This window comes from Equus caballus, chromosome 28, assembly GCF_041296265.1.
Source record: "Equus caballus isolate H_3958 breed thoroughbred chromosome 28, TB-T2T, whole genome shotgun sequence".
NCBI classification, from domain to species: Eukaryota; Metazoa; Chordata; class Mammalia; order Perissodactyla; family Equidae; genus Equus; species Equus caballus.
In genome coordinates this window covers 26,556,238-26,760,811 of record NC_091711.1, presented here as the reverse complement: position 1 = coordinate 26,760,811, position 204,574 = coordinate 26,556,238, and the positions used below count along the sequence as shown (strand labels likewise).

Sequence of the window (204,574 nt, the reverse complement as noted above, 5' to 3'; positions counted from 1 at the left end):
CCAGGCTCTTAGTTACCTTTTCAGGAGGTCGTAGCGCCTCGCTCTCAGGCATAGCAAAATTCAGGTTACCTCCTAGGACACCAGACATCATTTCTCGCTCTTTGGAGTAGTCCAGCTCTGAACTTTCTAAACTAACTTGATTCCTGTGTTAATTTTGCATAAATGTTCCCCATGGAAACAGCTCCTTCTTAGTCACACTGAGAAAGAAGCAAAGAATTTGGCTGCTAGGTATATCAGATAGAACTATCAATTTTTTTTTAAAGATTGGCTCTGAGCTAACATCTGTGTCAATCCTTCCTCTTCTTCTTCTTCCTCTTCTCCCCAAAGGCTCCGAGTACATAGTTGTATATTCCAGTTGTAGGTCCTTCTAGCTGTGCTATGTGGGATGCTGCCTCAGGGTAGATTGACAAGTGGTGCTAGGTCTGTGCCCAGGATCCGAACTGGTAAAACCCTGGGCCACGAAAGCAGAGCATGCGCACTTAACCACTCGGCCACAGGGCCGGCCCCCTAGAACTATCAATATACTTTTTTTACTCCCTTGAACTAAGGAGTTTGATAGAAGTCAAAGAAGAATGAAAAGCTTATCAAATAAGCTGTTCTCTATGAGCAGCTTTCCCACGAATGAACCCAAGATTTCCTATAAGAATTGCACAATGTGCATTGCTCACCTTACCACAAGTCCTTCTGCCTATGATGTAAAGCTGAGCTGTAAGAGAGACACGTCTACAGAGAGGGGTCAGCTGGAGGCCCTGAACCAACTTCAGAGCTGCAAAGGGAAATTGACTAATCTTAGAAATTTGCTTTTCCTTCCTTGTCCTAGGCTTGATCCAACTGGAGGAAATTGACTGGTATTTCATGATTTTCCTTTACAATAAGCTGGGAGCAAGCTGCAGAGGAAACTAGTCAGGTCAGAGCAGAAAGGAAACTGCCTAGCACCTTCGTCAGCTTCCTGTTGCATCCAACTGATAGCAGAAAGGAGCGGATGTGATGTTATAGGCGCTGGCCTTAGATTCTTAGATGCTGCTGATAAACGCTGCCACCTTCCATTCAGTGGCTAGTGATTCATAGTTTTCTGTCGACCTAATCTAGATTCAGATTTTAAAGATTGCCCCTTAAGTAACCGAACCTTTAAAATACTCATGCTGTATAAGATATAGAGAGCCAACAGCCAAAATACTTCCTTTACAAACAGCCCCTTGATGATCTATCAAGCTCCAGAAATACACAAGATCTGTTTCCAGGGGAATTAGCTCCTTCAGACTTCAGTCAGCTCCACGTCCATACAGACATTTCCATGGCAGGTTGGGGAGAATGTCTTCTGATTTAGTCAGGGGTACGGATCTGTTGGAGACATTTCATTAGAAACTGTTTCCCAACAGGGCACCTGCTTTACTCAAAAATTCCAATGACTTCCCCTTAATTACAGAATAAAATTCTAGTTTATTTGCAAATAATTTGAAAGTCTTCCACAACATAGTTCCTACCTACTTTTCCAGAACTTGCCTCAAACCACTAGGCGTTTTGTTAAAAAACAGTCTGCACATGGTAGTCCAAGCTTGGGGCTTGGGCATACGCCAGGCTATCATTCAGAATGACCTCACCATTTCTATTCTCCTCTTCAAGTCTTGTCCATAATTCAAGTTCAGTTTGTGTTGCTGTTTCTCCAGCAAGCCTTCCCCAATTACTCCAGGGATAAAGACATTGCACAAACTTTTTAGTATTTATTGTATCTACTTCTCACTTGGCCATTAATTACTTCCCTGATGGAGCACATTTTGTCCTGTCTTGTTGTACGGTACTGTTTCTTAATTCTTGCATACCTGTTTAAGTCTGTATGCTTTTTTCCCGCCTGCTTTATCTCCCCAAATCCCCCCAGTACATCGTTGTATATTTTAGTTGTGGGTCCTTCTAGTTGTGGCATGTGGGATGCCACCTTAGCATGGCCTGACGAGCAGTGCCATGTCCGCGTCCAGGATCCGAACCAGGAAACCCTGGGCCCCAAAGTGGAGCATGCGAACTTAACCACTCGGCTACAGGGCCGGCCCGGAAGTCTGTATGCTTTTGTAATAATTTTGGGAGAAAGATGATATATTTTACTTCTTTATATGCCTGCACTCCATCCAGAAGAGTGTCTTCAATTCAGCAATACATATTTTAGATTAATTATTGAAAGTACATGGTATTAAACAGGAACAGACACAACCATGTGTAAACTTGAGTGGGGTGGAATAATCTAGCACTACAATAAGATAATCATATGTTTGGGGCATTTAAAATCAGATTTTTTTTTTTTTTGAGGAAGATTAGCCCTGAGCTAACATCTGCTGCCAATCCTCCTCTTTTTGCTGAGGAAGACTGGCCCCCAGCTAACATCCATGCCCATCTTCCTCTACTTTATATGTGGGACGCCTACCACAGCATGGTGTGCCAAGCGGTGCCATGTCTGCACCCGGGATCCGAATCAGCGAACCCCAGGCCACTGAGAAGCGGAACGTATGAACTCAACCGCTGCGCCACCAGGCCGGCCCCTAAAATCAGATTCTTATAGGCTCTCAGGTTTACAGTTTAATAGAAATGCCTTGACTATTTTAATCAACCAATCAACCAACTTATTAAACAAATAAAAGCAAAGTTAAAAACTCTTCTGAGTTTGAGTGATAATGATGTAGGTTCATCAATTATAACAAATGTATCACTCTGCTGAGGGATGTTGATGCAGGGGGGCTGTGAGTGTGTGGGGACAGGGAGTATATGGGAAATTCTGTACTTTCTGGTCAATTTTGCTGTGAACCTAAAACTGCACTAAACAATAAAGTCTATTTTAAAAAAAAAAAATCCCTTTTGAGCGCCTACGCTAGGAACCTGTTCATGCACCACACCAGATAACTCAACAATATGTGGTCCCCACTCCCAAACCTCAGCCACTTCATGTGCTTCCACCATTACTACAATAGAAAGAGGAGTCCCTGTGTACAGTGTCACCTGACGAGGAGGGACCATTGTATGTGCACATTGGCTGGGTTGGTCCCTGGAGCTCTGCTTTCACCGGAGGCTGCCTGGACTGGCTGGAAATCACAGAAGGGCACAAGGAGTTAATTTCCCCACGGAGTAGACTTTAACCAGTGAGAGACAGGAGATAGGGGGAATCCAGCAAATAAATTGTCCTTCATCCCATCCGTGGACTGGTCTGGTTTCCTATGATCTCTCTGGACACCAGACCATCAGCTGTGTTTTTTTGTCAAGCTGTGGCCAGCTCAATAACACAACACCTTGTACTCAGTCTCCTTCTTTCCCTGACTCACTCCCTTTTTCTCTTCACTCTTACTTCCCTGGGATTGCACCCCTCTCTAAAATGATGGATATGTAAGCTCTTACTTCAGGTTCTATTTTCTAGGAAATCTGAACACCTGCCAAATGCCAAACCTTGTACTTAGTGTTAGGGAAAAGACATAGCGTTCTATAGTTACAAATATTCTGTTCACATTTTGTTTTCTTTAATACATAACGCATTCACGTGGTTCAAAAAAGTAAAGACACCGAAAAAAGGTAATCAGTGAAAACCTCCCTCCCACACACATGCCCCTGGTACTTGATGCCTTCTGCACCCATTCCCTTTCCAATGATATATCTTGGAAATTGTTTCAATCAGTACCTTAAAAACTTCCACAACGTTTTGGTTGCATAGTATTCCAACATGTGGATGTACCATAATTTCCTTACTCATCTACTGTTGATGAAACTTTCGGTTGTGTCACTCTGGTTCTATTACAAATAATACAGAAATAGATAACACTATTTGTAAGTTCTTTTGCACACATCCCTGCATATCCATAGACTAAGTTTCTGGAAATGATATTTGTAGGTCAAAGAGTATGTTGATCTGCATAAAAGCATCTGTTATTACATATCCTCAAGAACACTGTCAACAAAGTTTTGCTTTGTATCTACTCGGTTAGTAAAAAATGGTATCTCAGCATAGATTTAAATTGTACTTCTCTTATGATGAGTGAGGTTAAATACAACTTCAGACATTCGAGAGCCATTTGTTTTTCCTTTTCTGTGAACTGCTTGTTTTTGAAGAAATCTTCACCAAGGGAACAATCTTTGGAGCCACTATTTTTAAAACCCTTTGCACTATGACTCAAAGCAAATTAAACTGAGGACTTTAACACAACTCTCACTATCATTGCTTGAGATACTGCAATTTATATCATCTCCAAGTGCAAAGTCTGGTTCACACACTCAACGAGTTCACAGTCTAGCAATAAAGGAAGATGGTGGAGAGAAGAGAGTAAATCAGGCTAGCCAGCAAGACTATCCAGCTAATCCAATGACAATGGTCAAAGAGACAGGACACATTGGCTGATAAGGGCTGATGTTGGTACCCAAAGCTTCAATCTCATTGCTAGGGGCACTACAGCTGGCATCTCTAAGCAGTGTCAGGGCTATGAGGGAGATGGAGTTCTCTAGCTCTAAAAAGAATTCTCCAATGGTGAAGCCCAGCTCCAGCCAGCAGTGGGCAGGGCTGGGACAGGCAGGAGCTGAGACACTACAAGCATTAGGTTAAAGCTATTTACAAACTATTATGGGAATAGAAAGAGTATAGGATGGAAGTATGGTGTAGAAAGGTCTCACACTGAGATGACTTTTGAACAGTGCCTTGAAGGACAGGGCGGAACAACCAGGCAGAGAGACACGGTCCTTCGCTGCAAAGGGAATATAATGAGAAAAGGTATGGAGGTCTGAGATCTTTATTCTGTGAGTGATGACTAACACAGGGTGGCCAGAGAACAGGGAGAACATGCAGGGCATGTGTGTGTGTGTGTGTGTGTGTGTGTGTGTGTGCGTGTACACACACAGGTGAGGGGTATGAAAGATGAGCAGAATGAGAGATGAGGTCACCCTTAAGGGTCTTCTCAATTGAGCTAAAATTTTCTTTATAAATTTTATTTGACATGGAAAACCCAAGCATACGCATGGCTTAGGATGATGTATAAACAACCTGTTTTAGGGAAAATAGAGGGAGAAGCTCACTAGGTCAGAGAGAGCTGGCCTCTACTAGTCACAAGGCCTCTTCTTCCTCTCCAATCAAAAATAAATCCCAGGGCGTGAAGACTAACAGGTGTGTTTGTAAGGGCAGGGCAGCACAGTACTGGGAAGGGAATAAAGCGAAAACGTCTGAAAAATAAGGAAATGTATACCCCTTTTACATTTATGGTTCTTAAGACTGTTAGAATAAAGAACAATAGGGGCCGGCCCCAGGGCCTAGTAGTTATGTTCGGCGTGCTCTGCTGCGGTGACCCAGGTTTGGTTCCTGGGTGTGGACCTACATCACTCATTGGTGGCCATGATGTGGCAGCAACTCATGTACAAAATAAAGGCAGATTGGCACAGATGTTAGCTCAGGGCGAATCTTCCTCAAACAAAAGGAGGAAAATTGGCAGCAGATGTTAGCTCAGGGTGAATCTTCCACACACAAAAAAAGAACCATAAAATGTCGATGCAAAGAGAGGTCAGTGGAGTGAAATTAGCTACATTACAGAACTCCACCTATATCCACATCCTAAACGCCCAATAGATTTTACTAATGACTACTTCAGAACTGTAACTGTTTAAAAAAATCTGCTTGGCTTTAACAAGAAAAAATACATGATAATTATTTTTTCAAAGAGACATTGCCAAGGTTTATCCATGCCAAAACGCTGAGCGAAATTTTAATGTGAAATGAACCACAGAAAAGAGATGATAATAAGAGAGAGGCTTACAAAAGCTCTGTCATCTGCAGACACATTGGCACCCTCTATTGTTCTTTCGGCTCCTCCTCAAACCGTTCCCCTCTAATCCTTGATGTTTATGTTATCCACCTCTTTAAAATCCAACAATTTGCAGACTCCAGGGATTAAAAACAAAAGAGCTTAAATCTCAAATCTCTACATATAAGGTAAAAGTAGTAGCAGAAGTTCAAATGACCTCACTAGTAGCCCCAAGTATCATTCAGCCTTGCCCTGAGGGTCTAGGCAATGGCCATGTCCAGTCAATTCTTTTGTAATGACCATTGTCTTACTTGTTTAAGGACTCAGGACAAATCAGGCAAAGAATTTCCCATTGGCATCGTAGCGGGGATAGGGGATGGATGCACTGAGGTTGAGGTTCCAAGAGCTAGTTGAGATTATGTGGGGCAGGCTGGGATAGGCAGGCTGAGGTTCTGTACTCATCGTCCATACCAGATACCTTGAGTTCCTGCCCAAATGCCATTCCCCTTCTTGCCTGCTAACAAGCTTCAACTTTGTTCAGGAAAAAATCCCCAGCACACAGGATGAGTGATGGTTGGTCTAAGCCAATCATGGTGAACCCACTCCCCTTTGCCAGTGATTGGTTCAGGAGTGGGCACGTGACCCTGACTTGACCAATGCAGTGTCAGAAGCCGGCTGAGGGCTTGCTGGAAAGATTTTATTCCCTTACAAAAATAAAGGAAAGGGAGGAGAAAACCTTTTTGACTCCCTTCCCTTGCTTCTAGCAAATGCCTTTGTGTGAATGGTGTTTCCTAGAGGGGTTGCAGCCCTCTGACAATCACAAAGGGAGATATTGCTGACTCACTGAGTAGGCAGGGTGGAATCTACTTTCTTGATAATATCATTGAATTACCAAACCCACCTTGAGACAGGCTTCTTGTTAAGTAAGCAACAAATATCTTATGGTCTTAGGCCACAATTTAGTAGCTTGTCTGCCTCTAGTAGCCAGAAAAACATCCTGTAAATTGTAGAAACCAAATCAGTAACCAGCGAAGTAGTGCTGGGGTGATGTCCAAAGGGTAAGGAGGAGCAGTAATTGGAAGAAGGGGGCCAGGAGCACATCAGAATGTGGTACAGGAAACAGGTTGGGAAAATGATCGAGACTAAGGAGTACCTCTCGGGAGTTCCTGGAGATCTCCCTCAATCTGTTTCTGGCTGTGTGAAACAGGGGTGGGAGCGACAGCTTAAAGAATGAGGGCCGGGCTAGACAGCTCCGAAACCCAGCACTCTCTTTATTTTTCCAGATAGCACATGTTAACCCGGATCCTTGTTTTCTCATGCTTGGAATCTTTCACGTTTCCTGAGTGGTCTGCTGTCTTTGGTCTCTCCACCCTCCAACCCATCCTGCACGTGGTAGCCAGATAACCAGCAATCATGTCACTTCCACACTGTGAAACCTTCAGTGGTGCCTCGTTTAAAAGCCCACCTTCCTTAGCCTTATATTTAAAGCTCTTCACCATCTTGCCGCTCACAGACCTCTCGAACTAGATTGTAGTTCCCTAAGGGAAGTTCCAAGTTCTAACTGTTTGTCTCACGTAGTCCTTAGAACACTAAATGCAGTAATTTTTAATATCTCTTTATTCATAGACATATTGATTTTTTTAACTTTATTCTTTACTTTGTATTATATATTTTAGAAGAAACAGTATGGACTGGTAATTGGATGATATGACAATATCTACTGATTACATAAATGAATCATTTTAGGCATGCAATAAATAGCTGTTATTCTTCGAAGTTATGTCTAGATTAACATTTTTTTCATGCTAGTCAACTGTTCTTTGTATAGTCTTACAACTTCATGGTAATAATGAACACCATTAAAAATGATCATCAGAAAATGGCCATTTGTGCTATAGATTTTAGCAAATAAACAAATTTGGGTAACTATGATATTTTAAATTTGAGTTTCTATTTGTTATAATAATTTTTTTTTTTGAGGAAGATTAGCCCTGAGCTAACATCTGCTGCCAATCCTCCTCTTTTTTGCTGAGGAAGAACTCGCCCTGAGCTAACATCCGTGCACATCTTCCTCCACTTTATATGTGGGACGCCTACCACAGCATGGCATGCCAAGTGGTGCCATATCCACACCAGGGATCCAAACCAGCGAACCCAGGGCCGCCAAAGCGGAACATGCAAACTTAACCACTGCACCACCAGGCCAGCCCTTGTTATAATTTCTTTAAATAATCATTTTTAACTAGATCCACCTTTATAATTTCATGATCAATTTTTTTTTTTTTTGGTAAGAAGATTCACCCTGAGCTAACATCTGTTGCCAATCTTCCTCTTTTTGCTTGAGGAATATTTGCCCTGACCTAACATCTGTGCCAATCCTCCTCTATTTTGTATGTGGGTTGCTGCCATAGCATGGCTGCTGGTGAGTGGTGTAGATCCACACACGGGCCACTGAAGAAGAATATGTCGAACTTAAGCCCTAGGCCACAGGGCTGGCCCCCAGATTTTTTTTTAATTGTGAAAACAGAACTTTATTTTCTCAGTAGCCAGCTTCCTGGCTTGTAACATTATCATTTCATACTTTGACCATTGCAATAACCCCAGCTGATATTTTTGTATCTTTTGCAGGTTCTTGATTCCACTTTGCTGTTACCATTCTCTCTATCTAGAATACTCTCTTGTTGTCTTCCCTTAACTTAATCTTAAACATTCTTCAAAGCTAAGTCCAGGTTTCCCGTGTCATGTGAGGCCTTTCCTGACCCCTGTTGTAATCCACAGTGGTTTCTATTTCTGTCAAGCTCCTATAGCACTCAGTATCTGCCTCACTCATTATCTATGTTTGCCTTGCACTGTCGTCTTCTTTTTAAATGTGCACACAACCCAAACATTTCCAAGATCTCAGCCTTCTCTTTAGTATTAAATAAAATAAGCCAAACTCCTACTGCATATAGCTCTGCTTTCCTGAGAAGAACACTTGAATTTCCTGAGTCCCCTACCTTTTGCTCCAAACCTCTACTCCCAGCTCAGTTCTTGATCCCCTCTCACCATCTTGCCTCCTGCATCTGTAGTCCTCTCTCAACACTCCTTTTCTCCAAGAAGAGATGCAAGTTCTTCTGCTCCATTCCTTAAAGCATCACCAACATGAGGCTGTTCCATATAATGGACTTCTACTAAACATTTGAGAATAATGGAGAATAATTGAGCTTAGAACAGAAAGTGATTAAAAGTTCTATACGATAATCAAAATAGTTATCAATTATTGAGCACTTAATATGCACTAGATGCTGTGCCAAGCAGTTTACATGCATTATTTCATTTAACGTTCACACCCTCCTTACGCTCACTACTATACAGCTGTAAGTTAGGGAGCCATTACTCAAATCCAAGTCTTTCTGGCTCTAGAGTCTGCCATAATCATTACTTTTCCTAAGATTCATGACCCTCAAAGAATCTCTTACTGTATGTAGTAGACTTTGTTGGTGGCCTATCCAATGTTTACTCCATTTCTCGTTCCTTCTTATAGGACTTTGATTTTGTTCAGGAATCCACCCCCCTCAAGTCCCACCCTTGAGAGCTGCATCCTGATTCTTCTTAGCAATTATGGTTGGCAGTGATTGGCTGGGGCATGGGCCTGTGATGCATTTTGGCCAATAAGATGTGAAAGGAAATCTCTGAGCTGTTTCTAGGAAAAGTTCCCTCCCCCCAACAGAGATACATAGAAAGAGTCAGTCTCTTCCTTTGAACATTGTCCTGTCCAAAGGTAATACATGAAACTGCTGTGGCCATCTTATAACCATAGGGGGTTACCCTGAGGACAAAGACGATACAACAAAGGGTGCAATTGGAAAGAGAGAAAAAACCTAGTCTTTATTCTTGGCCCACCAAAATATTTAGTCTTGAACATTCCTATATCTGGACTTCTTGGAATAATAGTGTTATTATTTATGTCCACTTTGAGTTCAGTTTTCTGTTGTTTATGATGCAAAATATCCTAATAGACACTTGGCTTCTCTCTCCTGAGACTCTGGCCTGCTGCTATTGTAAGGATTCAGTCTCCTAACATCTCTAGTTTCTTTGAGTCCCAGGTTCCCCAAATCTACTCTCTCTAAATGTCAGAGAACAACTCCTCCAATTCCATTACTTTACTATGAAGGACAATTAGTTTCCCTTGTGTCTCAACTTCTCCCAACTAGCTTCCAGGGTCTTCTCCCCGCCACTTCCCTACCAAAAGGTCCACTTAATGAGTTTTCTGAAAGAATTCTTCCCCAGAGATTAGATACTAAAGACTAGGAGTCATATTACCTGCGTTTGAATCTCAGTTTCATTTCTTGCTAGCTATGTAAACTTTGACAAGTTACATTAATTTTTTTAAGGCTCGGCTTCATCTGTCAAATGGGGAAAATAATTGGAGGGTTATTATGCAGATCACATGACATCATCCACACAATGCCTTTATAATAGTGCCTGGCACTTGGAAGCATTCAAGATAAAACGCTGATTGGAAGTAGAGAAAACTAGTTAAGGTAGGCCAAAAAGGAAATTTCCATTCTGTGCATTAGCTCATAGAATGGAAAGCACAGCTCAACAACCAGGCTCAGAAAACACAAGGACCAGGGCAGCTTTGGGGACCCAGATAGCAAGCAGGAAGTAGTCTTTTCCAGTTTTTTTCTTTCTTCCACTCAAGTTCAAACTCCCAAGAGCAAGCATCTGATTAGACTGTCTTGCGTCGTGCCCACCTCTTGGTTTGTTTAAGAAAATACCTTGGTTAATGGTGTTACCAGAATGTGTCCAATGGTGCTGGAAAGTAAACTTGGGATGTTGCCACCAGAAGAAGGAGTAAAGTGAAAAATAACCTAACCACATTGGTTACTCTATATTTGTTATATTATGTTTATAGGACAAGGATTATCTCTTATCCACTGTATTGCCTAATATCCTAATTCAATCATTATCAATGTTCAAGGTTTGTTGCTTGGTTTTTCTTATATAACTTGACTTCCACCGCTAATCATTCGTATTTTTAAGGCTTGATCCAAAAGAAAACACATGTTTCCTTTTTGAGGTTTTTTAAGTTCAGGAAGTCTGTCAACGATAATTATAAAGGGATATAACAAGGTTGTTTTTGAAGGCTCAGGGAAGCAGACTAAGGGTGAGATTGTTAACAAAAAAATATCAATGTTAAAGAAAAACAGTGGAGGAAAGCAGAGACAATTGAGGACACCATTGTCACCTATCTTCTTCACTCTTTTCTGAATTTTGCATTGATTGCAGCCCCACAGGATGAATTCAAAAGGGGTAGGAAGAATTGATAAGAAAACATCTCAATGGTCTAACTGGGTCTTTTTGTTTCATCTTCAGAGGGGTGTTCTTTTGACCTCCAGCATGATCAAAAAGGAGACTGCGTGTTGCATCAGTAGGCAAAAACCTCAGAGAAAGTATTAACCTCACTGTTTCTCTCTTCTTTTATCTCGCATTTTCAACCACCAATTTGTGTCCATTTTTCCCTATAAATGTGTTTTTACTTCAAATCCCTTCCTATCATCAAAGATAGCCTGGATACTGGTCACCTTGACAGGCCACCACAGCCTCTCTCCCAATAGCTTATTCTTGCTCCATTCTTTTCTGTGAAATCACAACATTAGTCAACTTCCTCAAGCATAATTTGGGCTCACGCCTTTCGAGTCATACTTAACTCCTGATCCAGATGGGAGAGTAGTTTGGCTGAGACATCTGTTGCCCCTTTGTTCATCAGCGTTGATTCTAGTGACTGATTGGTGAGGCAGACATCCCCCTTCCTCCCTCATTGCTCCACGTGCACCTGTCCCCCCTGAAGCTACCCATGTGGAAACACTGCCAAATAAACAGGATGGGAAGCCACAGCCCTGGGTGAGTTGTTTAAGAAAAGAGTAGAGAGTAAGAGGAGAGGGGGACCTGGGACCAAGTTTTAGAGAAATTCAACATTAAATGGCTGAGTAGCAGAGAGTGAGTCTGAAAGGAAGCAGAGAAATAGATGGCAGGGAGGTAGAAGTAAAACCAGGAAAAATTGTTGCGGAAGCTAAGGGAAGAGACAGCCTCAAAAAGTAAGGAGAGGGGCCGGCTGGTGACATAGTGGTTAAGTTCACGTGCTCCCATTTGGTGGCCTGGGGTTCACCGGTTTGGATCCTAGGCGTGAACCTACACACCACTTATCAAGCCATGCTGTGGCAGGCGTCCCATATATAAAGTGGAGGAAGGTGGGCACAGATGTTAGCTCAGGGCCACTCTTCCTCAGCAAAAAAAAAAGAAAAAAAAGAAAAGAAAAGAAAGAGGAGGATTAGCAGCAGATGTGAGCTCAGGGCTAATCTTCCTCCAAAAAGAAAAATATAAGGAGAGGTCATAAACAAAATGTGGTGTATTTGCACACAATGGAATATTATTCAGCCTTAAAAAAGAAGGAAATTCTAACACATACTACAGCACGGATGAACCTTAAGGACATCATGCTAAGTGAAATAAGCCAGTCACAAAAAAACAATTACTGTCTGATTCCACTTTTATGAAGTACCTAGAGCAGTCAACCACACAGACACAGAAAGTAGAATAGTGGTTACCAGGGGCAGGGGGAAGGAGGAAATGGGGAGTTACGGGTTAACGGGTGTAGCGTTTCCCTTTTGCAAGATAAAAAGAGTGCTGGGGATGGATAGTGGTGATGGTAGCACAACAATATGAATGTACTTAATGTCACTGAGCTGTACACTTAAAGGTAGTTGAGATGGTAAATTTTGTGTTATGTATTGTTTACCACATTTTTTTAAAAAAAGAAAGAGAGGTCAACAGAGTCAGATGCTGCTGAAAGGTAATATAGGGAGGACTGAACTATCCTGTGTTTGGTGGCGTGGAGAGAGCCCGTGGACAAGGACAAGAGAGGTCCTGCCTATGTCCTAGATGACTTTAGTATCCACATATAAACATCCACATATCTCTTCTGGCTCATAACTGACTTTCAGTAAAAGTGAGTCATGACAGACTCAGGCCCTCTCTGGTCCCAAGGCTCACCTCTTTCTCCTCCTCTTTCCTCACGTGGTGCATTTCCTTCTCCCTGGCACACTCTCTGGCTCCCATACGTATTTCACTATTTTCTGCATAAAGCTTAATAAGGCTTAAATGTTCTATTTCCCAACCAGACTGCTTCTGCCTCTGAGAGAAAACCTGTGTCTCTCCCCGGCTTCTACACAAGGGCTCAACATTGCACTCCCCCAAAGCCTTTTCCTAGATTAACTCCATTTGGCTTCAAAACTTCTTGCTCACCACTGTCTTTATCTCCGCTATAGACTTAGTAATTTTTTTTCTTAGAAAGAATGGTAAAATGTCATTTGTCATTACTTCAACGATCACTTTTTTTTTTTAAAGATTTCATTTTTCCTTTTTCTCCCCAAAGCCGCCTGGTACATAGTTGTGTATTTTTAGTTATGGGTTCTTCTAGTTGTGGCATGTGGGATGCCGCCTCAGCATGGCTTGATGAGGGGTCCCACGTCCACGCCCAGGACTCGAACCACCGAAACCCTGGGCCACTGAAGTGGAGTGTGTGAACCCAACCACTCAGCCATGGGCCGGCCCCCAACAATCATTTATTAATTTAACACTTCATAAAAATTGATGGAGCCTCTACTCCATACCAGGTAGTATGGCAGTTGATGGAGATACAGTCTCTGCCCTCCAACAGCTCATAGTCCAGTGGCAGGGATGTTATCTTCTCCTGGGCCTTGTACAGAGAAGTTTTTGTTTTGAGGTTAAATTTAAAAACGTAAATGGCCAAGGAAAAAATGTATCTTTATAGAAAGATTTGCAACTATTTTTGGAGACTATATGGTATTGCAATTTCAGTAGGAATTCCTTCTCATTGCCGATAAATTAAACAGACTATAAATTCACTACACTGGCCTTGTTATATGCCTACAGAGTAACTTCTACAACAGAAATTTCTCAGCTCCTGCACACATACCCTATGTTCCCGTAAAGTGGAATTACTTTATTTTCCCATTTCCAAAATGTAATGGATGATTATAAGACACACCATCAATTAAATAACATTTTAGAGAAAAAAGGATACAACCACAGAACATTCAGATGGTGATTATAAGACACATACCAATTATACCAATTTCGAAATGTTAAAACGGAAGGGGGAAGCAAGAGGACGAAGTGTGCATCTTAAATTCAAAGATATACAGTATTTGTTGCTCTCAGAAAATACTTTGCATTTCTTGGGCTCCAAACATTTGCTTATGCTTTTCCTTCTGTGTGGAACATCTCTCTTCTCCCTACCCTGACCTACAACCTACTAACCTATCTGGTTTTTAAGAATCTCTTCCTTGCTCTCATGAAACCTGAACTGATCCTACCAACCAAATGTGAACCCTTATTTGTTCATTGGTTCATTCAGTAAACATATATTGAATGCCTGCTGTGTGCTAGGCACTGCTCTAGGCATCAAGGATTAAATGGCAGACAAGATAGACAGACATAGTCCTGCCTTCGTGGAGCTTATATCCTACATGAGGAGACAGACAAAAATCAAGCATATTAACAAATAAATGAAAAAATCCTAATTTTAGTGAGTGCTATGGAGAAAAACAACAATAACAAAGAAGGAGCTGAGATAGAGAATTTCGAGGAGAGTCTCCTCTACAATGAGCTGTCAGGAAAGGCCTCTACAAGGAGGTAAAAACATAAGCTGAGACCTAAAGAGAGAGAAGTTATACATACAGAGTGGGAAGATCATTCCAGGCACAGGGAATAGAACGTGCAAACACCATGAGGTGCAGCTGAGTCTGATGTGTTAGAGGAACAGACCCTTCCTTCCTTTGAACCTCCAGAACATTCTATACCATCCTTTGAATTTTACACTTGTTTCCCTTAGTCATAGTCCTTATTATCATGTTCTTATTCTCGTTTCCGTGCCTTATAATTAGTAAATCCTCGAGGGCCAGAATTGATTCTGATTTATCTCTGCTTTCCTATGCAGTGCCTAGGACAGCACCGTGCACAAATTAAATGCTCAGTAACTATGTTTCGAATTCCATAAGACTAGAAATTGGGGCCATATTTACTCAGTCCATCATATAATTTTTTACTGAACTACATTTTAATCGAATACTTTGGGTTTTTACCAAAGGTTGTTATAACAGCCATATTAAATTCACTTTAGTATTTGCTATAACATGTTATTCATTATATTATTCAATGTATCCTCTATGAGTTCCTTTTGGGGTTCAGTGCCAGCAAAAATTTTACTTTTGAACTAGTTTGCTTCTACCTTTCTGAACCCAGGATTTATACAGCGAGCTATGTTTCACTTTGCTGTTGAGGGAGCTAGGCAACTAAACATCAATGTGACTGTTTAGTTTGAACAACTAAGGCAACATGTTTATTACACGGTTGTAATATTTGTGTTTTTCTTTTTCCCAGATTCTGACTTTTCTCCTGATAATGATTAATACCACAGTTCGCCAGGCACTGTGCCAGATGCTTTATATGAATTATCTCGTTTAATCTTTACAACAACTCTGAGTTTTACAGATGAAAAAACTGAGGCTCAGAACAATGTCAAACAAATAGTAGGTCACCCTGGAGCCTGGATTGAACTCAGGAGGTTTGCCTTTATCACTAGGCTATATTTTAACATCTTATCATGTGAGGTGTTGTAAGTCTCCTAAAATAATTTCAGGAAAGAGAAGAAGAAAAACACTTACATATGTTGACATGTACGTATGTATATTTACAGAAAATTATTTGAATTAAATTAAAAACTAAATACTGAAGATGTTGATGACCTACCTCACAAACCATTATATTTGGTGGTCATAGTGAAATATACCGAGAGTCCACTAACGCTTTGGTTGTTTGATATAGACAAGTAGGACCTAAATGACAGAGCATTTTTTATGCAGTTTTAATGTACAATTAAATTTAAGATGCAAAATATTTTATTTTTAAATTTAATCAGAATATGAGTCTGGATAAAGAATCTTTCAAGCTTTCAAGTTCAAAATGTGGCCTAGTGCACTGCAGTAAATTTCGAAGAGCGAGTTCCCAGCTGCAGTGCAGTAAAATTCCTTAGATAATATTCGCTATGTTTTAATATAAGATTCGTTCCCAGTGGGAATTGGATCAGAGATTCCTGCCTCTTTCAGACACTCAAGTTGAGCTCATCAGGAGAATTTTATATTGTTTAACACTTAAACAACTGCATTCTCTGTCAGCCAAGATTGCTTTTGCATTTTTATAGGAATAATTTATAGCAAGAAGGGAATTATTGGAATTTATTCTCAAGGCAAACGCTATCTTTTAGGGCAGTATTCAAAGCTATCTTTTTTTCCCTCATGTCAAGAGTTTACACCAGCACTAATAAGAAAACAGGACTATCAATATTGAGAACTGAAAAAGTTGCCAGCAAAATTTATTTCCTTTCATCAAATTACAGAGGCGAGAAAGCTCAGTAGGAGAACCTGTTTCAGGAACAAACAAAGCCACAGAAGGAAATCCTCCCAGGGTGTTCAGACTCGTTTAGTGAGAGCAATAGCGTTCCATTTGCAGGAAGAACAGGTGTTTCCCCAGAAAAAAACCTGCAGAGTCACCTTGCCAAGCCAACATACAACTGGAAAATGGCAAAAGCTGGATTACTGAAGAATAATTCAGAAGGAGGGCAGACTATCCGCACATCTATCACATAGTATGTTTTGCCTCTGTTGTTAATATTACCTGATAATGTTATTGAAGGCTTGGGGAGGGGGAAAGAATTGTTTGCCTCTGAGAAGAAAATTTAGCTCTTCTCTCTTTTATTTTGGAGGGGATTAATAGAAAAAGCACAAACCAACTGCAGTGTATTATCAAAGTGGTCAGGATTCAAATGAACACATTTTAGCTTGGCCAAGGGCAGCTGAAAAAGTATGCTTTCTAAAGATAAGAAAATGATGCACAAGATGGTTGCAAAAAGACTCAAGAGACATAAGGGACTGAAAGATGTGCGTGAGTCAGCACCACGAAAGGCTGTACAATTCAGGCACGTGCTCAGCAAAACAAAGGTTTACCGTGCAGGAACTGCAAGATGGTTCTGCCCATGGGCAAACTCTATGTTCTTTTTGGGATAGGCGTGGGGGAGTAACCGAACAGTCTTTTCTAAGTATTCCGCCTGCAGCACGCTTTCCAGAAGTTGCTGGGTATTAGAGTCTGCCAACTCGCCTTGGTGAGTCTTTCACAATCTCATTCGTTATTTTATCAGTCAACTGCCTTTGACTGGGTGCCCGCTAACTGCCAGACACTGTGCAGGGCCGGGAGGATGCAGGGGTGAATAAAAGAAAGAGTTCAGAGAAGGAGTTGGTGTGATCAGGTCTCAGGAAAAATTGTCTCATACTACTCAAACCCCCAAGAGCTTATTGGACATGAAAGAGATTCAGTCACTTATAATGAAAAATTTTAAGGACCTGGATTGTGAAGTGGGATTCCCTTTTGATAAACACCCACTACCGAGCCTAAATTACAAGTAAGAAGACTCTTTGGGAACACAGATTTACAGCAAAGGCTGTAACAAAGATTCGTAACATGATACCTTCTCCAAGGAAACTTTCATTCATTTCTCTTGAAATCAATCCCCCCTTTAATGAATATCTTCTCTTTATCCTTCGGCTAATAATTCTGTTTACTCTGCTTATACTTATTTTCTCACCTACATCTCTGATTCTTTCATATTTGCATAGTAATTAAGAGCACAGGCTTTGGAGTGAAGGAGACCTGGGTTTGAATTTTAGCTCAGCCACTATGTGTGTGACATTGGACAATTTGCTTATCCTTTCTGGGTTTCAAATTCCTCATCCCTAAAATGAGAGCAATAATAATACCTGTCTCATAGGATTATTATGAAAATCAAATGAGACATTATATGTAAAACAGCTAGCCCAATTAGTTATAACTAACATAACTATTATCTTCTGAAAGGAAGTATCTGCTCTCATATTCAAGTGGTATATAATCTTTTGGATTTCCCAAAGTCCCATTTTTTCCAATATTGTGTTTCAATTTAATATGTAATTTATATTCTAAAAATAAAATAACAGCACTATGGAAAACTTGGAAATTAGAAGGAAAGAAGTAATAATTCTTAATTTTGCCTTCCTAAACCAACCATTACAAATTAAAATCATTCCTGACAGTGTATTTATGGATATCTTTACATTGCAGCTAAAGTGCTTCTAAGCATAACATCCTTTGGCTTCAGATGCATTGCTCTATTGTTTCGGGATGTGAAAGCCAGATTGCTTACTGTGTACCCTGTTGCTGGCTCATGGCAGCTAGCAGGTAAAGAGCTGAAGAAACGGCTTTCTATCTCTCTACACTGAAAATACACAAGACAATGAGATGGTTTTGTTCTTGTTACTTGTTTGGGGTTTTTTGTGTGGAAGATTGGCCCTGAGCTAACACCTGTTGCCCATCTTCCTCTTTTTGCTTGAGGAAGATTGGTCCTGAGCTAACATCTGTGCCAGTCTTCCTCTATTTTATGTGGGCTGCTGCCATAGCGTGGCTCAATGAGTGGTGCTAGATCCGCGCTAGGGGTTCCGAACCTGTGAACCCCAAGCACAGAAGCAGAGCCTGCAAACTCAACCACTACGCCACCAGACAGGCCCCTCTTTTGTTTTGTTTTGAGAAGAAGCCCCAACTTGGAAAGGCTAGAATTTTCCGACTTGCCTTTGCCCCAACACTTCCTGTCTGGAGGCTTCTAATTGCATTGCTAGACAAAAGAAGCCATACACAAGCCTTGTGCTTTTAAATGGTCAAGTTAAATTATGGCTTGGAGTAAAGGAATAATATGGAACAAATGCCTTTGCCAAATGATACAGTCTCCTCTGGCCTTACTGACATTTCGTCTGTTATTTTGAATCAGAACATGGAGGAATTTGCAATTATGCCATTCTCTTCAGCAAAAAAGTGCCAGTCATTTTCTGATGTCTATCTTTTAAATATGTTTTGAAAAATTTTTAAAGAATTTTCTTTTATGAACTCCTGTTGGAAATCTTAGAGGCTCTGAATTACTTGAAATGGTATAGAGTTACTTCTTCAAGTAAAAACTCTTATTGCAAACAAAATTTTGGAACTACGCTGCACGTGCAGTGTTTGGCAACACATCTGGTTTTTCTGCTTTGATGAAGAAAGAAGCTCAAAGTGTCACTATGAGTCATGGCTTTCTACATCACCTTGCATAGGCATCAAAGCCCTTGCCAGTAGTCCTGAAGAACTTTTACCTATTGTTGCAGAAGTAATCAATTTCACCAGACTCAGGGCTTTGACTCTTTGGAATTTAAAGAAATTTTTGTCAAGAAATGGAATCAGAATACAAAGTTATTCATTGGAATTCACTCCTAAAATAATTCCATAGGGAAAAAGTCATTTGCACTTTTGATTTATTTGATCACGTGAATAAGGTAAGGCTTTTTACTCAGCATAAGATCGTGAGGACGCTATTTTGGAAGCTAACCAAAACACACACACACAAAAAGCCCGTGAGCGCTTTTGGCCAAGTTGCCACTGTGGGAGAAGAGACTTGAAACAGACAAATATGAACAACCTTTCCCAGGCTGGAGGAGCTTCTCTTGGCTCCATTCAAGAGTGATGAAACTTGTCAGGTTCTCACAAGGCAGAAATCTACAGACACCCGGAAACACTGCAGAACTTCTCCAAAGGTTAGTGATTTGACTTTAAACTTGAAATGTGGATTTTAACCATTTTCTTGCTGACATATACAGCATGGACAATGCTGATTTTGTAAAGATGATCAAATTCATTTTTTTTTTTGACGATCGAATTCATTGACCTGAGAACAGAGGAAACCATGCAACTGTATCATCTTGAAGAGTCCAGAGAAATGCAGTGTGTCTTTTTTTTTTTTCTTAAAGATTGGCACCTAAGCTAACAACTGTTGCCAATCTTCTTTTTCTTTTTTTCTGCTTTATCTCCCGAAATCCCCCCCGTACATAGGGGGATATCTTAGTTATGGGTCCTTCTAGTTGTGGCATGTGGGACACCACCTCAACGTGGCCTGACAAACGCTGTGTCCGCGCCCAGGATCTGAACCAGCAAAACCCTGGCCACTGCAGCAGAGCACACAAACTTAACCACTCAGCCAAGGGCTGGCCCCCTGCAGCGTGTCTTGACATAAGCTTATCCATTTGCTACAATCTACTTTGTTAATCAGGGTTTCCTTTCACTTGTTGCTATCACAATTCAAAGTTAAAATGTATAGAATAGCACAAATGACAAACGTTATGATGTAAAAACTATTCCATAATTTCTTGTCTTCAAGTCAAACAATGGCAGCCTTCTCATTTAAATTTGCTTTGGGGAAGAATTTTAATTTTGTTCTTTTGCAGTTACACGCTTTGGATTTATTTCAAATTACTTCATTTATGTGAACAAATAAGAATGAGAGAAGGAAAAAAATTTTGTAAGTTTTTTTCTGTGTGAAGGAAATCAACTTCTAATGCAATAAAGTGTGTGCCCAAACTTGAGGGGATATTTATGTGCATTTTTGTAAGAAAATGATGCTTTTCTTTCATCAGATCTAAAGAGGTAAATGGCTCCCTCCCCCAAAACGGTTAAGAATCACAGATGTAATATAGTCAACTCATTTTACAGTGAATAACTGGAGACTCTGGAACATGAATAATTGCCCAAAGTTACATAGAGAGTAAGGGTTAGAACTGGAATTTGAGCCCAGCTCTCTTGTGTCTAAGGCCTCTGTTCTGTGTTGCCATTTTGTTTCCTCAGTGGGACATCCCACAGTCACATAAGAAAGTTCTTTGGAACCAAACCAAAACAAAACAAAAATCAAGCAAAAAGCCTCTGTGAAAACGAAGGCTTTTGTTCCAAATGTGCTACTGTCAGACTTTCCCAACCTTGACTTCCTACCTGTCTAGACCTGCGCTGATTGCCAGCTGCTTGAAAAATCCATCTGCCACCTACCCCATCTTGTTCCTGCCTGTTTTTCTTCTTTAACGACAGATGTCCTGGTTTCAAATCCACTAGCAGACTTAAGCATCTTAAATAACCAACACCAGCCCTCACCTGGGTGTGTCTCTGTTCTCTAAACCCAAACCCTGGCTTTTCCTGTTGTGTCATTTTGCCACGATCTCAACTCTGTATATAACACTGTCTTACTCCATTCAGGCTGCTCTAACAGAATACCATAGACTGGATGGCTTATAAACAACAGAAATTTATTTCTCACAGTTCTGGTAGCTGGGAAGTCTAAGATCGAGGCTCTGGCAGATCCGGTGTCTGGTGAGAGCCCACTTCCTGGTTCATAGCCAACCATCTTCTTACTATGTCCTCACAAGGCAGAAAGGACAAGGGAGCTCTCTGGGGTCTCTTATCAGGGCAATAATCCCCTGCATGAGGACTCCACCCTCATGACCTAGTCACTTACCAAAGTTCTAGTCACTTACCAAAGGTTAATATCATCGTTTGGAGGTTAGGATTTAACATATAAATTTTAGGGGGACAGAAACATTTAGTCTACAACAATTTATACTAGAGCTTAGTGAGTTTTGTAGTGAATATCTTGTGACCATATGCTGAAATGGACACTTTGCTTTAAAAAGAAAAAAATGGAAAAACTAGTTTAAAGCCATTTCATTTTCAAGTATATGAAAGTCATACATTTTTTACATTTAATTTAATAAGTGCCTTTTTAATAACAGGAATTACTTGAATTCAAGAATTTTTCTTAAGTTGCTAACCAAAACAACAAAACAGCGTCGAAATTTTGACTCAATCTATAGTTCTTGTCTGCCACTTTGAAAATGGGATAGGCCATTTCAATTAAACTGGCTTCTAGTACATGAACAATAAAGAATAACAATATTAGCTATCAATATCAATATCAATATGGTACTGGGAACTCTACAAGCACGCCTCTAGTCCTTACAATTGCTCAGCAAAGTAGAAAGTATTAACTCAAGCTAGAGATGAGAAAATCAAGGTCAAAAGGTAGACTTGTGGGAGCCAGCCCCGTGGCCAAGTGGTTAGGTGCTCGAGCTCTGCTTCGGCGGCCCAGGGTTTCGCTGGTTCGGATCCTGGGCACGGTCGTGACACTGCTCATCGGCCACACTGAGGCGGCGTCCCACATGCCACAACTGGAAGGACCCACAGCTAAAAATACACAACTATGTACGGAGGGCTTTGGGGAGAAAAAGGAAAAATAAAATCTTAAAAAAAAAAAAAGGTAGACTTGTTAAGAATGTGCTGTTGATATTATTATATATTACCCAGAATAAATATTTTTTAAAAATTCATATCAAGCCCAACACTTAGGCCCAGTATCTTTATCATTAAAAATGAGTGTAGTTTAGAGGTAGTTCAGGAAAAACGTGTGCCTACTGCTGGGAGCCCCAAGGGCCTTTGTTGGCTGCCAGTCCAATTTCCCTTCTCTGCAAGTAGGAGCCCCTCAGGTTGGAGCAGCGGTGGGTGAAATCAAAGCAGGTGATTTGAGAGGATAAACTAAAATGGAAGTCCTACCTAGGAAATCAATAGTAGATGAGGAAATGATGGCAGAGGCAGCATTAGTTTATGCAGCCTCAGCTTGCCCGAAAACATGGCGGTCTCCAGCAATGGAGAAGAGTAATTAATAAAATACTTGTGGCAGCTGACTGGGCAGAAACACAGGGGAGGCCCCACTCCCTCAGCAAGTCCCAGGCACACTTTGGAAAAGACTTTGCAGAGAGGTGGAGAGGGCCCATGAAACACAGGTCAGAATGTATTAGGCAGCCAACAAACAGGATCATCATGAAGACGACAGGAGCTAGTGTTTATCATAACCATAAGTAAAGACGATGATACAAAATTACCCGTACACTATTACAACATACATAAATATGAAATAAAGGCTAGAAAGAAATATGCCAAAATGATAGAAGTTAACGTGTTGGAGTTGAACAGTTATGGGTGATTTTCTTTCATTTCTTTTCTAAACCTTTTGTAATATTGTTACGTTAAAAGTTTTTTTGGAATACTCCTTTTTTTTTCCAAGTAATTTTACTGAGATCATAATGGTTTATAACATTGTGCAATTTCAGGTATACATTATTATTTATCAATTTCTGAATACACTTTGTCGTGCTCACCCCAGTAGTCTCATTTTTGTCCATGACCATACATATGTGCCCCTTTATTCCTTTTGCCCAGTCTATTGTTATGTTATAATTTTTAAAGAGTTTTTACCCAAAAAAGGTAATGGGTAAAGAGAACATTTAACTAACATTTTTATATTCTTTAAGAAAAAGAGAAAGTTCTTAAAAACCCTAATAATTTTTCTTCTGTTCCTCTTCTGTCATCTTTTCAAAGTCTGTCTTCAAGCTGCCTCTCATTCCAGTTCATTCCTTGTTTTGAATAAAACAGATGACTGCCCCTCAGGCTCCATTATGATGTATGTAGTTTGAGCCTGTTGGGTTTTGCTGGTTTTGGGTGTCACCTGTGTAAGCCATACAGACGTGCCTAAATCTGAGTTGGAAGTACGTGACTTGCAAAAAAAAAGCTGAGACATTCAATTTGTAAGACAGCAGAAGGCATGAATCAGATATAAAAGGACAGACAATGTTTCCCAGCTGAAGAAACAGAAAAAACCAAGATGCCAAACTTGGGGAGTAAGGTTATTTTAGAAGGGAAAGTTGGAAACTTGATTCTAGGGGAACAAAACAGATTACTTCACATTTAATGGTCTTACAATATAAACAAAAACTAAATTTATTTCTGAGGATTATTTAAAAACAAATTTGTCAAGGATTTATAGCATATCTCTATTGTGGAATAAAATGCTTAACCTTTCTAATAAAAGTTTAGTACTCATCTTAATCTTGCTATGAATAAACACTAGACCCAAATTTTATTTGACTGTACAGTCATAACTATGTCATTAATTCCTTAAAAACAGGGGCTTAGGGGCTGGCCCCGTGGCACAGCGGTTAAGTTCGCACGTTCCTATTCTCGGCGGCCCGGGGTTTGCGGGTTTGGATCCCCGGTGCGGACATGGCACTGCTTGGCACGCCATGCTGTGGTAGGCGTCCCACATATAAAGTAGAGGAAGATGGGCATGGATGTTAGCTCAGGGCCAGGTTTCCTCAGCAAAAAAGAGGAGGACAGGCAGTAGTTAGCTCAGGGCTAATCTTCCTCAAAAAAAAAAAAAAAACAAAACACAAAACAGGGGCTTAGGCAGTCACCAAATAACGCCATACAGACAAGATTCATAAAGAATGGGATGGCCCATCTACAATTTGATAAAGGACTAGTGGCTATTTCAAAATGTCCTGATTCTTTTTTCTTTTTTTTCATTATCTGTTTCTCAAACCACTCACATAAAGAGAGGCACCTGCCTTTTGTCTCTTTATATAATAGAGTCGCTGTTTTTTAAGAGTGGGTTACTATTAATAACTGAATTACTATGCATAAACAACTGGCATTTGAAATAAACATATCAACAGTTATAGAAAGAGCAGAGATAGCCTGCCTACCCTCCAAATTCTGCCTAGTCCTATGGTACTCAGTCAAACTCTGTGTTGTGCATTCCATGAAGCCGGGGATTACCACTTAAGGTACTTCTGCAATCTCTGTAGCACTCAATGCTAGATTCCTAATTAGTCACCAATAAGCACTTGTTGCCTTGTGCAAGCAGTGTGACCTGCCTTGATCTCCTGCTCCCTCCACTTCTCCCAGCTAGAAGTCCTCCTCTTTCCCTGAGCAGCATATTTGAACTTTCATCTTAAGCTCCTAGTTCTTTCTGAGTTATGGTCAAGGCCTTCTTCTCCACTCACAGACACTAAGCCCTTTGAGGACAGAGACACTGCCTCAGTAGGAATAGCTTTCTATTCTTTACAGTGCCTGGTACATTGTAGACACCAAACACATACTGGTTGAAGGAATATTTGAAAGAAATGATAGTTGAAAAGTAAATATGAGAGTTGGAAAACTTCTAGCTCCCAACCCTAAAATTACTTGAGTATCTCTGATAAAATAAATTGAGGTTTATGGTTGTATTTGTAAATACAAAGTATAGAAAATAGATAAATAAGAATCTCTGCTCATATGTTTTGTTCTCCCTACAGGAAAATCTTTACAGATCACAAAGTATGTGTGTCTCATTCATAATAACTATTATTGACCCCTCACATTCTGAATAAATAATGCTTTTGATGAAATACACTAGGGTATAAACATCTAATTCTTTTCTAAATGGGGCTGCTAATCCTCCAGCAAAAATGTTTGTCTCCATTCCCTTTTTCTAAATATTATAATTCTTCTTCTTAGAAGACAGATTATTTCTCTTGAGCATTATAAACTTAGATCTCTGCCTTCCTAGATGCATTTTCATCTAAGTATTTTTCCATGACTTTTATAGTCATGGTGTGCAGGAGTAGAAGGAAGAACACTAACATTTATTCATTGCCTCTTCAGTGCCAAATATTGCATTAGGCACTTTTATATTTGGTATTTCGAGTCCTCATGAAAGTCCCTATGAGATATGCCCATTTTACATATGAAGAAAATGAAGTTCAGGGAGATTAACTATCTTTCTCACTGGCTTACGACAAATATCAGAGCTAAAATTTAAATCCAGGTTTATTCTACTTCGAATCCTATAGTCTTTCTATTGGATCATGCTAAAATTTTTCTGAACATTTACGCAAAACAAAAGAGGGTTGGAATATTTTACTCCATTGTGCCTAAAAGTGGGTAGAAGGTAGTGAATGAATGAAGCATGAATGTAAACAGAAAGACATCTAGTACCTTAACAGTTGGTCTATTTTAAATGATTTGAATTGTCCAGATATATGAAATATCTTTTTTAACAAGCTACCTTACTCAAATTTTTATTATGTTAAGAAAATTATCTTTTAAACAATAAAACCAGCCTTTAAAGAATGTCCTTGCATTTCTAGGTGTTTGAGAGGTAATACTGAAATATTTGGCACTTACGATGCCTTCCAATCAAACTAGAATTTGAAGATAGGTCATTATTATGAGCTCTGGAAAGCAATTTTAACTGTGATCTCTCTAATGGCTTTAAGTTTTAGGATGCCCAAAGAAACAGGATGTCCTGCCCAATGGCAGGCCTCCCCCTGCCTAGAGGGAAAGCACCTTTTTTCTCTTTTTTCCTGAGGAAGATTCTCCCTGAGCTAATATCTGCTGCCAATCTTCCTCTTTTTTTTTTTTTTTTTTTTTTTGGCTTGAGGAAGATTAACCCTGAGCTAACATCTGTGCCAATTTTCCTCTGTTTTGTATGTGGTTCACTGCCACAGCATTGGCTGACAAGTGGCGTAAGTCCCCGCCCAGGATCCGAACCTGTGAACCTTGGACCACCAAAGCAAAGCACACAAACTTAACCACTGTGCCACAGGGCTAGCCCTGGGAAGCACCTTTAATTTCACAGATAATTTACATTTCAGAAATATAAAAACAGGAAATATTTATATTCAGTAAACACACAAAATGAACAGCATTCCAAACTTTTTGGATTATTTTCACATTGAGGAGAAGGCGGGAGAAGGGAGCTGACATTTATTGAATACTACAATCTGTTTCAAAAGGATGTTCTAAACTTGCCAGGTCAATATTTTATATAGGGTCCATTAGGTTTCAGGCATGGGTCACTTGCTATTGCCCACTGCTTCACTTTTTTTCACCATGGAGAGAAATCTGTCTTGAAAAATGTAATCTTATTTGTAGCTTTTATTAACTTCTTCTTTGACCCTGAGGCTAGAAACTGTCTATGCGTTAAGTGGTATGACTTCTATATATATACTTACAGAAAGCCTGCATTTATAGCATTGTTGGAAAATTCAGACTTGTATAGACAGGTCAGATAGTAGTTTTTGTTTTTTTGTGCGTGTGAGGAAGATTCGCCCTAAGCTAACATCTGTTGCCAATCTCTCATTTTTTGGTTGAGGAAGATTGATGCTAAGCTAACATCTGTGCCAATTTTCCTCTATTTTCTATGTGGGATGCCACCACAGCGTGGCCTGATGAGTAGTGTGGAGGTGTGTGCCCAGGACCTGACCCCGAGAACCCTGGGCTGCCGAAGTGGAACATGCAAAGTTAACCACAATGCCACCGGGCCAGCCCCCAGATAGGAGTTTCAAATGCCATTAAACAGAATAGCGTTTTGGATCATTTTTTCTCTCTCTTTCTTTTTTAAACAGTATTATTTAGGTATGATTAACATACAATAAATTACACATATTTAAAGTGTCCAATTTGGTAAGTTTTTGCATATACATACACCCATGAAACCATCACCACAATATAGAAAAAAAGAGCATATTTATCATCCCCACAAGTGTCCTCATGCTCTCTTTAATCCTCCTCTGCCCTGAACCACGCACCACCGATCTCCTTTTTGCCACTATAGATTAGTTTGTATTTCCTATAACTTTGTAAAAATGGAAACATACAGTGTGTGTACCCTTTTGATCTGGCTTCTTTCACTCAGCATAATTATTTGGGGATTCATCCATGTTGTTGCATATATTAGTAATTCATTCCTTTTTATTGCTGAATAGAATCCCATGCTGAGTATGAATACACCACAATTGTTTATCCATTTATTCATTCATTTGCTCCTCTTCTTGGTTCACCCTGCCCTCCTTACCAAAATTGCTTTCTCTGACTTGCAATTTCTGATTACGCCCTTGGCATTTACCCAGGTGTAGTGGACACCCGGGGTTTCTGACTGCTCTGTGTTCCTTCCCTCTTACATCTGTTAATAGCACCCTGCTGTCCCTTGAATTACCGCATCTCCCCCACTCTGTCTGCTTAAAGGGTGGACATATATGAACCAGGCTGGGCCAATCAAAGTCCTCCCTTGGAATTTTCAGAGTGGACTTCTTTCCTTTGGATTAGGTACTATGAGGGTGTGAACTGAGAGATGCCAGCGAACTTGAAAAGAAGCCTGTGAGAATGAGGTTGGCATATAGATGGAAGCCTAGATGAGCAATGGAGGGACTGTGTTCTGAGGCCGACTTCCTGGATCCAGCTGATGATAACGCCTGGTCATCCACGGCTTTCTGCATTTTAATTAAGTGGATGCCCTGCATCTGCTCTCCTCCATGTTGTAAGAGTACTCTTAGCACATATCACCCAACTGAAGCAAACTCCATCCAGGCTTTAAGGATTGCCTTGGCCACAATGGCAGTTCACTAATTCAAGCTGGGCTAATTAGGGCTAATGTTTGTGCTGCTGGGGATGTTGCTCCCTCTTTTCTGCAAGACTTGGACTAGAAAGTACAGAGCTACAAAGACTGCAGCCATCTTTCAACCTCATGGGTAGATGAGCCAAGACTGCCAAAGGCAGAACCAAAAGAAGGAGAGAAACCAGGTCCTGGGACATTGTGTGGGCAGTTGGATAAGATGTCCCTGGGAGTCTGTATTACCCCTGGTCTTTGCAGTTATGTAAACAACACAATCCCCTTTTTGCATAAGTCATTTGAATTCCTTTTCACGTTGCTTACAAAAGGTGCTTTACATTTATTATCTCATTTAATCCTTACAATTTGGCAGGTATGTTATTATCCTAATTTTATGCATGGGGAAACTCTTGGTTGAGTAACCTACCAAGTATCACAGTGGCAAAGTTAAGACTCCCATCCAATCCAAGGGACTGCAAAGCGCAGTTCCTGAATGCAATACTGCTTCAGAGCTAGAACTCTGCCCTGCTTAGCTTTGAGTTTGCCTATTCTTTCTCTCTATTATGTGAAGTTTAACACTATTGACATTTGCAGCTTCCTTATTGCTGAAATAAAAATTACATTTATAAGGCTTACTTCTTCTTCTCCGCTGCCCCTGCCCTTTACCTTTCTTGTCATCTTTTCCTCTTCCTCATTTCGTATTTTTCCATTTTTCCAATGTTAAATACCAAATATTTGCTCTAGTCTCTTCTCCACAGGTCATATCAACTCTAAAATGATCCCGGGATTCTGCTGGCTTGAGCAAGGCAAAGTTAGTTTACTGAAAAACTTGCCCTTCTGAACTGACAGCTAAAGACTAGAAGGATCATATCTACAAGTCAGTCTGAAGAAACTTCACCAAAACCAAGTCACTGGGTCAAATTTCAAAGATGACAAAACCATAAGGCCACTGCTACTCCCTCTCTTTTCTCATTCTTTAAAAGGATGAAAAAAGGCGAGTAATCACTCCACCAAGCCTCTGGGAAAATAGCTAACTGCCACATCCTCCTTCTTTTTTGTTTTTCAGATTGGCACCTGAGCTAATAGTTGTTGCCAATGTTTTTTTTCTTCTTCTTCTCTCCAAAACCCCCCAGCACATAGTTGCCTATTCTAGTTGTGAATACTTCTGGTGTTACTATATGAGACACCACCTCAGCATGACCCAATGAGTGGTGCCATGTCTGCGCCAGGATCCGAACCAGCGGAACCCTAGGCTGCCAAAGCAGAGCACATGAACTTAACCACTCGGGTACGGGCCCAGCCCAACACAGCCTCCTCCTTAACATGCTTAAGAGGGTAAAGCCTCTACTGCTGTAGCTCCCACTTTTCAATATTTTTTTTCTTTCTTTTTCTTCTCCCCAAAGCCCCTTAGTACATAGTTGTATATTCCAGCTGTGAGTGCCTCTCACAACTCTCCTATATGGGACGTTTCCTCAGCATGGCTTGATGAGCGGTGCCAGGATCCTAACTGGCGAAACCCCAGGCCGCTGAAGTGGAGCGTGTGAACTTAACCACTCGGCCACCGGGTGGCCCCTCAGCAATGTTTTTTAAAAATGGAAGGAATTGGGCTGGTCCGGTGGAGCAGCAGTTAAGTTCGCACATTCTGCTTTGGTGGCCCAGGGTTTGCTGGTTGGGATCCCAGGTGCGGACAAGGCACTGCTCAGCAAGCCATACTGTGGCAGGCGTCCCACATATAAAGTAGAGGAAGATGGGCACAGATGTTAGCTCAGCACCAGTCTTCCTCAGCAAAAAGAGGAGGATTGGCAGCAGGTGTTAGCTCAGGGCTAATCTTCCTCAAAAAAAAAAAAAAAAAAAAGGAAAAAAGGTAGGAATTTGTTAAATCTTAAAGGTGGCTTCATGTTGTGCTTCATTTTTCAGGAAGCTCAAGTAAGCTGCAAATATATTTTATTTGATCAAGAACCCACCTCTGCTTTTTTTCAGTAGACAGAACATTAATCTAGTTAAGAACAGTTAATAGAACAAGGTTTAAAAAAGAAAGAAAGAAAAACGATTAATCCTCTCTTAGTCTCTTAATCGAGCCCCGTATGGAGCCTTACTGGAAACCTAACACTCGCAAAGCATTTTGTCTGCAAAGGAAGAACAACTTCATTTTAAAACGAAATTGTTTGAAAATTACGTCTTCCTTAACTGCCAAGACTGAGTTTAGTTCCTGGATTCATTTCCCTTGTAAGGACACATGACATCACTTTCCTGAAAGCTTGTCATAATGCTCCCTAGACTGTACCAAATATCTCAGATGTTATCAAGCCTTTATAATTAAATCCAGTGTTGCAAATATGAAATTTTAGATGTAGACAGGGAAGAAATTTCCCTCACAAAATTTGTAACTTGTAGGACTATGGAGATATCCTGATCATGATTTTAAATAGATCTGGCTCTATAAAATCTCTATAGTTAACCTTTAACGTGCTGGGCTCCAACTGAATCATTATGCACTACTATAAAGCTATTTTGTAAACGTTGGGACGGAACAAAATATTTATAAAAAATAAATGCTAGAGTGAGGCTAGCTGTTTTGTTTTCAAAGCGGGTTATAAAAAATCTTTTGACAATACTATTTTCTCACCTACAGTTTCATTTTTACCAAATGTAATATTATTTTGCTTGAGTGGTATTAGGGGGAAGATAGTTGATCGCTGCCCTTAGCTGGATTTGCTTCACTCTTGCAAAAAAAAAAAAAAAAAAAAAAAGATTTATTATACAGTTCAGCCTAGCAAAATAGGGAACAGAGCCAGACAAAAAGCATTTTTCCAATTTGGTAAGTTAATTAATTTCTTTGAGAATTTTTTACAATTGTTAGCAATTTGAAATGATTCAAAAATTCAGACGTGGAAAATCGTTTTGTAAATAGATAACGCTATGTATTGATGATGTATAGAGCAGTGGCTCTCAGACTTCATTGTGCAGCAGACTCCTAGGGGACTTGTTAAAACAGTTTGCTGGGCTCCGTCCCAGAGTTTGATTTAGTTAGTCTAGGGTAGGACTTGAGTATTTTCATGTCTTAGAAATTCCCAGGGGATGTTGCTGCTGCTGGTTCAGGGACCATCGTTTGAGAAGCACTGATGTAGAGCAACTGAAAATCAGCTCAAGTGTCTCTTTTCCATATCTTATCTGAATATGTTTCACATTTGTTTCCCAGGCTATGTCACACTCAAAGTGTGGATCACAGCAAAGACTTTCCTGCTCCATCTCCTTCTCTCTCTGTCCAAAGTTCAGTGACCTTCAAATTCTCCCTTTCAAGGGCCCCCTTTCCCAAGGCTGAAGAGTAAATGCCTGATGCTCCAAGAGAGCAGTTTCCCAGCGGTGCCCGTCAACACACATGAGTTCTCAGAATTTTCATATATATCCTATGATAAAGCAATTCTGTGGTTAAAACATGTTGGGAGGCACTGGTTTAATCGGAAAGAAAATTACTTTTAAATCTCAGAACATCTGAGAGCTTTTTATATGTAAATGTGCATTGTGAATTTCCAAAAGGGAGATAAAGTATGTGGCATTTCCCAAGTGGATTCGATCTTGGAATTCTTCCTCAACCCCTCTCTCTCCCCAACCAAGCGCTAGGGAATATCTATTCACCACAGTTTGGGAAATGCTCTAAGTAATTTTAGAATTTAACTTTATTTTATAAGGTTAAAAAAAAGTCTATATTACAAGCTAGGAAAAAGGCCAACCGACATGCCAAAAACATGATTATGAATTTCAGATCAATTTAGAACAGTAACTAGACAAATGAACTCACTCATTATTTTGACTGTATGTGACTTTTTCGTTTTTTTATTGTGATAAGAACAGATAACATGAGATCTATCCTGTTAACAAACTTTTAAGTGTACAGTACCGTATTGTTAACTACAGGCACAATGTTGTACAGCAGATCTCCAGAACTAGTCATCCGGCATTACAGCAACTCCCAATTTTCCCTACCCTCCAGCTCCTGGTAATCACCCTTCTACTTTCTGCTTCTGAGTTTGACTACTTGGGAAACTTCATATAAGTGGAATCATCATGCAGTATTTGTCCCTCTACGATTGGCTTATTTCACTTAGCATAATGTTCTCAAGTTTCATCCGTATTGTCACACCACTCCCTTCTTTTTTATGGCTGAATAATATTCCACTGTATGTATATAACACATTTGATTTTTCATGTGACTTTTTCTTGATCAAATAATTTACTGAGTGATATAAAAAAAGAACCCAATGGCTTCTAGCCTCTGCTGATCGTCAGGCCTTTCCTGAGCTCACCACCTAAAATATCACTGTTCTTCTCCTGCAATTTCTTTTCCATTACTGTTTCATTTCTTGATTATATTTCTCATGATTGTAAGTTATTAATTCCTTAAGTGATTTATATATTTATTGTTTATTTCTACCACTAGAAAACAGTTCCATGAGGGCAATACCTTATCTGTCTTGTTCGCTTCTATATCTTTAGTGTCTAGAACAGTGCCAGGCACATCCTGTGCGGTCAGTAAATATTTTTTGATGGAAAGATCAATAAAATCATCATCTCAGCTCTAACCATGAAATCTTATTATAGTAACAAAACATGTAGCAAGAGGAAAGGGGGCTCTTTAGCAGCTTTAGATGAGGCAGTTAGAACAACCTTTTGATTTCTAATGGTGTAATCCCAAACTAATGACATGACAGGGAAATTATTGATGTGAAACTCAGGATGCCACTTTGTAGACTTTCTTCTATCATGATTTTTGATTTTTACTAGGGGACCAAAAAAAGGCATAGAATTATTTTTTAAATAAGGCAATTATGTGAAAAATGCTTGGCATACAAGAAGGCCTTAAATAAATATCAATTTCTCTCTCTCTCTAACTTTAAAAGACCTCTGAAGACGATGCTACTGCTTGCTATATTATGAAGTTCTTTGATTTGTACAAATCTAAAAAGCATCCTTCACAGTGCTTTTTTAAAAAGCATACTTGTTCTAAAGGAAAGCTTGTGTTATATATTTGCATTCTTGTATAACAAGCAAGTGTTAAATATGCATAGAGCATAAATGCTGCTAATTTATGGATCCTGGTAATTTTAGAGTCTTGGGAGAAGTCTGATTGAAATGTATGATTCTTGGATATTACAGTAGATACATTCAACTTTGCCAAACAAAATAAGAAGTCAGTCGGCATTATTTTTAGGAGGAAAGGATTCATCCAGGAATCCAAAGAGAAAATTGTCAGAAGTCTTTAGGACATAAATGATTTGAAATTGCATTAAGAATTTATGAAGTCTATTTCCGGGTATTAAAATGGAAAAATATTTATATCTCACTTCACCAGGCCTTTTATGTGGTTTACAGTTTTTTTCTTGTTTCGGTTGTCTACATCCGGTCCCCATTCTTTTCTTTTCAATCCTCTCATTATCTCGCTCTAGGCCTCTGGGCTTGTTTTTATTTTATGCTTTTATCCTTATTAGTGGAAAAAAGTGGGTCAGTATTACTTGTCTTCACTTTCACTCTGCTGTTCATTCCTGACCTAGCTTTTAGCCTCTGGAAAAGAAGAAGGTAAAAACATTTACAGAAACTGGGCCAACCTCTGGGAGGCCCCCCGCCTCCGAGAAAACAAAACCTAGCCGGCCGCAACAGCCGTTCCTCTCTGTTCTCGCAGCACCTATTTCTCTCCTCATAAAGCTCAGATTTTTATTCTACATAATTGTTTACTGAATATGTTTCATCCCAGCCAGACCGTGAGTCCTTTGAGGACGTGGTACATTGCCAAGAATATAATATAAAAAAATGTGGTTTAAATGAATAAATGCTATGTGTGCGAATGACTTCTGCACTAGTACCACCCACCCACACACAATAAAGGAGAAAAGTTGCAGCAATCGATCTGCTTACGTGTTGGTCATTGGACATCCACTCTCCAGAAAACCAGTAGAGAACTGTGGCCTTGATATCTTAATTATATAATTACTTGGATAATTAAAGCAGGAGTTTTTCTTTGGGGACTAGGAGGAAGAGGAAGGGGCTGAATGACTCAGGGAATTTCTTCTCCAGTGCTAACCTTCTCTCTCCCGTGGGGTCTCGTCACCCCGCCACTCCCCTCCAGCTGCTGCAGAAGCCTGGCAGGGGAGACCGAGGCCCCCACCTCGGGGCGGGGGGTTTCCCGGGGATACCCCGCCCCGCCCTCTAGGCCCCGCCCCCGGCCAGCCGGCCCCGCCCCCCACCGCCGCCGCCAGCAGGGGTCGCGCTGCCCCCAGCGAGCGGCTCCGGCGGGGGTGGGGGAAGCTCCCGCGGCCGGTCGCCTTTCTCGATCGCCGCTGGTTGGATGGTTTCAATAGAAGTCTTTTTTCTCTCGCGCTCGCTCTCCTCCGGGGAACAGGCGGAGGCGTCAATCCGCAGCCGCCGAGTGAGAAAGAGACGCACACGCAGCGAGCGAAAGCGGCCCGCGCCGTCTCCTCAGCGCCTCGCCGTGCAGCCCCGGGGAGGAAGGAGCCCGGGTCCGGCCGGCCGCCTCAGCCGGGCGTCGGCGCCTGCCTGCCCGCCTGGCTCCCGCCCCGGCCCCTCCAAGGGGATTAGCGGGCTGCCCGCGAGGCTCGGCGGCCCGGGAGCCATGTTGTCCGGGGGGCTAGGCAACGCGTGAGGGACCCGCGGCCCCTCCCGGAGGCTTCAACCCTCGGCGAGAGCCGGAAGGCGGCGGCGGCGGCGGAGGCCTGCGCCTCGGAGGCGCCTCGGGTCTGCCAGCCGCTGGGACCTGGACCTGCATCCGGTCGCCGCGGGCGTCCGCGGAGCCGCTTTCCCTCGGCGCCTCGCTCGCCTCGCCCGCCTCGCCGCGGGACGCAGCCCCGCACTTGCTGGTGAGTTGGCGGCGGGCGGCCGCGCGGGGCTTTCCCGGCTGCCGGGCCGCCCTGGGCGGCGAGAGGCCGGGGGGCGCTTGGCACGGAGGGCCGGGCCGGGCGGCGGGTGCGGGGGGCGCGGGCCCGGCCGGGAAGTTGCGAGAGGGCGGCGCGGCGCAGGGGGCTCGGGGGCGCGTGTCGCCCTCGGGGCCAGCGCGGACCCCGGGCGGCCGAGGCATTTCCGGGGGTGGGGTGGGGTGTGGGTGCCGGACGGGCTTCTGCGCTGGTGGCGCCTCCAGCTGCCGCCTCCGGTGCTGGCTCCCGCTTCGGTCTCCGGAGGAGCCCGGTCTCCCCACGGGGCCGAGGAGGGGAAGAGGCAGAATCCCCCGGGACACAAAGGTCCCCGCGGCGGGGGTGGAGCTGCAGGCGCGGCGGCGCAGCCCCGAGGGAAAGCAGGGGCGCGGGTCTGCGGGAGGTGGGCGCGGAGGCGGCGGCCGCGGCGCCTGCAGCTCCTTGGGGACGCGGGGGTGTGAGTGGGTGGGGAGCCGCGGAGGAGGGGAGCCCTCGCGTGGGGAGCCGGCCGAGACAAAGATCAGGGCAGCCTCCCGCTGACCGGTCACACCCCTGCGTGTCGGTCAACGAGCAGAGGTGGAGGGAATGTGGGAAACTCAAAAGAACTGATGGGGAGGGGGACGTGGGGGTCTGCCAAGTATTGTCGTCTGGGTCGCGGTTGCTTTTCTCAGCGTTTTTGGGCCCGACGCTTTTGCTCCCCAACTCAGCTGGATAGCTCCAGATTCCCTCCCTCCCATCACCCCCTCACTGCCACATTGACTCTCCTGTGGTTTTCCCCTCCTTCTCCCCCTACTTTTCACCCACTCCTTTTCGGGTAAGCAGTGTTTTGCCTTCAGCTTGGGGAACGTTTGCTAATGACAGGATGCCTGAGCTTGTTCTGACCCTGAACTGCCTTGAACTCCTCTCTCTTCCTCCCACCCTTTCCTTTCTGGGATCTTATAATGTCACATGGCCGTTAACAATTAGCTTTTCTTCTGCAAAAATGGCAAAAGCGTTTAGCTGAAATCCGTGGCGCTCCTCCTTTATATTAATAAGTCCATCAGAGACACGTCGTTGCTCATGGGGTATCACCTCTTTACTTAGCCGAGTTAATTTTCTAGATGCAAAAGTGGCACGTTTTGTTTTGAGTCTTGGCTATTCGTAGGGTCAGCAAAGTGTGTTCCCGGCAGCCAGACCTTCTGTCACTTATCAGGAAGCGCTTGACTTAAAGAGAGACAATTCTTTCCTCAAACTTGGCTGATTCTTTCTTGAGTCTTTGTTGAAGGATTTCTTTTAAAAGGCGCTTGTGTAAGAAGGTCAAAGTAACAAATCTGAGTTACTGTATTTTAGGCTTGTTTTGTTAACCATTGGACAGAAGAAAATGAATGGGATTTTGAGACCTTTGCTGCCTTGAGTAGACGAAATCCTCACTGGAAGCTAGAAATAAGGTTCAACCAAATTTTAAGAAAAAATTTTTGCTAATGGTAATATCATCAGTTTTGTTTTGTGCTCATATGAGACTAAGTAGTTGGCTTATTTATTAAATGTTGGGATGTTGCTTTGTTAATGAAGTCACTGCAGTCTTTGTATTTCTAACACCTGCATACTTCCATAAACAACCGGTTGGAACAAAAGAAAATGTGGCTATATTTAAGGAATATTCTTTTTTTTAATGAGAGAAAGTATTGAATATAAAAAGTGTTATTCTTTTATCTGATAAACTCTAATAGGCCAGAAACACTCAGTTTGAATGCTGGGCGTCAAAGAAAATAGCTGGCTTTTTGAATTTAAGCTGTTTTAAAATTACTATGCAAATAGGGTTTATTGATTTTTCCCCACAGAAATAGAAACACATTGAAATATGAATGGAAAGAAAATAAAAGTAAAGCCTTTTCACATAGAGACTTTACTGTTGATATCATTGTAAGAACAGTCATATTTTGCTGCTTGCTGCCATTAAAATGTTGACACTATAAATTGTGAAAAAGGATTTCAGTTTAGGGACCAATCTCTGAATTATGAGACTCCTTATGCTACTCTTACCACTTAACACATATTTTAGATGTCTTTGTGAAGTTAACTAGTTATGTCATTAATAATCAATGTTTTATGTAACATTTATCAAAAGGCTTTATGGGGGATACATTGGGGTTTTTTTACAGCATATTTATTAGTGTCTAATTAGATAATCAAAGTTTAATTCTCACTGGAAGGAAATCTATCAAAAAGTTAACAGATTTCTGGGTGGTGGGATTTATGGGTGAATAAAAATACAATTCTGTATTTTTAAAATTTTCACATTACTTTTGCAATCAGAAAAAAGTATATGAAACTTTGAAGTCTTGTGACTATCCTGATTTGCCTATTACTAAAAGAAGCTTCTATGAAATATGTAATTTATTATCATCCTTGGATTCAGGCCCAGTTAAGTAACTGTTAGTGTTAGGTATTTGAAATAGTGCAGCCTGCTAAATGTACTTTTGTTATCTAAAGGAAAAAAGAGATGTGTGTATATAAATACACACACACTAAGGAAAGATGAAATTGGAGAAATTGATTCAGTGTATGGTTGGGATCCAATGTATGGTAGCTTTGTTCACCAGTAGTCTTGTTCTAAGTTGTCACTGGCTTTACAATAAAAAGAAAAATTAAATTTTATTTGCTCTGTAGCACAGAACAGCTGTGTTGACTAAGCAGATTTTAATGTATATATTTGTTACTATAGTAAGTTTTGAAATATTGATTCAGTCCTACCATTATGGTGTAAGGAGATGACATATAAAATAATTTTCTTTACTATGTCAAAGCTTTTGTTTTTTCTCTTATTTTCAGCAATATTTTCCACCTTCCCCTTATTGGTGAAATAGTACTAACTGGAAAACTGCAAATATTTTATTGTGAACAATGGACGCTATAATGACAACTGAGGTAGACTCAACAGTGAAGATGATGATGTCCCTTAATATTAAAACAAATTATCTGTGAACACAAAATTTTTGCATTTTTTCTTTGTTATTGTCTAATAGTGCTGAATATTTATAAGGCATCGCATTTTGAGTCTTTATTACTGTTCTCCAGCACTGTAAAAATGACAGCATCATGTCATGGCATTCTTTTATATAGCTTTTGTACTTCCACTGTGGACAGTTACTTAATGAATTTATTGCTGTATTGTAAACAAAAGACATTATATGTTAAATTCAGCTTATGGAAATATTCTTTAGAGTATAATATCTATTTTCAAAATTGCCTCCTTTCATACATGTGAAGAAAGAATAAGTTCTTTGAATTTTGATTGTGTGATTTTTGTTTCAACTTTTGAATAGGAAAGAATTATTTATTGTGCGTTTTATAAACTGATTGTGGCATTTTGCATTTTAAATGATGATAAAAAAATAGGACTATGGCATTTAAAAATGTGCTTTATATAGTATTTGTGAGGTAAGAAAACTTGCTGCAATAGAAAACCTGGTAAAGCTTACCTGGCATTCAACATACAATGTTGGCAATATCTTTGAGCTGGTGGGGAGAAGACCTATTAGACTGGCTTTATTTTTATTTTTTAAATTTCTGCAGGATATTTACAATATTGAACCAAGAATTCTTAGTCATTAGTGGATTCTTTGTCATTATTTTGCTCCTAGGCTTTTTAGTGGGTAATTGCTTTGATATCTGCAAAATACTGACCTGGAAAGAGGAATTGCCAAGGGCTAGAAAAATGTGTTGAATATATCTGAGTGTAGCTTACCTTTCCTAGCCTGATTTCCTCTCTCTGTTGGCCAACTTCGAAAATCAATAGACGTCTACCAGTAAATCTAATAGGTGGGGTGCCCACAATAAATAGTTATGTTCTGCAGTAGCATCTGATACTGAGTACTGTATTTGAGAAGGTAGATTTACAGATCCATGTCATATTGGGATGAGTGAAAATTATCTTACTCTCTAAAGCCTTCCTTTTAAAAATATTTTCTGATACCAGCTTTGTGAAAGAAATTAACCGTATTTAATTATCTCTTTTGTTAGGTACTGTGGCAAGTGTTACTTTGTTAAATGCTCACAATAAGCCCATCACATGTACCTCTTTTGCAGATGAGGGAACCTAGGCTAAGCACTTGTTTCCAGGGTCCTAGCTCTGTGTTGAAGCTGAGATTCCAGTTTAGGCATTTAAACCACTATGTTACACTGCCTCCATGGGGATGTGATGTTAAAAAGTCAGTTTTCAGCGTGTGCTGTACGGAGGTCTAAAAAGTGGTAAATTAAAAGGCTCATCAAAATTTGATTTAAATCTCATTAAATTAGTTTTACTACATAAAAAAAACTGAACTATACAAAATGTAAAAGGACATATTTATAGCTCAAAATGAATTAAAATCAAGATGCTAAAAAGATATTTAAAATATTTCTAGATTTTTAATCAGGATTTATCAATTGGAGTTCTTTGGGCATAAAGTAAGATGAATATAGGTGCTGAAAAGCAAAAAAAATTATAGTTAGCTTTGTGATGTAAGTATATTACTTGCATTTTTACTTATATGTTTACTTATTTATTTTGATGTTACGTGTGTTAAAATTAGTTTGCATTATTTAAGCATATGCCATAAAAGGGAAGATAGCTCAGATGCTTATTGTGTAGGTTGCTTGAGTCTTGGGTGAAAATTTTGCCTTAAGGTAGGTACATTTTGTATTTATGTCTGTACATAGAGTTGCCTGTTGGTTTTTGGATTTGGTATTGCTTATTTTAATTAAGTGTAAGTTTTGATGTTGTGTTTTTATTGAATGTGGCTGTATACCACTGAAAATTGGAAATATCAGACCGGAATGTACATTTTTGGTCATAACTTTTCATATTGAAAATCATATGATATAAAAATTGTGAATTATCAGTACTGGTGATACATATCTTACCTGTTGTTCAGATTTAAAGAACAGAAAATGCTATTGACTTAACCTGAAGGTAATCCATTAAAGTGAAAACCAATGAAAGATTTGCTTGCTTTCTTTTATTGCCATAAAAGTTAATTAAGAAAAAAGATTTTGTCAACCTTCTAATAGCACATTCTTATTTGCTTTTATGTACTTGTTAGTGTAAATACTTTCAAGAATACTCTAAATTTTGTATGCATATTTATAACCAGTGGGAAAAGAATCCAAGAATAATTTTTCTTTGTATAGGAAAGCTTAGGTGAGTTGGTTAGTTGCTACCTCACTTTGGTCTTCTCAGATCATATGTTTAATCCTGCTATTCTTACAATTGATGGTTAATATTTGTTATTAGTGTGTATTAATGTTAAATAATACAAAAGTTGGTAAAAATTGATATTAATATTTGTGAAAAATTATCAGGTAATGACATTGAAGCTCTTACTCCAAATTTAGAGGCATTATCCTTTAAATTAGTTAATATGTATTTGTAAGTATTATTTTTAAAATGAACTTTTTTGAAGTGTAAGTCCAGATTTTAATTTCTTTTTTTTTTGAGGAAGATTAGCCCTGAGCTTACATCTGCCGCCAATCCTCCTCTTTTTGCTGAGGAAACCTGACCCTGAGCTAACATATGTGCCCATCTTCCTCTCCTTTGTATGTGGGATGCCTAGCACAGCATGGCTTGCCAAGCCATGCCACGTCGGCACCCAGGATTGGAACCGGCGAACCCCGGGCCACCGAAGCAGAATGTGTGCACTCTAACCATTGTGCAACCGGGCCGGCCCCCAGATTTTAATATTTTAATTGTTGATTTGTAGTGTTATTTTTGGTGGGAAGGAAGCTTTTCATTGATTTTTGAAGTAAATTTTGGGTTCATTAAGCAGACTTTAGCCCCTTGAGCTGGTCTTATTAAATCGTTTTTAAGAAATGATCCATTATTTATGGCTTTATTACACTTAATAAATTTGATTTTTCAATTAATTCAAGAGTGTAATCAGTAATATCCTTGGCATTGTGTTAGTCATTGTACATGTTATAAAAATGTGATCAAATGTGGCGGTGTTGTAAGGTGAAATAACAGCAACATTCGTTCTCCAGAATGTTCTATGGTAGGCCCTGTTCTCATGTTTTACATGTTCCCTGGGTAGTCTCAGCCATATTTAGTGCTTTGTTCTTATCACCTACATGCTGATGATGATCTCCACATCTTTATTTCTAATCCAGACCTCTTTTTCTGAGTTTCTTTCTAGCTGCATCCCAGATATTGCCTCTTAGTGTGCTCTTTCCTGAGGTGAACTCTTTTATTATCCCCTCCCTCCACACCCAATCGCAGTGAATGCACCTCCATCTGCCTAGTCACTTAAGCCAAAACCTTTGGCATCTTCTTATCTTTTTCTAACATGCTCCCCTCTGGCTAGTCCACTCAGTCACACCAAATCCTGTTCGTTTTATTTCCTAAGTATCTTTTAGATTTATCCTTTTCTGTTGTCTCTTTCATATGTCATGGTTTTGGAATGCCTCACCTGAATTATTACTTCCAATTTTGTCCCATTTTAATCTAACAATTATTCATTTTTTATATTTATATCTGTGTCTTTATCCCTCCATCCTTCTGCCCATCCATCCATGCATCCATGTCTGAAGTACCTCCCTACTCCGTCCTAGCCCTATGGTCAGTGCTAGGATACAAAGATGAGGAAACTGGTGTGTTGATATTACAATGCTGTGACACTTGGAGAGAAGTTCTCATTTTTGAGGACAAATGTCACTTCTTCTAAAGTCGTCTTTGATCCATTCTGGCAGTTATGGTGATTCATCTATAGCGTTTATGTCTACTATAGTACTTAACACATTGTTTTATAATTAATTATCTACATATCTCTTCCGTTTTTGGCTGGTTTTGTACTCCAGAGGAACCATGCTTTTTAAATTATGGTATTACAGGGCTGGCCCCATAGCAGAGTGGTTTAAGTTCAGTGCACTCCAGGTTTGTGGCCCAGGTTTGTGGGTTCAGATCCCCAGTACAGACCTACACCACTCATCAGCCATGCAGTGATGGTGACCCACATACAAAATAGAGGAGGATTGGCATGGATGTTACCTCAGGGTGAATCTTCTTCAACAAGAAAATGAATAAGTAAAAAACTTCTTAAACAATTTCAGTATTCTTCCCATATTATGTATTGTTTAAATGAAGGAAGTGATGGGATCGGGAGAAACAGCACTGAATTAGTAAATTAGGGTCAGATTAGTCGTGGCTTAAAAAGAGTCAAGAAATAATTTTGATATAGTAGAAAATAAAAAGCCATCAAAAGTTTGAGTATTGGAGCTATAGGTAGGCGGTATTTGTGTGAGAGTAATCTGGAAGCAGTTTGTAGGGCAATTTAGAGGAGCAATAACTTGGCATTATTGAGCCTTTTTAATTACATGTGAGCTGTACTAGTTATCTTTTAGACAAATTCGAAATGTAAAATTACAGTATTTCTATGTAAATAAAATACCTATTTCTAAAGTTCTAAAAACATTGGTCAATATCAAGAGTAGAATTTGCTTTAACTGATAAAAATTTAATAATGAAATCTAGCTCTTTAGCTATGTAATACTAGACTTAAATGCGTTTACTGAAGTAAAGTACAGAATTTCACTCAAACAGATAGAACAGTGCATTTAATGTCGTTCCTGTTACCATGGTAGTTTATCTATACAGTTGACCAGGGGCTTTGTTTTCATTGGGGTTACTATAATTAAATAAAAACTGCTTTATGGTCTACTTGTTAAAGATATTTTATCGAAGTTTTTTAAACTGAGTTTTAAATTATATCTCTGTTATTGTAGGTATGTTGTAAGAGCTAGATTTATTTAGAAATCAGAGATTATGGCTTGATAACATCTTGAGATGTGACATTTAAAAATGGATTTTCACAATTTGTGAGTACTGGTGCTTTTTTTTGGGGGGGGGGGCGGTGAGGAAGATTGGCTGGCCCCAGTTGGTGCTTTTTTATATTCCTCAACTTACTAATATGATCTTAAAATATTAGAAATTTTCCAATCAGTTAAATTTTCAAGATCATGATTTATTTACCTACATTCTATCACTTCACAAACAGTGGAGTCAGGATTGTATTTTGCAATAATTTTTGTACGTAAGTTTGTGAGCATGGACTTTGCCCCTCTTCCTTCTCTGAATATTCTTATTACTGTATTTACATTTCTGTTTTCTTCTGATCCCTTTTTTCCCCAAGAAGCTGTAAAATGGTTGACACATTTTTTATTTTAGGTATAACTTTTTGGGAAATATCTGCAACTCTCATTTTAATTATGGAAAGTTTAGAATTGGTTATATGTTTTCATATAAAGATTTCTTAAGTACTAACTCATAGCCGTGTGATCTTGAGCTAGTTACTTAAACTCTTAAAAGTCAGTTTCTTTGGGGCCGGCCTGGTGGCATAGTGGTTAAGTTCGTGTGCTCTACTTGGGCAGCCCCGGGTTCATAGGTTTGGATCCTGGGCATTGACCTAGCACCGCTTGTCAAACCATGCAGTGGTGGCGTCCCACATAAAATAGAGGAAGATTGGCACAGATGTTAGTTCAGTGCCAGTCTTCCTCTCTCTCTCACACACACACACACACACACACACACACACACACACACACACGAAGTCAGTTTCTTCAATAAAATTGGGAAATGCCAGAGCCTACTTCATAGCGTTGTGGTAGTTAAATGAAATGATATATGTAAAGCAATTTGCAAAATACCCTGTACCTGGTGAGCACTCATAGTTAGTAATTATTTTTATTACTTTTTAATGTAATGGGAAGAGCTGTTTGTAATGGTGCTAGAATTGTTTAGGTGATCTATTCCTTCAGATTGATGAATGTCTGAATAAGTGATTCACAATTTCAATGGATTCACAATCATCTTTTTGGCTTTTTAAACTATAAACACCTCTTGGACTTTCTAATAATCCTTCCTAATTTCACCCAATTTGAGAATCAGTGTGTTAGCGAGTTAGAGTTAGTCATGGGTTTGTGTTGTACCCTTCAGGTTTAGTGGGAGAGAGGCACAGTAAACAGTAGTGGACTGAATAATGTAGGGTAGTCATTGTTGTTTCTTATCTAATGACCATTGGGAATAAAGCTGTCATAATCTTTCTTTTTCTTTTTCTTTTATTTTTGCTTTTTCTCCCCAATCTCCCCCAGTACATAGTTGTATATTTTAGTTGTGGGTCCTTCTAGTTGTGGCATGTGGAACGCCGCCTCGGTATGGCCTGACGAGCAATGCTGTGTCCGGGCCCAGGATCCAAACCAGTGAAACCCTGGGCCACCGAAGCGGAGCGCTTGAACTTAACTTCTTGGTCATGGGGCTGGCCCTGTCAAAATCTTTCTGATGAGCATGTTGATAAGCTTTTCCTTAGGGCCAAATTTTTCTTATAACCATTTTCCCTGTCTGTTACCCTTTCTTTGGCCTGTGCTGTATACCACTGGTTTGACACCTTAACAGTCTAGACAGTATTTGCTTTCCTTGTTACTGAATTTTGTGTGTGACTGAGGTTTTTTTGAAGTCCGAATGGAATAACAGGTCATATAACTTATCCTTCAAAAGAAGAAACTAGTTTTGTGTTTTATCCTTTGTCATAAAATCTGGATGCTTACTATTTATAATCTTATATTTTTGTTTATTATGTTCTAGGTCAGTGGCCTTAACCTGAACTTAGAAGCATTCTTGTTGATTGTAAAAAATAAAAAAATAGAAAACAAAAACTAGACGCCTTTGTGTATGTGTGTAAAATCTTAAGCTTTGCCCTAGAACAACTGAATTGAAATCTGAGTTAGAGTTTTTAAAATGTTCTAGGCAGTTCTTGAGTTTTAGAAACACTATTCTAGGGTTTAGCACAGCGTTAAGTGGGGAGGAACCACTCATATGTAGCTTAAATTTGTAGGAAAGGCAAAGTGATTAAAACTTTCCATCATTCCATCTTATTTTCTCTCCGTTTTTATTCTATTTTGAATTGTCCAGCTTTATGATTTTTCTTGTGTTTATATATAAATATCTTCTGTTCCAATTGTTTTTTTATCCCTTTAGTGAATGTTTTTGTCTTGCTCTTTCATAGTTCGTTTTGTTAGAAGGTATACTGAGGCACATTAAAATTTTTCAAGTGTATTTGAGCATACATCGGTTTCAAATTGGGCAGCACCAAGCCAGAGGTGATGAGGAGTGTTCCCACAGCAGCTAGGGAAGGGCGGTTTTTATAGGGAAGATGTGGAAGCAAAGCAAGCAAGTTATTTGACTGGCTGTAGCTTAAGCAGTCGCCTGATTTAAGAAAGCCTAGTTGGTTGGTTGTGATTCTTAAGTTTCATTTTGTAAGATTCAAGTTCTTCAACTCTGGCTTAAGTTTTGCTTTTCTTATATAGGCTACCAAAGCATTTGAGCCACCTCTGTGTAATGGACTCTCTGTTTAATTACTTTAACAGTTTCTTACCAGTGTCTTACTGTTTTCTCCCTGTGTGTTCTCAATTATTATGTTTTTGAAAATTACTTTTTAAATATAAGAATATATAATGTAGAAAATACGCCATAATCTAAATTCCCTAGCAATGGTGGTCATCATCAAATATTCCCTTTGTTCTTTGTCATATATAGAGTTTAATATTTTTGTTTAAGATCCTTTTTATAATGTAAAATAAGCGTTTTTTTTTTTACAGTACCAAATAATTCTTATGGCTATCATTTTGATTACATCAATCCCTCAAAACAAGTTTAACCATTTCGTAGTGGTTGATAATTATTAAATTATTATACTTCTCATTTTTGACTTTGAAGTTGTGCTGGGATAGTCTCTAGCATGTGGCACACCGTTCTCCCACACCCGTTTTACATTTGCTGAGGGCAGATAGATAGGAGGAAGTGGTATTCCCAAGTCAAAGTCTGTGAGTCTTTTCCGATAGTGCCTGTTGTACCAGTGCCACTAGTAATGTGCCTCATCTATTTTTAGTGATACTAATATTTAGAATATTTGCTTTTGATAATTTGTTTGTAGAAAGATGTCATTGCTTGTATTTGAATTTCTTTGATTGCTGCAATGTTCGTTTTTTGTGGGGGTTTTTTGTCTGTATTTTTCCCTCAAATTGCTAAGGAGGAGACTGTTACCATTCCCTGAATCCAGACAGTTTCTGTTTTTATTATTTTGTGGTATTTTCTTTGTTTTATAACAAATTGCTATATATAAGGTTTTTTTGTTTGTTTTTTAAATCTGAGTTAATTTGGTGATCCACCTATTATACTAGCTCCAGCTTATTTTAATTATCACTGCTTTATAATATATCTTAATATTTGGTATGACAAGACACTCAGTTTTTCCTCCAAATTTTGATGTTATGTATGTATTTTTATTCTACTTTTATAAATGGCAGGCAAGCAAAGGTAGAAGTAAGTGTCTCCATTTTTACTTCAAAACTGGTCTGTCTGCTATAAAACCTCAACTCTGGATATGTCAGCACATTCTATAAAAGTCGTATCAGGAATCAGGGTAGAGTTCCATTTACTCGTTGTCCAAGTTGTACCATGTAAACAGCATTTCAGTAAAAATTAGGTAATTTATGTTAGATTTTATCCATTTATTCATGCTGTCACCAAAAGTGGACTTAATATTTGCCCTGAAGAGAAGGAGGGAGTGACATTTAGCCAAGGGTCTTAGGTAGATTTCTCAGAGGAGGTGATGCTAAAGATAATTAGCTTTACAAGTAGAGAAGAGAGAAGGGAAACACTTCCTAGGATAAAAGAGCATTATGTAAAAAGGAGGTGTGAAAAAGATTTTATATTTTTTTGAACTATTGTTATTCTTCACCATTAAGTATTAATTATTTCCATGTAGTAGAAATAGAGGTTTCTTGTGGAGGAGTGGTAGGAAATGAGATCAAAGAAGGAGGTATATCCATTAAGGAGTTTGGAATTTATTCATCTATAGAATTGAACTGTTGAACATTTTTTTAGGCAGAATATCATCTTTTCTACAGTGGAGCCATTGGGAAAGTGTTTTGAACAGTTACAAATGAGCTACTTCTGAATGTTGAATGGACAACGTTTTGTGATATGTTGATGTTTCCAGAAGGGGCCTCAAAGGATTGCTTCCCTACTTTGGGAATGCTAAAAAGAGCTACTTGTGCCTTTTTTTCCTGGTTTGGTTCACATTAGAGACATAAAAATTATTTTACTGTCTCTTAGGAGTGCTTGGAAATGCATGTTTAATTTGCAAGCCCATTTTTAACTTCCAATGAGGAAATGTTTTCATATGTTAGAAATTGGTTTCACAGTTTGTTGGGGAAATAAGAGATAAAAATAGTAAATTTATAGCACACAGAAATAGTAGATCCTTTTATTTAATTATGAATATCAGCATACCAATCAAGAATACAAGTATTAATTGTGCCTCTACAAATGATTTTGCATTTCTTTAGACTTTACTTCTGTTCTAATGTAGTTGATCATATAACACTATCCATTTAATAGTAATTCAGTTTAGTTGTATACGGAGAGAATAGGCTAATTTTAGCAGCTATGGTGCATTTTAAACTTAGTTGATTTAAAGTACTTCCATTTTACTAAAGCTTGCAAAGAATTTTTTGCGACGTAATCATCCCTAAGCCCTTGTGTCATAGTATTTATCCCTACCTTGTCTTTTGATATTTTCTCTTTAGAAATGATTATTTCCCACCCCTCTTCTTAATTTGAATCCTTCAAATCCTTTCACTTTTGTAGGCATTTTAAATTCTTTTCAAAAACTAATTTTTTTGATTAGGCAATATGATTAAAAGCTCAAAAGTATGTAAAGAGAGAGAGACAGAGAAGTCTTATTTCCTCCTTCTCTCTTTCCTTCCTGTTTTTCCTCCCACACCTTTTATAGGTAAACATTTCTTTTAGTATTCTGTTTATCCTTCCAGTGTTTCTTTTTGCAAATATAGACGAACGTATATTTTATTTTGGAGATTTTTTTCATCACCTAGATAAAGATCTTCCTTTATTTTTAATAGCTGAGTAGTACTTTTGTGGATATATGATAGTCACTTGGTCCTCTATGTAGACTTGGGTTATCTCCTATCTTTTGGTATTACACTGCCAAATAAATAACATGTGTATAACATTTTGTACTCGCATAAGCAAATGTGTGATTTAGAGTCTAAGAACAAGGATCTCTAGGTCAAATGATAAATGTCTGTATATACACATATTTTTCCTTGCTGTCAGCTGAGAGGGCCCAGAAAAAATGACACCCCAGTAGCAATGAGCATATCCCAGTGCCCAGATCTTGGTTTCTAACACTATTCTCCCATAAAAGGAACCAAGACTCTTTGGAGAAATGGCTGATTCCAGGCCTGGGACAGGAAATAAATATGCAAGATGAACTTGGAATATTTTATACTGCTGGAAAGTAATAAGTACTCAAACAAAAGCAATGATTCAGGTATGTAAAAGTGACACAGGAGCCAACTGAGAGAGCTCGCACTGGCTAATACTAGAATAATTTAAGCAACAAAATAAAATAATACGGGATTATAATTCTTATATAAAATATCCATGAATCCATACTGATATAAATAAAAGGGGGAGAATAGACAAATCTTATGTGTAGAATTCCAACTACTTTATGTAGATCCTTAGCCCTCGAGGAGTTATAACTACCCATTTAAAGTGGCAAAATGAGGAAAAGGGTAACAACATAGGAGAAACCTGACAACACAACCTCAGCCATGTGACCAAGGTTTAATACTATAGTTATTCTATATATTTTAAATATTTTTAATATATATTATAAATAAATACTTTAAATATACTGTGACTGCTATACATATAGATATATAGTATTAATTCTATGGACCAAATGTTTGTGTCCCCCAAAGTTCATATGTTAAAAACTAATCCCAGTGTGATGATAGTTGGAGATGGGGCCTTTGGGAGGTGCTTGCTTATGTTATGAAGGTGGAGCCCTCATGAGTGCCCTTATAAGAGACCCCAGAGAGCTCCCTCACCCCTTCTGCCCTGTGAGGACTCAGTGAGAAGATGGCTGTCTGTAAACTAGGAAGCGGGCTCTCACAGGCACTGAATCTGCGGGGGCCTTGGTCTTGGACTTCCCAGCCTCCAGAACTGTGAGAAATAAATTTCTCTTGCTTATAAGACACCCAGTTAAGCTGTTTTGTTATAGCAACCTGAACAGACTAAGACAGTTAAAATCAACAGTCATAAATCATGTTTATAGTATGATGTGATGAGAATGGCACTTTGCCTCACATGGTCTTCCTCCCAAAAAACCATAATCCCAGTCTAATCATGTGAAAAACATCAGACAAATCTGAATTTAGGGATATTCTACAAAATACCTGAATAGTACCCCCTCAAAACTGTCAGGGTCATCTAAGACAGAGAAAGTCTGAGAAACTCACAGCCAAGAGGAGCCTAAGAAGACATGATGATTATGTGGTATACTGCATGGGATCCTGGAACAGAAAAAGGACAGTAAGTAAAAACTAATGAAATCTAAATAAAGAAGGAACTTTAGTTTACTATAATGTATCAGATTTTGTTCATTAATTGTAACACACATACTAATGTAGGGTCTTTACTTTTTCTTTTTCTCCCCAAATCCCCCCAGTACATAGTTGTATATTTTAGTAGTGGGTCCATCTAGTTGTGGCATGTGGGACGCCGCCTCAGTGTGGCCTGACAAATGGTGCCATGTCCGTGCCCAGGATCTGAACCAGCAAAACCCTGGGCCGCCGAAGCAGAGTGCGAGAACTTAACCACTTGGCCATGGGGCCGGCCCCTAATATGAGTTCTTACTAGCAGAAACTACATGAGTGCTGTAAGGGAAGGCTATATACTATCTTTGCAATTTTTCTGTAAATTTAAATTATTATAAAATAAAACATTAAAAAAAAGATTCTTCTGTAATTCTGTTGGATATAGCCAAATTGCCTTTTTGTAGTACCACTTGAATGTGTGAGACTTGTTTTCCCATAGCCTCACCAGCTGAATGTTGTCATAATTTTGGAATTTTTTGCCAGTTTGATTGATGAGAACTAGTGTAACTCAGACTATTGTATTTCTCTCATTATGAATGAAGGTGAATATTTTTTCATATGGTTAATGGACATTTTACTTTTTTTTCCTTTCTGTGAAGGCTCGTGTTCTTTATTTTTCTATTAGATGTTGGTCTGTCTTCTTGGTTTCAGGAGTTTGCTATAGGGAGATTAGCCCTTTATTTGTGATACAGGTTGCAAATATATATATATTCTTTATGAATATTCAAATATATTTATTCTTTATGATATTTTCATGCAAAATTTTTCTTTTTATATGGTGATATAATTTTTTCTTTTATTTTGCTGGATTTTGAAATATAGTTAGAAAAGTCTTCACCACTCCAAGATTATAAGGAATTCATCCATATTTTCTTTCAGTACTTGTGGTTTCCTCTTTTACATGTAGACCTTAAAATTTGAATACTTCAATTCCTCCTAATTATTAAAGCATTTTAAACACTTAACCTTTTCTTTCAGAATACTCCTGTGTAAGCATGCCTGTGGCCTTATAGGTGCTTTAAATGATTTATAGTAAAAGAAATGCTTATGCATTTACTCCTAATGGGTAAGAAGTCTCAACTTTCTGGAAAACGTACTAAGCATTTCATTGTGTCTTAATTCTAATTCATGGTTTAAAAATAACTATACAGTAATGAAGACTCCTTTAAAGTTTCTTTTTGCTGTTAAATTGTAGTATATTTAGCAGTATTTTTTTCTTCTACTGATTATTCATGTTGTGGATTATTTCGTATTTTCAATTTTTTCCCTTTCTGTTTCTCCTAAGGTTCCTTCTCAGGTTATAAAACCTGTCTCTGATTTATCTCCCATCTTCCTTTGAACTCTTCACTGGTTATCACCCCTCTGATATTAGTAATCTCTTTATTTGGTTTCATTTAGAAATTTAATTAGTGGGCCAATTAGCTGTTTTAACTTATTAAGAAACTGGAACCAATAGTGTCAGTGGATGCAGCCTAATGTAAGGTAATGATTTCTTATAACCTTTTATAAAGGTATTCATATTTTCCTCTCACTGCTTGTGATGAAATTAGTATTGCTGAACTGAATTTTAACAGACATTTGGGAAACTATCGGGTAGTGCTGTGGAGAGTTGGCTCCTTAAAAATACCACCCAAAACAACCTTATGAGTTTATGGCTTATAGTACTAGAGTACCCCTTTACAGAGCTGGTAGGACCTGCTGGGGGAAGGGGAGAGTTTGCGTCAGGGGGTGAAAAAAATAGCAAAGTAGGAAGGGAGAGCAAAGTTGGGACATTTATTGAGGATTTGGGGTCTTTACAGCGGGTATTCCAATGCAGAAGCTTGATTAGAATTAGGAAGGATCATGATATAATAGTGTAGGATTGATAGACATAGCGAAGCAAGGGTTTTGAGGTGAGATTTTCAGAGTCTTGGAAAGTGAACACTTATTTGCTGCTATTTATTGAAAAGTTGAATAGTCTGATGTTGGTTTATATGGGGATTTGGGGAAGTTCCTGAAATGAACAATGAAGTTATTTGCAGCTCTTATCTGCCTGGGCAAGAGCTTCCTGGAATAGTAAAGTCATGTTGTTGAAAACAGCTAAATAGTCATGTTAATGTAGGCTGTAAACTTTGGGTGCAGGTGGTTTCAGTTCTCACTGTCCATTTAGAACCACAATAAACTTGAAAACGTATTTATAAATATAAAGTCTAATTCATAGGACCAAAAACAAAGATAATACATTCTCTTGATTAGGGGTTTGACGCTGAATTTTTTCCCCTGAGGAATGAGGCCTAACTTTGACGATTAAGATGTCTGAGAGACACAAGTAGGCATTGGATATATCAATCTGCAGCTCAGAAAAGAGAAAAGGATCAGAGATAGAAATTTGGGACTTATTGTTTAGATTGAATCCATGTGCCTAGATGAATTTGCCCAAGGAGGAAGCATAGATGAGAAGAAAAATACTTGGGCCTTAAGAGTTGTGATGCTTAAGTGCTATCCTGGTGTGTATTTTTGTGTGTGTGTGAGTAAACCTGCCAAAGAGTGGCCAAAGAGGTCGGAAGAAAACCAGGATATTATTATGTGATCCTGGAGATATGGCTGAAAAGTAGTGCTATACTGGTCAGAACCCGAAGGCCTTATGTAGCGTAGATGGAGGAAAACCTGTTGGTCCCAGTGATGAATTTTCACTCAATAGTTCTTCTGTGCATGTACAAAATAAAGGCTGTTCACAGACTGTTCAGTCTGTCATGAGCTTCTTCACATAAGAATTGCCTAGTAGGAAATACTGTTTGCAGGGTAGTTATTTGAAATTAAGAATATTTTCTTAGGGGCCGCCCTGTGGCCAAGTGGTTAAGTTCACGCGCTCCACTTTGGTGGCCCAGGGTCTGGCCGATTTGGATCCTGGCCGTGGACATGGCACCACTCATCAGGCCATGCTGAGGCAGTGTCCCACATAGCACAACCAGAGGGACTTACAACTAGAATATACAAGTATGTACTGGGGGACTTTGGGGAGAAGAAGAAGAAGGAGAAAAACAAAAGAAGATTGGCAACAGATGTTAGCTCAGGTGCCAATCTATTAAGAAAAATTTTTTTCTTAGAAATAACTTTACAAACTTGCTCCCACATCACCCCATAAAAGTTATTTAATCTCCTAATTTGATTGTGATTGAGGAAAGGAGGTAAGTGATATGTGGCCTGCAATTTTATATAAGTACTTATGTTTGATATTCATAATTTGGGAGTATACAGTGGAGGAAGTAATATTTGTTCAATGCCTGCTATGTGCTAGGCACAATACATACATTCTAATCTAGATCTTAGATCCTTTTGAGATGGTTATTCATTCCCTTCTCCAAAGAGGAAACTAAGATTGGCTTTCTCAGTGTCATACTTCTCATTCTCCCCAATATCTATTTGAAGGAATCAAGGTGTGAACTTTTGTTAGGCTTACTCTCAATTTCTGCTACACAGTAAGTGGACTTTTCTGTATGCTCTACACCCTTTATCAACCATTGCCAAAGTTTATGTAATTAACATTTCACCACAGCTATTAATTGAATGTGGGAATATGTTACCTCTCAGCTTTTGAGGATCAAGACTGAATAGCTAGTAAGCAGTGAAGCAAAGAAGAGGGGATCTAGGCCCGTATACTCAATGTTTGATTAACTAGAATCTTTGATTAACTAGAATCTTTACCTAAAATTTTTGATTAGTTAGAATCCATTTAATTCCACTCAAGGGAGATATTTAGGTAGCAGAACAGTATCCTGTTTGTCAAAATTCTGGTTAATTCAAGTATTAACTGTTTTTAAATATTTTTTTCTTTCCTCATAGGAAACTTTTCTTTGAACATTTTTTTAAAAAGTCTGTTGTTTGTAATGTGTATGCACATTTTACCCTCTTTTTTCTAAATTTTGTGTTAATCTAGTTTAGTACTTTCATTTTCTTGTTTCTAATATGCCAAGTTTTCCTAAATAAGTAGAATTAGTAGAATAGAAAAATCCTAGAAGTAAAAGTGAAAACTTCTGGAAAAAAATCAAAGTTGTGGCTGTGGAATTTAGTTAGGTACAAACTTTTTTCTTAATCTTTTAATTGAATTCTTACCATGACCTGTATTATAGATCTTAGAAAGTAAATTAGGTGTGCTTGTTAACTAGCTCTGTGTTATGACCCCTCCCTCTTAGGATCGGTGTGTGAGCAGTTTCTAATTTTCCATTTAGCAAGTAATGTGGTAGAGGATTAAGGTTTTTTTTTTCCTCCTCCAAAATCACAAGAAGGCTTTTCTGAAGGTAATGATAGTTTTAAAATTTTAAGATCAACTGATAATGATTCAGACCTAGGAAGACTCTTTTTGTGCTATTTCTCATATCTTTGAGTGATTTTTTTCTTAAACAGCCCTTCCCTTCCCCGAAGAAAAACTACCAGAAGGTTTAAGAGTGCTGGCCTTTTTAACGTGTTGCCAAGTCTTTTACTCTTCCCAAGGAAAGCTGGCTACCATTCAATAAAGTTTGTCTGATGAAAGCTTTAATAAAGTGTTAGTTTTTAAAAAATGTGATAAACTGTTATTGTGTCATAAATTACAGAATGACAAAATAGCACATTCAGTTGTCCAGTTCAAATGTTATTTGGAGAGAAAGGCTGGAGAGTTGCCTACATACTTTTTCTTTTTTTCTTTAAACATGAAGAGTGAATTCATATTTGTCTTGTGCCAGGTATGCTGAGAACATTCTCAGTGAAATCTATGTGAATATTTAGAAAGTAGGAAGTATTGTGAGATTTGTACTTTGAAAACATATAAGACACGTAATTTTTTATTTGGTGGTAATTGGAAAATGTGTCGTGATATAGAATTAAATTATTTTTGAAGGGAATTGAAGTTTCATTCTTTAGTAGCTATAGGAATGTGACCTTTTAAATATCTAAATGTATATTTTAACTTAATTCTTCCTATTGAAATGATGTCTCTAAAATGCTTTTTATACTTCTTAATGTTGGAGTTAGGAGTTGGGTAAAAGGTGAATGATTAGCTGAGCCTCACAGGATGTCTTTACATCAGTGGGGTCATCATGTGGTAAAGTCTGGTCTTTTCAGTTTTGTAGGTTGACATTCTTGTTTAGTTCATTTTGAGGTGAGGTGGTACTGTAGAATCTTTTGTTACTTAAGGGTAAAGTGTAGTGTTAATTTAGAAATATACCATGAGAAATAATCTGGCTTGTATCCAACAGATTCTTTTTTGGATGTGAGTGATGTGATGGGGGTTGGGAGGGATACAAAGATTAAAAAAAATGTTTCTGTTCTTAAGGAGTTTATAGTATGCTGAAACCCAGGAACTTTTTATTTATATAGCCCACTTAATCCTGGTGAGTAAATGAATTTAGAAGACCAGATTTTAGATTTGAAGATTGGATGAGGATGGCTTTAGAGCAGTGACTTTTCAACCTTTTTGATCTCGGGACCTCTTTGTATTCTTAAACATTAATTTACTTAAAAATAGCAAACATTACAAATTAACGTAAATATTTTAAAATAGACTATTTTCAAAAAAATACGGTGAGAAGAGTAGCATTGTTTTACGTATTTACGAGTCTCTTTAGTGTCTAAATAGAAGACATCTTGATTCTCACGTCTACTTTTGCATTTCACTCTACTGCAATATTCTATGCAATGTAGTCTCTGGAAAACTCCACTGTATACTCATGAGAGAAAGTGAAAAAGGCAGATAATTTCTTGGCATTAATATAAAAATAGTTTTGACCTCAGGACTCTCCTCTAAAGATTCTGCAGACCACACTTGGAGAACCTCTCCTTTAGAGCAAAATGAAATTGGATTCTACTCCTGCCCAAGATCTTCCTCTCTCAATTGGATATTCTTGGGGGTATTTCTGTTAAGCTGTAGTAACTCACTAAATTCCACTTCTCAAATCTGCTCCTGGGCATCTCTCAGTATTCTCCACAGTGAATGATACTCTTGGAACTGTAGGCTTTGATTCTTCTGTTCCCTTCCCTCCTTTTTTTAAAATCACTTAGGCACCACCAATTGGAAATGGTAAAGCTTGCTGGCTGTGTGATCTCAGGCATGTTTGTAAACATATTTGAGTCTGTTTCTTCATTTGTAAAATGGGCAGAGCAATACTAACTCATAAAGTTTTCATGAGCATCAAATAAGATAAAGTTATATACAGTTGCTAATAAAATCTTACTGTTTTATAGAGGTTAGCAAAAAACACTACCTAAGATATGTTCCAATCTTGTCAAATATATTTTGGACTGTTTGATTAAATTTGCAAAATATCCTAAATTCAGTAAGATTTGAGTCTCTCTTGTTTATAAGTTACTCCAGAGAGTGATTTTCTTTTTTTTTTTTTGTAACTACCCTTCTTCCTTTCCTTCTGTCCAAGACTTACTTTGGCCTCCTTAGAACTAGGTCCTTCACAAGGAAATGGGATTTTAAAACCCTAACAGCAAAATATCTTTCCTTCTCTAAAAGTGTTCATGATCTTGTGCTTAAATTAATTAGAAACAAGTGGGAAGATGCTATATAAAAGATATGTATGAAGACTGAGAGTATGGTGTAGGGAATGCCCAGTTCTGTCTAGGTAGAGAAGTAGAATAAGGAAAGAAAAAGGATTCGTCTATGCCTTATTTCTCAACCACTGATTTTTGTAACTCCTAGAAGAAAGAAAAACTATTAAGCACCTGCCAATTCATATTTTTTGAGTGAAACTATGTGCTAAACCCTATTCTGAGTGATACTGTGTAGCAGTTAAGAGCATAGACTAGGTAGGGTCTGATTCTAATTGGATTCCATCTCTTGGCTCTTCTGCTTACTAGCTGTAACCTTGAGTGAGTTTTTAATTTTTCAGTGACTGTTTCTTTGCATGTTTAAAATGGGGATAATTTTAATAATTTACAGGGTTACTGTGATGGTTAAAAGAGTTAATATGAATAAAGTCCTAGAACAGATTAGCACATAATACTACTAACCACTTTTCTTATTACATAAAAAAGGCCAAAGACATCGTTTCCTTGATAGTATTAACTTGTTTTTTTTTTTAAGATTTTATTTTTCCTTTTTCTCCCCAAAGCCCTTTAGTACATAGTTGTGTATTTTTAGTTGTGGGTCTTTCTAGTTGTAGCATGTGGGATGCCGCCTCAGCGTGGCCTGATGAGTGGTGCCATGTCCGTGCCCAGGATCCGAACTGGTGAACCCTGGGCTGCCAAAGTGGAACGTGCGGAACTTCACCGCTCGGCCAAGGGGCCGGCCCCAATAATATTAACTTCTGGTAGTCTATCTATTATTTTAAAATGATTGCTGGAAAATTATGTAATGTGAAAGGTTAATTTTGTCTATTTTTCACTCTTTTGTTATTGTTATTTAAAGCACATTTTATTACTTTGACTTGCACAAGAGGAGACTGTTGATAAAAGGCCAGATCTTTTAGTAGTTAAAATGCATTTTATCTAAATTCACATTAATGATTTTTTTTAAAGTACTATTTTCCCCTTAAATTTATTAGAGACGCCTTCTTATGTGATGTTGCTGGAGAAACTAATGGGTAGGAAAGTACCTAAACTTAAATCTCACTTATTGAGAGAAAAATTGTCTGTTGCTATCACTAGGCACTAGTCATTTTCCATACGTTTTTAATCACTTTTGAAGGATGTGGTTGCCAGTGTTTAGGGACATATACTTGAGAGTTTACCTAGTTAACTTCGCAAGCAGAAGATTGCTCATATTTTAATGTTTAATTTTTGATTTATTTGAACAATCTTTCAAATTGTCCTTGGTAAATTAAATTTTGGGTCAAAACCAGTATCAGGTTTTATAGTAAGCCATAAGTATTATTGCATTCTAGGGCAATTATTATTGAGTAGTAAGAGTCTTCTGAACAATCAATGCAAATCTTTCTTAAATGTAATCCTTTGTCTATGGAGAAAGAATAGAAACTTTTCTCTGTCCTTTTGTGTCACTGAGGATGTCAGAGTAATGCTAGTGAAATGTGTACACAGAAGTTAAATACACTAATTAGGGCTCCAGGAAAAGCTTAATTGGAGTGATATGCTTAAAACAAAAGACTTAAGCTGCCACTTTTTAATTTCCAGATAAAAAATCAAATCTGTGTGTCAGGAAAAAGGTCTTGTTTTCTCTTTGGTAAAAGAATTCATATATTTAAAAGCAATTGGGACCACAAAGAAGAATCTATTTTGGATTCCCTGAGAAGCATTTTAATGCTCCAGGCACATTTTTATCTATTAAATTGAGCATTCTCACATACTGTAATTAAATGATGGTTTCCTCTCCCCCCAATATTTGAGTAAAGTTAATTAGAGTAAAATACATTCTGGAGTTCAGTAATAATGAATTCACATCCATTCTGCTGTCTCTTACTACTCATGAGTTGTGGAGAGTTGTGGTGAGTGCCATTATGTTTTCTTTCTATTGATTGTTTGCACATCTAATGACTAGGATTTTAATCAGATTTTCAGCCTGCTATTATGAAAGCAGTCATATAAATGAACATGTATTCACGTGCCTAGGAGCTTACTATAAACTTTGCTTCAAAGCATGATAAAAACAGAAATTGATTTTCTAGCATGAGGTCAAATCCTGTAATATTTATTTTTAATTTCTGTATAGAGTAATCAGCAAATCTTAGCTGATACCTACATATTTCAAACAGTATTTGTTCTAAGAATGAAATAAGGGAACTTTCCTCATAATGGAATTTAACTCTATTGTTTAAAAAGAATCACATTCACAGAGATGGGCTGATAGGAAGATTGTGCAACAAAATTTTCGTTTCACTGTAATATATTTGGTTCTTTCCTTTTTTCTTTTTAATTTCTTTTCCAGTTTAAGAATGTTAGCTAAAATTGCGTAGAAATTTTATTACAGTTCATCAGCACCCCATTTAGAAAGGAAAGTTCAAGTCGTCTGCCTATACTGCAGTTAAGAAATTTGGTACAAGTTTAGTTTAAATTATTTTTGATGACATAGATGGTTGCATGCTTTCAGGGACTTCTGTGGATAGCATTTAAGAAGGCAAGTGAGGGTAGAGTAGAAGCTCTGATTAATTATGGCCTTCATTCCCTCCGTAAGACTGCTGATTGATGGCCAAGTTTAATACTGGCTGGGGGCTAGTAGGCTTTTCTTTAGTTTGGCTTTATAATCTTTTTTTTTTTTTTTTTTTACCAATTGTTGTATGCCGGCTTTATGTTTTATTGTAATTGTATGATTTAATCAGATATTACCTAAACCGGTAAAGTATCATTATATAAGGAGAGTTATTTTTGTGAAGACTTTGGAAAGAGTCGATAAAGGCAGGTTGCTAAAAAAATCTTGTAGAAAGGTCATATAAATCTAGAAGAGTGAGGCATTCATAACAAGTGTTTTCAACTTTTCTTCACTTTTAAAGAAATCGACTGGAAATTGTATAGTCTGTGTTGACATGTGATTTATGTAAGGAATTCCTGTGATGGCTTTTGTCAGACAGCAGAAGATTGGTAAGCACATTTGAATGTTTTAAGTTAAAATCTTTAAGGTATGTAGGTGTATTATTGTTCCTTTTTGTGATTCCCTCAATTACTGACTTGATTAGTGGTCTGGTCCTGAGTTAGTTGATTCACGAAGTCTTCTTGAACTCTAACTTGAAAGTAAGTTAGTAGTAGGACTGGAGCACTTTTTCAAACTTTAATGTGGATTTTGTAGTAAAATTGGAATAATACCGTGATTTCATAGTTAATACCACTTGTAGTTATGACAGTGGTCATAAAATTTTGTATTCAAGCCGACTTGATAGGTTACCTGGGTTTTGGGACCCTCTTATGCTACTTTGTAGCTTTGTTTGCCCCCTTTTTTAAAAAATCGGAGTAGCTTCCTTTTAAATTTCCTCTTCCAAGGAATCAGCTGATGCTTCTAAGGCAGACTCTTGAGCCAGTATAATGGTTTCATACAGAGGTGTCAAAATATTTCATTTCGGGGCTGACCCCATGGCCAAGTGGTTAAGTTCCCGTGCTCTGCTTCGGCAGCCCAGGGTTTCCCTGGTTTGAATCCTGGGCGTGGACATGGCACCGCTCATCAGGCCACGCTGAGGCGGCATCCCACGTGCCACAACTAGAAGGACCCACAACTAAAAATACACAACTGTGTACCGGGGGCATTTGGGGAGAAAAAAGGAAAAAAAAATTAAAAAATATATATTTCATTTTCTAGTGAATATTAGACTAAAATGTGGAACACTTCAACAATTATAGCTTACTTGGAAAATTAAAGGAGGCTATTTCCTATTTATGTATATTTTACTTATCTTGGGTAGCTGACAATACCTTTTAAGAATTAGTGGCAACAGGATTGGCCTGCACTTGAATCTTAAGAGGCACAGTGCCCAGAGAGGACCCCAAAGCTGTTTTGCTGGCTGCCTACTCTGGAGCAGTTGACTAACCAGCTGCAGAGCACATTGATCTGGTCATAATTGCTTTCATCCTGGAGCAGAGCAAGTTAACACAATTTAAATCAAGAGCTACATTAGAAGATCCTGACCTCAGGATAACCTCTCATTTCCTACCTTTGGAAGAGGGAACAATTCCACTCACTTCCTAGCTTCTAACCACAAAATTGCATGGAAACATATAGCAACATCTAAAGATTGTGATCTCTTGACTTTCTTTATGCTTTATACAGGTGGATTCAGAATAGGAGCTTTCCAATTTTCCTTTGGAGTAAAAGGAACAATAGTCTTAACCTACTGTTCTTTGTTGAACAGAGAAATAATCCCTCCCTTCCTCTACTTATTTTTTTCTATTGAAATCTTTCTGTACTATTCCTATAGATGTAGTATAGATGAAATAGACCTGGGACTGTGTTTGTAAACTCACCCTTTTTCTAACAAAGCATACTAGAGTGTGACAACTCTCAAGCCTGTGTTAGATAGCAGACCAGTGTTTCTTGATATTTACATTTTTAGAGCATTGCTTTCTTTTGCTAAATCAAGGCCCCCCCCTTATTCTCTGAATACTCCCACCAGTCACTATAAAGATTTTATTGAGCCTTATTTTCTAGGGATTTGAACTTTGTTTCTGCTGTGACTGACATGACAGCATAGATAATTTCACATATGGGAAACTATAAGTTACTATATCGATAAGAGGGACTAAGAACTGTGAACAGTTTCCAACTCATAAGCTGTAAATCTACTCTTCTCTCTCATTCATTATTGTCAGTGACATTATTATAGGAATAACTCTGACTCTGCTCTAATTCATTGAGTATATAATTCACATATTTCCTATTTCAACTGTTAGTAAGAAATTCAAATAGTCACAATGTGAGTTCAGTATGTTAATTGAAAGAATTAACTGCAGAATTGAGAACTGCTCTTTTACTTTCTAAGTCTTCCTGGTACCAAAGAAACTACCATCATGATACAAGTCTCAGTGTTTGACTCTTGGAGGATTTATTGAGTTAGAGCAAAATAAGAGCAGGAATCATTAAAAATGTCATGAAATGAGGGGAAAAAAGGAAATGAAATAAAAAATACATTTAGGTGTTTTGTAAGTATTAAAATTTTGTTGACTTACATAGTTAATATCTTTCTACTTGGAAAAAAGAAAAGAACCCAGATATCTAACCAAGGTCACATCCTTTGGAGCTCGTGTACCTTCCTGATAATTGATGACATTGAGCCACCTATAGTGTTGGGTAAGTCTTCATAACACCACTGATATATATTTACCATTTCTGAATGTCCAGAGTTATGACTACGTTATATTCCTGGTAGTACAAAGCTGATTGATTTATATAAGGATCAAATTATAGGACTTACCCTTAGCCAAATACTTTAAACAAACGTGAGTTACTATTAACTGACTTTTTTGGGGGGAGGTCACTGTAATTTAAATAGCAGCTTATAATTCCACTTCCTATTTTTCAGAGGTGATTTTTACTTTCTTCATATCTCTTTATTCTGTATATTGCAATACACTAGATATAACATCAGATATTATATAGTATATATTATTACAATATGTCAGGTAGTGGCTGTGGTTTATTATGCTTAGAATTAAGGGAGCTTTTCAAATGGATGTTTATTTTGCTTTCCCTTATATGAAGGACTGGGTTGTACTTCCCCTAAAAGTAATGACAAAAATGGCTTGCTGGGGCCGGCCCCGTGGCCGACGGGTTAAGTTTGCGCACTCCGCTTTGGTGGCCCAGGGTTTCGCCGGTTCAGATCCTGCGCACAGACATGGCACACTCCTTAGGCCATGCTGAGGAGGTATCCCACATGCCACAACTAGAAAGACCTACAACTGAAATATACGACTATGTGCTGGGGGTATTTGGGGAGAAAAAGCAGGAAAAAAAAAGAAAAAAGATTGGCAACAGTTGTTAGCTCAGGTGCCAATCTTTAAAAAAAAAAAATGGCTTGCTATGTAGGAAGGGTACTATCTGTTTTCACTCAGTAAATGAGTGTGGTCTATTTCTCTGATGGAATGTCTAACACTTGACAATACTCTTCTCAAAAAGACTTTATTAATAATTTAAAGTAACTTTATTTATAGATACATTGGCTAGTCTAGGAAGGCTGGATAGTAGTGAAAAGTTTGCTAGGGACTTTTTATCCTTCCTTTGTCTGAAATCTCTTATCAGAAGTGTTGAAATATAAGTAGGAATAATTGAAAATTTCTCATAACCATTTGTGGAATTGAGTCTGGGATTTGTCTTTGGTTCTGCCTGAGGAGCAGTGTTCACAGGCCTACTGAAGAAGGAAAGGCCTGTTTACAGGTCTTCTGCAGAGGTACTATTTATAGTATTATCTACTTTGTATAAAGAAATATCAGATAAGATGCCCTCATTAGAAAAATATTTGTTAAGCACATTTTGGGTTAGGATATTCAGTGAAATTTATTGACTTTCAGATAATTTAATATTGCTAAAATTGCTTTATGGTATGGTTTTTCTTTTGAAAAAGATTATCATGAATGTTTTGGATTACCTTAAGAATATTATCTAATTTCACAAAAAATTAAAAGAAAATGCAGTTTGTGTTCCACTCATAATCTGTATATGAACTAACTTATTTGTGTGTAGGTTAATGGAAAAGAGGGTTTGAAATTTGGCTTTGTCAGGATTTACTTAGTAGCTTAACTCTTGTGAGTCATTTAAGTTTTGAACTTTTGTATTCTCATTTGTATAATAGGAATGGTAAATAATAATACCTTTTTAAACTTAAAGAATTGTTCTAAGAATCAAATAAGATGGTGGATGTGAAGACTTTAAACTCCATAGGGCTAGGTACATAGTGGTATTATACAGTATATCATGTAAATGTTAACCAATAGAAGGCTGGTGTGACTATACTAGTATGAGACACAGTGGCTTTGAGCCGAGAAACATCCTGGAAATAAAAAGGGGGTGATGTTAAAAAGGATCCATTCATTAGAAAGATATAACATTTGTAATTTGTATGCATTTAATTACATAGCTTCAAAATATATAAAGCAAAGATTGAACTGAAAGGAGGAACAGACAAGTTTACAGTTGTAGTTGTGAATTTAATAGACCTCTCTGATAAAACAAGCAGACAGAAATAAATCAGTAAAGAAATGAACATTGACCTTTACCTTACACCAAATACAAAAAGTAATTCAAAATGGATAATAGATTTAACTTGAAAGGCTAAAACTATAAAATTTGCAGAAAAAAATATAGAAAAAATATTTGTGGTCTACTGGTACCAAAAGTTTTTTAGAACACAAAGATCACCAGCCATAAAATAAAAAATGAAAATATTGGACTTTATAAAAATTAAAAATATTTGTTTTTCTTCTTCTTCCTTTTAAAAAAGTAGTTAAAGATGTGCTTTAAAGCCCTGTGGTTTTTAACAGGGGTGATCTGAAGAGGTTATCCATTAGTTTTCATGACTTAGATCTCCACAGGAACTCTGATTCCTTACCTTCCCAAAGTCTAGATCTTCAACTTAAAATATTTGTTCTTGGGGCTGGCCCGATGGCGCAGCGGTTAAGTGCGCACGTTCTGCTTCGGCAGCCCGGGGTTCGCCAATTTGGATTCCGGGATTCCGGGTGCGGGCATGGCATTGCTTGGCAAGCCATGCTGTGGCAGGCATCCCACATATAAACTAGAGGAAGATGGGCATAGATGTGAGCTCAGGGCCAGCCTTACTCAACAAAAAGAGGAGGATTGGCAGCGGTTAGCTCAGGGCTAATCTTCCTCAAAAAAAAAAAATTTGTTCTTTAAGAGGCATCATTAAGAAAATAAAAGGCAAACCACAGAACAGGAAAAAAATATTTGCAATACGTATGTCTGACAAAGGACTTATATAATACATAAAAAAGTCTTTAATAAGACAACAATTAAAAATGGGCACAGGATTTGAAGAAGCTATAGGAGTGGATAAGAAGCACTTGAAAAATGGTGACATCATTCGTCACTAGAAAAATGCAAATTAAAATGACAGATGTCACTTAGAATGGCTAAAATTAAGATAGAGAATACCAATGTTTATGAGGATGTCAAGCAACTGGAACAGATACATTGCTGGTGAGGAATATAAATGCCACTTTGGAAAACGACATTCCTTATAAAGTTAAACTTCTACCATATGACCCAGGAAAATGATTTGTACAAGAATGTTCATAGGAACTTTAACCACAATATTGAAAAACTGGAAACAACCCAAGTGATTATTAACAGATAATGAAAAAAATTTGATATGTCCATACAGTAGAATACTCATCAGCAACAAAAATAAACAAACTCCTGGGGCCAGCCCCATGGCCTAGTGGTTAAGTTTGGCATGCTCTGCTTCAGTGGCCTGGTTTTGGTTCCCGGGTGCGGACCTATACCTCTGGTGGGCAATCATGCTGTGGCAGTGACCCACATACAAAATAGAGAAAGATTGGCATAGATGTTGGCTCAGGGCAAATCTTCCTCAGCAAAAAAGAAAAAGAAAAGAAAAGAAACTGTTGATATATGCAACAACATGGATTAATCTCAGAATTGACTCAGTGTTGAGTCAAGAAGTTACATGTATAAGAGTACATACTCTTATGTGATTCAGTTTACATGAGATTCTAATGAATGTACTACCTTAACTAGAATTTACAACTATGTCCTGGGGGGGCTTTGGGGAGAAGAAGAAGAAAAAAAATTAAAAAAAAAAAAAGAGTATACTACCTTAAAGGGCTGACAGACAGTAAGCTGCTAATGGAGCAGCTTGATCATCTTCCAGCACTGTGAGCTCTCTTTCAGTGTGTAAAGTTCAAAAAGCACTGTTTATTTTTTTATTAATTTTTTTTGTGAGGCAGATTGACCTGAGCTAACACCTGTTGCCAATCTTCCTCTTTTTGCTTGAGGAAGATTGCTGCTGAGCTAACATCTGTGCTAGTCTTCCTCTGTTTTGTACATGGAACGCTGCCACAGCATGGCTTGATGAGCAGTGTGAAGGTGTGTGCCCAGGATCTGAACCCGTGAACCCTGGGCCACCAAAGCAGAGCACATGTTCTTAACCACTATGCTACCAGGCTGGCCCTACAATCTTTTTTTAAATTTTTTTAAATCGTGATCTCTTAAATGAGTAGAACCTAATGGAACATTAGGATTCTGTGGAACCCCAGTTGAAAAACTGTATTGGGAGTTCTAATTATAATCTAATTGATGACATTTTATTTACTTTCTTTCCAAACTGGAGATGATGTGAATTTTGATTAGATGTATAGAATGTATATCTGGGAGTCATTTCTTTAATTGTCTTTGTCCCCTGAAATAACTTTTGAGAGTTATTAATTATAAATGTTCATGGTCTGGCTTCTTCCGTTAATACACCTTGGATACCAAAAAGACATATTTAAAATAGCTGATTTATGATATAGAAATAATTTTTGTCAGTTTCCAACCAGTCCCCCAACCCCCTACCCAAAACATCCAGCAGCAGTATATAAGAGGTGAAATGAATTTCTCAAAGACCAAAATTACTTTGGTGTTTAATGTCTCCTTATTAATATTGTCATCACTATGTGCTACATATGATTGCTTGCTTTATGAAATAAAAAAAGCAGTATGTGATTAGAGTAGGGGTCAACAAGCTACAGCCCTAGAGCTAAAAATGGCTTTATGGCTTTACCTGTTGGAAGGTTGTTTGAAAAGAATTTGGCAGACTGTATGTGGCCCACAAAACCTAAAATATTTATTATTGGTTAGTTTTCAGATAAAATTTGCTGACACCTGAACTAGAGAATCCTCTAATAGGGTTATTTTCAGAACCAAGATTTTATTTTAAAAAAGTGTGCTATGAACATTTTATGTTCAGTTAATTGTTTTGATGTAAGAAAGCAGAATTTATCATAAATATAATTATTTTAACAGCTTTATTGAAATATAATTTATGTCTGTAAAGTTTACTCCTTTAAAATGTACAATTTGGTGGTTTTTAGTATATTTACAGTTGTACAATCAAATTGTACCCCAGTTAAAGTTTGGGGTATTAAAATAGATGCTCTTATTTTGGTATTGATTATTTATATAATTTCCTCAGAAGTCATGAGAAGAATCAAATAGTTTGGTTTAACTAGAGTTTTGTAATTCTAAATATTTGGAATATATTACCTTAAGTATCTAGGATACAGACATAAAATTATATAGGTGGTACTGCTGGCTGTTAGACTATTTTGTCAGCTTCAGACTACCCCTTCTAAACCTTATTTTGTGGAATAGGATGGAGCTGGGACCCTGTTAAATTCTATCAATAGGAGGTACCAATGGGAGAAAGGAAAGCAAGAGAAAGGGACAAGGAATTTTGCTCCTCCTTGTTTACGTCTTCCTGTCAATGTCTCCATAGCAACAGGACTTCACTCTGGCAGGAATAAGAGTGGCAAATGGCTCCAATTTGCAGTTTTTCCACACTTACAGAACCATGCTCATCACATCTCCTCTGAGCTACCAACACATCAGCTAGCCATTTCCTCTCTCTCAGAGATCTGGGTCCCAGTTTCATAGGGTTTCTCCTCCAAGCTTCTGAGTTTTGGTGCTTCCAACCACTTCCCTTTGTTTCCCTCAGTTTTGGGGTCATAGCTGCTTCCTGCAATTACTCTCTCTGTGATAATCTGTGTCCTCTTTTTTGCCTTTTCAGTTCTCCAATTCCTGATTAATAATTTATATTAAATTTTCTCTCTTAAAATTTCTGGTGTAGTTCTGTCTTTTGAGTCATCGCTAATACTGGTCAAAATAATAGGCCTTTGAAAACCAAACTCCTGGAGATCACATTAGACCACTCTTCATTTCGTAGTTATTGAGCTTCTGCAGTGTGCTGGGCCTTTCCTTGTTCTCTGTATTGTTTATCAGATGTCCTCATCTGTGGTCCCAGAGCTGCTTGAACATATGTTATTATCGCACTTCATGGTTGTCTGCTTTTCTATATTTTCACCTCGAGGCCAGTGATACTGTCTTTTGTCTCTCTGTCCTTAGTTCCTAACACAGGATTTGTATATCCTAGGTGTTCCATGAGTATTTTATTTAATGAACGTGCTTGTAGAATGATTGTAAAGGGCATAAGTCATGATAAAAATTATCTGATGAAGGAAAGGATCTTATTTATGTAATTTTTGGCATTTGAAGGCCCTCAGATATTGAGATGTTTAAACCAAATGTTAATATGGCATCAAAGATTATATGATACCCCTCCAAAAATCACACTCCTGAGGCTTGATTGGGTCTTTCTGGCTTACTTGTTCCAGTTAAGTTGTTTGTGAGATGGAAGATGCTTCATTCTTACTGGCACATCTTCACCAACTCTCTACAGCTATTCCAGGGAAGAATCCAAACCCATCCGTCATGATACCTCTCAGGTTATCAGGCCTCTGCTTATCATGTCTCACTTTTAATTAGACCTTCAAGCTTCCCTTTCTCTTCCGCCTTCATTATGCTCATAGAGTGAACCCTGTTTCTTCAATGTACTTTCATCATTATTATTTAATAATGCTATATGCTAGATACAGGGCCACCCAGAGGGCTTCCAAGTCTTCTAGTTATGTTGCTTGCAATGTACTTTCCTCTCCAGTGTTTAATGGGATCACCCTGGCCTACTCTATCCCAATTCCAGACCCTTTCCTCCATCATAGTATACCTTATAGGCATCCATGTCATTCCTATTGTAATATCCTTTAGTGCAGGCTACCTCTCCCTCATTGTAAATCAAACCAGTTAAATCTATGGTTACTGTTTTCCAAGATGAGAGTTTTGAGGACATCTTTCTAGTCCTACTTTATTTTCTTTGGAGTAGGGAATATGTTGATCAACTAACTATGGGTGGTTTGATTGTCTTAGTCTATAATACTGAGATTTTAGGGGAAGAGTAAATATTTCCTTGAAATTTCTTTATACTTTTTGAGAGATACAGATTATTTGTTGTTGTTTTTGATCTTTTAGAATTTTGATGGGGATTTGGTTTACATTTGACCTTTTCTTTATTTTCTAGTTGAATTTTCATATTGTTAAATCTTTTAAAAACCAATTATGTTTGTTATTTCTTTCTAATCTTGAATTTTTAATACATCATATAATGCTAACATTTCACTCAATGTTTGTCTCCAGATGCTAAAACATTGTGAAATCGTGAAAATTCTTCACATATATTCTGACTCTCCTCTTGGGAATATGGTAGAAATTCCTGCCCACTTAAAATTAAGTGTAGCCTTGTGACTTGATTTAGCCAGTGAAGTGTGAGTAAATATAATGTGTGATACTCTTAGATGGAAGCTATAAGAGTTAATCCCCTTCCTATGGTGGGTGCCACTGCAGCCCAGTCCTTGAAGACTTGGAGCAGAGCCCCTGGTCAACTCTCAGTGGACAAACAGCATGAAAGAATAAAATTTAAGTTATTTTAAACCACCAAGATTTGTTGGTGTTTGTTAGCATGATCTAATCAGACCTGGCTTAGGCAATTTGTGCTAATCAATATGACTTTTTTGTAGGAATAACATTCATTGAGCAAACACATGTCAGGTAAAAGTAGTTGTTCTCCCAGGGTATATGTGTCTTTGAAGTTCAGCTTAAGTAGTTGTAATAATCAGTATAAGTTATGAAGAGAATCTGCTAGAATAATTAGTTAGGTGTCTTATTTGTGGGCAAAATAGTGTGGTGACAAGGGTTAGATAATGTTGGTGGGCCAGGAAAAGAAGGGAAGCCATGAATGGAATGATACGTCTTCCAAAAGAGACCACATTTCATATCTGATAACATTAAATATAGGCCATTTGTTTCAGGGAAAAAAAGAAAAATCCATCTGTCCACAGTCAGTTTTGGAAACTCATCTGTTAAGTCACCAACCTGAGATTACACAGTTGCTTAGTGGCAGGACTGGAAAAAAGAAATCATCCCTTTTGACTGTAGCTCTCTGTCCTTTTTATTATTAAAAGATTTAATTTATTCTCTTAAGATTTTTAATCCACTCTTAATCTTTAATTAGGCCTCTCTTTCCTAGAGTTTCTTTTTTCCCCCCTAAATTTATTAACATTTTTTTCATCAATTTGCACAGAATTGTGTTAACCATAATTCTTGGCTCATGGCACATTATCCCCACTGGTCTGTGCATGATCTGCTTATCTAGTGTGAATGTATTTATACATCAATAAAATAATTAACATCTGTGAATCCAACTTCTCAAACATTGCCAGTAATTTACATCTTCCTATGTGTTCTCCTTGCCTCTCCCTAAATGGTAATTATCACCCTGGACTTTGTCTTTCAGTCTTCTGCATTTTATAAAAGTTTTATCATATATATGTTTATCTAAATAATATATATTTTTATTTTTATTGTTTTTGTTTTTATAAAAGGAATATACTCAATGTAGTCTTTTGGACTTTGCTTTTTTTTAAAATACCATGTTACTAATAGTCATTCTTGTTGCATGTGGTTGTAGTTCATTCATTTTTACCACTGTATAATCTTCCATTCTGCAAATTTACCGTAATTTATCCATTTTCCTGTCTATAGACATTTGGGTTATTTCCAGTATTATGCTATTACAGACATGTTGCTATGAGCGTTTCTCTTCATATTTCTGGGCAAATGTGTTAAAGTTTCTCTTGAATATGTACCCAGGATAAGACTCGCAGGATAATAGGGTGTGCAATGTTTACCTTTACAAGATGGTACCTAATTAATTTCCACCGTTATAATAATGCTGTTTGTTTGTTATTTTTTTGTCTTGACCAGGGTTGCCAGAGGTTTCCCTATTTTATTAATCCTGAAAGAACTAGGGAGAGTAATTATGAAGCTTGTTGCAGTGGTTTAGATAATAAATTATCATGGTTTAAACTAAAGCCTAACAGTAGAGATAAAGAGAGGGGATAGGATTAAGAAATGTGAGTGTATGAAAGCAACCTGCTCTGATTTGATGAGCCAGTTGCATATGGCAGTTGAGGGAGTGGTGAGGGTAAAGAATGACTCCTGAGTTTTTGGCCTATGTGTGAATCAGGGGTGTAAACGGTCACTTTTTCTGACCTTGTAATTGAAAAGTGCCCAGGTCAGTTTTGCTTTTCTTTTGTTAGTTTCTGTGCCATTATTTTTTTATTTTAAAAATAAGACATTATTACCTCCTGCTAGTTGTTGAAATACTGTTTTTTACATACTAATGCTTGGGAAATATTTTATACAAACTACTTTACCTTCCTCAAGAAGAATTTGAAGCTGTTGTCCTAACATTATCACTAGTTCACTCTTCACCAAATAAAATAAGCTGGATTGCTCTAGAGAGAAGATAGATCAGGTACTGTAGAAAGCTGTAAACTCCTAGTACTTTCCTTATTGCTTAAAAATGTTAGTTTTCAAGGGATTAAGAAAAGTAATTTGAAGCCCAGAATATTCAGTAATCTACTGTACCTTCTTGTAGTTGTACTTTGAGAAATACAGTACTAATACACAAACCCATAATTAGGAGCTCTCACCACTTAACTGAGATATACAATGATAATTTGAATTGCCTTCTTTGTTTTTGAATTACAGAGGAGGAATTTAAATTTTTCTAGAGTAATAATGTTTCACTAGCCACCGGAGATGATGATTGATTTTCAAGTGTTGGAGATAATTGGCAGAGCAAGTGTTTTAAAAACAGCTCTTTTATCTTTCAGTGAACTCCTGGTTTTACAATTTAAAGGGTTTTTTTTTTAATCACAAAGAATTTGGTAAAATAAATTTAGCTGGAGTAAATAATTAAAAAAGAATTTGGTCCATTTACAAAGGAATAGATAAAAATTAATGAAGGCTTACATTTTTCAGATACCATTTTGCTTCCAAATCTTTGCTGCTTTTTCAATGGGCCTTTTCCTTTTCGTGTATAACCATTTGGGTATCAAAATGAGGCACTACCTCAAGTGATTACAATTGCTCTCTTGGTTCTGCTCTGAGTAAGACCATTATTATCAAAAGCATCAGATGACATTTCTAATACATGACTTTCTGAATTCACTGAAACTGAACAGCTGTTTCAAACAAATGCTCTTTCTGTGGGGATTTATCATCTGCAATTCAATTGATGATTATTCATGATGAAAGTGTCTACATTTTGAGTAATTTTTAAATCAGATTTGAATCATATTTTGAATTTTAACTTACTGCCCAACAGACAGTGTATGCAAAAATACATGTTTAAAGAAAATAATTAAAATAACTTTCAGTGGAATAATAGTATCTTCTAAAAGCCAGAAGGATTTGGGAGATTATTTATACCAGTGAATGTGTTGAGATAGCACATTAATAAGCCTGTTAACAGGCTTCTCAGCAACTGGTTTAGGTTTTGTCTAAGCTGTTATTGAATCCAGGGATAATGAGTAGGATGTCATTTCATGTACCTGTAGGGCTTCCAGTGTAGTGAACTAAATGTCTTGATCGTTACAGCCTTAATATAGTCAGCCAATCAAATTTTGCATAAATTGTCGCATTCACGAAAAGTGCAATTTGACTATTCTCTTTGTTGAATGAATTGTTTGGCTTTTCTATTATAAAAGTATTTATTGTATTAACCTGGATTACACTCAACTTGCATTACTACAACTTCATCATTCTGGAAATGATATAACATCTCCCCAAACTAAGTTTCTTGTGGGTGGAGTTCATATCTTATGTGTCTTTCTGCCTTCAGTGACTCCTGTATTGCCTGGACATGGTAGAGCCTCTGTGTGAATGTTTGTTGAAGGAATGAATAAAACTTTTTAACATAAAAGGGAAAACCCAAGCAGAGTGGTCAGAAAGATCTAAAACTTTGCCAGTTAATAGATTGACTTTAGATATGAAGAAACATCTTAGGTTATAAAAGATGACTAATCTCTATTATTTGTTTTCATTTTATCAGGTATTTATGAGCTCCTATTGGGTGCCAAGTTTTGTTCTAAATGCTGGGTTGTACTAAATTCAACAATGAACAAAACATTAAGTCCCTGCTCTCAAAGAGATTAAATTATAGTAGAGGGAATCAGCAATAAACCAATATTTAGAATGTCAAGCAGTAAGGCTGTGGAGAAAATTAAAACAGGTAAGGGGAATAGAGTGTAAACGTGGATTTAGAATTGTCACTATTTTAAACAGGGTGACCAGGGAAGTGATGTTTGAGTAGAACCCAGAAGGAAGTAAGCCATAAACATATCTGGGAGAACTGCCTTCTAGGCAGAGGAAGAACTAGTGCGAAGGCAGGATCAGCAAAGAGGCTGTGCTGCGCTGATAGAGTAGCTTGGGTGGGGACAGATGGTAGCAGATGAGGTTAAAAAGGAGAGTGGCAGACAGGTCATGTAGGGCCTAGTAAGCCATTTAAGCACTTTGGGTTTAACTATTGGGTAAAATGCCAATCGGAGGATTTTGAAGAAGAAAGATGATGTTATTTGTGATTTAGTATGTTTGCTCTGGCTGCTATATAGAAAATACACTATTATGGGCAGTGGGGCAGGGAGGGGAATGATGGTGGGGTGGGAGCAGGAAGACCAGTTAGGAAGTTCTAAATATTCTAGGCAAAGAGATGGTGGGGCTTGGGTCAGGTTTTTTAGCAGTTCAGGTGGTAAGAAGTGGTCAGACTCTGAATATATTTTGAAGGAGGAGCCTACAGGTTTTGGTGATGCATTGACTGTGGGTGTGAAAAAAGAGAAGATGACCAGAGCAGATGATGAGTTACCTTTTGGGATAATGAAGACTGGAAGAGAAGCAGCGTTTGGAAGAAGTAGAGATGGATGTGTTATTTTCTCCTTTATTCTGTCCATTATGCTACACTTTAATTCTTCTTTAGCTAGAAGAAGAAAGAGTTGCTTCCTAACTCTCTGGAAATGTGGTACTATGGAAGGAAAACTAAATTGGGATCCCTAACGTGGAATTTTACAACCTGACTCTCTTCTAGAGACTTGGCCAGATTACTTCACTTTTTTGAACCTTTTCCAGCTCTGTTTTCTTAATCATAAAATGAATTGGTTGGCTCAGATTCTCTCTCACATCCCATTGTTGGTCACAATTTGTGTCTCTCTCCATTCTTTTTGGAACTGCTTTGATGACTTCTCCTTTATCCACTTATTAATTGTAGACATCTTTCCGTCTTTTTACACATATTCTTCCTGTCTTCAATTAGTTTTATAAATATAACTCTGAAATCTACACTTTAAACTGACCTTTTTTCTGAGTTCCAGATTTATTTAAATTTATCCCAGTAGGTTTAATCCTGAATTCATTTTTCCCCCCAAACTTGCTGTTCTTCCTGTGCTTGGCAATTGGTAATGTTGATTTTATGATTAATACTATTATTAATAGCTGACCATTAACCTTATTGACTTATTAATGTTCAGTTTGCTAAGATAGGTTAATTGGAATTAAATTGGGAAACTAACCCAGCAGATCTTACAGTGTGATCTGTGATCCTGAAACCCTTTCAGGGAGCCTGCAAGGTCAAAACTTAATTTTCATAATACCAAAATATTATTTGCCTTTTTTTTTTTTTTTTTTACTGTATTGACATCATTCTGATGATACATATGCAGTGGTGTGTAAAACTTCTGTCTCCTTATTTCAAATCATAGCAGTGGCATTCTTCCCCTACCTGCATTTACAGGGAAGGAAACAGAAACAGTTTCACTTAAGAAAGTTTTTGATGAAACAGTGAAATGTATTAATTTTCTTAAATCTCCCTTTTGAATACATGTCTTTTTAAATACTCTGTGTGATGAAACAGGTAGCATAAAACATTTCTGCTGCGTGGTACAGCCATTTAAAAGAATGATGTATGGCTACATTTATTTCCATAAATACATCTCCATGACCTAGTTGAGGGGGAAAAGCTGAAATATAATAAGCGCCTAATTTGGGTCTGGACTCTGTTACAGATTTAGTCATTATTTAGTTCACCACTGGTATCAAAAGTTTTGAGTGCAGAATCAGGACTTTCCCTTCATTAGAGCTTGGGATCTGAGCACCTGTGAGACTCAAGAAATCTCTTCATGCTTTATAGCCCAGCGAACAGTTAGTAAAACTGTAAGAGATCTCTGTTTCACAGCCCAGCTCCTGGGATTTTGAGCAGCTAGGACGTTTTCTTTTCTCTTTAGCTCCACCCCTGGCTTTCCTCGCCTCTGGGGAAAGCATTCACTTAATACCTTGATGCCTTCCTTCAGTGGGCATGGCCTTGCACTTGGTGAAGGTCCTGTGAGTGACAGAGTTTTCTCTTAGCACTGCTACCCTGTCACCAGTATTTTGCAGCCCTCCCTCCCCACTCCTCTGATGCAGCTCCAATACTTGGAAAGAATTCTTTTGAGAAAGTGCAAATTTGCTTTGTAAATGAGGCTGCTCAGGATTTTAATCAATCTTGCGAGCCCCTTAAAAGTTTTTTTAAAGTTGAGCTAGTTTTTCCCTTCTATAGCAGGTTCACTGCTCTTTTCTCCATGACCCCAGCCATGTTCTTTTTCTTGGAAAGGGCTTATTCCCTCTAGGAATTTAGCTCATTTATGTTTCTTTGCATCTCAGCTCTCTGAGTTTAAAAAACTATGATTTTATAGTCTGTCTGGCTTGTTCTTATTGTTGAGGTGGAAGCAACTATAGTCTTTTGAGTTTCTACATCCTAACCATAAGCAGGAGTCCTAATAGGCTGTTGTGTTCAAAATAATTGGCATAGGTTGACTATTTACATTGACATTATTTAGCCAGTTCTTTTAATAAAATTCTACTAAAATGAGGTATTGGCCATGTTTTTAGGCTTGATGAAAAACTGATGTGTGCAGACACAATAGTTAAAAAAATTTTTGTTGCGGTAAAATACACAAAACATATGTACAATTTTAAACATTTCTAAGTGTACAATTTAGTGACATTAAATACATTCAGAATGTTATGTAACCATCACCACTATCTATTTGTAGAACTTTTTCATCATCCCAAACAAAAATTCTATACCTGTTGGATAATAACTCCTCATTTGTGCCCTCCCTCCTACCCCCTGGTAACCTCTATTCTTCTTTCTGCCTCTATGAATTTGCCTGTTCTAGACATTTCGTATAAGTAGAATCATACAGTATTTGTTCTTTTGTGTTTATTCACTTAGTATAATTATTTCAAGGTTCACCCATGTTGTAACATGTGTCAGAACTTCAATTTCTTTTTATGGCAGAATAGTACTCCGTTGTGTATATACACATACACAACATTTTGTTTATCTGTTTATCTGTTGTTGGACACTTATGTTGTTTTCGCCTTTTGTCTATGATGATTAATGCTGCTGTTAACATTGGTGTACAAATACCTGTTTGAGTCCGTTTTCAATTCTTTGGGGTATATCCCTAAGAATGGAATTGCTGGATCATATGGTTGTTTTATGTTTAACTTTTTGAGGAATCCCCAGACGATTTTCCACAGTGGCTGCATATTTTAAATTCCCACCAGCAATGCACCAGTGTTCAGTTGTCCACATCCTCACCAACACTTGTTATTTTCTGGTTTTTGTTTTTTGTCTAATAGTCATCCTGGAAGATGTGAAGTGGTATCTCATTGTGGTTTTGGTTTGCATTTCTCTAATGAGTAGTAATGTTAAGCATCTTTTCATACACTTATTGGCCCTTTGTATATCTTTTGGTGCAATTTCTATTCAAGTCCTGTGCCTGTTTTTTTTAATTGAGTGCTTTTTGTTGTTGAATTGCAGGAGTTCTTTATATATTTTGGATATTAAACACTCATCAGATATATGATTTGCAGATATTTTCTCCCATTCTCTGGATTTTTTTCACTCTGTTGATAGTATCCCTAGATACTCAAGAGTTTTTAATTTTAATGAAGTCTAATTTGTCTATTTTTTTTGCTCCTTGTGCTCTTCGTGTCATATTTAAGAAATCATTGCCAAATCCAACTTAATGAATATTCCCACTATGTTTTCTTCTGAGAGTTTTATAGTTTCAGCTCTTAGTTTTAGGCTTTTGATCCATTCTGAGTTAATTTTTGCATATGGCAATGTAAGGGTCCAATTTCATCATTTTTCGTGTGACTATATCCAGTTTTCCCAGCACCATTTGTTGTAAAGACTATTCTTTCCCTGTTAAATGGTTTTGGCATCCTTGTCAAAAGTCATTTGACCATAGATCTGAAGGTTTCTTTCTGGGCTTTTATTTCTGTTCCCTTGGTCTATATGTCTATCCTTATACCATTGCTATAATGTTTTGATTACTGTAGCTTTATAGTAAGTTTTAAAATCAAGAAGTGTGAGTCTTCCAGCTTTATTCGTCTATTTCAAGATTGTTTTGGCTATTCAGAGTCCCTTGGAATTCCGTATAAATTTTAGCATGTGTTTTTCTATTCCTGTAAAAAACATCATTGGGATTCTATAGGGATTACACTGAATCTATGGATCACTTTGGGTAGTATTGTCATCTTCATATTAAGACTTTCGATACATGAATGCACGATGTCTTTGCATTTATTTAGATCTTCTTTAATTTCTTTCAGCAACATTTTGTAGTTTTCAGAGTACGAGTCTTATGCTTCTTTGATTAAAGTTGTTCGTAAGTATTTTATTGTTTTTTATGCTATTTAAATTTCCTCTTTTGTATGTTCACTGCAAGCTTATTGAATTACAACTGATTTTTCTGTGTCAATTTTGTATCCTGAAACTTTACTGAATTCATTTAATAGCTCAAAAAGGTTTTTATTTGTGGATTCTTTAGGGTTTTCCACATATAAGATCGTGTCATAGATCTGTGAATAGAGAGAGTTTTACTTCTTCCTTTCCAATTATGATGTCTTTTATTTCTTTTTCTTGCCTAATTGGTCTAGCTAGAACTTCCAGTTCTATGTTGAACAGAATTGGAGAAGGAAGGCATTGTTGTCTTGTTTTTGATCTTAGGGGTAAAATTTTAGTCTTTCATCCTTGAATGTGATGTTAGCTGTGGATTTTTTGTATATGGCCTTAATCATGTTGAGGAAGTTCCCCCTTCTATTCCTAGTTTTTTGAGTGTTTTTATCATGAAAGAGTATGAAATTTTGTTAAATGCTTTTTCTGCATCAATTGAGATGTTAATGTGGTTTTTCTCCTTCATTCTGTTAGTGTGGTGTTATTACATTGATTATTTTCTCATGTTGAATTTCCTTTGCCTTCTGGGGATAAATCTCCCTTGGTCATAAGTGTAATCTTTTTAGTAGGCTGCTCAATTTGGTTAGTATTTTGTTCAGGATTTTTACATCAGTTTGTTAGTATTTTGTTAAGGGTTTTTACATTTAAATTCATAAAGGATATTGGCCTGTAGTTTTCTTGTAGTGTCTCTGTCTGGCTTTGATATCAGAGTAATGCTGGCCTCAAAGGAAATGATCACTTCTTTTCAGTTTCTTGGAGTAGTTTGAGAAGGATTCTTTTTAATTCTTTAAATATTTTGTAGACTTCACCAGTAAAGATATCTGGTCCTAGGCTTTTCTTTGTTGGAAGTGTTTTGATTACTGATTCAAACTGCTTGTTTGTTGAATGTCAACTCATATTGTCTAATTTTATGGAGTCTATTTTGGTAGTTTGTATGTTTATGAGAATTTGTCCGTTTCGTTAGGTTATCCAATTTTTTGGTGGACAGTTGTTCATAGTAATCTCTTATAATCCTTTTTATTTCTGTGTAATTGGTAGTAATGTCATCACTTTGATTTCCAATTTTAGTAATTTGTCTTCTTTTTTTTTCAGTCAATCTAGCTAAAGGATTTATTTTGTTGATCTTTTCAAGGAACCAAATTTTGCTTTTGTTGACTTTCTCTGTCTTTTTCTAATCTTTATTTTGTTTACGCTCTAATCTTTATTATTTTCTCCCTTCTGCTATCTTTGGGTTTAATTTGCTCTTCTTCTAATAAAGCATACAGTATTGCTAGTAAAGCATACAGTTAGTCTGTTGATTCTTGAGATCTTCTTTTATTGTAGTTTTTATAGCTATAAATTTCTTTTTAGCACTACTTTTGTTGTCTCCTGTAGGTTTTGATATGTTGTATTTTTGTTTTCATTTGTCTCAGGGTATTTTCTGATATCTTTTGTGATTTTTTTCTTTTACCCATTGATTATTTGAGTGTACTATTTAATTTCCACCTACTTGTGAATTTTCTAGTTTTTTTTCCCATTATTGATTTCTAGTTTCATTCCATTGTGATTGGAAAACATACTTTGTATTTTAATCTTTTTAACTTTATTAAGACTTATTTTGTGATCTTACTAGTGTCTGTCATGGAGAGTGTTCCGTTTGTGCTTGAGAAGAATGTACGTTCTCCTGTTGTTAGGTGGAGTATTCTGTATATATCTGATAGGCTAATACACTAGGTGTATAGTGTTGTTTAAGTCCTCTATTTTCTTTATTGGTCTTCTGTCTGGTTATTCTATCCAGTGTTGAAAGTGAGGTATTGAAGTCTCCAATTATTGTAGAACTGTCTATGTCTTCTTTCAGTTCTGTTAGTTTTTACTTAATATATTTTCACCCTTTGTTGTTACGTATATACATAATTGTTATATCTTAATCTTTTATCAATATATAGTGTCCTCCTTTGTCTTCTGTAACCTTTCTTTGACAATTTTAGTCTCTTTCGTCTAACAAAAATATAGTTATTCCAGCTCTCTTTGGTTACTGTTTGCATTGAATACCTTTCTCTGTCCTTTTACTTTCAATCTGTTTGTGTCTTTGTATCTAAAATAAGTGTCTTGTAGACAGCATATAGATGGACCATATATATATATATATATATTTTTTTTTTTTTTTGAGGAAGATTAGCCCTGAGCTAACAGCTGCTGCCAATCTTCCTCTTTTTGATGGGGAAGACTGGCCCTGAGCTAACATCTGTGCCCATCTTCCTCTACTTGATATGTGGGATGCCTGCCACAGCATGGCTTGCCAAGTGGTGCCATGTCCACACTTGGGATCTGAACCGGCGAACCCCAGGCCACCAAAGTGGAATGTGTGAACTTAACCACAGTGCCACCGGGCTGGCCCCTGGACCATATATTTTGAAAATCCATTCTGCCAGTCCCTGCCCTTTCGTTGAAGAGTTTAAGCTACTTTACATTTAAAGTAATTACTGATAAGAACTTAATTCTTCCATTTAGCTGTTGTTTTCTTTGTGTCTTGTTTCTTGTTGCTCAGTTCCTCCATTATTGCCCTTTTTGCACTTAGTTGATTTTTTGTAGTGTACCATTCTGATTCCCCCTTTTTTCCTTTTCTGTAATTTTTAAATTTAATTTCTTAATTGTAATTCCCAAGTCACCATTAACATCTTAAACTTATAACAACCTAGTTTGAATAATACCAACTTAGGTCAATAGCATATAAACACTGTGATCCTATATATCTCCATCCTTTCCCTTTATGTTGTTATTGTTACAGATTACCTCTTTATATGTTGTGTGCCCATTAACATAGATTTATCATTTTTGTGTTGTGCCTTTGCTCTTTAAATCATACAGGAAAAGGCAGGAAAAAGAAGTTACAAATCAACAGTACAATAATCCTGTCTCTTATAACTTCATATGTACTTACCTCTACTGGTGTTCTCTATTTCATTTTATGGCTTTGAATTACTGTCTAGTATCCTTTCATTTCAGCCTGAAGCTCTCCCTTTGGCATTCTTGCAGAGCAAGTCTGCTAGTAATGAACCTCTTCAACTTTTGTTTATCTGGAAATGTGTTAATTTCTCCTTCATTCTTGAAGGATAGCTTTGCTGGATATAGAATTCTTGGTTGACAGATTTTTTTCCCCACCAGATTTTAAATACACCACTCCCAGTGCTGCTTGACATCATGGTTTCTGATGGGACATCAGCTTTTAATCTTATTGAGGGTCCTTTGTATGTGTCAGCTTGCTCCCCTCTTGCTTTCATGATTTTTTCTGTCTTTGAGTTTCAGCATTTTGAATATATGTTTCAGTATGGATCTCTTTGAGTTTATGCTTTTTGGAGTTCATTGAGAATCTTGGATGTTTGTGTTCATGTTTTTCATCAGATTTGGGAAGTTTTCAGCCATTATTTCTTCAAATTTTTCTTTTCTCTTCTCTCCTGAGACTCCTATGGTGCCTATGTAGGTACACTTGATGGTATCTTACAGGTCCCTAAGGCTCTGTTCATTTTTTTCCATTCATTTTTTCTTTCTGTTCCTTGGATTGTATAGTTCTGATGTTCTTCAAGTCACTGATCCTTTTTTCTTCCTACTTAAATCTCCTGTTGGACTGCTCTAGTGAATTTTTCATTTTAGTTACTGTACTTTTGAACTCTGAAATTTCTGTTTGGTTCCTTTTTTTTTTTTTTAGATTGGGAACTGAGCTAACATCTGTTGCCAGTCTTATTTTTTCTCTTCTTCTTCTTCTTCTCCCCAAAGCCCCCCAGTACATAGTTGTAGGTCCTTCTGGTTATGCTCTGTGGGACACTGTCTCAGCATGACTTGATGAATGGTGTCATGTCCACACCCAGGATCTGAATCGGTGAAAGCCTGGGCTGCCAAAGCAGAGCACGTGAACTCAACCACTCGGCCATGGGGCTGGCCCTGGTTCCCTTCTATAATGTCTGTCTCTTTTGATATTCTCATTTTTTTCATACATCGTTTTCCTGATTCTCTTTAGTTCTTTGCTCTTGGTTTCCTTTAACCCTTTGAGCATATTTAAGAAGTTGATTTAACATCTTTGACTACTAATTCCGTGTTCTGGACTAATTCAGGAATGATTTCTGTCAAATGCTTGCCTTCTTGTGAATGGCCTATGCTTTCTTGTTTGTTTCTGTGCTTTGTAATTTTTTGTTGAAACCTGGGCATTGTATTATAATGTAGTAACTCTGAAAACTGGATTCTCCCACTCCACAGGTCTGTCTTGGTTGTTGAGGACTGCTACCATCCATTTGTGACTTTGCCAAACTATTTTTGCAAATATATACTCCTGGTTGAGTGTGGTCATTGAAGGTTTTATTCCATTATCTTTATAGTCAGCTAGTAACCTGACAAAGATTTTCTTTAATATCTGGCTCAAACAACAAGAAAAAAACATTGCTCTTTCTCTAAATCTTCCAATAGATGCTGGTGCAAGAGCCCCCTGCCAGCCCCAAAGGGCCTAAAGAAGGCAAGTGTCTGCATCTGAGCCAGTCTCTCAAAGGTTCTATCAGACAGACCAAAATGTGCAACCCCCAGTTTTTTATGTCAAGGTTCCCCACTGTCTGCCCTAGCTCCAACCAGCTGCTCTAGGAATGTGGGTTACTGTCGTCATTACTGGGACAGGACCAAGGAGTGGGCAGTCTTGACTCATTTGCTCGTGTGCTTCTGCTATCAAGACCAGCAACCTTTCCCTTCAGCAAGCACTCCCCTGGTTATTGTAAGTGTCCAGTCAAGTTCCAGAGCTCTGAGATAGTTGATTCTGGTAGTTTTTTCCAGTTTACTGGTTGTTTTTAGTGGAAGAACCAACCACAGTAGCTTTCTACTATGACATTTCAAGTCAGATATTGTCTTTCTAATGTGGTATTTATGATCAGAGGAAAATCCTTGGTAGGTTTTTTTTTTTCCTAGTTTGTGTGTTTGACTATTCATACTATCAAAGGAGAAGAATCAGCCTCAGGTTTGAACACATAAAAGATTAAGATATTTAAATGTTTGGGGAAAAAATCTGTAAGCATGATTGAAATTTTATTTCAGTGCTCTGTCAGTGTTTATCCAATAACTGTTTTATGCAAATAAGAAATTTGTGTTTCTAGTGAAAAAAATTAATTTTTAAATGTTATTCCTCATTAAGTATGGTTAGCTTAAGTGTCCTAGAGAGCATCAGATGCTTATCATGATTTAATTATTGTGGGAAAAATAATAGAAATTTTGCTTACCAGCCACTTAATGACGTCACCTTATTTTCAGTAGGTTTAATTTAAAGCCATAGTCACTGCAGAAAATGTTATAAAGAAATAAACAAAAATATCTTTATTGTGAAGTCATGTTATTCTACTTGATATTTCAGAAAGATTGGCAATAGCAGGGTTAAATGGAAAAGTACTAGTCTGCCATTTCAATCTTAATTGAATCTAAACTTTGAATTGAATTGAAACTAAGATTTGAATCTAATTTTGATCTAAACTTTAGAATGCCCTATGTAAATTTTGCTTCTTTACCTAAAGAAAAGTCATTTAGGCATTTTAAAAACAATCTTTAGCTTTTTTTCCAACTTGTTTGGCAATTATTAATGAGAAGTTGCTTTAAGAATGTTTCAAAAATATAAGAAAATTACCACTCTAATAAGTCCTTTAATATTAGAGAAGTTTGAGTTATAAGGAAAACTTGTATCCAAAGATTTTCTTACTTGACGTGCCAAAAGGGCCACAATATGACACCATTTTTACAGGTAAATACTCATAGTAGAGGTTGTAGTTTGGGACTGTTTACAGCTTTACAGCTGTTGTCTTTTTTTAAAAAACTGTGTGTTTATGTGTTTCGCATTCCTGCAGCAAAACTCAGTTGGCATTCTAGAAAGGTTATCTGTAAGTAAGTAGAATAGTTACGCTTTTAGGTTAAAAAAAGAAAATTTTTCTTAATTGTATGGCAGGCAGTCCCAGATCAAGTTTAGCCCTAGGTGATAAAGTAAGATAACACATTACAGGTTCTTTTAAGCACTCATAGTTGGGAACTGATTTTGAACATTTTCAGCTATCCTTTGTATATGGAGAGTTATATGCAGTCATTCTGAGTATCATTTATTGCGTTTTTACCTTTTAAAATTTGATCTAGCTATGACCAAAAGCTAGAAGTCTTTTTGACAACTAGAAAAGCATAAAAGTTGTTTTGCATTATACACACACACACATACATATATGTATATATTTGAATGGGTATATATATATATATGGAGTATATATGTGTGTGTATAAATATATGTGATAAGTAAAAAAACTAAGTAGAATAATGGAATAGAGAGAGGTCAGGAAAGAGCCCTCTGAAGAGTAACATTTATGGTGAACTTTGAGCATTTATAATAGTTTACTATGTAGTTAAGTCTTTAAATTATTAAAATGTTTGTGGAGTTTTTATTTCGGGTTTATTTTACATTATAGCACATTTACTTTTAAGGTGAAAATAGCTTTTTTAGTGGCATGAATTAAATATAAAATTAAAAACTTAGGCATTCATCATAAATTACATTATTAACATTGTTAACCTATCTTAATATTCATGAAAATGGTAGTGTAAAGATCTTAACAATCCTAAATAAAAGTTTTTTATTAAACTAGATAAAATATTTTAACCAAACTCTTCAGGGTTTTGATTTTAGGAAATCAGTAATTTAGTACTGCTTTATTACAATATATTATAGATTAATTAATCTTAAATCTAATGTAAATAGTAATTTTGCTTTACAAAAGCTATTTTTACTGTAGCATTGTGTGTGTTTTTGTCCTCAGCTAATCAGGGTTTAACTGCAGATTGGACACAGGTGAAAAGAGAATTAGTCAACTAGAAGATAAGTTAGAAAATATTCAGCAACATAGATTTGTCTTTTTGGTGTTATGACCAAACTAAGCCTAAGGAATAGGAGATTTTAAATATTTTACCAAGTATATCTCTTCTTTAGAGCATATTGGTGAATTAGAGTGTAGTTACAAGTTTTGCTGTTTTAATTTGTGTGGTTTTTATATTTTTGTTATAGTGTTTTGTTTTTTAAATAAGTATTTAAAATGGAGTTGGTAAACTATCACTTACAAATTTGTACTTGGTACCTTCCCTCCAGCCTTTGAGCAAACAAAAACTATTCATAATTAATATCTTATGCAGAGTTCACTTGTTCTGCATACTCAGCTACTTAAAATAGAGCCTTAGAATGAGAAAATAAGCAAAATACCTACAGATTCAAAATAGATATCTAGAGCTGGATGGTAAAACATGTGTTTTAGCATAGGGGAGTTATGAGGCCCTTACTCTTAGTTGGCTAATGGTTATAATGTGCTTGATAATCTGATAAACTAGCTCACCACAAGTAAAAATTGTGAATTAGAAAAAAGTTATGGGTAAATTATTTAGGAATTGGTTTTGGCAGCATATACTTTGTTTGATCATATCTAAGACTCCACTATGAATTATACCATTGGTGTATGTACCATTAAGAAGAAAGAAAGCTGTCAATTATATTTTGACATCCTATTAATTGTGAGATACATCCTGATTTCAGAGATGTTAAAATGTGGGGAAAAGGTAAATGGTAATTCTAGTTTTAAATCTCAGTTCTATCATTTATTATTTGTTTGACTTCAGTCAGGGAACTTCTTTGAGCCTGTTTGCTTGTTTGTGAAAATGGGGTAGTATAGTCTACTCTTTAGACTTAGGAAGACTAAATGAATTAAGACATTTGAAAGTGTCTAGTGTGGGATAGGTATCTGATACATGTTTATTTGACTTTCATTTCTTCCTTCTAAAACTTGGCATTGTTGTGCTAATAGGAAGAGACTCATGACAGCTGACCAGGGGAAAAAACAAAACAAAACGCCATTATATTGGCTAAGACCTTAAAGAAGAAAATTCCTATTGGAGCTGTTTAATAAAGTGGCAAACATCATTCTTTATTCTCTCTCCACCCCCTCGTCACCTCTCCTGTCCCCCTGGTTATAGCGGAAGATATCACTGACTGGTTCCAATATGATGATTGATATTTATAATGATGGAACCTATCCATCAACACAGTGTTGATATTTTCACTATATTGATTTTTGAAAAGCACCTTTTAAGGAAATTTCCACTCCTTCTAAATTTAGTTGTGATGCTTAAAATCTCAATCTGAGTTTTGTAGAATTTGTGGTCCTCTGATGATTCTATGTAAATATAACATATCAGTGAGGATCTTTTTAAGGCAGGGGTTGGATTTTGTCATGTTTGGTGGAAGTGAGAATTCCTCATTATATTCCTATTTGGAGGATTCTCGGTAAACCCAGAATGACAGTTTTCTTGAGCTGCAAAATATTCATACTTTTAATTTTGTGTTCATTCTGTTCTGTTCTTTCAGGATATTTCAGTCACATTTAATTGATAGGATGAAAAAGTTTAAGAGAAGACTATCCCTCACGCTTCGAGGAAGCCAGACTATTGATGAATCATTGTCTGAACTGGCTGAACAAATGACTATTGAAGAAAACAGCAACAAGGATAATGGTAAGTATTTGAGAGTATGAGAAGGGGGGAGAGATGCTTACCCCTTTTAATTATTTTATAAAGAGAAGGCAAATTTACTTTCCTAATTACTTTCTAATAGCTTCCTTTTGTTTATTTCTCTGTCTTGTTCCCTAGTTCTTAGGAAAGAGAAAACTACGTGACTTTTACTTGCTTATTTACTGGAATGTTCCACTCTTACTCCAACAGTGTTGTTATCCCTGGTCACAAACCCCGATGAATTCTCCTATCCCGTTTATCTTTCCATTTTCCATTGGTTCTTAAGTAAGAATTCCTTGTATAACATTATCCTTGTTGTTAAGTAACTATTTTTAAATTAACATTTAAATATTTTTGTTATTCTTATAACGTAAGTTAATACAGCTTAAAAGTGCATAGTAAGTCTGTGAAATGGAGGCTTCATTATAGTTTTATAGCGTTATATGCATATTGACTTTCCATATAGATTACAAGGTTCATCACATGAGTGAATCTTAGTTTTCTTATTTTATGTGTACCATAGAATCTATCCATCCTATTGAGAGCGCTTATAGTAGATAGGCATACAGTAGTCCTCCATTATCTGTGGTTCACTTTCTGTGGTTTCAATTACCCATGGTCAGCCGCAGTCTGGAAGCAGATGATCCTCCTCCTGATTATTGTCAGAAGGTCAATAGTAGCCTAACACTATGTCATAATGCCTATGTCATTCACCTTACTTCATCTCATCATGTTGGCATTTTATCATCTCACATCATCATCAGAAGAAGGATGAGTACAGTACAAAACAATATTTTGAGAGAGAGGAGAGACATAATTTTATTACAGTATATTGTTATAATGTTCTATTTTATTAGTTGTTGTTAATTGCTTACTGTGCCTAATTTATAAATTAAACTATCATAGGTATGTATAGGAAAAAACATAGTATGTATAGGGTTTGGTACTATCCACAGTTTCAGGCATCTACTGGGGGTCTTGGAACATGTCCTCTGAAGATAAGGGGGCGACTACTCTACAGTGTTTCACATGTTTTGACAGTTCTTTTTACAGTATAAAGTAGTAGCACACAGATGTTGATATGAAAAAAAGAGCTTGTTAAATTGAATGGATTAAAATGCAAAATTCTGATAAATTTTACAGAACAGAGCTACCTATTCAAAACCGAGATAGCCCTAGGGATGCCATGATAATAACTAGGAAAGAGCTTACAGGAATGCCTGCCAGTGTGTCATGATGTGCAGATTCTCTGGCAAGCCTTCCTTGCCTGTGCCTGAAATTCTTCTGTTAGAGATTTCTAACAGTGGGTGAAAGCATCAATACCCTTACCCCCTCCAGCTGAATGCAAATGACTTTGTTGTGAGAGAGGGAAAGGTATCATGGAAAGGGCTCTGGATTTTAAGTTAAAAGTCATTGTTTGGAATTTGGGATACACTTATACGCTTACTAGTTTGTATTACTCTGGGTAAGTAATTTAGCCTACCCAAGCTTCAGTTTGTCTCTTTTCCTGTCATTATTTACTCAGAGTCATCTGGCTCATTGTAATACTGGAGAGGAGATACAGATGAGTTCATTAGAAACTTTAAAATAATAATTTGGGTACAATTTACCTATATGTAGGAGGGAAACATTTTGCATTTGGGTCAAATCTCAAAGATGATTTTACAATGTTTTACTTTTATTCCTCTTGCTGGGAGCGAAATCCTTAATTCTCTCTCATACCCTCTTTGAATTCTTGGTATTAATTAAGCCCCAGAACAAAGGTGTTCATTCTTATGATGGAAGAGTCTTGGTAACTATTTGCCAGTGATGTTTGGGAGTAAAAGAAGCACAATATACAACTTGATAGATGGTTTCTGGGACATGTTCTTAATTGGTATTTAACAACAAGAAAACCTCTCCTTGAAAAAAAAAAGAGTGAGTCAAAGAAGATGCATATACTTTTTGGAGAGCTAATTAATGTTTTAGATTAATTACATGTTTTCTAGAATATTTTAGCATTGTCTTAAAACATGCTTAATATGGTGAAACATTGAACTTTTTTTTTCAAGTAGTACATATTGTTTACTTTATTAAAACTTCTTTTATTATAGTAGTAATATTAACGTGAAGTAGAGAAGAGAAAATAGGAGCTATATTGAGTTTCCTCTTAACCTGAGTTACTTGAAATAATACTTATGAAGATGTCATAATAGACATTAATTCCTCTTGGGTTGCAGATGCTGGTAGCATAGGCCATCTCTGAGTTATAATTTGCTATTGCTTATTCCCTATGTGTAATAGCACATTGACTTCACCAACAGCTTTGACAAAGATTCTCTACATTTTTGGTCATCTGTCAGTGCTTGATAGCTGATTCCAACATATTCTTTCTTTATGGAGTTTATCTTAGAGCATAAAAAGCTCCTAAGATCACAGTCTGTGTCTGAATATGGTTTAATGAACGAGAAGTGGTAGACTATACTTTTTAAATGATCTTCTCACAAATGATGTAACCAGCTTGTGAAGCAAGTGGTCTTTGTCTAACAGCCATATAGTGGCAATGCTAGTTAAAGAGGAGGCAGAATGTAGTTTATGATTGCCCTAAGTAAACAGCCTTTGAACCAATTTTTGATCTCTTGTCTCTTGTTCATCACATGCATGAGCACAATTCCGTTATTCTTGCACTATATATAGACAGGTGGCTCTCATGCATACTATAGAACAAATCAAATGGAGAAGTACACATATATGGGGATAAGACTATAAAAATCTTAGAAAAATTATCATGCATATGATACATTAGGTTATACATATAGGCACATGTACTCTCACTCATACATATTCTATCCCCATCCAAATAGAATTTGAACTATTATCTTTGTCATTTTGATAATTGAGTCATACTGTGAAGGCTTTAACTCAGTTATAAATGTATAATATAATTATAGTTCACATTAGAGTGCCTGTCTAGATAAGCTAGTGTGTTTGCACGTTGACAGGTAGATTGAACCCAGGGAAAGAGGAATCTTGAATTTATATTTAGTATATTAAAATAAGTTGAAAGTTTGCAAACTTGGTTGATTTATGCATACTGACTTTAACTCAATACAGTTTTTCTAAATATGAAATAAAAGTTTTGCACAATAATTTGCAGAGTGAGGTATAAGAAATATTATTTCTAAAGTACCTTCAAGGAAAACGAATTCTGAACACATCAGATTTTTTTAGTAACTGAACAGATATTGAATATTTAATCTTTTTAAAACTGTCAAAAATTAATTCATCTCAATTCCTCAAAAGTTGGAAATAGAATTACCATATGACCCAGCAGTTCTATTCCTAGGGATATATCCAAAAGAATTGAAACAAGTATTCAAACAAAATCTTGTACACTAATGTTTATGTACATAGCAGCACTATTCACAGTAGCCAAAGGTGGAAACAACCCAAATGTCCATCAACACATGAATGTATAAACAAAATGTAGTATATCCCTAGAATGGAATATCGTTCAACCATAAAAAGGAACGAAGTACTCATACGTGCTACAATGTGGATGGACCTCGAAAACTGAAAGCATCCAGACCCAAACGGTCACATATTCTATGATTCCATTTACATGAAGTATCCAGAATAGGTAAATCCATAGAGACAAAAAGCAGATTAGTGGTTGCCAGGGACTCAGGAGAGGAAGAATGGGGAATGACTGCTTAATAGATACAGGATCTCCTTTGGTAGTAAGGAAAATATTTTGGAATTAGACAGAAGTGATGGTTGCACAACATTGTAAATGTACCAAATGCCACTGAGTTGTACACTTTAAAATAATTAATTTTATCTTATATGAATTTCATCTCAATGAAAACATTTAGTTCATCTGAGAAATACCTTTTCCTCATAGATTCTCAATTTGCTTGGTAAAAGTCTTAATACTGTTTTAGACATATCACGGAAAGTTATATTTCAGGATCTTTAAGTAGTTAGCATTACTGTATAATGAGCAGATATATTCAAATTATTTAATTTGATGAGGAGGATAGGTGACAATTTAAATATGATGGAGAGAATAGATCACAAATATAGAAGGGCAAAGATAATGTTTTATTATACTGTTTGGGCCTTCTAAGCACAGCTACAGCAAAAGTTACTTCTTTTGACACAGCTGCAGTCCTGCAGCTGTGAAGATGAACTGCATCTTCATGCTCCCCACAAGTGTGATAAACTTAACTCAGTGTCGCTTCTCATGATTGTTTAAGATTTGCAGTAACCCCAAAAGGCAAAGATTGAAATGGTCTCCTTTTGCAGATACTCCAGTTTCTTGTCCTTGCTCCTCAGTCTGTGCACTGGGGCAATGTGTCATGTCGTTTGGAATCAACAAGCCGAGTTTTATGGATATTACAAGACTTTGTCTTACTCTCGGGTTTCTTCCTTCTCCTGCTGATTGATACATGGTAGCAGTGACAGTTTTTGACAATGTTGGATGACATGGGGGTTGTAAATAGTGCTAACTCCTACAGATAGCACAAAGTCCTTGAGAGGAGGAGGGTGAAAGCACAGACATCACTGGATGTATATAGGGTCTGGAATAGGATCAGGCTAATACTAGTGTTTAAAAGAGCAGGATTAGGAACAAGGAATGAGTTAAGGCTACAGATTAGGCTAAGAAATTGCATGTTCCTGATCATAGTAGTTCACATCATCAAAAGATCACATAATCAGAATAAATAAGATGCCAAATAAATTTCTTAGTGGAATCATGATTACCACATTGTTAAAAATCATTGGAAATCCTTAGTTGGAACTAATTACTTTTTAGAATAAGAAAGATCTGCTGCAGATTTTCATTTGGATTTCCATTACTTTCTTAAGCAGATTGTAAAATACACATAACCTGTAATTTCCTATTTTAACATGTTCAGTTTTAGTGGCATTAGGTACCTTCACATTGTTGTGCAACCATCACCACTGTCCATCTCCAGAACTTTTTCATCATCCCAAACTGAAACTCTGTACCCATTAAACAATAACCCCTGTTCTCCCCTCCCCTCAGCCCCTAGTACCACTGTTCTACTTTCTGTCTCTCTGAATTTGCCTTTTCAAGATACCTTGTGTAAGTGGAATCATACAATATTTGTCCTTTTGTGTCTGACTTATTTCACTTACCATAATGTCTTACAGGTTTCCATTACTTTTTAAAATACAGAGTATTATTATCTTATTGAACTGTCCAGTTAATTGCTGTCATAATCTTGAAATGTTAGAATATTTTATGATTCTCCCATAGGCCCCATTCTCTTCTCTGTTTGCTCTCCCTGGGTGACCTCATCCAGTCCTATGATTTCAACTAGTGTGTAAATGCTGACTACTCCTGAATTTATATCTCTGATCAAGATTTTTGTCTGGATTTCTAGATTCATATCCAAATGCATACTTGGCTTCTGCACATAGATGTCTAATAGGAATCTCAAACTAAATATGACCACATCAGAATTCTTTGTGTGTGTGTGTGTGTTAGGAAGATTGGCCCTGAGCTAATATGTGTTGCTAGTCTTCCTCTTTTTGGTCCCTGAACTAACATCTTTGCCAGTGTTCCTCTACTTTGTATATGGGATGCCACCACAGCATGGCTTGAGCAGTGTGTAGGTCTGCACCCAGGATCTGAACCTCCAAACCCCGAGCCAGCGAAGCGGAGTGTGCGAACTTAACCACTTATGCTATTGGGATGGTCCTTCAGAATTCTTGATTTCCTTCCCCCAAAATCCGCTTGTACTCCAACTTCCCTCACTTAACCTAAATAAAACAAAATAGTTACTGCTAAAAATCCAGGAATTATCCTTGATTCTTTTCTCTCCTTTATCTTTCTGTTCTCCTCTTTTTTCCTATTCTGCCATTTTAGCTTCCTATATATTTACTACATAAATAACTATTAAAAGCTCACTATTAGTGAGACTCATTTATATACTTGATTATACATGATTCAAATTACTGCCTTTTCACATAGCATATTTCATATATTTTTCATAGTTGCTCTGCTGGGGATTTAAAAATTTTCTTTGGCTAGATGTTTTTAATATAGGTCCTCACTAAAAGCTGGGTGGGAGAATGTGTATAAAAGTAATTTTGCAGCCATGTCTGCTGGCCTTTCAGTTTTGCTTTTGTAATATATCCTAAATCTGCCTGTTTCTCTCCATGCTAGTTCAGGCCAGCATCATCTGTTGCTTAGGGTACTAGAGTAGTCTCCTTCTTCTGTTTCCCTTCAGTTGATTCCCTATCATCTGTTCTCCAACAGCATCCACAGGGATGTTTAAAATTTTTTTTTATTTTTTAAAGATTGGCAACAGTTGTTAGCTCAGGTGCCAATCTTCTTCTTTTTTTTCCCTCCTTCTTCTCCCCAAAGCCTCCCAGTATATAGTTGCATATTCGAGTTGTAAGTGCCTCTGGTTGTGCCATGTGGGATGCTACCGCAGCATGACTTGATGAGCGGTGCCATGTCTGCACCCAGGATCCGAACCGGCAAAACCCTGCACCACCAAAGCAGAGCGTGCGAACTTAACCACTCGGCCACTGGGTTGGCCCCCAATTTTTTTTTTTTTTTTAATAATTATAGATTCAAAGGAAGTTGCAAAGATAGTACAGAGATGTCCCTTGTACTCTTCTCTCAGGTCCCCCTTTGGTTTCATCTTCTGTAACTATAGAACATTATCAAACCCAGGAAATTAACATTGGAATAAAATGTGAGCATAGTTCTGTGTCATTTTATCACATGTATAGATTTGTGTATCCACCACTACAATCGGGATGAAGAGCTATCTCATCTCCACAAAGAGATCCCTCTCATGCTACCCGTTTATAGTCATCCCCCCCACCACGTTCCACTATCCCTGACCACTCAGTGATATTTTTAAAACATGACTCGGGTCATATTACTACCTACTTCAAAGCTACCATAACTGCTTCCAGTCAGAATAAAATTCAAACTTTTATGGTGACGTGCAAACCTGCTTCTCTCTCTGACCTCACTTAATAACACTGTTCCCCTTATAATTAAATACCACAGCTACACTTCCCATCTTTCTGTAGCTCTAATATAGTGGTTCTCAAAGTGTGATCCCTGGACCAGCAACAGCAGTATCCCCTGGAAATTTGTTAGAGATGCAAATTTTCAAACTCCATGCCAGACCTACTGAATCAGGAAGTCTAGGGGTGGAGTCCAGCAATCCTGTGTTTTAACAAGTCTTTGAAGGTGACTCTGAAACATGCTAAAGTTTGAGGATGACTGCTCTAACAAGTCAAACTCTGCCACATGTCAACTTCTGCAGTAGCTTTTCCTTCTGTCTGGAATATCTTTTAACCCATCACTCACCCATATTCCCATTACTGGCTCTTTCTTGCATTTATATCTTTCTTAAAAATCCCTCTACAGGAGCTGGCCCTGTGGCCAAGTGGTTAAGTTTGCACACTCCTCTTTAGTGGCCCAGGGTTTCACAGGTTTGGATCCTGGGCTTGGACCTAGCACTGCTCATCAAGCCATGCTGACGTGGCGTCCCACATAGCTCAACTAGAAGGATATACAACTAAAATATACAACTACATACTGAGAGGCTTTGGGGAGAAGGGGGAAAAAAAGAGGAAAATTGGCAACAGCTGTTAGCTCAGGGCCAATGTTTAAAAAAAAAAAAAAAAAAAGCCCTCTACAGAGAGGACTTTCCTCAATATCCAGTGTAAAATAGCTGCTCATTTATTTCCTGTCATATCTCTTTATTTTACTCTTTCGTATATTGCCTGTCATCGTCTTATATTTTTCTTATTCATTAGTTTCTTATCTGTTTTTCCCTCCGTTAGCTTTTATAGTCTCAAAGAGTAGTACCTTGTTTGTTTTGTTCATCTCCTGATGCCCAGGGCTGGAGTAGTGCTTGTTAAATGGTAGGCAAACAATAAATATCCCCTGAATTATTAAATGTTGTTAGCTATATTCCCCAGGAGTATAAAATTATATTCCCCAGGACAACTTTACAGAGCAACTAAAACAAATGTTGTCTATAGGTAGAATATTTATACATTTTATTACGATTCCAGATATGAAATATAATCTAGAAAGAGAAAAAATTCCTACATGTTCTTTCCTTTATCCCACAGTGCTTGTACCTATTTAATTTACACATTTATATCAGATACCCCCTCCCCCTTCATCATTAAATCACTGGTTATTTTACTAGGCTTAAGTTAAGATCCCCAAATCCTTGATCAGCCAGCTGCTGCCCAGGAATGTACAGGCCATGGGACACTTTGGACAGATATTCTCCATCACTGGTTAAGCACTCCCCCTACTTCCAGTCTAGTGTTCTACCCAGATTAGACGACCCTTTTGCCCTATCTTCCCTCTGCTCTCTCCTCCTAGGCAGCAGTTATCAATGGTAGAAGTACAGGCCAAGTGGTCTTCTTGGCTCATTTTTCCTAAGCCCATACTTTGGTCTTGTTCTGTGGATCTGAGCTACCCACCCCCTGCCAACTCTTCCTTGGTGTCTGATTAGCCTTTACAGGTAGAGGAATCCCCTCAGCAGGACATATCCTTACTTCTGATTTTCAGCTACAGAAGAAAGGGAGACGATATTCAGAGGAGACTAGTTCCTTTTAAAATTCCTTTAGTATACTGCCAGTAAAAACATAATGCTAATACAAAAGACTAATTGTGTCACAGAAGACATCATGTCCTTAACCTTTATCAGAGCTCTTCTTTGGAGATGGAAGGGGGTCAAGTGATTCCCTGTAAACATCACAAAGCAAGATTTTCCCCATTTATAATTAAGTAACTTTTAAGTATTATGTTTTGAAAATATTTCTGCTTGGTTATAGGTATGTAATTTTCTTTTAGAACTATTTATATTAAAAATCCTGAGCCAGCCCTAATGGCCCTGCAGTTAAAGTTTGGTGTGTTGTGCTTCAGCGGCTGGGGTTCGGTTCCTGGGCGCAGAATCACACCACTTGTCTGTCAGTAGCCATGCTGTGGTGGCTGCTCACATAGAAGAACTAGAAGAACTTACAACTATACACAACTATGTACTTGTTTTTGGTTGGGGAGGAGAGAAACCAAAAGGAGGAAGATTGGCAACAGATGTTAGCTTACAGCAAATCTTCCCCTGCAAAAAGAGAAAGAGAAAAAGGTTTTAAAAAAAAATGCCAAATTTGGGGTAATAAATTTTAGAACCTCTATTCTGACCTGTACTCAAGTACTTCTGTTTTATTTACTGACTGACATACCTTTTTGAGTGTCTAGCAAATGTAAGTTACTTCAGGCCAGGACCATGTTTTTATATTCTACAGCATGCCTAATCGTAAGGCATTTGCAAGGCAGTCAGTAGATGTAGGAGTACTATAGAAACAATCTTGAGATGTATTAAAACAAGCAAATGGATCAAAAAATCTATGGGCTATATTAATAGTTTTGTGATTGCTAACCAATTTTGGGTATATAAGAAATGGATAATTACTAGACCAATTTCAAATATTAAAAGTATTTTCCATAAGTATTTTTTCATAGAAATTATTTTAATTCTAGTACTTTGTATAGATAGCCAAAGAAATGAGGTTAAATATTATGATCTCTATTATAACCTTTCGTTTTGTTTTCTGCTTTGCTTTCTCAATCCTTCTCATGTGATCCTGGATCTTGGGCTGTTAATGGAATGATTCTTGGATGCTGTGAACCCCAGAGCCAATTGTGAAGAATGGCAGGCCTCCAACCTCTCACAGTATGCATTCCTTCCTCCACCAGTACACAGGATCCTTCAAGAAGCCCCCATTGCGGAGACCACATAGCGTTATTGGAGGAAGCCTTGGCTCCTTCATGGCGATGCCTAGAAATGGAAGCAGATTAGGTAATTTGTCTGTTTTTTTTTTTTTTTAACTTTCTGACTGTAGGTCATGTACATAGCTATGTTTTAGTTGTATGGAAGTCAGCTAGCCTTTAATGCCTGATTTTTCTTATAAGATAAAAATCAAGTTGAGAATGAGAGAGAGAGCAGAAAGATGGAAGGTTCTAGAAAGGTAGTACTGCTGCTAATACAGAGGAGTAACATTTGAAAACCTGTCCACCAGAAAGAAGACAAAACCCTTAAAAGGTGGATGCAAGATTTCAAGATGAATGGTAGCCTAAGATGGTGCTTAATTTAGGGTCATACTTTAGTAATTCCAGATTATCACCGTATGATAGCCCAGTGCAATAATTAGTATATATGATTATCACCTGAGTTGTTATTCTTAGGTCACTATGTCGTTTTTAAATATCTGGGAAAAACATATATCTGCAAGTTCCTATTTGTTTATTTCCCTGGTCTTTTTGATGCTGTCTTATTTATTTATCATGTTTATTTTTTTTAATGATTTTAAGCATAATTATTTTATAGTCTCATGGCATAATTATATTTACTGAAGTTTCTGGTGGTTTTATTCTGCTGCTTGCTTAATCTGCTTACTCTTGCCATAGTAGATTATTTCCTCATTTGTTTTGTTATTTTTGGGAGTATGAGCCTATCTACAGTGGGTTTGATCTATGGGAAATGTATGTGTAGCCTTTATCGCTAGAGGTGTAAGCCTATAGAATGGTGTGCTGGAGTTGGCTCACACTGGTTCATGAGAGATGATTGTTAAATTTTCAGGAATTTTGCAAGCTGGTTGTTAAACACAGCCATTATCAAAATTTAAATTATATAAACTTACAATTAAATAAGCTAAATTAAAAACAAAGGTAATGAATATTCAAAAGTCATTATTTACTAATTATTTTGCTGCACTTTACTATTACCTGTGCTTTTGGGGTTATTTCTTTCTATTGTATCTGTGTAGTTAAAATACTATGTAATATTGTGCATGTTTCTCCCAGCTACATGTTCAGTGATGTCTTGTTGGTAGCTTGAATTTGGCCGTGGAGGGAGTATTTACCCCATAGAAACTGGAAAACACATCAGATCAGGGCTTGATTTATTGTGTTGTTGATTGTCTAGACCAGGGGATGGCAAACTTTTTCTTTAAAGGGCCAGATAGTAAATTTTTCAGGTTTTGTGGGCCACATATACTTCTGTTGCATATTTTTTTTCTTTTTTAAATAACTTTTGTAAGATGCAAAAACCATTTTTAGCTTAGGGGCCATACAAAAACAGGTCACGTTTGCTGATCCCTGGTCTAAACTTGAGAAAGTGATGACTATGTTAGTCACGCAGATTAAATTTAAAAGTATGTTGTCTCTGTAGCTGTTACATTGTGAATGGCACAAAAATTGAGCCATTTGAGAAGTAAATATTCCTCTACTACTCAAAAGCCTATTAACTGACTCAGCAAAGAATTTGCTTACACCATTGTCAAATGAGTGAAGTTTTGACATAAGGCTTTATTATACGAACCAGTATTCATGTCAGAACTACACTCGTTCGTTAATGACATGAGCAATTTCTTGCTTGAGTCAGATGCTACTCAAGTATTTATTCATAGTCTGAGATTAATATGCTCCTTTGTAGTCCTTGTGCAGTAGAGCAGATGTATGTTTTTTGGTTTTTTTTTGAGGAGCGTTGGCCCTGAGCTAACATCTGTTCCCATCTTCCTCTATTTTATATGTGGGATGCCTGCCACAGCATGGCTTGATAAGCGGTGCATAGGTCCACACCAGGATCTGAACTGGTGAACCCCGGACCGCCAAAGGGGAGTGATGAACTTAATTGCTGTGCCACCGGGCTGGCCCCCAGATTTGTGTTTTAAGTCCTCCTTTACTGAAGGATGTAGCTGAGACTTTGAGAGTCTCATGCCTTTCTATAAGAAGCTCTCACTTGCAGCTCGGACACCTGAGGCTTCATCTTTTTTTCCCAGTGTGGCAGCTCAGCCTAAGCACCTTCTTCCCAAGATCAGCAACCCCTCCCAAGATGGCCGATCAATTTATGCATAATAGCTTTGGGCTTTCAGTTCTTTCTTTGTCTTTGCTTCCTGGGTATTATCTTGCAAATTGAGCTATAAATTTTACAGTATTATTATATTTTATTCAATGTTTCCTTGAGGAAGGAAGATTTTCAGATTTTCCTGGAAATGGAAGGTGTAGTTCAATTATCTTAAACATTTTTAAAGTATAACAAAAGAATACTTAGCCTCAGATGTGTTAGATACTATCAGATTAGGAATCAGTCACCAATACACTGACTTTTACTGCTAAGTAAAATTTTTGTTCGGATCTCAGTATAAACTTTCTCTAGAAATCTCTGTGTAATTGAAGTATATTCTTTTAAAGTACATATTGATCTATTAAAACCTATTACTATTGCAACTGCTTATCAGTGTGTGTAATGATTTTCTCAATAATGTGTTACTAAGACAAAAATACAGAAATGTATGAATTCTAAGACTGATTTGATGAGATCCTTGAATTTAGTTTTTTGTCAAATAGTTCTCATTTTTATAAGCAAATATTGTTCCTTAAAAGTTCAAATTTGTAGTTATAAAATACTAATATTTGTTTTACATATTGATATTTCATAGAACATTTCATTTGAAAGAAAGAGTCCAGTTATCTAATCTATTCGTTGATTTTTAGTTTATATTCAATTTATTGGAATTTTTTTGAGCACCTTCTAAGTACGAAGCACTTTAAGTTGTGGTAATACAAAAATGAATAAGCCAAATCCTGCCCCCAACTATCTCATAACTTGATGTAAAATCACATGAACCAAAAACTGCTCTTCAGTGCAGTAGTTGCAGCCATAGTAGTCATCTGTGTCTGACAGTAGAAAAGAATTCACTGAGTGATGACACCTGACCATAGTTTTGAAGAATAAGTATGAGTTCACCGACAAATTGATAAAATGGAGGAAGTCATCTCTTAGAGATAAGGAAAAAAAAAGTATGTTAAAGTATTGCAGCATGAAACAACATGATACTTTTCGGGGAATGAATAAATTGTATAGAGAGAACTCATGGCAAGAGATGTGTTCGAGATCTAGCATTTGTTTCTGGTGGGCTACTCTTGCTAGATGAATTACAGGATGATTGACATGCAAATATATGAGCAGGTATATGAGTATACAAGTTTGTTTTTATTGTTTTTAATATTCTCAGATGGAATTAATCTCCCTCCCCTCTACTCCCATTTAACTTTTATCCCTATTGAAAAAATACCATAACCGACCTTGTATCACAGTTTAAATATGTCTTCCCCCCAACAGATTTTTGGGGGTCATAAATTCTTTTTTGTAGGTCTGGTACAAAGTAGATATTCAGTTTTTCAAAATTCGGTTCAATTTTTTGAATTGTTGTTGTTTTATTTTTTAACTCTTGTGGGAGGAGAAGCTGCATTAGCAGCTTTAAAAAAGTTTTTTAAAGAATATTCAAAGAACTGGCTCATTTGGCTGTAGACCCAATGGCACATTATTTAATGGAAAGAATACTAAACTAAGTAAAAGGCAAAAGACCAGGTTTCTCTTTTAGCTCTGCCTCTAAGCTGTATGACCTTTGAAAGTCATTTAACCTTTCAAGGTCTCAGTTCCCACATCTGGAAAATGAGAAAACTGACTAAATAATTCTCAGGTATTATTTCTAGTCTATAACTTCATTATTCAATTCTGGATAATAACTTGAATGTTAGGTTTTTTCCATAACTTTTCATAATCTGAGCTTGTAAAAGGATTTTTTACTACTATTTTAAAACATTTGAGTTATGTTTTGGTCTGTTATATACGCACACCTCTGGCACCCAGAATGTAGAAGACTTTGCTATGATTTTTATGTATTGGCTGTCTACGTCTTAACTGTAGTGATAATAAACTATGTGATAGAGTAGAGTATAATACTTATTTTCTAAGATAAATAATGTTTCATTTTCTGGTACAGATATTGTTCATGAAAATCTAAAAATGGGATCAGATGGTGAGAGTGACCAAGCTTCTGGGACATCATCTGATGAAGTCCAGTCACCTACAGGTGTTTGTCTTAGAAATCGTATACATAGACGGATCTCAATGGAGGTAACCATTTAAAAAACATAAATATTCTTGTATTTTTATGTTTGTGTGTATAAATACACATGCACACGTATATATCAGAGTACAGTCATGCAGGCTTAACAATGGGGATACATTCTGAGAAGTGCGTCATTAGGTGATTTCATCATTGTGCAAACATCATAGAGTGTACTTACACAAACTTAGATGGTATAGCCTACTACACACCCAGGCTACATGGTGCTAATCTTATGGGACCACCCTCTGTCGTAGTCCAAAACGTCATTATGCGGTGCATGACTGTAAATGCCTATTTGAAAATTCTCATGAAGGCAGATGATACTTGTAAGAAAGTTGTTTCTTTGCATTAGTAAAGAGTAGTTTTGTCAAAATTTCCTTTTTTCTAATTATATACTATCCCAAGGCAAGTATACATTAATGATTTTTAACATTCTGCCTTTTGGAGGAAAGTAACAGTTTAGGATGGTGACAACTTCTCATTGGCTAAGCGGTGGTGCTTCTCATTGGCTGGGCTGTTGCCAAGAGGGGAGAAAAATCCACCTTCAGTAGTAAAGTAGTTGTACTTCCTGCTGGAGATGCAAGCATACATTGCTTCCCTCTTGGAGTAATTGATGATGTATGCTAGGGCGTGAGAGCTCCCCCTACAGATCTTCCCGACTCCAATTTAGTTGAGGTTTCTTTTATTAATTTCCATATACGTTTGGGAATGTAGTATATTTCTATACTTAAGTCATATATCTCTCAATAAGAATTTATACAGTTCTTATACATCTCAATTTTGTTTCATGGTTTGGCTACTATTATGAATAGTAGGGGTTTGTTTTTATAGTATTTAATTTCTTGGTAGAATAATACAGGCAAGATTTTCTTTTAAGTTTCTTTCAGTTCACATTCTGTAATTAAATGAAACAAATGCAAATGCCTTTTATTTCTTTTCATTGACATAGCGATAATAAAATATTTCAATTTTCTCAGTGTGTTACATACAAAATCATAAAATATCTAGTTGGTTAGTTAAACCAATCACATTTTGTGGTATAGTCTTTGCCTATTCCTGCTAGGTGGTATGATAATGTCAAAGTAAATTCCATGTGAATTTACCAATGAAAGGATTCAAATAACTGGGTTGCAGAGTACCATTTCAGTAAAACTACATTGTGTACTTCTGCTTACAGTAAATATGTTTACATTTCAGTATATTATGTATAATCAACATAGGTAACATTGCAACTGTGATAAAACTTTACAGTTATTTATCACTAGGAAATAATATATTAGAGCCCATGAATTCAAAGATCAGACGCCCTTGTCTTTTCTGTTTGTAGTTCCTGCAAATATCTTTTTTCTTTTTCTTTTTTTTTTTTTTTGAAGGATTTAAATAAGCGGTTATCACTGCCTGCAGATATCAGAATACCTGATGGATATCTTGAAAAATTGCAGATAAACAGTCCACCGTTTGATCAACCAATGAGCCGAAGGTCTCGGAGAGCTTCCTTAGTAAGTTTTTAGTCTCCTATACCTACACCATCAGATCTGTTTGTTTGATTTTCTGGATGCAAGCATTTTATAGCAATTTTTATATTTGAATTTTGAATAACTAAATTTTATTACATTGCCTTCTGGATTTCATCACTTTCCATTCTTAAGGCTTTAAAGATGCATATTGGAATAGAATATAAGCTATATTTTATTTCAGTTTTTGATAAATTTTATTGATATATGCTAGATGTGCAGAATATGTACTAGATATATAAATATATATTAATATATACTAGATGTATAGAAAAGTCCGCAAACCATGCCCATATAGCTCAATGAACTTGTGCAAAGTTAACATACCTTTGTAACCACTACCCAGATCAATAAAAGAAAATTCCAGAAATCGCCTGCCTCCTACCTTTCTGTTCACTTTCGGCCCCCGCTTCTTCAACTGTAGCCATTATCCCTGCCTTCTAATGCCAAATATTAGTTTCACCCATGTATTTCCCACTGTTTTGATTATATTATGTTTATAATATGTTTGAATATCTGGGAAGACTTTTTTGTTGTTTTGTTTTTAAAGCTTCAGTGCATAGTTGTGTATCCTAGCTGTTAGTTTAGTTGTCTGTGTGAGCCACTGCTACAGTATGACAACTGACAGATGGGTGGTGTGGTTCCACTACAGGGAAATGAACCTAGGCTGTGGCGGTGAAACCACTGAATCTTAACCACTAGACCACCAGGGCTGCCTCTGGAGACTTTTTTAAATCCTCATTCACATATAAGTTCTTATTTTTAAAATGCTTTTGATAGTCTTTTTCTGATTATTCTTAAACTTTTGAACTTTATATAAATTATTGAAGTGCACTTTATACAAATATATAAAATGTGTATTTATACAAGTTTATGTGTATGTATTATACAATATGTATCCCAATATGTATGGAAGCAGATAATTTGTATTCTTTGTGTGGTTAGCTTCTTTTGCTTAATTTTATGCTTGCGTTTCATCTAGTTTGTTGTACGTGGTTATAGTTCATTTGTTCTTATTGTTGCATGGTATTCCATTGTATGAGTATACTATACTTTATCCAGTCTTCTGTTGATAGACATTTACATTTGGATTGTTTTTAGTTTTTGGCTGTTACCAAATAGTGCCTCTGAGACCATATGTTTTGGTTAACATATGTCAGCACTTCTGTTGGGTGTATACCTAGGAGCAGAATTGTTGGATCAGATTGTATGCGTATATTCAGCTTTCCTAGATACTGTCAAAACAGTTTACAAAGTGGTTGTACCAATTTATACTCCCATGATTATTCTGGTTGCTCTCCATGGCAACAGTGTAGCAATGTAGCTAGTGCTGCTTATTGAAATGACAGCTTTCCCTCTTTCACTGTCACCTTTGACTTAAATTGAGGTGATCGTATATGTGAGGATCTCTTTTGTTTGACTATGGTCCTATAGTAGAGGTACGTATAAAGTGCTATGTGGCAACAAGAGACAGTGAATAAAATGTCTTTGCACATCACAGGCTTACAGAGGAGACAGTGCTTGAGCTGGCTCTAGAAGAATGGGTAGAAATTTGTCAGGTTAACAGTGGATAAAAGGATGTTCTAAGGAAGAGACTTCATGTACTAAAACCCAGAAGAGTGAATCTAGGTATGATTCGGGAAATTATAACTTTTATGAAGGCTAAATGTGGAATTAAGGAATAGAACTTGAAAGGATAGCATGGATCCAGACTGTAAAAAGCCTTAGATGTTAGACCAAGGAATCTGGACTTCATCCCATGTAATGGAAAGACTTCAAAGGTATTTATTTAAACAAGAGCTGACATGATCACATTTTTGTTTCATAACAATAGCTTTGGAAAAGTTTAAAAGATGAAGTAGAAGGAGAGAAAGACTACAGGCAGGGAGATGAGTTAGGAATTATTCAAAATTAGGGATGATGTGGCAGTCATGAAGAAATGGAAAGTAGAACCCAGAGCCTAGGGACCACGTAGAAGTAAAATAGGCCGGACCTGGTACCCAGTTGAACTTTGAGTCTGAAGAAGGAGCAATTGATGAGGAATTTTGGTTTGTTGGCAGTTGTTATATCTCTTTTTAATGTATTATATCATGGAATGATTTTTGCCACCAAAAATTTCGGTTTGGGCTACATATTCTAAAGGATAAAATTACTTTATGCTCTGGGGCCAGCCCAGTGGTGCAGCGGTTAAGTTTGCATGTTCCACTTTGGCCGCCCGGGGTTTGCCAGTTTGCATCCCAGGTGCAGACCTACACACCACTTGTCAAACCATGCTGTGGCAGGTGTCCCACATATAAAGCAGAGGAAGATGGGCATGGATGTTAACTCAGGCCCAGTCTTCCTCAGGAAAAAGAGGAGGATTGGCAGCAGATGTTAGCTCAGGGCTAATCTTTCTCAAAAAAAAAAATTACTTTATGCTCTATGTAATATGAGCACATTGTTATTTGACATCAATATACAGTAAGGTAAAAGTATAATGCAAACTTGATTTTGAGATAGGTTTATGATCACCGTGGTTTTGCATCACTGCTTAAGACATTTTTATTCAAATAGCTTTGTCATTTCATTATCAAGGATTGGTAATTAGGATAAATTTTGGAGTTATTATATGTTCAGATTGGGACTAAAGGTACGATTTAATCACCATCAGTCTACATGAGATTAAGGAAAACAAGTGCCCTCTAATCAATGTTAAGTGGCTGGAGTTTTTATTGTGTTTGAATGTTCCTACCTCCTGTGTTTTTTGATATGAAATGACTTTAGATTTCAGATTAATTGTGCCAGCTATGTTTTGGTTTCTGTCGATGCATACCTTTCATTATTCATCTACCTTACTGAAGCATGGTTTCTTTTGAAGTGTATTATAAAATTATTCTTCAATATCCTAGATTTATGTGTGAAGGGGAAGCATTAGAGAATGGATGGAAAGGAGATGGGAAAAGAAAAATATTCTTCACGTGTTAGAGGTCATGTTTCCATGAATAACAGACTCTATCTAAAAAATAAAATATTTTTTCAAGATAAAATATAAAATTTTAACCTTGTCTTTCTAAAATATAAAACTTTATTTTTTATTTTCAATAGCAACGTATAATAAGTAGAGTAGTAAAAATAACATAAATCCTTTATTTGAGTAGGAATTAAGAAACAAGTCACAGAATTTATTTCTGGTAGAGAAAGATATACAGTAGGGCTGATTGGTTCTTCTATAAATTCATGGTCATCAACCTCAAATGGACCTTCAGTATTGCTTGGCTACCCTACTGTCTTTCTCTGGTTAACACTTCTCTCACTTTAAGCAGATGATCTCTCCTCCTACATGCTAAAGAAGAGAGAAACCATCAACCAGAAACCCTCTCATTTTCTAAATAACAAATGTGCAAATCTGTCCACACCTATACTCATTCTGCTCTTTCCTTTCAATATTGAGGAATTGTCCTTCTTCCTATCCCATCTCCTCAGGATGCTTAAAATATTTGTTATTTCTATGCACTCACGTATGTTCATTCTCCCTCTCAATTCAGTCCTTCCTATTGACTTTTTATTTAAATAAACTTTTTATTTTAGAATAGTTTTAGGGGGCTAGCCCGGTGGCACAGCAGTTAAGCTTGCACGTTCTGCTTTGGCGGCCCAGGGTTCAGCGGTTCGGAACCTGGGTGCAGACCTACACACTGCTTGTCAAGCTATGTTGTGGTGGGCCTCCCACGTATAAAGTAGAGGAAGATGGGCATGGATGTTGGCTCAGGGCCAGTCTTCCTCAGCAAAAAGAGGAGGATTGGCAGCAGATGTTAGCTCAGGACTAATCTTCCTCAAAAAAAAATTGTGAGCTTTATGATACAGATGGATTTAACTTTGCCTTCTTTCAAGAACACATTTCTATCAGTAACACTAACTAGGTAATTCTCTCAAGGAGGGAAATGAGTGTTTGCAAAAATCTCCCTTTGTCCTCAGTGTTTCTCATATACACATTCTCTTGTAGAATGGCATCTTTAGAACTTTTGCACATACTTCGTTTGTTTTGAAGCTCAATTAGAACTACATTGCCAGCATGTTGATAGATCTTTACAACTGTGATACAGTGATTATGTTGCCAGAGCCACAGTAATCAAATCTCCCATAATGCCACTTACAAATTAGATTGAACTATAGGAAGGCTATTAGAATTTATAATTTAGGGGCCGGCCACATGGCTGAATGGTTAAGTTTGTGTGCTCTGTGTTGGTGGCCCAGGGTTTCGCTGGTTCAGATCTTAGGCGTGGACCTAGCACCACTTGTCAAGCCATGCTGAAGTGGTGTCCCACATGCCACAACTAGAAGGACCCACAACTAAAATATACAACTATGTATTGGAGGGCTTTGGAGAGATGAAGGGAATAAATAAATAAAATTTATTTTGGATTTTTAAAAAAATTTTCATGTGATTACGCTGTAAGAGCCATCTGAACAGGAATTTGCTTGGGGCTTCCAAGAAGCCACATGTTCTCTTGGAGCAATGAAGTATCAGAAATTATTTTCATTTGTTTGGAAAGCAGAATTAAGGAGGTTTTTGTATTATATATAGTAAAGCATAAAGATTATTGGTCCATTCCTTTCGCTATTATTTCTGTTTTTATGAAACTTTAAAAATATTCTAGAATAATGTAAGATGGAACTCAGTGTATATCGTGAACTCAAGAAAGCAGGACTCATACTGTCGTCTTCACTATATCCCCAGTACCTAGCATTGTGCTTGGTAAATGTTGAATAAATGAGCTTTGTCCTTTGTCCTCTGAATAATTTCTGTAGGAGAACATGTCAACAAGCTAGTCATTATATCTATTGTTAGTCTTGTCATGTTCAGCAGATAAAAATGCAAGCAAAATTTTCTAAAAATTCCATTTAAAGATTCAGTAAGTAATATTGGATATAATTATTAACTCCTTAAGATTGGAAGTTGTTGGGGCTGGCCCCGTGGCCGAGTGGTTAAGTTCGCGCGCTCCGCTGCAGGCGGCCCAGTGTTTCGTTAGTTCGAATCCTGGGCGCGGACATGGCACTGCTCATCAGACCACGCTGAGGCAGCGTCCCACATGCCACAACTAGAAGAACCCACAACGAAGAATACACAACTATGTACCGGGGGGCTTTGGGGAGAAAAAGGAAAAAATAAAAATTTAAAAAAAAAAAAAAAAAAGATTGGAAGTTGTTAACATGGGCAGTGAGGTGGGTGCACTTTACCCTTTGAATTAGGTTCTGACAGACAATTCATTGGTATAACTGTGTCTTTTGTCTGAATTCTCTGCCTGCCTGCATGGGTGGAATTCAGTAATGCTATTTATTTTACAGATCGATTATTCAAATTTAAATTTAATTCATAATTTTAGTACAGTATTTACCTTATTTTTAAAAAGCAGACTTTCAGCATATTTTAATGATTTCACTAAATTTCATTCTCTGAAGAATGACTCTTTGTAATGTTAATTTTTGATACATCCCTTACACTTTATTCCTTATATACTTTATATAGTACAGTAATCTCTATAACATTTTTATCTTTATAGTTTTGAACTTGTAGTCTACTTATACATTCTTTAAAGCAAATCTCAGCATTTTTGTCACAGCCACCATTGGATCAAAGCGTATTTGATGTTTTAAGGGCATACTAGTATTTATTCATTTAAGATAAAAGAATGAATAAGAAAATTTCCCAACTCCTGATAAGAAAAAGTTCGTAGTTTGTCATTCTACTTTTCTATGTGCTTCTCATTGTTACAGATGATGACATTTTAATTTTATTTATTTTCAGAGACATTCATTGTTTTTTCATACTAGTTTCCATTTATTATCAATATAGTTTTCCTTCATAAAAGATAGGACACAAGACTAAAAATTCATGGCAGAAGTACAATAGTTCCATGTTTTTTAAATGTAAGCACCTGAATTCCAGAGTTAGGTGTAAGAAAATAAACACATTCTAGCATAGTTTGTGTGACCCTGGCAATTAGTCTTTTTTTTTTGAAGTAAATTATTTAAGATCATATGTATAAGGGCTATTAAAAAAAACCATAAACTGAAAGATTATTCAAAATCAGGCTCTCATGTACCAAATAGTGAGCGGTTTACCACATTTTCCGTATTAAAATTAAAAACTTCATTTGTATTTGGACAGTGTTATGTATTATAGTTTTACTTTGTTATTCTGCTTAGTTATTGATAACAAAAAGCAATGACTTAATATCTCTGAGTCATACACAAGACAATACATGGGTGGATGGTATATGAAGGTTCTGAAAACTCATTTTTTTAATTAAATTTTTTTGAAAATACCATCTGTCGAAAAAAGTTTTAAGGAGTGCAAATAAAAGCAATTTTTCAGTCATTCAATAATCCCACCTGTGACCAAAGTTTCTAGTAGTTTACCAAAACTGTTGGACATGCAATTTTCTTCATGGCTTTTAACCATATATATATCATTGTAAAGAAAAAAGGATAAAAATAATTCCTTTGAGGGGCCCCTGCTACTTTTGGCCATTCAACTTTGGGCAGTTTATCCTGTTGTTCAATGTGGTGAGTGATGTTAAGTGAAATTGTCAAGTATCATTTTTATTTTACTCAACACCTCTGGAAAATTGCATATTTGAACCTCCAAAATTTGACTAAAACATAATATTTCATGATCTAGCATTATTTATACACTTTTGGGAGCTGAGGTTATCTATAAAAGAATGCTATTTCCTTTCACTGGCTATGGACATTAGCACTACTCTGAGAGGCAACTCTTTCTTTTGATTATTATTGCTTTTTCCACTGTCCACAAAGGGGTACTAAAAAGCAATTTTACGAAAATTCTTGTTCTCCTTTTTTGTTAACTTTTTTTCTATTTCTACTTTATCAATCCCTAAATTTCCATCTCTGTATGTTTTTTTCGTTTTTCCTAAATCGTTTGTGTTAGGAGTTTTTGTTTTGCTTGTTTTTGGTTTTTGAATATTGGGTTTCCACTGCATATTTGGTTATGTTCCATCTACCTCATTAATTGACTCCATAGAAAAGAGGCAAACGAGCCCAGAGTTTAAAAGCAGTGGTTTTGAGAACCCACTTTTAAAGCTCCTCCTGACCCCCTGCTTTTTTGGCCCAGATTTAGACTTACATTGTTTCTTCTGTGTTAACCACTTCTTGATCCATAGTAGAGTGTGACTTGCAGTCGTTTTTTCATTATATTTTGGTTGGAAAACCTGAAACAAATAGTGTTTTGTTGTTTGCAGGCCTTCCTAGGGAACCAAATATTGGTGAAGGAAAATATGTACGAAAATTATTTATTTTTCAGTTTTGTGAAAAGAAAATCTTGTAGTTATTTTTTATAAAAATTCTTTAGTATCTTAACATGCCTGTGATATCTTAAGATCTCAGGGTCTTAAAGCAAAATTTTTTCATAGCAGAATGTTGGTCTATGTAAAAAAGATGGGTTGACAGTTTTAATTGTGAACTTTGGTGTTTTTGAACCTTTGAATGTTCCAACATTGGGTATATTTTAAAACTTGACAGATGTTCAACAATTATAATCAGATTTTTCTGTTCTAAGACAGTCTTTAGAGCAAGATAGTTTCAGAAATTGAGAGAGATGAATTGAAATTTTAAGAATACTAAATTTATAATTGTTTACTTTCAGTCAGAAATTGGGTTTGGGAAAATGGAAACCTACATCAAATTGGAAAAACTTGGAGAGGTAGGTAATACTTATTTCAAAAATGTAAAACATTCTTTTTCTTGTTTATTGTCTAAACTCCTCTATTAGTCCAAAGTTTTTGTCAACCTGGAAAAAAAATGTGATCACTATTGTCTGAAAGATTATATCTTGTTCTGAAAAGTCAACAGAGTGTTAGAAAGAAAAGAACCTTTAATTCTGAAATTACCCCATCAGTTTGAGAGGAGATGAGTATTTCTTGTAGCCTTGTAATCTTCTATTGAAACACAAAATATTGTGCTTTCTTGATAACAAAATAGGTATCTATTTGTTAGTTCCTCTGGGCAGTCTACTGTCTGTGCTGTCATATGGGAAATTGCATGAGTTCAAACCTGTAAAAAATCAAAATACTATCTTTAAAGATAAAGACACATCTCACTGAAGGTTAAGGAAATACTTGTCTAATAAGACCTTGGTTTTCTTGAACTTGCTACTAGTTCTGACTAATTTTGAAATGGTCTACCTTCCAGGATGTGAAAGGGCAAAGAAAATAATAGAATTAGTTAATAGGGAAGCCTTAAGGGAGTTTGAGGGCTATCCTGGCAATGATAGAAGAAATCCCCTGTAGAATGTATTCGTTTTTTAAAGAAGAGTTAATGTACAAAAATTTTGAAAACTGATAAAACTTTTATAATTTAATGTTACATTTTCAGTTAACATGATCAGTTTCCTCAGTCTCCACACATCATTGCAGATTAAGTACCTCTGATTCTAAAGCTATTGATCCAACTGTTCATCTGATACAAAGTACAAAAAGTAAATATTTTTCCTATGTATTCATAATTGCAAGGCACTCTCTAGGGTTATAAGAGTATGGAAGCTGTGCATGTGGAATTGAAAATCCTCTTAGCTATAGGAAAACCAATACTAATCATTGTGGAGTTTTCCTTGCAAGATGGAATTCAGTATATGCTTAGAAATTAGAAATTCAGTTAGATCTCTTTAGTATATGGGTGATACAGATAGACTCTCATGATGCTTTTAAGTCTTTCACAATTTATTTTATAGGGTACATATGCAACAGTATATAAAGGAAGAAGTAAACTGACAGAGAATTTGGTGGCATTAAAAGAGATCCGGTTGGAACATGAAGAAGGTGCACCCTGCACAGCTATAAGAGAAGGTATAATTTAACTTGTTGTGAGCACAGTGTATTATGACTTTTATATAGAACAATTTAAAACCAAGGATGCATAATAAGAGTTCATTTTTTGTAAGTAAAGGAGCTCAGATATAGAAATAATAGACTGGAAGATATATTTAGAGCTTAGAAAAGCTAATACCTAAAGCTGAAATATTCAACAGAAAGGAATAGTTAATTATATTATTGTATAGGTTATAATGAAATACTGTGAAGTCATTAAAAATATTGTCATAGACAAATATTTCACATTGGTAAATATTATAAATTGGTGCATGGGGGAAAGCTAACTATAAATTGGTATATACGGAATATAAATATATAATGATACCATTTTTTTAAAAGATACATTATTCAGAAAATGGTTTGATGCAACTTATGAGCAATTTGGAGGAAAGAAGATACCTTGCAGTTTATATTTAAATTAATCCTAGAAGTCTCAGTAAGTTAACATTTGAGAAAAAACAGAAAAATGATATGGAGAGCATTATTGTAATATTGGAGACAATTTTAAGTATTAAAAATATCAAACTCAGAACCATAAACGCAAAGAAAAAAATTGATTCTATTAAAATTTCTACTACAGATCCCTTTGGTGAATTATTGTTTTAAACTTAAGATAATCTTAAACTCACTCAGTTCGTATGTTAAACTAACTTCAGGTTTTTATAAAGATTGGCTGCCACAGACTAAATAATTGGCTTTCTTTTCTGTTTTGCAGTTTCGCTATTAAAGGATCTAAAACATGCAAATATAGTAACCTTACATGACATTGTTCACACAGATAAATCTTTGACTCTGGTCTTTGAGTATCTGGTAAGCATTTAATAAAAATTCAGTATTTAATTTTGCTGTAATAAAACATAGCAAATTGGACTTTTTTAAACAACAGCCTCAGGGACATTATTGTTTAGTTATTGTTATTTAATTAAATTATGCATGTGCATTCAATATCTTTCCTCAAAAAACAACTTATTTTTAAAAATTAAATGCTATTAAGTATATCAGCCATGCCTTCTGAAAACTATGTATCACATAGTAAAGTGCTGTATTGTTTCAGGATAAAGACCTAAAACAGTACATGGATGACTGTGGAAACATCATGAGTATGCACAATGTGAAGGTATGTTTTAGTGTGGCATTTTAAAGTTTCTTTAAAGCAGAGACAAACACTAAGCATAGATGAACTACATTACATAATGACATATACCAGTCTCAACAATTCTGCTCCAGAATTTTCTATTTGGCATTTTAAATAGGTTATTGTCCTCTGAACATATTTATTCAGAACTTCTGTTTACTACACTATAGTATGTTTTAGGATCAGACATTTTTGTACAACTGCTTCATTTAAAAAATCTTAAAAAGTACTTGAGATGTTTTCTTTCACATTATAACACTGATTCTCTTAGATGGATATAAAATACATTTATAGGTATACTCTGCTTTAAAAAAAATAAACCTATTATATCAAAATACAAATGTTTAAAATGAATACAAATGATTAGTGCGTACTGCAAAAGGCCTCCTTTAAATGGCAGATATTTAAAATGGTATTTAATTAAAAAACAACAACTTTTCAAGGTACCAATCTAATGAGTAAGGCCAGGAACGTGCTTAGGTATTATGAATACTAGGCTGGAAGTACCAATCAGGAGGAAAAGTAAGATAATTGGTAGGTTTTCTTATCTGTATATCTAAAGATTTAAGTAATGCCAGAAAAGTTTAGTATAATAATCAGTGCCAGATGAAATCCAAAAGTACAATAAAAGTTAAAAACATTTGATACAGTTGTGTTCTTACAGTAGGTTTCTTTGACCTGTGTGGTATACTCCAAATTTAGCAAAGATTTATTTATCCAAACTTAGTCAACAGTTTGTGAGAAACTATTCTGGAAATAGGTCTTCCCAGCTGTGTGTTTGAGACAGTTCCAATTCTGTAGATAGTAACTTTAAATTTATACATATTTTAAAATAGTAAGTTCGGTGGATATTAAGGAGAGCTAGTTTCTTTTATTACAAAACAGCTCAGAACATATGGATAACACATTGCTAAGAATTTTAGAATAGGCCTTAAGTACAGACATTCTATGAGAATTGTTTTCATAATATTTTACATTTTGTTTTGCAAAGTGTTGTGAATCTCATTTGTGTATATTTCTGTTTGTGGTTTTTATTTTGTTTTTCCTGCTTTCATATTAGCAATAATTTGGAAAGAAAGTAAAGTCCTTAATTTGTTTCGAAACACATAAATATATAGTATAGAAACTGCTGCTTAGAATTTCTTCAGGCCTGTTCTTCACCTGCTGCCTTGGCTTAGTCTCAATATTCTAATGCTCTGTTTTTCAGCTGCAAGTAAACCAAGGGTACACTCTTGAATCTCAGTACTTGAGGCTCTTTTTTGTTAACCCCAAAGAATCAAAGACCTTCTGTGTTGACATCCCTTTGTCCACCAAAATCCACAACAAAAAGTCTACCATTAGCCTTATCGGAATTGCTTTTTTCTGAGTCATTCAGAGCTCTACAGTGCTAATTCCCTTGTCTGAATCACAGCAGATTTTGAAGGCTGAGTAGGAGGTGCTGAAAGTAAAGCGCCCAGGAGGTGGGTGATAGAAGCTGGTTTAGGTTATTTTTATGGCACATCATTTGCCAGAGCTATGCACCACCATTCTCTTTGACACCTCAGAATTTTCATAAAACCACCAATTCCAAAGCCTTATTTTAAAGACACTGTCCTAGATCAGGTTTTTTGCGGGGGAGGCAGTAGAGGTTGGTTGGTTGTTTTGCCAGAATTTCATCAGCAAACTGTAAGCCTTAATAGTCCTGTAAATTTATTGAGGGTATGTTTATTGTAAATCTTTTTTATATAACAAATGAACTATTACTACCAGGACACGTTTTATTTCACTCTATTTTCGGTATTTATTTTGATAGATACTGTCAGACTAAAAAAATAGGTGATGCTTCAAGTAGAATAAGTAGTTATAAAATTTATGAAACAACCATGTAAGGAAAGGGCTTTGTATTTAAGGATATGGTTCCTTATTTTTCTTTTACTGTTCTAGGCCAGTTGCTTTTCTGTTTATCATAACTTATGTTTATAGCAAAGTATATCTTATTATTTGTAAGACTAATATCTATTTATTTGTTTTCGTAGCTGTTTTTATACCAAATTCTACGTGGTTTGGCATATTGCCACAGAAGAAAAGTGTTGCACCGAGACTTGAAACCACAGAACCTCCTGATTAATGAAAAAGGAGAATTAAAGCTAGCAGATTTTGGTATGGAATATGTGAGATATTTATCCTTAAAAGAACAACCGTTGACACCATGTGATTGCTTTTATGTGGGTTTGAAAATTTTCTCTGTTGCCCACAGAATAAGATATTTGACAGAACTTTGGTAGGTGAGTTATGTTAGTGAATGCTAAGAGGCACCAGTTCTCAGGTGCCAAAGACCTCTGTGGTCCATAGACCTCTGATGGTCCTGAGACCCTTTCAGGAGGTCTCCAATTATATAATACATTATCAAAATTATACTAAATGTTATTTGCCTTTTTCACTGTATTAATATTTGCACTGATGATCCAAAAGCAATAAGGGATAAGATACTGGTTCCTTAGTGTAAATCAAGGCAGTGACACCAAACTGTACTTAGTAGTCATTGTGTTCTTCACCATTATACAATTGTAGGAAAAAAGTGTCAATTACACTTAAAAAGGTATTTGATGAAACAGTAAGATTTATTAAATTTTATGAAATCTTCATCTTTGAGTACATGTCTTTTAGTATCTTGTGTGATGAAAGGGGAAGTATACGTAAAATAAATTTGCTGCATACAGAAATACTATGCTTATCTCAAGAAAAAGTGCTTGTGTAATTATTTGAGTGCAAACTGAACTAGTCCTTTTTTTCAAGGAAGATCTTTCTTTAAAATTTATTTTTTATTTTATTTTATTGAGATCATAATGGTTTATAACTGAAATTTCAGTTGAACGTTATTATTTGTCAGTCATCATATAACTGTGCCCCTTTACCCCTGCTCCCCCCCGCCCCCCCCAAGCCCCTTCCCCTTGGTAACCACTAATTTGTTCTCTTTGTCCCAGTGTTTATCTTCCACATATGAGTGAAATCATATGGTGTTTGTCTTTCTCTGTCTGGCTTATTTCACTTAACATAATACTCTCAAGGTCCATCCATGTTGTTGCGAATGGGACCATTTTGTCTTTTTTTATTGCTAAGTAGTAGTCCATTGTAGATATATACTATATCATCTTTATCCAGTCATCAGTCGATGGGCACTTGGATTGCTTCCACGTTGTGGCTATTGTGAATAATGCTGCAATGAACGTAGGGTGCATAAGTCTCTTTGAATTATGATTTCACATTCTTTGGATAAATACTCAGTAGTGGGATATCTGGGTCATGTGGTATTTCCATTTTTAATTTTTTGAGAAATCTCCGTACTGTTTTCCATAGTGGCTGCATCAGTTTGCATTCCCACCAGCAGTGTATGAGGGTTCTGTTTTCTCCACAACCTCTCCAGCATTTGTTTTTTGTCTTGGTGATTATAGCCATTCTAACAGGTGTAAGGTGGTATCTAAGTGTAGTTTTGATTTGCATTTACCTGATGGTTAATCTTTTCACATGCCTATTGGCCATCTGTATATCTTCTTTGGAAAAATGTCTGTTCATATCCTCTGCCCACTTTTTGATCGGGTTGTTTGTTTTTTTGTTGTTCAGTTGTGTGAGTTCTTTATATATTATGGAGATTAACCCCTTGTCGGATGTCTGATTTGCAAATATTTTCTCCCAGTTGGTGGGTTGTCTTTTCATTTTGATCCTGGTTTCCTTTGCCTTGCAGAAGCTCTTTAGTCTGATGAAGTGCCACTTGTTTGTTTTTTCTTTTGTTTCCCTTGTCCGAGTAGACATGGTATTCAAAAAGATCCTTTTAAGACCAATGTCAAAGAGTGTACTGCCTGTATTTTCTTCTGGAAGTTTTATGGTTTCAGGTCGTACTTTCACGTCTTTGATATATTTTGAGTTTATTTTTGTGTATGGCAAAAGATAATGGTCTACTTTCATTCTTTTGCATGTGGCTGTCCAATTTTCCCAACACCATTTATTGAAGAGACTTTCCTTTCTCCATTATATGTTCTTAGCTCCTTTGTTGAAGATTAGCTGTCCATAGATGTGTGGTTTTATTTCTGGGCTTTCAATTCTGTTCCATTGATCTATGTGCCTGTTTTTGTACCTGTACCATGCTGTTTTGATTACTGTATCTTCGTATTATATTTTGAAGTCAGGGATTGTGATGCCTCCAGCCTTGTTCTTTTTTTCTCAGGATTGCTTTAGCTATTTGGGGTCTTTTGTTGCCCCATATAAATTTTAGAATCCTTTGTTCTATTTCTATGAAGAATGTTATTGGGATTCTGATTGGGCTTGCATTGAATCTGTAGATTACTTTAGGTAGTATGGACATTTTAACTATGTTTGTTCTTCCGATCCATGTGCATGGAATATTTTTCCATTTCTTTATGTCACCATCAATTTGTTTCAATAATTTCTTAAAGTTTTCATTGTATAGGTCTTTCACCTCCTTGGTTAAATTTACTCCTAGATATCTTATTCTTTTTGTTGCAGTTGTAAATGGGATTGTATTCTTGAGTTCTCTTTCCATTAGTTTGTTATTACAGTATGGGAATGCACTGATTTTTGTAAGGTTGATTTGGTACACTGCAACTTTGCTGTAGTTGTTGATTATTTCTAATAGTTTTCCAGTGGATTCTTTAGGGTTTTCTCTATATAAAATGGTATCGTCTGCAAACAGCAAGAGTTTCTTCATTGCCTATTTGGATTCCTTTTATTTCTTTTTCTTGCCTAATTGTTCTGGCCAAAATGTCCAGTACTGTGTTGAGTAAGAGTGGTGAGAGTGGGCACCCTTGTCTTGTTCCTGTTCTCAGAGGGATGGCTTTCAGTTTTCCCCATTGAGTATAATGTTGGCTGTCAATTTGTCATATATGGCCTTTATTATGTTGAGGTGCTTTCCTTCGATACCCATTTTATTGAGAGTTTTTATCATAAATGGATGTTGGATCTTGTCAGATGCTTTCTCTGCGTCTATTGAGATTATCATATGGTTTTTATACCTCATTTTGTTAATGTGGCGTATCAAATTGATTGATTTGCGGATGTTAACCGTCCCTGGTATAAATCCCATTTGATCATGGTGTATGATCTTTTTAGTGTATTGCTATATTTGGTTTGCCAATATTTTCTTGAGGATTTTTGCATCTATGTTCATCAGCGATACTGGCCTGTAATTTTCCTTCTTTGTGTTGTCCTTTTCTAGCTTAGATATCAGGGTGATGTTGGCCTTGTAGAATGTGTTAGGAAGTGTTCTAAAGGAAGATGATTTTTACTTGAAAGAATGTCCAACAAAGTATGGTTACTCAGATTTAGGTATGTGACAGACATTTTCTTGAAAATGAATGAAGCGAGCCTATCATTTCAAGGAAAACAACAGTGAAAATATTTCTTGCCAATAGTAAAATTTGAGTTTTCAAGCAAAAATGAGATTTTGGAAATTTGGATCTGCCCCTTTGAACTTGGTAACTTCTCAATACTTGAAGACTTTTCTGATGAGATCAGTGGTGGTATTAACAAATGAATTTTTTGATATGCTAAAGAAATCTGCGAACATTTGGAATATCTGTATAACTTAGGGAACCAATATTTTCCAAATGACCAATACTCGATATTATAGAATCATGCATGGGTAAAAGATCCATTTAAAGTGCAAGATAAACCAGTGATTTTTAATGTAACAAGAGTACAAGAAGTTCATTAATATAATTTCACTTACCACATAATCTTTAAGAAATGAAACATTTTCTAATTCTGACAGTATCAAAGAAGAATATGCACAAATTATCAGTAAAGTCTATTAAAATTTTAGCTTTTCCCCTTTCCAACTTCATAGAATCTGTGTGAGATCTGTTTCTCTTCATATTCTTCAATTGAAGTAACATACCACAACAGATTGAATGCAAAAGCCAGTATGAGAATCCTGCTGTCTTCTATTAAAATAGACTACAAAAATATAAAACAAGACCATTCATACTAATTTTTATTTTGTTTTGGAAAAATATTTTTCATAAAAATTATCATGTTAACATATAGTAACTTTTAATGAATAAGTAAGTTTAAAATTTTTCTCAATTTTTCTAATATGGCAAATATCAATAAATATAATCTATATAAATAGAAGCTCTTTGAGTCCTCAGTAATTTTTAAGAGTATAAAAGGGGTCCTGAGAGTAAAGAGTTTAAATGCCACTACTGCAAGGGATTCCTTTAATATGCTTGCTACCATGACTTTGTATTTATATATATGCTTAATAATTTTAATTAGTAGCTGTTTGTCTCTCCTTAGCTAATCTGATTTTAAGGGACTATAAAGTAAAATGAAATTACATGTTCTTTTTGCTTCTAGGAAGTAAACTTTTTTATATTGAAGGAACTTTTATGGTAGCTTTGATTTTTTTTTTTTTCTTTTAAATATTTCACATTCTGAGAGTTTCAGTACTCTAATAGAACTTAGTTTTAAAAAGCCTGCGCAGTTTACACTGCTTAGCATTTATCCTTTTTTCATTAGTGATTATAGTAGTTTTACTTTAGAGTATTTCATTAAATTTGATAAATATGAGTGTTTCAAGTATTACTTTGTTAGTAACAGATAAAAATTCACTGTTATTAGGTGGTGAGTTTTACTCATTTAACACTTCACCATTTGTTTGAAAGGTGGGTTGCTATTTCTGTTTCCTTCCTTAAAGGGAACTGGGTAGGTGACGTGTTTAAACAAGAAATTACAAGTTATTTGCATATGCTTACGTAGATTATATGGTCTCTTGGACATAGTTTATGTTGTTATTTTTCTTATAATTGTTATTTTTCTCTCTCTCTGTATCTCTCTTTTTTTTTTCCAAGCTGCATTTACTGCTCCTTATTCCTTAATCTCAAAATGAATGGCAGTGATAGAGAAACCTTCTTGGCTTTTAGAAATGCAAAAAGATTGGCAAGGGCCATCAAAACTTTACTTTTATCGGGGCCGGCCCAGTGGCGCAGGGGTTAAGTACGCACATTCTGCTTCTCAGTGGCCCGGGGTTTGCCGGTTCGGATCCCGGGTGCAGACATGGCACTGCTTGGCACACCATGCTGTGGTAGGCGTCCCACATATAAAGTAGAGGAAGATGGACACAGATGTTAGCTCAGGGCCAGGCTTCCTCAGCAAAAAAAAAGAGGAGGACTGGCAGTAGTTAGCTCAGGGCTAATCTTCCTTAAAAAAAAAATAATTTACTTTTTTCTAGGGATACTAAGATTATTTTAAATTTTGTTTTTAACCTCTACAAAGCAAGCCAAGCAAATTTTATCTTCCTACAGGCCAGCATGAAATTCTAATTATTCCATGAGATAGTACAATCCACTTTGTCCCTATTGGTTTTAGTCGTCTTTTTTTTTAATTGGTTGCATAGTAAATATAGTTAGGACTTAAGTAAGGGGGAGGTCATGTAACTTTGAGTATTTTACTGTAAATTATTCTTGATCTCCATGAAAATTCAACCTCTTTTCCTGTCATTGATGTAATTCAGGTCTAGGAAGTACTAGACTAGAAGACAGACATTTTCATTAGTAATAGAAAATGGCTTGTAAAATAATACCGTATCACATTCAATTAATTTAGTTTGGAAGAGGTTATCGTTTATTTTATTTCATGCCAATGCTGAAATTCTGATTGTGAACCAGGAGCCTGTTTGAACAAGCACCCTAGTTCGGAATTTTCTCAGGAGCTGGAGAGTAAGGTACTAAGGAAACTGTAACTGGCAGTTGCTTTGATGCTATACATATAGGTTATAGGTTAAGCAAACTTGTGGCCCTATCCTTTGCCCCCATATAATCCACTATTAATATCAGGAAGAGAGATCAGAAAGCTGGCCCCATCTTACTAATTACCAAAATTGGTAGGTAAATAATTTGTTGAATTTATTTTACCATGTTGGGATGGTAGAGTAAAACTTGTAATTAAATAAAAGTGTCAACATTGTTCCAGTTACATCCTTTTGCTATTATACTAAACAAAAATAGTATGAGTGCTGCCTAACTATTTAAATTCCATTTTTCTTATTTAATATTTTAATCAGATAGCTAAAGTTATACATATCAGAAATCACAGCCAAAAAATGAATTATTCCTTGTTGTTTGAAATAAACCATATGTTAAATTTATAATTTCTTCAGATATCTTTTAAAGTTGCTGCTGCTTCAGGTGGTCAGAATTTGGAGGCTTAGAGGTAGTAAAAACAACTCATGCCACTGCTCAAGAGAGGAAATTGTGAACTCTTGCCTTCATTTCTGGATAATCAGTGAATTCCATATTAAATTGACAAAGTAATGGCATGTGTTTTATGTCATTTTCAGCAATTAATTATATTCAAAGGCATTGAAGTCTGTCTTATTTTAAAATTATCCATATAACTTAAAACTTAAAAAGAAAATACAGAGCAGTAATGTAGTTTATTCCAAGGAAATGTTCTCTAAAAAGACTTCTTGTGAGGAAATTGTCAACAAAACTCAACAGGACCATGGACCAACAACTTCACCAATAAAAATTGGTACAGTAAATGAAGGTTGGAATCAGGTTAAAAGGGTACAAAAGGTATAGCTGTAAGAAGTATGATTGTTTATCTCACTGTCATTGGCCTATTTTGCATTAATTTAAGTTCAGCTAGGAAATAATTTTGGCATCATAATTTACGGACAGGCAGGAGGAAAATATCTTAAGTTTAGATTAACTCAGACACTGTACCAGGTGCATTCACGTGCATAAAAGTAAGCATAGTCTCTGATTATGGAATTATTGTTATTTAATTACATAAGGATTTGCTGACCCAAGACCACGTGCACTCAAAAAAATTCATAAAACTAATTTTGTTAGGCTTTAAGAAGCTACAGAGTAGCTTCTCAGGCATCCTTGCGACTGGAGTCACGGTGAGGATATGAGCTGGGAAATCCATTATAGCTATTTTTTCTTTGTTTTCTTTTCTCTATGAAGGACTAGCCAGAGCCAAGTCAGTTCCCACAAAGACCTACTCAAATGAAGTTGTCACACTGTGGTACCGGCCACCTGATGTGCTTCTTGGTTCCTCAGAGTACTCAACACAGATCGACATGTGGTAAATATATGCAGATGTTATTGTCATTTATGCTTTTGAAAAATGTAGCCATTAACACAGAGCATATTGATAGATATTTGACTTTTAAGGAGATACTATTTTAGAGACACAATATAAGCAATGATTAAGAGTTTTGGCATGTAAGATCACCTAGGTTTAAATACCAATTGTGCCACTTATAACTATATGATAACCTTCTTCAAATTAGTGGCCTGTGCTAAGGAAATGACAGTAGTAGCAATAACTACTTTAAAAGGCTGTTCTGTGGATGATGTTAAGACTAAATGAGCTAAAATATATAAAACACTTAGAAGAGTGTCTGGTATACAGTAATTTATAACAAAATTATTGTTTTTATTATCATTTAATATTCACCAAAATCCACTTAAAGTTCATTTAAAAATAATAAAATATTGTAGCCATCTTCCTCACACAGCACTTTGATCGTGACTCTTATATGCAAACACCTTTGCTGCTTACCCGTTCATTACCTATAGAATAAGGAACAGTTCTTCAAACTGATGCTTAATGATCCCCATAAAATGTCTCTACCTTTTTCAACTTATTTCAGACTATTCTTCTACACAAATGTTCCCTTTTAGCCAAATGGGCTACTCACTGTATCTCAAAAATAACCTAGGCTTTCCCACCTTTGCTCCTGTGTTCATACCAGTCCACCCATCTGGAATGCCTATTCCTCGCTCCTCTAACTGGGGGCTTATGTATAGGAACCTTCAAAACACAGCCTTTCCTAAAGGTTTCTTGAATACCACCTAGCCTCCAATGGCAGTTCCTTCCTCTGAACTGTGGTTGTGTTTGTTGCCCATATTCTTCATGTAGTGATAAGTCATATACTTATTTTGTTGTCTTGGGTTGAACAATTATACAAATTTTGTTTTGTATAACATTTTTTCTTTTTTTAAACTTGTTTTTTAAGTTGTGGTAAAATATACGTAAGATAAAATTTACCATTTTAACCAATTTTAAGTGTACAATTCTCTGACATTAAGTATATTTACATTGTTCTGCAACTGTCACCACCATCCATCTCCAGAACTTTTTTCATCTTGCAAAACTGAACCTATGCCCATTAAACAACTCTCCTCATTTGCCCCTCCCTCCAGCCCCTGGCAACTACCATTCCACTTTGTGTCTCTGTGAGTTTGACTTTCTTCATGTAAGTGGAATCATACAGTATTTGTTGTTTTGTGACTGGCTTATTTCACTTATCATAGTGTCTTCCAGGTTAATTCATGTTGTAGATAGATATTTGACTTTTTTATGTGTCAGAATTTCCTTCATTTTTAAGGCTGAATAATCATTGTATTTGTATATCCATTCATTCATCGATGGATACTTTTAACTATTGTGAATAATCCTGCTGTGGACCTGGATACACAAATATCACTTTGAGACCCTGCTTTCAATTCTTTTTGGTATATACTTAGGAGTGAAATTGCTGGATCATATGGTAATCCTCTTTCAAGTTTTTTTGAGGATCCACCATACTGTTTTCCATAGTGGCTCCATCATTTTACTTTCTATGTAACATTTTAATTTGTAAAGTTAAATTTTATGTACAGTTGCTAGATTGTGAGTCCTTAAATGGAAGGACTGTATCTTGAACTTATGTATATTTACATAGATCCTAGAAGAGAGTATCCATTCACTGAGCTTCCATCTATTTCTCTTCCTTCTGTTACACACACACACACACTCACACACACTCTCTCTCTCTCTCACACACACACACACACTCCTACCTTGTACCTACGTGTATCTCTGCTTCCTACATAAAAACATCTTGAGTCATTTGCTTCTCCCTATCCCCGCTGCCCCCTACCTAACACACAGTAAGTGTTAAATCACTCTTAGCTATTAGTGTCATTCTTCAAGACCATGCAGAGGAGAGCTGGACACAATGGATATAGCAATATGAAAGTTGAGACAAGTAGGATAAATGTTAACAAGTTAGTTAGATCTGAAGAAATCTCTGCAGGAGGTTTTCTAACAGGCTAGTACAAAATTCTCCAGAGAGGCAATTTTAAGGAAAACAATTTTGTGTTTCGTAATATGTAAATGGATTGCTCATCATTTTTTTTCTTATGATATATTTTAAAGGGGTGTTGGTTGCATTTTCTTTGAAATGGCTTCTGGAAGACCTCTATTTCCAGGATCAACTGTTGAAGATGAACTGCACTTAATCTTCCGACTGCTAGGTAACAGGAGAAACCTTCCCAGTGACGTGCTGCCGACAACTGTCTACCTAGATAAGACTGTATCTTTAAAAAAAGTTTAAAAATTTGATACTGAGACTAACATAAATAGCTGTTATCATAAGAATTATAGTTAGCATAATTATGATAAAGATAGATCCTTCTAGGTAACTTGATTTACTGAGTTCCACCTTTGCAGTAAAGGTTTTATGGAAGAAGACAGAAGAGAAATAGTATTGAAAATTGACCTTCAGCATATTATTAGGAAGTATTTCTAGCTTAAGTGTCAACCAGATAGGCAATATTTCTAACTTAGGTGTCAGTTAGGCATCATCATTTTTATGGCATCAATGCATAGTCTCAAAGTCCATATATATTTACTATTTCTATCATTTCAGTTTCAGTTGAAATAGTCAAATCATCTAATAAATATAAATTGTTCTTTAAGACACTTTCTTAGTTCTATTTATATACATTTGCATATATTTAAATTTTCGTATACTTATAAATATATCTATTTTTTAAATTCAGGAACTCCATCTCAGGAAACTTGGCCAGGTGTTTCTTCAAATGATGAGTTCAAGAACTACAACTTTCCAAAATATAAACCACAGCCTCTAATTAACCATGCACCCAGGTATTTTTTTTTCTTCATGTGAAAGGGGGAAAACCTATGTTGATTCTTTTCAGTATCTTGAAGCATTGGCCGCAGTAAGGATTCAGGAAAAAATATATAATACATGTACACAATTCTTAAATATTTTAGGATCTAATTTAATTTAATTTTTTCCTTCTTCTGTCAGATTAATTTTATTTCACTGACCAAGAATAACCAAAGTATGTAAATCACAGAATTGAGCTATAAATAAAATGAATATGGAACAAATGTATTGGAATTCTAGAGTTTATATAGACTGTTCTCTTTCTCAGAAAGAAGACATTGGTTAATGCCTTATTCAATATGAGGAAGACCATGATGAAATTTCTGTTTTTCTGTCTACAGAATAATTCTGTTTTACTTACAGAAACCTAAGAAAGTATTATAAGTAAAATCTTGACAAGATGACATGTTAGTATTTTGGCCAATGTTAATGACAAAATTTGTATTTGAAGAATATAAACTCTTTCTGACCCCTCATATTCTAAATGTTGGCCATTCAGTTAAGTTTCTTCTCAGACCTACGTCCAGATTCATCCAAGACGCCCATTAAAATTTGAGTCAGAACATTTTTACTTATGGAATATATTTAACTAAACCCTTTGACTGTATTTTCCCATCTTAAGAAAAAATAAAAAGGACACCAATGTACCAAATAAGGCCAATGTCTTGTGATTAAAAGCCATTCACATTGCTCACAGCATAACATCACTCTAGTTCCATTTATTCTCAAGCTAGGGAAGAATAGCAAAAGAATTCTGATACCAAAAGTATTTTTAAAGTATTTATGTAAATTGATGTTCTTATTGTTACTATAGTAACAATAACATTCCAAGTAGACTTTCTTAGGAAGAATAATATTGTGTACTGGACTTTTTTGTGTTTGTCTCTCCCAAGTAGCATAGATCCTAATTTTGTTATTTATAAATTGCTTGCTATTGTAAAGTCCAATGTAGAAGGTTGAAGCTCTTCTTTAAAGCAGCTTGTCCATGACCTTGGCACCTAGTTTGTCTGTGCCCAGGGAGCTTTGGCTATTTGTCAGAATGGCAAACTACAAAAGATTAGAAGAGTCTAGAGAATGTCTAGGCCACAGCATCCACAAAACCCACTAAGCACTTAAGGGGAAAATATTCCTTTATTCGTAGTTGTGCTTTTGCCACTAAGGGCAGTATAAGATAGAACCTGTGGTTGCTGATCAAGAGATTATCTCACTAAGATAATCCCTAAACTTTCTACTCCCTTTTATATTAATTTCATCCTATAATTATCTGTCTTTATCAACTGTATCATTAGTTTTATAGTCCTTTTTAATTAAGTTTATGAAGTTATTGAGGCATATTTAAGTTGAACTTTATAGCTTCTAGTACCCAATGCTCAGCGGACTACCCTGTGAAAATTTGTCAAATGACTCATCTCTCTGTTTATCTTGATCTACAGTGATACATTTTGGGGTCACTTGTCTCTTTATTTTCACCCGTATAAAAGGAAAATGATGCTTTTGTACTCTTGCCTTCAGTGGAATACTGTGAAAATTGATGCAGTTTACTTAAGCTTTCCTGTTAATAGAGGTTACTTTATTTTGAGACAGAATGGTGATTTAAAAATATTCTATACTTTTAATAATCTAATTTGTTCTTGAATATTGAAGATTTTAATTGGAGCCCAGATATTTATGGTTTCTTCTTAAACATTGGCAAGAGGTGTCTTTTAAGGATAAAACAGATTTGAGTCTATTTGAAAGCAATAAGAGTGGCTATTTTGGGGCACTTGAATTTAGCAGAATAAAACACTAGGAAAATAGTTTTATTTGAAAAGTTGCTATCAGCTAAGATAAAAGAGAGTAAGTTGCCCCTTGTTTTTTCTTGTTTCTAGATTAGACTCTGAAGGAATCGAGTTGATAACAAAATTTCTTCAGGTAAGTTAGCTTTATTTTATAATTGTTAAATGGGTTGTTAACTTCTATAAGCCTCAGTTTCTTCATCTGTAGAATGGGATCAATAAGACCACCTTCAAATATTTGTCATGACAATTAAATAAGATTATTTATAGTAGTATCTAGCATGCTTAAGGCATATTCTTAAGTAAAAAAAAAAATTATGGCTTCTCTTTATGTGTTTGGATCTCTCATTGTGCCCTAGAACAGTCTGAAGTGGTCAGCTGCTAGCATTGATCAACTATGTCAAGGCCATCTTCTCTGCAATCATGTTCTCTTATGTTCTCTTTGTTTTCCTTATCCTTAGTGCCTTACAGGCTGTTGCACCTCCAAATGCCATTCATATCTTCATTCAAAGCAGGAAGGAGAGAGAGGATAAGGGTTGTATCACCCACATTAGTCCTCTTGTATCTGGAAAGCAAAGGCTTTTCCAGAAACCCCTGCAAAGCTTCTTCCTAAGTCTTTTTGGCCAGAACATTAATTGTAAGAGAGGGTGGGAATTGGATAAAAGGATTGTGATAATTAGTCTAAACTTAGAACAGTCATGATTCATGATCTATCTTTTGGAGTTAGAGGCATGGACACCTTAAACAAATCTAGGTTGTCTCATCAAGGAAAAAAGGGAAATGGGTATTGGATAGGTAACTTAATGTCTGTCATAAAGGTATTGGGTATATTTCCAATGATCCTTTGGTGATCATGAAGAAAAGTAACAACAAAAGTCAAATATTTTAATTTTTTAATTACTTTAGAAAATATAGGAATCTAAATTTTTAGTTAAGATGCAACTTTATCTTGGAATTTGGAACTGAGATATGATCACTGCTACATAATCTTAATAGCAACTCAAATTAAAGTGTATCTGGAGTACTCCAAATTGGTTCTTAAGAAATAGTTACTATATTAAGTGATCATGGTAAAAGTAGCTCTAAATGCTAATTTGCTTCCCCATTTACAGTATTTAGAGAAAAGGTTAATGAAGCAGTGCTTTGCTTTTCACAGTATGAATCTAAGAAAAGGGTTTCAGCAGAAGAGGCCATGAAACATGTGTACTTTCGAAGTCTGGGACCAAGAATACATGCTTTACCTGAAAGTAAGAGAAATTCTAAAGTGTATGTCCTTCACCCTCCCACCACCCTGCCTTTATTTTCATTTGTCCAAGATTGGAGATGGCAGTGAATTAGGGGTTTAGGAAGCAATTGGTGCTGGTTTTTTAAGCCTAAAATTATAGTCTTTTTGTAATTAGATCAGAATTCCTTTGAGGAAGGTATATGTCTTATTTGCCTATGTTTTCATTTAACACTGAGCACATTGCCACTGCTGTATAAGAAATCAATAGTACTTAGGCATGGGTCATTAATCTTAGGGGACTTAAGTTGGAAAATGTCATCTGATGATAGACATTGTTATTAGGCCCAATGTGGATTGCTTAGATTCAGTGTTGTTAAAAATAGATTTCAGGCAAAGAATAATGAAGCACAACTGAAACGTAAGATTGTTTTCTTGAGAAAGTAGATTTTCTTTTCAAGATCTAAAGATGATTTTCCTTTACTGTGGTCACTCTCACTTTACTATCCCCATGACAGTGGTGAGCATATTGTCAGCCACTAAAAACAGCTGATTTCTCATTCCTGAGGTAACTGATTTTACTCATAGCATTCTTTTCTTTAGTCCCCCCAATATTTTACTTTAAAATCAAGTAAGGCGAGTGGGGAATTAGAATATTTGGGAAGTGAGCTGCCAAAAGCTTTTGTTAGTTTCCCACTCTCATTTACTAGATAATATTGATTTATCAAGGTTTGTTAATTGGAATCCAGAATCCTTAAGGCTTTTCACTTAGGATTTACTGGATATTTTTTAATGAAAGCTCACCTCTTTGGCAGAGATTGGAAATAAGACAGATGAATTACAAGTGTTTAAGATGATATTTACATTTTATTATTAATATCAAATTTCTTAATTTGAGGTAGGCAATTATGGTTGTACAAACCTATTCCTTGTTTTTCTCTAAAAATCTGAAGACAGTTTGAGGACCTGATACATTCATGCCATCATAAGGAGACAGATAAAGGACAGAAAAAATGAAAACCAAGTAATACATTTTGATTAGGTCTCTTAACTCCAAGAATCCTAGAAACAGACAATGTGTATCCTCCTTAGAGAAACACATACTTGAAGCATGATTTAAAGAAGAGTTGGGGAGTAAAGGTTCTGAAGAGAGATTATTTAGTTTGCTTTTCATCTCAAAACATGGGACAAAAGGGATAATATTTCAGCAGGACTTTAACCTTGTAAATGTAGTATAAATGCTTCATGTTGAATCAGTATACATTTGTAAACTGTTTGTCTGTAGTTGGGTTATATTTGTTTTAATAATGTTAGATCTTCACCTGATAATTTTTGTCTATGCATTTTAGGTGTATCAATATTCAGTTTGAAAGAGATTCAGTTGCAAAAGGACCCGGGTTTTCGAAATTCTTCTTATCCAGAGACAGGTGTGTTTGTCATAAATCATTTCACGTGTCGATCATGAAATTTTGCGTGGAACCAAGTTTTTGGTTTATAAATTGATCAGTAAAATTATTGATGTAAAAAGCAATGTACAGTGCATTCCACAACTGTGTATGTTTTAGCATTGCACGTACTCACTTTTCTGTATGATGTGGGCAGCTCAGTAATTCTTCAGAGAGAGAAATCTGACTCAGTCAAGTCAGGGATCCTGAAAGCTGCAGATGGCACAAAGACGTTTCACAAGTGGCCTGGCTTGATCACTGCACACGCCATCCCTGGTACCTGAGGCAGAAGACACATCTGTGCTTCCCTAGACATCAGGTTCATCACTTCGAAGCATAGAAGCTGTAGACTGACCCCATCAACAAAAGGGTCATTTAAGACAGTGCTGATCACTCTTACCGTGGAATATTAGCTTTTGCTGGTGGGAACATTAGCTTCCTAGAGTCACCAAATACTGTATGTGAGATAAAACTGAACTTTGAACTGCCTCATGAAATGACTTTATATTTTAGGACATGGGAAGAACAGAAGACAGAGCATGCTCTTTTAAGTCTGATAACATGGTTTCAAGCCCAGCCCCCAGCCTTTCTTATCAATCAAGGACTCAGATCTGAAGGCAGTTATTTCTTTTGGTGGACTTGGAATCTCCGTTTGTCTACACTGTCCTCTTCACAGTGGAGTCTTTTTATTTCAGACCTACAGATTGTTTTTATATTTGTTGTCACAGTGTGACAATTTTTTTGTACAGTTGGTTTTAAGGTCTTCTCTGCCATTAGAGCCAGTAGGTTACAGCTGTTGATGTAACTGTAGCTGCAATTTTTGTGCAGGACTGAGAAACACAGTGCATTATTTATTGCGGAATCATTGCTGCTAAGTAACTACTGTCTGTTTATTTAACGCAACAGTTGAATGCCTGAAGAAGTTGCAGTGGCTTTATTATATGTGAATGCATCTGTTTCTCCTCACGAATTGTTTTACTGCTGCATTTTTTGTTTGTTTGTGTTTAAAATTAAACTGCAGTGTTTCCTGGAATGTAAATTTAGCTTTTGCTTAACAGTAAAATAAGTGAGCCATCTCGAACACTCTAAGTTCATGCTATATAATTTTTTATTGAACATTGGCAAATAGAGTAGCTAAGAAATTGATAAGCACATTATGTTTAGGAAAGCATGTAATGCAGAAGTTGATTCAAGCAAGTGAATACCTGACATTTTGGGGATCTCACGTTAGATACCAGTAAATTAAAGCACCAAAATTATTTATTTTTACCTTACCTGATTTTAGAAATATTTACTGCATATTATTGGATATTTGTATGCTAATATACTTACCTATTTTTACATTGTGCTTTAATTTAGTTAAAACTAAACCATCCAAGTCAAGTCAAACATGAGAGGTCTTGTTTTTGTTTTAGATACAATTCTTTTCTTCGAAAGGATGATACTTCATTGGGGGAACAATTTATTTCATTTGGGGGCTGTGTATATGTGTGTGTTTTAATAACATTCACTTGGAATCAGCTGAAAGCTGTCATCTGTCTTTGAAATGAGCCATGATAAATACAAATGAGAGAAATGAGAACCTAGGCGATTTTTTTAAAGCATTGTAGGTATTATCTGTTTACCAGAGATAGTAAATATTACAGTTTTAATTATGCATCTCTTTGAACATCATAAACAGACCTTGGTGTTGGTAACAGTGTTATAAGTATTTGTGTTCACTTTTAATGACTATTTGTTTAGTGCATCTTATAAACTACAAATCTTAATTGGTATATTTTGAAATAGTCATGTAAATTTTTGGCTTATATCATGAAAATAGTCATAACTTAATTTTTTTTCCTGACATTCACTGTAAAACATTCAGGGGTCCTACCATTTCGGTTCAGGAAATCTTGTAGTTTATTGTTATTTAACAGTATTAAGTGAATTTTTGTATATTTCCTTTTAACTTTATTTGTGAATAGTGATTGTGGCATGTTTGGGGTGTTATTTTAATATCTCATGATACTAAATTTAAAAAAAAAATTCTGGAAGAAACAGATTCGTGTGTAATGGTGAATATTGGACCACTACTGCTTTTCACATTTGTAAATTGGTTTTATGTTAAACCCTGTAGCCTAACAAACTGCTGTTATTTCTAACTGACAGACATGTATTAATATTGTACTTTGAAGGTTATAAATATTATGTGGAAATTTCTTCATTTTGTTTTAAATTTATAATAACAAAATCTTCATGTTGTTAAAATGTGTTTTTGTTGAGTCACAGTTCTTTCTTGGGGAAGAAGTCTTTGCAAAATGGGATCATTTTCTTTTATGGGTCTCATTCTTAAGATAATGAAGTCTCACTGTGCTAATAGTGATATTTAATTTATATTTGTGCTGGCCATTCATTTAGTAATATCTACTGTAATTTTATAGGATAGCACTCTCAATTATAAAGTGTTAAATTTTTCATTTCATAGCTTACATATTTGATTTGTTGCAAACTTGACATAGCTATCCATAAGTTTGATTCTTATATATAAAAGGTGAAGGAATGTATCCAGTAGTTACATAAAATTCTTCTTCCTAGTAAGTCCTAGGGATGTTTCTTTTTATTAAGGCATTTGGTATTTTTTTTTTTGATACTTGAGCATCATTCAGATCCTGAAAACTTTGCAGTGAAGAGAATTGAAACTCAGAAATTTTGAACCTTGGACACTTAACGATTCGTCTTAAACTGACAAGGTTCTTAAAGGTAAGAGAGGATGCCTTTTTTGTTTTCCTTCCAAGTGATGTGGTTAACACATATTGAATATGTTACTCTAGGTGTATAGAAGTGGCTGCATTCTATTTGGTGCTTTATCAGCTTACATTTGAAAGACAACTTGTTAACATCTTATAATAATCTTTTTGGACCCAAGACAATTCATGAGGTTATTTTTTTGTGTTTTTACTATTTTTTAAAATTGTGGTATAATATATATAACATAAAACTTGCCATTTTTACCCATGGTAAGTATACAATTCAGTCTCATTAATTACATTCAGAATGTCCTATAGCAATTACCACTATTTCTATAATTTTTCGTCACTCCACAGAAACTCTGTACCCATTAAGAAATAACTCCCCATATTCCCCTCCCCAGCCCCTAGAAATCTTTAATGTACTTTTTGTTCCTCAATTTTTCTATTTTGATATTTCACATAAATGAGATCTTACCATATTTGTCCTTTTGTGTCTGACTTATTTCACTTAGCATACTGTTTTCAAGGTTCATCCTTGTTGTAGCATGTGTCAGAACTTCTTTTTATGGCTGAATTATATTCTATTATTGAATATACAACATTTTGTTTATTCATCTGTTGATGGACACTGGGTTTTTTCCACCTTTTGGATGTTGTGAATAATGCTGCTATGAACACTGGTGTACAAGCATCTGTTTAACTCTTTGTTTTCAATTCTTTGAGTTTATTTACCTAGGAGTGGAATTGCTGGGTCATTTAGTAATTCTGTGTTTAACTTTTTGAGGAACCACCAAACTGTTTCCCTAGCCACTGTACCATTTTACATTCCCAGTAGTAATGTATGAGGGTTCCAGTTGCTCCTCATTCTCACCAACACTCTTTTTCCTTTTTTTTATTATATTCATTCTAATAGGTGTGAAGTGGTATCTCCTTGTGGTTTTGTGATTTGCATCTCCCTAATGACTAAAGATCTTGAGCATCTTTTCATATGCTTATTGGCCATTTGTATATCTGCTTTGAAGAAATGTCTGTTCAGGTCCTTTGCCCATTTTTATATTGGGTTGTCTTTTTGTTGTTGAGTTGTAAGAATTTATTGTATATTCTAGATATTAGATCCTAAGGAGGTATATGATTTGCAGTTATTTTCTTCCATTCCACAGGTTGTCTTTCACTTCCTTGATACATCAGTTTTTAATTTTAATGAAGTCCAATGTATCTGTTTTTTTTGTTATCTCTGCTCTTGGTGGCATATTTAAGAAAGTATTGCCAAATCCAAGGTCATGCACATTTTCCCATTTTAAGAGTTTTATAGTTTATCACCTATATTTAAGTCCCTGGTCCATTTTGAGTTAATTTTTGTATATGGTGTAAACTGAGGGTCTACTTTCATTCTTTTGATGTGAATATCTAGTTTTCCCAGCGCTGTTTGTTGAAAAGAGTGTCCTTTTCTCACTGAATGGTCTTGGTACCCTTGTTGAAAATCAATTGACCATAGATGTGAGGGTTTATTTGGGGGCTCTCAGTTCTCTTCTGTTGTTCTACATCTCTGTCCTTCTGCCAGTACCACAATCTTTTGTTCACTTGTAGCTTTGCTAAGTTTTGAAATCAAGAAGAGTAAGTCCTCCAACTTTTTCTTTTTCAAGGTTGTTTTGGCTATTCAGGGTTCCTTGAAATTCCATATAAATTTTAGGATTTTTCTATTTCTGTGGGAGAAAAAAAATGCCATTTGGATTGTGATAGGAATTGTATTGAATCTGTAGATCACTACTGTGATCTTAACAATATTGAGTTTTCCAATCCATGAATGTAAGATGTCTTTAATTTCCTTCAGCAGTGTTTTGTAGTTTTCAGTGTACAATTCTTGTGCCTCCTTGACTAAATTTATTTCTGAGTATTTTATTCTTTTTGATGTTATTGTAAATGGAATTGTTTTCTTAATTTTTTTAATTTTTCATTATTAGTGTGTAGAAATACATATGATTTTTGCATGTTGATTTTATATCCTATGATTTTGCTGAATTTGTTTATCAGCTCCAACAGTTTTTTTGTGAATTCTTTAAGGTTTTCTACATATAAGACCATGTCATCTGTGAATAGAGATAGCTTTATTTCTTCCTTTCTAATTTGGATGCCGCTTATTTCTTTTTCCTGCCTAATTGCTCTGGCTAGGATTTTCAGTACTTTGTTGAGCAGAAGTGGCAATAGAGGGTATCTTTATCTTGTTCCTCTGTTAGAGGAAAAGCTTTCAGTCTTTCACCATTGAGTATGATATTAATTGTGGATAAAAGAATAAATGGTGTAATTTATTTTTTCCCTTCCTTCTGACCTCCCCCATCTCAATACAGAACACAATTGATAGAATTTAAGATTTAAAAGATCAGGGGACCGCTTTTCAAACCCATTCCCTTCTCCCCCAGTTCAGCCTCAACAATTATATTTGTTTCCTTAAATATCTGTTTGTTTAAAGCAGATTATATATATATATAGTAGTTTTGACGTATCATATTTAAGGCTAGATGACAAGACTCATTTTCCAACTTCTACCCATATGGAAAAGTGAAATTTGGATCACCCCAAGTAAATGGAAGGAAACTAGCCCACTTGCCTCCTCACACCTTTTATCACAAAGTATTTATTGAACAAAAATAATACAACAGTAAAAAAATGATACAAAGGTGAAAGTGAATGAAGATATGCAGTCATGGAAAAGATGTGCACAAAGAAACCGACAGTTAGGTTATAGTTCTATAAAGCTTTAGCCATAGCAGCGTAACATTGATCAGGCAGACATATGAAAAGGAAGAAAAGTTATTTAATATGTTCTTGAAACTTATTTTCTGACTAAAATAGTTGTTAAAAAAAAAAACCAAACACACAGAATGAGGCAGAGCTGTAAGGGTTACATACTTCAATACCTCCAGTTGTCTGTCTGTGTTATAGTGAGTTTTTTGACCCATCAAAAATTATTTTTCCATTTCTAATAAATGGAGCCTAGAGTATATGTTAATCATAGTATTTGGAGGAAGGGGGAATACAAGAATAATCAGATTTATAGTCATTTGAATATTTCCAATCAGTGTTTAAAAACAATATTTTTGGTTGAGGTTTTTGCACATTAAATAATTCCTTTAGTTAGATTCTCTGGAAGAATCTTGCACGTGGGGTATATTCTTCTCAAATGCTCTATCTGTCTCTCTTTTTTTCTACCTAGCCTACAGTTTTGGACCAGTAGTTACTTAGCTAGGCATGGGGAAACAGAACTGGAGTGAGCACCAATCACTGTTCTACCTTTAATGAGCTGTGTGGCCTTAGGCAACTTCCAGTTTCTCCTATGCCATTGTCCTTATCTGGGAACAGTGGTGGAGCGCATTCTCGAAGGCCCCTTTTAGTGCTAACATTTTATGTTTGGTAAATACCAGTTCCCTGGACCAGCTCTTTTAATTTAGCACACAATTATCCTTAGCCTAAGAGGGAGTGACAGTAGTGTCCGTTTGTGGATTTTGGAATCAGCCCCATTCCTTTATATTCAGAGATGCATATTAGAGGGTTTGGATTTTTTCCTCCAGATAAGGGCATATATCCCCAGACACAAAGATGCTCAATTCCAGTTGAAAAATCTCAAAATTTATAAATATCATAACAAAATTTTAGACTTTGAAAATTCAAGAAATGTTTCTTTTTATAAGCATTATATTTTATCCTTTCTCATAATCCTTGCCATTTAACACCTGGTTTGGATCAATTAATTAATTAGCCACATTTCAAATTGGTTTGTTACTTAGAGTTAAGGAGGATAATTAACCTGATCTTGAATTGAAAGCACTGGGCATGTTCCAGTCGTCTTACCTTACATTAGAACTTTCCTTCTTCATGTACAGAACAAGGCCTTCGAGTGGTGCCTGCTGATTTTTTGAAGGAACAGAAAATGTTTCCATTATCAATGCTCTAAACTAAACTACACAGAAGAATTTACTGCTGAGTGTTCCAAATTGTTATATAATCAGGTCACTTCCACAATGATGAGGTTCCTGAAGAATTTTATATTTCTTGTATCAGATTTCCTTCATTCTCACCATAAACTTAGTAATACCTAAAGCAGTGTATCCTACCTCTTAATTTCCTATATACATGAAGATACCTGGTGTTAGAAAATCGTTTCTTTGTTGTTTGTGTTCATCACCAGTCTGTGAGCCTCTTCCAAAGCATAGGATTTTTAAATGTTAATTATAGTTCCAGGGCTTTAAAGAAACCCTAACTAACTCACAATGATACAGGAAATGTATCAGAGCAGTGTGATTCCCTATGGAAAACTGGGAGAACCAGGGCTATTTTGAAATAAGAATATACTAACCTAGGAAATATTCCAGAGGCATAGATAGAATGAACTTGATGTAGCTTTTCCATCTCAGGTTTTTGTTTGGGAGGAGTCTGAAAGATTTTAAACAGCTAGGAGGCTAGCCTTTCAAAGTTCTTTTTTTTTTAAAAATGCACTTTAGAACATTTTCTTCTATGAATGTTTATTGTCTAAATATGGCTTAGATTCTTCTTATAAAAACATTACTTGGACATTACATTTATTGAATTTCAGTTCAAAAGAGGTTCTAAGGCAATTCTTATACAATTGAAAGCAAAAAAGACAAAGTGATATGAATATGCTTTCATATTGCCTACTTGTGAAAAATAATGATATTCTACTAGAGAGCTGTTTGATACTAATTTGTCTTTCAAACATTTTCTCTTAATACTAAAAAATATATAAATCATTTACATAAAACTAAATGCAAAGGAAGGCACAGCTGGTTATAGTGTATATAAGCACAGTTCAGCATATGCAGAATTAAAGAGGAAAAAAGCTTCACATCCTTATTAGTTACACTGAAAACCATTAAGAAAAGTTCTTCACTGTCAACAGTGTTCAACACTTAAAAGCTAAGGGGATATAAAAACAAACATTAAAATTTACTTAATGCAAAACAGATTTTCATATATACTTGAATATAAAAAAAGTTTAAAAAATGCTAACATAAATCTAGACCATCAATGTTATGAAAAGTGCAAACCAAATTAACAGAAAGTTTCACAACGTCCTTCTCATGACACAGGTAAACTAGCCCATGGAGACAAAATTGTTTCATCAGTTAATGAGTCTTTAATTGTGGCCAGATGTCATCAGGATTTCTGAGAGTTCGAAGAAAGCAGTACTGGAGAAGCAGCTCTGTCCAGACTGGGGATTGGCACTGGCATGTGGCCATTAAGCAGTGTTGGGAACTGTAGGGGATAAAAGATTTTTAAAATAATTATTGCAAACCCATTGGGAAGAACCTTTTCATTCCTAGACAGATCATAGTGGGTCGGTTCTCTCATCACCCCTGTGATAGACGTCAGTTGCCACTTATTTTACAGAATGAGCATTTGAAAGATGACAATGAGATCAAGATTACATATGGCAAACAGACGAGAAGGCCCAGAAAATGTCCCTAATTATTTTATATGCCTAGGCTACTAGAAAAAAATAAGTACTTTACATGTTGCTAAAGCATGTTCTAACACTCTTTTTAAAAAATTCCAAGCCACTTAGAATGCTGATTTGCTTTAAATATTAAGAAAAATTAATTTTGAAAACCAGAGATAACTGACTCTTTACATGTGAATCTGTAATTTCTAATACTGTATTTTGAAACTGGCCTTTGGTTTTCCAGAGTACTACAGAGATGCTTCTCAGTAACTTAAAAATGAGGAATGTTTTTACCTTAAAAGGCTTAGAAAGCAAGAATATCTTTATTTTAGGGTTGAGAAAGTATCCTTTCTAATGAAAACGATAAATATCAAACTGAATAGATCACCCATAAGTGACAGAACTCAGAGGAAAGTGAAAGTGAAAGTTTCTGTATCGTTGGCCACTAAGATGATAAATAAGATAAAAGTATTTGCTCTGATAATAACTTTCAGGTCTGAAAGAAATACAGCAGCTATACTCCCAAATAAACAAGAATAATTAAAGGCCTCCTTTTAATATATGACTGTTCACAATTAGATTTTCATTGTCTAGGATGACATGTGTCAAAATAATCTCCTGGGCTGCTTCTAGTTTAATTCCTATTTTGTCTCGATAAATTAAATAATATATTTCACTTCAACACTAAGTATCAAATTACAGAGCCTGGCACATGTTAGAAGAACAATAAATATTTGTAGAAGACATAAATATATTTTTGTAATTTTTAAACTATTTCAGTAACTTATGTGTCTAGTGCCTTACAATTTATCAATGATTGTCATTTCATTTAATACCTAGAGCCTGTAAAGTAAGTTTGGTTATCCCCATTTTATAGTTGAGAAAACAGAGTTCAGTTAAGTTCTGATTGGCTAAGGGTCAAGGCTAACAAGCGGTAAGGCCAAATTTTAAACACTCTCTGCTTGAAAGATAATGCGCTTTCTGTACCAAACTGCCCAACTTATTTTTGGCAGGGGTTGGTGTGCTTTTTAATTTCAATTTCTTTTATGGTTATTGGCATATTCAAGGTTTTTGTTTCTTTTCTGACAGTTTGGAATTTATGCATTTCAACTGGGCTATCAAATCTATTTGCATATCGCTTATACTCTTTTATTTAAGGTCTGTGCTTCTGAGTTAGAATGAACACTGGAAGAAGAGCAGGTTTTGAGTTTTCATTCTTTTAGTTTATTTGCATCTTCCTCTCATTTTGGTCTTTGTCCATCTTATTGGTGTCTTCAAAAGAATCAGCTTTTGGTTTTGTTAATCTTCTCTGTTTTTTAAAAATATATTATTGATTGATTTCTCCCTTTTGCTCTTTATTTGTATTCACTCAGTTGTCCTAGTTTCTCTTGGTTAGCCTGGCTCTTCTGGGTTGTTTCATAGTTATCTTTATTGGCACACGTGCACACACACACACACAAGTCCCTTTTATTAAATTGCAGCATTCCCCAAACTTTCGTCCTCAGCCTTCCTTTCTCCTATTCTGGACTCAACATCATTTCCTGCTGTCAGTTAGACATGCCCACCAATGCCTCTTCCCCACAAAACCCATTCTTTTGTGCTCACTCTTAAGTCAGTGAGAGTGGTGGTTAGGAGCACAACCTTAAACTTGAATCAGGGCTTTTCTACTTATTAATGTGTGATCTTAACATCTCTGGGCTTTAGTTTCCCTATCTTTTCAAGTAGAACTATTGGGAGTATTAAGTGAGAAGCCACAAAAAGTGCGTGGAACAATGTCTAGCATGCAGTAGTCCTCAATCAGTGTTAATAAGTATTGTTAGTAATCTTTGCTTGTTCCTGATCTTCACTGCCTGCCTACTCCTCAACCCCAACAAAAAGTCTTCCTCTCAATTTTACCTCTGGAATGTCTTCTAGATATATTCCTGTTTCCACTGTTCTAATCTAAGAACAGTATTTGGAATTAGTATCAATTCCTCACATCTTCCTGCCCCTTACACTTTCTGCTTTCTCTTCACTCCTTCTTTCATACTGACAGCAGTGATATCTTTTTAAAAAGAGAGATGTTGTCATACTATCTATGGCTTAAAAAGCCTTCTATGGTTATTACTTAACAAGAGATTAAGGTAGAAACTCCTGAGCATACTATTCACGGCTCACCCTGCTTTTCCAACCTGATCTATCACTGAGTCCCTCCCTGAACAGGCTATGTATTTTCACATCCAAATCACGCAGCTCAGTTATGTTAGAATGTGCTTTCCGTCTGTCTCCCAAACCTTGTCCCTTCTTCCTAGCTCAGTTCAGGGGCCACTTCTTCCTTGGAGCCGCTGTCTAGTCCCGAGCTGGAAAGAGCTACTCCTGCTGGGTTCTTCTAGCACTTTGTTGACACATTTATTATTCACATATTCTATATCCCTACAGTCCCTGCCTCAGGGCATTACAAATATTTGCTGGGTTAGACATGTTGAATTTAAAATTACAGAAAACATTCTCAACTGAAAAATTAATTAGCTCTGTTTTGTTTCACGATATATTTATACCTACTAGGTATATTCTAGATTTCATCAAAATCTGTTTCAAAAGTGGAACAGACATCCTATAGACAAGCTGAAAATGCCAAACTGTCCTCAATTTCACTTTATAAATCAAGGTTATATATTTATAGATTTAGCACAATGTCTTTGGCATCTCTCTCTTTACTAAACATGTCTAGATTAAAAGCATACCTCTTCCAGAAAGGCTAATATCTTCTCTCTCCTTCCGTTAAAGTCTTCAGTACCTGCTATAACTTGCTATAACATCAGGAGACGTTCTATGCAAAACCTCTTCAGCTCTGTCAACTGTTAACTTAAGGATTTTGATCTACTTTTCCAATCATCACAACAGGAAATTTGCCAGCATCACTTAAAACTTCTTGTAGCCCAAGTCTATTTCTTTTCTTCCTCCAACACATTTATAGCATATGTGAAAGAGGTTTGTTGTTATTTTTAAAGAAAATTACTTTCATTAGTTTAAAAGGGGCACTGTTGATAGTAATCTGAATTTTGAAAATCCATCATTTGAAATGCGTAGTTTTAAAAATCAGAAAGTTATTCCTCTTACTGTGTTTTGTTATTTACCATTTTCAGAACTGCTAATTTCAACTTTTACCACACTCAGCTGCTCTTAGCATAGGAAGAGTAATAATATTTCAAAAGGTACAAAATTGTTTTTCCTTAGTCGCATGGACCCCAATCACAAAAAGAGGGCCCAACGCCCTGTCAGCCATCCAGATGTGGCTGTATTCTTTTTCAGGGTTGTGTTTGAATGGCTCCAGGAGAAAGGACCTAGGTCCATTTTGTAAAATTAAAATTCTGAGCAGGTAACCTTTGAATGCAGCAAATTCTCCTGCAGAATTCTAAGTGTAGATGGGGGACCACTGGTCTGCAGTGATTCTCAAAGTATGGCTCCTGCAGCAGCATCACTAGGAACTTGAAAGAATCTTAGCATCAGGCCCCATCCCAGACCTTCTGAGTCAGAAGTTCTGTGGGTGGGGCCCAGAAATCTGTATTTTCACACACTCTCCAGCTGATTCTGTCGCACACTAAGTTTGAGAACCACTGGTGTACAGTCGTGCCCCAAGAGAAGAGGGTATGTGTATCTCCCAAACCCCAGAGCTCCTGATATCCTGGTAACGTGTAGAATCAGTGTGGACATGAACCATTGTTACTGTTGGGATTAATGGGTTGGCAAAGGTTTAGTATCTAAGGCAAGGGATCCCAAAGAGCTCCCAACCAGTAATTCTCCATGGCTTGCTTGGGAGGCCACAAGCCCTACACGAGTTAGGTGGCAGGATTCCCAGTAAGGAGGGAAGTGAGAGTCTTTTCGTTATTCACAAACATCTACTGCACCCTACAGAGGCTCCGTTAGATTCTAGGACTAGAGTAGGAGTGCAGTCCCTCCGCTCATGGAGCTCACGGTACCTGTGCACCATACAGCTCCTGTCCCTCTACTCAGGATCTCTGAGATGAGAATATCTGCTGCTCCAGTCTGGAGACTTTAGGAAGTAAGGTCTCTTAGCTTCCCACCAAAAGACTGCTAACCTCAAACTTTCCTACTACTACGTCTGCTTACTGCTTTTTGCTAACTATTTCTAGTTTTTGTTTCCCTGACTGAGTTAAAATGGCTAAGAATCAACCTGTTGGCTGTGCGTGACCATAGCTCAGTTTCTCGTGATAGGAAGAAGGGCCAGGAAGAGAAACCTGATTACTCCAGGGATATAGTCACATCATAACAACCTACCTCAACCCTACCAGGAAACCAGAAAAGCAAGACAGCAATCAAAACTTGAGCTCCCCCTTCTTCCAGTGAGACCCCAAATCCCAGCATGTACAGCTGCTGGCACAGAGGAGGTAAATATTAACCTTGACAAGCAAAATGACCAACTCAAAAAAGCATGGAGACCTGATCTAAAACAGTTACTTTCTTAAGTATCTCTTGATGAGTTCTTAGGCGTCTATTCATTTAGTGAGTCAGCAGTAAGTCCTGAGCCTCATTCGTGTACCAAGCAGTAGGCTGGGCACTGGGGCACCACAGTGAACAAGATGCAGCTCCAGTCTCTTGAGGGCTCACAGTCTCGGAGGGGAGATTGCCAGATGAACAGGCAATCGTAATACAAAGTGGTAAGTGCTAGATATAACAGGAGCAAAAGAACTACAACTAGCTTGAGGTGAGCCACCTAGAGGGCATGGGATGCAGGGTGGGTGACACAGATGAGGCTAGAATTAGACGGGCAATGAGGGAGTTTGTGCTTTATCCAGCTTTGCTTCATTCCTGTCCCTAGGATCCTTTCTACTCTACACTCACAGGTTCAAACAGTAACATCTTGGGTGGGGCGTAACAATCTTTGTGTCTCCGAGAGGAAATACTGATTGCCATATGATAGCAAGTGATGCTACTGCAGGATTTTAGTAAGTAAATGAATAATGAGTGTGCTTACTAGTACAGGGAGTTCTGCAGGATAAGCAACTAATAGGTTAGTTTTTAACCAAATGCCCTGGATGCTGCCCTTTTTTTTTGTTTTTGAGGAAGATTAGCCCTGAGCTAACTGCTGCCAATCTTCCTCTTTTTTCTGAGGAAGACTGGCCCTGAGCTAACATCCGTGCCCATCTTTCTCTACTTCATATGTGGCACGCCTACCACAGCATGGCTTGTCAAGCGGTGCCATGTCCACACCCGGGATCTGAAACAGCGAACCACGGGCCGCCAAAGCAGAACATGCGCACTTAACCACTGAGCCACCGGGCCTGCCCCTGCCTTTTTTTATTATGTAACAAGGAGAACTTGATTATGATTCATAGAATTATTATAGATAACTTATCTGTTACAGTATGGAGAAATTGTTCACTATTTTTCAATTTATTTCAAGTGCTATCACTATGTTGACTAATAGATTAATATTTTAAAGTCTTATGACATTTTTTAAAATGTAATTTTTTAAGTTTTGCCTTTTCCTTACTAAATTTCCAGTTTTCATAGTCAATGAAAATATCTGAAGCACGTTAGGAAATGTTGTTCCACTTAGGGATATCTGACATGAGTACACCATTTCTGCCTCAATGAAAATGTCTGCCTTTGAAGGCTACCTTTTGCAGCCCCATTAACATGAACTCCCTTTGAAAAGTTAACATTTTAACCAAATGTGGGGCAGAACTCACTGTTACCTTTGCACCATTTATTGAGAAAACATATCCCTTAGAGGTTCAGTGTTTAAAAGTTCATTTCCAAATGCTCACCTGGAACAGCGTGTTTGGCCCTTGCAGCCGGGCAGGACTCAGTGGAGCAACTGGACTAAGGCTGCTCCAGAAATGTATGCTGGAGAGCAGCGGGCTTGGGGTCAGCAGCAGTCCGTTGGGTGTCTGGGAAAGCAAGCACAGACAGTTTGGATACAGGTATCGCCTGACTCCAGCCGTGATCAGCAGCATGAACCAAGAGACAGCCTCACCATCTTAGGAAAAGCTGGCAACTCTGTTCTTTCTACAAGGCTACACACAGTTTAATTTTAATTTTCTTCAATGCTAATTGTATCAGCCATTGTATAAAGGAGGGAGGTATGGACAAGTTACCTTCCCTAAACATTCTAGTGAGAAACACAGGTTTGTAGCAGCTTTTGTCCAAATGGTTCCTTCAGTTTGCTCCCCATCCCACATTAAACAAGGTTTAGTGTACAAGCAAAACTGAGATCCCATGAAGAGGCTTTACTTTTTCTTATCTATGTTTTATTTTTCTACTGTGGACATCCATTACTTAAGTTATAAACACACACACACATCTTTTTTCAGGGGCCTCCCAAGCATCACTTCTCCTGTCAACGGCTGTGAAGACCTGCTGCTGAAATACCCGGAAGCAGCGTCTTCAAAAGCTCTGAACTGGGTTTTCCAGATTTCACTCCGGATGCGGGGCTGATGAGAATTCATCTCCCTGGCAATGGTTTGGAGGGAAAAAAAATCCTTTCTTGTCGGATTGGGTGTTAAGCCAAAACTGGGTTTCCCGGGAGAGTGCCAAGGACTGCATTTGCTTGCACACACGCAGCAGGAGTCCTGCCTGCTAGCCAGTGAGAGGGCAGAAGAAACAACTCGCCCCAGCCGGGAAGCCTGCGTGGCTTTTATTCTCGGCGGAGGCAAACTCCCTGGCGCAGGGTGGTTTTGCACCTTTGGTGACTAGAAGGAGCCCCTCAGTGGTTTTGTGATGTCAACAAGGTGCTCTGTGTAAGAACCACAGCAAAGGCGCCAGCATCTCAGATTGCATCATGCTGGATGCTGAAGTGTTATTTTTTCCTAGAATTGGCCTTAGCGGCTTTGTTAATTATCGAAAGCATTTGGCTGAAACCTAAGTTGAAAGGTCTGCTCTGTTCCGTGCAGAGGAGACAAACATCCAACGGTTTTCAAACTGTGAAGCTGCTAAAAGGTAAACTAATTTATACCAAATTATTCGAGTCTTTGGTTCCACAGCATTTGCTACATATTGAATAACCTATGAGGTTACTAGGATAAATACATTCTGTGGATAAGCTTCCCGTTTGTTCTAATCTGAGGCCTGGCACATTTGTGAAATTGCCATCTGGCCTAACGGTTAAGACTTAACAGTTCAGCATGGCCTGTGCCAGGGCTCCAGTCTCAGAACCACCACCTATTAGGTAGGTAATCTCTCTGTGCCTCAGGTTCCTAATCTGTAAAATGGAGAGGAAGAAATGCCTATATTACAGGATTGTCAGGAAGATGAAAAAAGATGGTCTGGTGCCTGGCACAGAGCAAATGCTTAACAGTGTTAAAGACTGTTCTCATTAGTAAGTAATTAAAATTGGACCTGACACTTACTACATGTATTTCATCTATTTGTGGGAGAAATGCTCAATGGATATAGAAAAGTACTCAATGTTCTGAAACCAACCAATCAAGTCAGCCGTTACTTTAAGGCTCCTCTCAGTGGTATTAGGCTCAGGTGATCTGAGAACTAACATCTGTGTGTCACTCTGGAGCCAGTTCCAGCCACGCTGACATCTAATAACCAGTGTGTTCTAGGCCTCCTCATCTGCCCATCAAGGAAGGTCTCAAAGCTCGAAGGAGAGAGTCTTCTAGACTACAAAACCTAGCTTGCTTTCTCTCAGTCATGGCCATAAATATATATATCAATTCCTTTTTCATCTTTTGAGCAATAGAGGAAGTGTGGAATTTGTATTTTCATAGTCTAAAGTTTGTACCCACATCTGGATTTGGGATGTTTGCACCTTTGTTTCTAAGGGATACAGGATGTACTCAGAATACAGTAGCCTTCTGTTCCTCATGTTGAATGTTTGAAATGTCTTCTGTAATATATGCAAATAAATATCGTGAAATTACTTCATTCGCTCCTCTCCCTCTATCCCTGTCCTCCCTGAAGATCCTGTGGCCGTAAACAAAAACATTTGGTTGCTCTTTTAAGGAAAGTTCCTATAAAGCCTGCCCTGGGCTATCTCTGGTCCGGTGTGAGCTTTCAGAGCCTCTCTTCACAAGGTCCTGGAGTCAGGCAGGGTGGGCTGAACCGGAGGGCTGGGGGGAAAGAAAGAAGCCACAAGCAAAAGTCCCGCCTCCTCTTCCTTCAGCAAATGGGCCCTTCTGAATGGTGTAAGGGCGTTCCTGATCCGGTCAGCTGTCAGAGGACCCAAGGGCAGCGGGCATTCATTTTTAAAGGAAAGACCCTCCTGCCAGGATCTCATTTTCATCCCCCTGCTCAGTTCTTCCACTTAATACTGAGTCTCCTAAAAAGCCTGCACATCTGAGCTAACCCTGGTGAGCTGGCGTTGTCCAGACATGCCCCACCTGAGAGCCCTTGTTCATGGCCTCCGCCCGGATCATGCCCTCTGACCTCCTCCTCTTTTCCTACCCCTGCCTCCCTCTGTCCATCAAAATGCCACCACCCCAAAGGAGACTTTCCTGCTCTCCTCTCAACTCGATGGCACTTCTCTTTTTTTTGAATCCTTCTAACACTTTATAATCACTTTTTTCCTTAACATTTAACATAGTCTGCCTCATATTATGGTAATTTGCATGTTTTTACTCTACCTCTTTCTGTGGCCTTTAAGGTATCTTGCTCATCTTTATTCCTCCAGTAGTACACAGCTGCTCAGTACTTGATGAGCTGAAGCAATCTGTAGCCCCTCACTTCTCACTTGTTGGACATCTCCACTTGGAATGCCCCCCACGTTCAAACTTGAATTCAACATCTTTCCAAATCCAGTGTTTCTTATGACTCCTCCATTTCTGTCAACAGTACCACCATTTCTCTATCCATTCAACAAATACTCGGTGCATATAGTATGTATCAGGTGCAGAGATACAATGATAAAACCAGGCCTTATCCCTGCACTCAGCCCTGTCTACAACCCAGCATCGCAGTCACCGAGATGTACAATGCCTTCCCCTTGCCACACCTCTGGGATGGCCTGTGGATCCTTCCTTGAACTGCCTCTCCTGTTTATCCCCTCATTTCATTCCTGCTGCATCCTAGCCCCTATCACCTTACAGATCACATCTGACAACAGCCACCCAAACCAGTCCACTCGCCTCTGGTTTCTCTCCCTTCCAGTCTATGCTGAGTAACACCACCAAATCAATCACCCTAACATGTTCATTCAAAATTCTTTCACACTTTTAGAAAAAAAAAGTACAACTTCCTTAGCCACAATTCTAGGTTCCTCCTAACCTAGTTTCATCTGCTCCCTAATTTCCCCGTGTGAGCCCTCCTGCTTTGTTTGATGTGTCTTGAGTTTATCTAATACACAGTCATGCTTCATTTAAAGACAGGGACACGTTTGGAGAAATGTGTCTTTAGGTGATTTCATCGTTGTGCAAGCATCACAGAGTGTACTTACACAAACCTACATGGTATAGCCTACTGCACACCTAGGCTGTATGGTACTAATCTCATGGTACCACCATCATATATGCGGTCCACTGTTGACCAAAACATCCTTATGCAGTGCATAACTATTCATAGAGAACTACAGAATTCCAACCTATCAGTTCTTCAGCACTTGCTGCAGAACTTCCCAGACCACCCAGCCCATAGTTCCCCGGACTAGACCCACTCCACAAGTGCTCTCATCCATTTCCATGGTTTTAACCACCCCTTACATGTTGCCGACTCCCTAACTTTATCTCCAACCCCAAATTCTCCTTAGCTCCAGTTCCAACTGGATGTTTCCACCTGACTCAACACGGCCTAAAGTGAACTGGTAACCTTTTCCCTATAAGCTTTTTCTTCTTCACATGCTCCTCATATCCAACTTCTGGCTCTCCCCTACCACCTCCACCCAGTTCCCAAGTCCTGTTGATGCCATTCCCTTAGTCTCTCTCAGATCAGTCCCCTTTGGCCCATTCCACTATCACAGCCTTAGATCCTAATTGTTTTTCACCTGGAATATTCTAATAGTATCCTAAATAGTTTCATCTTCACCCCTCCCCAGTTCACATTGTCAGGATGATTTCTAAAACACAAATCTGACTATGCCAGTCATACCCCATCTCCCACCACTTCCTTTACCCCTGGAATTTATCCTCCCCCCTTCCTGAACTACCGTACTGCTCTAATACAAGCTATTTCACTTTTGTGGCTTGGCTCAAGCCGTTCTTCTGCCTACAACGCCTTCCTCACCCTGTCTGCCAAATAATTGCTGCTGATCCCTCAACACCCTGCCCAAGTGTGATCACCCCCTCCATGAAGGCCTCTCAACATCCTTCCCCCCGTCCCCAGCAAAATTAATACTTTCTTCCTTAGTATTCCTTTTGCACTGCATCTGGGATACTATATTAACCAACTGAAGGTGAGTTAGGAGCTCCTAACTATCGGGGACGAGCTAACTCATGTTTGTAGCCCCTGTTCCAAGCACAGCAGCTTACATGATAGGTGCTCAGTTCGTGTTTGTGAAATTGAACTAAATGATCTTTCCCCGTTCCGTTCCTTCTCTGTGCCGTGTATCTGACTCTCTTGCCATGTGCTATCTTGTGTATGTGTATGCCTTGTTGTCTTGTCCTAAGGTCATAAAAAGAGGCACTTGTACTTCTGGTGTCCTTTCTATGATTTGCAAATAATACTTGATAATTATTTGTTGATAGTAATAAGAATTTTTGTTTCTTTTGACTTACACCTCCAGCAGCTGTTAATTTCCCATCAAAACAAGTCTAAATTCCTCAGCCAGTTTTCAGGGACCTATAATTTCACACCACCCTGAATTATACATCACCCCATATTCTTTACCTACTGGACAGCAGGCTGTAAGCTCATGAGAGCAGGAAGTGGGTCTGTCTTGCTCATTCTGTATCCCCAGGTGCCTAGCAAATGGTCGGTGGTCAATGATTATCTCCCAAAGGAATTAATTAGCAGATAGTACGCATTCATTACTTGACTGAATGAAAAGGATATGTGTGAGCCACTCAACAAGAAGTATTTGCAGACTGCCTGATTTGATCCGAGATACTGGTAAATCATTTGGGCTTTGGAAAATAAAGGAGAGAAAATCAGCATGTCCATTTAGCAGTTTGTCATACCAACAAACGTCTCTAATCTTAATCTCTCACAGATGCTGACGGAATCCATGACAGTGCATTTTAGGGTTAAAAAAACTCCTCAAATAAAGGTGACAATGAATCTGAAAACTTCGAGAGTTGCCTGCATTCAAATAAAAACATAGTTGTAAGGACTTTAAAGAGGAGAATCACACAGAAGTTTGTGTAGCACTGATTGTGCTGATCTTAAGGAACGGGGGACACGGAGAATTCCGGAAGGGTCCGGGGCAGGTATACTACCTGGTAAGGGAGAAAAAAAGGAATAACGGCAGAACTGAGGTGTCGGCGGCAGAACCATGAAGGATCAACAGAAAAGGCAAAGCACGGAGCTGAGCAGGGCCCCAGGGTGGAAAGACGGAGGCCACCACCGTGGTTTGTTTATCCGGGGCAGCCTAGAGCTGGCAGACACAAGAACCTTCAGCTGGAGTGTCAACAGGTCACACAAAACTCTACCAGTGACATCTTCCACAGCAAAGAGGTTGTACAAGGACATCCTCTGCTCCATAGGGTCAGTGTGGAGAAAGCTGCAGGCTGAGCTGGGGAAGTGTTACAGAGAGCGGAGCAAAGTTGGACTGCCCTTAGGAGAAGAAAAAAGCCACTAACTTTTTTCCTTTTGAGCTAATGGCAAAAGAGAAAATAAGATGAGAAACCACCCCTGGGCTGGGATAGGATGCAGTACATCCCAATTGCTCCTCACCACACGCATCCATTTTGCCCCAAATTCCCACCTTATGATTTGGGCTCAAAGTTATTGCATACACCAGTAAATGCAGGAAAGAGGTTTTAGCATTTCAGTCCTCAGCAGGCTGCCTCCACTCAATTAGTGCTAATCCAAGGCAGCTGCTAATAAAACCGCCTGGGGCGGGCATGCTCAGACTCTGAGGGTGGGTTCATGCCCCCAGTGCCCGCACGTATCTGAGTTCAGCATCTCACACATCACATGTGAGATTAACAGAGGTCTTGGCATAATAATGAAGGGAAATGCAATGTGCCCACCTCCGATCCTGAACCAACTTTACATTGTTAAGAGATGAGGAGGGAGACGCTGAACGGAAGAGGCAAATGGAAGAGGGACAGACGATACCGAGGTACAGAAGATACGGAGAATCAGAAGTTCCAGCTGGCACCAGTCAGCCTTCCATGGTGCCTGGCTAGGAACCAGGAGGCTTCACATCCTGGCTCCTCCCCGTCTCAATTTCTATAGCTCCCGCCGTCAGAGATAACATCCTTGGCTTTTCTAGCAATCATCTAATATGACTTGGCGTCTGAGCTCCAGCTACATCACTCTTGGGTACCCAGCTGGCATTTATATTCTCATTTTTCAGTTCCTCCTAGCCCATGCTTGAGGGTCTCTGAGTGATCATCATGTCTGTCTACAGTAGTAATTTTGGTTTCTCAAAAACTCACAAACAAGAGTAATTTCAACTACAGTTTCTACAGGTTCCAGCAGATGCACCACAAGTTTCTCTTTTTTTTTTTTAACATAGAGGGAAATCTTTTCTTTTTGAAGGGAAAAGTCACTATGAGCTAACATCTGTTGCCAATCTTCCTCTTTTTACTTTTCCTCCCCAAAGCCTCAGTGCATGGTTGTATATCCTAGTTCTAACTCCTTGTAGTTCTTCCATGTGAGCCTCTGCCACAGCAAGGCATCTGACAGATGGGTGGTGTGGTTCCAAGACCGGGAAATGAACCCAGGACACCAAAGTGGTGAGAGCACAGAACTTTAACCACCAGGCCATCATGGCTGGCTCATACCACAGGCATTTTTGATGGGAGTGACGGTTGTGATGTTAGGGGAGTGGCAGAATGCAGATGATTTTTTATGCATATCATGCTGTAGATCAAAATTTCAAATCTGAATTTGGACCTACACGAGGTATGTGGTTTAATGAGGTCCCCAGAGGGAACTGTAACCATGTGACCCTGGTCATGCCAAGCCTCTCTTAATCCTACCTTCTTCCTGCCATGTTTCTAGCTGAAAATAACCGTGAATTATTCTTGGAATAAATAAATAAATAAAAATAAATAAATAATTCTACGAATAAATAAATACTTGGGAGCTTCACTTTCAGGGTATCACGTTACTACAGCACACTTCTTATCTCTTCTAAAGTTTACAGGAGCTTCCCACAGGTAACCAAACGTTTATCGCATACAGTGTCACACAGCACACCCCAGAGGAAAGCAGAGTTTCTGTGACAGAAAGTGCTAAGGCAGGAGGGACAACCAAGGAGCTGTATGAGGGAGACGTCACTGCTGCCTGTGGGAGAAAGGCCACCAGCCCCCTCCAGGTGGAGAGGAACGCTCTGGAGTTGACCTGGGAACGACAGAAGGCTTTCACTTCTGTCTCCTGGGGGCGGTTTCAGGGGAATGGGCTCATCTCCCAGGCTGAGCCCAGTGGACGTCACAAGACTGGCTGGCTGCGGAGAGCTGATGCTGTTCCTGGCTGCCCACAGGAGGGAGGACCATGGTCTGGTGGGTTAGTTTCTGGGGCACCCTGAAGCAGCTCCTGGGTGCGGGGATCTCTGAGAATCCAAATCTCATATTGACTCCAGGCCTATCCTATATCCTAAATACTCGAGCTTGTGAAGTCAAGATAAAGCCCTGTGACATCCTGTCTGACTCAGAGAGACCACCTGTGTGGGTACCCGACCCCTGAGTACCACCCTTTCTCTGCTCTCTCTGCTCTCTCCTTCATTACCTTTTCCCTCCCTCCCTATCGGCCACCCATGGCCATGCCAGGGGCAGAGGTGACACTGCTAGAAGGTGAGGGAATTTCAAGTCCTGAGATTCCGCCATCTCCCAAAGGCAGCCCTTGCCTCCTTTGAACCTGATCAGAGTGCTACCCAGTGCACTTTCCTCCCCCGCCACCCTCCAGTCCCCTGGATCCAAAGGCCCTTTCTCAGCCCGGGCCCCCACTTCCACTCCCCTGTCCTGGGTCCAGCCCTGCCCTTTGCCTCCCTCCCCTCAGGAAGCCCTGCTCCCATCTCTTGGACTTCCTGACACTCACTCATGCTGCAAAGCCCTGCCCTCACGAGTTGGCTGAGGACATGCACTCATCTGCCCAAGGCACAGGTCCTCCATTAAAGCATCTGGCTCTCCTCTGTCTTCCCCGCCCTGGTTTTAGCCCATTCCAGTAAGTTCTGTCTCCCCATCCTGAGCTTTGCATCCATTTGTTCACAGCTATCCTCTATCCCTTTCTCATGTCAAGGTCCTCCTCCCCTCAGCCCAGCCATACCATCCTCAGTCCCACGGAGCAGATCCACCCTAAATTAACGGTGTCCAGGCACAAAACCCAGGGCTAGCCTTAGCCAATTTCTCCCGAGACAACTACAGGGCTGGCATCTGTCCCACTCTGTTCAGAGACGGTGATACAGGCTCACAGGAAAAGCAGATACTGAAAGAGAGTTGGCCTTGGCCTGGCTTGAGACCTCTCTAAACCTTACAGTCATAAACACAAACGAGGCCATGGCAGGGGAACCTCAGATCGTGCGCCCTGGCCTCACTTCTCAAGTCATTCTCTGGGCTCCTGCAGGAGCCGCTGTTTCTGAGCCAGCTCCTCAGCAGCCCTTAGTCATGGGGTGGTTTTGTTTGATTAGAAAATGCCCAATTTGAGAGCACACATGCTCCTTCCGACCAGTAACTGAGCCCTCAGCCCTCCCTCCACGGTGGCATGCTCGTTCCCACCAGCTCCCAAGCTTGAGCTGACACAAAATCCCTGGGCCATAATCAATCGTGATGCCACGGAAAGGAAAAGCCAAGAGCTGCTTCCAGCTGCTTTGCAGACTCCATGGACTGTTAGGATCAGGGACAACTGGACGTCTTCCCAGTGGGAATGAATGCCAAGAGCATTTTACTGAAGAGCATGGATTCTGGAGCAGACTAACTGGGTTCAAATTCGCTTCTACCACCCATTAACTGTGTGACCTTGGTCAAATGACTTCATGGCTGTGCCTCTTTTACCTCAGCTGGCAAAATGGGACAATAATAGCAGCTACTTCACAGGGCTGGAAAAGGAACTGAGGTGAGGGACGGAGAGTGCTTAGAATCGTGTCTGGCACACATGAAAAGCTCAGAATATGATGCTGCTGCCGCCAACAATGACGACAGCAAGGACATCCTCGGCAGTGAGTACAGTGGCAAGGGCTGGAGAGACACCCATGTCAAGCGCATCCCTCCACCCGGTGCCACAAAGCTGCATGCTAATAAGACCTGCCAGTCACAGCTAGCTGTCATACCACGACCATTATCCCATTTAGCCCTCACAACAATCCATTTCACAGATGTGGCAACAGGCTCCGAGAGCACGTGCCCACAGTCACACTTCTCCCAAGCGGTGCAGCCAGGAACTGAATCCAGGTCTGCGACCCCAAAGCCAATGCGCTTAGCTTCTGCCACCAGACGCATCCAAGTTTCCAGAGGAAGCAGAAAGAGGGTTTCCCAGCACCTGTTTTGCCTCTGTCCGCCATCGCCAGCTGGACAAGAAAGAGCATCTGAACATTGTATTTAAAGGGGAAGGCTGCCTTCTCGTTGGAATTAACTAACAATCCTTGCTCCACAAGTTTGCATTCCTCTCCTGTGACGTGGACCTGGGTTTTCTCAGAGTAGCACTGCTCTTACTGAACGATCTCTTTCCACCGTTTGCTGTGGCCTTTTCATTTCTCATGAGACTACAGGCCAACACAGCTCCACACCCCAGACCAGGGCAATGGCCATATCAGTTACCATCTATTTTCTTATTAACAGAAAACGGCTACTCATCAAGTGCCCCCTAGAGAGGACTCTGCCGTAAACATTTCATAAAGCCCAAATGCCTTCTGAAATGTCAGCGGCCTGCTCAACGTTCCCTGGGAAATCATGGCTTAGATCTGCTCTGACAGCCAGTGTGCACGGTCCATCTGATGATCACTTTAGGCCACTAAAAACAAGAAACCCATCAAGCCTCCCACTGTAGCCAGTATCCCAAGCCTGTCCTCTTGTGGATGCCCTGGTCTGGGGATAGAAAAGTCATTTCCCTTCACATTGACACAGTGACTTTGGTACACGGGCCCCAGGATTATCTTCTGAAGGGCAGAAGGAAGTTGCTTTGTTTGCTCTTTCTTCCTTTCTGCTAAGCCAGTGAGTCTGGGTGCGGCCAGGACGACCGGGACGGCTCTTACCTGCGCGGTGAAGAAGGCTGGGGTGAGGGATCCGGAGGGAAGGGCTGGGCTGTTGAGGGCGATGGAGCCAATATCGGTGCCGGAGAGCACCAGCGGGGGCGCGGAGATTTCCAAGCCTTTGGGTTTTTTGGCCTTTGGGGGAAGAGATGGAGACCTGGTCTTGGAGCCCGATGACAGGTTCAAGGGCTCTAGGGAATCCGAGTCATGGCAGGCGGCCTCCAGGAAGAGGCTTCTGTGTTCAGAAGGGACAGGCGAGTTGGGGGACAGGGACGGGGACCGAGATGAGGAGGGCGAAGAGGACGAAATGCTGGCGGCGTTTGGCAGCATTAAAGAGGAGATCTTGGCTGAGACGGACGAGGACAGGAAGGCCTCAGACGTGGAGGGCAGCGACACCACGGGCCTGCTGATGTGCTGGTCGGTTTTATTGGTCACAAACCTGATGACAGTCCTGACTTCTTCCACGGGAGGGCTGTCTTCCGGCTGCTCCTCCAGCTTCTCCGTCTTGATTGCCTTGAAGGATTCTGGCGGGTTCTGCAGAGAGTTAATGGTGAAGGACGAGTAGAGGCCTGAGTGGATGTATTCGTTGCGGCTTGTGCTTTTGAGGGCTGACAAGCCGTGTCTGTGCGCCTCTCGGCCCTCGGGAGGCGCCTTGCAGTCGCTGTCCTGCAGCAGAAGGCTCTCCCGGCTGATCTCCACCGCGTGAGGGTCCATTTTCAGTATTTCCGGGAAAGAGACAAACTTGTACACAAACTTCTGCCCAATCACCTTTTTGATGATGTTCTGTGAACACAAAAGGAGACATGGAAAAGATGAGTGCACCCAAGAAACTGACTAAGAGGTTCATTACAGTGGGGAAGTTTGCCAGCAGAAGCACCAAAATCTTCCTGATTTACACGTCTTGGCTAAGGTGCGCTGGAAAGAGGAATAAAGTTGGAGGCAGAAGAATTAGATTTGCATTCCAATTCTGCCAATCACTAATGGCATAGTCTTCGGCAAATCGTCATTTTTAGTGTCCTCATCTGTGAAGCGAGGACTATTATACCTAATAATCTAATAACAGTTGCCATTTATTAAGCACTTACTGTGGGAGCTGGCATCGTTCATGCATTATCTCACATAATCTGTACAGCAATCCTAAGAGGATGGGATTATTAAACTCTCATTTTAAAACTGAGGAAAATAAGCTTGGAGCGTTTAAATAACACACACAGCCACATGGTACGTAAGTCCTGGAGGAAGCATTTCCTTAGCCATAATACAGTATTGTCTTACCTACCTCTGGGACTTGTGAGAATTCAGTGAAATAATAATGGGAAAGCATTCTGCAAGCTGGAAAGCATTATAGAAAAGTAAGTTATTATCACCAAACACCATAATGTTTTCTTAAATCATGTAGCCATTTTTTCTTTTTAATTTTCTGCCAAGAAAGCCACTGGAGGAAAAACGAACTGTCTACTTGGATATTTACGGCACCCATACAGTACAGTTAAGTGGCTGGTATCTACTTCTGGCTCTTCAGTTTACGGCTCCAGTTACATTTGGATGTAAACGAAAACCAATAATCATTGCACAAGTTTTCGCGCCCCTTTGGGAGAATGGACATCATAGTAAAGGCCGTACTGTTCTTCAGGTTTATTAAATTGGAACATTAGCAAATATCTGTCAAACGCTTACAGGGTCCCAGGTGCTCAAAGGAGCAAAGAGGATCTCCCTCAAGCACACAGGACCAAGAGCACCATCCTGTGGGAAAAGGGACGCAATGTTTCCTTACAAACCCTTCCTCCTAAAACTTGGGTATGAATGAGGTTAAAAAATCATTTGGGGACAAGAGCTTTAAAACTAGCTCCTATTGAGTGCCTACTGGGTACTGGATGTTGTACACAAGCTCTCTTTTGATCTCACGCTAACCCTCTTGTAGGTGGGTGGTATCATCCTTTATAATATAAGCTAGAGGCCGGCCCCGTGGCTGAGTGGTTAAGTTCGCACACTCCGCTTTGGCGGCCCAGGGTTTCGCTGGTTCGGATCCTGGGCGAGGACCTAGCACTGCTCATCAGGCCGTGCTGAGGTGGTGTCCCACATAAAAGAACTAGAAGGATCTACAACTAGAATATACACCTATGCACTGGGGGGCTTTGCAGAGAAGAAGACGAAGAAAAAAAAGATTGGCCACAGATGTTAGCTCAGGTGCCAACCTTTAAAAAAAGAAAAAAGCATAAGCTGAGATGGGCACTAATTTGTCCAAGAAACACCAAGATCCACTCATTCTAAAGCGTAAGGTTTTTCACATTTCCACACAAATTTGGAGGGAAGGAATCAAAGAACCTCTTAGTAGAGATGAAATTTTTTAAAGTTGAGATATAACTGACATAGAACATTATATTAGTGTCAGGTGTACACACAATGATCTGAAATTTGTCTATATTGTGAAATGAGCACCACAATAAGTCTAGTTAACATCCATCAACTCATGTAATTACAAATTCTTTTTTCCTTGTGATGAGAACTTTAAAATCTACTCTCTCAGCACCTTTCAAATATACAATACAGATGAAATTTAATTAAATTCTGATGTTCCCTTTGTGATCAGTTTGGTTTATAAAATACAGGTCGATCGCGTCTTTGCTTCCCTCCTGTTCCGTCATGGCATGCGAACTTGCCTTTGCCCTTCTCACGTGGATCCTCAAATCCCCCAAGTGAATTTATCCAGCAGTCAGGAGGGAAGGGCATATTCACCAGCCACTGAGATTTTCAAGGAGGAATTCCTCGGGGCAGGCATCTAAGGAAGGGACACACAAGGTCCCCATTCAGCACTAGAAATCCCAATAAGGCAAATCCTGGCGAAACTTCGCTCAGCACCAGCACACAAGCAGCTCACCAACCCGAGCACATTAGACTCGAAGCTGGACAATTCCAGTGCCGGCATCCTGGCGCTCTGGCCTGCAATTTAACCCACCGAATCCAATTTACTCCGCCTGACCTCATTCTCACACCCAACACTAGCAAAGCTGGCAGCCGCTTACAAACCTTCAAAGAAATTTGGGGAAACTTACAAGACCCATCTGGGCTGAATTGGCAGCATTTCTGCAGAGGCGGCACCATACCTAGGTAGACAACATGCCAGGAAGAAATCAGCTCGCAGCAGGAAAGGGTTAAGTAAGGGTGTCACTGGTGCCACCTGACCCTGAGTCAGTTCCTAGTAAAAAGAAAGCATGCTGGCCTGGTGTGTTCCTCTGCTAAAATTTTAAGGTGTTTTTGCTTTTCGTTCATAGTATTTTTCTCCCTGAGGGAAAACGTTATTTTATACTCAGCCAATTGAATACTCATCTCGACTGATGGAATTATTAAAGCCTAAATATTTACACAGAAAAAAAGAAGAGAAAAGAGAAACTGTACAGTCTGAATCATTTCTTCTGACAGGTCTTGTAAACAGTTTTTTTTTTTAAAAAGAACCAACCTTTAATTTTATTATGAGCATTCAGAACATAATGTCTGAGCAGCAGTGCATTCGTAAGCAAACCAGGAAACAATTGGAGACTGTGATAAAAATGATAAGAATGCCTCTCCTCCTCACAAAATGGCTGGGAATTGAAAGGCAATCTCAGAGAGCGAGCTGGGCCTTGATATGTCGAAAAGAACGTAAGGAACAACCCACATGACTATCAACTGACAACTGGATAAACAAAATGTGGTATATTCATACATGAGAATATTATCCAGCCATGAAAAAGAATGATTACTGCCCCATGCTGCACCACGGAAGCACCTGGAATTCAGCATTCCAAGTCAAAGGAGTCAGGCACAAAAGGCCACACAGTGTATGATTGATCTATTTATATAAAATGGCCAGAACAGATAAATCTATAGAACAAAGTAGATGAGTCATTTCCTAGGGTTGGAGTCTAGGTAGGGAACTGAGCGATGATACCTATTAGGTAAGGTTTTTTGGGGGGATAGTGAAAATGTTCTAAAATTGATAGTTCTGATGGATGCACAGGTCTGTAAATATACTCAAAGTCATTGAATTGTATACTTTAAATGGGTGAATTGGATGGTATGTGAATTATACTTCAATAAAGCTGTTTAAAAAAAAAAGAACATTAGGAATATTTCTTCCCAGCTTTTCTGAGATATAATTGACATATAACATTGTGTAAGTTTAAGGTGTACAATGTGATGATTTGATATACGTATATAGTGGGAAATGCTTCCCACAATAAGGTGAGTTAACACATCCCTCACCTCACATAATTACCATTTTGTGGTGGGGGTGGTGAGAACATTTAAGAGCTACTCTCTTAGCAACTTTCAAGTACACAATACGCTATTGTTAACTAGAGTCACCATGCTGTACATTCCATCTCCAGAACTTATTCATCTTAGAGCTGGAAGTTTGCACCCTTTGACCAACATCTCCCCATTTCCCCACCTCCAGCCCGTGCTAACCATCGATCTACTATGTTTCTATGAGTTCAGCTTTTCTAGATTCCACATACAAGTGCTATCATACAGCATCCCTCTTTCTCTGACTTATTTCACTTAATAATGATGCTCTCAAGGTCCATCCAGAACATGAGGACTCTTAAGAATTTTACATGTTTAAATGGAAGGTGGTGGGAACTTTCCATGGCTAGATGGTGACTGCCATAACATGCTAAAACCTACTCTGAGTATGAAAAACGGGGACCTGCACAGGACCCTGAACTCAGCTGTAGCAGGATGGCCCTTCAGCAGCCGCTGCCTCTGCCAAGAGAGCTGTCTGGACACCAAGAGACTTTCAGGGAAAGGTTACACAGTGACGGGAATGGAGACAATTTAAGGAGCTGGCCAAAGGGAAGAAGACATAGCTTTTGGAAAGAACGAGGGCGGGTCTCACTTCTCTAGAGGCCAATGGGAAAGATGGATTAGATCTGACTAGCTGGACAATCTGGAACCTCTGCCAGGACTAAAGGCTGGGAAGGGAACTGGGAAAGAAGAGGGGACCGTCAGGTAGAGAGAGCAGGTCAAAGCAATGCAGCCCAGCGCCAGCCCTGCTGGTTGAGAGCCCAACTCTGCACTCGGGACACCTGCTCACATGAGGGGAGCCGGGAAGAAAAGCCCACCGCCAGGATGCCCATGGCCGGAGACCTCAGTAGGTAAGTGGGCTCAGAGGAGGTGTGTAACTGGCAGCTCGACTGACAGCCCCCAGGAGCTTATGCGTGGCAGGTATGTTTGAAGATCTCTCTGTGGTTTCCAAGGGGAGGTTTCCTTTCAAGAATTTGCCTCATGAGGGGTTTCCTAAGAAAACTCACAGTATAGGGGAACAATTTTAGGTAGTGGTTGCTGAGCACATATTATCTGTCAGGCTCTGCACTAAGAACTTGACCACCGTCAACTCATTGAATCCTCTGAGAGATTAGAATTACTGTATTCCGCATTTTGGAGATAGGCAAACTGAGGCTCAGAGAGTATCACTTGACCCACGATCACAAGCTGGTACTTGGGCAGTCTCACTCCAGAGCGCCTGGCCAGGATGCAAAAGCACTAGGCTATGGGCTCTTATTATGAAAAGTGATGAGGATATTTAGAAAAAGTCTGGTTTTCACCCCTTCTTCCCAGACTCACAAGTATTTGTTGCTCAGAGTTGCCTGGTAACATGACAAATGCTGTTGGTGTGCGGTGGAGCTAAGAGACTCTCTCCAGTGTGGTTTTCGAGCGACAGTTGCACACATCTGCTTCCCTTCACCCACGTGGGTCCAGCCTCTTTGTTCGTAATTGCCCATTAAAGGTGCATTCACAACCAGGGTGGACTCGGGACCTGGCATTCGGTGTGAGGGTACAGGCAGCTGGGATGAGACCAGCTTCAGCGAGGGGGAAAGCAACATCCACCTAACATACCCTAAGCGGCAGTTCCAGGCGAAAGTGGAAGCTCAGCTCCCAAACTACTCTCGCCATCACCACTGGCAAATTGGAGTGTTGAGAATGCAGGAGCCCAAGGGGCAAGCTGTCTGTCTGGGACAGGACTATAGCTGACTTGTGCAAAGGAATCCTGCCCGACTCAGCAGCTACCTCTGGTGACAGAGGGATCCCGTGAGAGCCTCCCTCAGTTATTCCACCCTAACGGGCTGGAAATCCCTGAGAGCAGGTCATGTTTCCAGCCCCTCAGTGCTGTCTGCAGCTCTGACAGGTTCCACGCTTCCTTAGAAAACTAGGAGTGTCCGTGGGTGTGTTTAAATATGTACACACACTCAATTCCGCCTTCTCCTCCCACTGAAGAGGAAGAAGGAGCCTGTGTAAATAATCCCAGATAGTGGATAAATTAGACATATGTCTATTAACTATTGTGATTTTTAAAAGAAATTATATATAGTGCTAGGTGATGAAGAGATGCTTGTGGAATTGAATTGATCTTCTTAATTTTGATGTTATTAAGGATAATATTAAGTTAACTACATGCTTGTTGAATGAATGACTCTCACTGGAGAGAACTGGGCCAGGCAGGAAGCCAGAGGCTTCTCCCCATGAGAGACGCGGTTTTCTGTGGCTAATCCCCAGGCTGGTTAAAATTCCGTGTGACTGCATCCCATACGTACACCTGCGTGTGCTTTTCTGCTGCATTTTTAAACTGAAAACTCCCAGACAGACACAGGAGGCCAAGCAAACCCCTACAACCTCACACCTCCTGTGAGAGCTTAATAAAATGTAACTTCACTTATCTATGTACTGGGCAAAGATCTGTCGCATGTGTCGGCTCTGGCCCGGCACCCCAATCTAGATCTAAGATCGCGCATTGGACTTTCCGTGCTCAGACTTCTCATGCCAGCTCTCACTCCTCTCCAGGGCTCCCCTTCCCAGGGGCTGCTCCCAGCCCCAGGAGGACCGGAGCAGCTGTGGGTTCTGCATCAGTACAGCTACCCCTAAATTCTCCACCATTTGAGGGCTCCCAGGAACTAGAGGACTCCTGCCCTCTGATTCTGCAACTTTCCTATCTTGTTCTCAAAACTGTGAAATGTCAGCAGCTCAGGAAGCAAGCAGGCAAGCTTGTACAGAAGATTCTTGCTAACAGGCAGCCCAGCCTTTTCTGAACCCAGCCCTGGAGCAGGGCTGGACCAGAGCACAGAGCGGGGGATCTTTCCGTAAATACCCACTTGACCCCGTCACAAGGACTGCCACTGGGATTACAAGGAGCAGTTCCAGAGTCACTGCCTGAGTTCAAATGCCACCCCCACCTCTTCCCAGGCAGGTGCCTTAGCTTCCTCATCCATAAAATAGGGACTGATGTACCGCTCGCCTCATGGGACTGAATGAGACAACCCATATAAAGCTTACAGCAGAACGCCCGGTACAGCCACACATGATGAGCCTGCAAGATACACTAGCTCTTGGTATTATCATTATTTTCGCACTCCCGTTTAAGCAAAAACAAAAGAAAACATCTCTTAACAGCTCTAATGACAACTGCAGAGTCAAAATAAACCTCTTAGAAGGCTATGTGTGTCCCACTTGCTTTATCCACAGTTCTGGGTAAAGAGTTGAGTCACATGGCAGACAGAATGACATCTGGTTTACACAGCTCGACCAAGCAGGGGCAACATCATGTTTTATTTAGTTAGGTTCAGACAAGAAAGAGACTGAAGGCTTACAGGATATCATGCCTAGCGTGGCCAGCATTGACATCCACTGTGAAGAAAACCTCACACACTCCAATTAAGTCAGGGGTTGGGGGAGGAGAGGGGGCCGGCCCTCGGGGGGCAGCAGATGCAAAGGACTGTGGAATCCGAGGGTCCCGCTTAGAAGGCCACAGCAGCTTCAGCAGGGACCCTGCACGTCCAGCCCGACGAGTGGTGTGGACACTAACCAGACACCCCAGCTGATCCCCACTGTTCTCCAGTGTCTCTCAGAGCAGGAAATGCGCTGCCCAGACAGGAGGGAGCAGCCCAGCTCCACAGGGTCTGCTGTGGATGGACCGTGGCTGGGGGTGGGGGGAGGGAGCGGGGTGGGGGGGTGGGTACGAGGAGGGCTGCTGGCCTGGGGCTCCTGCCACTGAGATCCTGGGGCAGGAGAAGTGGGATGGGACGTTCATCTCACTGTGAAAGGAGCCAGTGGCCAGAAAGGGCAAAGGAGAGAAGCAAGCACGTATGAGGGCCCACCACGTGCTGTACACGCACAGCCACTGTGCAAGATGGCCCCTGTGATCCCATTTTAAAGATGAAGAAGTTGAGGCTCTTGGTGGGCCAGTGAGATTATACCCAATTTCCCACACCATAGAGGTGGGTTAAATACTGGGAGGGCCTTACACTGGGATACCATGTAGCTATTTTAGAGGATAATACGTTGTTAACATTTCCCCACGTCTTTAAATATACATTGAGTGAAAAAAGCAGCACGCATGAGATGATTCCATTATTTTAACGAAATAATTATATATATCAAAGAAAAAGATAGACTAATCTTGAAAGATCTATAATAAAATTTAACAGTGGAAGAATTACCAGTGACTTGTAATATTTCTTTTTGCTTATCTGAATTTTCACATTTAAAAAAATAACCTGTATTTAATATGTATTACTTGTCAATGAAGTTTTGTTTTGTTTCCTTCTGTTTTAAAAGAAGCTGGCTCTAAAAAGCTTACTAGCCTAAGATCACACAGCTTGTGACCGGTGGAGCTGAAGTGTGAACCCATTTGTATCCAGAGCCAAGAGGAAGCCTTTTCTGTCCCACCATGGCACCCTTGCCCAGAAAGCAGCTGCTGTTGGCTCAGAGGCTGCTGCTCCGTCAAGCCGTCAGGACCGCGGGTTCTGCATTCCAGAGTAATTGTGGGGTGGCTGTGGAGCGCCTGGGAAACCCAGCTTTGTGCTAAGGAAGCACGGTCCTTGCTCAGAAATGGTTATCTGCAGCTCCTCACGGGGAAGGCTGGCTCTCCCTGAGGACTCTTCTTGAACTGCCTCTGCCCACCAGAGGGTAGAAGACGTGCCTGCCTTGATGGGAGACCTTGCAGGAGGCACCAGGGACCTGGCGGTCCCACCACAGCAGACTAGACATCGGAAGCCCACCTCTAAGTGGGTGATGTCCAAGAGACAAGGGTGACAGGACGACAACAGGCAGCGAATGTCCACACACAGCCTGATTTGGCCCCCAGTGTGCAGAAGTGCTTGTAGCGAGCAGGGGGAGGGGTGCCCAGCTCCTCCAAGCATCCCACATGAGGGCACACGCCAAGAGCTGTGATGGGCAGAACCGGCAAGGGGGTGAACTGACCTGGGTTCGAATCCCAGCTTCTCTACTTATCAACACCTTGGGGAAGGTGTGGAACTTCTGTAGGCCTCAGTGTGCTCCCCTCTAAAGGGAATAAAAATACCTCACGGGGCAGTTTATTCTAAAAGACCAATGTATGTCAGTGCCTCGCTGACACAGGTCTTCAGAACATGACCACCTACCTCGTGGAATTCCGCTTAGCAAGCAATGAGTAACTACAGCCTCCTTGTTAGATGACAGTGCCTTTTCATTTTATTCTGCCTTCAAGCAATCAAAATTCCTTATATGGGTCCCTCACTTTACCGTTTACAGAAGGCTTACATGTTATCTCGTGGAAGCCTCACACACTCTGATCCCCATTTGAGAGAGGAGGGACCCAAGGCTCCGAGCCACGATCACAAGCTAGTAAGGAGCAGAGCATGTCTCTGGGCCGCCGGCGCCCTGGCCAACACCCTTTCTTCAGCTCCTTGTTTTGGGTTCCCGTTCAGACCACGGTCTGACTCACTCTTTCCTGACACAAAACTCAACTGTCCTCTCTCCAGAGTTAGAACAAGTACTCACTGTAGGAGTCATGCTCAAGTTCCTCCTCTTCCAAGAAACAGTCTCTCAACAAACATTGCAGACGCGTTCCTAGGGAAGGCTCCTTGCTAGGCTCTGAGGAACAGCAAAGGAAGTGAATCTGGCCTCTGGCCTCTGTCGTCTGCCTTCTGCTCGGACGGGCAGCAGCAGACCCTGCCCCCTCTCATTCCCTGCCTTCTGAACCCGGGAGAGCAGAGGCTGAGCAGTCGCCTGGCCGTGCTGGGCTCTGCTATGAATTTGCTGTGGGCAGGCTCCCCTCACACCTGCCATCATATAGAACAGCTATGAAAGGGCTCCTTCGACCCATCAACCCGAGCTACTTCTCGCTGGGGCAGCCCATCCCCTCGTAGGGAGCTGAATGGTGCCCCCCCAAATTCATGTCCACCCAGAACCTCAGAATGTGACCTTATTTAGAAATAGTATCTTTGCATACATCATCAGTTAAGGATGTCGAGATGGAATCATCCTGGAGTTAGGGTGGGCGCTGAATTCACTGACTGGTGTCCTTATAAGAGGAAAGGACACAGAGAGACAACAGAGAAGAAGGCCATGTAAAGACAGACGCAGAGACTGGAGTGATGCAGCTACAAGCCAAGGAACGCCAAGGATTGCCAGGAGCCAAGAGATGCTGGAAGCGGCAAGGAAGGATTTTCCCTGGAGCCTTCAGAGGGAGCGGGGCCCTGCTGACACCTTGATTTCAGACTTCCAGCCTCCAGAACAGTGAGAGAATAAATTTCTGTTGTTTTGAGCCATGCTGTTGGTGGGAATGTTTTACAGCGGCCCTAGGAAACCTCCACCTCTTTCCTAAAGCTTCTTTCCAGTGAGGGGAGGTAGGGGGAGATCTGGCCCTTCCTGAGTGCTCAGCCTGCCTCACGCTGTCACCTTGCCGTAGGCCCTGAGTCAGATGAAGCCAGAGCTGTCCTCCATCTAAAGCTTAAGCTTGGAGCGTGCGTACTCGCACACGCACACACCCCCCCCCACACCCCACTTTCAACTTCTAAGAATAACGTGCTGCCAATAAAGGGCTCCAACTCCATCTCGGAATTGGCTGACTCCCGGGGGAAGTTTCCTTGTGGTTTGGGCTGAGATTTCTTTATTCTCTGGCACTGCTAAGTGGCAGTGTGCACCATCTCTGCCCAGGTACCGGTGCTACCCTGAGGGCACTGCAGCTGAGGGGCCCCTGGCCTGGCGGAGCCTCAGAGGGACCGAGCAAGCGCTCTCCCACCCGCTCTGGGCTCACCGATGCGGCTGGACCTGGAGCCTTGGCTCCCCCGTGGCTTTCAACACTCAAGAGTATTTTTATTAAAGGCCTCCCGAGTGTTAATAAAATGTAAAACTGCTCCCCCAGCACACGTCTCCCCGTGTCCCCTGCCTGTGGGGGAGAGCTGCTAACAATGACCTTCTCACTTTCAGCGGCCACCTCCAGCGCTGGCAGATGGCACCAGGAGTGGGAGCCACAGGAGTCTGGGAGCATGTTCTCATCCTGGCTTTGTCACCAATTTTCTTGAAAATTCACCACCCCTCTCCTGCTAAAGGAGGGGCGGGCAGGGCAGATGGTCTGTTACGTCCTTTCCAGTGCTGACATTCCAAGATGACGGCCTTCCTTCTATACCAGAGAGAAGCACGTGTGTTTGTCGCCATGCTCGTTGGTCCTTCCTCCATCCTACGTGCATCGGCAGCACTGCGCCCCCGTGCTGCAGAGATGCTGGGAGTGGTGAGGACGACAGGCCCCGGTCAGTGAGGCAAGCACAAGGACAGCAGGAAAGCAGAGCGGAGAAGGAACACCAGTGTGGGCGGCGGCCGGAGGAGGTGAAGCCGAGGAGTCTGAGGACGAGCCGGATGGCCAGGCAGGAAAGGCAGAGGCAGAGCCAGGCAACAAGGAGGTCTGAGAAGATGCTGAGTCGGGGTTGCAGGGGACAGTGGTTGGTGGTGCAGGGGAGGTGGTCAGCTTGGGGCCAGATGGTGAAGGGAGTTTGCCGTCTCTCCTGGAGGCCGCAGGGAGCTGGGGCTGCACAGGCAGAGGGGGGCGGTGCTCCGATCTGGCTTTCCTTAGGAACCGTCATCTGGACCCACAGTGTAGGGTGTCCTGGGGCCTCCAGAACCACCACCTTGCATTTTCAGCCGGCTCAGAGAAGGCTGCCAGCAGGTTTCCCATCGTCAGTTGGAGCGAGAAATGTTGGGGGCTGGTCTCCTCTCTCTGCTGCCCTGGGGTGATAACCAGCAATATCAGGAATACAGTTTCAAGGTGGACCCAGAGCTCTGCAACCGTGTGATCTTCCCGCTTCATAATCCTGAGCACAGACCTCAGGCTCAAGACTCCTAGGCGGAGAGCTCTGCTGCTTACCAGCTGCTTTGTCTTGGATCTGTTCCTTGACCTCTCTCAGACTCAGTATCTTCACCTCTAAAATGGGCCCATTACTGACTGCGACGAGAGGCGTTTCACATGTTAGGAAACGAGTTGGTAACTGTAAAAATATCTAGCACAGTGCCTGGCTTAATCCAAACGCTCCATACATGTGAGCTTCCCCTCCTTATGTCACAAATTTGGGGTAGAAACTGAGATAAACTGTTGTTGGAGCCCAGGCAGGAGGTGGGGAGGAGGCCCCACAGAGGAGCAGCTGGGCCGGTGGGTGGATGGTAGGCGGTGGGTGGTATGATGGGAATGTTCGGGGTTTTGTCAGTTTGTCTACACAACCACTCAATTTTCCTGCAGCCAGAAGCAGGAACGCTCATGCCGGCAAACCGGTGTCGGCTTGGGCAACAGCCTGACGTCAGCGGAATTGGCCAGGCTGCCGGAGCCTTGGCAGCTGAGCGCCGAGCACAGCAGCCTCATCAACACAGTGTTGAAAGTACTCCCAAGACTCCGGTGTTTCTTAGCAACTGCCCTATTTGGGGGAACACTGAGTGCCACAGGGAAGCTGGCTTGGAAACATGTGCAAGACAAGCAGCACCCCCAATCAACACGCAGTGTGCCCCCTGCAGCCCGGCTCCTTCATGCCAGCTGCCATCTCCCAGGGCAATGTGACCAGACTGGAAGACCTCCAGGAGGCAATCAGCTACCCTACAGGTCTCTAGGCAGCTTCCAGAACCAAAAGCTTGCAGAGAGGCCCCGGTTATCCTTTCGGCCCCCAGGCAAAGCCCAGTTACCATCTGTTATTCTTCAAACCATCTGAGCAGCTGACAGGCCACAAAGGAAAAAAAGAGACACTAACAAAACACGCCAGGCCCTTAACACTCAGACCCAGGGCTGGGCACAGAGGGCATCTTTGATACACAAAACACCCCCAAAAGGAGTCCAGGATACACAGGTCTTCTGTGGAAGTCTGCAACCAACCAAGGTGTTCTAGAAAGTTCCAGGTTACAAATGCTTGCTGGACTTTTGTTCTTTCTACACTTGGACAGAGGACACCTCATTTTACCTCCGCAAAATTTATTTTGGAGAATTAAAGAATTCCACCAGGGCCAGGCTTCTTGGCACAGGCAGTCGATCTCAGATATGTATTATTAATACGAACATTTTCCTGTCGTGATTGCACACCCAATTTAAAATGAATTATCCAATTAAATTAAGAAGGTGATGCATTCAACTTCCAGGAATATATTGCCAATGACTCTGTCTTGCCTGTCTCCCCTAAACCCCTTCCAATTAAGTAAAGACTGTTCAGTACATTGTGAGGATAAGCTGGGATGTTGCTGTGGAGACGGGAGGATTTTTCATCATATCACCCTTTCAATCTCCTGATGAGAAGGGAGCTGGCAGAGCATTCAGCCTCCCCCCAGGATGAATGCTCACCGCCAACAACAACAAGGACAAAAGCTCTGCTGGATGGAAAAGGATGAGGGATTGTGTAAGCTTCCACATCTCCTTCTGCAGCAACCCAGTCTATGGCTTCGGCTTCCCATGAGCAGAAGACAGTTGCCCTGTGTATGCAAGTGGCAGACTCCACCATCTTCCTCCTCCCCGTCCCCCACCCGGGCAGTTCTAGAGAGGGGCATGCAGGCCCTGATCTGAGGCAGTGACAGCGCTAACTCAGCCAGCAGAGAGAAATCGATGGGTGGTAACTGGCCAAAAATATCACAGCTGTGGTGTCAGACTGTGACACGGTCAACGCCAGGAAGAGTAAGAAGAGACAAAGATTTCACTTCTCAAATGCAAATCTGATCCTGGCACTCTCTACCTTACACTCCTTCATGAGCTCTCCGTTGCCCTCACATTAAAGTTCCAACTCTTAGGCATGATACACCCCATGTTCCATTCCTCCCTCACTCTTCCAACCTCATCTCTCCCCCATTCCCTAAATAAATACTCCGTGCTTGAAAAAGTCAAACTCTTTCACATCTCCCTGCGTTGGCACATGCTGTTCCCTTTCCTAGTACACCCTTTCCCTGTTTTCAGCTTGGTAAACTCCTTCTCACTCCTCTGGACCCAGGTCAGGTGCCCTGAGCTCTGGTGGCCTTCTCTCCACCTTTCCTTCCCTCCCTCTCTTTCCTGGGAGATACTGGTAGCATGGCCAAGCTAGCACTTTACACAACATGCTCTATTCCAGTTGGTTTGCATGTCTGTCTCCCCGACCAGCTGCTGAGCCACTCAAGGGGACGGAGTATGTTTTCAAAGGAATGGCTGAACGACAGGAGAAAAGGCAGAGGTGAAGAACCGGGCATGTCCTCTGGAGATGGATGTATACCTGAACCCCACCCAGAACTTACTCAAGACATGAATATATGCTGTCAATCCCAGCCATTCCTCAAGCCCTTCAGACTTGGGCCCATGTGTGGGCAGATCCTGAGGCCAGTTACAGGCACGCTCTGGGCACAGACCCCTCGCTTCTCCACCCTAAGATGAAAGACTTAAAACCAAGTCTGTCTGACATTAAAGAGTGAAAAACAGTTGTTAAACTTGCTAATAAATAAAATCCCTGAAAGAGATCTTTATTATTACATCAGGTTATAAAGAACCTTCTGGAAGTCTCAGTTTAAATCTAAGGGAAAAAAAGAAACCCTACCCCAAAATTCAAACCATCAGGACTATAATGAACAAACCCACCTCCACAGGCTTACAGCGAGACTGAGGAGAACGGGCTGTTTGGTGGGGGGTGACTGTGGAGCGCCCAGGCAGGAGCCAGGTCTCTGTCAGCTCCGGTTTGTGCCCTCACGGGCCCAAACACAGGCATCCTCCCACTGCCTGCACATTTCCAAGCGGAACAGGGGCTTCAGTCCAAGCCTGGGGAATAAAACGTGCCCCACCCTGGACTGGGCATCTGTCCTTTCTTGGGATTCTGACTGAGTTTGCCCAGCAGCCTTCTCCAAAGCTGTAAGCGGGGAAGCAGGTCGTTGGCAGTGCTGGGTCGCAAAACCCAGACCCTCCAGCCTTCCCTCAGGTGTTTGAAATGGGGATGCACAGAAACGCAGGTGGAGTAGGGAACCTCAGCCATTGCTAATCCAGCATCGGAGGCATCAGGGTGGCTTTTCTTCCCATCTAAGTCATTCATTAAAATCGTCTGCTCTTCCGGCACAGGGAACTGCTGAATTCCCAAAGACTCTGAATCCCTCCAAGGCAGGTCTCCTCTTCCTCACCTTTGCTCCCACCTTGGGGACCCAGTGCAGTGCCTGGCACATGGTGGCCACACCCTGGCATGCCTGTCATACAATCAGGTTTCATACCTGCTGTTGAAGCCAGTTGCCATGCATGTCACCGGGAACAGTTTTCCTTTAGGATTTGTTGGAATCAAACCATCACCTCCAAGGCTCTCCCTTTGTAATTTTGAAAATTATAAATGAAAATTCAAAATTCCACACGAAAGACCAGCACTGTCTGAAATACGTGTCCGTGTTATGGGTGGAAGTATGACACCCATAAGGAATGTTGAAGTCCTAACCCCCAGCACCTGTGAACGTGACCTTATTTGGGAGCAGGGTCTTTTCAGATATAACCTATTTAAGATAGGGTCATTAAGATGGTCCCCAATCCAATAGACCTGGTGACCTAATAACAGGGAAACTTGGACACAGACACACAGGGAGAACACTGGGTGATGACAGAGGCAGAGGCTAGAGTGATGCAGCCATAAGCCAAGAACACCAAGGATTGATGGCTACCACCAGAAGATAGGAAGAGGCCAGGAAGAAATCTACCCAGACTCTCAGAGGGAGCCTGGCCCCGCTGATACTGGATTTCAAACTTCTGGCCTCCTGAACTGTGAGAATAACTGCCTGCTGTTCGAAGCCACCCACTTTGTGGTTATCTGTTCCAACAGCCCTAGGAAACTACTACAGTACCAGAAGCAAAAGACAGTGCCTTTTTGGTTAAGTTTAGCATTTAATGTCCAATTTTTATATTAGTGATTGGTGTTTGGGGAGCATCCGCTTTCTTATGTTAGCCATTTGCTCATTCATTTCGCATTTACTGAGCAACTAATGTGTGTCCGATCCTGTGCAAGGTACCAGAGCAACAAAAGGTGGGGGGTGGGGGTGGGGGGCAGGAGCCAGGAGACCACGGGGAAGACAATTTTATGAGGAAGCCAGCTAGATGAAATGGGGCCTGGGAAAGGAAGAGGCTGGCTCCAGCCGGGGATGCACAGAGAAGTGTGTGCTTTGATTCAGAGGGGCAAGGAAGAGGCATTTAAATATTAAAGCATCTTAGTAGTTCAACTTTCAGAACAGTCTAAATAAAGAAAAATACGGAACACGGTAAAGAAATTGCAGTTGTCCTCCTTTAGTCCTTAGACAGCATGACAATGTGCTCCTGAGAGCTCAGAGGTGAAAAGAGCTGTTCCGCCTCTGCGTGGGCTTGTGCAGGAAGGCAGCACAAACGGCCTAATTTCCTCCTTTGCACCTGTCTGAACACTTTTAATTAGCGATAATGAAAATATCATCTGTGTTACTACTCTGGCTAATACTCTGTAGCACCTAAGGTGTTTGGGGGCACTGTTCTCAGTACTGATCATGGGTTAATTCAACCAATCCCCACCACAACCCCACGGTGTGGACTCTGCTATTGTACCCATTTTACAGAAAAGGAATGTGAGACCCAGAGAGATTAGGCAAAGCACCCACAGTCACAGAGCTGGATTCAAGCCTGGACGATTCACCCTGCGGTTCACGCTATTAACCACCTCACTATAATAATGGGGTGATTCAGCGGGGGGGGGGGCATTTTTGGAGGAACAGTGATTCAAGTGCCTCAGCCCCAAGCTGACACCATTAGCCTGTACGTTCCTCTCCTCTGACGCCTTCTGCAAAGTTTTATACACATTTTCCACTTTTTTTTCTCTGCCCATTTCCAAGATTCTGGAATGAGCTAAAAATATAACATATAACTTATAAAAATAATGGTATTCTCATGCTTGTCCAATCTGGCAGGAAAACTTCCCTATTAGGACAAACCAAGGGATGTGTGGTTTCAGCCAAGAGTGAAGAGATGAAAGCTAGTAAGGGACAGAAAAGACAACAGGAAAGAAGAACACAGCTGTCCAGGTGGGGAGGCACCTAATTTATGCCCCCCAGGCAGAGCAGGCTCTGGGTAAGTATCAGTGGGCTTACCCTGATACTTTCATGTTCAACTTGAGCAATGGTTCACTTTATACATCTGATCACATAGTAACACTGGCCAAAGTGAAAGAAGCGTTCATCGTAAAACGTAAAACATGGTATAATTTTTGTAACCTTCTTTTGCCACGTCTCTTCCTCTTCCTCCCTGTCTCTCCCTCCCCTCCCCATCCCCCTCTTGCCCTCCAACTCCTCTGTCTTCTGCTTCATCCTCATCTCCCCTCTTCTTTTCACTTAAAATTACATTAGGAGTCTAACGGTCACTCTTACTCACCACTTGAGGACATTTCATGAGAAAGATTCAAATGGCCGTGTGTACATGCACGTGTACTGTGTATACACACATGTATAATGTCTAAGCACATACATGTATTGTGTGGACGTGCATGGGTGTGATGGACACAAGTCAAAGGACGTACGTAGGGCATCTTCTGGTGGCGAAGCCTGCAGGAGACACTGGACAAGAGCTGCTCCTGCCCTGTTAGTGCCAGCTGGCTCGTCAAGGTGACATGGCCAGACCTCAAGCTCAGCCTCAGCAAGAGAGGGAAAGGACAACAACCACAGCGAGCAGGCCACACTGGCCACTCGCACCTTTGGCCTTGGGCTCAACCTGACACCCAGCATACACCAGATTTTTTAGTACTGAAGCACTTGATAATAAACAAAAATTTCTAAGGTTGCAATCCCTTTGTGCTGGCTGAATGCCTACCTGGAACTCAAGCGTTCAGCTGCCTGATTGCCTACCTGGAACTCAGGTGTTCAGAGGCAAAGGAAACGAACAGCCCAGAAGGGAGGGTGTGTGCCTTTGGGCCAGGAACTAGGCAGCCTGGCTCTGTGGCTTCCTGGCTGCAAGAGCTGGGCAGGTTTTTCAACAAAGCGCCCACGTCCTCATCTGACAAAGGAGGAGGGGCCAGCAGGACTGTCTCATGGGGCTGTTGTGGTTTAAAGGAGGGTAGGAAGTGTTCGGCAGACCCAGAAAGTTCCAAACGTGCTGGGTGACTGCAGGCTCTGAAACTCTTTCCCTAGAGATTTGAAAAATCCGCTCACAGGGGACCAGGTGTGGTCTGAGCAGCGATGGCTTTGCCAGTCTTTTGAGGAGTGTGTCCAGCCCACAACCTCCCTTTGGGCTGAGGACACACAGTCAACTCCAACACCCAGGCCCCATGAAGAGGGAAAACCAAGTCACAGACACGGAGGCAGGACTCTTTTTCTCTGATACCTTGATTTAAAACAATGAAATTTTTTTCTTTTTGTCTCAAAGCCATGCTTTTAGGTACCCTGCCAGCAGGCAAGATGACTGTTTTCCTTCAGAGGGCTCCAATTCCCATTGTGTAACTTACAACCTGGGGAAAACGCAAAACAATAAACCATCTGCGAGGCAGCATCAGACAGTGCAATTTGCAAGAAGTGCTTTTACATCTTCGCAGCACTCTGCATTAAGCCAGGATTAATTAATTGCTACATTAAAGGAAAGCACCTTTAACATTTCAATGACATAATCATACACAATTACGATCATATAAAGGAACACTTTATAATTAATGATGCCACCACTTCCTGAAATGTGTAATCCTTCTGTCTCGAATTCCAAAGAGGTTGGCAGAAGGAAGGCACTTAAATACAGATCAGGAACTAATATTTAAATCAGTGTTTAATTCACCTTTCAATATGAGCAGTAAAACCAGAACAGAAGCTTACCCTCATTAGGACTATAAGTTTTTATGTCTATGAGGCTAAAGATTCAGCAACAACAGATCCACACAGAAATGGTCAATAATCACAGGCCTGAAACAATTACCCCTAAATGGCAATAATTTTGCCCTAGGAGGCACAGGAACTGCTTTTCCAGAAATGCATTAAAATTCATCCCACTGTCCTGGCTTTGGCAACTATGCTGTGTTACCACTTCACAAAGCCCTCTGACTCATCTCTGCGACTTAAAAAGGAAAACGGTTTTTTTTTTTTAATTAGGGAAGTTTCCCACAGAGTAGGAAACCCCAGGTACCAGGCATTGTTCTTAGTGCTTAACAGGTAACAGCTCGTTTCGTCTTCCCAACACCCCCAAGATGATACCATCGTGAGCCCCATTTGAGAAACGAGGACACTGAGGCACTCAATCGTCACATAACTTACCCAAGCTACCACTCCCCAGGGAAGGCCCGTTTGAGGGAACTACAAACCAGATGGGATCAAAAGACTTTCTAGATTTTCACATTCCTTCTGTCACTCAAGCAACTAACCACGAGGCAAGCCCCAGAACCTCCCTACAGCTAATTTCTGTGGTTGGCAAAGTTCTGCAGCAACTACAGAGGAAAAGGCAGAGGGAAGAAAACTGGACCCAGAGTAACACCCAAAGGGCTTCCAGGAAACAACAAAAAAAACCTCTCTGCATAAACAGCCTCTATTGGATTTTCGAATTCGCTTCACGGTAACACTGTGACCTGCTGTCCGAACGAACTGTGCAGGTGGTGCTCCACTGGCCCCAACGGCTGCCTGGAAGGCAGGCAGGGGTTTACCTTGTCGTAATAGTATCGCAGGGCTCTGCTCAGCTTATCGTAGTTCATGTTCGTTTTGTTTTTTCGGAGTCCCCACAGTTTGGCCACTTCTTCTGCTTTGAGGAGCTTGAATTCACCATCGTTGGACGTCCAGCAGATCAGGTGCTCATGTTTCTGGTCCAGCAGCAACTGTAACAGGAACTGCCACAGGGTGATTGCACTCTCCATGCCTGGGGAGGAAGGGGGCCAGGGCAGAGCCGTCAGTGCAGATGGCAACGCAGCAGGAGGGCCTTCGGGAGGAGGGCCTCAGCTCCCCTCCGGCCTCCCCCCGACCAGTGCACCTAATCAAGCTGCTTTCCCGTCCACCTCCGCAGCCCCCTCTGAATCAGGTGCCTTCTGGCTGCATTTTTGTAAACGGCCACGATTCGGAAATACAGGGAAGCCCTGGAATCCTCGTATGGGCCACACACATCCCTGCAGGTGACAGGATTGTATGGGGACTAACGTGAAAAAATGACGAAGAAAACATAGAATTAGTCCCCATTCAAACGATTCCACACAGCACACTACATCTGTTTCTGCCCATCCTACAACTCCTCTATGGTCAGTCTCTAGTCCATTATCTATTGTGAAAAGCAGGACCCCACAATAAGCGCAGGGCAGTTTCCCAACCTCATACATTTGAGGATTGTCATGGCAATGGGTCCTGATTCTAAAAATATTAGTAATAATAATCATAATTTGTTTGTCTTATCAATATTCGTTAAATTCAGAAAGAAGAGGTGGTTGGGCTGGCCTCAAAAGTGCAATGCAGATCAATGTCATCACTGCATACGTGAAGCACCCAGGGTTTTGATCTGGGCAGGATGGGGGTGAGACTCCAGTGCCGGGCTGAGGGGGCCAGGGACCAGAGGATGGAGGACTGCCTTCTGGAACAGAGAGAAGCTTCAGAGCCAAGCTGTGAGGCGGGGACAAGGCCAGAGAGAACTAGGATCTTCCCCTGAGATAGCAAGGAGGAGACGCTGAAGTCCCAGGGGGCAGCCAGGGGTGACGGGAACAAGGGGGCAGTGAGAAAGATGCTGGACTCCGGGAGACCCAGAAGCCAGAATAAGTCCCTTGGGAGAGTTATTTGTACCAATCTTTTTATCAACTCCACAACTCCTCTCATGCATTCCTCTTAAAGGGGCAGCTTTCAGACTGACAAATTACTTTTCTCGCTTTCCACACGGGAATAGATGTGAAAATACCTAGCCATGCAGCAAATATTCATTTCCTTATTTCCTTTCACATGTTTAGCCAAAAGAACACATTTTATTGTTTCTCTGAGCAATGTGGGCTTCTCAGTTAAAGGAAAGCAGATTAGGAATGTTGTCCAAATACCCACAGGGCATTTTATTTATGGCTCTTTAAAGGAGATATTCTTTAGAGAAATCAATCTTCCCCACAATGGCCACTCAATCTGCAAGAGAGTAAATCATTCCACTGTTGGATCAAAACCGCCTTCGCATCTCGTGAGTCTTGTAAACACAACTGCTGTGATACGCAGCAGCGTGCCGGCGCCAACTGCTAATACGAACCACCCTTCCGATTACTGGAGGATGAGCCACAAGCTTTCTTCTCACATTGGCACTAAGAATTGCTAACAGTTGTCTCAAATTCTTTGGTGTTTTCTTGGCCAAATACTTCAGAGTAACCTTTAAAATATCTTTGAAACTTTAAGTGGATGTGCAGAGGAACCTGCTCCAAAGGGCAGCCAGCTGCCAGTGGGTTTGGAGGTCTGGATGGAAGGCACTGCTGGGCCCGTGGCGCGCCGGCCAGGTAGGAAAGTGGTCAGCCACCTGCACCTCCCCCACCTCTAACTGACACAAACCATCATGTCAAACATCTCTGTGTATTTTACAGTTAGTGCTTCTACCAACCAGGACTCCTCGGAGCTTCCTGTGCTTCCCGGAATCCCTTTCCATGCCGTTCCAACCCCATCTAGCAGAGCCATGTTCTCCAGGCAGAACTTATGAGGACCCATGTGGCAGACTGGATTAATGCTCTCAATCCTTCGGTACCTCCCTCGCTCAAGTGATCGCACAGTAGTGCACTAGAGGGGAGGGAGTATTATTTTCCCCTCCCCTGTGAAATGTGGACTTGGCCGTGTGATTTGATTTGGCCGATGGAATGCTGAGGAGAAGGGACAACGTGCCAACTCTAAGCCAAGGTCTAAGAGGCTTCACACGTTTGTACTTTCTCTCTCGTGTTCCTCTTACTGCTGTGAAGGGGCTGCCCCAAAATGAGCCAAGCTGAGTTCAACCCAAAGCCTGGAGGCAAGTCCTACAACCCACAGTCTGAAGCAGCATCCGGAAGCCAACCCGTGAGAAAAATAAATCCTGCTGTGAGCCAGTGACTGTAGGGGCAGTTTGTTATGCAGCATCGTTACAGCACAAGTTGACTATTTCAATACCCAATGTTTTTGCTTAAAAAAATTCTCTCTTTCTGGGATGCCAATATCCTTACACTATAGAACCTGCATTCACAACCCTGAGGTGTGTCTGGACACAGAAAAGTACACTATGAGATGTAGGAGGATTGGCTGATCATGTCTTTACTCAGAGGACTGCAAGCACGCCACGTGATGACCACGGGTGCTGTGGCCATGGCCTAACACAGGGTAGATGACGGAAAGGGGGAAAGAAAAGGGAGACGTAAAGGATTAGAAATAGACAAGGCAGAGGAGCAAATGGTGGGGATGGAGACCCCCGGATCAGGGGCCTCCTAGACTTCTGGAGGAGAGGAACGGGGCCAAGGGAAGGCACAGAGCTGTGAACTGGGACTCACAGAGTCGCCCCCAACAAACTCTCAGACTCCAGCAGAGTGTGAGTGGCCACTGGGTGGGCTGTGGAACATTCCCTTCCTGCCCCCTCACTTCTCCCACACTGAGGCGTCACAGCCAGGCTACAGCTGAGGACTGGAGGATTACTCAGAAGGCTTAAGTGTGAGTAACACAGCTCCCCCGGAGGTGACTAAGGCATCAAGCCACTCCTGCCTAAAGCGCGTCAAACCCAGTGCTGAGCGCCTCATTCTCCTCTTCTCCACCTCTCCTCGGCCACTCCTCTATCCTGCTTGGTCCACCAGTTCCAGCGATGGTGCAGTCACACAAATCTTTACTGATGGAAATCCCAGGCACACATTACTCAGAGATGAGTTCCTCTCAAAAACATTTCTCTGTGAGCTTATAATCACACCTACAAACATCTGTCACCCCCTTCTACACTCAGCAGGAGTAATTCTGGGATACAGTGGTCCCCCAAGGGGGCTCTGGACCCTCCCACCATCTTGGCCAGAGCCATCAGTGTGATTAAAATGTGTGAGTCCATGGGGGGCCGTGAGGGGGGGAGGGAGGGGGGGTTGGTGATGAGCCACCAGAGGACATCACTGCTGTGGATCTCTCCGTTCGAGAGCACTCACTGTGTTTCATTATGATAAAGTCCCATCATTTACACAACTGTTTTCACATACAATCACGCTTCCTGTTCTTTCACACCTCTGCCAGCCACAAATTTTGCCCCATCTGGGACATTGGAAAAGGAAAAAATTCTAACACTGTGACAGGGGAGCACACCCTTCGGACAACCACCAACACTTAACATACTAGCAAATTCATCCAAATGAAATTCAAGTGGTTTTTTTTTTTTTCCTAAATTAATTCCTTCATGCCTAGAATCCTTAATGAAGTCCTATATCTTAACGTCCTGGTACAATAAAGTCCAACTTATCTGGTTGCCTTTATAACGAATGTGAGTAATTCAGACAGCATACTGTTAAATAAAAAGTTCAAGAAAGTGTTGATACTTGAGATTTATGTCTGATACATTATTATGCAAATGGAGGCCTGATTTGCGTTAAAATGTTTCATCAGCCTAACCTCATTTAACTGATTTCCCACAACTCTCGGCTTAAAATACATAGAACACATGAAAGAAATGCTATAAATCTTTTAAAAATATTCCCCAAATCGAAATTTTTGCTAATTAGAAAATGTTTCTCTTTCCCCTTTCCCTGGCCAGACCTCATTTTGAATGTATGAAATGTAATCAGTTATTCTAACGCCATTCTTTATGCAAAATCAGACTCTGCACTTTTATATTTAGGAGGATCGGCCCACTTTAAAGGCATCAGTGCTCTTACAGGAAGAGGTGCCCCCGAGCATTCGATACTTTCTGTACTCCACTGACCTCGCCTCAGTCTTGCCGCCTGCAACGGACCGTCTCTCACCATTTCTACTGGAGCCAAAAAGACAACAGTCACAGTGGCTGGCGAGACCGACTTCCAGACCTCTCCAGAGAACAAAGCTTCTTGCTATTTGCCCCAACTGCTTCTTTTCCTTTGTACTTTATAGGCCGGCCATACCTCCCCACAGTGGAGTACAGTACTTACACTATTTAAAGTCTGCCAAATTTGAATAATACGCAAACCTCCTTTTAAAGGAGCAGGGGAAAAAAATTACTAGGCCCCCAGTGTTGACAAACTATTTTCAACATTCAAATCAAATTTTTTCATTCACATTTTTATTTTTTCTCCCTTCAAGATAAACAACAAAAACGGATATAAGCTCCTCAAGGTTTATAATTCTTATATAATGAAAAGATGAAATTGACAAGTAAAATAGATTCCTCTCCCCCATTCAAATTGACAACTAATTTTACCTATGACAGACAATGTCTTGTTGAAAGGCATCCCACACTCACGAAAAGGTTAAGGCAACGACTAAGGCAACGTAGGTTCTTTTGAGTAAGATGTGTTTATATTACGAAACACTATAAAGACCCAATTTCCTCCCCACTTCTTTCAATTTTCCTTTGCTGAGGAAGATGGGCCCTCAGCTAACATCTGTGCCCATCTTCTTCCATTTTATGTGGGATGCCGCCACAGCGTGGCTGAACAAGCAGCGCTAGGTCCACACGCAACATCTGAACTGGCGAACCCCAGGCTACTGAAGCAGAGCCCATGAACTTAACCACTATGCCACCAGGCAGGCCCCTCAGTTTTTGGGTTTTTTTGAGAGTCCATTTTACACCAAGAAGCCATCCAGGTACAGTCATACGCCACTTAACATCAGGGACACGCTCTGAGAAATGTGTCATTAGGCCATTTTGTTGTTGTATGAACATCACAGAGTGCACTTACACAAACCTAGATGGTACAGCCTACTGCACACCTAGGCTACACGGTGCCAATGTTATGGCACCGCCATCATGTATGTGGTCCGCCACTGACCGCAACATCATCCAGGAACAAAAGAGATGAAGCCCTCTGTCCTCATGGGGCTTAGGTGCCAGTGGGGGGAGAAAGGACATAAACCACAAACACGACTGTTAAGTTACACAGTATGTTGGAAGAACGCTGCTATGGATACATGCACACAGGGCGGCTTAAAGGGATGGGAGCCTGGGGCGTGTGAGCAGAAGGTCATGGAAGACCTCACTGAGAAGCTGAGAGTTCCTTTGTTAAAGAATAATTTTCAAAAATGAGTAAAATCATGACTCTCATACAGATGTAAAAATGAAGACATGCTCAAGATTTTATTTCACTCATTAACCAAGGCAGGAACTAGGAAGACATTATCACAAGTTCAAAACAGAATCTCGGTAATGGAGGCATTTATAGATTAGGAATACGGAAACGAAGGCACAAATTGGAGACAAAACTGAGAGTGGGAGGGGAGTCAGCTCAACACGATAACAACAGAATTTGCATATCTATAGACAAGAATTATTTTGCTATCAGTTATCGATAATTAACAGGACTGTAAAATAGCTTCCACAAAATGAGAATCACATGGTTCACAGGGGTTTTCTCTAGCATCTAGACGAAAAACGGTTTTTCACTGAAGCACAATTATTTTCTACAGCTTGCAGCAGGTGAGAGAGAGAACCACTTCTTTGTGTCTTTTTTGGAAAGCTCCACGGTGGGTGAGAGCAGATTCTGAAACCAGACTAGCCCATCTGGCTGTGGGACTTTGGGTAAGTTACTTAACTTTTCTGTGCCTCAATATCCTCATAAGTAAAATGGGGATGATGAAGATGATAAATCTCCTTTACAGGGCTGTGGTAAGGATTATGTGAGTTACGAATAATGCACTTGAACTATGCCTGGTACAGAGTGTTATTGAAATGATTACTCTTATTTTTAAGCAACAGGGAAACCTCTTCTTAGAGCCTGTTGTGAGGTCATTACGTCTTCCCCTCGCTCAGAAGCATCGAGATCTGTGTCCACCTTGGTTCACTGTTCATTAGGCAATGAGCCCAAAACAGGCGCTGAAACCCAGGGAGATTGTTCAGCTGTTCGGTGACTGTTGTTTATAAAGTGACTTGGAACATGCTAATGTTTCTTCTTTTAGACCATCATGAAAAATGAAAGAACAAAAATTTTTAAAAATTCTCGCAGAAAACTCAGATTCCTGGGCACATATTCTCTCACCCCAGCTTAAGAAATACTCATTTAAATTGCTTGCCTGAGGCCTCCAAGCTGTGGTGACTCCAGCCAAGATGGCCCCTGGGTGCTGACACTTCCCTTGGGGCTGGTTCTGCTCCCAGCTCTCTGGTGTCCCTGGAGCAGGGGAAGGGGCTCAAGTAGATGAGAGCGGTTGGGTCCCAAAGAGAAAAGAGAAGTGTTCTAAAATGACAGCCAAGGGACACCTATGATAACAACGCTTATGACTGCTGAAGATGGAGCCCACATGGCTACATTCCCCGGGGAGGCCAGTCAGGGCAACAGATGCGGAGTAGAGAGGGCTGGAGGTAGCCCAAGAGTAAAGTCTGTCCACTAGCACAGAGGGGGAAAGACACTTAAGCGGACTCTGAGTGGTTCCTTTCCACCCTCAATCTCTGTTTTCAACTCTTTTGTTTTTAAAGAATGCAAATATCGTTGATTCATTCTTTAATCTGGAAGGAGCCTCAGAAGGATGCTGTAGATTGCTGTATTGATCACTCTCATTACCCTGGTGCCGCCCTCTGCCTACTTGAGAGCCGTCAGGCCACGTGGGACTATCACAGCATGAGCATCTTGAATTCTCTCCCTCTGGTCAAGGGTACTAGCTACCAATCTCCAGGGCACATTAACTAACTAACGCCAGGCACGCTTCCTCTGACCACTGGGGGTCTAATGAACACTCCACACAAAAGAAGTGAAAACTGCTCCCTCCCAGGGGTGGGAGACAAGACCGACACTCATGACACAGGGCGACAGCAGTAAAAGGCAGTAATCACCCTGATGCTGAATCAGCGGGCTCACACAATAAGTACACGGGCAGGACAGAGAAGGTCAAGAGGCCACCCCTGATGTCCCAAATAGAAGTAATTTACAAGCACATACGTGTGAACACATCTAGGCCAGGAGTCCTCTTAGCTCTCGTCATAGTCTGTCTCGCAGTGTGAGTCACTCATTAATTAATCTGTCTTTTCCAATTACAAGAGCCTTGTCTTTGTCTTCTCAGTACATGTTGGGTATTATTTATTAAGCCTTTACCACATACCAAGCACTTTCCCTGCATTATCTCATTTAATTCCCGCAATAGTCCTATGAGTTAAATACCATTATTGTTCCCACTTTGCAGAAGAAGAAACTAAGGTCCAATCGCGGCAGAGCAGGGGCCCCCTACAACGATCTACTCAACATGCGGCCAACATACCAGTGCAAACTGTTGGTCACCAGTCCATGATGAGATAAGTACAGATATCGAGTGTAAGTATGTAGTGACTTCTACTGCAATTTACATTGTCACTACATCAAAGTATGTGATCAGTACGCTCACCTTGTTAGTACAAGCTATGGACTAGTCAGAAACATGAAGTAGGACCACGCTAAAATGTGTGATATTCAAGGTCCGTTTTCAACTATAACCCAAAAGTGTATAAAAATCTAGAATTAATCGATTTCATTAAAAGATGATTTAAATGTAACTATAACTTTACAGGATAAATGGTTGGAAGTGGCAACTAATGAAGGATTGAAGATGAATCGTAAAATGCAGCAATACTTGCTTCATTTTAGATGAAAGTTAAAAAATTAACATCCCAGTTTTGCTGAAAGAGGTGTGAAAATACCTCTGAGAAGCTGGCTTCTCTCGAGTGTAATTAAAACAAAACACAGAAGTAGTTTATACACATCATCTCCTGCAAGTAGCATTGTTGTATTCAACCCAGATGAAATTCATTAGTCAGCAAGAAGAAACTCTTAGCTACATTAAAAGTGAAATATTGATAAATATGGTGTTTTTTAAAAGTGTGGTTATAAGCTATCCCATTACCGGGTATTCATCCAAAGAACATGAAATCAACAATACAAAGAGACTTATGCACCCCTGTGTTCATTGCAGCATTATTCACACTAGCCAAGATATGGAAGCAACCCAAGCGCCCATCAGTGGGTGAATGGACGAAGATGATGTGGTGTATATATACAATGGAATACTACTCAGCCATAAAAAAAGACAAAATCATGCCATTTGCAACAATATGGATGGACCCTGAGGGTATTACGCTAAGTGAAATACTCTAGACAGAGACAAACACTGCATGATTTCACTCGTACATGAAAGATAAACACATGGACAGAGATAACAGATTAGTGGTTACCAGAGAGGAAGGGGGTTGGGGGGTGGGCGAAGCAGTCTATACAGAAACTGATATACAATAATGTACATCTGAAATGACACAATGTTACAAACAAATATGACCTCAATAAAATAATTTAAAACATAAATAAAGTATGCTTATAGGCATATAACATGGGAATCTCTGTTTCAGTTATAACTTATTTGGTTAAAATCACTGAATGACAGAAAGTCACCAGCATTAATAGTGATCTTCTCTATTAATTGCCTTTATATGGATTTTCTATGAATATGTAGTTTTTGTAATTATTTTGTTATTTTGTAATTATTCTAATTATATTTATTGAAATGTAATTTTATGCCTAAAATAAAAAAATCGAGGCTCGTATTTTGGTATCTTTGCCTTTTCTTTTATTTTCCTAGTAATTTATTTTTCTTGTATTTCTCCAAATCATCAGTCCACAATGCGTTGGAAATTTTAAAAACTGGTCTCTTTCCATAGATGGCTGAGAGAAGCACTGTTCTCGAACACTGACGCCATGAGGACGACCTTTGCTTGCTTACTAACGCATCCTCATCTCTCAGATCAACGCCAGGTAGGCACCCAGAAAACAGTTGTCAAATAAATGAATGAATAAATAAAACAGAGGTTAGCACATGCCACAGCCTGTGCCCTTAACCACTCAGTAATACTGCCTCCCACCGAATGCAGGGAAGGTGCATTCGGCTTAGGATCAAGCTAGTTGGAGAAGGCCTTCCAGAGGAGTGAGCCTGAGCACAGCCTTAAACTAAAGGGTGGGTAAAATTTCAAAAGTTAGAGAGGAGAGAGGCAGACGTCCCCCTCACAGCAGGCAGCAGGGGAGGGGGCAGCAATGGCAAAAGCCAAAGCCAGAATCAGCACGGGGCCTGGAATGAAATGGACCTGCAACTTACCCAGAGACAACTGCCCACTTGAGCCTGAAGAACAGACGGCACCCAGTAGCTCGGGTTACTGTGCTCCTTCAAACTGCACCAAGCCTGCTGCAGCCGCTGGGCTGACGGGAGAGTTAGCTTTACCCCACGAAGCATCGATGCATCGCTTGTCACCTGGAACCTGCGCCCCCGAGGCCAACTCATAATAATGTCTCAGGGACCATCACTTTGCACAAGTCTAGGGGTCCTAGTGACTTTGTATTTCTAATTTTTGGAATTTGGGGTACAGAAGGTCCCCTCCCTCAAATTGTTTAAGCTTCAAGCCCCATAAAACCTGGACCTGCCCTCTGTGGGTGCCCCTTCTCAGGCTGTCTCCCTCCCAGAAGCTGCTTGCGTCTTCTTGGAAGCGGGCATTCTTCCTGTCTGCCACAAGGTGGCGCCAGACGTCTTAATGTGAGACGGGGCTGCACAGCATCTTTATGCAAAGCATGAGGGTTTTGCTTCCATTCTTAGAAGTCGAAATACCCACTTATTTGTTCTTCTTTCTATTGATGGCAACCTAACACTTCTCTTTGCATCTTCCTGGTTTCATTTTTAAAGTTATACTGAGGTGGGAGTTGAGGGGGGCAGAATTATCTTTGATTTTCTAAAGCTTATATATTGTGGGAACTAAAGCAATTAGCCAATAACAACAAAATTAGTCCAAAACGAGAGAGCCCAAGGAAAGGAGAAAAACTGTGTAAGGAACAAAGCAGGTGCTCAGTAAGTACACGTCTTTTTTGCTTCTTAAAAAACTTGCATGGTTAGAGAAATGAGGATGAATCTGAACACTTCGTCCCGAAAATTCTCTTAAGCTCCTCTGTGCAAAGCAGCATCTAACAAGGGTTTCTGTACCACAGTGTTATCAATGTGCAAGAGAAAGAGCAGAAGCCGTTTCGTTATATACAACAAACCCTGTACTTAAGTCAAGGAATTGGAAAACAACAATATGTCTTATTTGAGGTCTGCAGCAACTCAGCACACACTCATTTTAAGGCATTAATAAGGATAACATATGGTAACTATGCAGCCCATACCTGAAGTCGTTTTGATTTGTGTCAGGTGGAACTAAGACTATTAAAACTTATTTTCAAAAGACATTTTAATTATGGTCAACCACGGCCTTTAAAAAAACACTCATCTGTGAGGCCAAGTTGCTGTGCTCAAAGCTCTTTTTATCTATTTACAAATGCTTGTATGCTCAGTCATTCTTCGAATATCTCCAGATTGTCCATTTCTTAAAGAGCAAAGTTTAAAGAGCAGAAAAAGAGAGGGAGATTGTCCATTTCTTAAAGAGCAAAGTTTAAAGAGCAGAAAAAGAGAGGGAAAGTAGCCACTGCTCAGGCGCATTCATTTATCCTTTACAGTTAGCAAGATTTTGCAAATAACTCTTCCATCTGAGGAGGGGGAAATCGCTGACGGCCACTGTAATAACAACATACGCCATCTACTGCATGGATGATCCACCCCTCTTTCCTTCTGAAACTCTGTGTTGTCGCTGGGAATATTAAAAGCAATTCAATTGGTTTGTCGGTGACTTTTATATGGGTGAATTTCCCTTGGAAAAGTAAATGGATAGCTACATTAACGCCCCCTGGGAAAGTGTGTTCGAGCCATTCCACTTCCTCCCACATCCGTATATTCATGCCATTTCCCACCCCACCCCACCCCACCGTTGCACAACCCAGCCCTATCTTACCCCACGTTTTCAGACTAGGCCCATGGAGATGGGAAAGGGCCTGTTCTCCCTCTCGGCTGCCTCACGTGGGTACCTCTTTGATCCCTAATTTGGCAACATCGCAGAACTTCCTAATGTTCCTGGTACAGAGGTGTTTCCTGGGCTTGAAGAAGCGGTGATCAACTCACAGGGTAAATAAATAATTGGTGGTCTCAGAAGCATACACGCATTTCTCTGTATCTCAAAGAAGCAAGTCCGTTTGAAGGAGATGGTGCATGAGAAAAGCTCGGCCCAGTGCCCTGTACGTTATAAGCCTGCAACAAGGCTGACATGTCGCCTTCATATACACTGTCTATGAAGCCTTCAACAAGCCTTCTACAAATGGAGCTATTTATCGTTAGCCATCATTTCATTAGCGTCAACCAGAAATTCCAATACAGCACTTAGCAAACAACAGGCATTCAATAAAAAGGTGTGCAGTGAATCTCAATTTCTTTGGCTCTCAATTTCTTTACCCTTGAGGCAGGGACTGTAATATCTAGACTCTTCTATAATGCGCTAAAGAGCCCAGACACAGAATGATTTTATTTTTCTCTTCTCTTCCTCCAGAGAAAGATGGACTCGTCTACTTCTCCAGCATCGTCTGACCTCCTGAGCCCTGCGTCCCCCCCACACGGCTCATCAGGTAGCCACACAAACAGAGTGCGCAATCTGTAGGCTTCAACACACAGATCGCCATTTAATCTCTTCTTTGAAAACATCAGACAAAATTTTATTGGGCAGTTAAAGGAACACAAGCCTGCTAGATCAAAGCAGCCAACTGGTCACCCAGCCTTCCCAAAGTGAGGCTGCAGTTCATTATAGCCACTCGGTTAACCACATCCACCTTCCTCATATATCAACAGGCCCAGGAAACAGACTTCGAAGTCCTGGGCGTTGCAAGGAAAATCTTTTCAGGTAACCAACTGTATTAAAAAAGCAGACCACGTCTTGAAAGATGAGTAGGGCTATAAAAAGCAGAGGTCCCTACAACCTGGGACAGTCCCCCGGTCCCCCACATAGTCTTGCATAGAGGGACGGACTCTGCTGACAATGCTTTTTCTTTCAACAGATGAGTTTGTTCCTTCCTAGACATTTTTGGACTAAAACCCAAACATTCACTTTCTTTGCAAAGGTTTTTGTTGCCCGTGCTGTTTGTGTGTATCTTAATTCTGGCTGGAAGCACATCCCCCTTCAGTTCTCATACTTGGTAACATTCAGCTTCCTCTTCTTCTGCAGGTTGCAGGCAGGAAACTGGAAAATGGGCCACAGGAAACCTGGCCTCCTACATCTGTCCCACTTTGTAATTGCAGCTCTGGTTTCATTTTGCCTTGTGTGTCAGCTCTGTTTTAACCCTCAACACGACGGCAAACTCTGCTTTCTGAAAGAACACTGCTATTCTTTTTGCCCAAGAAAACCCATGGAGAACTTTTTTCTCCCTGGAGTAATTAATTCTATGAAGTCAACAGGGAAAAACTGCTAAGCAAATTCTCCTAACAGTAGTCCTTGGGATCAAAATAGTGTAGAACCAGCAAAATGATTCGTTAGATGTGATAAAGCTAGCCATAAGTGAAATTTCAAGGCTGGTGAAAATTCAGACTATTTCACAATACTGTACGCAGCAGAAGTTATTTTGGATAGATATGATTACTAGTGGTCCAAGGCTGCGTGACGAATTTTAACTTGCGAGACTTTGATAAATAACATAGAAAATGAGCTATAATCATACTTCATTATAATCTCTCTCATGATACTGTTTCAAATTATGTTTCTTAACAATAGCACCAACTACTAGGTTGAACTATGTACAATTGTTATTTTTATGGGTCAAAACCAGCCAAATACCAGCAATTTCATATAAATAACCTAAAGCATATAATCACACACAGAGAATAGATACATACATACACACACACACACACACACACACACAATATCACATCCCCAGGGCAGTATCTTCTTCCTGTGTTTGGTCTGTGGACCCTTTTGAGAATCTGAAATTCTCTAAGGAAAAAACAGATATATATTCATACAAAATACACAGGATTTCCACAGGGTTTGTAAAACGCTAAAGATAATTCATAAATCCCAAATAAAGAGCCCCGTTCTAAAGGAAATGTTAGTGATATCCTCCCCCACCAGCAATGCTGAGAATCGATGGAATTCTCAAGAATAGGGCTCATACCAAAAAAAATCCATTACTTCTTTAAGTAGGAGCTTTTCTTTTTCAACACTAACATTTCATGAGCATTCACTATGTACCAGGCATGTGCTGAGTGCTTTACGCACATTGTCTAAATTTAATACTCCATGAGGGAGTCGTGATTTAAAAAGGTGAAATAAGACGCTCATGGCCACAGGAGTCATACAGGCAAGCCGAGACTCGTATCCAGGGCATGTGGCGCCAAAGCCCAGGTCCTTAATCACCACACACATTCCCCCTAGCAGAGGCTTCATTTCTTACAGGCACACTTCACCGCCGCTAAGAGAAAAGTTTCATTTGAATTCAGAGGGCAATACAACCTTTCCACGAGGAATCAAACCGGGAAATTTCCTCTTTCATTTCTGGCCTTGCCTCATCTGAGACGCCAGTCGTTCCAGCTGGGCTCTGATTTAAGAAAGAACCTTTGAACCTATCCCACCATCATTATTTTTTAAACCAATTTCCCTTTGAAAAAGATCTAGTATATTGGTTTAGATACGTTCCAGGTTCATCCAACACGAAATAACCAAGGTTGGCTCTTGATTATGAAGACAGGACTCGAGAAGCTGTACCTTCTACAACTTAGCTCCTCCTCAGCATGAGAGATGCATCCTTCCACTTGGTGTGTGCACAAGACGGCAGAACGAGATGCAAGTCAGAAATGAATGCAGTCTGGCCTGGCCCCAGAGAGGGGCCCCAAACCTGTGCGTATCTCATGTAACAATGAAATGAATCATGAGAAACACTTCATGTGTGAACACGGATGGGCTGGGAACCCCACTGAAAAGACACGACAGCACCCGTGTTGCACCCAGCAGGGGCTCCAGATTTCTCCTTTAAAAACAAACACTTCTGGGGAAGCTCTGTTTCAGCTTCTAAGAAAGCAGTATTTGAGATTTCATGGCGGATCACAATGTGCACATGAAAAAAGCATTATTTGGATTTAAAACTTACCTAAAATCTTGCTGTCCTTAAATCTGAGCTTCAATTTATCGAGCTTCCTAATTTCCAGTGAGTATTTTTCCCCCACACTACCTTTGATTCTTATATTTCATAGGCCTTTTAGTGGAAAATCTTTTACCTATAATTTTGTACTATTAATATTAATAAAATCCAATCCTGTGCGCAAGGGGAAAAGCTGGAGGTCAGAGCATACAAATTCTCATCGCAGCCATGGCCTTAAAGAGTTTCATGGTCTCAGGCGAGGATGTCATCTTCTCTGTATTTCAACTTCTTTATCTGTAAAATAGGGACACGGCCAGCCCTGCCCCCCTCGATCCATGAGGGTTATCAAACTACAAGACTTTTTACGACTTACGAGTATTTTAAAAGTAAAAAACTAAGTTAACCTTTTGACCAACACATTGCGTAAATGATCTTTAAAATGAGAATGGAATAATGCCTTCAGCTTCAAAGAAAGCCTTAACAGATATTTTTTAAATATGTGGTTGTCTTAACACCAGAAAATGTTTATTTGCTTAGATACTTTAAGATAGTTTTACGAAAATCGAAAATAAAGGAAATCTTACATAGCACTCCCACTGGAATGAAACTGTAATCTTTCAGATAAACTTGAAAGCTTTTCTGTATGAAATAATAAGTTGGTGAAGCCAAAAGTATATACCCAATGTAGTAAGAACACTTTTGCATGATAGAAAATGATGGTGGTTTTTCCACATCCAGAAACTGAAACACTTCCTGCCAGAGCATCCTCCACACTCTTCTATTGTGTTGAAACTGTAAAATCTTTCTAAATCAGGACTTCCTCCTATTATGCTTCAGAGGCGTCTTTCTGGGAAGGGTAGATCCAAGGCAAAAGGTAGGAATTCCTGCAGTACCACCCAGTGGAAACATTAGAAAAAAAAATACAGGCAAGATAAAATGTTTAATAAAAAGAAAATTCATGTCTTAGCTCTTCTAATTAAAAATCCGGACATGCGCTTTTTCCATCGATGGCAACCAGCAATAAGCTGCGCTGAACAATACTGCCCTTCTTTCTCAGCTGTTCCTTAAAGGCCACCCACACAAATGACTGTCAGCATCACTCTGCCCTTTCTCTCTCACACATGTGCACACATACTGGGACGACACCGGGGTCGGGGAGGAAGGAGTCCCGGGTGGGGTCAGGTGTGGGCTGCGACACCATCCCTTCCTCTCACAAGGATCCCAAGGGATCCTGGGGACCAGGAAATGTGCACAGCTGTGCTCAGCATCCCCGTCCTGCTGCAGCGTCGGGCATTTCCTGACAGAAAGGTGACCATCTGTGCACCTTCCCCTGCCCCGGCCCGGCTGCACCTAGCCTGGGCCACCCCCAACATCTGCACAGCAATTTTGCCTCCCTGGTTCCACCCCACAGAGCCTTTCCTCCCCTCGTGGCTCGTATCTCCGGTTCCCCCAAAATCTCTCCCGCGTGACCACTGCTTCTGTTCCGTGGTTCTGCCAAAGCCACTGCAGGTCCCAGAGCCTCCCCATAGGTCGTTCCAATCTGTCTCTACTTCATTTACTGCCATCATCAGAACATGTCTCTTGTCACCAGTGGCTGCTTCTCACGCTTGCATGACACATCAGGCTACTTAATCTTGGGAACGGGACAGAGCAACAGGCCCCTTGACCCTCTCCTTCCAGCTTCCCTTCACAGAAAGCCTGGCAGTGGCCTGGAGAGGACGAGAACCCACAGTCTTCCCGGAGAAGCTGGGAACTCTCTCATCTTCTCATCTTCTTCTATAGAACTTAAAATAGTAAAGTACCATTTCTTCAATCTTTTCTAGATGGTTAAGTCACTAAAGAAAACTGTCCTCAACATCAGCACTCCTGGGAAACTTATCTTTCCCTCTTCCTGGAGTAAATCCACTAAAGTCATTTTACGTGTCTTTTTAAACTAGTATATAGATACAGAAAATGATACTAGTTAGCTGATCTTGACATTGTTTGGCAGTATATGATCAGTGTTAAAACTTTATAATACAGCATATTTGAACTGCTGATAATTTACAAATGGCTAATAGTATTGTAAACTTTTTTCTGCAACTTATTTGCCAAAATATGTTGGTTTCTGGAAACATCTAGATGTAGCTGGATAATATTGACATTAGCTAGTCTTTGGGTCCAACTATATATAGTATTGTTGCAAAAATAGCTATGAGTTACCGGTGTTTGTGACATCTTCTTTAGAGATTTTTGAGAAGCACAAAGAGCTGCCTTATGGGGCAGTTACCAAAGTAAGGAACTAGACTCTTCTAGGCTTCAGGATTCTGTGCTCACTTCAGCTTCACTGCTTTTCTTTGGTGTTCTTCTCAGCAAAACTCTTTCACGGTTTAGGAAATGCAAATTCTAGGCATAAGCATTTATACATAAATCTGGTGTGATAATATATGCACTTTGGAAGGGATCTATAAAAAACAGTGACTCCGTGGTCTTTAAGACATCATCACCTGCTCATGTGGTGGACATCTGTGGGGGATTTTAGCTCCATCTGAAGTCACAAAGGTAGACTATCCCTTTTATGGCTTTATTGTCTCCACATGCATATGTTTCTCTCACTTTTTTTTTAAATAGATATCAAGTCTAGCTGCACATGATGATGAGCGTTTCTTCTAAATTTAAATAACTTCTAATACAGTTCTTTTTAACATGAAGCAAAAACATAATGGCATTAAGGTAGAATGGCAAGCAAAAGGCATCTCATTTTTCACTGAATGTCTATTTGAAACCGAGCCTGACCTGTAGACAAACGACAGTGAGCAGAACACATTTAAAATATCTTGGTGCTCCTGTTAAGTATAGTTATTTCGAAGAAACCTACTGCAAAAATAGACAGTGAGTGGCTTCAAATCTAAATAATCCTCTCCCAATGCCTTATACTTGAAACCTATTTTTTATTAACCCCCAAACTTCACTGAATAAATGAACAAAATAACATTAAAATTGCCATCAAGTGGAAGACCGATGGTTCATTCATTCTTGTCAGGGTAATGTGCACACGTGTTTACTTCAAGAGGCCACCAAAAGCATCTGACAGGAGAGAATGGCTGGTGATGCCCTTAGCATCAAACATTAAATATACACCCCAAGCCTCGTCGAGGCCCTTAATTCCCATTCAGGAATCTGCCATCTACTAACCTGGCTGAGCCCTTTTTGAAATGTCACATACAACTTGTTACCCTACTTACTCTTCCAAGACCTGTTCAACGTGAATGTATTAATCGTGCAAGAAACCAGCCAGATCCTACTTGAGATGATCTTTGTCTGCCAGCTAAAGAAAATCACCCTTTCTGTATTTTAATCATCTGGTGCATGTATGATCTTCTATGTCAAGGTCTTAAAGTTCCTACTTTCCTAAAGACAAATTAGTAGGTCTCAATATTTATGTTAAAAAAACAACAACAACAAAGGACATGGCAGAGGCTGAGGGGGAACCCGCTCTTGTGGTTCAGCTCTGATTTCAAACAAAGCAGGGCAATGCTCTTATTTGAGGGCAGTGACTCTGAGCTTTTGAGAACCCCAGTATGCCTGGGTCATTTTGTTTGACTCAAGAGATCTTGTAGCAGGATTTACTTTTGTAACGAAAGCAATTCACTTTAAGAAATTTTTAAGACTCTTCAAAATGACTCAATTTATCCAAGTATCGTAAACGCATAATTGAGAAGTAGTGTTAAAGAGCCTAAAGAAGTGAATTTGGCAGTGAGGGAATGCCCAGTGGCTGGCTGAGCGATGTTTCTGCTTTTGCCTTGACTATTAAAGATGAAGCTGGCCCATCAACAGGCATTTCTGCCCTCCACCAGAGTTCAGTGCAGATGTGATGACATGTCTCTGTCTGGGGTTTAACTAGTTGCGACCCTGACTCAGGATCACCTGGAGAATTTGGAGATGTTTGTTCTAAAAAGACAAAAAGCAATGCTCTACCACCCAACACCCCCTGGTCTAAATGATCAGTATCTGGGGCTTGGAAAACAGGCAGGGACATTAGCAGAAATAACTTCCCTGCCCATGTCCATGAATTTTAGATTCCAGAGAATCTCGAAGTGCAGGGCCATACAAAAGAAGGAGGCGCTGCATCCACATAGCCTTTTAAACAAAACGAAATGGTTTGGCCCCTTCTTGGATGTTCTTAATGGGGCTTGCTGAAATTATCAGGAATCTCAGCTTTCTCCTCTCCTGAAAACTACATAAAAAATCCAAGTTCTCTCCTGAGTTCTCACAGTGAAGCAATGATTCTTTGGAGTGAAGTTTAGCACACATTCCCTCATGCTCTCATCTCTGTACAGAACGAGGGCTAGGATCCTGCATGAGAAGTGTGCCTGCATAGAGAAGGGGCAAAAACTGAGACCACATATTGTCCTACTCTCTTAGACTCCTCCATCCCTCCTGGAGCCCACATCTGTGGAGACACACCAGATACACAGGCTCCTTCCTCACTGCCGGTGCTTATCTCTTTCATTTCCAAATGAACGCCAACAACCAGGGCTCAGATTTTAGCCTCAAAAGTGAGGAAGTTACACTTCCAGGTCACTGAGCATCAACCAGAGAAGTGTTCTTCTTAACTATCAGTATCAGGATATTTTTCTAACATCTACAGCCCCTTTTCTTGCTTAATACAACATTCCAATCTTTCTGGGCCTCAGTATCATATTCTGAGGTTGATGAGAATTTAAGGTGCAGACAGTAGAGGAGAATTCCTGCAGTGACCCAGGAGCATAACCTGGAATAAATTCTGGGGCTCTTGTTTTGTTGTTATTGCCGTTTTAATCTCTCTTCTGACAATTAAGTGCAGGGAGAAAAATCGGCTTCATCAGGCATTCTAGTCAAGCAAGGTTTGACTATCAAATAAACTTAGGGTCCTTGGCAAAACCCAGCTGAAATTAACAGCAAAACTAGTCCTCTTCCACTAAATTCAGGTATTTAGTCATCCATCCTTTCATAATCACACAGGCAGAGTCTTTTATTATTTTAAAATTCCATCAGAAACATCATTCATTAATTACAAAAAGTTACAGACAAAAACTACAGCCTCAGGTTTTTGTGTAAGTGAAGGACTTTTAACTGTGAACATTATGGAACTTAGCCCAAGGGCACTGCGAAATCTTGGTCAATTGAAGTCTTGATAAAGGACTAATGATGGTTGCCGTAGAATGATTAATTTTAACATGGAAAGAACTTTACATTGAGAGTCTTTTAAACTGTACTAGTCTATGAATTCCCTAACTGTTAACCAACCATTCTCAGTATAACACTGATATCAACAATAGGGCTAAAGTTTGTCGTCTCGGATATTAATAAACTAACCTGATTTTTGTACATCTATTTTTCTTGCAAGTCTGGGAAAAAACTCTAGAAAATGATACATCCTTGATAGAGGATCTTCTTGGCTGCCTTTATGGTTTAACCAAGAGATATGACTCTTATTAATCCAAGTAATTTACTATCTAGGAAAGAGTTGGATTTATGCAAAGCAATAAAGTGCTTTATCAAGTCCAATGGCAAAATAAGGGAGGGCTATACTGACAAGTTTTCCCCCCTTCAGATTATTTTAAATTCAATGAATGGCAGGTATTGTGCAAAGCGCTGGGATAAACACAAGGATGAGAAAAACAGATCAGGCCCAGAGGGAGCTTACAGACTGATGGTGGCGACAGATGTGAAATACATCATGACACATACATGCACATGTATCCCCCACTATCCAGATCTAATGGATTCAAGGGTCTGGACAGTGACTTCAGATAACAAGGGCTATCATGCCATCAAATCTACTTGGTTCCTGAGTTTTGGATGAAGAGTATTAATGAATAATGAGGGACACTAACTCAGTCTCCAGAAATATATATATCTGAAACTGCTCAGTACCTGTGTTTGGATAGTAAGAATTCGGAGAGGGAAAATTCGAGTAATGAGGAAACGTGTAAATAAAGCCTGTGGCGAGGGCTCTGGGGCCAGGGATGGATGGCTGTGGGAGATCTAGTGTGCGGGACCGGCAAAGGCTTCCTCAGGGGAGAGATGGCTGAGCTGAGCCCTGAAGGATGCCTACAAGTTAGCAAGGCAAAGTGAAGTGAGAAAAACTGATGGGAGTAGGGGCAGATAAGGGAACTCCCGGAGAGAGAATAGCACTGGAAAGGCCCCATGGCCTGTTACACATTTGAGGAATTGAGGAAAGGCCTATGTGGCTGCCCCAAATCACGGCTTGCAGCTCACGTCAAGAATTTTGGTCTTCATCCTAGCTGAGGCCACTGGGAGATTTTAAGCAGAGGAGTGACATGGTTAGATCTGTGCATAAAGGATTGCTCTAGCTTGTGGGTGGAAAAGGGATTGGAGGGGGAGAGAGGGAATGTGGGAGTCCTCAGATAAGGCAGAGGAGGATGGAGAGCATTTTCAAAGACTATCAGAAGGAGGGAGTAGGGCCCAACCTGGTGATCAAAACCTTACTTGGGCATCCAACCCGGAGACAGTCACCCCAAGAATGAGGCAGTTGTGGGTCATTAGAAATGAGTGGCACTTGTCACAGACCTCAAAAAAAGGAGGAAAGGAGCCCAGTATCTGATACTGACCTTCCCTCGGGTGTTCCTTATTCAATAAGGGGCCAAAACGGGATTGGATGGGAAATTGAACCCCCTTTCCCACCACAAAACAGCAGCTTGTTGAAATTGCTGTATATGTCTAGAAGTGAGCTGCTTGGGGTGATAGCAAAAATTCACATTACACTTTCACAACTCTTAGAAGAATTCAAGTTCTTTACTCTCAAACAGCAGAAGAGGACTTTTGACTCGAAAGGAATTATTCCAGCCTCTCTACTTCAATCACCTTACCATCCAGCCAGGGAAACTGAGGTCCTGGAAGAGTAAGTGATATTCTCTCAACACAACTGGTTTTAAGGGAATCTACTTTTCCCCGCAGTATACATATTACTTTTGGTCAGCTTAGGTGATATTAAATAATGTCAAAGGAATTTTTCCTCTTATTGTATGTATCATGGGGAAATCCACACATTCTAATGACTTATTTTTAACCAGGCAGATTAAATAAAAATACAGTAGTATTTATCAAGGTGTAACAGGTTTAATAACCTACATGGTAAAATCAGGAAATTGTCATAATATAATTAAAAAGAACATAAGCAGGGAGTGTTTTGCGGTGATGGCAATATTCTCTATTTGGAGGTTAGGGGGTGGGGATTACATGGGTGTATACAATAACATTTAAGATTTGTGCATTTTCATGTATGTAAATTATACCTCAATTGAGAAAAAAGGGACACCAAGGGTCTTAGATTATTTTATTGCTTGGAGTAAAGGAATGCTAACCTCACCACAGAGTCTAAGAGAAGACATCAGATGAGTGTGTTTTATACTTACTCCATCACTCCCATATTCATATATGGAAAACTAGGACTTGTTCTTACATGTAGTAGCTTTAAAAATACGTATGATACTATGTGCTTTGGAACCTCTTTTTAGAGCATGTGTGTGAGTAAATTCGGTTCAGTCCAATTCAAATTAGAATACATTAGTATAACCCTCATCTTAATTTCTTTAAAAATATACAAAAAAACCGCACAGCTAAATTATAAAATAATCCCATTTAATTCTTAGAATAATAATTATTTTCCAGGAAATGTAAATTAAAACACATAAAGTAGTCAACGAGTTCATTTCTAGTGGCAACTCAAACCTAATTACAATTTATTGAAACGAGCAATTCAAAGTTTATTTTTAAACTGCTGCCATATATGTAAGTTTCCAGTAATGGATGAAAGGCCATTTTTCTTTTGGTTGTGGGTAGAAGGCACAAGGAGTCAAACTTCTGCATAGAATAGTTACTTAAGAGATTGAATGATCGACCATTTTTGAAGGCCTTTAGGATTTAACAGAAGGTTACACATACATACACCCACACACACACCCCCACATAATTCAGTTTTCTGAGACTGCACTATAAGTGGCAAAACCAGAGTTTTCATGGTCTCAGTGCCATGGTTTCAACCAAAAAGCTGGATAATCTCAATTCAAACTGGCCTTGAGCAACAGTAATCCTGAGCTGAAAATCCATTTAAAACACCAATTTCAAAGTCTGGAAACTCTACTGACAGAAAACGAAACAGTAACAAACAAGACGTGTTAACGTATGCAAGAGGTACCATCCTCCTTCCTTTTAGTTAGAGAACTTCAAGGTGTATTTTCGGTTTAACCTAGTTTCTCTTTTCTTCATCATTTAACATTCTATTTTGATGTGTAGTGCCCTGGACTTCCTGTTACTACATCTTGATACTCTACTGAAAATCATGACTCATTCTTAAATCATAGAGAAACTCATCAAAATCCCAAATTTCACAGCACTTATGAATTCAGTCTTTCAAGAGGGCAGCATTCTTAGAACATTACTTGGAGCCACAGACAAAAACACTGGACGAGTCCATGTAGAAATTATGTCAATCCACTGTTGAGTCAACACATTCATCAGATCAACAAACACAAGCTCTATGTGTGTTAATTCTGGTCTTAGAACTAGTTATTAAAATCTGTTACATGGTATGTTAAGTGAAAATAAGTTACAAAACAGAATGCATAGTGTGATTCCAATTGAAAACTTTATGTGTGTGTGCACGTATGTGTGTATGTATACACACATGCATTTTAAGAGAACGGAAAAATATACACCAAAATATTAACAAAATAGGATTATGGGAGATGTTTATTTTTTTTTCTTTGTGGTTTTCTGAATTTTCCTAAGCTAATTCACATTAATATTTTTTATAACAGAAAAACAACTAACCTTTAGAAAACACTGTTAGGCTAGAGTGATCTCAAATATGTCATAAATCAATCAACGAAGGCAAAGAGGAATTATGGATAACCAGAACATAAAAAACTCTTGCCTGAAACAGAAAAACTTGACAGAAGTGGGATTCTTCATTCAAACGACCCATGTCGCTCATGTGTATATATAGGTACAGGCTCTTGGGAAGGGGCACAAGCCAGCTGCCAGGAGCCAGAGCACAGCCAGATTAGGCAGAGAACTCATTTCTTTTAAAGTTTAATGAGGAACCCCAGGTCTGGGAAACATGGAGATGGCTGATTCGTTCCCTAGGACTAGAAAGGAGCAAAGCCATTAATTAGTAAGCAGTAACTCACCATCAGCGAAAAAAGTCTCTACTCCAGGAAGTCACATCCTTGGGTAATTTTTATTAAGTGTTTTGGGTTTGTCAATAGGTAATGTTTTGCAACCATATTGGTTTCTTGAATCAAATACATATATATAAATATAATTGGGTAGCACCAAAGAGACAAAATCCAATATCTGACAGCTAGGAAAGGAATATTTTAATTTATATGCACTGCCTGGAAGTCCTTTGAAACTGATTTCAGGAAAAGATTCAAGTTCCAAAAAGTTATTACCAATATAAATTTCAATTATGATCTCAGTGTTGCATTCACTGTGTATTAGCAGTTTTGAATTATTAAATTTTTTTAAATAAGAAAAAGAAGAGGTCTTTAATAAATGTTTAGCAAACTTCAAAATTTAAATGAGGCTGAAAAATCACCGCTGTCCTCCATCTGGGCTATTGTCCTTCTGGTCTAAAAAGCTAAATTAGTACCGAGTGAGTGAGGTTCAGAGATGGTCTAATCCAGCTCACAAAGGTACACCATCACCATGTCATCATCCACGTGTCATTCTATTGCATACCACTGACCAGAAAGGCAGAGAAAATTCATGCACACTGTGTGATATACGTGGCAGAAAAGTGCTACTGATGACTTTTAAATGTCCTGTTCATTGAGTGAAGGCATGTAAAAGAGTTATCATCATCCTCATTAATGTAAACAAGAGTTTCTCCATCTGGGCACCACCTACATTTTGGGAGGGAAAATTCTTTGGTGGGGGGGGTGCTGTCCTGTGCAGTGCTGTATGTTTAGCAGCATCCTTGACCTCTACCCACTGGATGCAAACAGCACTCCCTCTGGTTAGGACAATCAAAATGTCTCCAGATGCTCCCTGGGAGGCAAACTACTCTTGGTTGAGAACTACTGATATAAATGAAAATTAAGCATTCCAAATAAGAAGGTATTGGAATGAAGAATCCTAATCACCTCCTTTTTATTTCGAAGGAAATGTGGTCTTGAGACAACTCGACAGCCGCCATCCTTAAGGGATGCTCATGCAGAATGATGTTAGCTTTGGAAAGCTTTTTTTCTTATCTATTTATTGTAAGTTCTGTTATGCTACTCATAGCTTTCAAGGCAACAATTTATTGAGCATCTACTCTGTGCCAGGCACCACACTGGGGACATCCTGTACTCATGTCCAATGACTCACACCCTACCCTGGTGGGGCTGCTTTAGGACATGCTTTGACACCGTAAAAGAATCACCAACACCTTAAAAACCCTCAAGAAAGCAGCACGCCCTTGTCACTAAAGGAGCCCCAGAGTTGCAATCGGGTTGCTTAAAATTCTTTACCCTTTTTAGCAACTCTACACATTTCCAACATTTAAAGGTTTAAAAAGGAAAAAAAAAACAAAAAAGGTCAGAAGGCTTTGGCTATATTTACCACAGAAAGACCATCAAGGGTTTTTGCAGGCAGGATCATTACTGGAAACTCTCAAAACACTTATGGCCAGTCTTCCTAACTGTCTGACCCACGTGCCCTCCTAACACAATTTGTAATTTTATAATCCCCATAAATTGAAACTCATAACTGACCTTTCCCAAATAAATGCGTGTCACAGAGAGAGAAAGAGAGAGAGAGATCAGAGGCTATTTTGTTCGGCAATAAGGCTCCGAAATCGATTTGAGCTCATTAATAGATGCCTGGAATAGGCTTGGTTTCTTATCTCCTCCCGCTCCCCCCCCCCCCGCCCCCTCTCCGCACCCCGCCCCCCACCCCCAACAAAGACTGAAGCACAGATGGGAGAGAATGGGTGTGTTTGAGCTGCTTAGGCAATAGAAACTTCACACACACACACACACACACACACGACTGGGAAAGAAAAACCTGTTAAGTCCGAAATGCAAAATGGCCAAGGGGACTTCAAAGTTTTCAAGATGCTGCCCTGAAAAGATTCGTTGGGCGGCTGCACCTCTGAGTAAATAAAGCCGTAACTGGTCTCCCTCTCCAGCGCAGGGCTCCCCCGGCTGACAGTGGCTGCACAAAACCCCTCCTGTGCGGAGCAGCGGAAACTCCTAATGAGATTACTTGGTGTGTGTGCAGACATTACTTAGCAATGACTAAAGGGGCTCTCTTCCTGCAGCAGCCAGTGGAAAATTCAGGGAACTTTTTCCCCTGCAGCAGCAGAATCCCTTTAACCCTCTCCCCAGCCAACTCCAAAAACAACTTAGCCTCCCCCGGCCTCCCCCTCCTCCCCGGCGGCTGGGGTGCTGGGGGGAGTTAAAGACCGGCCAGGGGCTTCCTAAAGCGGGAGGGTGGGAGGGGGTCAGCGGGGGACCCCTGAAACACTACAAAGGAAACTGTAAAAGGCACAAATACATAAACCTGAGAAGGAGCAAACCACAGTTTCTTTGTGAGCTCCTCCAGTGAGTCATTTTCAAGATGCTGTCTGCTGCCAGTTTCAAAGCGGAAGCGCATGGCAATTAGTCTTGCCGTTTCCAGACAAGCCAGAAACTCTCCCGACACTCGTTTTTTTTTTCTAAAAAGCCCCTTTTGCAGTTTCTGAAATAACATTTCTTGCTTCCACCCCCACCCGCCGCCTAACTGCAACTTGTCCTTAGGATGATTCGGTTCAGAAAACATAACAAAACCGAGACCTCTGTTTTTTGGGGTTTTCTTTTCTAACCCTCCAAAATTTTAATTCCTCCGCCCGAAAAAGTTACAGTAGTATTACAGGCCAACATTCAGTTGCAAGCCGAAGAGCCCTTTCCTAAAGAGCTGGGGGCGCCAAGACCATCTTGTGCCCAATCCTTCTCCAAAACCGTGTCTAGTAGACTCCGCCAGCTTTTAAAGGCCCGGCTGGGCGTGCGCCTGGGGCGGTGACCCGGGCGGGGGTCACCTGCCGAGCGAGTGGACGCAGCCCCCAGCCCCGCGTCTTCGCACCCCACGCCCTCCGCTTCCCTCTCCACCTCGTCCTCTCCCAGAATCCGAGCATCGGTGCCCACTGCCACCCCGGGGGAGAACCAGCCCCAGCGGCAAGGTCAGCGGTGGTCCAGCCTCCAGGCACGCAGCCTGCTCCAGTCGCTCTTCCTCCCGGGGACCCCAAATCTCACCATCCCTATTCACCCCTTGCGCCCCCTCCTCTGGGCTCACAGCGCAGTCCCAGGGAGGCGGGCTCCCGGTGCACGGTCCCCGCAGCCCCCGGCCCGGCGCGCGGACGCGGCGCGGAGCTCCGGCAGGTCGGCGACGGCGCGGGCGCTGGAGCATCCCCGCTGCGCCCCCCGGCCCGGGCCCGAAGCCCACCCCGGGGCGCCCACCCGCCCCACCCCCACCAAGCCAAAGAACAGAAAGAAAGAAAGAAAAACCCACCCCCAAGGAAACTTTGCAACTGTCCGAGCAACAGGCAGAAGCCCTGCTACCTACCCAGATGTGGGGGAGCTTTCAAGATCCTTCTTCGGGGGAATTTCTAGGAGGAACCGGGCGAAAGCCCCCGACTTTCCATGCTGACAGGCGTCTGCAGACGGTCTGTTGCTCTTGTAATGAGATCCTGATTTTCCCCCCTTTTTTTTCTTTCTCTCGCTCCTCTTTTTTTTTTTTTTTTTTTCCTCTGGTGTGTGTGAGAGCAGGAAGTTGGAGCAGTCAGGCCGAGCCGGCTCACTTCCTTTACTGCATTATTCCCCAGGCGGTGTGCAGTCTGTGTAAACAGGCTTTTCCGCCCCGCGCCGCGCGCCCCGGCCGCGGCTATGCGCCGGGGCCGCCCGCCGAGGCCCGCGCATACTCCGGCCTGGGCCCCGCGCTCGCCCGCACCGCGCCGCGCGCCCCCGCGCCCGCGCGCCCCGCTTCCTGCTCGGCCACCCCAGGGGAGGAGCCTCCAGACCCTGGGCGACTCCGAGCGGCCGCAGCCCCTCCCCACCGGGGGGAGCGACGCGGCCAGAAACCCGGGGCAGCGGGACCCCCACGCGCGGGGGGCTGACCCCGGAATGCGGCGGGACCCGGGTTCCCTCTTCTCCCCCGGGGTCCCTGCGCTGGGGACCGCCCGGGACCCTGCCGTGGGCTCGTGCCCTGCCCAGTTGGCTGTGGCGGGGAGGCCCGAAATGGGGAGGCCGCTGGCCTTGCTGTTCGCTGTCAGCTGGGGTGGAAGCGTTGTGGGGCAGGGGGCATCGGGAGTGGGCTTCGGGGTTTGGTTGCTCTGGGAAAGGGCTGCTTTTCTCCTGGGTGGGGGCGTAATTGCTCAGACGAGAAGCTGTTGCATATGCAGAAAGGGAGACATGGTTTCTGTCTAAGGATGGACAAAGTTCCTGTCTGGGATGTAAAAAAAAAAAAAAAAAGCCACCGCTCAGAGTAGGGGGCCCACTTTGGGGAAAAGGACGAGAAGCCCTAAACTGGAAGCCAGGATTCTCCAGGAAGAGACCTTCCTGGCCCTTCCCTCTGGCCTACCACAGGCCCAACCTTTCCTGCCTGCTAAGGAGCTCCCGGGGGAATGAGCAGTGCCCACCGGGCTGAGGGACTGAGGCTTCCGAGGGAGGCTCTGTGGTGTCAAAACTGGTCTCCACATCCAGTATCCCTCAGCGATGGCGCACCCCGGAGAGCTCAGGCCAGGCTCTGACGGGAGAGCTTGTCCACTGCCCCGAGGCTGAGAGGAGGGAGGAAGGTCCCTTAGCCCCAGCCCTGTGCTCCAACCCAATTGCTCACCTTCCAGAACCCTCCATCTCCAGGCCTCCACTCCTTAGCAGTGCAGACCAGTTCTCAAACTTGAGCCTGCACCAGCATCACAGAGGGGCTTGTTACAACACTGGTTGCCTGGCCTCACCACCTAGTTCCTGACTCAGTAGGTCTGGGGTGGTTCTCGGCCCTGGCTGACATTAGAATCACCTGGGGAGTGTTTTGAACACTATTGATCTCTAAACACAACCCAAACCAATTAAGTCAGATTCCCTGGGGGCAGGGCGTGAGTCCTTTCCAGAGGACCACATTTAAAGAGTTACTCCACTGTTTGTTTCTTACGTTTGCAACCTTTCTGAACGATTATTTGTTTACGAATTTCTCACTAACTGTGGGCTTCTAAAGGGCAGAGTTGTGTCTTCCTCACGCTGGTACTAGCTCCCCATCCCTACGTGCCTGTCAGGCACCTGACTCGTAGGACAGTCCAGTTCGCAGCATCTGCTTCCTGGCTGGTGTGGTTAGTTCACTAAGAGCTGAGACCAGGCCCACCAGACCTCTGAGGAGGGTGGGAAATCATGAGGGGGTGCAAGGCAGGAGAGTAAAGCGGGAGGAGGAGTATGGAGAAGAGAGCTGTTCATCAATCCCTGATTTTCCACAGCTAATTTTCCACTTTACGGATTGTCGTCTTAATCCCTAATGGGCTTCTGTCGCTCAGCAAAGCTCACGCTGTGTCCCTGTGTGATCCAGCTGTCTGTGGACTAGGAGTATATAAATTTATTATATTATCATTAACACGGAGGGAAAGAAAACCACACACACAACGAAGAACACCATATTGCTTTATTTTTAGAAGTATATGCCAAAGTCAAACTGATGTATATTTTAAACCAATAGTTTGGATGCTTTTTACTGTGTTTTTTCTCGACAAATCTTTGTAGAATCCTAACATGTGAGAGAGAAAAGTTGTACATCTTTTCGTGAAGCAGTTGAATTGTTTTGAAGAGATGCTTTCTCGTCTGAGGCACTCCTGAAATATTTAAGGGCAGCACTAGCGTTTCTTAGACCAGATGAAGACCTCTGAAGTTTTTCTGGTGTATTAGATTGTCCACACCACCACTGCCAGCTCTTCCCATGAATGAGTAATTCAGAGCTGACTCTGCGCTTCCTCACAGCACAGGGAATGGCTTTTACTTTTAGGGGTCTAGCAGCTTCTGTGCTTTGCATTCTAAAGGAAAACTGCTGCCTTAGCTCGGGCTGTCCTAATACCGTGACAGAGCAGCTTAAACATCTGGCGTTTATTTCTCACAGTTCTGGAGGCTGGAAGTCCAAGATCAAGCTGCCGGGAGACTTGGCACATTGGTGAGGGTCCTCTTCCGGACTTGTAGATGGATGCCTTTTGCTGTGTCCCCACGTGGTCTTTCCTCAGTGCTCGCATGTGAGTGGAGAGAGACAGAAAGGAAGCAAGCTTTTCAGTGTTTCTTCTCAAAAGGGCACTAATCTCATCATGGGAGCTCCATCCTCCTGACTTCATCTAAACCTAATCACCTCCCAGAGGCCTCATCTATCACCATCACGTGGGGGGCTAGGGCTTCAACATGAAGTTTGAGGGGACACAAACATCCAGTCCATAATAACTCCTGTTTCTTTTCCATGCTTTCCTTCCCACTGTCAAAAGGCAGCCAAGAGGTGTGACATTGCATGATCCACACTCCTCTTTCTATGCTTTTGTTGTAAAACAGACAGGAGTTAGAATGGTGTGGGTTATGAGTAAGATTTCTTCAGGTGCCCTTTATAGCGGGTGATAGAGCCTAAGGTCATTCATTTCTCCCGGCTAAGAGGGAGTGAGTCTCTCTCAGCTTTGATAAGAACAGCTGAGATCTCACCAGAGAGGGGAGTTGCCAGTGTGAGTGTTGGAGGGTGCTTGGGGCAGGGAGGAGGAGGGTGAGCCAGCTAAACCCTGTGGATGATGCGTGGAGAAGGGCTGGGTCTCCGAGAGAAAATCAAAGCCCTGGTCCTAAAAGAAGGGGTGTATTAGTCAGCTTTTGCCAGGATAATACTATGTAACAAACAACCCCAAAACTCAGCAGCTGATGTGTCATCTCTTTCTGGGAGCTAGGCTGCTGGAACAGACACAGCTTGGGGCATGTGGTTCTCTAGGACGGCAGAAGCTCAAGAGAGGTGAGTCCTGGCACTAGCACATCTCACTTTGACTCACAGTCCACTGGGGAACGCAAGTCGTACGGCCGAGTCTCAAGTTGATGGGATAGAGAGAAGGGCAGGGAGGGAAGAGAACTTCTGAACAAATAATACAGTCTACCACAAGAGAAAACGGATGCTGGACACAAAAACAACAAATCTCGCAGGTCCCTCGAACTTAGCATTCCATGATGTATAATAGAGTGGGATGCAATGAAAGATAAAAATAATAATAATAATAGAGATGGACAAGGAAGCATAATTAGATAGGGCAGGAGAAGAAAATGAGTTTTAGAATATGCCAAACTAAAATATTCTGGAAATAGCAGAACAAATAATATTTGAACCTTATGAATTGGTGAGTTTTTGGTAGAAACTCCAAGTGGCTTGCCATCACTGCCTTGAAGACTGCCTTAATGTTGGAGGCTGTGGGGTAGAGAGTGTGAATAGACAGCCAAAGCCTGATGGGAACGCAGCCCACTCTGTGGAAAGAATACATTTGGAACCAGGAATTTGGGGATCCAGTCCCACACCCGAATTGTTCTAGCTATGTGACCTTGGCTAAGTCACTCAGCCTCTCTGAGCCTGAGTGAGCATCGATTTTTACTGATTTTTACAGCAAGTGCTAATTTTACATTAAAACAACACGTGTTAGAGACTAGGATTTTAAGACAGTCGTGAACTTAATTTGAAGGACTATTTAAAAGCATTTTATAGACTTGCAGGCAGACTCTTGCAGGAATGTGCGTTCTCCCTTTTGTGTTGTTAGAGGTCTGTCAGAGAAGACATTTGAGAAGCATTGATTTGGACCATCGTTTTTGCCCTCAGATGGGCCACCCATAGGCCAGAGGTTGGCAAACTAGAGCCCACAAGGCCTGCTGTCTGTTTCTGTATGAATTTTGAGTGCAGAAGAATTTACTTTTTCTTTTTGATTGCAGTAAAAACACATAACGTAAAATTTACCATCTTAGCCGTTTTTAAGTGTACAGTGCAGTGGTGGCGAGTATATTCACGTTGTGCATCTGATCTCTGGAACTTTTTCATCTTGCAAAACTGAAGCTCTCTACCCACTGAACACCTCCCATTCCCCCCTGATCCCAGCCCCTGGCAACCGCCATTCTACTTCCTGTTTCTATGAATTTGACTAGTCATGCGCCACTTAATGACGTCACAGTCAACGACAGACCACGTGTACAACAGTAGCCCCGCAAGATGAGCACCATGTAGCCTAGGCATGTAGTAGGCTATACCATCTAGGTTTGAGTAAGTGCACTCTGTGATGTTTGCACAATGACGAAATCCCCTAGTGATGCATTTCTCAGAACACGTCCCTGGTCATTAAGCAACGCGTGACCTTTAGATACCTCATATGAGTGGAATCATACAGTGCCTATCTTTTTGTGACTGGTTTACTTCACTTAGCAAAGTGTCCTCAAGGTTCATCCACGTTGAATCATGTGACAGGATTTCCTTCCTTTTTAAGGCTGAATAATATTACATTGTATGTATATACCACATTTTAAAAAATCTATTCATCTGCTGAGGGACATTTGGGTTGCTTCCACCTCTTGGCTTTTGTGATAATAAGGGTTTACATTTTTAAACGGTTGAAAACAAATCAAAGAAAGAATAATATTTTGTAACACGTACAAATTGCATGACATTCAAATTTCGGTGTCCATAAATAAAGTTTTATCGGGACACAGTCCCGCTCGTTCACTTACGTATTGTCTAACACTGCCTTTGCACTGCAACGGAAGAGTTGAATAGTTGTGACAGAGACCGCATTGTCTATAAAACTGAAAATATTTACTTTCTGACTCTTTACAGGAAAAGTTTGTCAACCCTTGACATAGGCCATCTGAGACAAATGAGACTCTGCCTCATTTTTCGGTTTGGTTTGAACTGAATTTTCTTTCTTGTTCCAGTAAAGCCCTTCCTCACCACAGTGAGCAAAATCCTTAGTGTCTTTAACAAACTTCATATCCGGGAACTTCATCTTCAAAGGAGAATAAGTCGGTGTGCTCGATTTAATTCCTCTCATTTGGTCTTCTGATGAAACGAGAATAGCTGGCTCCGGCTGTTCCCGCCCCTAAAACAGCCTTTTAAGCCTTTCTCTGGTCTCTGAACAGACCTGAGCCTTTGTTCCTGATGGTTCCCCGCCCCAGTTACACGTCAGTACCTGGGGTGAGCCCAGGAATCTCTGTTTCTCCAAAGCTCCACCCAGATGACCTTTCTCTTCAGGAAACCCTTATAAATGTCTTCCTCATCCTTTAGACTCAGCTCAAAGCCACCTCTTCCAGGAAGTCCTCCAGGATCCACCAGATGAAGTACATGGCCCATTTTTCCTGCACAGTGTTTGAACATTATGGCTTAGAGTTATTTATCTGACTGTCGGTCTCCCACACACCCCTTCCCTGTATCATCGCCTGCCAAAAATGTGCTGAAAATTTTTTGTTGAATCAATCAATTCACCAACAATAAAAGGAATGATAGGGGCCGGCCCAGTGGCACAGTGGTTCCCACGTTCCACTGTGGTGGCCCAGGGGTTTGCCAGTTCCGATCCTGGGTGCAGACATGGCACGTCTTGGCAAGTCATGCTGTGGTAGGCGTCCCACATATAAAGTAGAGGAAGATGGGCACGGATGTTAGCTCAGAGCCAGGCTTCCTCAGCAAAAAGAGGAGGATTGGTGGCAGTTGTTAGCTCAGGGCTAATCTTCCAAAAAAAAAAAAAAAAAGGAATGATATATATAATAAAGTTTTGTAAATGATGTTGCTGATTGAAACATGTGAACAGTCACCAGAAGGGAGAATCATTGATACCATTTGAGGGGCATTAAAACTGATTCCAAGCTTCAAATTTTTAAATTTCAAAATTGATTGAAGTCCATTCACACATTGCACCACCACACTCACCCCAAATCCACATTGTACCATCAGAAGGGAAGGGAGAGTAAAACGTAGTGTCATATGGGGCCGGCCCTGTGGCTGAGTCATTAAGTTTGCACGCCCTCCTTGGGCGGCC

The 204,574-nt window shown here is 39.6% G+C and overlaps 2 protein-coding genes and 1 long non-coding RNA gene across 14 annotated transcripts; 2 read left to right on the top strand and 1 right to left on the bottom strand.

The window, feature by feature from the left end:
* The first annotated feature begins 34,157 nt into the window (after positions 1–34,157).
* CDK17 (cyclin dependent kinase 17) lies at positions 34,158–142,912 on the top strand. 12 transcript variants are annotated; one of them, XR_002804526.2, is made up of 19 exons: positions 34,171–34,823; positions 84,816–84,961; positions 94,651–94,815; positions 98,804–98,937; positions 100,306–100,431; positions 108,089–108,145; positions 109,172–109,286; positions 110,026–110,120; positions 110,365–110,427; positions 112,461–112,584; positions 119,412–119,532; positions 121,654–121,751; positions 122,280–122,385; positions 124,279–124,321; positions 125,342–125,432; positions 126,757–126,834; positions 129,501–129,594; positions 139,332–139,427; positions 141,357–142,912. XR_002804526.2 is itself a non-coding variant. In XM_023631143.2 (18 exons), exons 2-17 carry the CDS (start codon positions 84,844–84,846, stop codon positions 129,545–129,547), a joined length of 1,581 nt encoding a protein of 526 aa, XP_023486911.1. In that variant the 5' UTR covers positions 34,171–34,823; positions 84,816–84,843; the 3' UTR covers positions 129,548–129,594; positions 141,357–142,912. The 12 variants fall into 12 exon arrangements, 9 of the variants coding, with proteins under 9 accessions (XP_023486912.1, XP_023486911.1, XP_023486913.1 ...); XR_002804524.2 differs by having other exon boundaries at positions 139,255–139,427; XR_002804525.2 differs by having other exon boundaries at positions 139,242–139,427.
* Positions 132,201–198,514, bottom strand: ELK3 (ETS transcription factor ELK3). The gene is made up of 5 exons (XM_023631146.2): positions 198,115–198,514; positions 171,145–171,353; positions 151,277–152,056; positions 140,811–140,933; positions 132,201–134,852 (listed from the first exon to the last, which is right to left on the bottom strand). The coding sequence occupies exons 2-5, from the start codon at positions 171,349–171,351 to the stop codon at positions 134,754–134,756; spliced, it is 1,209 nt and encodes a 402-aa protein (XP_023486914.1). The 5' UTR covers positions 171,352–171,353; positions 198,115–198,514; the 3' UTR covers positions 132,201–134,753.
* Positions 161,617–167,779, top strand: LOC111771007 (uncharacterized). Its single transcript, XR_011433770.1, has 3 exons — positions 161,617–161,803; positions 162,497–162,966; positions 163,797–167,779. It is a non-coding gene; the product is annotated as an uncharacterized lncRNA (long non-coding RNA).
* Positions 198,515–204,574: the final 6,060 nt, after the last annotated feature.

Coding starts and splice junctions, on each gene's coding strand:
- ELK3 (XM_023631146.2), bottom strand. CDS start 171,351: ATGGAGAGTGCAATCACCCTGTGGCAGTTCCTGTTACAGTTGCTGCTG. Junction 152,057..171,144: donor TGCGATACTATTACGACAAG/GTAAACCCCTGC, acceptor TTGTGTTCACAG/AACATCATCAAAAAGGTGAT. Junction 140,934..151,276: donor CAGCCTTCTTCACCGCGCAG/GTAAGAGCCGTC, acceptor TTGCTTTCCCAG/ACACCCAACGGACTGCTGCT.
- CDK17 (XM_023631143.2), top strand. CDS start 84,844: ATGAAAAAGTTTAAGAGAAGACTATCCCTCACGCTTCGAGGAAGCCAG. Junction 108,146..109,171: donor AATTGGAAAAACTTGGAGAG/GTAGGTAATACT, acceptor TTTATTTTATAG/GGTACATATGCAACAGTATA. Junction 119,533..121,653: donor TCAACACAGATCGACATGTG/GTAAATATATGC, acceptor TATATTTTAAAG/GGGTGTTGGTTGCATTTTCT.